The 288,358-nt window shown below is 37.7% G+C and overlaps 2 protein-coding genes, 1 long non-coding RNA gene and 1 pseudogene across 23 annotated transcripts; 2 read left to right on the top strand and 2 right to left on the bottom strand.

Moving 5' to 3' along the window:
• Positions 1 to 96,623: 96,623 nt before the first annotated feature.
• On the bottom strand, positions 96,624 to 155,756 carry LOC109575385 (uncharacterized). Of its 7 annotated transcripts, XR_011562677.1 has the most exons (7): positions 144,273 to 155,756; positions 142,393 to 142,520; positions 142,124 to 142,215; positions 114,176 to 114,479; positions 111,770 to 111,874; positions 105,543 to 105,627; positions 96,624 to 101,053 (listed from the first exon to the last, which is right to left on the bottom strand). It is a non-coding gene; the product is annotated as an uncharacterized lncRNA (long non-coding RNA). The 7 variants fall into 7 exon arrangements; XR_011562675.1 differs by having other exon boundaries at positions 105,543 to 111,874; XR_011562674.1 differs by lacking the exon at positions 96,624 to 101,053 and adding an exon at positions 120,870 to 121,139 and having other exon boundaries at positions 103,168 to 111,874.
• Positions 155,757 to 155,957: 201 nt separating this feature from the next.
• FBXO33 (F-box protein 33) lies at positions 155,958 to 177,961 on the top strand. The gene is made up of 4 exons (XM_019983445.2): positions 155,958 to 156,731; positions 172,614 to 172,724; positions 173,352 to 174,037; positions 175,900 to 177,961. Exons 1-4 carry the CDS (start codon positions 156,118 to 156,120, stop codon positions 176,169 to 176,171), a joined length of 1,683 nt encoding a protein of 560 aa, XP_019839004.2. The 5' UTR covers positions 155,958 to 156,117; the 3' UTR covers positions 176,172 to 177,961.
• Positions 177,962 to 184,529: 6,568 nt separating this feature from the next.
• On the bottom strand, positions 184,530 to 281,436 carry MIA2 (MIA SH3 domain ER export factor 2). Of its 15 annotated transcripts, XM_019983429.2 has the most exons (30): positions 281,105 to 281,436; positions 279,257 to 279,390; positions 276,321 to 276,407; positions 271,481 to 272,711; positions 262,608 to 262,826; positions 262,403 to 262,503; positions 243,115 to 243,243; positions 237,117 to 237,138; positions 236,940 to 237,028; positions 231,618 to 231,689; positions 230,103 to 230,129; positions 229,440 to 229,550; positions 228,720 to 228,791; positions 225,086 to 225,190; positions 220,796 to 220,918; positions 219,034 to 219,154; positions 217,560 to 217,606; positions 216,726 to 216,816; positions 214,174 to 214,312; positions 213,161 to 213,262; positions 212,101 to 212,161; positions 211,515 to 211,550; positions 208,163 to 208,230; positions 206,866 to 206,948; positions 205,113 to 205,241; positions 201,999 to 202,157; positions 190,853 to 190,975; positions 186,854 to 186,912; positions 185,959 to 186,193; positions 184,530 to 184,859 (listed from the first exon to the last, which is right to left on the bottom strand). In XM_019983429.2, the coding sequence occupies exons 1-30, from the start codon at positions 281,217 to 281,219 to the stop codon at positions 184,693 to 184,695; spliced, it is 4,257 nt and encodes a 1,418-aa protein (XP_019838988.2). In that variant the 5' UTR covers positions 281,220 to 281,436; the 3' UTR covers positions 184,530 to 184,692. The 15 variants fall into 15 exon arrangements, with proteins under 15 accessions (XP_019838988.2, XP_019838991.2, XP_070631592.1 ...); XM_019983432.2 differs by lacking the exon at positions 205,113 to 205,241; XM_070775491.1 differs by lacking the exon at positions 228,720 to 228,791.
• LOC109575384 (mortality factor 4-like protein 1) lies at positions 238,015 to 239,442 on the top strand (annotated as a pseudogene).
• Positions 281,437 to 288,358: the final 6,922 nt, after the last annotated feature.

The following is a 288,358-nucleotide window of genomic DNA, read 5'->3' as shown; positions in this document are numbered from 1 at the left end:
AAACCACTTGTGGAATCTTCATTCCTGACCAGAGATCAAGCCCTGAGCCTTTGGAGTAGGAGCACTGTCTTGGAGCCTCTGGTAGTCCCTAGACCACTTCAATACAAGACCCAGCATCACCCAACCACCAGTAGCACCCTGTGCAGGATGCCTCATCTAAACAACAAACAAAACAAAAATACAAACCCAGTCACCAGCAGACAGGATTACCACCTCACTCAGCCTTGCCCATCAGAGGGAAAACAAACAAACAACAAACAAACAAAAACTCGGCACAAATCTCACCCTGTGTGAAGCTGATACAAACCACTGGACCAGCCTTGAGTGAAGTGAGTGAAAGTCGCTCAGTTGTGTCTGACTCTTTGCTACCCCATAGACTATACAGTCTATGGAATTCTCCAGGCCAGAATACTGAAGTGGGTAGCCTTTCCCTTCTCCAGGGGATCTTCCCAACTCAGGGGTTGAACCCAGTTCTCCCACATTGCAGGTGGATTCTTTACCAGCTGACCAATCTTAGGAGGGCAGAAACCAAAAAGAAAAAAGAATTCAACCTTGAAGCCTGGGTAAAGGAGACCTCAAACACAGTAAGTTAAAAAAAATAATGAAAAAGCAGAGAAATACTACACAATTGAAGGAACAAACTAGAAATACAGAAGTCCAAATAAATGAAGAAGAAATAGGCAAACTGCCTGAAAAAGAATTTAGAATAATGATAGTAAAGATGATCAAAAACCTTGAAAACAAAATGGAGAAAATGCAAGAATCAATTAAAGACCTAGAAGAATTGAAGAATAAGCATACAGAAACAAACAACTCAATTACTGAAATTAAAAATACTCTAGAAGAAATCAATAGCAGAGTATCTGAAGCAGAAGAATGAATCAGTGAGCTGGAAGATAAAATGGTGGAAATAACTTCTGAAGAGCAGAATAAAGTACAAAGAATGAAAAGAGCTGAGGATACTCTCAGAGACCTCTAGGACATTATCAAATGCATCAACATTCCAATGATAGGGGTCCCAGAAGAAGAATAGAAAAAGAAAGGGTATGAGAAATTTTTTGAAGAGATTATAATTGAAAATTTCCCCAACATGGAAAAGGAAATAGTCAGTCAAGTCCAAGAGGCACAAAGAGTCCCATTCAGGATAAACCCAAGGTGAAACACACCAAGACACATACTAAACAAACTAACAAAGACTAAACACAAAGAAAGAATATTAAAAGCAGCAAGGGAGAAGCAACAAGTAACATACAATGGAAACCCCATATGCTTAACAGCTGATCTTTCAACAAAAACTCTGCAGGCCAGAAGGGAATGGCAGAATATATTTAAACACATGTATACCTGTGGTGGATTCATTTTGATATTTGGCAAAACTAATACAATTATGTAAAGTTTAAAAATAAAATAAAATTAAAAAAAATAAATAAAATAAAAAATAAAGTACTGAAAGGGAAAAGTCTACTACCAGGGTTACTGTACCTGGCAAGGATCTCATTCAAGATTTGTGGAGAAATAAAAAGCTTTTCAGATGAGCAAAAGTTAAGAGAATTCAGTACCACTAAAACAGCTTTGCAGCAAATGTTAAGGGACTTATATAATCAAGAAATACAAGAGAAGAAAAAAATATCTACAAAATCAACCCCAAACAATTAAGAAAATGGCAATAGGAACATATATATCAATAATTACTTTAAATGTAAATGGATTAAATGTTCCAACCAAAAGATACAGATGGTTGAATGGATACAGAAACAAGACTCATATGTACACTGTCTACAAGAAACCCACTTCAAACCTAAAGACACATATAGACTGAGAGGATGGAAAAGTATATTCCACTCAAACGGAAAGCAAAAGAAAGCTGGAGTAGCAATCCTCATATCAGACAAAATAGACCTTAAAATAAAAAAGATTACAAGAGATAAGGAAGGACACTACATAATGATCAAGGGATCAATCCAAGAGGAAGACAAAACATTCAGAAAACTAAGATTATGGCATTCAGTCCCATCACTTCATGGCAGATAGATGGGGAACCAGTGGAAACAGTGGCTGACTTTATTTTTCTGGGCTCCAAAATCACTGCAGATGGCTATTGTAGCAATGAAATTAAAAGACGCTTACTCCTTGGAAGGAAAGTTATGACCAACCTAGACAGCATATTAAAAAGCAGAGACATTACTTTGCCAACAAAGGTCTGTCTAGTCAAGGCTATGGTTTGTCCAGTGTTCACATATGGATGTGAGAGTTGGACTGTGAAGAAAGCTGAGCGCTGAAGAATTGATGCTTTTGAACTGTGGTGTTGGAGAAGACTCTTGAGAGTCCCCTGGACTGCAAGGAGGTCCAACCAGTCCATTCTGAAGGAGATCAGCCCTGGGTGTACATTGGAAGGACTGATGGTGAGGCTGAAACTCTGATACTTTGGCCACCTCATGCGAAGAGCTGACTCATTGGAAAAGACCCTGATGCTGGGAAGGATTGAGGGCAGGAGGAGAAGGGGACAACAGAGGATGAGATGGTTGGATGGCATCATCGACTCGATGGACATGGGTTTGGGTGGACTCTGGGAGTTGGTGATGGACAGGGAGGACTGACGTGCTGTGGTTCACGGTGTCGCAAAGAGCCGGACACGACTGAGCAACTGAACTGAACTGAACTGATGCACCCAACATAAGAGCACCTCAATACATAAGACAAACACTAACAGATATAAAAAAAGAAATTGACAGTAACACAATAATATTAGGAGAATTGAACACCCCACTCATACCAATGGACAGATCTTCAAAACAGAAAATTAATAAGGAACACAAGTCTTAAATAGTACATTAGATGAGATGGCTCTCACTGATATCTTCAGGACATTCCATCCAAATGCAGAAGAACACACCTTCTTCTCAATGTTTCATGTGCATGAAACATTCTCCAGGATAGACCACATCTTGAGTTACAAATCAAACCGGTAAATTTAAGAAAATTGAAATTGTATCCTGCATCTTCTCCGACCATAATGCTGTGAGACCAGATATCAATTACAAGAACAAAACTGTAAGAAACACAAACACATGGAGATTAAATAGCACGTTTCTAAATAACCAACAGGTTACTGAAGAAATCAAAAGGAAAATCAAAAAATTTCTAGAAACAAATGACAATGAAAACATGACAACTCAAAACCTATGGGTTGCAGCAAAAGCAGTTCTAAGAGGGAAGTTTATAGCGATACAACCCTACCTCAAGAAACAAGAAAAACATCTGATAGAAACCTAACTTTACACCTAAAGCAACTGGAAAAAGAAGAAGAACAACAAGAAAAAAAAGTAGTAGAAAAAGATATCATAAAAGTTCAAGCAGAAATAAATGAAAAAGAAATGAAAGAAACAATAGTAAAGATTAATAAAACTAAAAGCTGGTTCTTTCAGAAGATAAACAAAATTGATAAGCCTTTAGCCAGACTTATCAAGAAAAAAAGAGATAAGAATCAAATCAACAAAATTAGAAATGGAAAAGGCGAGGTTACAACAGACAACACATAAATACAAAGCATTATGAGACTATTATGAACAACTATATGGCAATAAAACGGATAACCTGGAAGAAATGGACAGATTCTTAGAAAAGTTCAGTCTTCCAACACTGAACCAGGAAGAAGTAGAAATTATGAACAACCCAATTAAAAGCACTGAAACTGAAGCTGTGACCAAAAATCTCCCAAAAAACAAAAGCCCAGAACCAAATGGCTGCACAGGAGAATTCTGTCAAACACTTACAGAATAGAAAGAAAGACTTCCTCAGTGATCAATGTAAAGAAATAGAGGAAAACAACAGAATGGGAAAGACTAGAGATCTCTTCAAGAGAATTAGAGATACCAAGGGAACATTTCATGCAAAGATGGGCTCGATAAAGGACAGAAATGGTATGGACCTAACAGAAACAGAAGATATTAAGAAGAAGTGGCAAGAATACATAGAAGAACTGTACAAAAACAATTTTCACGAGCCAGATAATCACAATGGTGTAATCACTCACCTAGAGCCAGACATCTTGGAATGTGAAGTCAAATGGGCCTTATATGCATCACTACGAACAAAGCTAGTGGAGGTGATGGAATTCCAATTGAGCTATTTCACATCCTAAAGGATGATGCTGTGAAAGTGCTGCACTCAATGTGCCAGCAAATTTGGAAAACTCAGCAGTGGCCACAGGACTGGAAAAGGTCAGTTTTCATTCCAATCCCAAAGAAAGGCAAAGCCAAAGAATGCTCAAATTACCACACAATTGCACTCATCTCACATGCTAGTAAAGTAATGCTCAAAATTCTCCAAGCCAGGCTTCAGATATATGTGACCCATGAACCTCCAGATATTCAAGCTGATTTTAGAAAAGGAAAAGGAACCAGAGATCAAATTGCCAACATCTGCTGGATCATGAAAAGCAAGAGAGTTCCAGAAAAACATCTATTTCTGCTTTATTGACTATGCCAAAGCCTTTGACTGTGTGGATCACAACAAACTGTGGAAAATTCTGAAAGAGATGGGAATACCAGACCACCTGACCTGCCTCTTGAGAAACCTATATGCAGGTCAGGAAGCAACAGTTAGAACTGGACATGGAACAACAGACTGGTTCCAAATAGGAAAAGGAGTACGTCAAGGCTGTATATTGTCACCCTGCTTATTTAACTTATATGCAGAGTACATCATGAGGAGTGCTGGGCTGGAAGAAGCACATGCTAGAATCAAGACTGCCAGGAGAAATATCAATAACCTCAGATATGCAAATGACACCACCTTTATGGCAGAAAGTGAAGAGGAACTCAAAAGCCTCTTGATGAAAGTGAAAGAGGAGAGTGAAAAAGTTGGCTTAAAACTCAACATTCAGAAAACTAAGATCATGGCATCTGGTCCCATCACTTCATGGGAAATAGATGGGGAAACAGTGTCAGACTTTATTTTGGGGGGCTCCAAAATTACTGCAGATGGTGACTGCAGCCATGAAATTAAAAGACACTTACTCCTTGGAAGGAAAGTGATGACCAAACTAGACAGCATATTCAAAAGCAGAGACATTACTTTGCCAACAAAGGTCCATCTAGTCAAGGCTATGGTTTTTCCAATGGTCATGTATGGATGTGAGAGTTGGACTATGAAGAAAGCTGAGGGCTGAAGAATTGATGCTTTTGAACTGTGGTGTTGGAGAAGACCCTTGAGAGTCCCTTGGACTGCAAGGAGATTCAACCAGGCCATCCTAAAGGAGATCAGTCCTGGGTGTTCATTGGAAGGACTGATGCTAAAGCTGAAACTCCAGTACTTTGGCCACCTCATGCAAAGAGTTGACTCATTGGAAAAGACCCTGAGGCTGGGAGGAATTGGGGGCAGGAGGAGAAGGGGACGCCAGAGGATGAGATGGCTGTATGGCATTACCAACTCGATGCACATGAGTTTGGGTAAATTCTGGGAGTTGGTGATAGACAGGGAGGCCTGGCGTACTATGATTCATGGGGTTGCAAAGAGTAGAACAAAACTGAGTGACTGAACTGAATTGAACTGATCCTTTTAAAACTTTTCCAAAAACTCGCAGAGGAAGAAGCATTTCCAAACTCATTCTGTGAGGTCACCATCACCCTGATACCAAAACCAAACAAAGACAAAACACACATAAAAAAAGAAAACTATAGGCCAAGATCATTGATGAACATAGACGCAAAAATCCTCAACAAAATTTTAGCAAACAGAATTCAGCAACACATCGAAAAGCCCATACACCATGATCAAGTTGGGTTTATTTCAGGAATGCAAGGATTCTTTAATATATGCAAATAAATCAATGTGATAAACCATATTAACAAATTGAAAGATAAAAGCCATATGATAATCTCAATAGATGCAGAAAAAATATTTGACAAAATTCAGCACCCATTTATGATTAAAACTCTTCAAAAAATGGGCATTGAAGGAACCTACCTCAACACAGTAAAGACCATATATGATAACCCTACAGCAAACATTCTCAATGGTGAAAAAGTGAAAGCATTCTCCCTAAGATCAGGAATAAAACAGGGTGTCCACTTTCACCACTATTATTCAACATAGTTCTGGAAGTCCTAGCTACAGCAATCAGAGAAGAAAAATAAATAAAAGGAATCCAGATCAGAAAAGAGAAGTAAAGCTCTCACTGTTTGCAGATGACATGATACTGTACAGAAAAAACCCTAAAGACAGTATCAGAAAATTACTAGAGCTAATCAGTGAATTTAGCAAAGTTGCAGGACACAAAATCAATACACAGAAATCACTTGCATTTCTATATACTAAGAATGAGAAATCAGAAAGAGAAATTAAAGAATCAATCCCATTCACCACTGCAACAAAAAGAATTAAATATCTAGGAATAAACTTACCTAAGGAGACAAAAGAACTCTACACAGAAAATTATAAGACACTAATGAAAGAAATCAAAGACAACATAAACAGATGGAGAGATATTCCATCTTCCTGGGTAGGAAAAATCAATATTGTAAAGATGACTATACTACCAAAAGCAATCTACAGATTCAATGCGAACCCTATCAAATTACCAATGGCATTTTTCACAGAACTAGAAAAAAAAATTCACAATTCATATGGAAACACAAAAGACCCCAAATAACCAAAGCAGTCCTGAGAAAGAAGAACGGAGCTGGAGGAATCAACATTCCTGACGTCAGATTATACTACAAAGCTATAGTTATCAAGACAGTATGGTACTGGCACAAAAACAAAAATATAGACCAATGGAACAAGATAGAAAGCCCAGAAATAAACCCATGCACCTATGGGTACCTTATTTTTGACAAAGAAAGCAAGAATATACAATGGGGCAAAGACAGCCTCTTCAATAAGTGGTGCTGGGAAAATTGGACAGTTACATGTAAAAGAATGAAATTAGAATACTTCCTAACACTATACACAAAGATAAATTCAAAATGCATTAAAGACCTAAATGTAAGACCAGAAACTATAAAACTCTTAGAGGAAAACACAGGCAGAACACTTGATGACAGAAATCAAAGCAAGATCCTCTATGACCCACCTCCTAAAATAACAGAAATAAAAACAAAAGTAAACAAGTGGGACCTGATTAAACTTAAAAGCTTTTGTACAGCAAAGGAAACTATTAGCAAGGTGAAAAGACAATCTTCAGAGTGGGAGAAAATAATAGCAAATGAAATAACTGACAAAGGATTAATTTCCAAAATATACAAGCAGCTCATACAACTCAATGCCAGAAAAACAAACAACCCAATCAAAAAGTGGGAAAAAGACCTAAGTAGACATGTCTCCAAAGGAAACATACAGATGGCTAAAAAACACATGAAAAGATGCTCAACATCACTCATTATTAGCAAAACACAAATCAAAGCTACAGTGAGATATCACCTCATACCAGTCAGAATGGCCATCATCAAAGTCTACAAACAATAAATACTGGAGAGGGTGTGGAGAAAAGGGAACACTCTTACATAGTTGGTGTGAATGTAAATTGATACAGCCACTATGGAAGACGGTATGGAGATTCCTTAAAAAAAAACTAGGAATAAAACCACCATGTGACCCAGAAATCCCACTCCTAGGCATATACCCTGCGGAAACCAAAATTGAAAAAGACACACATATCCCATTGTTCATTGCAGCACTATTTACAATAGCTAGAACATGGAAGAAACCTAGATGTCCATCGACAGATGAATGGATCAAGAAGTTGTGGTACATATATACAATGGAATATGCTATGCTATGCTAAATCACTTCAGTCGTGTCCGACTCTGTGTGACCCCATAGACGGCAGCCACCAGGCTCCCCCGTCCCTGGGATTCTCCAGGCAAGAACACTGGAGTGGGTTGCCATTTCCTTCTCCAATGCATGAAAGTGAAAAGTGAAAGCGAAGTCGCTCAGTCGTGTCCGACTCTTAGCGACCCCATGGACTGCAGCCTACCAGGCTCCTCCATCCATGGGATTTTCCAGGCAAGAGTACTGGAGTGGGGTGCCATTGCCTTCTCTGACAATGGAATATACTCAGCCATAAAATGGAACACATTTGAGTCAGTTCTGATGAGGTGGATGAACCTAGAGCCTATTATACAGAGTGAAGTAAGTCAGAAAGAGAAAGATAAATATCATATTCTAAAACACATATACAGAGTCTAGAAAAATGGTACTGAAGAATTTATTTACAGGACAGCAATGGAGAAACAGACATAGAGAATAGACTTATGGACATGGGGAGAGGGGAGGAGAGGGTGAGATGTACGGAAATAGTAACATGGAAACTTACATTACCATCTGTAGAATAGATAGTCAATGGGAATTTGCTGTATGGCTCAGAAAACTCGAACAGGGGCTCTGTATCAACCTAGAGGAGTGGGATGGGGAGAGATATGGGAGGGAGTTTCAAAAGGGAGGGGATATATGTTTACCTATGGCTGATTCGTGTTGAGGTTTGACAGAAGACAACAAAATTCTGTAAAGCCATTATCCTTCAATAAAAAATTAATTAAAAAGAAAAAAAAAGAGAGGAAAAGATGCAGAGAAAATTTTTCCCAATAATATATTTGGCTGAATTAATCAGACAACTCGAAATTACTTTAAGAAAATTAGCTACGAACAATGAACTTCTATTGAAATTAAAAGGTTTTGTACTAAACTTTAATTTGAATTGAATTAAAAATGCAATCAAATATGAAATCCAGGAATGCAAGAGAATAAAATAGATTAGAAAAGTTGTGATTTTATGAAAGTCCCTTTAAGAGATTGCCACAAAGCATATAATGATAAAAGAAACATCCAACACAGTTTTCAAGAAGAGGATTATGTGAAACCGCTAGTATTAAACTTTAAGGCTCTAAAATACCAAGCTATTTTGACTTATATGGGGCAAGCTAAAAGTATGAATGTGCCTAAAGAAAGTAAAAAATTAGAACTCAGAAGTCTTTGTCCCAAAATGAAAAAAAAAAAAGTGAACCATTATGAGGTTTCCCAACAGAATTTTATGTGAAAGTTAATGTCACTTCAAAATCATTTCTCTGCATGACTGAAAAGGTTGCTCTTCATGTTAATATTTTTCAAAGCATTGTTTTAAATGCTATTTGGCTGTGCTAAGAAAGACAATCAATATTAAGCCACAGTAAAGTGTTATATTCCAGTTGGACAGATCTGTTACTTACAAAGTGTCAGAGAGAAAGAGGAAAAAAGGGCTATTGAAATCTAATGAAAAACACAGTGCTTAATAGTAATGGGATTTTTCAAAATGTTATTGGTAAGCCCACAAGCTGAAAGGTCCCTATAGAGACTTTTATTTAGTTCCTAAATTACTTTTAAACTCCAGGCTTAAGAAGAAATAGAATCAAACCCCAAACTTTCAAACCTTTCATAAAATATCAGTGAATATCTTCATACAGCATCCCTTAAGGATTCCACATTCCATAAATTGTATTTTCAAAAAGTCAGGTAAACAATAAGCACATTCTTTAAAAATAGCTTGAAAGAAAGCAAGTGTGTGCTAGGGTTTCCTAATATGGAGTTCAATGTTAATTTATTGTACCAGGTACCAACTAACATACCCCCAGAAAATAATCCCAAGAGGTTATTACATGCCTCAGTATCAACCTATTATTATTATCAGATCTGCTTTCTAGCAATCTATCTCCAAATCAAAAGAAAAAAAAAAGCAAAAAAAAAACTATTTAACATAATGTCAGTTTCTTCAGCAGTTTTGCCAGCAAACAGTCAAATATATTGGAGCTACTTTTAATATAAAATTTATTTTAAAGTATTATTATTAAATGCTGAGTCTTTCCAAGTATTATATTGCTCTTAAGTAATTAATTTAATTTGACTACTAAATTAAACATGCTACATTTGTATTAATAAAATCAATTAATTATGTAAATTTAGCATTATATTAACTGATAAAAAGAATGAGTTGGAGCTTTAATATTTAATACTTTAGCTGTGACCAGATTACTTCCTCGAAAGCTGTAAAATGCTTCAATGGCATTGATTTGAGAAATTAATTTATAAATATTTTTGTGAGTAAAACTAAAAGAACATAGGTCATAATTTTTACATGAAAGATATTCAAATATATGAAACATTTTCTCAGAAATTTTGAACAGACTGAAGTAGCATGCGTCTTCAAAATATCTGATCTTCCTCACTATTGATGCCAACACATCCATTTTTTTCTATTCAATATTAGATGCCAAAAATATTAAAATTCATTTGCCCCAAGCATTCTCCTAAATAGAGAAGAAAAAATAGTTATTCCCAAATAAAATTAAAGGACATTTATTTTAAGATACTCATGGATAAATTATTTCATTTTTATATTGGTAATATGAAAGGAATGTAAAATCCATAGGTGGGTGTTAAAGATTATTTATAGGCTAACATTCATTCCTTGGGCATTTGGGAATAAGAGAAAGAGCGCAGCAGGCTTCCCTTGAGGCTCAACAGGTAAAGAATCCACCTGCAATTTGGGAGAGCTGGATTCGGTCCCTGGGTTGGAAAAATCCCCTGGAGAAGGGAAAGGCTACCCACTCCAGTATTCTGGCCTGGAGAATAATTCCACGGACTGTATAGTCCTTGAGGTCCCAGAGTCAGACACAATTGAGTGATTTTCACTTTCACTTTAGAGTCAGTCACTGAGTCTGGGCTCAATTCTTGGCTCTGCTGCCTAATGACCATGCGAACTGGGGCAAGGATAGTTAACCTCTCTACACTTCAGTTTCCTTATCTTTAAAATGAAGTAACACTACTACCAGCTTCCCTCGTGGCTCATTGGTAAAGAATCTGCCTGACAGTGCAGGAGAAGCAGTTTCAATCCTTGGATCAGGAAGATCCCCTGGAGCAGGAAATGGCAACCCACTCCAGTATTCTTGCCTGGAGAATCCCATGGACAGAGGAACCTTGTAGGCTACAGTCCATGGGATCGCAAATAGTCGGACATGACTTAGCAACTAAACAATAATACTACTACAGGTTTCTGAGGGTTAGTTGAAATCATGAAAGCAAAGCATTTAGCAGAAAGCTGAATAACAAAACCTTATACAGATTCAACGGAGAAGGCACTGGCAACCCACTCCAGTACTCTTGCCTGGAAACTCCCATGGATGGAGGAGCCTGGTAGGCTGCAGTCCATGGGGTCACTAAGAGTCAGGCACGACTCAGCAACTTCACTTTCACTTTCCACTTTAATGCATTGGAGAAGGAAATGGCAACCCACTCCAGTGTTCTTGCCTGGAGAATCCCAGGGACACGGGAGCCTGGTGGCTGCCGTCTCTGGGGTCACATAGAGTCGGTCACGACTGAAGCGACTTAGCAGCATACAGATTCAATAAAGAGTAGTTATTTAATTGCACAATTGCTTCTCAACTCAGGATTGCCATTTCCTTCCTCCCAGAGACATCAACAACTGTGCTCTCAACCCCACCTCTATGAACTTCCACCTTTGCCCAAATCAAAAGTCCATGTACACTAAATGTAAGCACATATTCACCTTCATCTTACACTCTATCCAACCAAAAGTCACACAAGCATATCACACAAACACATGCACATGGAGCTTAGAAGGTAAGAGTTTGAAATTTGGAGAAACTGCTTGGAAAGGTGGACTGACACATTCAAAATATACAGTGGTTTTCAATATACTCAAGTAACAACACCAAATATACAATATAACATTTCTTAATATGTGAATCTAAATGTGAAATAAATTAGTTCATGTGAAAACATTAAAACTGGCCAAAACATCCAAAATTTAGCTTTCTCACATGTAAGAAAAATTATTGAACAGCTTTAAAAGAATTAAGAATTTTTCATCAATCTCCATAAAACACAGAGTATAACAACAAATAATGTAAGATTTCTGCTTCTAGCATTAAGTTGAACAAGATACTCCAAAAGACCTTCCCACTAAAAACCAGCTATGTCTCAGGAAAACAGACTCTAAATGCATTTGGGGGTTCCAATTAAGCAAAGAAATTCTGAGAGACACTCTCCCCGATTTAGAAAAAACAACAAAACTGAAACTAAAGCAGTGAGCCAAGCGCAACAAGCAAACATGTAAGGACAAAGGCCAATGTAGGCACTATGGCATGAAAATACACTGTGGACTAGTGGCAAGAATGCTTACCTTGCCGTTTCTACGTTAAAAAGTATCCTAAAAGGTGGTTATCATGGCCTTAGGCCAGTAGTGACCCTGGCTATTGAAAGAATACACAAATTCTAGTTGGAGGAAACTATCCCTTATGTAAGCTTCATGGATTCCCAAAATTTGAGAATAACGCAGGCTCACAGTCAATACCACAATGAAATACAAGGGGAAAACCTATCACAACTGAAAGCCAGAAGGAACTATTAAAAAAAAGACTTTACACCATCAGGGACTTCAAAACTTGGATTATCATATAACAGATTATAAAATTACTATGCACAAAATGTTCAAGTTAGTTAAAAAAAAAAAAAAAAGAGCAAATACAAAGCCTACTAAAAACCACCAGGTGGATTTAGAAAAGAGTCAAGTGGCAAGTAGAACATCTACAAATGTAAAAAATTACAAAAATAAAAAGTTGAATTAATGAGTTAAATAGCAGATTAGACACAGTTGAAATAATAACTAGTGAATTGGAATATATTTCTGAAGAAACTAACCTGAAATAGGAGTTGTGAGGTTGCGAACACAGCATTTGTTGATATGACTTAGAAAGATAAGAATATAGATAATATAAAAGAGAAGAGAAGAGATGCGGGTGAGGAAAACTCAGAAGACTTCACATACACAAGGTTAAATTAATTTATCATAAAATTAAGATACTTTTGTGAGTGAAAGGGGACTCCATTAATAACTTACTCTGAAAAGATTTCTACCAAGACTACTCAGAGAAAATTATGACTGTGATCAAACTACATGTATTTCTTATGTGATTCCCAGAGAAAAAGAAAGAGGAGGGAAATGTTTGAAGACACTGTGGTCACTAATTTTCTAAAAGTAACTAAAACACATAAATGTATAGATAACAAAAACATAAAGATATGTTCTTAAAAAACAACCTGAGACAAGCCACCTACAAAGGAACAAACAGAATGATAAAAGCCTTTCCAACGGTTACAATGAAAACCAGAAGATAGTACAATAATTTTTACAAAGCGCTAAGAGAAAATAACAAAATGAAAAGGAAATTACTTTCTAGAAATGAAAAATAAAAAAAATACATTTTCAGATAAACTAAAACTAAGAGAATTTATCCCAAACAGACCTTTTTTAAAAGAACTCTTCAAAGGATAGACATCAGGAAAAGCAACAATCGCTGAATGAGGGTCTGCGATATCAAAAGGGAAGAACAGATAAATTGGGAAATATTAGGTAATTTTTAAAACATACTGTCTGTATAAAATAATTTTTAAAGACACAAATGTAAATGCTATATAAAATAGCATATAATTTTGGACAGAGTGATCAGAATTCTGTCAATTACAATAACAATTTTCACATTAAAAGGACCAAACTTCGGAATGTAAATTGGTACAGTCACTATGGAAAACAGTTACGGAGGTTCCTCAAAAAACTAAGAATGGATGGGACTTCCTTGAACCTTTCCAGTGGTTCACAGCCCCATGCTTCCACTGTAAGGGGCATGAGTTCAACCCTTGGTCAAGGAACTAGGATCCCACATGCCATGAAATATGACCAAAATATAGAACAACAAAGCAAAAAACTAAGAATAAAGTTGCCATATAATCCAGCAATCTTGTTCCTGGGCATATACCCATACAAAACTACAATTCAAAAAGATATATGTGCCTCTATGCTCACAGCAGCGCTATTCACAATAGCCAAGACATGGAAACAAACTAAATGTCCAATGACAGACGAATGGATAAAGAAGATGTGATATTTACATAGGCAATATTACTCAGACATAAAAAAAGGATGAAATAAATGCCATTTGTAGTAACATGGATGGACGTAGAGATTTCATACTAAGTGAAGTAAGAAAGAGGAAGACTAATACCATACTGTATCACTTATATGTGGAATCTAAGATACGACACAAATGAACATATCCATGAATCAGAAACAGACACAGAGAACAGCCTTGTGGCTGCCAAAGAGGAGTGGGGGTGAGGGCGGGAAAGATTGGGAGCTTGTGATTAGCAGATGCAAGCGGGTATATATAGGATGGATAAATAACAATATTATACTGTAAAGCACAGGAAATTATACTCTATATATTATGATAAACCATAATGGAAAAAAACTATGAAAAGAACAGATATATATGTGTGAAAGAAAGTGAAAAGCGTTAGTCGTTCAATCGCATCCAACTCTTTGAGACCCCTTGCAGTGTAGCCTGCCAGGCTCCTCTGTCCATGAAATTATAGGCAAGAATACTGGAGTGGGATGCCATATATATATATATAAACTAAGGGCTTCCCAGGTGGCGCTACTGGGCTTAGTCGCTTAGTCCTGTCCAACTCCTTGTGAACCAATAGACTGTAGCCTATCAGTCTCTTCTGTCCATGGGATTCTCCAGGCAAGAACACTGGAGTGGGTTTCCATGCCCTCCTCCAGGGGGATCTTCCCAACCCAGGGATCAAACCCAGGTCTCTCTTATTGCAGGCAGATTCTTTACTGTCTGAGCCACCACAGAAGCCCAAAGAACCTGCCAGTGCAGGAGAAATAAGAGACACAGGTCCAATACCTTGGTCAGGAAGATCCCCTGGATGAGGGCATGGCAACCCACTCCAGTATTCTTGCCTGGAGAATCCCAAGGACAGAGGAGACTGATAGGCTATAGTCCATAAGATCACAAAGAGTCAGACACTACTGAAGCAACTGAGCACACACACACACATGTATAACTAAATCAATTTTCTGTAAAGCAGAAATTAACACTACTTTTTAAATCAACTATATTGCAATAAAAAAAATTTTTTAAGTACCAAACTAAAATACAGGACAACAATGACATTATTTGGAAACTGAGTGATCAGAATTAAAGTGTTTTAAAGCTTTTATATCATTTGGAAGAAAATGTAGATATTTACTTTAGAATATAAGTTTGTATGGTAAAGTTTCAAAAGTAACTTTAAAATAATAGAAATGGAATATGCAACTTTCACACTATCTGAGGAAGAAAACAAAAAAGAAAATAAAATTTTAATATTTAAATATATTCAATTTAAAAAAAAGATGAAACATAACAAACATTTAAAATTGAAACAGAGAAGAAAAGTAGGATAAAAGTCAGAAGTTCATATAAAACAGTGGGGGGAGCACACGTATACTTGTGGCGGATTCATTTTGATATTTGGCAAAACTAATACAATTATGTAAAGTTTAAAAATAAAATAAAATTTAAAAAAAAACAGTGGTCATAAACATGTAAGTAGTTTAAAATTGCCAATTAAAAAACAAAAATGGATGGATTTAATTTTTAAAATTCAGCTATGTGCCTCAAGCATATGCTAACCAAAAGAAAAGCTGGAAAGATTATTGACTTTAAGAAAAAATGATATTATTATGTCATTACAGAATGATAAAGTTTTGATTAACTTCTAAGATTTAAAAATTTCAAATTTGTATACACTTAATTACCTCAAAACATATGAAGCAAAATTAATAAAGCTATAAAAATAAATTAAGAAATCTCACATCACAGTGGAAGCTTTCATAATACCTCTCTCAATTATTGATAAGTCAAGTAAATAGAGTACAAATAGTTTTTAAAATGTTGACTAGTTAACTCAATAAAATGTACTTGCTGCTAAGTCGCTTTAGTCGTGTCCGACTCTGTGCAACCCCATAGACAGCAGCCCACCAGGCTCCCCCATCCCTGGGGTTCTCCAGGCAAGAACACTGGAGTGGGTTGCCATTTCCTTCTCCAATGCATGAAAGTGAAAAGTGAAAGTCAAGTAGCTCAGTCGTGTCCGACTCTTAGCGACCCCATGGACTGCAGCCTTCCAGGCTCCTCCATCCATGGGATTTTCCAGGCAAGAGTACTGAGTGGGGTGCCATTGCCTTCTCCGAAAATGTACTTATATCCCCATTAATTCAGGAAAAATTGTGGCACCTAAGAGCATTACCTCCAGAAAATGATAAAAATATGAACCTTCCTTCACACACAAAAAATTAATATCTCTTTCATTGAATTGATAATAAGAAGGGAAATTAATAATGCATTGCACTGTTTCAAGACATTTTATCAATTGTATTTTTAACTCATTTATTTTAAATACAATACATATTTGGTAGCTCAATAGAATATATATTTATTAAGTATTTCAAATGAACTAGGTGACACTGTTAGGTACTGAACAAAGAGTGACAAAAAATATAATTTCTATAGTTGATCATCTATCAAGGAGAAAACATGTAACACATTATAATATAATATGAAAAGTATAGTAATAAAAGTATGCTTGTATTTTTGTACAGTTAAAAAATAATTTCACTTCATCTAAATAGATTTCCAATGATAATTTTGTTGAGATAAAACCTTTCATGATTGGCTTCCACTCCTTACATTCCCATATTAATTTAAAATTAATTAATTAAAAATTAATTCATGTGAATTTTTTTCATCAACCTAAATGACCTCGCATAAAGGAAGAACATAGGAAACTTTGATGTGGATCAGAAGTTCTCAAATCATAGTAACATGGAAACACTCATTACCATATGTAAAATAGATAGCCAATGGGAATTTGTTGTATGACTCAAAGAACTTAAACCAGGGCTCTGTAACAAACTACAGGGCTGGGATGGCAAGAAGGTGGGAGGGAGACTCAAGAGAGATGGGACATATGTATACCTATGGATGATTCATGTTGATGCTTGGCAGAAACCAACACAATACTATAAAGCAATTATCCTTCAATTAAAAATAAATAAATTTTTTAAAAGAAGTTCTCATATCAGAATCCAAGTGTTTTCTATAATTTTTAACATTTCTGTTTGAAGTTGGATGAAAATATCAAAGAATTAAGATAAGCATATTTTCAATTATCTATAACCAACTTTTAAGTTTAATATCATTGAGTAAATTATTCTCTTCAAGAGAGAGACAAATTCATTTATGTGTTAACAAAATATTAACAGTTTAAATAAAGAAAGGCTATAGAATAATTGAATTGTCACATCTCCACAAGAAAGAATGATAACGTGGAACTCAAAAATGCACCTTAAGGGTTGACACCATGTTTAAGATTTAAAAAAGTAACGTCACTGGTTGCTAACATGAATGGTATTTTTTGGTATTTTTGCAGTTCTTCTGTATTTTAATTGTTAATTCATCCTGATTTAATGGTTGCCTACATAGACCCTATAAACAAAGAATTACAAGTCTAGTTCGATATTAGTATATATCTTAGGTTCTGAATAAAAATACTATTTCAACACTGGGATGTTTGAAATTTTTGGTATGTCCGTACATTGCTAAGTTTGAAAACAGAAAATATATATGTGAGATGGAATACTGTTCAACTTTCTGAAAACATTTGGGATTTACATCAATTCACAGAAATACACAGTGAAATAATGTTAAGTGAAAAAGAATTTAAAATACGATAGAAACCTCATTACTCCTTTGTCTAAAAGGGCATGCATGACCAAGAGTTATCATTAACATAGTAAGAACTCTTATAAAAAAAATAAGAAAAAAATGAGCCTCAAAGAGAAAAAAAAATGGGAAAATGATATAAACAGACAACATATAAAAGAAGAAATATAGATGATCAAAAAAATATCATAAAGCTCAACTTCCTTACCAATCAAAGAAATAAAAATTCTAACAACAATAAAGAAATTATCTGGGGATCCCTTGGTGGTTCAGTGTTAAGAATCCACCTGCCAGTGCAAAAGACATGGGTTCTATCCTTGGTCTGGGAGGATCCCACATGCCATAGAGTAGCCAGGTCTGTGTGCCGCAACTATTGAGCCCATGACCTACAGCCCAGGAGCCGCAACTACTGAGCCCACTAGCTAGAACTACTGAAGACCACACACCCTAGGGCCCATGCTCCACAATAAAAGAAGCCATCACAATGAGAAGCCCTCACATTGCACCTAGAGAGCAGACCCTGCTTGCTGCCACTAGAGAAAAGCTCATGCAGCAACAAAGACCCAGTACAGTCAAAAATAAATAAATAAATAAAATATTTTTTTAAAAAGACACTATTTTTCCTCAAATACTCCGCAACCTAGCTTGGACACTTTTTAATGGCAATTTCTCATATTGTTAAGGTCTTATGGAAATGGACATTACTCTAGACGGAAGAAAATGGTCAACTATAGCTGCACAGGCTTTATGAAGGGTATTTTGACAACACATGAAAACTCTTAAAGGATTTTTGGCCCATTAAGAAGTCTATGTCTAGAATCTGCCATTAGGATGTAGCACAAACACACAAATGTTCATCACAGCACTGAAAATCATTTAGTGTTCAACAACAATGACTTTATTATATACATTATAGAAAAAGTATATAATAGATATATATTTTAAATTCATCATTTGAAAGTGAAAGTGAAAGTCACTCAGTAGTGTCTGACTCTTTGCGACCCCATGGACTACACAGTCCATGGAATTCTCCAGGCCAGAATACTGGAGTGGGTAGCCTTTCCCCTCTGCAAGGGATCTTCCCAACCCAGGGATCCAACCCAGGTCTCCCACGTTGCAGGCAGATTCTTTACCAGCTAAGCCACAAGGGAAGCCCTCATCATTTGACATTATGCATAAATTTTGCTAGGCTTAAAAAAAATCAGCTTACCAAAGTGTGTGATGTGATTTTTAAAGTTAATTAATATCTGTGTGACTGGACGAACACATAAACACACATACAAAGGACAGAATGAACAGTGACTCTCTGGTTTTGGGAATTATAAGTGATTCGTCTCTTTTTATGTATTTTCTAAAGTGCATGTAATAAAAACCAGACAGTTTTAATTTAATGAAAGCACATCTACATTTTATAAGTAGTCCAAAATAAAATTCTGAGAGCTGGAAAAAGTTTTTGGTTTTCACCAGGTTCCATTTTTAAAGTAGGTTAAGCTCACAATAAAATCACACTTAAAAACTTCCTTTTTAAGTTATTTCAGGACTCAGTCCGCTTTGTTGAAATTTGCATTTATTTATGTTGATATGTAAATGTGCCACTCAATTGTTCCAAAGCATAATCTAAATGTAAAATTTCTTGAAGCCAGTGGCTAGGTTGCATATCTTCACTGTTTTTTGGAATAGCATTTTGAACATTGCAAGCACTCAGTGAACACACAGCACATATACAGTATTGGTAAATTCAGGCCAAAGTTCCCATTGTCTTGTAGTTCACTTAAGGTAGGTACATATAATGTGTTCTATGAGCCCTTTAAGCAATTTCTATGAAAGGTATAGAAATAACATCTGATGGTGTATTCTGAGAAAAACTGGCATCTCGGCTACGAATGGTGCTGCCTAAGTGTTCCTCTATAGTGTTTTTCGTAGCATGTGGGTTTATTCATCTGCCTTAGTGCATTCCTGAAAAATAAAACTTACAAGTTATTAACTTAAAGTGTTGCATTCTTAAAATGTTAAGAAAGAAGAAATCTTAGAAGTTCTCTACTCTTTAATATGTAAATTGAAGCTAACAGCAGTCATTTATAGGCAGCTGTTACCTTTAATATTTCAACTTCTTCATGCTGAGATCTTTATAACCCATCTACTTTGTAGAACTGCTTTCTCACTAAATATCCACCTTACTGACTATTAAGCAATGATAACTCATCTCCCCTGCTTAGGAATTATGGAGGCAGAGGAGAAACCTCAATAGACTTTGAACAATGAACTATTAAAATATTTTCTTGTTTTGATCTCTTTTTAAAAAAAAAAAAAGGACACATGGAAAAGACAAAAAAATGAATTTTCTGCTTTCTGTTGCTCAGCACACATGTCAATCAGATGTTGTTTTTCATCTTGCTTCACAACCCACAGCATCCTCTCTCTAATCAGAGGAAGCTCTGTGGTTAGACCAGCTTCAGGAGACAGAACATGCTAAGATCCTTTGATAAATTAAAGATAAAATATTTTGCAACTCAAAAACTAGCACAAAAGACATGGAAGATGATAGTGACAAGATAGTTTTCTTTGCTGTGTCACCTTCTTACATTTGAATTGGGGGATAATGATGTTTTGTAACCTTGGTACTAAATAATCCATATGTATTCTTCTTGTTTATTTCTTCTTGCCTTGTTGAGGCAACAGTAGCCTTTTTTCAGCTCTATGTGAAATAAATCCTAGCTATCCCTGGATTTTCACCACATAAAAAGAGGAGTACAAAGCCATTTTGGCAGCCATAACTTCCTTGTCCTCAATATGACATCTTTCATCAATCAGATTCTTTCACCAATCAATGACAAAAAAAATTGACATCTATATGTCAAAAGTTTTCTTTAGAAACTTATTACATACTCTGCCTAGCATGGTAACTGATTAGTAGAATTTTATGGAATAAAGGGATGATATCTAATGTACAACACTGGTAGCTTCCCATAATGCACCATTCCACTCTGAGTATGTAAGTCACCATGTGGCGGACTAAAGATATCACCTAGCCATGTCAGTAAACAAAGGATGTTGTGTCCATCAAGCAGTCAAGAATTTAAACAGGAAGTCTTTAAATGTGATTTTATTGTGAGCTTAATTGATCCTAGATTGTAAGATGCATATCAAAGGAATGATTTCAATAAGCCCAGACTCTTGCATCTTCCCACACATAGTAAAGGGCTAAATTCATGAACTTGAGATGCCTGGTGTTTCTTTAATTAACAGTAATCTTTTGATGTCCTGATTACCTGGATTTCATTACAAAAGTGAAAGTATTAATCACTCAGCTGTTTCCAACTCTATGCGACTCCATTGACTACAAGCCACCAGGGTTCTCTGTCCATGGAATTCTCCAGGCAAGAATACTGGAGTGGGTAGCCATTCCTTTTTTCAGGGGATCTTCCCAACTCAGGGTTCAAACCCAGGTCTCCTGCATTGCAGGCAGATTCTTTACCGACTGAGCCACCAGGAAAGCCAGATTTTTGTTACAAATCTCCTACATATCCTGGCTCCTCCCTCACCTCTTCAGAGCAGTCCCTTAGAGCTGTGAGATGCTGTCCACAGGCTTGAAGTCCTCAGAAAATTTGCTGAACAAAACATAATTCTCAAATTTAAGGTTGTGCAATATTTTTTTAGTTGAGAGTGCCTATGAGATTATTCCTGCTTTCTACAGAGTAGGGAGAGGAGCAGAAGAGGAGATGAACGAGACAAAGAGGTGGCCAAAAGCATATAATCAACTCTCCTGAAGCTTTCATAGAGGAAGTAGTGCTTGGACTATGACTTGAAAGATAAGAAAGAGTACACAAAACAAAGGGGGTCAGGATAACTTTCCAGGCAGGAAAAAAAAAAAAAAACCATGTTCCAAAAGCATGGAGCCTGAAGGTACAACCATTTTAGCAAACTATTTAGCCATTTCTTGTAGAGTTAAGTATACAGTCGGTCCATACATTCCAAGTCACTCCAGTCATGTTCAACTCTTTGTGACCCTTATGGACAGTAGCCCATCAGGCTCCTCTGTCCATGGCATTCTCCAGGCAAGAATACTGGAGTGGACTGCCATGCCCTCCTCCAAGGGATCTTGCTGACCCAAGGATTGAACTCGTATCTCTTACATCTCCTGCATTGGCAGGCAGGTTCTTTACCACCAGCACCACCTGGGAATCCCATATTGTCTGTTCAAAAGTGAAAGTGAAAGTTGCTCAGTCATGTCTGACTCTTTGCGACCCCATGGACTATACAGTCCATGGAATTCTCCAGGCCAGAATACTAGAGTGGGTAGCCTTTCCCTTCTCCAGGGTATCTTCCCACCACAGGGATCAAACCCAGGTCTCCTGCATTGCAGGCAGATTCTTTACCAGCTGAGCCACAAGGGAAGCCCAAGAATACTGGAGTGGGTAGCCTATCCCTTCTCCAGCAGATCTTCCCGACCCAGGAATCGAACCAGGGTCTCCAGCATTGCAGGTGGATTCTTTACCAACTGAGCTACTAGGGAAGCCCTACTGTCTGTTTACAAGCCTTGGGTATTTAATCCAAGAGAAATAAAAAGATAGGCCTCCAAAAACTTCTTAAATACGACTGCTTATGGCAGCTCTATTTATAATAGATAAAAACAGGAAACAACCCAATATAATCATATAAAAATAAGGCAAAATTATTGAGCAACATTCATACAATGAAAAGTACTACACGAAAAAGAATAAACTACTGATTCAATCAAATACATGAATTTTAAAAATATGTTAAGCTAGAGAAGCCAGCCACAAAAGAATACATACTGTATGATTCCACTTTCATGAAGTTCAAGAACAAGCAAAACTAATCAATGATGACATAAATCAAAAAAGTACTTGCTATGAGAGGAGGCAGGGATTGACTGAAAGAGGGCACAAAAGGAACATCCTGGTTTGAGAGAAATGTTTTAAATCTTGATTGGGGTGGAATTACACAGGCACCTACATTTATCAAAACTTACCAAATTGTAAACCTAAGATCAGTGCAATTCACCATATGTCAATTTTTCCTCAATAGAAATAACAGGTCAAAAAATGAATGAGGCAGCATTGAAATAAATAAACACATAAGGCTGAGGGCTGAAACAGCACAGTATGTAGAAAACTGTGCCTAGTACGGCACCTGTGGAGCACAGTGTTTGAGCAAGGAAGCAATCGAGCATGAGCCTAGAAAGGTCAGCAGTGTGAAACTGGAGGGAAAGTATTTTCAAGTTTCTGACCAAAGAAAATTGGAACCTGGGTTAAAAGATAAACTTTGGAAGTTAAAGAGTGTTTGATTCAGCTAGAGACCACCACCAAGTTGAGAGACTTGTTTACTTCTCTGTTTCCTTATCTAAAAGGGATGAACCCCTGAGCCTGGAAGCCAATCCTTTACAAAGGACAGTGAAAGACTAGAGAGTAAAGGGGTTTTTCCTCTCTTTCTCCATGATGGGGGCAGCATGTAGTCTATATAAGCTCCCAGATTCATAATTCAGGGTTCCTCTCCTGCAGTGTAGATTCTCCCATCCCCCGACATGCAGGAGAACACTTGATTTGTATTACTTGGGAATTACTAGATATGGGAAAATGAGTGCAGTCATTGCTCTAAATTCTCTCTGCCCTGCAAAACCTCATGTTTGCCTTCAAGACAGATATATATATCAGACAGAGTCACATCATGAGAATGCCCTGTAACATACAAAAAGTTTATTTTTATGCCAGAGGGAAGGCAGATTTAGAAAGGTTTTAAAGGCACAGTTGATGGAATGCCAGTTGAGCTATTTCAAATCCTAAAAGATGATGCTGTTCAAGTGCTGCACTCAGTAATATGCCAGCAAATTTGGAAAACTCAGCAATGGCCACAGGACTGGAAACGATAAATTTTCATTCCAATCCCAAAAAACAAAGACAATGCCAAAGAACGTTCAAACTACTGCCCAAATGCACTCATCTCACATGCAGGCAAAGTATTGCTCAAAATTCTCCAAGCGAGACTTCAACAGTACACGAACCGAGAACTTCCAGATGTTCAAGCTGGTTTTAGAAAAAGCAGAGGAACCAGAGATCAAATTGCCAACATCTGTTGGATCATTGAAAAATCAAGGGAATTCCAGAAGAACATCTACTTGTGCTTCATTGAGTACACTAAAGCCTTTGACTGTGTCAGTTTAGTTCAGTTCAGTCACTCAGTCGTGTCTGACTCTGCAACCCCACAAATTGCAGCACACCAAGCCTCCCTGTCCATCACCAACTCCCAGAATTCACCCAACTCATATGCATGGAGTCAGTGATGCCCTCCAGCCATCTCACCTCTGTCGTCCCCTTCTCCTCCTGCCCCCAATCCCTCCCAGCATAAGGGTCTTTTCCAATGAGTCAACTCTTCACATCAGGTGGCCAAAGTATTGGAGTTTCAGCCTCAGCATCAGCCCTTCCAATTAACACTCAGGACTGGTCTCCTTTAGGATGGACTGGTTGAATCTCCTTGCAGTCCAAGGGACTCTCAAGAGTCTTCTCCAACACCACAGTTCAAAAACATCAATTCTTCGGCACTCAGCTTTCTTCACAATCCAACTCTCACATCCATACATGACCACTGGAAAAACCATAGCCTTGTAGATCACAACAATCTGTGGAAAATTCTTCAAGAAATGGGAATACCGACCACCTGACCTGCTTCCTGAGAAATTTGTACACAGGTCAAGAAGCAACAGTTAGAACTGGACATGGAACAACAGACTGGTTCCAAATCAGAAAAGGAGTATGTCAAGGCTGTATATTGTCACCCTGCTTATTTAACTTATACACAGAATACATATGTGAAATGCCAGGCTGGATGAAGCACAAGCTGGAATCAAGATTGCTGGGAGAAAAATCAATAACTTCAGATACGCAGATGACACCACCCTTACAGCAGAAAGCAAAGAGAACTAAAAAGCCTCTTGATGAAAGTGAAAAAAGAGAGTGGAAAAAACTGGCTTAAAGCTCAACATTCAGAAAACTAAGATCATGGCATCTGGTCCCATCACTTCATGGCAAATAGATGGGGAAACAATGGAAACAAGTGACAGATTTATTTTTGGGGGCTCCAAAATCACTGCAGATGGTGACCGCAGCCATGAAATTAAAAGATGCTTGCTCCTTGGAAGAAAAGCTATGACCAACCTAGACAGCATATTAAAAAGCAGAGACATTTGCCAACAAAGGTACATCTAATCAAAGCTATGGTTTTTCCAGTAGTCATGTATCGATGTGATAGTTGGACTATAAAGAAAGCTAAGTGCTTAAGAATCCATGCTTTTGAACTGCTGTGTTGGAGAAGACTCTTGAGAGTTCCTTGGAATGCAAGATGCAAACAGTCCATCCTAAAGAAAATCAGTCCTGAGTATTCACTTGAATGACTGATGCTGAAGCTGAAACTCCGATACTTTGGTCACCTGATGTGAAGAGCTGACTCATTGGAAAAGACCTTGATGCTGGGAAAGATTAAAGTCAGGAGGAGAAGGAGATGACAGAGGATTAGATGGTTGGATGGCATCACCGACTTGATGGACATGAGTTTGAGCAAGCTCTGGGAGTTGGTGTTGGACAGAGAAGCCTGGCATATCCATGGGGTTGCAAAGAGTCGGACATGACTGAGCTACTGAACTGAACTGAAGACACAGAAAATATATCTGAGTACAGAATGATCACTCTGACAGCATCCCAGGAGAATAGATCCAAGATGATCAAGGCTAAAGGCAGCAAGATGATTTAGAGGACAACTGCAATGGCCTTGGGAGGAGATGATGAGATAAATATTAGTAATAGGGGAAAGAACAGAGGAAATAGATATTCACAATGTCATAAAGGTAGGACTGAAAGGATTTTAGAGTCCTGTCAAATGTGAAAACAGAGAAGGGATTAATATAATTCCCCCACAGTGCCTGGTGGATGCCACCAAAGAGATCTGTGTAAAACACTTAAGACGATGATTTCTTGCATTTCCCTGAGCTACACTATACCTCTGTACTTGAAGGTTTGTAACTCCCTTTCAACTCATCCATCTTGTATTAATCTTCCACTTGAGTTTACATTCTACTGGGAAAACTCCTGAAGCCCTTCAACCCACAAAGTTCACTAGTGGCCTGATGCTGGGCATTCTCATGTCCAAAATACTGTAGTATTCATCAGCATCCCTACTTCAGCATTTACACCTTTGGCTTGTGATTGTGTTTTCATGCCTGGTTTCCTCACTAGGCTATGATCTTATGGACAGACCATCTCTTGCTCATCACTGTATCTCCAGCACAAAGCAGGAGTTGGCCCAATGTAGAAACTCAATAAATATTTGTTACTAAATTAATAAGCATTGCTCCAGTTCAAGTTCATACAAGATTAAGAACCAGAATATTAGTTCATTTCCCAGACTTCCTTCAGGACTCCAAGGACATTCTGTCCTTAATATATTCAAATAAATCATTTGAGCCTCTCTCCTTTACTTCCCATTTTTAGTGTAATAAAATATAAACCTTATAAGACTTTAATAAAGATAAAATAAGGAATGAACCTTAAACCTATGAGTTTTTCATGACATGTGGCTCTGTCACTCTTTTAAGAGGGACCTAAATTTGGTGCCTGGAAATTCTAAAGATACCTAATGGAGTGGTACCGTCACCTTGATGCCATCATAAAGGTGTTTGATTTTCATAGTGCCTTTACTTTGGCATGGTGACATTAAATGAGACAGGTAAGATACAGTGACACACGTACACAACATGCAGACAATAAGCACAGGTTTCACCTTTCCCTGCCTCTCTATCCACATTTTTTATACTTGATCGCTCTGTCCTAATTTTTGCTTACAGATGAATCTGTGCAAACTGACAAAATTTTCATAGTCTCGTTGAAAGTCACAAATATGGTGTTTGCTCAAATTAATGGGTGCAGAAATTCATGACATAATTAAAACATACTACATAGAAAACAAAACAATGGCAGGAGAGAAAAAATGTCTCTTCCTTCTTTCAGGGAAATAGAAACATGAAATATGTACTTGGTGCACATCTAGCCACTCTCATGACCTCAGTAAATAAGGTAAAAGATAAAAACTGTATGACAAGAATATATAAAATGAATAAATCAAGATTCTAAATAAGAGAATGAGATAGAAAATAGGTATACTTCACCTTCCGCATCCAGTTCCAAAAGTTGAGGACATTATATGTGTTTCCATTGACCATCTACCATTAACATTTAATAAAGACAGAAATATCAAACTTCATTCAGTACTGAAAAGCAGAGGCTAGAACTGGAGTTTCACAAAGAGTAGCATTGCATTCTAATGATACCAGGTGTTGTGACTTGAAACAGGCTTCAGGTCTAAGGCATAAATATGAGAGAAGCCGTTGATCTACACTGCTGCATTCTTCAACTCCATAATAAGAATTTCATCAAAGCTCATATCCAACTAACAATAAGGCCAGCAAACCAGGACTTGTAAGGTAAGACTAGACTACATATTGGAACTCCAGTTTCATTCATTCAGGATGATGTGTTGGGAAATTTTGTCCCTAGAATAGAAAAATGCCTAAGAAAAGGGATTGTGGCAACTGAGGCAAGAAGTTGCACATGGGAAGGTTAATGTCAAAAGACTGTGTAATCTATATATGATGTCCCATGAGTTTACAACCACCAACTTATAAAGGGACACAGAGCTTTCAGTTCAGTTCAGCTCAGTCACTCAGTCATGTCTGACTCCGCGATCCCATGGACTGCAGCATGCCAGGCCTTCCTGTCCATCACCAACTCCCAGAGCTTGCTCAAACTCATGTCCATCGAGTCAGTGACGCCATCCAACCATCTCATCCTCTGTCATCCCCTTCACCTCCTGTCTTCAATCTTTCCCATCATCAGGGGTCTTTTCCAATGAGTCAGTTCTTTGCATCAGGTGACCAAAGTATTTTGCATCAGGTGACCAAAAAGTTTCAGTTTCAACATCAGTCCTTCCAATGAATGAATATTCGGGACTGATTTCCTTTAGGATGGACTGGTTGGATCTCCTTGCAGTCCAAGGAACTCTAAAGAGTCTTCTCCAATGCCACAGTTCTAATTCTTCAGCATTTAGCTTTCTTTATAGTTCAACTCTCACATCCATACATGACTACTGGAAAAACCATAGCCCTGACTAGATGTACCTTTGTTGGCAAATGTCTCTGCTTTTTAATATGCTGTGTAGGTTGGTCATAGCTTTTCTTCCAAGGAGCAAGCATCTTTTAATTTCATGGCTGCGGTCACCATCTACAGTGATTTTGGAGCCCCAAAAAATAAAGTCTGTCACTTGTTTCATTGTTTCCCCATCTATTTGCCATGAAGTGATGGGACCAGATGCCATGATCTTAGTTTTCTGAATGTTGAGCTTTAAGCCAGTTTTTTCACTCTCTTCTTTCACTTTCATCAAGAGGCTTTTTAGTTCTTTGCTTTCTGCTATAAGGGTGGTGTCATCTGTGTATCTGAAGTTATTGATATTTCTCCTGGCAGTCTTGATTCCATCTTGTGCTTCATCCAGCCCAGTGTTTCTCATGATGTACTCTGCATATAAGTCAAATAAGCAGGGTAACAATATACAACTTGACATACTCCCTTCCCTATTTGGAACCAGTCCATTGTTCCATGTCCAGTTCTAACTGTTGCTTCTTGACCTGCATATAGATTTCTCAGGAGACAGGTCAGGTGGTCTGGTATTCCCATCTCTTTAAGAATTTTCCACAGTTTGTTGTGATCCACACAGTCAAAGGCTTTGGCATAGTCATAAAGCAGAAGTAGATGTTTTTCTGAAAATAGAGCTTTTAGGACCCAACATTTACTAAGTACCTACTCTGTTCCAGAATCTTTATTAGAAGAGTCCACTTCTCTTCATTCATTGAAATTTCTTGCTAAACCAAAAATTCCTTCTTATCTCTATATTACAGATAAGACAACGGAGGCCCAGAGAATTAAAGGGATCCAAAGTCATAGAGCTGTGAGCAATATGATATATCCACAGTGCCACAGTATCATCACTCTAAAAAGCCAGGAAATCCCAAGGGCCTTCCTCTGGGGAGAAGAGAGGAGGTTGGGGGAGAGGGAGGAGGAGAGGAGTAGTGCCTGTAGCAACTGGAAAAGGGAATGGAGGGGAGGTCCTCTCGAGAGCTCATTTTATTTTCTGCCTGGATCTGTCTGCTGGTTACATGGATGTGCTCACCTGGTAAAGATTCATCAGGTATACTCATGATATGTGCACTTGTCTGTATGTACATGTGCATAATATATGTACTTTTTCTGGATATGACTGATTGACTCAGTTGAAAGACCTTAAAAATAGAACTGAGGCGTCCCTGAAGAATAAATTCTACTTGAAACAGGAGCTTCATCCCCTCCCCTTCTTGACAGCCTGCAGCTATGATTTTCAGACTTGGCTAGACCAGCCCATACATTGCATAAACTGATTCCTTGTGATAAATCTCTTTAATATATATCTCCTACTGGTCTGCTTCTCTGGTTGAACCATGATTGACACAGATTGATTTAAGCTGCACTATTTGGGGCTCTCATCCTACAAGATACTGAGTCTAAATATATCCTTGGTTGCACGTTTCCTCAATAAATAAAAAATGGTTTGGTGGTGGGGACATGGGAGGTGAGTTACACTTATTGAGGGTGTCTCAAGACCCAGTATTTCCACATGCATTGTCTCTACTCATCCTTACCAAAACCCATGCAAGGTCAGTATTACAAAGGGACTGTGCTTACAAAGGGACTGAAACCCACAGAAATCATGTTAACTTGCTTAAGGTCACCCAGTTAATAGTCAGCAAAAGCAGGATTGGAGAGTGGATCCATTTAAGTCAAAGTCAAAACTAACCATGCTGTTTCCCTAGGAAGATAAACATTTTATAATCTTGTCAGTTTTTACTATAAAGTTTGCAACTAAGACACTACTGTGGCATGGAAAGTAAAGGGTAAATCAGTAGATAATCCAATATAGTTAACGGATTGGGTAATATCTGGAGGATAATCAAATTTTTCCTTAGGCTTTGACAGAAACATATAAAACTCAATTTTTATAACAGACTGTTGAATTTCTCAGAGGGATGCTGAAATAGATGCCTGAGTGACCCAGAGGGTTCATTTAAGTATCTCCATTATAGGATTTGGGCTTCAATTTAAAGAGGAAGAAAAGTGACTCACATTAAACCAAACAAATCGGGGTCTGAAATGTAGCCGAATGCCAATCTGCCACTTAATGGCTTATCCAGAAATACTTCACAGTTACTTTTCTATCCTCAGAGTCTCTTCCTTCAAGAAATTCACCTTGATTATTCTGTGTCTTTAAAGTCCTGAAATTGAACAGTCAAAATCTCAGTTCCATTTAAGCCTGCTTCCCTTGGAGCCCAGGGCAACCTGTTACTTAAATATAATGGATGAATTTCCCTGTATTTCAATGATTTGGGTGACATTTCCTTGACATTCACAATATGTCTATAAATTAGAAGTGCTATAGTTTTAACACAAAATGAATAAAATGATCAAAAGAATCCTCCAGTTACTGCCTACCCTGGAGAAGGAGAAGCCAATGTGATTGCTATTCTCAACACAGACCAAGTTACACACTGAGGCATGAGGAAAGCACTAATAAATTGCCTTGTCTCATTATATTTTGGTTTACTTTTGTGTTTTGTCATTCATGTAATTACTTATTGTCTTCTATTGTGGCATATTATAGAAAACCTTGATTAATCCATTGAAACCCTCAATTTACCATAATAGCAACCAGAAATTGTTTTCGGCTATAGAGAGGCAAATGACAACATAACAACCTATATCAGGGTTCTTTTGTTTCTTTTTTTTTTTTCTCCTTTTTCTTCTTTTATTTATTTTTTTAAGCACACCATCTCTTAACAATAGAACATATAAACCCAATCTAGAATATTCATATGTAAAAGGGCCAGACAATAACAAATTCAAGGAAGATGCTTTTTTCCAAATTTCTGGAGACTGAGGATTATGCTCTCCAAGGAAAATCTCTATCCTTTCTTGTTATGATACAGACCCAAAATTCATATGCTAAAACCCTATCCCCCAAAGTGATGGTACTAGGAAGTGAGGCCTCTGGTAAGTAGATAGGTTTGGATGGGATTCCCAGGTGGTGCTAGTGATAAAGAGCCTGCCTGCCAATAAAGAAGACATACGAGACACGGGTTCAGTCCCTGGGTTGGGAAGATCTGCTGGAGGAGGGCATGGCAACCCACTCCAGTAACCTTGCCTGAAGAATCCCATGGACAGAAAAGCCCAGTGGGCTACAATCCAGAGACGTTGCAAAGAGTCAGACACAACAGAAGCACCCACTCATGAGATCGTGAGAGTGAAGCCCATGATGAGATTAATGTCCTTATATGAAGAGGAATAGACTGGAGCCCTCTCTCTCTTCACAACATAAAAACAGAGCAAGAAGGCGATAAACCAGGAAGAGAACCCTCACCAGTCCACAGCCATGCTGGCACCCTGATCTTGCACTTCAGCCTCCGGAACTGTGAAGATAAATGTCTGCTGCTGAAGCCATCTGGTTTGTGGTGCTCTGTTACAGCAGCTTAGACTAAGATATCTCCCATGGCACAGGAGTTGAAGATGCATTCTGAGGCCTAACCTCGAATAAAGATGTCGGGTGATAACAATCACTGTTGCACAAGCTAGGCCCTGACCTAAGTACTTCACTGATACAAAGTGCAATGCTACAAGGTAAGTATCAATGTTATCCCCCTTTAACAGAGGAGGAAAGTGAGACACAAATACATTTAGTTGTTACTCAGGGACATACAGTTAGCCAGTAGCGAAGCCAGGATTCAACCCCAGGCAGTTAGCTTTTCAGCAGTATATGTCTCTCCTCTTATTGCATTGCACATTACTTACACATTTTAGGAACTTCAATACCCAATCTACATTAACTACCTGAGGATTAAAAATAGATTGAAAATAAAATATTATATAAACTTGACAGAGTGGTAGGGGGAGGATGCCTGAGAATATATTGAACAGACCAATCACAAGATCTAGAACGGAAAAAGCAACCACCAGCCATACTCTTTTACACACATATCCCAAGGAAAATATCAGGAAAACAACTGCCTCTTAACCTTCAACAGGAATTGAGTCCACAATCAAACTCAGCTTTTAGACCAATAGGAAAATCATTAAATTAATAAAATATGACAACACATCTCTAAAGCTCTGTGGTAACAAGAATTCAAATAAAGGGGTATTCTATTTAGCCATCTAGTAACTAGAGAATTTAGTTATCCAGAACACCTGGTCCCTTTAGTCTTGCAGTGACTCAAGGTTTTGAGTAAATCTACTTAGCTCTTGGATGTTAGGTATGACAGTTGCAGCGTTTGCCTTGGGAGCTGATATGTAGGGGCAACCACAGATAACCCATGCCTTTGTGAGTCAATGTTACTATGGTATCTTGTCATTTTCACTTTGGAATTTTATCTGCTACTTCAAGTTGAAGAGGAAAGGCCTGAAATGCGTGTTTGTAAAATATATCCAGGACAACACTTCTATTTTGGAACTCTTCACTGGTTAAATAAAACCCTCCAACAACTGCTAGATAGGAGAGGAATACCGATCATTTCAGAAGCTGAGAAATATATGATGAGCTACTACTTCAGTTCTTGAAAAATAAGCCCATTGAAAGCTAGCTAGGGTTGTGTTACTCTGAATGAAATGCTAAACCTAAGCTGCATTCCTTGTCATCGGTAAGAAAGAATGTGCAGAGTGCCTCAGAGGATGCAATTTTGCTTGAATGTTATTATGAAGTGCCTTCATTTTTGAAGGAAAGATTTCTTCTTGCTTATATAATATCTGTAGTCTCATTTTGGTGCAGTGCCTTCTCAAGTTCCCTGGAATGATTATAATGTTGTACCTCAACAAGCTCTTTTACACAGTGCACATGCCAGAGGAATCAGATATAGTGTTAAAATTCATCATGCACAATCTAAGAAATAGGGGCCGTGCAGTCATATCAGCACATGTTACAAGATATATTTCCATTTTTTTCATGTCCCTCTGAATTTATTTGACAGAATTTCAGAGGGGAAAATGTGTTTGCCGGAGGGCAGGTTGTTTTTGCTTCTTGGAGTCAGCAAAGATACTGAGAGCCTTTCAACTATCTTTGCCATTATTTAAACCTCATCACCTCATACATCTAGCCACACTCTGCCTCAGCAGCAGTGGGCTTCCTTTCCTAAATTGTCCTTTGTCTCAAGTGTTTCTCAAGATACTTTTAAGCAGATTTAGACATTTCAAAGTCACAGCTAGTCTTAAAACACCCTTAAACCAACACTCAGAAAGGAAGCAAAAAATATATACATATATATTTTAATCTAGCTCAATGGGCACCAGACCACATTCTCGAACTCTCCTCAAGTATCAAGTTTCTTCTATTATTTTTAAAAGTCCAATCCCAAGACTCTTTAGCCACTGGAGCTACAATATCTCTCTTTTCTTGTCTTCAAAGGAAGGTTAAATCATAATGAGCATTTGCTGATGATTTTACTTCCTCATCTCCCATTCAATACTCAACCCACTGTAGCAATCTTATTCGGCTTTTACCATTTCAATAAAATTGTTGTTGCTCTTCTCTTGGCTTGTGATGACCTAATTCAGTGTCATTTTCAAACTTGGTCAACAATAGCATTTGATACTATTACCCATTATCTCCTTCTTGGAATTATCCACTCCCCTGGCATCACTTCCTCCTGATTTTTCTTTTTACATCTCCCATAATTCCTGCTCAGCTCTGTCTACTGACTCCTCTCTTTAACACCTTAATTATTTATTAGAATTGCCTGGCTTGGCCTTTGCTCCTCTCCTCTGATTTGACACACTCTTCCTGAGCAATCTTATTCACATTCATGGCTCCAAAATCTCAATACATTGATGATTTTTCTCAAGCTCATTTTACCAACTGCTTCATGGTCATCTACTCAATGGTTCCACAGAATCTCAAACTTAAGATGTCCAAAACTGAATACACCTTTCCACTCCCAAAAGATGGCTCTTCTCTTTTGATTAATGAAACAACGATCCACAGAGTCAGAAAGCTGAAAGGAATCCAATCATGTTCCTCTGCCCAGGCCACCATCGTTTCTCATCAACATGACTGTGATATGTTTCTAACTGGTCATCCAGAATCTGTCATCACCCACCCCCCCCCCAATCCTCCACTCTCCTTGTGAAATGAAACCCTTCAAAAGCCCCCCAAAGTCTACAGGTTGAAGTCTGAATTCCAGAGTATACAAATTTGGTTTTTTTGGAATTTCTGCTCTTATCGGCCTTTAAAAAATTAGATCTCACACACCTTGGTCTCCTGACTGCTTCCATCTTTTCACTTTACTTATATGCTTTGTATTCATTTGATAATGCTCCTTCTTATTACCCTGAAAAACTAATTCATTCTTCAAGCATCCACTCAAATACCACCCTCTTTGAAAAGTCTTTTCTAGCCTCTTCTAAAAATGTGAAGTGCTTCCTCTCTTGTGCCTTCTCCACAACTTGTTTATTCCTTTATGATAGCATTAATCACTTTGTTGTAACTGTTCTTACAGTGGAGGGCAGGAGTGATGGTTTATTCATCTTTATATCTCTAATGCTCAGAACCATGTTTCATATATAATAAGAGCTTAATAAATGCTTTGAGAATAGAATGATGCAAGGGTCCTATAATTCTCTACATTCCAGAGAATATGTTTATCTATGAATTTATGTGCAGTTTCCACCTGGAATCCCCATATTAGTTCTAAGGAGATAAAGCCTAGTACTCCTGATTTTAATGGTTCTCCTCACATTCCCTGTCTCGTTGTTTCAGGCACATTTTGGAGAAGTTTTAGTCTGTCCAGTGTCACCCTCCTTCAGCCAATCAGAAATCTTACACTGGAAGACAAAGTTGAATCTTACACATGCCAGGGGAAAATGAAGGTTAAGACCTTTTTCTTTCCTAGCCTGTTGAACAGATACTATCACAAGGTTATATCAGGTTCTGTTGTTGTCATAACATCTTCACCTGGAATTTCCCTCCATTAGAAGTCCAACCTCATGGAAGGTCTCTTGGTGGCATTCCCTTTTAAATGTTATGTAACCCACAGGGCTAACCTCAAGGAAGATCACTAATGAGTCTTTCAACAGGTCAAATAACTTTTTTATACCCTCTTTACCTAATCAAGAGACTTGGCATCAGATCAGAAGAGATCAGTCACACACTCGTGTCCGACTCTTTGCGACCCCATGAATCCCAGCATGCTAGGCCTCCCTGTCCATCACCAACTCCCGGAGTTCAGTCAGACTCACGTCCATTGAGTCAGTGATGCCATCCAGCCATCTCATCCTCTGTCGTCCTCTTCTCCTCTTGCCCGCAATCCCTCCCAGCATTAGAGTCTTTTCCAATGAGTCAACTCTTCGCATGAGGTGGCCAAAGTACTGGAGTTTCAGCTTCAACATCAGTCCTTCCAAAGAAATCCCAGGGCTGATCTCCTTCATCAGAATGGACTGGTTAGATCTCCTTGCAGTCCAAGGGACTCTCAAGAGTCTTCTCCAACACCACAGTTCAAAAGCATCAATTCTTTGGCACTCAGCCTTCTTCACAGTCCAATTCTCACATCCATACATGACCGCTGGAAAAACCATAGCCTTGACTAGACAGACCTTTGTTGGCAAAGTAATGTCTCTGCTTTTGAATATGCTATCTAGGTTAGTCATAACTTTCCTTCCAAGGAGTAAGCGTCTTTTAATTTCATGGCTGCAGTCACCATCTGCAGTGATTGTGGAGCCCAGAAAAATAAAGTCTGACACTGTTTCCACTGTTTCCCCATCTATTTCCCATGAAGTGATGGGACCAGATGCCATGATCTTCGTTTTCTGAATGTTGAGCTTTAGGCTCAACATTCACTCTCCACTTTCACTTTCATCAAGAGGCTTTTGAGTTCCTCTTCACTTTCTGCCATAAGGGTGGTGTCATCTGCATATCTGAGGTGATTGATATTTCTCCTGGCAATCTTGATTCCAGCTTGTGCTTCTTCCAGTCCAGCATTTCTCATGATGTACTCTGCATAGAAGTTTAATAAACAGGGTGACAATATACAGCCTTGACATACTCCTTTTCCTATTTGGAACCAGTCTGTTGTTCCATGTCCAGGTCTAACTGTTGCTTCCTGACCTGCATACAAATTTCTCAAGAGGCAGATCAGGTGGTCTGGTATTCCCATCTCTTTCAGAATTTCCCACAGTTTATTGTGATCCACACAATGAAGCAGAAATAGATGTTTTTCTGGAACTCTCTTGCTTTTTCCATGATCCAGCGGATGTTGGCAATTTGATCTCTGGTTCCTCTGCCTTTTCTAAAATCAGCTTGAACATCAGGAAGTTCATGGTTCACATATTGCTGAAGCCTGGCTTGGAGAATTTTGAGCATTACTTTACTAGCGTGTGAGATGAGTGCCATTGTGCAGTAGTTTGAGCATTCTTTGGCATTGCCTTTCTTTGGGATTGGAATGAAAACTGACCTTTTCCAGTCCTGTGGCATAACCATATCCTAAATTATCCAGCCTATTACCTGTGAATCAAACCCATCACTCCACCAGAAGAATGAAGCTCCTTATCATCTTGAAGGTTTTAATCAACCTGCATTAATACCATAACAGTAAGAATTTTCACATATTTGCCTTCCTCTTAAGGATAGCACAGTAATCGGCACAAGCAGCTTCTCAGTATAATCCACACACCCACTTTCTTTCCCACGTGCATCCTTTGCTCTGGTTAGGTTTCTTACTGTGAGGGACATTTAACTACCTATCAGGTATAATCAAACGGGAAGGCTAGGCTATTTGTTACCCCAGAAAACAAGTCCAAACCAGGTAATTTAGAGTGGGCTGACCCTAGCATTAAATCCAGAGTTGACCCTGACACCTCGAAATATAAAATCTTATCTGTCAAAATCCTGTGTCCTTTAAGTGAGCTAAGTTGCTAGGCATATCGCCAAAGCAAAGCACATCTAGTAATTTTGTTGATTTCCTAAACTTCTGGCTTTTGCTCATGTTTATTAGCAAAATACACCATTTGTTAATTGGTATAAACATATTTTAGGTGTATCTTTTGTATAAATATTTTAGGTTTAGAGTGTTTTTCCTTGATTCTATGGATACTTTATATTCTCTGAGAATTTTTCCACTTGGAACATGTTACTTAAGAAATAATTTATACAGTGCCTTAAGGTTATACCTACTCAGTGATAATCCAAAAAGAAAAAAGACCAAAGGCCAAGATATGAAAAACCCAGAAGAGGATCTGTAGTGCACATGCCAGAATTCATTCTAATTGAACAGAGAGAAACTTAATGCCCATTACTGACAGGAAGCAGGGAACTGGCTAATGAATGTGGTTGTACTTACAACAGACTTCACACTCTCTAATGAACAATTATCTTTTATAGTTCGCTAGACAAGAGCTCCCTTTGCCTCCTAGTTTAACTCCTTCACAGAAGAGTACATTTGTTTTCCTTCCCTTAACCTTTTAAGCCAAATGGATATTAAAGCATTTTAATGTTTGCTCTGAAATCAGACACATAGTGTGCAACAGAACATCTGGGCATTAGTCCTTGTCCTCAAAGATTGTTTCTATTTTTTCCTCCTTGCTTTATATCCATCACTTGCTCATGAGTGAGGGAAAGAATTCCGTCTTTAAAATGAAATTCAGAGCTTACACATACTGACCAGTTAAACAGATACAATAATAACTGCGAGCCTCAAATTTCTTTAAGGGAGAAAACAAAGGAGAGAAGATTGAGTAGGAAGTGTGGTTTCAAATGTTTTAAAAATAAAGCAAAGTGCTTGCTTTGGCAACACATATGTTAAAAAAACAGAGGAGAATATTTGAAGGAAATATGTGAAATTTTAACATCTATTAAACACGATCGGACGTCAAAGGTGGCACAATGGTAAAGAATCCACATGCTGATGCAGGAGATGCAAGAGATGTGGGTATGATCCCTGAGTCGGGGAGATCCCCTGGAATAGGAAATGGCAACCCACTCCAGTATTTTTGCCTGAAAAAAATTCCATGGACAGAGGAGCCTGGTAGGCTACAGTTCAAGGGGTCTCAAAGAGTCAGACACAACTTAGCAACTCAACAACAACAACAAAATATGATTAGGAATAAGTGGTTGCCTATTACATCATTTTCTGGGTTTTTTCTGCATGTTTGGAATAAACTAATATTGGAAGAAATGGTCTGTCTCCAGCTAGACAGACAATGGTCTGTCTTCAGTCAGACAAGACAAATTACAATAGCAATAAGATTTAGGATTTCCCACCTTCTAAATGTCCAATATTCTTTGCCAATTCCCATCTCTGATTAAACTCTAGTCCTACCTCCAGATTGACCAGAATTGCTCCAAAACACCTTGAAACTGTTCACTGATCCATTACAAATTCATTCCAACAGGTCTAAGTTAGACACTCACTGTTTCTTGTTTTATTCCTCCGCTTTAATCAACTGTTATCATGTTACCCACTTGAACTCTCTCAAAGTCTTTCTACTTTTCTCTGATCTCATCACCCATAAAGTTTCCCAGGTGGCTCAGTGGTAAATACAGGAGCCACAAGAGATGTGGTTTCAATCCCTGGGTGGGGAAGATTCCCCGGAGAAGGAAATGGCAACTCACTCCAATATTCTTGCCTGGAAAATTCCATGGACAGAGGATCCTGGTGGCCTACAGTCCATGGGAGTCACAAAGAGTTGGACATGACTGAGCACACATACCAGTCAAAGAGTTGAGCAAAAACATGCACAACACCCTTATCTCATTTCCTGAAAGATCTTTGCAAAATTTGTTGAGCTCTCCTAAACTTCTTAGCTTCAAGGGTACTTTTCAAGGTAAATGCCTTAAATTCATGCTTTCTATTGCTGTGATATTTCTCCAAGAATTCCGGGTGTGGTACCATATTTTGATATCTTGTTCATAGAATTAACAAGATTAAGGTTATGGAAGAGTTCAGTATGTCCTATAACACTGCATCAAGCATCTGGGCATGGCAAACAGACCCTAACATGATTCTTCTCCCCAGAGCATGTCCACTTCCTGTGTTTCACAACTTTGAATAATTATCTCCTCTTCAGTGCAGGAGAGACATATGACCTGATTCTAGAACGTGTAACAGGTGATGGGATGTCATGCCCATGTTTATATTACATCACACAATATTCCATCTTAGCAGTCTAGAGTGCGATTCTCCTTGTTGTCCTACTAAAGCAAGTAGCCATACTGAGGAGGCTAGTGACAAGAAACCGTGGGAGGGATCTAGCCAAAAGCCAATAAGGAGTCTGGGCCCTTCATAATACCTCCTCAAGGAAATGAATCCTACCAACTTGAATGAGCCTGGAAGCAAATTCTTCCCAGTGGAATCTCCAGATGAGAATGCAGCCCAGCCATCACCTTGGATGCAGTCTTGTGTAACCCTGATCAGAAGGCCCAGTTAAGCTTTGTCTAAACTTTTGACTCATTGAGACTATGAGATAACAAATAAGTACTGGTTTAAGCCAAGTTTGTATAATTATGAAAAATAATACTCTAGGTTAGAGGAATTCCTTCTGAGGTACTGCCACAGAAAAGCAGAGGTTCAATGATATAACACAGGAAGTGTCACGGAATTTTGTTTTTACTTAATAGTAGAGAGTACATCAGAGAAAGCAATGGCACCCCACTCCAGTACTCTTGCCTGGAACATCCTATGGATGGAGGAGCCTGGTAAGCTGCAGTCCATGGGGTTGCTACGAGTTGGACGGGACTGAGCGACTTCACTTTCAATTTTCACTTTCATGCATTAGAGAAGGAAATGGCAACCCACTCCAGTGTTCTTGCCTGGAGAATCCCAGGGACGGGGGAGCCTGGTGGGCTGCCATCTGTGGGGTCGCACAGTCGGACACGACTGAAGTGACTTAGCAGCAACAGCAGCAAAGAGTACATACATATTCAGTTTAGCACATAAGCAGTCAGTTCAGTTCAGTTCACTCACTCAGTTGTGTCCGACTCTTTGCAACCCCATGAACTGCAGCACACCAGGCCTCCCTGTCCTTCACCAACTCCTGGAGTTCACCCAAACCTATGTCCATCAAGTCGGTGATGCCATCCAACCATCTCATCCTCTGTCATCCCCTTCTCCTCCTGCCCTCAATCTTTCCCAGCATCAGGCTCTTTTCAATGAGTCAGCTCTTTGCATCAGGTGGCCAAATTATCGGAGTTTCAGCTTCAATATCAGTAAACACAAGCAGTAAACATTAATAATTCTGAAGCCCTATTATGGGCCAGTGCTCTGCTGAGCACTCTGCATGTACTGTCTCATTTAATCCTCATAACAACTTATGAAGTAGGTATCATTGTGACTCCATGTCAGAGATGAGAAAATTAAAGCAGATCAACGCCAAGTGATTTGTCCAAGACCTCACAGCATGTAACAGACAGTACTAAAATCAAACTCCAGCCTGTCTCTTTCTGAGTCTTAGCTATTAACCTTCACCACAGTGAGGGCGTGTGCATGCTAAGCTTCAGTCACGTCCAGCTCTTTGCCACTCTCTGGACCATAGCCCACCAGGCTCCTTTGTCCATGGGATTCTCCAGGCAAGAATACTGGAGTGAATTGCCATTTCCTTCTCCAGGGGATCTTTCCAACCCAGGGATCAAACCTGAGTCTCTTACATCTCACTGCATTGGCAGACAGGTTCTTTACCACTAGCGCCACCTGGGAAGCCCCTCGGTGAGGATAATGAAGATCAAGACAGAGAGCACTAGGTGGGAAAGGTGATAAAAGACCAAAAGGATAGAGATATAGACAGACATGGGGCAAAAACAACCAGCCACTTTGAGGTAAAAAGAAAGCAGGCAGCAACATTTTGCAGAACAACATAAATTACACATTTTTCATAGTATCAGTGGAAAAAAAATTCTAAAAATTACCTTTAAGTGAAGAAGTTATACCCTTGGGCAGAAGACAGTGGGCAAAAATAATATGCAGCATACAGACGAGGATCAGAGGAAGGTCAGCTAAACTTGGCCACTATAAGAACGTTCAAACCAAATAAAAACAAAAACTATTTCTCTGGTAAAGAGTTTTCACTAAGAAACTGGAAATGTATATTAAAAACCATTGTCCAGTTTCATACTTTGTGGTATTAAACTGTATGAACTGAAGTTCTCCTTCCAGAATGGGGAATCAGATTGTCCAGAAATTCCTTTGTTCCTTACTGCTACTGCTACTGCTAAGTCACTTCAGTCGTGTCTGACTCTGTTCGACCCCATAGACAGCAGCCCACCAGGCTCCCCCGTCCCTGGGATTCTCCAGGCAAGAACACTGGAGTGGGTTGTCATTTCCTTCTCCAATGCGTGAAAGTGAAGTCCCTCAGTCCTGTCCAACTCTTCGAGACCCCATGGACTGCAGCCTACCAGACTCCTCCGTCCATAGGATTTTCCAGGCAAGAGTACTGGAGTGGGGTGCCATTGCCTTCTCCATTTGTTCCTTAATAAAGTTCTAAATTAGAGAGCGCCTCATATTGTTCTAGATGAACAACTGGATTGGGGTGGCTCAAATGGTAAAGAATCTAACTGCAATGCAGGAGACCCAAGTTCTATCCCTAGGTCAGGAAGATCCCCTGGAGAGGGGAATAGCCACCCACTGGAGTATTCTTGCCTGGAAAATTCCATGGACAGAGGAACCTGATGGGCTACAGCCCATGGGGTCCCAAAGAGTCAGACACAACTGAGAAATGAACACTTTCACACTTTTGCTTTCAAGATTCTTAGCCAACATTCTCGTGGTCAGAGTAGGCAAAACACTTTATTCAAGTCTATAGTAACAAGGTGTGTTTCTGCCCAGTTAAGTTTATTTTATAAGACATAAATGGTATGATCCAAGAAGGTGAACCAGAATCAGCTCTCAGTATTTCACAGGAAAACTCAACAAGCCCAGATGGCAGAAGATCTAAGAATGCAGCCAAGACCAAAGCTAAAGATCAGTAACCAGAGAAAGTTGGTACCTAAGGGGAGCAAGTAGGTAAGAATCAGACTCAAATGTGAACCAAGTATGGAGTCAGTCAGAGCTCGTTTTCCTTGGTTAAGCAAGACCCTAGTCAGAGAACATCCTACCCAGCTGGACAGTAGCCTTGCCTGCTAAATTAACTACCTCAGCAATGCTGCTGGATTAGTATCCCTCAAAACGTGGTTTATGTCCTTGGCCAACACACTCTGAAAACAAAGCAAGCCTTCTTTGAGCAAGCAGTTTACAACCAGGTTTTTCTTTTACGAAAGACAAACATTGCTGAGGCATGCAACTACTTCCAGCGGCACTGGATCCATGACCAAAATGATGCTTTCCAGACTGTCACCCACTTATTGATTCCTATGTCTGTGTAGTAAATGATAAAGGACTCTTCTTCCCACGGACACGTTGCCTTATTGTGTTGGAATAGTTCTGTTTAATGCCAGATGAGCAGTTGCATGTAATCGGTTAGGATTTCTGATCTGCAGCCTGGATGTGAAGTGGTTGGTTAGTAGAAAACATGTCTCAGAAATGTGGTGTGAGAAGTTGCATAGTGGCTGTAAGGCATCCAAACTAAAGCCGTGCCAGCTAAACTCCTATCATGTTGTGATTGAACCTTTCTGAGCTTCATCTTTGTTCCCTCCATGCTCCTGTCTGGGAGCACTTGCTGTTCATTTTGGCCCCCCACCAGCTTTGCTCCTAGGACTCTTGATCTGTTCTCATCTTACTATTTCATTTTTTGTTCCTAACTCAGCTATCCGCCTTATAATTGGATGTGATTCTGCCCCAAACTCAGCCATGCCCATATTGCTCTACTGAAACCTCTCAGGTCAAATGAGATGAAAATTGCATCATAATGAAAATACAATTAAATTTTTTCTGTAATTCTTAGTATACCTCTTTGCCGGTTTGACACTTATGACACTTTCTGTTTCCATTACATTGCTCCTTTCTAGTTTTTCTCCTACCTCTTACTCCTCCTGTTGATCTCTCTCCTCTATGTTTTCCTCTGATTACCAGTTAAGTGTCTTCCTCAGAACCCTAACAGTCTTCATCCCATCACCATAAGGGTATGACATCCATGCCTATAGCATCAGTTCATTGGATACCTTTATGGTCTTTACTTCTTGCTCAAAACACATTATTTCACTTAGATGTGGAATCTTAAAAAAAAAAATGAATAAGAGTAACAAAATAGAAACAGTGTCCTAGATACAGAGAATAAAATCTGTTTTTTCCCTGTAATAAGGGTGGTAAGGGGATAAGTGAAATAGGTAAGAGAAATTAAGAGATGCAAACTTCCAGTTACAAAATAAATGAGTCACGGGGATGGTATGTCTAGCACGGGGAATACAGTTAATAATAATGCAATATCTCTGTATGGTGACAGATGGTAACTAGATTTATTGTAGTGATAATTTTGTAATATATAGAAATACTAAATCACTGTGTTATGGCACCAGGAACCAATATACTGTTGTAGGTCAACTATACTTCAAAAAAAAAAAAGAAAACAAGACTCATAATTATTTACCTACTGCAAACTTCTTTAACTCCATCTTCTAGAATTCCCCAAACACACCCCTTTTTTTCCAGCTACATAGACTGCTGTAAATCTGTGAATGTCTTCAAACCTCCTTAAAACGAGCTCTCCCATTCCAAAACTCCATTTTTTGTCTAGCTATTTCCTATTTATCTTCAAAACTCTGTTCAGATGTCACCACTTGCAAAAACCACTTCTAATTCACCCCTTTACTTCCAGGTCTAATTTCACTTTCATTATGTGTTCCTCTGGTAGGCTGCAGTCCATGGGGTCGCTAGAGTCAGACATGACTGAGCAACTTCACTTTCACTTTTCACTTTCATGCATTGGAGAAGGAAATAGCAACCCACTCCAGTGTTCTTGCCTGGAGAATCCCAGGGACGGGGGAGCCTGGTAGGCTGCCGTCTATGGGGTCGCACAGAGTTGGACACGACTGAAGCGACTTAGCAGCAGCAGCAGCAGTGCATTTATAATTCCACCCCACTAGACTATGAGATCCCTAAAAACAGAAAAGTATCCATCAATCCATTCCTAGCATTCAACAGGCATTTAATAAACATGTTTTTTAAAATCAAGGGGAAAAGGAAAGAAAGGGAGGAGAGAAAGGTAGATTTGAAAAACCTACCTTAGAAATTAAATTTCAGGTTGATTATTGGAAGACAAATGTAGCTGGAGAGTTAATGGCCTACTTCCCTGGTGGCTCAGAGGTTAAAGCATCTGCTTGCAATGCGAGAGACCCAGGTTCAATCCCTGGGTTCGGAAGATCCCCTGGAGAAGGAAATGGCAACCCACTCCAGTAATCTTGCCTGGAGAATCCCATGGAGAGAGGAGCCTGGTAGGCTACAGTCCACAGGGTCACAAAGAGTCAGACACGACTGAGCGACTTCACTTTCACTTTCACTTTTCACCCCCCACCTAAATTAAGTAAATTCTGAGTCTTGTAGACATCAATTAATAAAATGAAATCTAACTTCTAGAAGAATCATCTGCCTCCTTCAAGCAAAAATTGATAAAAATAGCCCCAAGATAGCACAAAGTCTATCCCAGCCACATCTCCTTATAGGAGATTGTTAACAATAAGAAAATGAATCAACCAAAGGGACCTGAGGAAGGGTCTTGGAATTAAAAGAAAAAGAAGAAGCACTATAGTGGAACTTCTTGGGGTCATTTTACCCATATCAATTCTGAAGTTAAGGCCGTCTCATTCTTTACTAATTCCAGAGACAGCCACTTTACATTCATTGTGGTAATTATTAGGAGCTATTTACACAAGAATATTTGTGTGAGTGTATATGTCTCTGTGTCTGTGTGTCTTTTTATTATTAGAATACGTCTATTTATTAGAGTCATTCAGGATCTATGATTAACATATGTGTTGAAAATTTAGTAATGTTCCCTCTTGTACTTTGTCCTCAACCTTCCTTACCAAGGGTTTACACATACAGAAATAATATCAGCCTTTTGATTTTATTCCCAATTTCCAACTTAATAGATTGCCTTGACTTCTATGCCATTAACTCAACTAAAATAAACTCATCTTTCTTGTCTTCCTTTAATAGACTTCACCAACTGAATCCTCTAATTCTATTATGTTCTTAGGTGAAGTCTCTCAGTTGTATCCAACTCTTTGCAATCCCAAGGACTATAGCCCACCAGGCTCCTCTGTCCATGGAATCATCCAGGCAAGAAGACTGGAATGGGTGGCCATTTCCTTCTCCAGGGATCTTCCCCACCCAGGGATCGAACCTGGGTCTTCTGCACTGCAGGCAGACTCTTTAGTGCCTAAGCCACCAGGGAAGCCATTATGTTCTTAGCCTTCTTATAATTCCCTATGCTCCAAGCTCAAATCATCTTTAACCTCTCCCTCTCCAACACGCTTAATAACATACATACATGTTCAGTCAATTACCAAGCCCTATCGAATATAACTCTAAAGCTCATCTTAAATTTATCTCTAATTCTTTATTCTCATTGATGCCATCATAGTTCATGTCCTTATTTCTAACCAGTACAATTTTTTTCTAATCTACACAATGCTTTTTCCTAATCTATATTATTGTCTAGTAGTATCAGTTCAGTTAAGTTCAGTTCAGTTCAGTCGCTCAGTCGTGTCCAACTCTTTGCGACCCCATGAATTGCAGCACGCCAGGCCTCCCTGTCCATCACCAACTCCCAGAGTTCACTCAAACTCACATCCATCGAGTCAGTGATGCCATCCAGCCATCTCATCCTCTGTTGTCCCCTTTTCCTCCTGCCCCCAATCCCTCCCAGTATCAGAGCCTTTTCCAATGAGTCAACTCTTCGCATGAGGTGGCCAAAGTACTGGAGTTTCAGCTTTAGCATCAGTCCTTCCAAAGAAATCCCAGGGCTGATCTCCTTCAGAATGGACTGTTTGGATCTCCTTGCAGTCCAAGGGACTCTCAGGAGTCTTCTCCAACACCACATTTCAAAAGCATCAATTCTTCGGCACTCAGCTGTCTTCACAGTCCAACTCTCACATCCATACATGACCACTGGAAAAACCATAGCCTTGTCTAATAGTATAATCTATATCATTTTCTAGCCTATACTATTGCGACAGCCTTCTAACTTCTAATCTTCAATCCTTTTCCACTTTATCCTATGCTACACATTGCTGCCAAAATAATCTTCTTAAATCTGTCCTACAAAGCAGAGTTCTGATTGTGTCACTTTGTGACACTTGTAAGAATATCAAATGAAGATAAGATGGCACAATTCAAAATATTTTTGAAACTCAAAATTTCTTACTGAATAAAACTCAAGTGCCTTGTCACAGCATTCAGAGAATTACAGGATCATGAAATTGTTAAAAAAAGGAACTTAAATATCACCTTGTACAAGGGCCCCAAGTTCTATCCCAAAGTATCCTTTCCTATCTTATCTTTTTAATTACTTTTAACATGCCCCTATACTCTAGTCAGATTAAACTTATTATCACTTATTTGACATTTATGCCTCAACGGCTATTCTCAAACTGTTTCCTCTGCCTGAAGTCCCTTCCCCTGAAATCTCTCTGTCAGAATGTACTCATCCTTCTAAGTTCCAGGTCAAATGTCCCCTCTTTCATTAACCCCTCCCTGATCCCTGCAAATGAAAAGTCATCTATCCTCTAAACTTTTACAACCCTGTTCGAATCTTTTCTTAAGGCACTAGAGCATCCTATCCTATATTATAAATACCATAAATATCTCTCATTACTGCCACTTGGCTATGAATTCCCAGAAGATAGAGACCTCAGTGAACTTATTTGTATCCCCTCTAAATATTTTCTCCTACCCTTTAGGAAAAATAAATAACTGTTTGTAAGTTGTTATTTACTCTGTTAAAAAAAATTGATAAAAGTGAAAATTTTCAACTGAGATTTCTCTTTTTAATTACCAGCCACTATCATAAATTTGGGAAAGAATAATTTTGAAGCCTAGATTTATACCAAGTAGTAAACAGTGTCTCAGATTATTAAACAATTTTATTCAAAAAATATTTACATGCAAGAAGCTCTGTGCCAGTGCTTAGAAAATACAAAGCTATAACCCTATTCATTAAGAAGAACATAGACTAATGAGATAAAACTAAATTTGTCATAACTGCAACACCAGTGTAAGAGCCATATGAGGAACAAATTGTTGGAAGCATTTAAACAAGTGTAAAACTCAAGGGGAAATCTCTAGAGGAGTGAGAAGCATATGGACTTAGAAGTCATTAAGGCTGTTTGAATCCTGGCTGACTTCTTTTAAATAATGTAATCATGGGCAAAACATTTAACTATGCTAGGTCCCAGATTTCTCAACTGTAAAATGGGAATAATACCTACATTTGGCTAATATTCCTAAAATATAGTAAGTGATCAAAAAGACCTTCCCTCCTTCATTTCCTACAGATCTAAAAAAAAAAAAAATCAAAGAAATACACCACAGCTCTGGATTAATTTTAGTTCAAAGTGTCAAATTGGGGATGATTCGAATTCTCTCACCACACTTCACAACGACATCCCTAGGAGAAAGTAAAATGAAGCCAGGGTAATTAAAAGCCACAGTTCTGGGGCTATCACCGAGCCAGGGCTGATTCACTGAAAAGACTGAGAACTTCTCTGAGGATGATAATTTCAGTTTGGGGTAGGAAAATCAAGTGCCATTAATCTAGTATATCAGAGTCAGTTCTATTTGTTTTCTCATGTTGATTAATAATTGAGGCCATATCTCACAGTTATAAATATGCTCCAGCCCTGAAATGTTCCCAATAAATTTACCATCATTCTTAAATGAACATTTTACTGTCAGAACACAGTTTCCTCTTTCTGTTATATTGGCATTGAGCAATACACGTTTAAACAACTCCAGTAAAAGCACCAAAATAGGCGTTTCAACATGCCATTGAGGAAAGTCCAGTTTTAATAAGCAGTTTAAGTCTTCCTCCTCCCAGTTCCCCAGCTTCTCTGGACCCCTTATAGCAGCACAAACTTCTCCAAGTGGAGGAGAATCAGGCATTGCCCCAGACTACTTACATTACAAACCTAAGGAGACATCAAACTCAATTATAAACCTAACTACCTGTTTCAAGTCTGTTGTTTCTCTCAATTTCATGGCCTTGAGATTAATGGCAACCCTAAAGCAGGCTGGATTCTGGGTGAGGATCAAAGAACCATCAGAATTCACTGTTCTCTGAAAGGAGACAGGAAATCGGGATCTAGATCTTAAACAGCTCTCAGTGTATAAAGTGGCTGATTATCCACTCTCAAAGGTACCAACTCGATTTGATTTAGCACACATTTATCAAATGCCTGTGTGTGCCAGGAATTCTGGTAAGCATTAAACATAAAAACACAAATAAGACAAAGTATGACTTCTAAGTGCTTATAAAACTGAAATGCTGAGGCAAGTTGTTACAGGCACAAACTTTTTTAAAAGTAAAATAAAATAAGACTTCAAGGATCGTAAAGGAAAAAACCCTGGGAGAGATGGCACGTGGGTTCTCCAGCCCATGGTGTCCAGGCCTAGGAACCAGGTCACCCGCTTGAGCTCAGCACGGTCCCCTGTGATCTGGGCAGCTCTCTCCTGTGCTCTGCTCTAAACATAATACAACAACGTGGTTCCTGCCCTCAAGGCTAACAATTCAGGCTGAAGAGACAGTTTGTTCTGACACATTCCTAAATAAGCTTCAAATGTACAAGAGAGAAGCCAGATCAAATCTAAAGAAGCAGCCTCAGAAACACAGTAAATCTATGATGACTGACTGACCTTACTTACCACCTATAAAAATCATTTTTCTTCCAGAGACAGTCAATGCACTCATAGTCACCACTGTGCCAAAGCAAGCAACGTGATCAATCTGTTTATTCCAAGCTGATACCTGGTCTAAACACAATATGGTTTAAATAACCGCGAACATGTTTCTAGCCTCCAGGAGAATTTGCATATTTTTGATGAGACTCGTACACCATCTTAAAAACTACTTCATTCATTCAACACATAACTATTGAGTTCTTGGTACATGCATAACACTGCACAAGGTATTAGCATGTATAAATGAGAAAGCTCTCCCCATGGGGCATTTACTATCAAAAATAAACTTTACAAAGTTAAAATTTAATATTTTTTACTTGCTTCTGATTGCATGTATTTATCCTAATTACATAATTAGATGCAATCATCCTGAAAACAAAAGGGAAACTGAATTTTATTTTAAGAAGGCTCTCAAGGCACAAGATTAAAAAAAAAAAACAAAAAACTAGTATGTGAGCCAAATGCCAGAAGCCAAAATTTAAATCTAAACTATCAATATCAAAAAAGACTACAAAAGGCAACAATAAAAATTTATGTCTAGGGGTAAAAAGAAGTGATAATCATAGAGTACATAGGGAAAAAAAAAACCCATACTGTGTGGTGTACTCCAAAACTCTAGGTATGGAAGAAACCTGAAGGATTACCTAATAGCACTCCACAATTTTGTGGATTAAAAAAAATACCTTGTTATTAGTATCAAGGGAGACTCTGGTTCCTTGTCATACACTAAATATTTGTTCTTTCCATCATATATGCCAAAAATACTCACATTTTAAAGCCTCAAAATATTATAGCTTTTATTTATACTGTCTGAACCACCTTAACTTGAATTACTATTCAGACTACTGTGACTACCAATGTACTGGCTGGTAAGATGTCACAACATTAGCCATTGCCATAGGGTAGCAGGTATGTCGCTAAACTATATCAGTGAAATTATGGGATGGGAAGAGCGATCATGGTACAAAGCTCAGTCCACAGTCTGATTTACTGAAACCTTTACACACCCGTGCAATTGCCTTCCTCCCATTCTAAGAGGTAGAAATGGTGTGGTTCTTGGCTTAATGGTCACTTGGATTAAAGCACTAATCCAAAAGCCTCTCAAACTGCTGCCACTTTCTCATGCACTTGAAATGGGCCCTCTAGCAATGCCAGTCATACCCAGTCTGGGAGGCCAGCCTGGATGCTGCAGCTTGATGCTCACCGCTTCCAGGACAACACCAAATGCCTTTCTGCCCCACAGCTACATGGCTGCCTCCATGAAGATGAGTTAGTTCTTCTATAAGGCAGACACCTTTCTTTTAATCGCATAGCAAAAGTCCTTCTCCAATTGTCCCAAGTTGCTGTACCAGAAGACATTGTGCTGCTGCTTTGAGACACTGGGATGGTTCTTTCATTGCTAATGGGGCTGATTCTAAAGAGGAAACTCTCTGTCTTCCTTTGCCTCTTCTCATACTGCAACCTCTCTCCCTGCTGCCCCCCAAGAATATGCCCATCAGCCCAGAAAACTGTTGGAAAAATCAGTCTTTCCCTCTTGCTGTCTGCACCAGTGTCCTCACCCAGCCCATTCAACTTTTCAGCCCTGTCTTTCTCTTCAATTTTCATAACGTTATCTATTCACACTTGGCATTATGGAAGATAGGTGCGTAGCAAAGTAAGCAAAAATATTCTCTATGTTCTTACATAGTTATTGACATTCTTTGTGGAATTATATCACAACCACCCACTGAAAAGTGCCATCATATACATCATAGGCATTTTATATAAATAGCAGGAACTTTTTAATGTTATAATTTCATGACATTCAATGAGGAGATCAGACTCTTCCCAAAGTGTTGCAGAAAAACAAGAGTTGTTGCTTTGAGACTTTAGTTAAAAGTAAATAATAGTATGGATTACTCCTAATATTTATTACATACATAGACTGAATTCTTATTTGCATTAGAAACTTGAACAAGAGAAAGAATTTCAGGTTTGACTTTATTTTCCTAATCTTCAATGGAGAGCTTATAATGCTTGATAGTGTCAACTCATTTTCCAGCCAGAGGTTAGATCACAAGAAAAGCATTAAACCAAAATATAGAGTTCATCCTGGGGCTATTGAATCATCATTACTTGATGATAAAATCATTAATACATTAATGAAATCATCATTTCTTGATCCAGAAGCCCTTTTCACAACTATGCCCTGGGAAAAATTTTTCTGGCTCTGAAAGTCTGGCATGTTCCTGCAAAAGTTACCTTTTCCATCCCCCTCTCTTCCAGCCATTCTAAATAAGAAAAATAAGCCTTCCCAGAAGACTGGCAGTGTAAGTGCCAAGTGTGTAGACTCTACACCTAGAAAACTTGGGAGTAGTTCCAACTCTGCCTAGCAGTGAGAACTTGGGCCACAGGTAGGACTAACTTTAGGACTGTCTGTGCCTTAGTTTTCTCATCCTGAAAATAATAATAGTACTCACCTAGATTTTCATAAAATATTACATGTAAATCACTTAAATCAGTATTTAGCACATTGTAAATACTCAGCAAACTTGCTGGAAACATCAACATTGTGGTTGGGAGTGATTTGGGGGAGTATTTCCACATTTCAGCCATTGGATGAAACATACAATACACGATAGTTGATAATGACTTTACCTCCAGTTCAGGACTGCTAAGAGAATATTGAAGAGTATGGACTATTATTCAAGCAGTTAGTGAAAATATGAAAATACATTATCGACAACAGTGTAGACATACATGGACACACATGACAACTTCATTTCCGAATTCAAACATGATAGCACAGAGTGTATTAGCTAAAACTGTGAAGGAGTTGGGAGGCAGAGACGGAACTAAGAGCAAATCATCTGTAGTCATAAAAAGCACCGGGGGCCCAGGGAACAGACAAGGTGGGATGGTGCCACAGGACCCATGAGGAGCTTATCCAGTTTCTTGGAACAGTCTGACAGCTGGGATCCATATTATAAATTTATGACTAATGATCTCCATGTCATAATTCTACCTTTTTACATGAATAAAAGTTGTAAGCCAGTCATTCCAAGATGCACCAAGGGTACAGTCTACTTTCTACCTTAGTGTTTCATGAGGTGTACCTACCATCCACTCACCTGGGCTACTTCACACCCCAACCAGATATGCAATAGAGAGGAAGTGAAACTCTGAAATTCCATCAAATCCCTATCATTTGTGTATCAAGATCTAAAGATGAGAAGTAAGTAGGGTAGTAAATCTGGTGGTTCAACTTTACTAGATTGGTTGGTAAAAGAATAGGGATAGTTAGGGAGTTGCTATTAAGAGAACTTTATTAAGGCTTTGAAATTCAAATATAATTTAAAAAATTTTTTAATTAAGATATCCAGTAAAGAACTACTGTACCAATTAGTACATTACTTCGGTATTGCTTCTGAGTTTGGGAATCATAAATCTTACCCTTTTATTTTGCCAGAACTAACAGAAAGTCTTATATTCAATAGACCACTGAGAAACATTTGTCATTAGTGATTATGATTGTATATGTGTGAATAATTTATGAATACGCCTTATACATGTATTGATATTTGAGTACTTTAAACACATCAACTCTGATCTTCACAACAACCCTGAAAAATATAGGTAGCATTATTCTATCTAAGGAAACTGCATTTATAAGAGGGTAAATTTCTTGACCAAAGTGAAACATTAAAAGTAGCAGTGCCAAGTTTCAAACCAAGGTATATATTTAAAATGCAATGTGTGCAAACCATAATATCCTGGAACAAGCAACAGTAATGTTTCTCTAAACACCAAAATTCCTAACAGTGAATAAAATGCTCTGTTTTCTAAGTTCCTGTACAGAACACTTGCTGAGTTAAATAGTACATAAACCAGACACAGAAAACCATATTCCAATTCACTGGTGATAAAGAATATTTACCCTAGCAACTTTGAAAATATTCCTTATAGTTAATTTGAACATGGCATCAGTTTGCAGGGCTAACTCATTAGAACTCAGAACTCCCTCCTTTTCCAACCCGTCAATATTACCATTAATCATATTCTCAATAAAGGATTAAGAAAACAAATCCCAAAATATTAGTTGCTTTTTATCATTTATTATAACAGTCCCATCGTATACACATTCACAGGCTTATCCTCAATTAAGATCACTAAATTCTTTGAATTGTTAGTCAGTTATAGCAGATTCTAAGTGAGGGATGAACCACATTTCATTACTGTGCTCAGATGCTCAGTCATGTTGGATTCTTTGCAACCCCAAGGACAGTAGCCCACCAAGCTTCTCTACCCATGGGGTTCTGCAGGCAAGAACACTGGAGTAGGTTGTCATTTCCTTCTCCATGGCATCCGATCCAGGTATCAAACCCAGGTCTCTTGAGTCACCTACTTCAGCAGTTGGATTCTTTACTACTAGTTCCATCCGTGAAGCCTGGGTTCATCACTGTACTGACTATAAAAATCTTAATTTTCCAATAAGTGCTCCAGTATATACTTTCATTTTAGTTCTAGAAAATGTTTATCTGTGATGAAACATATATGCAAACCATAAATGCTACCAAAATTACCAACTGATAAGATTTTTTCAAGAGAAAAAAAATTGATGGTCTGTGGGTACTGAGTCACTTCAGTCATGTCCAACTCTGCAATCCTATGGACTGTAGCCTGCCAGGCTCCTCTGTCCATGGGATTCTCCAGACAACAATATTGTAGTGCCCTTCTCCAGGGGATCTTCCTGACCCAGGGATCAAACCCATGTGTCTTATGTCTTCTGCATTGGCAGGTGGGTCCTTTACCACTAGCGCCACCTGGGAAGCCAAGTAATGGTCTCTTAAGGATCATTTTTTAGTGTTTCCTACTGAATCACTGAATTTTATTAATAGAAAGCACATTAGAAATAGTTTATCCAAGCTTCTTTTTACAGATTAAAAAAAATCAACAGGCTCAACAAGTCTAAGAACATAATGATAAAGCTTCAACCTTCTGCATAAAAGATGATACTAAGATTAGATTTTGTAAGAAAGAAATCTTCCTAAGTTTTCACTGTATTACTACTACTTCTTGCTTCATTCCTCTCACATAAAAACCAGGGATGCCCAATTTCTTTCTCATGATATAATGGGACTCCATTAAAACTGAAAAATTATCCAAGTTCTTATAAAAATATGTATGTGACACACACTTTAGATATGTACTATAAAGTTTAAAGTTTGTAATATAAAGAAGGGAGTTGATTTTAGAAATATACAGAAGATAGAATCAACAAGATCTGATAATTGATAAGGTGGGGGAGATGAGAAATTGAGGTTTATACATCCTAGACAGCAGCTTGAAGAGGAAACACTGTAATAGAAAATTAGAGTAGAATTGATGGAGAGAATATGGGATGGGGAAAATATGGGTATTTTGAAAGCTGATATGGAACATTTTCCCTGGATATTTTCTGAATGCAACTGGCTGGATGTATTGACACGGCAAAAATTTTCTTAAATTATCATCAGGTAGGACTTCGTATGGCATCACCAACTCGATGGACATGAGTTTGAGCAAGCTCTAGGATCTGGTGATGGATAGGGAAGCCTGGCATGCTGCTGTCCATGAGATCACAAAGAGTTGGACACAATTGAGTGACTGAAATGAACTGAGTACTTCATATAAGCACTCATGTGTTTGAGTACTTACATAAAGAGAATAAACAATATGATTGATCATTTAAAATAAGATTAGGACAAGTTTATATCTGAGTAACATCTGAGATGAATAACATCTCATTTAAATAGTAATCCATTCTGAATCAGATGATAATTGTAAAAAGTATTATTCTATCTATTTATAATATTGAGTTAATAAACCTAGACATATAAACTATAATAAATATCTTCTCTACAAATTATATGTGGAAGATTTATAGTCATGATCTTAATAAATACAAAATTCAAAACAGAAGTTTAGCATAGGTGAACTTGTTTAACCTATTAGAATTCTTAGATGAGAGAGAAAATGTCATTAGCTAGGAACAAAACCCCCAAAAATAAGGTTAAGGGAAATGGAAAAGCAACAGTGACATCTGCTGTCTGTTTTTATGGTTTCCTTAGAATTATCTTACATTTCAAATCTTTTCCTTTGATTTTCTTCTATATTTATCAGTGTTATATCTATAACATAAGAAATGCTATGCTGACTAGGCACATTCTGTCTACTCCACTGACTTGTTCCCATAAAATAATCTGAAGCAAACTATTTTTAAATATATGGTATGTCTCATGGACCCTTAAATAAACACACCTTTACTGAAATCAGAGGTATCTGTAAACCAGTACATTTAGAACATATAATGATGTTGGGCTTCCCAGGTGACACAGTGGTAAAGAATCTGCCTGCCAGGTCAGGAGACACAAAAGACATGGGTGCAGTCCCTGGGTTGGGAAGATCCCCTGGAGGAGGAAATGGCAATCCGCTCCAGTATTCTTGCCTGGGAAATCCCGTGGACAAAGGAGCCTGGAGGGCTACTGTTCATAGAGCCACAAAGAGTCAGACACGACTGAGTGACGGAGCATGTTATAATGTTATACACAAACTGCTAAGAAGCTAATAGTCTTACTACTGCTATTCTTTGCATTTCCTCAGTAATGTTTTTATAAAAAATAAAATGACTTTACCTCTAATTTCTATGATATTCTATGGAGCACAATGCAGTTACTATGACATTAAATTCCTCCGCAGAATAGAGATGCATGACTTTAGGACTGAAAATCCAGGTTGCTTGCGGCACCACCAGGACCAGTCTTACCAATAGGAGGGGTATGCAGAAGCTTACACATCTCTCCCAGATGTGCAACATCCCAGCATCCCACCTCATGACTGCTGAACACCACAATCATGGAGTCACTTCCTTGGTTAATGAATTTGTTATGAAGTTATTCATGGCATAGGATTCCACAATATTCATCTTCACCCTAGAAGAATAAGACATTGGGCCATAAATGTTTACCTAGCTCCCGGGGGGGAGTTAATGAAATTGATTTTCTGTTTGACAATCAACTATTGAGTGTTTTAGTTGAAGGAGAAAAGAGAATGGTTTTGTTGTTGGTACACTGGCCCAAGAGAGTAGGCAAGTTATGAGGAAAGTTGACTGATTAAAGTGTAAGGGCACTAAGTACTTAGTCGAGGGTAAGAAGGAAGGAAAACTTGACAGAAAAGAGAGGTAGAATAACACTACAGACAGATCTGAACTGCATTGCAATTTTGTTCAATTCCCAAAATACAACAATCTAACAAAATAAAACAATCTTTACATGAATATTGAGTAAGCAGTAACAAAGATCTGAGAAACAATAAAAAATAAAGCACCAAGAATATTCCTCAATTCTTAAACCAGTGATACAAGACCAAAAAAACACAGGAAAGAATTGTGTACCGAGTACATTTATCTTACCTGAGCAGAGAGGCACTTGTTTTTTCTTATTCAGTATAAGAAGGAAGGGATGCTATTCATCTAAGATATGACAAATGACATCCTTCCACTGACAGCACGCACCACAAAACAGAATCTGTGGAAGCTGATCTCACAGTTCCATATAAGAGAAAACAATGCATATGTAAAGGTAACTGGTTTGATAAAATTCTTTTTTAGATGACAATACAAAGATCCTCTACTGGAAAAGAAGCAGTTTTCATTCTAGGGAAAAGAGAAAGTCAAAGGCTTATATGAAGGACAGAGATCATTTGTTCTGTTTATTATTGTTTGAACAGACACACTCTACAATGCTCATCAATTAGGATAAACATTAGATAGGATAAACATTCAGAAGCAAATATTTCTATTCTCTTAATCCTGACATTTGAAGAAAATTTATAAAGAAACTATATAAAATAAATCTCAGATATTCAATAAAGGCAGTATAGCTCAGGAATCTAAGTGAAAGTGAAGTGACTCAGTTGTGTCTGACCCTTCGGGACCCCATGGACTGCAGCCTATCAGGTTCCTCCCTCCATGGGATTTTCCAGGCAAGAATACTGGAGTGGGTTGCCATTTCCTTCTCCAGGAGATCTTCCCCACCCAGGGATTGAACCTGGGTCTCCTGAATTGTACGAAGACGCTTACCATCTGAGCCACCAGGAAGTCCTAAGGAATCTAAGGTCATGATGAATATCCCAAGGCAAAGAAGAAATGTTTTTTAATGAAATCATTATTTGGAAATTTAATGTCTAAAAACAGCATCATCAAGCAGATGAACAAAATTATCACTGGAGAATACACTGGATATATTAATACAAAGATACATGAGTCATGTACTCTGCTCCACAGAGTTTTCAATAGACAAATAATGCATAAACATATGCAAAAGAAAAAAGTTATTCTTGTCTGTGATTTTCTGGTCCTGCATCACTGGTTTAAGGAATCTTCTTGACTCTTTCCTTTTCGTTGGCTCATTCTTTGTCACCACACTCAATGTCCATGTAAAACTTTGTTTAATGGGCATTTTGTAATTTGCTGATAAAGAGTTCAAAGTAATCTAATTTTACACCTAAATTAACTAGAAAAAGAACAAATGAAGCTCACAGTAAGTAAAAGAAAACAAATTAAGATTCGAGTGAATCTTAATAAATAAAATAAGACCAAAAGGACAATAGAAAAGTGCAATGAAATTAAAAGCTGGTTTATTGAAAAGATGCCAAACAGCCAAAACAATCTTGAGAAAGAACGAGAAGGCTTGAGGCATCACACTTCCTGATTTCATGCTAAATTACAAAGTTATACCAATCAAAACAGTATGGTAATGGCACAAAAACAGAACAGAACAGATCAGAGAGTCCAGAAGTAAACCCACGCACTATGGTAAATTAATTTATGACAAAAGACTCAAGAATATATAACAGCAAAAGGATAGTCTCTTTGATAAATGTGTTGAGAACACTGTACAGCCACATGTCCAAAAAAAAAGACTATTAACATACGCTGCACACAAAAATTAACTCAAAATGAATTAAAGGCTTCAACATAAGACCAAAACTATAAGTCCCCTAGAAAAAAACCTAGGCAGTAAACTCCTTGACATCAGTGTTGGCAATGGTTTTTTGCATCTGAATTTAAAAGCAGAGGTAATAAAAAGCAAAAATAAGAAGGTGGGACTACATCAAACATAAAAGCTTCTGTGCAGCAAAGGAAATCATCAACAAAATCAAAAGGCAACCTACTGAGTGGGAGAAAATATTTGTGAAACATCCTACCTGATAAGGAGGTAAAAAATATTACAAAAAAGAGCTCACACAATTCAATAACAACAAAAAAAATCTGATTTCATAAATGAACAGAGGATCTGAATAGGCATTTTCCCAAAGAAGACATTCAGGTGGCCAACAGACACATGAAAAGATGCTCAGTATCACTAATCATCAGGCAAATGCAAATCAAACCACAATGAGATATTACTTCACACAAGGCTATTATCAAAAAAGACAACAAACAACAACTGCTAGCAAGAATGTGAAGAATAGGGAACCCTCATGTGCCATTGGTGAGGATGTTCATTGGTGCAATCATTATGGAAAACAGAATGATGTTCCTCAAAAAATTAAAAATAGAACTAATGTATGATAAAGCAATTCCACTTCTGAGTAAATATCCAAAGAAAATGAAAACAGAAATGGGGAAAGATATATGCACCCTTATGTTCATTACAACATTATGTGTAATAGACAATATATAGAAACAACCTAAGTGTTTGAGCTATTCCCTGGGGGGTAAAGCGTCTGCCTGCAATGCGGGAGACCTGGGTTTGATCCCTGGGTCAGGAAGATCCCCTGGAGAAGGAAATGGCAATCCACTCAGGTAGTCTTGCCTGGAAAATCCCATGGACGGAGGAGCCTGGTAGCCACTGTCCATGGGGTCACAAAGAGTCAGACAGAACTGAGCGACTTCACTCACTCAATCAAGTGTTCATCAATGGATGAAAAGATAAAGATGTAGTGTGTGTGTGTGTGTGTGTGTGTGTGTGTGTGTGTGTGTATACATACACATGGAGTGTTAGTTGCTCAGTCATGTCCAATTTGCCACCCCATGGACTGTAGCCCACCAGGCTCCTTTGTCCATAGAATTCTACAGGCAAGAACACTGGAATGGTTTGCCATTTCCTTCTCCAAGGGATCATGCGGACCCAGGGATTGAATATGGGTCTCTTGCATTGCAGGCAGATTCTTCACCAACTGAGCCATTAGGGAAGCCCACTGAATATACTCAGCATTAAAAAGAAATGAAATTTTCCATTTGAGACAATGTGATGGACCTTCAGGGTATCACACTAATGAAAATGAGTCAAACAGCAAAAGAAAAATACTGCATGATTCAATTTACGTGTGCAATTTTTAAAAAAATAAAGCAAAACATAAATACAGAGAACAGATTGGTGGTTGCCAGAGAGGAGGCATTGGGGGCAGAGAGAAGTGGTGAAAGGGGTCAAACTTCTTGTTATAAAACAAAGAAGTTATAGGGATATAATGCACAGAATGATGACTGTAGTTAATAAAATTGCATTGCATATTTGAAAATAGATAAAGTATGTCCTATAAGTTCTCATCACAAGAAAAAAAATCTTGTAACATTATATGGTGACATGATAACTAGACATTGTGGTGACCATTTCATAATGCATACAAACATTCAAAATGTATTTGTAAATCTGAAACTAATATGTTATATGTCAATTGTCTCTCAATTTTAAAAAATAAATTAAACTTTAAAGTCTTTTAAATTAAAAAAATAAATCTTTATAAATTGTTCCCCAAAATTTAACATAAAAATAAGTGAGAACATGAAAATGAGGACAATGACCTAATAAATGATAAAGTTTTATCATCTTAAATGCCTTTTTTGCATACTTGGTGTCTCAGAAGTGTTTATTAGTCAATTATAGCCTTAAGAACAGATGGAATAAAAAACTACCCAGTGATACCAGTTGTCTTTATTAAACATTCTTTCTGGGCACACAGCTAGAAACTTTCCATTCATTCAGCATTTGTTTATGGGTGAGACAGTCTTCCCAGGTGGTTCAGTGGGTAAAGAAGCTACCTGCAATGTTGAAGATGCAGGACACATGGGTTCAATCCCTGGGTCCAGAAGATCCCTTGGAGGAGGGCATGGCAACCCACTCCAGTATTCTTGCCTGCAGAAACCCATGGACAGAGAAGCCTGGTTGGCTACGATCCACAGGGTTGCAAAGAATCAGACACGACTTAGCAACTGAGCACTGAGCATGAGACAGTATTATACCTTTCCCAAAAGCACATATTCTAGGACTTAATGAGTCTAGACAGATATCTGGTTAGAGATACGAGAGCCACCTGAACTGCAGAAAGCTTTTTGGTTCCAGCACAGAAATCTTATGGGGTTTTGTGTCCCCCACAGCTGTGTCTGTGACAGGTAGGGGTTTTCTGAAATGAGAATTTAAATGATCTCTGCAATGAAAGTCCATTCCTGGAGTCATGACAAGAGCAAAGAGTGTAAGATGTTGATCCAAGTCAGCAACTGCTATGATTGAATTACCTTTTGGGGACAACATGTCTTCAGTTCAGTTCAGTCGCTCAGTCATGTCCAACTCTTTGCGACCCCGTGAATCGCAGCACGCCAGGCCTCCCTGTTCATCACAAACTCCTGGAGTCCACCCAGACTCACATCCATCGAGTCAGTGATGCCATCCAGCCATCTCATCCTCTGTCGTCCCCTTCTCCTCCTGCCCCCAATCCCTCCCAGAATCAGAGTCTTTTCCAATGAGTCAACTCTTCGCATGAGGTGGCCAAAGTACTGGAGTTTCAGCTTTAGCATCAGTCCTTCCAAAGGAATCCCAGGGTTGATCTCCTTCAGAATGGACTGGTTGGATCTCCTCACAGTCCAAGGGACTCTCAAGAGTCTTCTCCAACACCACAGCTCAAAAGCATCAATTCTTCAGCGCTCAGCCTTCTTCACAGTCCAACTCTCACATCCATACATGACCACTGGAAAAACGATAGCCTTGACTAGACAGACCTTTGTTGGCAAAGTAATGTCTCTGCTTTTCAATATGCTATCTAGGTTGGTCATAACTTTCCTTCCAAGGAGTAAGCATCTTTTAATTTCATGGCTGCACTCACCATCTGCAGTGATTTTGGAGCCCCCCAAAATAAAGTCTGACACTGTTTCCACTGTTTCCCCATCTATTTCCCATGAAGTGATGGGACTGGATGCCATGATCTTCGTTTTCTGAATGTTGAGCTTTAAGCCAACTTTTTCACTCTCCTCTTTCACTTTCATCAAGAGGCTTTTTAGTTCCTCTTCACTTTCTGCCATAAAGGTGGTGTCATATGTATATCTGAGGTTATTGATATTTCTCCTGGCAATCTTGATTCCAGCTTGTGCTTCTTCCAGCCCAGTGTTTCTCATGATGTACTCTGCATACAAGTTAAATAAGCAGGGTGACAATATACAGCCTTGACATACTCCTTTTCCTATTTGGAACCAGCCTGTTGTTCCATGTCCAGTTCTAACTGTTGCTTCCTGACCTGCATACAGGTTTCTCAGGAGGCAGGTCAGGTGGTCTGGTATTCCCATCTCTTTAAGAATTTTCCACAGTTTATTGTGATCCACACAGTCAAAGGCTTTGGCATAGTCAATAAAGCAAAATAGATGTTTTTCTGGAACTCTCTTGCTTTTTCCATGATCCAGCAGATGTTGACAATTTGATCTCTGGTTCCTCTGCCTTTTCTAAAACCAGCTTCAACATCAGAAAGTTCACGGTTCACGTATTGCTGAAGCCTGGCTTGGAGAATTTTGAGCATTACTTTACTAGCAAAACTATAATACTACTTGAAATTTCAAAACTTGGAACAATAAAGAGCACAGTAAATACTAAGGAAATAGTGTGAGATGGACTCACAGCTGGGTCCTTAGTATACATTAGTGTCTTTCACTTATATAAGTATACATATATGATTCTGATTCTTTATAATGTAATTATAATAAAAGGAGATAACAGAAGGAAAATATATTCGAAGAACTTTACTGAATATCTCTTCTACATTTTACTCTCACATAGGAAAACAAATATTTCTATTAGGACGCAAAAACCTCTCCTATACATTCCCATGTAAGACTTCATGCAGAAGGTTCCTCAGTTTCCTTCATTTGCTTTTCCTATTTCAGTCTTTCATAAACAAAGCCATTTCTAACAAGCTCCCAGGTGATGCCAATGACGCTGGTCCAAGGAACATACTTGGAGTACCAAGGCTTTCAAGCATAATGACCATAACTCACCTGTCTAAGAAATATTTTCCTAATTCCTGTACAGAAGGGATCCACCTAGAAGACTCACTAGCTCTTAGCCTGTGGTTCCTCTATGGGGTGCTGATATTGTTTCTCTGGCTTTCTTTGGTAAATATACATCCTGCATCTTAACTTCCTCATCAAATTATATGCAATTTTGAGCAGATCAATTAAATCTACATTCAATGATAAGAGGTAGTGTGCTGTGTGCTTAGTTGCTCAGTCATGTCCAGCTCTTTGCAACCCTTTGGACTATAGCAGGAAAATGAAGAATCTATAGTCAGATAGCTATAGGCCCAAATCCTTCTCTTGCCTACCTAGCCAAGTGACTTTGCGAAAGCAGTGTAACCAATCTAAACCTCAGTCTCCTCATCTGTAAAACAGAGATGCCAATAGTATTTCCAAAGTTTACTCTGAAGTCTACATAGGATAATCCATGTAGTATTACCTGGTGAGAACTCAACAAGTACTAGTTGTTAATATTGCCTAACACAATGTCACAGCATCTACAGTGCTCTAATTTGTACTCACATCTCTATTGATAGCATTTGAGACTCGAAATTCACAAGTTGATTTAGCCCAGTAGAATATGTTACTCTCACAACCACCAGCAATGCCCATCCTGTAGATATATTAATCAAATTTTCCTTCCAAATACTAAGTGAAGAATAACACCTGCAATCTTGACATGTATATTCCAGGCATATGGAGTATTTAAAATTTTGTATTTATCATTGCAGCTTTCAAATATATAATACAATTTTATTAACCTACTGTCTGAAACTCTATTAATCAGGGCTTTTACTTGCAAACAACAGAACTGAATGAGCTAGTTTTAGCATAAAGGCATTTGTAGGAGAATATTAGCTAACTTATAGAATCCCTGAAAGGGCTAAAGAGCAAGGCTTAGAGGCTCACAGAGTCAATGAGCCAAGAACACAGTGAGAAGAAAAGCATAGCTACACTGTGGGTCTGTCCTAAGAAACTCCACTGACATCCTTACTCACAAGTTAGTTCACTTGGTTCTGAATGCCCAAAGTCTTCATCAATTCTGTTCAGTTCAGTTCAGTCGCTCAGTCGTGTCCGACTCTTTGCGACCCCATGAATCGCAGCACGCCAGGCCTCCCTGTCCATCACCAACTCCTGGAGTTCACCCAAACTCATGTGCATCGAGTCAGTGATGCCATCCTGCCATCTCATCCTCTGTCGTCCCCTTCTCCTCCTGCCCCCAATCCCTCCCAGCATCAGGGTCTTTTCCAATGAGTCAACTCTTCACATCAGGTGGCCAAAGTATTGGAGTTTCAGCCTCCGCATCAGTCCTTCCAATGAACACCCAGGACTGGTCTCCTTTAGGACAGACTGGTTGGATCTCCTTGCAGTCCAAGGGACTCTCAAGAGTCTTCTCCAACACCACAGTTCAAAAGCATCAACTCTTCGGCACTCAGCTTTCTTCACAGTCCAACTCTCACATCCATACATGACCACTGGAAAAACCATAGCCTTGACTAGATGGACCTTTGTTGGCAAAGTAATGTCTCTGCTTTTTAATATGCTGTCTAGGTTGGTCATAACTTTCCTTCCAAGGAGTAAGTGTCATAGCTACTCTGAAAAAATTCATCACCTTCACAACCATGCTTGTAGAAGGTCCAGTCTCCCTGCGTATAACCAACATCTCACATGACTTGGCTTTATATCTCAATTCTGTCTATGTGGCGATGGAGCCTGGGAATGTAACCCACCATTTTCCAAAGACTGTCTAGAGGAGGGGTGGAATGGTTGTTGGGTGAGCCGACCTATAATATTTGCTACCACCTTATGAGTTATAAGGATTTCCCACCTGATGAGTATTGTAGGTGGCAGAGCCTGCTATGCACTATGGGGAAAAAATGCCAGATACTCACTTTCTTAGTGGCCTTCACAGCTGGCACGTTGGCCCTTGACCTCAGTTCTATCAGTCTTGGATGCCTCCACTCTAGTTTTAACTGTGAACAATGACACAAAGAAGAGGAGACCATGAGCAATTTGCTCTTGCAAGGACAAGAGCTAGAGCATGATAATATGGCAATTGTAGCAGTGCTGGTGGCCCCAATCCGAAGTCCGCTATTACTGTTGTCTGTGTTGCAAAACACAGCACCCAGTCTCGGCGGCAGCAGTGGTATCCTCGGAGGACATGATTTAGAGCAATGTTCCTAGCTCTGTAGCCCTGGAGACTCTGTGCAGTTAAATGTCCTAAGAACTAGTTCATTTTCTGCTTGCATTATACACAATTGCTTTAACTAAGAACAGTAACATCAATTAATACGTTACAGTTGTAGCCAATAGTCCCTCAAACAAAGGAATTGGATGCCTGGCCTGGTTGAAAATAAAAAACAATGAAAAGCCAGCCCATACTAAGAGATGGGAATCTGGAAGCTCATGGCACAAATTATCAAATTATCACCTTACAGAAGTCCTCACTGAACAAGGACCACATAACCCACTGCCACAAAAGTATATGACAGGCGTGAGGAATTCAAGAACTATTGGCATGGAGTTTGCTTCTAACACTGCTACAGTGCCTAAAGGAAAAGAATGACAAGCTGAAATCACAAATTCTTGTCTAGAGGCATAAAGTGAAATCCCACGTTTCTCCGACTGCTAAAAGAATCTCTTATCACTTTCAGCCACAGGGCTGAGATAACTGAAAATCAAACTCAAACTTTGATCCTGCAGGTTTCTAAATTATAATGTCAACTGAATTCATACCCCACTGAGATCACTTATGTGAAAGTAAAAGCATCAAAATAGAACAAAACTGAGATATGGAGGAGGGGTGGGGAGGGGAATGGTTGGATTTGGATGTCATAAATTCCCCAAACTCACCAAATCCCAGGGCAAGCCCTTGCTGGTGAAGACAATCTCGCTCTCCTTGTCAAGAGTCACAGGAGGAATAAATTACCTATGACAGTGGAGGGGCTGTCACAAAAATCAGGTTCCTTGGGTAGCACAGATAGCAGAGTCAATGGCAGCTTCCAGAGTCCGTTGCTAGATGTGCCAACAGTGTGAGCTGTGGTTCTTGTGACAGCAAGGTCCCCACTGAGCTAGTTGTACAGCGGGATTTGGACTGCTGTTCTCATCTGCATAGTCCCAAGACTGGTTCTCCAGCTTATTGTCCTCTGAATAAATAATATTCTTTCTAAATCAGCCAAAACTGGTTTTCACTGCTTATGACTAAGTGGTGTTATGCTTACATTTTTCAATGATGCTTTATTTTACCCTTGACCCTGCCCTCCCCACCCAAAAAAAAAAAAAAAAATGTGGTCAAGATGTAAAACATTTCAACTCTGATTGCTTTGGAACAGTAAGTCCATACCCAGTTTAAATTTTCCTTACAATAAGAACTCATGCTTAGAGTGACAGGCTCCCTGCCTGGAAAATTTAATAAGAGATTCATGGCTGTTTGCTACTTAAAGAGAAAATTTATTCCCTTACACCTTTATCCATCCTTGTCTCTTTTATATGCAATATTATTATTCACAGTTTTCCAGTGGATTATCACAGAAAAGGCAAACACAAACTACTCCCTATGTAGCAGCAGTCATCTAATTTATCAAATCATAACCTACAAATTCCAACATGAGCAATTGCCTGGTCAATCTAACACCGTGACAAACTAAATGCCTGATAAACAGCCACAATCCCTTAGAAAATTTATGGCAAAGACTTAAAACTTCCAGTAAAGGGCATAGTTGGTGTGACAGTGAAAACCATAGATCAAGCATACCCTTTTGATAAGGCCATTCAAATACTTAAAATAATACTTGGACTATTATCATATACATTGGAGGGGGTGTGGGGTGTTAGCAGAGAAGAAAGTCATTTTGCTGTCTGAGACCCACAATAGGTCACTAGTCTCATGGTCACTCAATTCAGCTATCAAACCTTTCCAGATTTGTTCCAGTCCACCATCTCCTGGGTGTAGGATTCTTATTCAAGGAGAACCCAATCACCCCACCAGGCCCCTGTCTCCTCATCTAACACCACTGCCTGGCTCACCCAGGCAAGCTTTAGCATGGCTCTCCTCAGCAATACCACAACCCTGGCCACAGTGGCTCCTCTCACTACTTCTAAATTCAGGTGAAGCTAGGCTGGCTCCTTGCCATCCAAGTGTCAAAACATTCATTCATTTCCTCTCTTCCTCTCTCTCCTCTCTTTTATTTTCATCATAACACTTGCCAGTAATTGATTATTCTTGTTCATGTGATCTCCATGACACCAGGAATTTTATCATCTGTCTTGTTCAACACTGTATTCCAATATCAAGAACAGTGCTCAGGATACAATCGTGAACGTGAAAGTGTTAGTCATTCAGTTGTGTCTGACTCTTTGCGAACCCAGGGACTGCAGGGTCCTCTGTCCATGGAATTCTCCAGGCAAGAATACTAGAGTGGGTACCCCTTCTCTTCTCCAGGGGACCTTCCTGACCCATCAATCAAAGTGGTGTCTCCTGCATTGCAGGTAGATTCTTTACCATCAGAGTCACCAGGGAAGCTCCGGGATGTAATAGGAGATCTACTAAGTTTTTGTAAATGAATGAAAATTGAAATTTTCCTATTTGGTTTAGTGGCAAAGAGATGATGAGTGATCTTTACTATTTCAGTAGAGTTCTAATGGAGAAGTATAATTGGAGAGAATGGGAAGTGAGAAAAATCAACAGAGAGAGTATAGTTCTTCAGAGAAGTTTAACTGTGGATGAGGGATTGCTGCAAGGGTGAAGTAGATATAGGGAGGCTTTTTAATGATGAGCAGATGAGGATATTTAAATGCTAATGGGAGGAAAAGAAGTCAAGATTCACTGCTGTTATTCTAATCTCATCCATTCACTCTCTCATTCCCCTGGGTTTAGGAAACCAAGAGAGACTAATAAAATGACTACCATGCACTCTTCAGAAAAAGCACATGCTGTGAGAAATAGTTTCAATAACCAACATATTTGTGTGACAGTGCCATTTATGAATGCAGTGAAGTGAATAAACAAGCTGAACTTGTTGTCATTAGCTTTCAACAGGATAGCAGTTTTCCAGACAAATTCAATCTTTTCTGACTCTGAAAGAACAATTTTATGTTGAAAACTCTATGTTCAATGAAGAGACTTTTTTTTTTTTTTTTTTTTGAGGGATAATTGCTTTACAGAATTTTGTTGTCTTCTGTCAAACCTCAACATGAATCAGCCATAGGGGTGTGTGTATATATATATACACCCTCCCTTTTAAACCTCCATCCCATCTCCCTCCACATCCCACCCCTCTAGGTTGATACAGAGCCTCTGTTTGAGTTTCCTGAGACATACAGGAAAGTCCCATTGGCTATCTATTTTACATATGGTAATGTAAGTTTCCATGTTACTCTTTCCATACATCTCACCCTCTCCTCCCCTCTCCCCATGTCCATAAGACTATTCTCTGTTTCTCCACTGCTGCCCTGTAAATTCTTTAGTACCATTTTTCTAGGTTCCGTATATGTGCATTAGAATATGATATTTATCTTTTTCTTTCTGACTCACTTCACTGTAGAATAGATTCTAGGTTCATCCACCTCATCAGAACTGACTCAAATGTGTCCCTTTTTATGGTTGAGTAATATTCCATTGTGTATATGTACCACAAATTATTTATCCATTCATCTGTCAATGGAATCTAGGTTGCTTCCATGTTCTAGCTATTATAAATAGTGCTGCAGTGAACAATGGGATACATGTGTCTTTTTCAATTTTGGTTTCCTTAGCATATATGCCTAAGAGTGAGATTGCTGGGTCTTATGGTGGTTTTATTCCTAGTTTTTTAAGGAAACTCCATACCGTCTTCCACAGTGGCTTTATCAATTTACATTGACACCAACAGTGAAAGAGTGTTCCCCTTTCCTACACATCCTCTCCAGCATTTATTGTTTGTAGACTTTTTGATGATGGCTATTCTGATCGGTGTGAGTTGATATCTCATTGTAGTTTTGATTTGCATTTCTCTAACAATGAGTGATATTGAGCATCTTTTCATGTGTTTTTTAGCCATCTGTATGTCTCCTTTGGAGAAATGTCTACTTAGGTCTTTGTCCCACTTTTTGATTGGGTTGTTTGTTTTTCTGGCATTGAGTCGTATGAGCTGCTTGTATATTTTGGAAATTAATCCTTTGTCAGTTATTTCATTTGCTATTACCTTCTCTCATTCTGAGGGTTGTCTTTTCACCTTGCTTATAGTTTCCTTTGATGTGCAAAAGTTTTTAGGTTTAATCAGGTCTCATTTGTTTACTTTTGTTTTTATTTGCATTACTCTAGGAGGTGAGTCAGAGAGGATCTTGCTTTGATTTCTGTCATCAAGTGTTCTGCCTATGTTTTCCTCTAAGAGTTTTATAGTTTCTGGTCTTACATCTAGGTCTTTAATCCACTTTGAGTTTATCTTTGTGTATGGTGTTAGGAAGTGTTCTAATTTCATTCTTTTGCATGCAGCTGTCCAGTTTTCCCAGCACCATTTATCTAAGAGGCTATCTTTTCCCCACTGTATATTCTTGCCTCCTTTGTCAAAAATAAGGTACCCATAGGTGCATGGGTTTCTTTCTGGGCTTTCTATCTTGTTCCATTGATTTATATTTCAGTTTTTGTGCCAGTACCATACTGTCTTGATGATTGTAGCTTTGTAGTATAATCTGAAGTCAGGAAGATTGATTCCTCCAGCTCCATTCTTCTTTCTCAAGACTGCTTTGGCTATTTGGGGTCTTTTGTGTTTCCATATGAATTGTGAAAATTTTTGTTCTAGTTCTGTGAAAAATGCTGCTGGTAATTTGATAGGAATCACACTGAATCTGTAGATTGCATTTGGTAGTATAGTCATTTTCACAATATTGATTCTTCCTACCCAGGAACATGGAATATCTCTCCATCTATTTATGTCATCTTTGATTTCTTTCACCAGTGTCTTATAAGTGTCTGTGTATATTTCTTTTATCTCCTTGCTGCTGCTACTGCTGCTAAGTCACTTCAGTCATGTCCAACTCTGTGCGACCCCATAGATGGCAGCCCACCAGGCTTCCCCATCCCTGGGATTCTCCAGGCAAGAACACTGGAGTGGGTTGCCATTTATCTCCTTAGATAAGTTTATTCCTAGATATTTAATTCTTTTTGTTCTAATGGTGAATGGGATTGATTGCTTAATTTTTCTTTCTGATTTTTCATTGTTGGTATATAGAAATTCAAGTGATTTCTGTGTATTGATTTTGTATCCTGCAACTTTGCTAAATTCACTGATTAGCTCTAGTAATTTTCTGATACTGTCTTTAGGGTTTTTTCTGTACAGTATCATGTCATTTGCAAACAGTGAGAGTTTTACTTCTTCTTTTCTGATCTGGATTCCTTTATTTCTTTTTCTTCCCTGATTGCTGTAGCTAGGACTTCCAGAACTATTTTACTATGTTGAGGTAGGTTTCTTCTATGCCCATTTTTTAAGAGTTTTAATCATAAATGGGTGCTGAGTTTTGTCAAAGGTTTTTTCTTAATCTATTGAGATTATCATATGGTTTTTACCTTTCAATTTGTTAATATGGTGTATCACATTGATTTACTTGCATATATTGAAGAATCCTTGCATTCCTAGAATAAACCCAACTTGATCATGGTGTATGAGCTTTTTGATGTGTTGCTGAATTCTGTTTTCTAAAATTTTGTTGAGGATTTTTGCATCTATGTTCATCAGTGATATTTTAGAAAACTATAGTTTTCTATTTTTGTGTTGTCTTTTTCTGATTTTGGTATCAGGGTGATGGTGCCCTCATAGAATGAGTTTGGAAGTGTTCCTTCCTCTGCAATTTTTTGAAAGAGTTTTAGAAAGCTAGGCATTAGCTAAGGAAGTGACTTTTAATATTACACCTTGGGACTGAGAAGACTACAATGACTAATTTGATGAATAAAAAGAAATAATAATTGTTTCCTCCTGTAAAATACCTACTTTAGGTAACAGTTAAAGTTGAAAGTCTTTCTATGTTCATTAGTTTCAAGTCTCTCATCAATTCCATAAAATAGGATCATTTTTAAGTGGTTAACTTTTGCCCTTTTATTCTTACAAAGGAAACTCAACTTATCCCAATAAAGTTTCTTAGCTGGGATAAAATTTTCATAGTGTAACATAGTCATCTTAGGTGAGCTCGATAGGTGATTGTCCCAGAGGAAGTAGTATATAGAAATAAGTGATATTAAAGTGAAAGCACTTTAGTCTAATACTTTAAATTTATGATTCTGTTTTTGAAAGTAATACATAAGAAGGCAAACCAAGAATATGCCTCTGATTCCTATTCCTGCCTAAAATATACCTAGAATTACTTTTTAATATTTTATTTTTAAAAAAGAAAAACTCCATATGAACTCTAGAGAATAAGAACAAACTACCTCAGTATGTTAGACATAACAAAGAACCCTAAAAAACAGAGGGAAGGTGGATTCAGAAGTATGAAGGAAAGCATGCCCCAAACACAGAAAAGATGGAGTCTCTAATGAAATGGAGTCTCTAATGCCAGGAGTACTCCAAGCACTATAGTGGCAAAAACTGGTAGGAGAAGAGAACCTGGGAAACTGCTCAGGTTATTATCAGGAGAAACAGATCTCGTGCATCCAGGTGGGTCTGCCAGTCTGGGACAGACTGTTAAGATGGTCATTTATCTTTCCCCTCCCTTCATTCACACTCTTGCAACGTGATGTTGCAGCTCCTCCCTTCTAGAAGTAGAATCTACTTCCCCACACTTTGAGTTGACCATTTGATTGCTTCAGTCAGCAGACATTAGCAAATATCATACAAGCAAATATGACTGAAAATCTTGTTTTCTTGTGCTTGGAACCCTGAGACAACCATCTGAACAAGCCCTAGCTGACTTAAAGGATAAGAGGCCTCATGAAGCAGAACCAAGATGTTCAGCCTACTGCCAGAGTGAAACCAAATATCTGAGACCAGTTTCAAAACCAACCAACCAATTGACAGCAGAACAGAAAAGTCACAGAACCACCTGCTGGTCGCAGAAGTGTGAACAAGATCAGCAGAAAAAACAGGGCAGCTAGACCAGATGAATCACCATCAGACCCACAAAACTGTCAATTTAATAATTGACAGTTTTATTAAGTCACTTAGTTTTGTTTTTTTGTTGTTGTTGTTGACATTGTTACAACCATAGATAATTGACACAACTTCCCCTTCTACTACTGAACCAATCAATGCATGAAAGTCAGCCATCTCTGGCAACAGCAGTTAGACTGAATACATATCTTGCTGATACCTGGTACCTGGCAACATCTAGGAGAAATAGGAAATATCCAGAATCAGAATACTGTCAATGGGCTCACCCTTCCCCACAATAACTGAACCAAGCTGTGGTAAACAGAAATAACATTATAACATTCACTGTCTTATCACAGGGATTCTCAAATACAAAGGGTGAACACACAACTAAAAATGACCAAAGCATTTAAGGAAGATAACACAATAAAACAGAAGAATTAAACAACAGAAGAAATGAGAACACATGAACTAAGTAAGAATAAATATTAGAGGAAACAAAGTACATTTAAAAGAAATTTAAATAACCTTAATGAAATAAGAAAGGACAAAAACTATGATGAAACAAGCGTATGCTAGTGGCTTCAGTCATTTCTGACTCTTTGCAACTTTACAAACTGTAGCCCACAGGCTCCTCTGTCCATGGGATTCTCAAGGCAAGAATACTGGAGTGGGTTGCCATGCCGTCCTCCAGGGGATCGTCCCAAACCAAGTATCAAACCCGCATATCTTATGTCTTCTGTATTGGCAGGTGGTTTCTTTACCACTACTGCTTGTCAGGCTATAAAAAAGAAACAGTTAGAGATCTTGCCTATGAAAAATGCAGTCATCAAAATAAAAACTCAAAATTCGGGCTGGAAAAAAAAAAGAGTGAACACAGATAAAAATTAAAGATACTCAGACTGTACCAAAAATAGAGCAAAAAGCTATAATATAGTAAAACATTTTAACCAGCTAGTACTAGTATTAATATATCATTGCTAAATTTTCCTGATTTTAATTCACTGTAATATGATTATAAAAGAGAATACCCTTGTGCTCTTACGAATTACACACTGAAGTGTCTAAGGGCAACAGGAAACTAACTCTGTGACTTACTCTCAAATAGTTCTAAAAAAATTATATACGTACAAAGAGAAAGAGAATGATAAAGCAAATGAAAAAGTAAATTAAATAATATTTAATATTAAGTAATATTTAATGTAAATTAACATTTTAAAGTTAAGTATAGTAAGTTAAAGTATAATTAAAGGTCAAAACATAGGTGGCTCTAGAGGTAAAAAAAAAAAAAAATCAGTGCAGATGGTGACTTGCAGCCATGAAATTAAAAGATGCTTACTCCTTGGAAGAAAAGTTATGATGACCAACCTAGATAGCATTGAAAAGCAGAGACATTACTTTGCCAATAAAGGTCTGTCTAGTCAAGGCTATGGTTTTTCCAGTGGTCATGTATGGATGTGAGTGTTGGACTGTGAAGAAAGCTGAGCGCTGAAGAATTGATGCTTTTGAACTGTGGTGTTGGAGAAGACTCTTGAAAATCCCTTGGACTGCAAGGAGATCCAACCAGTCCATTCTAAAGGGTATCAGCCCTGGTGTTCTTTGGAAGGAATGATGCTGAAGCTGAAACTCCAGTACTTTGGCCACCTCATGTGAAGAGTTGACTCATTGGAAAAGACTCTGAAGCTGGGAGGGATTGGGGGCAGGAGGAAGAGGGGATGACAGAGGATGAGATGGCTGGATGGCATCACCGACTCGATGGACATGAGTTTGAGTGAACTCGGGGAGATGGTGATGGACAGGGAGGCCTGGCATGCTGTGATTCATGGGGTCGCAAAGAATCGGACAGGACTGAGCGACTGAACTGAACTGAACTGAGAGGTAAAGAACCCGCCTGCCAATGCAGGAGACATTAAGAGATGCAGATTTGATCCCTGGACCTTGGGAAGATCCCCTGGAGGAGGAAATGGCAACCCACTCCAGTATTCTTGCTTGCAGAATCCCATGGACAGAGGAGCCTGGTGGGCTACAGTCCATAGGGTCACAAAGAGTCGGACATGAGTGAAACGACTTAGCACACATGCACATGTAGTTAGGTGTTTCATATGGTAAACTATATGGTAAATGTGATATATGAATATGAATTTGAAATATGAAATTTTAAACATAGGCTTAAAATACATAAAATCTGATAGAAATGTGAAAAATAAATCTACAATCACAGTAAGAGATTATAATATTTTCTCAGTTCAGGAAAAATCAAGAACACAAATATAAATAGGAGTATAGAAATTTTAAAACAAAACAACCAAGGTTTGATCTAATTGACATGCAGAGAAGGAATATAGTATAATTTTCTTATTAAATCATGCTGACCTGAATTTCACCAATGATCTTAGGGTTCACATAATTCTTCTCCAAATTCATTTCTGACATTAAAATTTGCTCCAAACCAATCACTCATATCACTATTGGCCTGATACTATAAAACAACTCCCCAGTGTGAGGACTCAGTGGTAACAATGCCTGAAAGTTAACAAACACATCAGAAAAGAAGAAAAGCCTGGGTTCGAAGGAATGCTATCAAACAGCGGCAGATGGTAAAGCCATTTTTTGACATAGAAAACTGGGAAACCAATGCATTTAGAGTAGGAAGTATAGTACATATCGTGTATTTATTACTGAGTTTAAAAAGTGTAACTGTAAGATGGTATGACCTTTTAAAGTCAGGAGCTCATTGAAAACTTTGACATTTGTAAGCACAGCATCTGTTACAAGTCATTCATTCTTCTTTCCCTTACTGTTGTGCACACAAATAACTGTATTATCTTGCTCAGCAAATTTGATTTAACCCAAAGTTGAGTGAGTTAAAGTGATAATGATTCACATGACAAAATAATACCTGAAGGAAAAAGTCTGATTTGACCAGTAAAACCCTTTTAAGAGAGAAAAAACAACTTTCAATAGAACTAGACATGTTGAAATTGCTAGTATTTCTTATTTGACCATAATCAATTACCTTCCAAAACTGTCCTTGACACAATTGTGAGGTGAATCCTACCCAAACATGTCTTTAGGGAAAAGCAAAGATGATGGTGACTGTAAAAGATTTCATACAATCATTAATTCATTCTGCCAAATACTGTCACCCAAATCACAAAATAACCTTGTATAGTGCATGTCAACACAATGAACATCCGAATGAGGTAAGAATAGAGAAATTTTAGGTTGAAAAGATGATTCTCCAGCATTGTGTTGGTAGGTGGAGATATCCGATTCAGTTCAGTTCAGTCGCTCAGTCATGTCCGACTCTTTGCAACCCCATGAACCACAGCACACCAGGCCTCCCTGTCCATCACCAACTCTCGGAGTCCACCCAAACCCATGTCCATTGTGACAGTGATGCCATCCAACCATCTCATCCTCTGTCATCCCCTTCTCCTCCTGCCCTCAATCTTTCTCAGCATCAGGGTCTTTTCCAATGAGTCAGCTCTCCACATCAGGTGGCCAAAGTATTGGAGTTTCAGCTTCAACAACAGTCCCTCCAATGAACACCCAGGACTGATCTCCTTTAAGATGGACTGGTTGGATCTCCTTGCAGTCCAAGGGACTCTCAAGAGTCTTCTCCAACAACATAGTTCAAAAGCATCAATTCTTCGGCACTCAGCTTTCTTTGTAATCCAACTCTCACATCCATACATGACCACTGGAAAAACCATAGCCTTGACTAGACAGACATTTGTTGGCAAAGTATTGTCTCTGCTTTTTAATATGCTATCTAGGTTGGTCATAACTTTCCTTCTAAGAAGCAAGCGTCTTTTAATTTCATGGCTGCAGTCACCATCTGTAGTGATTTTGGAGCCCAGAAAAATAAAGTCTGACACTGTTCCACTGTTTCCCCATCTATTTTCCATGAAGTGATGGGACCAGATGCCATGATCTTCATTTTCTGAATGTTGAGCTTTAAGCCAACTTTTTCACTTTCCTCAAGAGGCTCTTTAGTTCCTCTTCACTTTCTGCCTTAAGGGTGGTGTCATTTGCATATCTGAGGTTATTGATACTTCTCCCAGCAATCTTGATTCCAGCTTGTGCTTCTTCCAGCCCAACGTTTCTCGTGATGTACTCTGCATATAAGTTAAATAAGCAGGGTGACAGTATACAGCCTTGACGTACTCCTTTTCCTATTTGGAACCAGTCTGTTATTCCATGTCCAGTTCTAACTGTTGCTTCCTGACCTGTGTACAGGTTTCTCAAGAGGCAGGTCAGGTGGTCTGGTATTCCCATCTCTTTCAGAATTTTCCACAGTTTATTGTGATCCACACAGTCAAAGGCTTTGGCATAGTCAATAAAGCAGAAATAGATGTTTTTCTGGAAGTCTCTTGCTTTTTCTGATATCTGATTACTATCCTCCAAACTCAGGAGCTTTGAAATGAAAAAACAAAGCAGGAAACTCTATAAAGTGCAATTAGGAAGTTTATTGCAGGTAACTTACCTACAGGCAGGATTGGGCAGATGGTGATCGAGAGGCATTTGAAGTTGTACTCTGTGATGCCTAAATGGGCACAAGACTTTCAGGGGCCAAGGCTAAAACCAGAATCTGACTACATAGTGAGAAGCATCTCCACACCTATGAGAGATGAGAACCAGTGAAACCCAGGGGTCTGAAGACCATCAACTATCTGTGTCAGCAAAGGCATTCTTCCAGTTTTTGTATCAGATGAAGACAATGGTAAAAGCTGTTAGGAAATTTATCTGGCTTGGGCACATTTCTTGTGAGGAGGCTAAAGCTGAGTCACACAGGAAGAGCAGGGGACAGGTCTTACATGGAGCCTTCAAAATGGAGTGTGTGGCTCAACCACACGTTGACAAGGCAACAACACAAACCTATATACCCCAGGATGTGTTTACAGTAGCAGATATTGAATATCTTTGATAATCATTTGTAAAGAGTTTAGAAAAAAATTCTGCAATATAATATAAGAGGTTATTGTATTGTTTCTTGGGGTTGCTTTAGCAAAATACCACAAAAATGGTTTCAAACAATGCCAATTTATCGTCTCATGATTCTGGAAGCCAGAAGTCTAAGATTTGGTGTTGGCATAGTTGCTTTCTTCTGAAAACTTTAAGGAATCTATCTCATGCCTCTCTCGTTTCTGGTGGTTGGCGGACAATCTTTGGTGTTTCTTTGCTTGAAGAGATATCATCTCAATCTCTGCTTTAATTTTCCTATGGCATTCTCCCTGTGTATATGTCTATCTCTGTCTCGAAATTTCCACTTTATATGAAGATACCAGTCACGTTGGGTTAGGAGCCACCCTAATGACTTTGTTTTAATTTGATTACCTCTATAAACAGCCTATTTCCAAATAAGGTCACAGTCAGAGGTACTAGAGGTTAGGACTCCAATGTATCTTTTTGAAAATGACACAATTCAAACGGTAAATTACCTTAAGGTAAGCAGGAGATACAAATTTATTAGCATAATCACACAACTACCCTTGGAATCAGTAGCAATCAATAACTTTGTAGTTTACTAATGCGAAATGGTCATTCCATATAAATTGACCTCTTTCCTGACTTTAATGCATCCATAATGAATTCCAGCTAACACAGACATTCTATTTCCCACTATTCTGAAAGTCAGGCATCCTACTTCTTATAAGTCTAGAGGAAATATCCAAGCTCTTCCCTTGGTTTCCTTGATACACACACACACCACTAATACACACACACACACACACACACACACACACACACACACAGAGCAAACCTAGTCAGTAGCCTACTATCCTTAACAAAAATAATCTATTTTATTTTTTTAACTTAAGCATACAAAAAATATGAGGTTCAGTTCAGTTCAGTCACTCAGTCATGTCCGACTCTTCGCAACCCCATGAATTGCAGCACGCCAGGCCTCCCTGTCCATCACCAACTCCCGGAGTTCACTCAGACTCACGTCCATCGAGTCAGTGATGCCATCCAGCCATCTCATCCTCTGTCGTCCCCTTCTGCTCCCTCCCCCAACCCCTCCCAGCATCAGAGTCTTTTCCAATGAGTCAACTCTTCACATGAGGTAGCCAGAGTACTGGAGTTTCAGCTTCAGCATAATTCCCTCCAAAGAAATCCCAGGGCTGATCTCCTTCAGAATGGACTGGTTGGATCTCCTTGCAGTCCAAGGGACTCTCAAGAGTCCTCTCCAACACCACAGTTCAAAAGCATCAGTTCTTCGGTGCTCAGCCTTCTTCACAGTCCAATTCTCACATCCATACATGACCACAGGAAAAACCATAGCCTTGACTAGACGGGATTACGCAAACCAATAGTTAACTTGAACTTAAAAAACTCACAAATGAGACTGTCTTTCCCTAGATAAATTGATATAGCAAAAGAGTAGTTCAGGATAAACTGAACGTGAAAATAATTTCAGAATGTTTCATTTCATAGTAAACTAGAATGAAAGTGAAAGTTGCTCAGTCATGTCCAACTCTTTGCAACCCCATGGACTGTAAAGTCCATTGGAATTCTCCAGGCCAGAATACTAACATGGGTAGCCTTTCCCTTCTTCAAGGGGTCTTCCCAATCCAGGGATCGAATGCAGGTCTCCCGCATTGCAGGCAGATTCTTTACCAGCTGAGCCACAAGGGAAGCCTAGACTAGAATAAGAGACCATTATTTACTGACAACAGATACTGTACCCTAAAAATGTTTTTCCTTTAAAATGTTTCTGGAAAGATGGTGGACTATGTAGCTACAGACGTTCTTTCCTTCACAGAGACACTGAATAAATAGCAATATATGAATCAGAATACCTTTGTGAAAACTCTAGAGACCAGCTGAGGAGCTATAGCACCCAGGCCACTGTAAAGCCAAGAAGAGGCCCCAGTGAAAGGGGTAGAAAAGTATAGTGTCTGGCACACCGGTTCTTGTCCCTCACCCTGTCCTGCATAGTAGAGTATCCAGGAGCAAACTCCATGCCAGGGCTCTTCCCTCAGCATGGAACTACAAAGTGGACTTTGCATCCAATTTTCTGGCTTGTATAAAGACTGCCCAAGGGACTCGTTTTTATCTCGTCGGGCTCAGTCTTTCTTGACCGAAAGAGATACACTAAAGATGGAATGGATTCTCTTGTTTTACCCCTAAGAGAACTTTCTCTTTTAACTCACTGAAACAATTTCTATGCAGGCACTTCAAATTGATTTATAAAGCAGAAAGACCTAGAATGTTAATATGTAGTCAGATATAACTTTACTAAGCTTTTACTTCTTTTTAAATGAGCACAGTAAGATGAAACTCCTTAGGCTTCCAACTTTAGACTTACATGTGCCTAAAGGAATCGTACAGGCTTTCTTTTTCTCAAGCAATTGAAGATGTTTTCATTTTGTAATGAGAAGAAAAATCTAATTTGACAATATTTTCTTTTCTCCAGTGGCAGTTGACTACATAATTACATTTTAAAGTGATGGTAGAAAACTCGATCACATTATCCCTAATCATTTTTCAGATCATACAGCACAACTATATCATGACTAGACGTTCACAATCTCTGAAAAGAAGCTGCCTTCTTCAGCATCTACCTTCCTTCAAAAGAACCTTATGTAGGGAATTCCCTGGCAATCCAATGGTTAAGACTCCTCTTGTAATGCAGGGGTATGGGTTTGGTCCCTGGTCAGAGAGTTAAGATTCCCCATGCTTGTGGCCAAGAAGAAAAAAAAAAAAAAAAAAAAAACAGAGCATAAATAATAGAAGCAATATTGTAACAAATTAAATAAAGACTTTTAAAAAATGGTCCACATTAAAAAAAAAAAAATCTTTTAAAAAAAGAACTCACTATAAAAGCCCTGAAAGGCTAAGTGAAGAGAAGAACAAATACAGCTATTCAAATTACAGCCAAGTAATCCACTTTGAGACAAGAGGGTTTTCCTCCTGAAGTATCAAGATAATTACCAATTCTCAGCTTTAATTGTCCCAGGGAAGAACTGGTCTGAAAAAAGTATGCTCTAAGAAATTCAGAAAATAAGTTTTCTGAACATGCTGTAACTTGAAGAAAAGGACTTTGCAATTTAAGTAGCACTTTTTGCAAACCCTAAAGCAGAGAAGCACAAGAAAGTTAGGGAGAACAATATAACAGCAAATAATTAGGGCAATCTGCCCTCTGCCTGGTTTCTGGTCAGAGAGCAATCAGGAATAAAACAGAATGTTTCCCATAGTCTATTTATTTGGAGATAGAAAATAACATAGAAACATTACAGTAGGCACAAGTTGAAAGAAATCATATTTTAATAATATTGTAGACACAGAATCTGAAATTAATCAGACAAATTGCAGGAAAGCTTTGCAGGCAAGCAAAAACACTTGGAAATCTCTCATTTCCCTTCACTATTTGGAGATAATTTAAAGCAGAAAGGTATCAATTTCCAGATTTAGAGGTACTTTTTTGTTCTAGCTTAGTGAATGGGAACATTGGTTTTTTCCAGCCTAATTTAGGTTTAATGACATCCCTGCTTTCCCCCATAACCTTTTCAGTTTAGCCTATTGTAGCCCCTGAAAAGGACACAGATTGCCCTCAGGCTGTAAATGCTAGACAACCTACAATCCTCAGCACCTTTTTCCCCCTGCCTGGCATCCAGGTATGCTTCTGAACAATTACTCCGTTTGGCTCTATCATAGGGCACAGTATTGGTGCAGTTGTGATCCAGGTTCCCTGCCCTTAATTCTTGATGAAAGTCAAAGAGGTCCCTGAAGAGTCCCTCTGAGAGTTCAGATTCTGGAAGTGGAAACTATCAGATTCCCTATCCTAGGATTTAAATCTACCATACCTTTATGGTAGTGATAGCACCATGTTTCTGAACCTCCTTCTCTATACTTTCCATCAATTCCAGAGACTTCTTGAGATCCTCCCACCAAAAAAAAAAAAAAGTCTTCTACACATAATTCAAAAACAGTGGCACTTTGATGTCATCATAAACACTATTTATGGGTTTTTTAACTTTGAGAATCAATCTAAACCAAGCCCTGAGAACACAATTTTGGTTATAGAAGAGACTTTTCATGGTCATGACTTGAAATACAAAGCAGATAGTGTTGTAGGACATTATTACCACACTTACAAAGAACTCCATAAAATGTAACTTCTTTAACAGCAAAGAATTCAAGCAGATTGAAGAGCATCAGAAAATCCAATGATGCTGGGGGTTCCCAATTAGATGGCATTGTTGCTTATCTTCCCAGCATTAAATTATACTTCACTAAGTCTCTATCAGATAAACTTAAATTATCCCTTAGCTGCCAAGATGGAGCTCCTATACTTAATTTCCCTTAGCCTTTTCCTGGCAGCTTTTACTTGTCTTTCCTGGGCATCTCAGGGGATGGTTTCATAAGCAGGGCAGAGCCTTCCTAAAAGGTCCAGCTGAGTTTTGTCAACTTGCAAGTGCATCCACCCTATTTCAAGTATCTCACATTGCTTAGGGACTTTCATCTAATAATAATTCACCCTGAACAGGTGCAGTGTGTTTTTATTACATAATATTTTCATCATTTCAAACTGCCCCAGACTAAATCCAGGTTCCTTCTTTCACATTAATGGAAATCAAGACACTAGCTAAAGTTTAAACAGAACAAAAATGGGAGCAAAAGGAATTAAACAAAATTAAGCAGTTGAAAAATTAAAAATTAATCTAACATTTAAATAATGAGAGGTAGAGATAAAGTAAATAAATTATATCTCTTTCTATTTGCAGTTAAGAGTTGGATTAGTTTTCTAATTCTGCATGATAAGTTATTATATGTTTATCAGCTTAAAACAAAACACATTTATTACCTCTCAGTTTTCTGTGGGTCAGAGTCTGGGTTAGCCAGATGCTCTGTTCAGGATCTCACCAAGTTGAAATATAGAAATATGGGTGTAAGTCACAGTTGTAGTCACATATGAGGTTTGTAGTTCTCTTCAGAACTCTGTAATTGCTGAAGTTATCACCTTGCAACCGTATGACTGATGTCCTTGATTTCCTGCTGCTGTCAGCAAGGAATCGCTTTCCACTCCTAGAGGTCACCGTCAGGTCCTAGCCATACGATTCTCTTTTCTCAAAATACAGCAGCTTCCTTCCTCAAGCCTGGAGAAAAGATCCAGTTTTGAAAAGACCTAGTCCCTCTATTAAGGGCTCATCTGAACAGGTCAGGTCCACCCAAGATAATATCCAATGTATTAACTAAAAGTCAATTGATTAATAAGCTAATTGTTAGAGTCACGTGCTGTGCTTAGTCATTCAGTCGTGTCCAACTCTTTGCGACCCATGGACTGTAGCCTGCCAGGCTCCTCTGTCCATGCGGATCCTCCAGGCAAGAATATTGGAGTGAATAGCCATTCCCTTCTCCACGGGATCTTCCCAAACCAGGTATCAAACCCAGGTCTCCACATTGCAGACGGATTTTTACTGTCTGAGCCACCAGGGAAGCCCAATTGTTAGTTATAGCTGATAATATTCACAGGTCTCCAACAGCCCTCAAAGGGAGAAGATTATATACAGGGCATGCACACCATGAGGAGGAAATTTTTTTAAGTTTCTAAGTTGATATTTTGTATTTTCATTTTTATTCAGTTCAAGAAATAGTTTTTTAATTTTCTTTCCTTTTTGTTTTTTTTGGCCACGCAGCATGCAGGGTCTTAGTTCCCTAACCCAGAGATCAAACCCATGCCCCCTGAAGTCAAAACGCAGAATCCCAGCCACTTGACTGCCAGGGAAGCCCCCAGTGAGGGAGTCTTGGCGGTCATCTTAGACTTCTGATTAGCACACATCATGATCTAAAGTAGGTAGATCAAACATCAGAGGAACAAGCATACTATTCAAACTTAGATATAGACTTTTAACAACTAAAATATACAATGAAACATATATTGTTTTTGAGGGATGGACTAAGCAGGGAGAGAGACTTTTCATCATTTGCTTTTATGTACTATTTCAGTGTTATTGTTTTATATTACACAAGAATAATGTTACAGTAAAAAAAAAATTAGAAATCACAGATAGGGGATGGAAAAATCTCACATTCACAGACTCACTTTCCTATTCTTCTCTTAAGTGATCAAGTTACTTTGTGTTGATTCTGTGGACCTACTCTCTTCTTTCTTTATACTCTTCCTGGATGATTTCACCCATTCCTGTGGCTTCAATGATAGTCTAAACACTGATGAGTATCAAATATATATTTATATCCCTGACCTCTCTTTTGAATTCTACACACGGTTTTAATTCTTCCTACATACCTCCAACTACTTAACTAACCAGCATCTCAAACATAATAAGTCCAAATTTTATTATTTGCTGCCACCATACCTTCTCCTTCTTATATTTCCTATATCGGCTGATAGCGTAACTATTCACTCAGTCTCAAACTATAAATTTTAGAGTTGTCTGTCATATCTGCCTATCATTCCTGGTCAGCAAGTCTTCCTGTGTACAATCAGACTAGTTCCACATCCGACTATCTCCTATCACCACTGCCACACCATAGCTAAGCCTCATTTCTTTTAACTGATTTCCAAATACCAACCTTCCACCTACTAATCTACCCTCCAGGCTCCTAAGGATCATTTTCCTAAAAATCAAATGTGATTATGCCACTCCCTGTTTAAACTCTCCCTCTCCTCAATTTCCTTAGAGATAAGTCCAACCCAAATCTAATCCTTATCTCCATTTGTTCCTCATCACTCCTCTGTTCTTACTTCTCCCATGCAAACACAGTCCATCTTCTAGCCATGCTGAATTTCTCACAGTTTGATAAATATGCTGTCTCTTTATAATTACTGAATTTTACACATGCAGTCCCCTCTTTCTAAAATGTTCTAGCTTCATATCCATCCACTCTTGTCTCCTCCCTGATCATTCTCTCTCTCACCTTCTTGCACACTGCTCATTCCTATAGCAAACCTCTAGTCGTTTTATGAATACATCTGCTCTTCAACAGTCTGTCTATTCACACATTTTTTTTCTCTATATATAGAATACATTCATCAAATTCCTACTTATTTTTGAAGATCCAGTTCAAATGTTGCCTCCTTTAGCAGAGACTTCCTCATCCCCCTCACAAAGAGTTCATTTCTTTACCTTACAACATGATAACTGCATTTTTCATTTTCATCTCACTTATTATTTTCCCCACTCAAGGACATTTTCAGGAGAGAATCTCTATTATTTGTATCTATATTATTAGTACCAAACACAATTCCTAGCACAAACTATATGTTCAATAAATGTTTTATAAAACAAAATTAACAAGAATGTTCACAAAAGCACTATTTGTAATAGCCCCCAAATGGAAACAACACAAATGTCACCTACTATTAAATAGGTAAATTGTGGTCTATTTATAAAATATAAATTACACACTAACAAAAATGAAAGAACTACTGCTACATGCAAAAACATTGGTAAATTCACAAAATGATGAACAAAAGAAGCTGGACACAAAAGAGTACATACTACATGGATTCTACTTACATAAGCTTCAAGAAACAGGTGAAACTTCTCTATAGCAATAGAAGTCAGAGCTGGGTGTAATGGCCAGGACGGAGCACAAGGCACTCCTCTTGGGGTGCTGGTAATACTGTATCCCTATCTGGGTGCTGTTGACATGGGCTTGCTCATTTTGTGAAAATTCATCGAGTTGTATGTACATTTATGATTTTAAGTTTTCTCTATGTATGTTATAGTTCAATAAAAGTTTACTTAAAAATTAATTTGCACTGCTCTTATGTTCTGCAGTATTGATGATCTGCTGGTTGGACTGTAATTTCTACAACCAATAAGAAAGGGAATAGCATGTTACCATGTTACTATTTCCTAGAACCAGTTTCTGAACTGAGATCATTATCCCAGCATGTTAAATGATTTGAAAGCATTATAGAAGCCTATTACACTTGAATATCCCCTTAACTTGTTAATTTTTCAAAGGACAAAATTTGAGCTTCACTAGGAAGTTTCCAAATGAAAGTGCTGATTGTCATTGTCAAAAAAAAATCAGTCTTCTCTGTATTTTCCTTTAGAAAGTTGTGTTCAGTTACTATGATTGGCTGATAATGGTCCCCCAAATATATCAGGTTGTAATCCCAGGAACTTGTAAATGTTACCTTACAAGAAAAAAAGGTCTTCACAGATGTGATAAAGTTAAGGACCTTGAGATGGAAAGATCATCGATTATCTAGGTGGGCTTTAAATGTAATTATATGTATCCTTATAAAAAGACTTAACGACACACAGAAGAAAAAGCAATATAAAGACAGAGCAGAGATATAAAGATGCTGACCTTAAAGAATGGAATGAAGTGGCCAGACGCCAAGGAATGTTGATAACCACCTGAAGCTAGAGAGACAAGAAATGCATTTTCCCCTAAAGTGTCCAAAGGGCATGTCACCCTGCCAACATGTTGATTTCAGTACGGTGACAAACAGCCTGTACTTCCAGCCTCCAGAACTGTAAGAGAATAACATTTCTGATGTGTTAAGCCACAAAGTTTGTCATTATTTGTTACAGCAGCTACAGGAGACATTACTTGCCAACAAAGGTCCGTCTAGTCAAGGCTATGGTTTTTCTAGTAGTCATGTATGGATGTGAGAGTTGGACTATAAAGAAAGCTGAGTGCCAAAGAATTGATGCTTTTGAACTGTGATATTGGAAAAGACCTAAGGAAATCAGTCCTGAATAATCATTGGATGGACTGATGCTGAAGCTTAAACTCCAATACTTTGGCCACCTGATGTGAAGAAGTGACTCACTGGAAAAGACCCTAATGCTGGGAAAGACTGAAGGTGGGAGGAGAAGGGGATGACAGAGGATGAGATAGTTGGAGGGCATCACCAACTCGATGGACATGTTTGAGTAAACTCTAGGAGTTGGTGATGGACAGGGAAGTCTGGTGTGCTGCAGTCCAGGGGGTTGCAAAGAGTGGGACACAACTGAGCAACTGAACTGAAATGACAGGAGACAGGTAATAAATGTCAACCTTGTCTACATTACAGAACTTGTCTAATACTGAAAATTGTTTAATATCTCTCAAAATAATACCCCTTTTTAAACTTGTATAGTAAGTTATTTTCCAAATTGATATGGATTGTGGCATTTTATTGGAGAAGGCGATGGTACCCCACTCCAGTAGTCTTGCCTGGAAAATCCCATGGATGGAGGAGCCTGGTAGGCTGCAGTCCATGGGGTCGCTAAGAGTCGGACATGACTGAGCAACTTCACTTTCATTTTTCACTTTCATGCATTGGAGAAGGAAATGGCAACCCACTCCAGTGTTCTTGCCTGGAGAATCCCAGGGATGGGGGAGCCTGGTGGGCTGCTGTCTATGCGGTCACACAGAGTCGGACACGACTGAAGCGACTTAGCAGCAGCAGCAGCAGTGGCATTTTATTGGAGAAGGCAATGGCACCCCACTCCAGTACTCTTACCTGGAAAATCCCATGGACAGAGGAGCCTGGTAGGCTGCAGTCCATGGGGTCGCTAAGAGTCGGACATGACTGAGCAACTTCACTTTCACTTTTCACTTTCATGCATTGGAGAAGGAAATGGCAACCCACTCCAGTGTTCTTGCCTGGAGAATCCCAGGGATGGGGGAGCCTGGTGGGCTGTCGTCTCTGGGGTCACACAGAGTCGGACATGACTGAAGCGACTTCGCAGCAGCCGTAGCATTTTATAGGACACAGAAATATTCACAGAAAGTGAAAAGATAAAACAAATATTAGAACATAATTTATGTGGTTCATCATGGAGACCTTAAAACATACAAGTCTGTTGTGATTTTTTTACTCTCAAGTTATCTTTTGTCTACTAAGGGCTGGGCTTTAATATTCACTAGTTATTCACCACTTCAAGTGGTGTTAAACATAGAATGTAAGCCTACTAACTCAAAAACTCAAATGAGAGTATAAAAAGAATTTAATTCATTAAGGATTGTTTAAAATGCAAATATATAGGGATATATTGAGATCTCAGAGGGTTCTCAAATAAAACCTAAGTGCTTTATGGTAGTTCATTAATCCACTTATCCTCAGTGAATGCTTGAGCTAATTTTAGCATATTGTATTCTCAGTGAATATGTCCCAATTCACCCAAAAGATTAATAGTTTCTTCAGTGCATACTTGTCAGGTACAAATATACAAAGCAATGTGCTAGTTGCTGATGTTGGAAGGTGGAGGGGTAAGCCATAGAAAACAAAATCTTTTCAGTGCTGACTTCTGCTGTACAGGACCTACAAGCAGTAAGGTACAGACCTACAGAAAGATAAAATGAACATAAATAGCTATAAGACTGCCTCTCTAAGTTATATATATAACAAGAGAGTTATAGGTAAAAGGTTAGAGTTCAGAAAAAGGAGAAATTTCCATACAGCTAGGGTGGGAAGAGGGTGAAAGTGATGAAAATAGCTCATGGAGAAAACTGGCCTTGAATGATCTAATGTGCCAAGATGAACATTTCAATTGATAAAGTATCATGTGTCCAATTTATTGTAGAAAGATGACTTTGGCTGGGGTTTGTAATCGATTGGAAACAAAATAGTAAAAGTCAGGCTAAGAAGGTTGGACTTGTCTATAGGCCATGAAAACCCACAAGAAGTGTAAAGCAAAGGAGTGATAAGACTGAGAAATCAATTGAGCAAGGTATAATAGGAAAAGGGGCTAGGGAAAGAAGACTAGTGAAAGTGAATCAGGTTCTGGCTCAGCCACCTATGCTAATCTCAAGGAAATTACTTGTTTTCCTGGATCTCAGACTTTATTTCTATAAATGGAATTAACTGAAATGACCTCATAAGATTGCTGTGAGGGTCAAAAATAAATATGGAATTTAACAATATTGTATAAACTTTAAAACAAGGTAAGTAAAAGGTATAAAATACAGAGCACACACTTGCATTCATAATCCAGGCAAGAGTTAATAAGGGCCTGAAGTATGCATTGGTAATCTGAATCAAAGAAGAGATACCAGAGATATTACAGCAGTAGACCTAACAGACTCAGCAATTGATATAGTGCGGACGGAGTTGCAGGGAACAAGGACTGAGAGACCTTAACCTTAGATGACAAAAAGAATGGAGGCATAAAAAGAAAAGTAGGCCTATGGTTCACTGGACTTCCCCTTCACTCAACAAATAATTGTCATTTGCAAGCAACATTTTAAGTGCTGGGACTGCTACAGAGAATAAAGTAGACAAAGAGCTACCTCATGGAACTTGTATTCTGTGAAGGGACACAGGCATTTAAAGATAAACACAAAGGGGGGAGGAGCCAAGATGGCGGAGGACTAGGACGGGGAGAACACTTTCTCCCCCACAAATTCATCAAAAGAGCATTTAAAAGCTGAGTAAATTCCACAAAACAACTTCTGAATGCCGGCAGAGGACATCAGGCACCCAGAAAAGCAACCCAAGTCTTCGAAAGGAGGTAGGAAAAAATATAAAAGACAAAAAAAGAGACAAAAGAGGGAGGGACAGAGTTCAGTCCCGGGAAGGGAGTCTTAAAAAGAGAGAAGTTTCCAAACACCAGGAAACCTTCTCACTGCCGAATCTGTGCTGAGCTTTGGAAGCACAGAGGGCAACATAACAGGGAGAAAAAATAAATAAATAACTAAAACTTGCAGATTGCAAGCCCTACGGTAACTCCCCCAGCGGAGAAGCAGCGCAGACGCCTGCACACGCCATTAGCAAGTGGGGGCTGGGCAGGGAGGCGCGGCGCGGGCTGCATTGCTGAGAGTAAGAATCTGGCCTGAACACCCTGAGCGCTATCTGAGCGAAATAATTTGGGCTAGCAAACCAGACTGTGGGATATCTACCACACGAACAGCCACCCCTAACCTAAGACACCGCCAGGCCCGCGCATGGAACAAAGGACTGAACAGAAATAGCCGGCTGCAGACCTTCCTCCTCTGGTGACAGGCAGCCAGAGCCGGAAAGGGACAATCACAGCCCCAGAGAGACATTATCTATAAAACTGTAAGCAGGCTTCTTTGCTAACTAGAACTTCTTGGGGGTCTGGACGGTCAACATCTGCCTGAGAAGGTGCGCTGGTTGTACCGAGCGGCGGGGAGGCGATAAGTTGCAGCAACCGCGCTTGCCAAACACCTCATCACCTGAGCTGCTCAGACCTGGGAAAGGCACAAAATGCAGGCCCAACCGAGTCTGCACCTCTGAGGACTACCCAAGTGCCTGAACCTGAGCGGCTTGGACCTGGGAGGTGCAGGCAGCCCAGGGCCGGCCACGGATGGTTCCTGGCGGAACAACCTAGAGCCTGAGCAGTGTGGGCAGGGAGGCTACACGTGCCGTGAGCGGGGGCAGACCCAGTGTGGCTCAGGCACTGCAAGCACACACCAGTGTTATTTGTTTGCAGCATCCCTCCCTCCCTCCCCACAGCGTGACTGAACAAGTGAGCCTAAAAAAAAAAAAAAGTGTCCTCCACCACCATCCCCTCTGTGTCAGGGCGGAAACCAGACACTGAAGAGACCAGCAAACAGAAGAAGCTATAACAGAGGGAACCGCCTTGGAAGGTACAGGCAATAGATTAAAACCCTGTGATTACTACCGACTACATAGGAAGGGGCCTATACATCTTGAGAAATATAAGTCGGACCAAGGAACTAGCCAAAAATGAACTGAACCCACAATACTCACAACAAAACTAGAGAAAGTCCTAGATATTTTTTACTATTTTTATGATCATTCTTTTTTTAATTTTTGAAAAAAAATTTAAGTCCTCTATTATTCCTTTAATTTTCACTTTTATAACCTATTACTTTGCAAAAAAAAAAAAAAGACCCTATTTTTTTTTCTTCAGCAAACTTCATATATATGTATTTTTATAATTTTTTAACCTTGTTTTTTTTTCTTCTTTTCTTTAACATTGCATTTTTGAAATTCCAAACTCTACTCTAGATTTTTAATTTTAGCTTTTTGGTATTTGTTATCAATTTTGTACCTATAGTTTTTTTTATAATTTCTGTGACTTTTTTTTTTTCTCTCTCTTCTTTTTTTTTCTTCTTCTTCTTTTATATAACATTGTATATCTGAAATTCCAAATTCTACTCTAGATTTTTAATTTATGCTTTTTGGTATTTGATATCAATTTTGTACCTGTATCTTCTTTATAATTTTTGCGACATTGTTTGTTTTTGTTTGTTTGTTTGTTTTTTCTCTTTCTTTTTCTTCTTCTTTTTTTTTAACATTGTATTTTTGAAATTCCAAACTCTACCCTAGATTTTTAACTTTTGCTTTTTGGTATTAGTTATCAATTTTGTACCTATATTTTCTTTATAATTTTTGTGACCTTGTTTGTTTTTGTTTATTCATTTTTTCTCTCTTTCTTTTCCTTCTTCTTTTCTTTAACATTGTATTTTTGAAATTCCAAACTCTACTCTAGATTTTTAATTTTTGCTTTTATGTATTTGTTACCAATTTTGTACCTTTAAGAACCCAATCTTCAGGACCCATTTTTCACTAGGGAACGAGATTACTACCTTGACTGCTCTCTCTCCCTTTGGACTCTCCTTTTTCTCCACCAGCTCGCCTGTGTCTCCTCCCTAACCCCTCTCTACTCTACCCAACTCCGTGAATTTCTGTGTGTTCCAGACGGTGGAGAACACTTAGGGAACTGATTACTGGCTAGATCTGTCTCCCTCCTTTTCATTCCCCCCTTTTATCCTTCTGGCCACCTCTGTCTCCTTCCTCCTTCTTCTCTTCTCTGTATAACTCCGTGAACATCTGTGAGCGGTCCAGTTGTGGGGTGCACATAAGGAAGTGATTACTTGCTAGCCCACCCTCTCCACTATTGATTCCACCTCATCTCATTTGGGTCACCTCTAACTCCCTCCTCCCTCTTCTCTTCTCCATGTAACGCTGTGAACCTCTCTGGGTGACCCTCACGGTAGAGAAACTTTTCGTCTTTAACATAGATGTTTTATCAATGGTGCTGTATAGAAGGAGAAGTTTTGAAACTACTGTAAAAATAAAACCAATAACTGGAAGCAGGAGGCTTAAGTCCAAACCCTGACTCCAGGGAACTCCTGACTCCAAGGAACATTAATTGACAGGAGCTCATCAAATGCCTCCATACCAACACTGAAACCAAGCACCACACAAGGGCCAACAAGTTCCAGGGCAAGACATACCAAGCAAATTCTCCAGCAACAAAGGAACACAGCCCTGAGCTTCAAGATACAGGCTGCCCAAAGTCACCCCAAAACCTAGACATCTCATAACTCATTACTGGACACTTCATTGTACTCCAGAGAGAAAAAATACAGCTCCACCCACCAGAACACCGACACAAGCTTCCCTAACCAGGAAACCTTGACAAGCCACCTGTACAAACCCACACACAGCGAGGAAATGCCACAATAAAGAGAACTCCACAAACTGCCAGAATACAGAAAGGACACCCCAAAAGCAGCAATTTAAACAAGATGAAGAGACAGAGGAATACCCAGCAGATAAAGGAACAGGATAAATGCCCACCAAACCAAACAAAAGAGGAAGAGATAGGGAATCTACCTGATAAAGAATTCCGAATAATGATAGTGAAATTGATCCAAAATCTTGAAATCAAAATGGAATCACAGATAAATAGCTTGGAGACAAGGATTGAGAAGATGCAAGAAAGGTTTAACAAGGACCTAGAAGAAATAAAAAAGAGTCAATATATAATGAATAATGCAATAAATGAAATTAAAAACACTTTGGAGGCAACAAATAGTAGAATAACAGAGGCAGAAGATAGGATTAGTGAATTAGAAGATAGAATGGTAGAAATAAATGAATCAGAGAGGATAAAAGAAAAACGAATTAAAAGAAATGAGGACAATCTCAGAGACCTCCAGGACAATATTAAACGCTACAACATTTGAATCATAGGGGTCCCAGAAGAAGACGACAAAAAGAAAGACCATGAGAAAATACTTGAGGAGATAATAGTTGAAAACTTCCCTAAACTGGGGAAGAAAATAATCACCCAAGTCCAAGAAACCCAGAGAGTCCCAAACAAGGATAAACCCAAGGCGAAACACCCCAAGACACATATTACTCAAATTAACAAAGATCAAACACAAAGAACAAATATTAAAAGCAGCAAGGGAAAAACAACAAATAACACACAAGGGAATTCCCATAAGGATAACAGCTGATCTTTCAATAGAAACTCTTCAAGGCAGGAGGGAATGGCAAGACATACTTAAAATGATGAAAGAAAATAACCTACAGCCCAGATTATTGTACCCAGCAAGGATCTCATTCAAGTATGAAGGAGAAACCAAAAGCTTTTCAGACAAGCAAAAGCTGAGAGAATTCAGCACCACCAAACCAGCTCTCCAACAAATACTAAAGGATATTCTCTAGACAGGAAACACAAAAATGGTGTATAAATTCGAACTAAAAACAATAAAGTAAATGGCAACGGGATCATACTTATCAGTAATTACCTTAAACGTAAATGGGTTGAATGCCCCAACCAAAAGAAAAAGACTGGCTGAATGGATACAAAAACAAGACCCCTACATATGTTGTCTACAAGAGACCCACCTCAAAACAGGGGACACATACAGACTGAAAGTGAAGGGCTGGAAAAAGATTTTCCATGCAAACAGGGACCAAAAGAAAGCAGGAGTAGCAATACTCATATCAGATAAAATAGACTTTAAAACAAAGGCTGTGAAAAGAGACAAAGATGGTCACTACATAATGATCAAAGGATCAATCCAAGAAGAAGATATAACAATTATAAATATATATGCACCCAACACGGGAGCACTGCAATATGTAAGACAAATGCTAATAAGTATGAAAGGAGAAATTAACAATAACACAATAATAGTGGGAGACTTTAATACCCCACTCACACCTATGGATAGATCAACTAAACAGAAAATTAACAAGGAAACACAACTTTAAATGATACAATAGACCAGTTAGACCTAATTGATATCTATAGGACATTTCATCCCAAAACAATGAATTTCACCTTTTTCTCAAGCACACATGGAACCTTCTCCAGGATAGATCACATCCTGGGCCATAAATCTAGCCTTGGTAAATTCAAAAAAATAGAAATTATTCCAAGCATCTTTTCTGACCACAATGCAGTAAGATTAGATCTCAATTACAGGAGAAAAACTATTAAAAATTCCAACATATGGAGACTGAACAACACGCTGCTGAATAACCAACAAATCACAGAAGACATCAAAAAAGAAATCAAAATTTGCATAGAAACGAATGAAAATGAAAACACAACAACCCAAAACCTGTGGGACACTGTAAAAGCAGTCCTAAGGGGAAAGTTCATAGCAATACAGGCATACCTCAAGAAACAAGAAAAAAGTCAAATAAATAACCTAACTCTACACCTAAAGCAACTAGAAAAGGAAGAAATGAAGAACCCCAGGGTTAGTAAAAGGAAAGAAATCTTAAAAATTAGAGCAGAAATAAATGCAAAAGAAACAAAAGAGACCATAGCAAAAATCAACAAAGCAAAAAGCTCGTTCTTTGAAAGGATAAATAAAATTGACAAACCATTAGCCAGACTCATCAAGAAACAAAGGCAGAAAAATCAAATCAATAAAATTAGAAATGAAAATGGAGATCACAACAGACAACACAGAAATACAAAGGATCATAAGAGACTACTATCAGCAATTATATGCCAATAAAATTGACAACGTGGAAGAAATGGACAAATTCTTAGAAAAGTACAGCTTTCCAAAACTGGACCAGGAAGAAATAGAAAATCTTAACAGGCCCATCACAAGCATGGAAATTGAAACTGTAATCAAAAATCTTCCAGCAAACAAAAGCCCCGGTCCAGACGGCTTCACAGCTGAATTCTACCAAAAATTTAGAGAAGAGTTAACACCTATCCTACTCAAGCTCTTCCAGAAAATTGCAGAGGAAGGTAAACTTCCAAACTCATTCTATGAGGCCACCATCACCCTAATACCAAAACCTGACAAAGATCCCACAAAAAAAGAAAACTACAGGCCAATATCACTGATGAACATAGATGCAAGAATCCTTAACAAAATTCTAGCAATCAGAATCCAACAACACATTAAAAAGATCATACACCATGACCAAGTGGGCTTTATCCCAGGGATGCAAGGATTTTTCAATATCTGCAAATCAATCAATGTAATACACCACATTAACAAATTGAAAAACAAAAACCATATGATTATCTCAATAGATGCAGAGAAAGCCTTTGACAAAATTCAACATCCATTTATGATAAAAACTCTCCAGAAAGCAGGAATAGAAGGAACATACCTCAACATAATAAAAGCTATATATGACAAACCCACAGCAAACATTATCCTCAATGGTGAAAAATTGAAAGCATTTCCTCTAAAGTCAGGAACAAGACAAGGGTGCCCACTTTCACCATTCCTATTCAACATAGTTTTGGAAGTTTTGGCCACAGCAATCAGAGCAGAAAAAGAAATAAAAGGAATCCAAATTGGAAAAGAAGAAGTAAAACTCTCACTATTTGCAGATGACATGATCCTCTACATAGAAAACCCTAAAGACTCCACCAGAAAATTACTAGAACTAATCAATGACTATAGTAAAGTTCCAGGATATAAAATCAACACACAGAAATCCCTTGCATTCCTATACACTAATAATGAGAAAACAGAAACAGAAATTAAGGAAACAATTCCATTCACCATTGCAATGGGAAGAATAAAATACTTAGGAATATATCTACCTAAAGAAACTAAAGACCTATATATAGAAAACTATAAAACACTGGTGAAAGAAATCAAAGAGGACACTAATAGATGGAGAAATATACCATGTTCATGGATTGGAAGAATCAATATAGTGAAAATGAGTATACTACCCAAAGCAATTTATAGATTCAATGCAATCCCTATCAAGCTACCAACGGTATTCTTCACAGAGCTAGAACAAATAATTTCACAATTTGTATGGAAATACAAAAAACCTCGAATAGCCAAAGCTATCTTGAGAAAGAAGAATGGAACTAGAGGAATCAACCTACCTGACTTCAGGCTCTACAACAAAGCCACAGTCATCAAGACAGTATGGTACTGGCACAAAGACAGAAATATAGACAAATGGAACAAAATAGAAAGCCCAGAGATAAATCCACGCACATATGGACACCTTATCTTTGACAAAGGAGGCAAGAATATACAAAGGATTAAAGACAATCTCTTTAACAAGTGGTGCTGGGAAATCTGGTCAACCACTTGTGAAAGAATGAAACTAGAACACTTTCTAACACCATACACAAAAATAAACTCAAAATGGATTAAAGATCTAAATGTAAGACCAGAAACTATAAAACTCCTAGAGGAGAACATAGGCAAAACACTCTCTGACATACATCACAGCAGGATCCTCTATGACCCTCCTCCCAGAATATTGGAAATAAAAGCAAAAATAAACAAATGGGACCTAATTAAACTTAAAAGCTGCACATCAAAGGAAACTATTAGCAAGGTGAAAAGGCAGCCTTCAGAATGGGAGAAAATAATAGCAAATGAAGCAACTGACAAACAACTAATCTCAAAAGTATACAAGCAACTCCTACAGCTCAACTCCAGAAAGATAAATGACCCAATCAAAAAATGGGCCAAAGAACTAAATAGACATTTCTCCAAAGAAGACATACAGATGGCTAACAAACACATGAAAAGATGCTCAACATCACTCATTATCAGAGAAATGCTATGAGGTACCATTTCACACCAGTCAGAATGGCTGTGATCCAAAAGTCTACAAGCAATAAATGCTGGAGAGGGTGTGGAGAAAAGGGAACCCTCTTACACTGTTGGTGGGAATGCAAACTAGTACAGCCACTATGGAGAACAGTGTGGAGATTCCTTAAAAAACTGGAAATAGAACTGCCTTATGATCCAGCAATCCCACTGCTGGACATACACACTGAGGGAACCAGAAGGGAAAGAGAAACATGTACCCCAATGTTCATCGCAGCACTGTTTATAATAGCCAGGACATGGAAGCAACCTAGATGTCCATCAGCAGATGAATGGATAAGAAAGCGGTGGTACATATACACAATGGAGATTACTCAGCCATTAAAAAGAATACATTTGAATCAGTTCTAATGAGGTGGATGAAACTGGAGCCTATTATACAGAGTGAAGTAAGCCAGAAGGAAAAACACCGATACAGTATACTAACACATATATATGGAATTCAGAAAGATGGTAACAATAACCCTGTGTACGAGACAGCAAAAGAGACACTGATGTATAGAACAGTCTTATGGACTCTGTTGGAGGGGAGAGGGTGGGAAGATTTGGGAGAAGGGCATTGAAACATGTATAATATCATGCATGAAACAAGTTGCCAGTCCAGGTTCGATGCACGATACTGGATGCTTGAGGCTAGTGCACTGGGTCGACCCAGAGGGATGGTATGGGGAGGGAGGACGGTTCAGGATGGGGAACACATGTATACCTGTGGCAGATTCATTTTGATATTTGGCAAAACTAATACAATTTTGTAAAGTTTAAAAATAAAATAAAATTTAAAAAAAGGATAAACATAGGGCATGTCAGTATATTAATCATGTTTTTTACTATGTGTATTTTATGATATTTTGACATCTCCTTTTATGAGTCTCCTGAAGTCTGATACACTATCTCCCAGGGCCTAAATCACACCAGGGCAGGATACCAGACAACTAGGAACCACCCTTATATTTTAGAGGCTGCAGAAGTAACTCAAACTATCCAATCCTAAACTTGTTCTACTACTTACTCTGCCTTTCTCAATCCTTCCCACCAAAACCACAATAAAGGCTCTGGTCCATGCTTTCCCCTCACTCCTGCATCCTGACCTACCGTCCCTCTGCTTCCCCATCTGGCCCTGCATGGCGTGGCATACTTCCTCCTGAAAACTATAAAATACTATCTTTTCAATGGCAATCATTTTCTATCATCTATAAGCCAAAAGAATACCTTATCATGGTAGTTAACTAAAGTTTTACTTCATATAATCAGATTAATTTTTAGAATACTAAATGGCTTTTGCCACATCTTCCAACATACCAAAATGGTATTATACTTGGAAGTAATTCTTAAATATAAGTTTCACTATATTTTTTCCCATGATAATGCAAATGAATAACTGAACTCTTGAAAACTTGCAATAATCTTCCCCAAAGTATCCCTTTTCTCTCATCTATACTGCTTATCTCAAAAGAGGATTCATGGGACTTCTCTGGTATGGTAGTCCAGTGATTAAGAATCTGCCTGGCAATGCAGGGGACATGGGTTTGATCCCTGATCAGGGAACTAAGATCCCACATGTAATAGAACATTAAGTCCATGCACCCACACTCTCTGGAGCCCGTGTGCCACAATTAGAGAGCACAAGTGCAGCAACTACTAAGCACATGGGCCACAAATAGAGAATCCGTGTGTCACAGCAAAAGATCCAGCATGATGCAATGAAGATCCCGTGACCAGCAGCTTAATAAAGAAATAAAGAAATCCTGATGCAGTCAAATAAAGAAGGATTCATAATAAAAATAAATAAAAAGTATAAAAAATAATAAATAAAAATGAATAAATAAAATAAAAAGAGGATTCATATAATACTTCATATTTTTCTTCAAGCATACTTGAAGCATACAACCTAGTTCAATAAATATTATTAATATGTTGTTAATATTTTATAATACAAATAAACTCATACATGAATTTCCACATTTATACAATTATTCTAAATTGCTTTTTAAGATAAACAATAGCATTATTGAAAAACTTCATATTGGTGTAAATATTGGAAACACTGGAAATTTAAAAAATTTTTAAACCTTGAGGCTATACACATTAAAGAAGTTTTATATGTTGCTATTTTTGTTACCTAAACCTAACTAAAATTACTTTCACCAGCATGTTTTGAAGAATCTTAGTTGCAGATTCCCTAAGTAAGGAAAATGTAACTATTAACTTTAAAAGATAGATAATATATAGATACAAAGTATCATAATCCAAATAAGCCAAGATAAATGTTTTCAGAAAAGATCTGTAGTAATTTTAAGAGTTGAAAGGGTATTTTTTATCAATTGTCTATAATGACCCATAGTTATTTGTTATAAGATGCATTGGAATCTGCAGTGGAGAATCCACAATTATCTAAAGCCTCAAGGTGGCAAATCAATTATTCCATAATGAATGGCAAGTTATGTCAGTTGTAAATATGTGTCACAAGGATCATGTTTTAGTAGAAACAATGAAAGAAATCTTGAACAGCATTTTATTACCATGCTAATGCAGTAGAGCCTTCTGGCAACTATATAGAATCCAGAATATAATGTCTAAATACCCATGGAGAACATTTAGAATAAGAACACTAATATCCTCAAACAGCTGCTTACTTTATGCTAACCCAATAATAGTACTCAACTTTTTGGTCTCAGGATCCCTTTACCTTTAAAGATTATAGACAGCCCCAAAAAGTTTTTATGTGAGTTCAATCAATGGTTTATTACCTTATAAGAAATTAAAACAGAGAAAATATTTAAATAGGTATTTACTTATTTAGGAAATCTTTTAAAATCATAATAAACACCCCATGTTAATATCAGAGCAACTATGCTATCTTGTTCTGTAACCTCTGGACATGAAAGGAAGAAAGAAAAGTCTGAGTTTTTTAATAAAGAATAAAAATAAAAAATTTATCATTAAGGAAACAGTTTTAACCTTGCAGACTCCCTGAAGAAGAGAATTGCTTTGAGAACTGCTGCTCTAAATCTTTAGTTTATCAGTAGGAAAAGTTGAATTTGTCTACTAGGTCACATGAATTTCAGAAGGGAGAACTAATAGTAACCAAGCCAGTTCTTAGAGTTTTAAGAAACAGCCCAAGTCCAGTGACTAAGATAAGAACATTAACTTCTAACTTTACACAAAGTTCAAGTCCTCAGCCTTAGCCAATAACAGCAGAGGCTAGATATACGCATAGACAGCAGTAATGCTTTGAAATACACATAGCCATCAGCAGTGAGTTAACTGTGACAATGCTCTAAGTCTAAAAATTAACTTAATGATTTCTTTATGACTGTTTAATTCATTAGAGTTAATTACATATCAATACTGCAGTTAACTTATAAAAATGATAAACTGTGCTTCTGTTTCTCTTCTGTTGTCTAAAACATCTTCTGTGTACTAAAGCTCCTAAGGATAGATAAATAAGTCTTTGAGCTGGAGCTGACAAAAGAACTAATGAAGAACATCTGTGTAATACAGTGCATGTGTGAGTAGCAAATGTTTATATTTATTTGGCATGCATAAACATGCATGTGAAAAGTGAAAGTGAAGTGAAAGTTGCTCAGTCATGTCCGACTCTTTGCGACCCCATGGACTATAGAGTCCATGGAATTCTCCAGGCCAGAATACTGGAGAGGGTAGCCTTTCCCTTCTCCAAGGGATCTTCCCAACTCAGGGATCAAACCCAGGTCTCCCACATTGCAGGCGGATTCTTTACCAGCTGAGCCACAAGGGAAGTCCAAGAATACTGGAGTGGGTAGCCTAGCCCTTTTCCAGGGGATCTTCCCGACCCAGGAATCAAACCGGGGCCTCCTGCATTGCAGGAGGATTCTTTACCAACTAAGCTATCAGGGAATTTACCACATTAATTTCCTTTTTAAAGCAAAACCAAAATATGAACATTTTTCTACAACTCAATGAATTTCAAGATAAAATTACAAATATTTTAAAATAATTTTTAGGTGTCTATATAGTAGATATTTTGTTTGTCCACAATTATTCTCCCCCCCGACATACTAAATGTACCCTAAATGATCCTAATTATTATAATCTGAGTGGGCTTCAAATTGATTAAAAGCCAACAGAATACACAATGGAAAAAAAAAAAAAAACGATCTCTTCAGCAAGTGGGAGGGTTGCACAGCCACATATAAATCAATGAGGTTGGAACACACCCTCACGTCATATATAAAGATAAACTTAACATGGCTTAAACACAAATTAAAACAGGACTCTATAAAACTCCTAGAAGACAATGTAGGTAAAATACTCTCTGACACAAATTATACCAGTTTTCTTAGGTCAGTGTCCCAAGGCAATAGAAATAAAAGCAAAAATGAACACATGGGACCTAATTAAACTTACAAGCTTTTTACAGCAAAGGTGACCCAAGGTAACCATAAACAAAATGAAAAGGCAACCTGTGGACTAGAAGAAAATATCTGCAAATGATGCAACCAACAAGGGCCTAATTTCCAAAATACACAAACAGCTCATGCAACTCCACCCAAAAAAACAAAGAACCCAATCAAAAACTGGGCAAGAAGAACTACATAGACACTTCTCCCAAGAAAACATACAGATGGCCAACAGGCACATGAAAAGATGCTCAACATTGCTAATTATTAGAGAAATGTAAATCACAGTGACAATGAGGTACCACCTCACACTGGTCAGAACGGCCGTCATTAGAAAATATACAAATAACAAACGCTGGAGAGAGTGTAGAGAAAAGGGAACCCTCCTACACTGTTGGTGGAAATGTAAACTGAGGCAATCACTATGGAAAATGGTATGGAAATTCCTCAAAAAACTAAAAATAGTTTCTATATGATCCAGCAGTCCCACTCCTGGGAATATATCTAGATAAAACTATAATTCAAAAAGATATATGCACCCCTATATTCATAGCAGCACTATTCACAATAGCCAAGGCACATGCGCTTAGTCCCTCAGTCCTGTCTGACTCTTTGCCAATACATGGAAACAACCTAAATGTCCATCAACAGATGAATGGACAAAGATGTGGTACATATATACAATGGAATACTACTCGGCCATAAAAAAGAATGAAATAATGCCATTTTCAGCAACTTGGATGGACCTAGAGATTATCATACTAAGTGAAGCAAATGGGAAAGAGAAAGACAAATGCAATATGATAGCACTTGTCTACGGAATCTAAAATAGGACATAAATGAACTTATCTATAAAGCAGAATCATAGACATAAAGAATAGGCTTGTAGTTGCCAATGGGGAGGGGATTGGGGGAGAAATGGATTGGATTTGGGGATTAGTAGATGCAAACCACTATATGTAGACTGAATAAAAGACATGGTTCTACTGTAAAACCCAGGGAACTATATTCAATATCCTGTGATAAAATATAATGGAAAAGAATATGAAAAAGAATATATATATATATATATATAAATGAATCACTTGGAGATAATATATATATATGACTCACTTGGCTATACATCAGAAATCAACACTGTAAATCAACTATATTCCAATAAAATACATTAAAAAAAAAAAGCACCTATTGTATTGCCAAAAAAGGAAGCTAATAGAAAGATTCCTGAATTAACAAATACAAAAAGCAAACCCATTTGAAAACTAGAAGGTAAGCATCTCAAGAATATTAGGTCTCTGTCCATTTCTTAACTGGTGATTCCTAGGCATTAGTAAAAGCCTAATATATAAAAGGCATGCATTAGATTGTTGTAGAATAACTGAATGTATGAATAAAGGTAAGGAACTATCTTTGTGACATATACAACCAAAATTTACCTATGCGAGTTTTTTTCCACATTCTCTAATTGAGGCAATAGTGCTCAGGTTTGACAACTTGGAAAGTTAGGTGTTATGTGGGTCAAACATAGCAAACTGTATATTATAAATAAAAGCAATTTCCCTAAATCTGGATTGATCTTATTGTGAAACACAGAAAGTTACTAAAGTTATTCCTCTCTTCATTGGGAGAATGTAAAATTGTTTATCTGTAGTATATTTGCCAAATAAAATGTTTCCCGTTTTTCAACAGTTCTAATAATCATGAACTGGCTTACAAGACATTTTCTAGGTTAATTATGTGCTGTCATTGCAGGAATGAAATGTTTAAATCAAAGCAGAATAGCATTTACTATTTACAAGAGTTTGTTAAAGGCAATATATATAGAATGAACTCCTTAAAGTCTAAACAACCTAAAATTTTATTATCAACCTTGTTTTAATTAGTATATTTTTACTTTCCAATTTTTGGTAATATTAAAACATCCTTTCTTCATGCAATGTTCGCCCCTTTTTCTTCTGGTTTACTTTTGGGAGACGCTGAAGTCAATTCTGGTTAGCCTATGACAAAATATAAACTTATTAATAGGGTACTAGGATAACTCACAGAATTCAAGAATTTGAAAACATATGGCAAGAATACTGTAGTGGGTTGCATTTCCTACTCTAGGGGATCTTCCCAAACCAGGGATCAAACCCGAATCTCCTGCATCTCCTGCATTGGCATGCAGATTCTTTACCAACTACACCTCTTGGGAAGCCCAAGCATATATACACACCGCAGAAAGGACAAGAGCAACTGGATATCTCAAACATAGAAGTTCACAGACTCTATTTAAGAACATTGCCATTGATCTGACCCAGCTCCCGAAACATAATTCGAAATGACAAAAGAAATGGTCATTTAAAAACTTTAAACATTACTCATCTCTAAATAAAGTCAATATAATATTTAATAAAATAACATGTCCCCAAAATTAGAAGAATGAATCAGACCATTTGAACAGTTTAGCCTAAACATGCTTTAGGATCATATCATCCCCATATACCTAAATCTGTGTTCACCAAAACAATTTTATGATCATTGAATACATTTCTGAAGTATTCATATCTAGTCAAAAAACAGATATCCAATAGAAAGAACAAAATAAAGTCATTAGTGGTTCTCTCATCATTACCACATCCATATAAATTTAAATATTGGTATTAAAACCAATAACCCCTGTCCAGTAAATTAGGTTATTGTGAGACCACACCTAGACTAGATGGACTCACAAGACCACATAATATATGCTTTAAGAGTTAAGGTTAGTTATTTTGGAAGTTCAAAGGCAAATACAAAATTATGATAGTGTGGTGGTTTAATCTCTAAGTCATGTCCGATTCTTGCAACCCCATGGACTGTAGCCTGCTAGGCTCCTCTGTCCATGGGATTCTCCAGGCAAGAATACTGGAGTGAGTTGCCATTTCTTTCTCCAGGGGATCTTCCTGACCCAGGAATCAAACCTGGGTCTCTTGCATTGCAGGCAGATTCTTAACCAACTGAGCTATGAGGGAAGCCTGAAAAATTATTGATAAAGAATATTATATAAGATAAGAAGCTCTGGGTCACTAAGATGTGTGGTGAGGTAAAAGGAAAAGAACATGTGTGCATGAACGAATGAATGAAAGTCTCTCAGTTGTGTCTGACTGTTTGCCACCCCATGGATTATAGCCCACCAGGTTTCTCTATCCATGAAATTTTCCTGGCAAGAATACTGGAGTGGGTAGCCATTTCCTTCTCCGGGGAATCTTCCCAACCCAGGGATCAAACCTGTGTCTCCTGCACTGCAGGCGGATTCTTTACTGTCTGAGCCACAAGGGAAACTAGGTTATACTCTAAATTAGTTAAGCAAATAGAATGAAAAGACTGGTGTAGATGTGCTTTTTTATTCATTATTTTATTCAGTCCTATACTTTTCTGATAAATAGGTGATAGGATGGATGGATGGATGGATGGATAGGTAAATGGATGGTAGATGGATAAGTAGGTAGGTAGATAGACTAACAAATGACTTCCTTGACAATGAAAAATTGATCCACTTTGATTTTACAGCTAAAAGCAGAATCCTCAGCACAGGTTCAGTCCCAGGAAAGAGTAACAATTCAGAATATCCACCCCACAAGGCTTTTGCATATAATAACTCATTCATCTTTAACTTTATGGACTTGTAAATGATAAAGGAAGAAAGTACTTTACTGAGACCAAACTGAAGATTTTTATCTGCTCTCAAAGATTTTCCAATTAACCACCTCAAACCAAATTTTTATGATTGGCATTTACATCCTATCTTTCCAAAGTAAATTTAGAACTCAATCTGGTTTGATTCAGAGCTCAGAAATGTTAATTATATTACCTAAACGTGTGAGTCTTGACCAAAGTGAAGTATTTTAATTTAAAATCCAGTCATTTGTACTAAATACAGAGTACCCAAATGGCTGTCCACAGGCAAATGAGGCTCTGATTAAGGTTTCATTATTTATAGTGAAATTGAGAAAAATAAGAGCAATGCAGAAAGTTTTTCATAAAACTAAACTGATTTAATTTTTATTTCTATCTATAATATTTATTTTATAATTAATTCTTGGAAAAATATGTCATACATTAAATAATAACACCATATAATAAATGCATATTGCATGTGATTAAGATATAATCCTAAATTGTCCATGAATTAAAAATTAAAGAAGACAATTATATCAGTAGGGTTACAGTGAGGAGGCAGCAATCACACAGTTATTTGAATGAAGAGAATTTTAAAAATTGGAAACTGGAGAAATAAAAAACATTCTTAAGATATCAGAAATAGCAACTGCAGAAAGTAGCTATCTCCACCTGTAGGGTTGGAGGAACAAGGAAAGAGGTTGTTAAAACTTAGAAACTAGAAAAGTAGAGGAGGGAGCCCATATGGACTCAAACATCCGAGGTGACGCTGCATGCCTGATGCTTATGTTGAGGGTTGGGGTGGAGGGAGTTGTGCACAAGGAATTTCTTTCTGCAAGTATTGGAAAACTGGCAAACCACTCCCACTTAATGCTGTAGGAGGGAGGGAACTGCAGCTGCCTGGTGAAGGGCTGCTGAGCTAATGCTCACAGGAACAGGAAGAAGGCAGAAAGAAAACTGGAAGCTGACAGGCTGCAGCAAGTCCCTCCTTTCTCCTGCCACCTCCCAGTCTCCTCTAACACTCCCTAGTGGAAGAGCCTAACAGGGAGCCAGCTTAACAGAGTAAAAGTGGAGTTTACAGAGTCCAAGCATCACAAAGCGGGGTACAAAAGGGCTTAAGAAGTAAACTGGTACAATACTGCTGGCTTTTACTTACTAAATTTTCACTTATATATAAATACCACTTAGTGACATAATTTTATCAATAGAAACTTTATAAGTCAAGTCAGTGAAAGTGAGGTAGAGGAACCAAGAGCCTGTTATGCAGAGTGAAGTAAGTCAGAAAGAGAAAAACAAATATATATTAATGCATATAAATATGGGATCTAGAAAAAATGGTACTGATGAACCAATCTGCAGGGCAGGAATAGAGATGCAGACGTAGAAAATGGGCATGTGGTGGACTCAGCCGGGAAAGGAGAAGACGGGAGGAATTGAGACAATAGCACTGAAACATGTACGCTACCATGTGTAAAACAGATAGCTAGTGGGAATTTGCTGTATAACACAGGGAGCTCGGCCTGGTGCCCTGTGATGACCTAGAGGGTTGGGATGGGGTGAGGGAAGCTCAAGAGGGAGGGGAATACATGTATACTTCTGCTGATTCACGTTGTTGTGAGACCCTGGGAGAAAGCAAACTTGCCATCTCTCACCTTTGTAGCCTTGTATTGGAGAGGGGGACACTGGGGGCACTCTCAAAGTCGAGTTGCTCTCCAGACTTTGTGCTACCAACTTCAGAACTTTTCTCTTTTGATGCTCTTCAACTGTACCCTTGCCTTTGAAGCTCCCACCACTATATAGAACCACTCTTCTCTTCCCATGCTTAACACTTTTGTTACCAGCCTCCAAACCACTCCACCATGTTCATTAAGATCTGAAGCATCTGGCTCAAGATACTCCTTCACACCCTGAATCCTGCCATGTTCAGCCTGATTCAATCATACACATGAAGGAAACATTAAATAGTACTACTGCACAGTTGTCTGATCCAGACCCCTACAACACACTTGGCTTCTGCAGCACTTCAGCAATACTGTCTCAGGAAATAACCAAAACATCAACCTTAATTATAATCACTAATTTCTGGACTACTGAACTCTGAAACTAAATCCACCTAAATTCTCTAGTCCTTTCACTCATCTTAAGGCTTACCTAAGGCTTACCTTAAAGCTTCTCTCTCTAACCACTTTCCCAAACTATCAGCCCCTTTAATTTTGTCTTTCTAACTTAATCAGGAGTTATAATTAACATTTATTGAGAGCTTACTCTGCCAGGCCCTACTCTAAGTGCTGCATAAATATCACCTCATTTCATTCTCACAGCAACCTTACAAGGAAGAAGCCGCTACAATCTTGTAGACAGTTATTTCTACCACTTTCTAGCCATGCCTTCAATTTCCTTTGACAGTGTACAACACTTGCCTACCTAACTGTGGGCGTATTTTATCCTTTTTTTTTTCAGACTTCAAAAAAAGAAATCACATAATTATAGAAAAAACAGCATAATTAAATTGATTGGTTCAAGTTCCTAAGCTAAGACTCCAGCATTATTCAGTAGCCCCATATGCACCCCAAGTTAAATTCCTTTGCCACTTTTATGAAAGAGTTCCAAAGCTTTAACGCTCTGTTCAAGCTGCATTTTATGTTCTCTTCTGCTACTCTACTCAACTCTATTCTATTCTCACCCTCACTCTCAACCTATGGCCTGAACTTCCACTTTATGAAGAATATAGACATCATAAAGCATAATTTCCCTCTCCTTGAGCTCCAGTTTTATCGAAGTGTGCTTATTTTTTGTCGCCAGTCTCAAAGGAAGGAGATTGCCTTGACTCAACCCCTTCTTTCTTACCTCATGATCTCATTTCATCTGTCTCTCTTCTATCTTCAGTCCTTCATTCAACAAATATTCATGAGCATCTACTAGGTGTCAGAACCTGTTTGAGGGAAACTGGATACATAAGTGGACAAAACAAATATCCTTGCCCTTACATTTTAGCCTCTCTACTGGTCCATGTGCCTTAGATCTTCTTTAAATAATCAAATTCACCTTATATACCCACCAGACGGTAAAGCGTCTGCCTACAATGTGGTAGACCCAGGTTCAATCCCTGGGTTGGGAAGATCTCCTGGAGAAGGAAATGGCACCCCACTCCAGTATTCTTGCCTGGAAAATCCCATGGACAGAGCAGCCTGGTAAGGACCTCTGTCCCAGAGGACCATGGGGTTGCAAAGAGTCGGACACGACTGAGCGACTTCACTTCACTTCATGCATGTCCAAAAAAAGTTGTCAGTTGCAACTTCTGTCTCTTCATCATTAAATTACTTAAAAAGGATATCCATGAGGGGTAGGAAGCAATATCTTAAGAATGAAGTATATGGTAAATAACTGCTAAACAGAAAGAATCACGGTGATGCCACCAAATAAAATGCCCATGAGCCACAGAGTCACACACTTGTCCCCCCTCTTCCTGAGGCTGCCTGCTTCTCTGGACGACCAAGATTCAGAGAAAGCATCCCCAGAAACGATGTGTGCTCAGGGGATGTGATTCATCACACCCAAACTGCAGACGCCAGTTGATAGCAAACTCAGCTTACTTTCCCTTCACTTTTGGGTAGCTAAAGGCCTTAAAGAAAGATTATAGGACAAATGTTTCCAGGCCTCCAACTCAAATCCAGCATAAATTCTAAGAGTATGGATGAGAAAGTACCAGATTAAAGTAGAGTAGGAAGTCAAGTCAAGGAGAGTGCACCCATAATTCTCTAGGCAAACAGCAGGCCTCTATAGATGAATAACAGAAAAACTTGAATACAGAGCCTGTGAAAAACTATTACTAAATGAATTAAATACATGTGATATGAGAAAAACAAATGAAAAATATTTGTTCAAAATATGCTTGTAATTGAAGAAACAATTTTAAATAAGGATCATTCACTCAGTCTCCTTTGCTGGTTTTGAGTATAGAGGAAAGAGATCACAAGGCAAGGAATATAAAAAGCCTCTGCTGCTGCTGCTGCTGCTAAGTTGCTTCAGTCGTGTCCGACTCTGTGCGACCGCATAGACGGCAGCCCACCAGGCTCCCCTGTCCCTGGGATTCTCCAGGCAAGAACACTGGAGTGGGTTACCATTTCCTTCTCCAATGCATGAAAGTGAAAAGTGGAAGTGAAGTCGCTCAGTCGCGTCCAACTCTTAGCGACCCCACAGACTGCAGCCCACCAGGCTCCTCTGTCCATGGGATTTTCCAGGCAAGAGTACTGGAGGGGGTGCCATTGCCTTCTCCTAAAAAGCCTCTAGAAAATGGAAAAGGCAAGGAAATGAATTCTTCCCTGAAGCCTTCATAAAGGAACACAACTTCACCAACACCTTCAATTAAGGCCTATTCCCTAATCTATTTTGAGTTAATTTCAACGTATGGTATAATACAGTTCATTTTTTTGCTTGCGGATATCCAGTACTCCCAACATTTACTGAAGAGACTTTCATTTCTCCATTGCATATTCTTGCCTCTTTTGTAAAAAATAACTGACCTTATATGGTTTGTTTCAAGACTCTCTGTTCTGTTACATTGACCTCTGAGTGTGTTTTTATACCAGCATCATACTGTTTTGATTACTACAGATTTGTAATTTGGTTTGAAGTTAGGCAGTGTGATGCCTCCAGCTTTGCTGTTTTTACTCAAGACTGATTTCAAATTTGGGGGTCTTTTATGGATCAAATTTTAGAATTGTTTGTTCTATTTCTATGAAAAATTTCATTGGAACTTTTATAGAGATTATACTGAATGGACATTTCAGCAATATTTTTAATCTATGAATATGGAATATCTTTCCATTTTGTCTTCATTTTATTCATCATTGTCTTACACTTTTCAGTGTACAGATCTCTCACCTCCTTGGTTATATTTGCTAAGTATTAATATTTTATTATTTTGATACAATTATAAATGATTATTAATTTCTTTCTGATAGTTCATTGTTAATATATAGAAAAGCAACTAATTTTGTATACTGATTTTGATTCCTGCAAATTTACTGAATTTTTATTAGTCCTAACAGTTTTATAGAGAAGTCCTATGGTTTTCTGTATCTAATATCATATCATCTGCAAAAAGAGACTTCTGTTCCTTGTTTATTTGGATTATTTTATTTTTTTGTCTAATTGTTCTGGCTATAACTTACAGTACTATGCTGAATAAAAGTGACAGAAGTGGCATCTTTGCCTTGTTCCTAATGTTAAAGGTAGTTTTCAGCTTTTCACCATTAAGTATGATGTTAGCTATGGGCTGGCATCACCAACTCAATGGACATGGGTTTTGGTGAACTCTGGGAGTTGGTGATGGACAGGGAGGCCTGGGATGCTGCGGTTTATGGGGTTGCAAAGAGTCAGACACGACTGAGTGACTGAACTGAAGTAGCTGTGGGCTTGGTATCTTGGAAACCCATCCCTCACGTGGGAGTCAAAAGCTGAGGTGCTAGATGCACAGTCCAAACTCTGCTTCTCAGGGAGAAGCTGGGAATAGGCATTCTCTCTCAATAGTATTTCACTCCTGGGCGCAGAGTTTATAGTGAGCATGTGTCTCTGCCTTTCCTACCCATTTTGTGTTTTTTCATATGTCTGATATATAGAAATTGCTTAGCTAGTTTCTCAATTGTTTTTTCAGAGGGAATTTCTCAGAATGTACCTATATACATGATGCTTCCATGAGAGGAAGAATATTCAGGAGCCTCCTATGTCAACATCTTGATAAACTCTCCAAACTTTCGCTATTCCTAGAAGATACTGGAAGACATTGAAATGGCTCACTCACTACATGTCTTAACTTCTTCTGACATGCTGAGGCTAACTAGCTAAAAACTATTTCACAATCCCTTGTACCTAGGGTTCTAGAATTTAAGTTCCTACCATCAGATGTTAAACTGGACTTTGGCACTCACTTTGTTGGTGTGGTTTGGGACAGCAGCTTCCTAAATTGGCAGACTATTTTCTGCTCATAGCAGAGGTTCAGGAGCTAATAACTTAGCCATTTCTTTCTGATACTATAGCATCCTGCTTGGGTTAAAAGCAATAATCTCCTGACAGCCAGTGTAAGCTGGGAACCATTCCTGGAAGCTCAACCTAGAATCTGTGAGCCATTTAATACTCTGAAGAATCTCTTTGTGTTCAAACTGACTATAGTGAGTTTTAATCTCCAAAACTGAACACTGACCAAAACACTACTTATTTATTCTGGAGAAAATTTCCATCTGTGAAGAAAGAGATTTGTGACCAAGACAGCAATTCAGACACAGATTTCACTCTGCATATTAGACTCTAAGTCAGTAAAGCAGGAACCACCTAAAAAACAAAGAATGGCAATTACCCTGTGCTACAGTAGGTCCTTATTATCTACTTTATATATAATGTGTATCTGTTAATCCCAAATTCCTAATTTATCCCTCACCCTGCTTTTCCCTTAGTAACCATAAATTTGTTTTCTATGTCTGTCAGTCTGTTTCTGCTTTGTAAATAAGTTCATTTGTATCATTTTTTTAGATTCTACATATAAGTGATATTCAATATCTTGTATCAATATTCAATACCCATAACGGAAAATAATCTGAAAAATAATATACATATTTACATATATATTAAACTGAATCACTTGGCTGTAAACAGAATCTAACACAACATTGTAAATCAACTATTCTTCAATTTAAAAAAAGAATGGCAAGCAATGATGTGTTATGGTCCTCAGCGGGCATTTGACGTGTTGAAATTTGGATGTAGCATTTAAAAAGATATCCGAATATCTTTACTAAAACTTAAGAAAGTAACATGTACTGTTGTCCTATATATTTCTTTCTATAAACATGCATCAGGACTTTTCCATATAAACACCTTCAAGAAGCAGTAACTACTCATCTGCATGAACCTACAGGCCCAGGGAAGGTCAAGCATTGATTTGAACTCCAATAGGAAGCATAAGAAAACTCAGAATCCAGGTCTATTACTCCTGGAGCCTCAAAGCCGTTCTGTCTGAATTTAGTTATCTGTCTTTCTTTACCTCTGGGCTGTGGAGAAGCTTTACAGATCCTATTCTTTTAACCCTATTTCAAGTACTGACTGATGACCACCTAAGAAGGATATGTGACATTCTCCGTGGTTTTGACTTCTATAGTCCCATGCTTATTTCCTAGGTGCGCAAACAACAGCCATAGAATAGACAATAAATTTTTGTAACAGATAGTGTGGCGACAGGAAATATTTGAGTGTCAAAGGTATAAAGCCTCCTGGATAGTTGAGATACGTATCAAAAAACAGACCTAGCTCCTGCTCTTAACTGACAGGCAGTGCCCACTTTGCTTGAGTGTTTCTGCTTGCTTGTAAAGTCAGAGCTCAATTGAAACAGCAAAAAGCACAGATGCAGAGCTTAATTTGAACTGGGTTTCTATACCTATACAACTCACTTTAAATCCATTACACTATAATAAGCAATTTCTTACCAATAGTGTACTCAGACCTGGAAATGTCCAGAACTTAACCATTTTACACTCCTTGTGTATGGAAAAACTAACAAACAAACATATCCTTTATGGAAATTTTCTATATTTCAATAGGGGTTTAGATAACCCAGGCTTTTGCATTGCTCAAAACTTATCTAATAGTATACTTAAAATCTGAATATCAGTTATATAAATTTTACCTAGAAAAAAAATTACATGAACGCCAAAATGTCTAGGAGTGAAAAGTACCTATGTCTGCAACTTAGTCTGAAATGCATCAGAAACTTAGATGCACAGAAGGTAAATACAACAAAATGTTAACAATCATAGATTCTAGGTGACAGATTCCAATATTTTTTGTATTGCTGCTGCTGCTGCTGTTAAGTCGCTTCAGTCATGTCCGACTCTGTGCGACCCCATAGACGGCAGCCCACCAGGCTCCCCCATCCCTGGGATTCTCCAGGCAAGAACACTGGAGTGGGTTGCCATTTCCTTCTCCAATGCATGAAAGTGAAAAGTGAAAGTGAAGTCACTCAGTCGAGTCCGACCCTCAGCAACCCCATGGACTGCAGCCCACCAGGCTCCTCCATCCATGGGATTTTCCAGGCAAGAGTACTGAAGTGGGGTGCCATCGCCTTCAAAAAAAATCCATGGCAAATAATGCAAGTATGATAGATCATGGACGAAAGTGAAAGTTGCTCAGTTGTGTCCAACTCTTTGTGACCTCACGGACTATACAGTTCTCCAGGCCAGAATACTGAAGTGGTTAGCCTTTCCCTTCTCCAGGGGATCTTCCCAACCCAGGGAAAGAATCCAGGTCTCCCACATTGCAGGTGGATTCTTTACCAGCTGAGCTACAAGGGCAGTTTATTTTGTAGGCACATGGAAGATGCAGAGAGGTGCAGAGGACCCTAACAAGCTCACTTAACATTACCCTACTAAAGAAAAACCTGCAAACACCAGCTGAAAACCAAAATCACAGCCTTGGGGATTCTTTTTAATATCTGCAGGGCATGTATTTCAAGTATTTTTATTACACTGAAAACTGAAAAATTGGTCTGCCTTCTGTTTCAAGGTAATAAACTGCTGCTAATGCCTTTAAGGAAGTGGGGATCACACAGAGGGAAGAGCCCTTTACTGTAGGCAATCTTAGTGGGTTTTGGGGGTGCAAGACCAGGAGAAAGAAAAAGGGAAGAGGAGAGGCAGAGGCAGGGAGAGGCAACAGGGAAATAGGAAGGAGATGGAGAGAGGGGGAGAGGAGAAAAGGAAAAGAAATTGAAGTTCCAAGGCCTAGAAGGGTAAAAGAGGAGCCAACCAGATGAAGGGCTGAAACAAAAGAATTCAGTGAAACTCCAAGATGTTGCACAGCTGAAGGGCATTTTGAGACCTGGGAGGCCAATTCACTTGAGCTTGTTTACACTGCTGGTGTATAAACTCTATCCTTTATCCTTTCCCCAAATCGTCACTAACATCTCTTAGATTCATGAATATTTTCTGTAAATTGGCTTTTACTGGACATCAGACAGGGAGCTCGGTTTTTCTTCCTGGCTCAGTGTAGTGGAGAAATCTTGAGACGGGCTTCAGACTCCCACAAACCTTGAATGAAAGGCATCCAGGTCAATTTTATGGAGATCTCTTGGGCTCAGGATGAATGGGAAGGAGGAGGGGGGTGGGGTTCCAACACTGGCATTTTCAATTAGCCTGTTGAGAAAAATAAAAAAATTCAAACTTAGTTTTTCTTATCCATTTTTAATTCAGAACACCCTCATTACCAGATACAGAAATTCAGGAAAGACATTTTCAGCTTTTGGCGATCAGTCTTTTTTCATGGGGTAATATTGCCACCTGCTGGTATTTGAAAACAGAAATACCTTTATAACATTCAGTAGTTTTAAATTTGAAATTGTTTAGAAACCTTAAGAGACTTTCATTTATTGGCAAATTCTTCCTTTGTGCTAGAATACAAACTTGTTTAAAAGGAAGTTCTTTGTCCTCAAAGACTTCGTATTATCTAATGGCAAACTTAACAAAAACACTTTCTTACTTTTCAAGATTCAGGCACCATTTCATCAGTAAAACTTACCCAAGGTGGGTGGCCTTGGCCTGCAGTGGCTTGGGGGTGGGGACTGGGGCAGGGGGTGGGTTCCCAAGGAGAGATTGAGGCGGGGTCACGGCAGTGAAAACATCAGTTCCTACCCACTAGACCAGTGGTCCATGACATGGGCCTTTCGGCTTTGCAGAAAAGAATTTCCACAAAGATACAGAAAGTAGTGAAGCATGTGAAGTATTTATTAAGAGGGAAAAGAGTATAGTACGTGTGAACAGACACGAGCACTCAGAGAGACAGTCCCTGAGTTGCACTGTCGTGGCAGTTTGGATTAACTTTATGGGATATTTCTTACAGGTTTCCTTCAGCCAGTGGTTTTGCTGGCTGGTTATGTCCATATTTGGTATATCTTAGGGTCCTCCCATGTGTGCACACACATCTCTTAGCCAAGATGGATTTTACCAAAAAGGAGTACGGGTACAGAACATCCTTTGACATAACTCCTCCTTTAACATCCAAGGAGACTTTTCTGTGCATCTGTGGTCGGGGAGTTTGGGCAGGGTCCAGCCTCCTCCCTTAATTATCCTGCTTTTCTCTTCTTGAGAGTTTCAGTTCATAGGGAATGAATCTCCAATTGCTTTATCCCGGTTGCAGGGCAATCTGCCTCCTACTTCAAAACTTTTTGACAGCAAGTTCTCACCCTTCTGAAACAGAAATTGACTGCTCCCTCCCTCAGGCCCTAGTTCATCCTGTACATATTTCTTTCTTAGCACATACAATACACCACAGTACTTGTTTTATTACAACATCTGTCTCCTATAACCAGACCATAAATTCCTTGAAACTCAGGGACTGTATCTTTGGTGCATTTATACTCCTAGTACCTGGAACAGAACCTATACATTGTAGCCAGTAAGTTATTTGGTAAATGAATAAATGAATGACAGTCAAAAAAGCACAAGCAAAGTAAATATTATTACATATAAACTTTTATTAATTCAAAATAACTTTAAATATTTTGGCTTCAGATATGCACATTATGTACTTCCTTATATATGTGTGTGTGTGTGTGTGTGTGTGTGTGTGTGCGCTCATTCAAAAAACTCACATTTTGCAAAATTCATATACATGAAATCAGTAAAGAACAAATATGAAGCTACCTCAGTAGGTAATTTTTCCATCAGCATATAATCCATAAACTCTTCATTTTTATAAGGTAATCCAAAACAAGATACTGATGGACTCTCTCATCAGTTAAGAGCACCAATGAAGACAAAACATTCAGAGTAAATAAATTTTATCTATTTGATAATGAGTCCCCATTGTTGAGGTACAAAAGAAACTGAAAGTTGTGATATTTGAATTATCCATGTTAGTTACATAACCCAGGATCACAAACAGAGCTGAGTTTGAGATCTATTGAGATCTGCATATGAATTCTGTGGAACTCCAGGGCACCCAAGTCCCCTGAGTTTGAACAAGAACTAGAGTTCTCTTCTTCAGAACTCTCTGGAAAGGCACTTCCAGGGAGCCTGGCTGTTTACCCTCAGTCAGGAGATAGTCAAAGAACATGCAAATGAAGTGTGGGAGGTAGGAGACCAATTCTTACAGGGGTCTATATACAAGTACCCTTAGCAGATAATCTGGATACCTCTATTTCATTAAGCAAAAGCTGATGGAAATTCCTGTATGTTCTTCCCATTTGCCTCACACCTTCTATTTCCCACTCATTCCTCTTTCCTTCTTGCCTTCCATTCCAAGGTTGATCTCATCCTTTTCCAGTTAAGTTCTGAGACCTTAACTCATAAATTATCTTTCTTCAGTCTTCCTCCTCTTTTCCTCACCTTCCTCCCTATGTATCAAAACACCAAGCTTCTTCTGTCTTGGGGGGAAAAGAGCCCTCCATTGAGTCCTGTTTCTGAAGAGCCCAGCGACAAATCCTAAGTCCTTCTTACCTTCACCATCAATCTTCATAAAAGATTTTACTTGCTGCCACAGTTCTCTTCTCCCTTTGATGGCACAATTTCTTGAGACCTGAGTTTTCTCAGACTTGTATCTTGATACTGCTTTCCTCCTCCAGATTACCTATCATCAACAGACTTGTCAGCTTCAGTTACTCCGACTCAACTCCTGACACTTTGGGCAATAGGGATTATCACACTCGACTGAACATGCTTCTCCCCATCTTCTGCACTCCATCCTCTTCATACTTCTCAATCAGTTCTCAGTTTTCTTCCCTGGAACCTCTTCTTCTTACCTCTAAAAGAGAAGGTAGAAGAACAGTTTAGTTCTTCTAGAACTGTTTAGGACTAAACAGTTTAGTCCTCATCTTGTTCTCACTTGATATACTCTTACTTAGGGATTTCACCTATTATTTCTGTCCTTCATTAACAAAAATCTATTAAGGGCCAACCATGTGACAGGTACTTATCCTTGGAGTTTGTGATTCAGTGATGAACAAGACTGAGAAGGTCCCCATTATTATGAGTTGATATTCTTGTGTACATGGATACTGTAAGGGAAGGGTAGGTAGTGACAAATACTAAACAAACAGCAAATAAATAGGAAAGTATCAAAATATGGTAACAAAAACTTTGCAATTGAGTCTTGTTAGAGAGGCACTCTGAGCTTAGTTTCTCCAAGGCTGGCATAGGTTAACCCCAGACTATCTAGCTAGGGAGATTGCCAGTTGAGGTTTCTGTGTGAGGCTGAGGGTCATGGCTCGAAGTGAGCCACCCAAGCTGAACTGACCCCAACTCACTGCCAGATTTCAGAGTGGTCTCTAATACCAGAGGTCTTGAGAGCCAAGAAGCATCACTAGGCTCTGACCAAACTAAAGGACAGGAGTCCAAACAGAAGAGCAGCAACTGACAGAGGATATCACCATGGTGAACAGAGGAACCTTGTGACAATATAGAAATCTGCGAATCCTGCCTTCTTCAAGCCAGAAGATCACAGAAGCCACCTCTCCATCATATACTCAGATAACATCTTAGAGAGAAACGCTTAAGAGCAGTTCTACTAAGACATTAAACACTACTGAAACCTGAAAGGAAATGTTTAAATGCTTACACGAGCCTAAGTTTAAAACCTGGCAATTTCCTTGTATTTTTTGTTACTGTTGTTTGTTCCCTCATACTACCAATCCCCCAATAACCAGCAAATTGAGACTTGTAGAGGGTGAATTAGAGCAGTGATAGCAAATAAACTTTTCCCTGCAGTTCTGAGTTGTGAAATGGGTAGCCCTATGACATGGCTATGTGTCTCTAATTCTGACCTCTTTCTTGAGTTCCAGACCAGGAACAGACACACAGATGTAGAGAACAGACGTGAGGACACAGCAGAGGAAGGAGAAGGTGGAATGAATTAAGAGAGTGGCATCGACATAAACACACTGCCATGTATAAAACAGCTAGTGTGAAGCTGCTGTGTAATGCAGCTTGCTGCTCCACAGCGACCTAGAGGGTAGGACAGGGGGACAGGAGGGAGAGAGGCTCATGAGGGAGGGGACAGATGTATACTTACAGCTGATTAATGCTGTTGTACAGCAGAAACCAAAAACACTGTAAAGCAAGTATCCGCCAATAAAAATAAATAAATAAAATGTATCTGTCTCACCTACAGACCAACTTTTTCCTAAATCCTTTGCCTCAGTTAAGATGAATTTCTAATCCTCATAATTAATCAGATTGAAAATTTTGGAGTCTCTAAAGTATCACAAGCCTAACCTGAAATACTGTTCAGATATAACATTTATTTATAGTCTCTGCCACTCTGCTAGCTCAGGGCCTCTTTAATTTCATCTAAAAGATTAAAGTCTCTTGACTGGTTTTCCTGGGAACAGGGCATGAGGATAGTCCTGTGGGAAAGGACATAAACTGAGAATCTTTGTATTAACATATTATTAATATTAACACCCATCAGAAAGTACTCCACCATGGAAGAGGCACTAAACAACCAAGTATACAGAATACTAACCAGCTGACATCATCCAGCATGTCACTGACCACCTTAGTGCTGGCATAATGGGCTAAGCTGCCAGGGTGGCAGAAACAGCGACTATGCATGGGCCCAACAGTCTGGGCTCCCTCTTACCAAGGCTGATCTAGCTAAGTCCTAAAACAGTTTATATAATCTGAAAGAGACCAAAGCTGAACCCCCAGTATAGAACATTTCCCCCAGGAGACCATCAGACAGGGTGAACTGATTACACTGAACTCTTTTCCACTCTGAAAGGGGCAGTGATTCACTTTGACCAGAATCAACACTTATTAAAGGTATGGATTTGCCTTTCCTGACCACAAGTATAAATGTGAGCTTGTGACTTAAAAATTTTAAATGATGCACATTTATGACTTTGCCAAAAATAAACTCCCAAACCTAAATTAAAAACAAATGGAATAAGGAAAGAAGACAGATACTTAACACCAGTACCTGAGATTTAACAATGTTTCTGGTTCACTTTATATCCTACGGAGCTTTGCTACCGACCAAACAGATGTACTAAAGCAAGGGAGATGTCAATACAGATTGCTCGGTGCACTATTCCTATTACATACCACAATGTTCAGAAGCTGCCAATCGGAGATGGTGATCTGGAATGCTCGAAAAGCATTCTGAAGGCATGGTTGAGGTGATGATACCATGTGAAGATAGGACACCCTCCTCTGGGTTGTAGTTATGCCCTAAATCAGTAAACATTATGCTATCGCATCTGTAAGAAGTAACATACATGTAGGCAAGAAACAAGGGGAAGAACCAGGAATGGCCTTCTCAGTCCCAGCGCCCATTTAGAAATTTATATTTCCTTTCCCTGCAATGCTAGGTTCTATGAATCTGGAAGTCCTGTTCTCACCAAGGGACAGAGCCCATTAAACTTTAAGTTACAACTGTCGCCTGGTCACTCCAAGTATCTTGAGCCAAGAAACAAATCTGGCAGGAGTAATTGATCTTGGTCATCAGAAAGAGGTAGGGCTTCTGTCACAAAAGTGCAGGGTATTTTTTATTGCCAGATGACAAACGTATGTTTGTCATATGATGGGCATATATGAAAGGGATCTATCTCTTCATACTCCTTTGTCCAATTTTGACAAATGGACAAATACAACAGTCAGAGCTGGACCATATCAGGTCTAGAGCTCACAGTGCCGAAGATAAAATGCATCACAACTGAACTTCCTCCTCTTCCAATCCCGCTTTGTTCACTCCCTGACAGGTGGTTTTTCAAGACACTCAGCAATAAATCTTTTTGTATGCACTCTCTGCCCTTTTATCACGGCACATTTCTTTGTCATGTTAAAAAAAAAATGCAGGCTCAGCTATTTTTCCTGCCCTAGAATCAGCCATTTCTAAAGAATAGGAAACACTCTACTGCAAAAGAAACTGGTTAATCTAAGTAAAAGTCTTTCAGATTTTTATTTTGAAATTTTTCAAGTTAAAAGGTTGAGAAAAAAGAATATTTCTTTAGAGCTTATAGTAAACATTTTCTAAGCTGGCCTCTAACCACTAAAGCTGGACCATGTGTATACTGACAACTTCATTACTTAGCACCATTTCCTCTCTTATCTTTCCATTTCCCATAGTCACTGTTCAAATCCTTTTGTTGGTTAGTGTATTTTCTCAAGACCTCTAATATTTGACTCCTCAAACATCTGCACATCTCTCTCCCTGACAGGTGACTGATAACAGCCCAGTATAGGATTCACCGATGTAATTCTATCACTAGTTCAGTGACATCATCCTACCATCTTCTGGTCTCCAAAGTTCGATGCAAGAAATTTAGTCTCACTCTCATTTTTTTTTTTTCCTTCACAAGTAACTTTTTTTTCTTTCTGGAATCCAGCAAGATTTTGTTATCCCTGAAACTTAAAAAATGTATAGGAATACATCTATTAGTTTTCCTCATCAATGCTAATTGAAATTTGGACTGAGGGAAAGGAATAGGGTAATTCTTAAAAATGCAGATCTTCTAATATGAGTTCTTACAATTTTCTTTTTTTTTTAACCTTGTAGAACTCCTCCTTGTATCTCCTGAATCTATTAAGTTTATGTCTTCTTTTGTTATTTCATTTTGTTTTTAATCTAGGGTTGGTGGGAAGGTATTTTTGGCAAAGTCACACATGTGCATCATTTAAAATTTTATAAGACTTGTTATGAAAAACATTAGGCCTCACACATTTCAGGGGCTTCCCTGGTGGCTCAGACGGTAAAGAATCTGCCTGCAATGCAGGAGACCTGGGTTTGATCCCTGGGTTGAGAAGATCCCCTGGAGAAGGGAATGGCAACCCATGAGAATTCCATGGACAGAGGAGCCTGGCAGGCTACAGTCCATGGGGTACAAAGAGTCAGACATGACTGAGCAACTTTCAGTTCACTTCACAATTCCACACATTTCAAATTTCTCACCCTAGAAGGCAACTGCTTTCAATTCTTCCTGTTGGGTTTCCGGTATTTATCCCCAGTCTCTACATAACATGTTTACAGTCTTATGTTCTTACTATCAGTTACTGGCTTTACTATCTATTGATAATATTTATTATTAATACAGATTATGAGAATTTAGCTCTTTCACATATAACCACCATTCTCACCCCACCCCACCCCACACACACACACAACTGGGTTCCCACATTCTTCCAAAATCTTATAAAGTTATGATAAATCAATATCCATTGTATTATTAATACAGATGATGAGAATTTAGCTCTTTCACATATAACCACCATTCTCACCCCACCCCACCCCCCACACACACCTGGGTTCCCACATTCTTCCAAAATCTTATAAAGTTATGATAAATCAATATCCATTTTCTCCTAGTCTCTCTCCCTCACACAGCTCCCCTAGCCAGCTCTTCTAAAGGTCTGTGGTATCAATACCACAGGATAATACTGCAGGACCCATATCTATTGTTTGGATTAATCTTGTTTATGTTGACCATGTAAATACTATGATAGCTGAATCATGTTTACTATGATTATTTTCTCTAATTAAGAATTTTTTTTCTATGTTTTAACATTAATTTTTCCTCCCATATTCTCCAGAGCTTGTGTAAATCTCTTCCCAATAGAGTCAAATCCACTGGTTATTTTATTAATTTCATCTTCTTGAAGAAGTCTCTCCTTGAGCTTTCTGACCTGTCACAATCTATATCAACTCATTTTCAGGCCTGCTACAAAGCTATCATTTGATGTGTCTCTTTACCCACACTCAGCAAATTCCTTTGTCTCTTTTATGTTGGATCCTGTTCCCTCAATTTTGTTTTCTTCTTCCTTGATTTACACCAGTATTTTAATGATGCACAGGCTCCAATAATGTCCACAGAAATGGTATGTGGAAAATCAACCTCTGAATGTTTTTGTTATAATTTATTTCTCTGTATGAATTTGTTCATAGTTTTTAGATATTCTTCCTCTTGATTTTTCCAATCCACTAATTTGGATTGATCTCCAGAGTGACTCTCCTTAAATTCATCTTCTAAAGTTTAATTTCAGTGATTTTTTTCCTATGTTTATATGCATGATGGTTAATTTCATGCATAAACTTGATTGGCCAAGAGGTACTCACATTAAACATTATTTCTGGGGTCTATGAGGGAGTTTCTGGATAAGATTAGCATTTGAATTGGTAGACTCACTGGAATGCCTTGCCCAGTTGTGGATGGGCACCATCCGATTCGTTGAGGGTCTAAATGGAACAAAAGGTGGAGGAAGGACGTATTTGCTTCTTTTTCCAGCTTCACTGAGCTGAGACACCTCATCTCATCTTCTGCCCTTGAAGTGGAATTTACCTCACTGGCTCCTCTGGTTCTCAGGCCTTTAGGCTCAGACTGAATTACACCACTGCCATTCTCCGGTCTGCAGTTTATAGAGAGTAGATCATGGGATTCCTCAGGTCCTAGAAGTTCTGTTTCTCTGGAGAACCTTGACTGCTACAGATTCTGGTACTGAGAGTGGGATGCTGGCATAACAAATAACTTAAAAAGTGGAAGTGACTTTGCAACTGGTTTACTGGTAGCAGCTGGAAGAGTTTAGAGGTACACACTAGAAATATGAGCATTAAGGCTATTTATGCTAAGGGTTCAGAAAGAAAATAAGAGAGGAAAGAAAACCTCAGTCTTCTTAGAGAATATTTAAGTAACCCTGAGGAGAATGTTGGTAGAAGTATGGACCACAAAAGCCATTATGATAGGTCTCAGAAGGAAATAAGGAACATGTCATTGGAAACTGGAGAAAAAGTGATCCTTATAAAGTGGCAAGGAACTTGACTGAACTGACTTCATGTTCTAGTGTTCTGTGGAAGGTGGAACTTGCAAGTAATTAAATTGGATATTTAGCTGAGGATATCTCTATGCAAAATACTGAAGGAGTGGCCTGGCTCCTCCTGACTACTTATGGCAAAATGTGAAAAGAGAGAAATGATTTGAAGATGGAATTCTTAAGCAAAAAGGAACTATAACTGAAAGATTTGGAAAATTCTCAGCCTACATATATGGCAAAATACAAAAGCATTCCTTAAAGAGAATACTAAAAGTACAATAAAGTCCACAAAGCAAACCATAAGATATACTTAAAAGTAAATATATTACAAGTCACAGTCACTGATCATAATTTAATAATATAAGAAATAATTTTTAAAAGTTTGAAATACCTTAACGACTTGAAAATTAACTCCTGATTAAGGAGAAAAATCACAAACACTCGTGATTGCGTGCATGCTAAGTCACTTCAGTCTGTCCAACTCTCTGCAATCCCAGGGAGTGTAGCCCATTAGGCTCCTATGTCCATGGTATTCTCAGGGCAAGAATACTGGAGTAGATTGCCATTTCTTCCTCCAGGGGATCTTCCTGACTTAGGGACAGAACTTGTGTCTCTTGCGTCTTCTGCATTGGCAAGCAGGTTCTTTATCCACTAGCGCCACCTGGTAAGCCCACAAACACTTTAGAAATTAATGAAAAAGTAACTCCATAAAAATTTACAGAACACAGAAAAAGCCATAATTAGATAAAAACTGATGTCCCTAAATCCTTTCATTATGAAGACAAATGAGCACAAGTTCAGAAACATGTTTATCCTAAGTATTTTTTTAAAAAGCACAAAGTTAACTAAAAGAAAATTTGAGGAGTCAACAGATAAAGATAACAGAAATAATCTATGATACAGAAAAACAGTAGAAGAGTTACTAAATAATTCCAAAAGATGCTGTTTTAAAGACTAACAAACAAGATATATACACACACATACAAACACATACACCATTTATGATCCTGCTTAAAAATGTGAGGACAAAACAAATATTAGCAAGACTAGAAATAGAAGAAATGTGTGATTTCCTAGAAAATACAAATAAACCAGAGAAAACCACGTAGAAAACCAACTTGATGAATTACCAAAGAAGGGATTCGAAAGGTGACTATTATTTTAGATAATAATAACACATCCAAAAAAGCTTTAAATCTTAGTCTATCTTTTAGGAACAAATAATTACAATATTATTTAAATTATTTCATTCAAACATAAAGATGAAATGTGCCTTAATTCATTTCATGAAGCCAGCATAACTTTATTACCAGAACTTAATTAAAAAAATAAATTCAAAATGATAAACCATTCTAATTACTTCAGCTACTAAGACTGTATTAAAAAATGACCCTAGTAATTATTGACCTAAGTGCAAAGAAATAGAGGAAAAAAATAGAATGGGAAAGACTAGAGATCTCTTCAAGAAAATTAGAGATATCAAGGGAATATTTCTTGCAAAGATGGGCTCAATAAAGGACAGAAATGGTACAGACCTTACAGAAGCAGAAGATATTAAGAAGAGGTGGCAAGAATACACAGAAGAACTGTACAAAAAAGATCTTCATGACCCAGATAATCACGATGGTGTGATCACTGACCTAGAGCCAGACATCCTGGATGCGAAGTCAAGTGGGCCTTAGAAAGCATCACTATGAACAAAGCTAGTGGAGGTGATGCAATTCCAGTTGAGCTCTTTCAAATCCTGAAAGATGATTCTGTGAAAATGCTGCACTCAATATGCCAGCAAATTTGGAAAACTCAGCAGTGGCCACAGGACTGGAAAAGGTCAGTTTTCATTCCAATCCCAAAGAAAGGCAATGCCATAGAATGTTCAAACTACTGCACAATTGACTCATCTCACACGCTAGTAAAGTAATGTTCAAAATTCTCCAAGCCAGGCTTCAGCAGTACGTGAACCACGAACTTCCAGATGTTCAAGCTGGTTTTAGAAAATGCAGAGGAACCAAAGATCAAATTGCCAACATCCGCTGGATCATCAAACAACCAAGAAGAGTTCCAGAAAAACATCTACTTCCATTTTATTGACTATGCCAGTCTTTGACTGTGTGGATCACAACAAACTGTGGAAAATTCTGAAAGAGATGGGAATACCAGACCACTGATCTGCCTCTTGAGAAATCTGTATGCATGTCAGGAAGCAATAGTTAGAACTGTCATGGAACAACGGACTGGTTCCAAATAGGAAAAGGAGTACATCAAGGCTGTATATTGTCACCCTGCTTATTTAACTTATATGCAGAGTACATCATGTGAAATGTCAGGATGGATGAATCACAAGCTGGAATCAAAATTGCTCAGAGAAATATCAAGAACTTCACATATGCAGATGATAGCACTTCAAGGCAAATAAGATGGGGGAAATGTGGAAACAGTGACAGATTTTAATTTCTTGGGCTCCAAAATCAATGTGGATGATGACTGCAGCCATGAAATTAAAAGATGCCTACTCCTTGGAAGAACAGCTATGACAAACTTAGGCAGTGTATTAAAAAGCAGACATTACTTTGCCAACAAAGGTCTGTATAGTCAAAGCTACGGTCAAAGCTATTTTCCAGTAGTCATATATGGATGGATGTGAGAGTTGGACCATAAAGAAGGCTGAGTGCCAAAGAATTGACACTTTCGAACTGTGGTGTTGGAGAAGACCTTTGAGAGTCCCTTGTACAGCAGGGAGATCAAACTAGTCAATCCTAAAGGAAATCAACCCTAAATACTCATTGGAAGGACTGATGCTGAAACTGAAGCTTCAATAATTTGGCCACCTGATGCAAAGAGCTGACTCATTGGAAAAGACCTTGATGCTGGGGAAAATTGAGGGCAAGAAGAGAAGGGGGCAACAGAGGATGAGATGGTTGGATGGCATCACTGTCTCAATGGACATGAGTTTGAGCAAACTGAGGGCAATAGTGATGGACAGAGAAGCCTAGCATGCTGCAACTCATGGGGTCAAAAAGAGTCAGACATGACTTGGTGACTGAACAACAACAAGGGATTGGGATAGGGCAGGTGAAAAGACAAAGCACAGAGGATTTTTAAGGGCTTGAATAGTGGATACATGTCAGTTCGTAGGATTGCAGAGAGTCAGACACAATTTGCAACTGAACAACAACACAGAATATACAAAAGAGTGAAACCTTCTGTAAACTATAAACCAGGGGTGATAATGATGCATCAATGTTCAGGTTCATCGATTTTACCAAAGGTGCTATTCAGGTGTATACGAGAGGGACAGGGGGTATGTGGGAATTCTCTGTGCTCTCTGCTGAATTTTGTTGTGAACCTAAAACTTCTCTAAAAAATAAAATCTTTTAACTGTGTAGATTTCCTGTGAATCAATTTATAATCCACTCCATCAGACAAAAATCACACTCATAAATTGCAGTATATGTCCTTGAGCTTCCTCTAGGTATCCTGAGAGACAATTCTGTTAAAATTCTTAGAGGACATTTTCCTTTAGTAAAGATGTGTGAGGCATGGTATATCCTCAAGATAGACTACTTGCCTTGGTGAGGCATGACATTAAATTTCCTGAGGCCTTATCAGAGTGTCACAATCACTCCTTGGTTTCATAGTTAAACCATGTGAATCTAGAGTAAATCACAATACTCTAGATTTAATCTCTTTCCATAAGATTTTTCTTAATTTGGAAATTGTCTGCCACCTGGAGAAACTAGAAAAAAAAGAGTTTTATTTTCAAACTCAGGAAGTTCTGGTTCCTTTAACAATTCTTTCCTTAGCTTCTCTCTCTTAGTCTAATTGGACTACTATTAATCAAATGGCCAGAGGCTTGGTGGCTCATAAACCACAAAAATTAATTTCTCACAGCTGTGGAGGCTGGAAGTCCAAGATCAGTGTGCCAGCATGGTTAGGTTCTGGTGAAGGCCAGAACGTTCCGGGGGGCAGACTGCCACCTTCTCACTGTGTTATCACATGGTGGAAAGGGCTAGGGAGCTCTGCATGGTCTCTTATTCTTGAGGGCTCCACCATTCAGACTTAAGGACTTCCCTAAGTACCTCCCCGTTTCCTAACACCTTCACACTGGTCATCAGCACATGAATTTTGAGGGATACAAGCCATCACACCACAGCACTTCCTCCTGTCAAGTTTACTATAAGCAGCAAGAAACAGCCAGACAACACCTGTGAATTTGTGCAATTCATTATAACCATTTTCTCTTTTCCACATTACCATAAGTGACAATGTTGCTAAACTTCCTGCTATTACATAACAAGGATCTTTTCTCCTGCTCTCAATGATACTTCCTCACTTTCCTTTAAACCTTCACTGAAATCCTCCTTGACCATTCGGCTTCCACTAACACTCTCTTCAATTTCCTCCCACCTTCTGCCCACTGTCTAGTCCTATCTAGTTTAGCTTCAGTCACCACTACATTTTGAGGTTTCTGTCACATGGCACCCACCTCCAAATACCAAAATCTAACTCAGTTTCTACGACTGCAAAACAAATTACCCCCAAACTTAGTAGCTTAAAAGAACAACATTTGCTCAAGAATCTGAAATTTGTGCAGGGCTTGGTGGGGATAATTCATTTCTGCTCCATTCAAGGGAGACATAAACAACAAAGAACTACAGATGCTATGATAGATGTTGTAAAGAACAGATGAGGAGCACAAAGGATGCTATGCTAAGTCGCTTCAGTCGTGTCCGACTCTGTGTGACCCCATAGACGGCAGCACACCAGGCTCCCCCGTCCCTGGGATTCTCCAGGCAAGAACACTGGAGTGGGTTGCCATTTCCTTCTCCAATGCATGTAAGTGAAAAGAGAAAGTGAAGTCGCTCAGTCGTGTCCGACTCCTAGTGACCCCATGGACTGCAGCCTACCAGGCTCCTCCATCCATGGGATTTTCCAGGCAAGTGTACTGGAGTGTGGTGCCATTGCCTTGTCCGGAGCACAAAGGAGGCAGTAGTTAATTCCACCTGGGAAATCACAGAAATAAGTAACCCCTGAACCAAAGTTGGGCACTGACATGAAGAGGAGCAGGTATCAAACAGTGGGTTATATTTGGGAAACCACTATATTGGTATGAGTAAGTCCATTAAGGTAGGAGAGCAGGAAGGAAGTAATTAATGAGAGTTGAGGCTAAAAGCAAGGCTGAGAACACCCGATGTTTCTACAGGAGTAAGCAAGAGGCCTAGGGTCAAACCAGGTGTAACACTACCACGGGGAACAGCTGCAGCTGGGAATTACTGGGGACTCTAAAGAACTACAACTGCTAAAGGCAGGCCCCTATGATGAGAGCCAACAAGAAGTCATCCAAGAGGTACTGTCACAGAGAGGTTGTCAGAAGGTGTCACTTCAGTGGTATCTGAGAGAAAAGCTATCAGGAAGAAAAGCAAGAAAAGGTCAGGCTGGGGTTCCCTGCACATTCTGTATTTCTAATTTACACACCCCACCTTTACCTTGGGGAGAGAGAAGGTTTTCCCCAGTATCTACTTGACAGTCAAAGGTGGTAGTGATCATGAGAATATCAACACAATTTCTCTCCAGAAAATCTTCAGAAACTCAGTGAGAGCCTGCGGTTGTTAATACAGGCCAGATTATTCTCTCAGGTTCATGGGAAAAGCATAAACCTGGAAAAGAAGACTGTGTTCTCTCAGATGCTCTCTCCTCTCTTCTGCTCTTCCTCCCTCTCCCGGTCTGTTTCCCTTTCCCTCCCCTTTCTTCTCTCTCTCTCTCCAACTTCACCTACTAAATCTCTTATTTCAAGCCCACTAGAAACCAATAGCATGAACTCTATGGAATCCTGACTCCCTATTATATGTTTTCTCTTTAGAAGAATATTTTTAAAAGAAGTGAAGTTTTTATTTGCCAGTGACACTTTCTGGAACAGAATTGAGAACAACATTCAGATAAAAGATTATTACTCTGTAAAATAAACACTATCTTACCAAGCCTTCCTTTCCTAACAGATACAAAATCTTAACTGCGCTTTCTATGCCTAAAGGAGTCATGATGACAACTGAAGACGCTGTCAGTTCTTACAGCTCAAGTGGACAAGCATTATAGTGGAAATTTCAAACAGAATCACTAGTGCAACAACTGGAGCCACTCAGATAAGTAGATATGTATGAAGAATGAGGTAGAAAATAATGTCTCCTATAAACTGACAAAACATGAGCATTACTTCTAGTATCCTAAATCTCACTTATGCTTGAAAACAAGGGTACATCAAACTTAAATAGAACCTGATCAGATGAAAAAAACATTTTTTAAGATTTAGATTCAGGCAGTTGTAGCAGGAGTTGGTGGATCTCTTTTTTATTATTTCAACACTGATATGACTCAGTTATTTACTTGCATTTCCTGATTCTTGCTCCTATAACCAACTGCCTATATCAATGTAACTTCTGCTTAAATTAAAAAAAAAGAAAAAGTTTCATTAACCAGCAAATGACCATTTCCCTTATGCCAGCAGTGCCTTCGTGGCAGCACCTCATAGGCCCTGGCTGGCTACAGCTGGAGGGATGGAGTACTAAGTCCAACCATCACCAGTCAGCTGTTGATGAGCTGGACAAGTCCCGTGGCATTGCATTGAGCCACATCTGCAAGGACTGCCTAGAACTGCTTCCCCAGCAAGAACTGTGACCATAACAAGCTCTACACAGATCAGGTAATATCGTGCTCTAAAACCTATAGGCACTAATATGCTCTGTTCTCAGCTCTGAGAACTCAGCCCAAAGTCCTATTTATCAATTTGCTACTGCAGTCTACTTTGAAATTTACATTATCTTTTAATTATTTATTTTAGCAGCTCTATTTAATAGCCCTTTTCAAAGAAAAATCTTTAGGCAAAATCTTATAGACAGTTGGACAGCAGAAATATTCATGTTCTTTTGATTATGCAGTAGTTTCTTTATCCCAAAATTGTTCCCAGAGAAACCTCAATGCACCCAAAAGACTTCACACACACACAAAAAATTTCCCCATTCTATTGAAAAGAAAATAAGTCAAGGTAATTTTCCTTTGTTCAGAAAACACTGGAAGGTCTTGTATCTACAACAGGTACCATTTGGACAAGTAGATTAGAATCTTGTATAATATTCTCAAGAGTGAGCAAATGTATTTATTTGGCTATTGCCAAAAGGAGACATATGCAAAAAATGAATAAATAAATAAATAAAGGCAATTGTGTCTGGGTAGTGATCCAGATAGGAGTTAGGGGGAAAGAAGAGAACACTGCAAAATATGACACTGGTGACTGGTGATAAAGGCCACTCTCCATTATACAGATTAAAGATTCTCCAAATTTTCTGCAAAACTTCCATAAGACACCTTACAGAACTGCAACATTCATTTCAGACTCAAGTGGTCTGATGACAAAAAGGATGCTAAACTTAAGACCTGAAACTATACAAGTCCTAGAAGAAAACATAGGGTAACAGCTCCTTGATATTGGATGTGACCATGATTTTATGGATATGATACCAAAAGCATAAGCAACAAAAGCAAGAATAAATGGGATTACATCAAACTAAAAAGCTCCTTCACAGTGAAAGAAAAAATATAAACAAAATATTTGCCAAATATTTCTTGAATCTGGGCTGGTTTTATGACTTATTTTGGTCAAAAGGGTCCAACAGAGTGACAATGTTAATTTCTCAGCCAGTTCAAAGTGTATAGTTCAGAAGTGTTTCCAGTACTGCTTACCTCACTTAGATCCTTGCATCTGTCATGTAAACAAGTCTAGGTTAGCCTGATGATAGGATGAGAGACACACAAGGCTCACTACCCCCATGACCTCAGTCAAGAGTCATCATCCTTATAAAGAATGCTGAAAACATTCTGAAAGGACTAGAAAATAAAGGCAAAGGTATTTCCTAGAACATACAGCAAAAAGAAAGAGGAAAATATGGAACAAATGATATAAAAAATGGAATATAAATCTAAAAGATTCAATGTCAGATAAACAGAAGTTCCAGACAGAGAAAATCAAGAAAAGATAGAGGAGGAAATAATTAAATAGAAGCAAATTTCAGAGAACTTAAGTAAAATGCAAGTCTTTATATTGAAAAGCTATATACCAAACACCAATCAAATGAATAAAAATAAGATCCTTATTTAGATACATTCTTGAAACTTATTCTTTAGTATAAGGCATATATGAAAAATATTTTAAAAGCTTCTGGAAGGTAAGAAATAAGCAGCAGTCAGGCTTCTTGGTAACAACACAAACTGCTTGAAGGCAATGTGCTTCGCCTTCAAAGTTCTGAAGAAAAAATGTTTGTAACTTTGAACTTAAAATTCTATACCCACAGCTCCATCAACTATAAAGATCAGGCAAAAACACTCTCACACACAGATCAACCCTAAAATTTGTTATTAAGCAATGTTCTGAAGACATCAAGGATGCAGTTCAGCAAAATGAAGTGAGAGACAAAACATAGGATCTAAGAAATAGAATATCTAGTCCAATGACACAGAAAGGAAAGATCCAGAATGACAACCACGTGGCAGACCTAGAGAATAACAAATCTCACACTAAGACAAAAGCCTCTAAAAAGACTGTCTCCAAGAAGAAAGTGGATTCTTAAAACTGAGTATGACAGAGAAACCAGATTATTTTGAGAATATAATGAAGGTATTTTATTCTTATATCATTTAGAAGAAAAAAACAGTAATTCTAAATTCTAGAGAGGAAAAAAAGCTATATATGAAAGTCAAAGATGCAGCTATAAAGAAAACTGAACTATTATATAATTTTGAGAAATGTATGTAGTAGAAGAAAAAAAGTAATCTATTTGACCGTGATCCTAGAAATATTCTCTTTAGGGTCATGATTTTGGACACAGAGACAAAAAAAATGTAATAATAGTATAAGCTATTTGGTTCTGCATTATATAATCATAGTAAGTTAAACGTTGTTTACTGAGGTTTTTTAATTTAAACTAACTTTTAAACAAGCTTTTAATTTAAAGCTTGATTTATAGAAAAGTTATCAAGATAGTACAGAGTTCCCATATACCCGTTTCCCATATTATTAACATCTTACTTTATAAGCCTGGCAGGCTACAGTCCATCAGGTTGCAAACAGACATGACTGAGCAACTAACACTTTCATTTCTTCACACTACACATTTAACATGGATTTCACTAATTTCTCCCTAATGTCCTTTCTGTTCCAGATCCCATTCAGGATATCATATTTAGTGATCATGTTTTCCCACCTTTTTCTGGAGACAGTTTCTAAAGACCTTACTTTTGATGATCTTAACAGTCAGCTACTATGTTCATTGTAGCATTTCCCCATGCTTATCTCCAATCTCCCTTTCCAATGGTGAGAAACCTGGCTATCAGCCACCATACTTTTACACACTCATTCATTCCCAGTACACTTGTATAGTGGTTTCAGAATTATTTGCACCCCTGTGAGAAACAACTTTATCAATGACAGTACAGTGTTTATGTATACTTTTGTCTTTAATGTTACATATTCTGAGTCAAAACATTCTTTTCCAAAGTTATTCACATCAAGCATTTTTTTACCCATTCCTTCAGTGAGACTATGTCATATACATTTCTAAAATATTTGTTAGATTCTTTTATTACTCTGCATTCCATTTTGGGATCCCTCAAACTCCTGGTTGATTTTTTTAATCTGCATACATTAACTTCTTATGCTATAGAGTTCTATGAATTTTAAAGAATATGTACCATCGTATGTCCACCACAACAGTTTAGTTCATCACCCTAAAAACTCCCGTTTCCCCAAGTCAAACACTCCCCCTTCCTCAAACCTCTGACAGCCACTGATCTGCTTTCCATCCCTATAGTTTTGCCCTTTCTAGAAGGCCATGTGAATGGTATCATTTCGTATGTAGCCTTTTCAGTCTCTAGCTTCTTTAATTCAGCAAAATGCATTTAAGATGCATTCATATTGTAGCATTCAGTACAGTTCAGTCACTCAGTCATGTCCAACTTCTTGCGACCTCATGGACTGCAGCAGGCCAGGCTTCACTGTCCATCACCAACTCTTACAGCTTACACCAACTCAAACTCACGTCCACTGAGTCTGTGATGCCATCCAACCATCTCCTCCTCTGTCGTCCCTTTCTCCTCCTGCCTTCAATCTTTCCCAGCATCAGGGTCTTTTCCAATGAGTCAGTTCTTCACATCAGGTGGCCAAAGTATTGGAGTTTTACATACTCACTGAATGAGTATTCATATTCATATTCCATACTTGTTGAATATACAAAATAAGTTGCAGCATTAATCTATAGTTATTCCTGCTTTTCATACCCATTGTATAGCTGTACCATCCTTTAATTATGTTTACCTATTACTGAAGAATTTCTTGGTTGCTTCCACTTTTTTGATGATTATGAAAAAAAGACAGCAGTTGTGAATAAAGCACACATAGGTTTTTGTATGTAAATACATTTTCAAATCCACTTGCTAAATACCTAGGAGTGCAATGCTAGGTCATATGACAAGTCTGTGTTTAATTTTATAAGAAATTGCTGAATGTCTTCCAAAGCGGCTACACCCTTGTGCATTCTACCAGCACACATGAGAGCACCAGCATTTGGTACTCCCAATTTTTTGGATTTTAACCATTCTAATCTATGTAGCTCCTCACTGTTTCACTCACTTCCCTAGTGAAAAATAATGTTGACTATCTTCATATGGTTTTTGGCATCCATAAATCTTGTTTAAAGTGTCTACTCAGATCTTCTGTCCAGTTTTAAAATAATTGACTGTTTCACTGGTGAGCTTTAAAAATCTGTTATATATCCAAGACATACATTTTTTTTTTAGATATGTGATTTGCAAACATTTTCTCCTAGGTATAATCAGACTTTTCATTGTCTTAACGTATCTCCTATAAAGCAAAAGTTGTTAATTTTGATAAAGTCCAATTTATCAATTTTATCTTTCACAGACTATGAAAGGACCATCTCCAAGAAGGAAGTGAGTTTTTATCATCAAGTATAACAGAAAAGTCAGGTAATTTTGAGAATATGATAAAATATTCTTTTTGTCAATAAGAAGGAAAAAAAATAATTCAAAACTCAGTGGGGTTGGGAAGGGCTCCAAAAGAAACTCATTATCCAATTATAAATAAAATTAAAATATACATAATTTTTAAAATATATGGTATACAAGAAAATATAACCCATTTGACTTTGATCTTAAAAACCTTATTGCTAAGGTTATGATTTTGGACCAAGAAACAAAGAAATATAATCATGATGTACTATTTGTAACTTTTAAAATAAACTGAAAGCATGCAAGAGTTCATTATGATTTCAGAATAATGATAACACTGATAGCAATCATTCATATAGTACTTAATAGGTACCAGGCCTTGTTTTAAATACTTTACATATAATAAGTCAGTTAGTCGTAACACTAATCCTGTGAAATAATATCATTATTATCCCCATTTCACAGTTGAGGAAAGTGAGGTACAAAAGATGAAATAATTTGCCAACATCACAAAGTCAGGATGTGGTAGAGGTTGGATGTGAACCCAGGAGGCCTGGCTCCAACATCTACATTCTTAATCATAATGTTATACTGCCTTCTTTAGTGAAAGTCACTCAGTCGTGTCCAACTCTTTGCGACCCCATGGACTATACAGTCCATGGAATTCTGCAGGCCAGAATACTGGAGTGGGTAGCCTTTCCCTTCCCAGATCTTTCCAACCCAGGGACTGAACAAGGGTCTCCTGCATCACAGGCAGATTCTTTACCAGACCAAGGTCTCCCACATTGCAGGTGATTATTTACCAGCTGAGCCACAAGGGAAGCCCAAGAATACTGGAGTGGATAGCCTATCCCTTCTCCAGCAGATCTTCCTGGCCCAGGAATTGAACTGGGGTCTCCTGCATTGCAGGCAGATTCTTCACCAACTAAGCTAACCGGGAAGTCCACCTTATTTAAATAGAATATAAATATTATCTACATTTATCTAAATATTATAAATGTTCTGTTAAATATCTACTTTAAAATTATCAAAATTGATATTTATATTCTAGCCTTCTTTAAATACAATATAATTATCAACTTTGATCATTTTAAAGTAAACATATTTAACAGAAGTTAAAAGACAGAAAAAAGGTTAAAGGATATGACTGATAATAGTCTCGCTTTATAAAAAGGAAAATAAGAGATACTGCTGACAATTAATGGAACACAAAATAGAGGCTTACGTATACTGGAGCTGCAGAAACAGAGGAAATAACATCAATTAAGCATATAAAATTTGAAGGAAACTAGGGTAGAACAAGAGTAGTGTAAATAAACTAAAGCCTCATCTTTTTTTTTTTTTTTTTTTTAAGCCACAACACACAGCTTGTGGGATCTGGTTCCCTGACCAGGGGTCAAACAGAGTTCCCCTGCAGTCAGGGAATCCTAACCACTGGATCACCAGGGAATTCCCTAAAGCCTAATCTTTAATGACAGGTCATCAACACTTACTGCCTTAGCTGATCAAGAAAAATAGTGGCATATTATAAATTATAGAGGCATCTAATAGAAGACAAAAAGAAATAATTAAAATTGGCTTTTAGTATTTCAGCAGTTAAAAATTAAAGTTCTGGATCAAAACTTCCTGGGATCAAATTCCATTCCTCCATTTAGTATTAATAGTGCTATTAAGTAAAGTTACTTGGTCTTCTTTTCTTCAATTTTCTTACCTAAAAATAGCTATATACTAAAAATAGCTAATTCATATGATCTTATGAAGATTGAGAGTTAATACAAATAGAGCATTAGAACTGTGAGTGGTTCAGAGCAGTAAACCCTAAGTAAATGTTAGCTATCAGCTATGAATTAGAGGGAACACACACAAAATCAGTTTATATTTACCTCCTGACTTACTTAGCCAAAGATTCAAATCTCAGCAGTGAGGGTACCACTAAAAGCAGGGACAAATGTAGCATATCTCAGCAGACCTTCCGTTGGCCTGTAGAGTCAGGCACTACCAGTGAGAGGACAAGGTAGGGTCTTGCGATATTTGGCCAGCTCAATTCTCTTGGTTCCAACTCTCTTTTATGCTTAGGGCTTACATCACCACTTTGTGCAAAACAATCTCTAACAAGTTATGCCCTTTAATGGGAAGATATTACAAACATCTGGGTTCCTGCTGGTTCCTGAGCCAAACTCAGTGCTAATGAGGTCACTGTTTAAAAAATTTTTATTGGAGTATAATTGCTTTCCAATGTTGTATTAGTTTCTGCTATACAGCAAAGTGAATCAGCTTTATACATACATGTATCTCCTCTTTTTTGGATTTCCTTCCCATTTAAGTCAACAAAGAACACTGAGTAGAACTCCCTGTGCTCTGTAGTAGTGATAGCTTACAGTGAACGATGTCGGATTTGTGATCTCCGAAGAAGATTCAGCTTCAGGACCAGAGACCAGGGTGGACCACTCAGGGCTCTTGTGTGGCAGGAGTTTTACTACAGTGAAAAAGGACAGAGAAACCTTCTGACATTAGACAGTGGAGGCGGGTGGAGAGTGCCCCACTCGCTAGTCTTTAGCAAGGGAATCATACACTTTTAAAATTAGCTATTATGATAAATCAAAAGAATGTCTCAAGGTTGTAAAAATTTTACCAGACCCACTCCCACAATTTATATTTTAGGATAACAGGATTAGAACTTAACAAAAGAAAGATCCTACCTGACCCACTCCCATAATAAACATTTTACAATAACAAGATTAGTCAGAAGGTTTTCAGGAAACTGTCCTCAAGCAGAATACATTGTTGTTGTATTACCCTTAGTACCCAGTTTAAACTGAGTTGTTTGTTGTGTGAATCATCAATTCCAGGCTTAAAAAAACATTTTATGTGACTAAGACTAAGGAATGTAGAGAAAAAAAAACAAAGAATTGTTCTTTCTTCCTCACTGAGAATTCCAGACCTCTACCTCCTCCTTGAGAACCCCAGGCCCCTCTCCCCTCCTCGGGGACCCCAGACTTCTTACCAACCTGCCTAGGACTTGACTCTCTCAGTAGGTTCTCATTAGTTATCTATTTTATACATAGTATCAACAGTGTATATCTGAGGATCACAATCAGTTACAAATTTTTATGTAATGAGAGGAACCAAAATTAATGTCCAGATGCTTCTAAACAGCCTTGCTTCCCCCAGGTTTCTAATGTTTGTAAAGGCTTTCTCCAAAGATATCCCCTGAGGAGGAGATCTGGGCTTCTGATCATTGTAGAAAATATTAAAAATCATGACTCCTGCTACAGATTTCATTAGCTTATTAGGGGAAAAAACGACACATATAAAAATATAATGAACTTCACAACACAGACAAGATAAAGGGGGAGTGGAATAAATATGCAGACTTTCACAAAATGAAAGAATAATTGGTGTTTGTTAAAGAAATAGATCATTCTGTGGTGACAGGATCCAGTGTGACTGACAAAAGAGATTTATACAAGACTAACTGTGAAAGGCCACGAGAACCTGGAGCCTTTCGAGGTATGTACTAAGCAGAGATACAGAGTATTTCAAAAAGTTTAATCTTTTGTTACTACATTTTCAGATGACTCAGTCTCATAGTTTTAAACACTATCTCAATTCTGATGACTCCCAGAACTGCTTCCTAAATTTCAGCCTAATAGGACTTCCCTGATAGCTCAGTTGGTAAAGAATCTGTCTGCAATTCAGGAGACCCAGGTTCAATTCCTGGGTCAGGAAGATCCACTGGAGAAGGGATAAGTTACCCACTCAAGTATTCCTGGGCTTCCCTTGTGGCCCAGCTGATAAAGAATCCGCCTGCACTGTGGGAGACCTGGGTCTGGTAAAGAATCTGCCTTCATTGCAGGAGACCTGGGTTCAATCCCTGGGTTGGGAAGATCCCTTGGAGAAGAGAAAGGCTACCCACTCCAGTATTCTGGCCTGGAGAATACCATGGACTGTATAGTCCATGGAGTCGCAAAGATTTGGACATGACTGAGTGACTTTGACTTTGACTTTCATACTCACCTGGACAGTTTTGCTCTGCTTGGATGTCAAGCTGGGATCACAAACTTAGCATGTACAAAGCTTAACTCCTATCAAACCTACTACCAAACCTGCTCCTCTCAGATGCACCTCTATCTCAGTTAATCGTAACTCCATTCTTCAGCTGCTCAGGCCAAAAGAACTTCAAATAATTCTTGACTGTCCATTTCCCCTCATTCTTCACATCCAACCCACCAGAAAATTCTATTGGTTCTATTTCAACTATATCCCAAACCAGAATACCTCTCACTACTCCCACTGCAATCACCGAAGTCTGAGCCTCTATGATATCTCACTGAGATCTGTGTCAAAGCTCCTATCTGATCTCCCTGCTTCCTCTCTCTTTTCAATTATAGTTGCCAGAATGATTCTATTAACAAGAAGGATCGTGTCACTTGTAACTTCAAAATCTTCCCAAGGCTAAACATTTCATTCAAAGAAAAAAAAAAAAAAAACACACACTCCTAATTGTGTCCTACAAGGCCCCACTCAATCTGTATTTTTCCACTCTATACCTATCTTCCTAATACAGACCTTTGATTTATATTAATATTACCCATCTTCCAGCTCACTCTACTCCTCCCTAATATTCAATCATGCCAGACATGCTTGCATCCAAGGTCCTTTGCATTTGCTGCTCCCTTTGCTTGGAAACCTCTTTTCCTCAGATATTTGCTGCCTTTCCCACTCATTTTCTTCAAGTCTTTACTGATATGCCACCTTTACAGAAGGGCCTTCCTAGGACCTTTCACCCTCAATACTCCCTGTTTTCCCACTTCATTTACTTGTTTCTCCTTTTCAGTTATCACCATCTAAGACATTATGCATTTTGCTCCTTTGTCATTGCATGACCTCACTGGAATATAAGCCACCAGAGTCATAAGTTTTTGTTTATTAATTGCTATAATGATTATTATACCCTTAGCTACACATCCTTGGCACATAATAAGCACTCAATAAATATTTGTTAAATGAATGAAAGAACATGGCATTGCTGTTCAAAATACATAATTATAGTTAGAACACCATATTCTTAAAAACATTTCAGTTCAGTTCAGTCGCTCAGTTGTTGCAAGGCTTCTGGGGAGTACAAAGACGAAAAAGAGAAGTGGGACATAATTAAATATAATCCAAAATAGACATTCACAACTTTTATGTGAGAATTACAGAAAAAAAGTGGTATAAGGGACTCAAGAGAAAAACTCTATCAGTAGGGGACAACTGCAGTAACCTAGGTATCAGCTGATTAGGCCCTATATTGGCTAGAGTACAATAAAAATGGAAAGGGTCATATGTAACAATGATCATAATAATAGAAACAGTTGGTAGGATTTGGTAACTAGTTGAAATCAGAAAGAAGCAGCAAATCACTGCTAAATGTCAAACTTAGGTAATGACAAAAACAGCAGTGCTATTTTTGGGGGAAAAAAAAAGAGAGAGAGAAAAGAGGAGGATTAAAGTGGCAGGAAAAATGTTAAGTCCAATATTAGATATGTTTGAGGTGATACCAGATCATGTAAGAGAAAATTTCAGGACAGTTCTAGATTTAGAACTATGACTTAGGGTTAAGAATGTAGTTGACCCTTAAACTGCAGAAGGCAATGGCAACCCACTCCAGTACAACCCACTCCAGTATAGAGGAGCCTGATAGGCTGCCAGTCCATGGGGTCGCTGAGGGTCGGACAAGACTGATCAACTTCACTTTCACTTTTCACTTTCATGCATTGGAGAAGGACATGGCAACCCACTCCAGTGTTCTTGCCTGGAGAATCCCAGGGACAGGGGAGCCTGGTGGGCTGCCGTCTATGGGGTCGCACAGAGTCGGACACGACTGAAGCGACTTAGCAGCAGCAGCAGTACCTAGCACCATGCTGTCCAGTTGTTGTTTAGTGGCAAGTAGTGCCCAACTCCGGAGAAGGCAACGGCACCCCACTCCAGTACTCTTGCCTGGAAAATCCCATGGACGGAGGAGCCTGGTGGGCTGCAGTCCATGGGGTCGCTAAGAGTCGGACACGACTGAGCGACTTCACTTTCACTTTTCACTTTCACGCATTGGAGAAGGAAATGGCAACCCACTCCAGTGTTCTTGCCTGGAGAATCCCAGGGACGGCGGAGCCTGGTGGGCTGCTGTCTATGGGGTCGCACAGAGTCGGACACGACTGAAGTGACTTAGCTTAGCTTGACCCTTAAACAACACAGAGTTATGGGTACCAATCCTCCATCCAGTCAAAAACCCATGTACAACTTTATAGTCAGCCCTTGGTATCTGTAGTTTTGTACCTGCAGATTCAACCAGTCACAAATTGTGTAGTATTATTAAACACTTGACATATAAGTGGATCCACGCAGTTCAAACACATACTGTTCAAGAGGCAACTATATAGACTTAGGAGTTATTTTCTCACAAAGATATCCGTGAACTGAAAAAAGTGAGATTTCTAAGCAAAAGACTAAAGGTAAAAACCATGAGAAATAGGTAACCTACAGGGCAGGAGAAGGAAGAGGTGCAACTGAACATAACAAAGAAAAAAGAGAAAGAAAGAAAGAAAAAGAGGACACCTCAAAAATATATATATATATATACACATATAAAAATTTCTCCAGGCTTTAAAAAAATAATCAAGCTACCATTCATTTTGCATTTAGCAATTTTGCCAATATGTTCATTCAAGTACTCAAGATATCAGATGAAATCAAAGCAATATTTCAGTTCAATCTTGGCTTTGAACTGTCAGACTGGTAAAATTAGGCATTTTGCTGGTAAACTCTGAAACAAAAAATAGCTTATGTACTTCTTCACATTTCACAGACTGGAGTGCAGATGTAAGATAAAGAATATGATACAAGTCTCTGTCACCCAGGAAACCACCTAATGGCAAATTGCTCAGCCTTCTTTATAAATGTTAACTTCACCCTGATCTGGCCAGTTCCATACATATATGTAGTATTCAATATATATTCATTTACAATAACAGCAAGCAAAACAAGTAAACACATGCAAAAATACGTAAAATTAAAATAATTAGTTTAGGGTAGGGAGGGGAAATAAGGAATTTTTTAATGGGTATAGAGTTTTAGTTTGGAAAAATGAAAAAGTTCTGAGATGGATGGTGGTTAACAGTCACACAACAATGTGGATACACTTAAGGCCACTGAACTGTATGCTTAATGATAAATTTTTATGTATCAGTTCGGTTCAGTTCAGTCGCTCAGTCGTGTCCCACTCTTTGTGACTCCATGAACTGCAGCATGCCAGGCCTCCCCGTCCATCACCAATTCCTGGAGTTTACCCAAACTCATGTCCATTGAGTCGGTGATGCCATCCAACCATCTCATCCTCTGTCGTCCACTTCTCCTCCTGCCTTTAATCTTTCCCAGCATCACGGTCTTTTCAAATGAGTCAGCTCTTTGCATCAGGTGGCCAAAGTATTGGAGTTTCAGCTTCAACATCAGTCCTTCCAATGAACACTCAAGACTGATCTCCTTTAGGATGGACTGGTTAGATCTCCTTGCAGTCCAAGGGACTCTCAAGAGTCTTCTCCAACACCACAGTTCAAAAGCATCAATTCTTCGGCACTCAGTTTTCTTCACAGTCCAACTTTCACATCCATACATGACCACTGGAAAAACCATAGCCTTGACTAGACGGATCTTTGTTGACAAAGTAATGTCTCTGCTTTTGAATATGCTGTCTAGGTTGGTCATAACTTTCCTTCCAAGGAGTAAGCGTCTTTTAATTTCATGGCTGCAGTCACCATCTGTTGTGATTTTGGAGCCCCCAAAAATAAAGTCTGACACTGTTTCCACTGTTTCCCCATCTATTTCCCATAAGTGATGGGACCAGATGCCATGATCTTTGTTTTCTGAATGTGAGCTTTAAGCCAATTTTTTCACTCTCCTCTTTCACTTTCATCAAGAGCCTTTTTAGTTCCTCTTCACTTTCTGCCATAAGGGTGGTGTTATCTGCATATCTGAGGTTATTGATATTTCTCCCGGCAATCTTGATTCCAGCTTGTGTTTCTTCCAGCACAGCATTTCTCATGATGTACTCTGCATAGAAGTTAAATAAGCAGGGTGACAATATACAGCCTTGACGTACTCGTTTTCCTATTTGGAACCAGTCTGTTGTTCCATGTCCAGTTCTAACTGTTGCTTCCTGACCTGCATACAGGTTTCTCAAGAGGCAATTCAAGTGGTCTGGTATTCCCATCTCTTTCAGAATTTTCCACAGTTGATTGTGATCCACACAGTCAAAGGCTTTGGCATAGTCAATAAAGCAGAAATAGATGTTTTTCTGGAACTCTCTTGCTTTTTCCATGATCCAGTGGATGTTGGCAATTTGATCTCTGGTTCCTCTGCCTTTCCAAAACCAGCTTGAACATCTGGAAATTCATGGTTCATGTATCGCTGAAGCCTGACTTGGAGAATTTTGAGCATGACTTTACTAGCGTGTGAGATGAGTGCAATTGTGCAGTAGTTTGAACATTCTTTGGCATTGCCTTTCTTTGGGACTGGAATGAAAACTGACCTTTTCCAGTCCTGTGGCCACTGCTGAGTTTTCCAAATTTGCTGGCATATTGAGTGCAGCACTTTCACAGCATCATCTTTCAGGATTTGAAAGAGCTCAACTGGAATTTCATCACTTCCACCAGCTTTGTTTGTAGCGATGCTTCCTAAGGCCCACTTGACTTCACATTCCAGGATGTCTGGCTCTAGGTGAGAGATCACACCATCTTGATTATCTGGGTCGTGAAGATCTTTTTTGTACAGTTCTTCTGTGTATTCTTGCCACCTCTTCTTAATATCTTCTGCTTCTGTTAGGTCCATACCATTTCTGTCCTTTATCGAGCTCATCTTTGCATGAAATGTTCCCTTGGTATCTCTAATCTTCTTGAAGAGATCTCTCGTCTCTCCCATTCTACTGTTTTCCTCTATTTCTTTGCATTGATCGCTGTGGAAGGCTTTCTTCTCTCTCCTTGCTATCCTTTGGAACTCTGCATTCAAATGGGTATATCTTTCCTTTCCACCTTTGCTTTTTCCTTCTTTTCTTTTCACAGCTATTTGTAAGACCTCCTCAGACAGCCATTTTGCTTTTTTGCATTTCTTTTTCTTGGGGATGGTCTTGATCCCTGTCTCCTGTATAACGTCACAAACCTCCGTCCATAGTTCATCAGGCACTCTGTCTATCAGACCTAGTCCCTTAAATCTACTTCTCACTTCCACTGTATAATAATAAGGGATTTGATTTAGGTCATAGCTGAATGGTCTAGTGGTTTTCCCCACTTTCTTCAATTTAAGTCTGAATTTGTTATGTATATTTTACTACAGAACAAAAAAAAACTAATTCAGCTCATATATGTACTGTAATGCTAATTCTCCAGAAGCAATGATTATATCAATATTCTTTTTAATTCCATGTCTCTGAATTCCTATCACTGTAATTCAGTAAGAAGAAAAGCTGTGATCCAAGATAAAACTGACAAAGGAAAATAGAGAACAAGATAAAAACAAGTTTTTTTAATTGAAAATAATTTTTATCAGATTGGATCTAGAAGATCAAGATGGTGGACAGAGTAGGAAAATCCCAAGCTCATCTTCTCCAACGGACACACACATAGAACTACATATAGAATAACTATCTCTGAAAATGACTTAAAGACTAGCAGAATACATTTTCTACAATTAAAGATATAAAAGAAAATGGGTACGAGGGGCACAGAACCCTCACCCTAGTGCAGCAACCCACAACTAGGAGGGGTATCACAACCGCAGACATTAACCCTAGAGAGTAAGGCGTCTGAGCCCCTTGTCAGGCTTCCTAGCTTGTGGCACTAGAACTGGGAAGACAAACCTTCACAAGAAGGATGGATTTACAGAGTATTATGCTAAGTGAAATAAGTCAGAGAAATCACAAATACCATGCAATTTCACTTATATACGGACTCTACAAAACAAGACAAAGGAAATCAAAAGAGAAACAGAGTCAGAGACACAGATAACAAACTGGTGCACACCAGAGGGGAACTGGGTGGGGGCTGGGTAAAATAGGTAAAGGGGATTCAGAAATACAAACCTCCAGCTACTGAACAAATGAGTAACCAAGACGTAATGTTCACCACAAGCAACACAGTTGATAATACTGTAATAAATATGTATGGTGACATTTGGTTAAAAAACTTACAGTTGTAATCAATTCATAATGTATGTGTGTGTTAGTCGCTCAGTCATGTGTGTCTCTTTGCGACCCCAAAGACTGTAGCCTGCCAGGCTACTCTGTCCTTGGAATTTTCCACGCAAGAATGCTGGAGTGGGTTGACATTTCCTTCTCCAGGGGATCTTCCCTACCCAGGGATCAAACCTGTGTCTCCTGCATTGCAGGCAGATTCTTTACCATGTGAGCCACTGGGGAAGCCCATAATGTATATAAATGTCAAATCACTGTTTTCACTTAAAACTAAGATAATATTGATGTCAACTATATTTCAAGTAAAAAATAAATAAAATCTTTATTTATTATTTGAGTCAACCTAATTACAAAAGTAGGAAAACATAAAATGAAACAGTCAGTGTTGAAATTAAGGAATTAAGTCAAATACATACTTGCAAACTTGGAGGAAATCCTGGAATTCCTGACAAAGGAACTGTGTGGTAAAGGACAGAAGGATCTTTCCATATCTCAATCCTGAGAAGAGCTGAAGGGAAAGTCAAGATAGAACAGTAGAAAAAAAAATATGATTGTAACTAAGACTTTTAATAGTTTGGCAAACAGAAACTACAGACTACTGTGGTAGGTGGCTATAAGCAGGTTCAGAACATACAGGGAAATATACATAGTATGGAGAGTAGATTTTTTTCATTGATATTTTCACCTTGGTGTTTACTGTGTTCATTCAAAAGTAAAGCTGGCAAGCAACTTTCACGACAGGAAGATTACCAACTGAAAGGGATATCACACTCCTCCAGTGTGTGTAACTTTCAATGCATCTTCATGATAGTCCTGAAATATAATCAGAGCAGAGTCAAGTAAGATGCTAAGGCTTCTCTTCAGATGCAGCAATTTCCACCAAAAGAATAAGTACAAATTCCCTTACTGAAGCTGTGAGTTCCAAACTTACCACCTTAGGATTCTGTGTGATTAAAACTATAAACTAGTCTCATATACTCTGCTAGGACCCTTTTTCTCCTTCGTCACCACAGATCATATTATTAATAGCACAACTCTCTTCATTTGTAATCCAAAACCTCGTTATTCCTGCTAGAAATGCCACAGAGCTTTACAACCATCTGAATCTCAGTCACCTTTCAAAAAGAGATCTCATCTCCTTTGTGCCCTTTGTGAAATCCTCTTCTAATCTCTTCATCGCTAAATACTCATAATCTTTGCAGTCTAAATTAGTGCTTCTTGGAAATTCCCTGGTGGTCCACAGCACTTTCACCGCTATGACCTGGGTTCAGTCCCTGGTAGGGAACTAATATCCCACAAGATGCCTAAAATAAATGTTTCTTTTTTTTCTCTCTACTTGTGGCAAATGGGGGCTACTCTCCACTTGCAGTGCACTAGCATAGGCTCTAAGCACAGGCTTCAGCAGTGGCAGCATATGGCTCAATAGTTGTGACTCATGGGCTTAGCTGCTCTGCCACATGTGTGATCTTGCAGGACCAGGGATTGAAACAATCTCCTACATTGGCAGGTGGATTCTTTACCACTGAGCCACTAAGGTAGCCCCAATAAATGCTTCTTGAACTATCTGTGGTAAAATGCCATTTAAAAATTTTTTCTAATCCTTTGTGGACTGAGCCTTTTATAAAATGAAATTTAAATGAATTACCAGAATTTTTTAAACATGTCAAATAGAAACCAAATTTTATTATAAATTTGACAGGCATATAATTTCTCTGTCAAATTCCTATAAAAGTTTCTAAAGCTTATTCTTAATTTCTGTACTTATATTTCAGCACAGTGGTAATAGTCCACACACTGCTATCAGTCTGCAGACTGCACTTTGGGTTTTTTCATTTTGTTTTTAAATTTTTATTTTGTACTGGAGCATAGTTGACTAACAATGCTGCGTTAATTGCAGGTGTTTAGCAAGGTGATTCGATTATTCTGCTCAATATTCTGCAATAACCTAAATGGGAAAAGAATTTACAGAATGCCCTTTGAACAGCATATATCTAAACAACTCAGGGTTTAAATTAATGAATATTCATTTATTTGGAAAAAAACTGAAACTTGAATTCATCATTTGTTTAAGCAGGACTCAGATATGAAAGGGACAGTAACTCTGGAAAGTGGACACTACATGTATGTACAAAGGCACAGATGTGAGAAATGACATGGCATGTTGCTGACACAATGAACTGAATCGCTCTTACTTGAGGGGCATGTACTGCGAGAGAGGGAACTAAGAGCCAGGTAGGGCTTACAGAGGGAAAGATAAGTGAGGAAAAAGTCCCAAATATTTCTAAAGAAGTACCATGATAGAATCAGTGTCTTTGAAAAAGTAAGCTGGGAGTGGCCCGGCTGAGGAGGGACTTTACACTTACAGTGTTATATATTAGACCTTTTCTCATGTCCTCCAGAGCCTGGAAAAGTGCTCAGTAGATGATGGATGGAAAGCATCTTCATTAAGTAGCAGGTGTTAAAAAATACTTGAAATTCTGTTAGAGGTACTAATTGAAAATATTCTATATTTACTACACCTGACTTCTAAAATTTAAAATAAAAAACAATGTACAGATACTTCACCTGTATAACAGTAAAGAAAACTCAGCTTGGAAAGAGTTGATCATTGGCCAGCAAGAGATTTGGCCAGCAAAGAATTTCTGAAAGACAAAAACAGACAGGAGTGTATTAACAAATTAAACAGAACAGACTACAATAGGAGGAAGCTGCAACTGAGATGAAAGCTGACCTGCCCCCTGGAACCCCAGAGGGATTCTAGGCTCAGGGATACCCGAGGAGCTGTCTCAAAGGGTCATTAAAGAAGGGAGTAGCTAAGGACAGAGACAACCAGAATACCTGAATATAGAAAAACTGTACCCAGTCAAATACTCCACATTTATCTTCCTCTTCCACCTCTACTCACAAAGCATACATGGAAGCCTAATATTTATCCCTAACCAAAAATAACAAGAAGATAACTCTCCTTTGTGGCAAAGATGTTCAACTATCAACCTAAATTAACACACCTCCTTCTATAAGATAAAGTTGTCTCCAAGAAGGAACTGCTTAGCCAAACCACCCACCCCTTCTCAGAGCCCTCTTGTACCTAGGTACTACCATATGACTAGTTTTAGCCAATGGAATGAAATAGAAGTAATGGGTCATTTCCCTGCCAGGCAATGAAGTGTCTTCTCCATTCTCTCCTTCCCTTCCTCTAGGAGACAGAGAACCACAAGGAATTTTAAGGATAGCAGAATCACAAAAGAAATTCAGTACACTAAAATCACAGGAAGGAAAGTTGCCTGCTGAGAAGACCCTCATTGGACGACTAAAGAAGCAAAAAACTAAAATGCTTTTTTGTTAAGCCATTGAATTTTCAGGTTTACTGGTTTCGGCAAATAGCACACTTACTAACGATAGCCTCTTTTTTAAAAAGGAAATAGGAAAAGGAGGAAGGGGAAAACATCAACAGAAAAATTAAGCTTCGGTTTTAGTAACCCAGAGGCAGGCCTTCCTCTTTGTGGCATTTGGAATATCAGCATCCTAACAGTCGGCTTTCTATCCACCCACACTAAAGGAGAGCCTGACAGCTGGCATGTTCCATCACACATGCATATTAGGACAAAGAACTAGGTCACTGGAATGGGAGGGACATGAACGATTATCACCAAGAGGTCAGATGTGGTAGCTTGAACTATTCTTGTAGTACCTTACCCTGTGTGGCCAACAGCAACTAGCACATGCTTTCAACTTTCCGCCAACAAATTTCCTTGTCCAAAACTGCAACTTCATTAGTTAAACTGCCTTCCATGATACCACAGACAACAGTTTATCAAAAGTTTTGCTACTACGTAACACAATTCACCATTTTCCCAGCCTCCTGTAGTGGCTTCCTTGCTAACCACCAACCAGTTTCAAAGCCAATGGTATGTAATTGAAGTTTCTGTTATAGCTGCACCCCACTCTGAGGTACCCATTTTTAAATTAATCACCTTTTCAGGCAAAATAAGCAAACACAAAATATCAATAACATAAAAAAATAAGCATGTATTTCTCACTTCGAGAAATAAATTACTTAAGTCAATTGGGGCAGTTCTGTTTCAGGCTGTAGATCAAGTTGACATCTTTCCCATGTGTTTCTATCTAGGGCTATACAGTGGCCAGCAGATGCCTGGAACCTGTTTTATTATGCAAAGATTGGCAACTCCCAGAGTGGCAAGTGGAAACATTTAACAGCTCCTAAAGCCTAGGCTCAGAACTGGTGCAGTCACTTCTTCCCAAGTTCTTCTGGCCAAGAAGTAAATATCTGCTGAACAGTTACCTAATCTGTCACAATTCACTCTCCTGCACACAAAGATTGTGACTACTGTGCAGTCAAAGATGATTAATATAAGAACCAAGACATTAAAGATTAAATTTTGCAATCTGGTACAACATGGAGGGAACCTGAAGGTATTATGCCAAATGAACAAGCCAAAGAGAAAAAGACAAATACTGTATGATTTCACCCACATGTGGAATATTTTTAAAAATAAACAGAACACACACACACACATGGATACAGAGAACAGATTGCTGGTTACCAGAGGAAAAGGGGATTGGGGAGAAAACAAATGGATAAAGAGGGTGTATGGTGATGGATGGAAACTAGACTTTTTGGTAGTGAGCACTTTGCTGTGCATAAAGTTGTCAATTTATTATGCTGTACACATATTATAAGCCAATATTACAACATATTATAATAAGTCAATGTTACCTCAATAAATATATATGTAACTGTATGTGTGTATATACACACACACACGAAAAAAACTTAAAATTACAATTAACTACCAAACACTGGTAGGAATTGGGGGAGGGAAAAGGAAGTAACTGAACTAAATCTTCATCTTTTATAAAGTGGAGGAAATAGATGGTGTTTAATCAACCAAGGAGTGTAGGTAAAAGCATAATAATTTAAAGTTTCCTGAAGAACAAACAATAAATTAGTTCAAATGTTTGTTTATGGGGGTAGGCCTAACAACTAGTGGCAAGGAATACTGTTGCTTTACATCAAAAGTACTGTTGTACTACATTTTTTTGTTGACATGTTCACGTATTACTCTAAGAAAAAAAGTAACGAATTTCTACTAGAAACTTCTCCCTTAAATGCTAGACTTCAGAGATGAGAGAATATTCCTATATATAAACTGAATACCATGGAAAAAATTGTGTAAGTGAAAGGAAACTTATACTTTCATTGTGGTACAAAAGTATGAGTCTCCCCTTTATATTCAGTACAAATGCAGAAGTAGTTCACATTCCTAGAGAATGCAGTTAGGGGCTAATAAATTTAATACTTAGAAATTTACTTAACATCACTTTTGCCATAAAGAATTCTTAATATGGAAAAATTTACTTATAAAACTTAAAGACTTAAGTGATCTGCTGTTACTCACAATATAGAGAATTGATATGAATACTACCCACCAAAAAGTATATAGGTACAACAAAAGGAAGATAGAAAACCAACACTAATAGATTATTTAAACAATAATTAACCCAAACTACAAATAAAACACAGGTCATTCAGGTCAACAATTCTTTCCATCCATGGCGGACATCACAAATCAAACATGGCACTCTGCCCAGTAACACAAGGGAACAATCTCAAATTCCAAAATTCATCTCAATACAGTACTCCTCACCCTCCAAAACTGATCAGAGTTAGCAAATCAAGTGAAACTTCTTTATCTTAGAGCAAAGCAACACTTCAATTAAAGTTTACTACATGAAAATATTTACTTCATTTCACCTTTTCAGCAATTAAAAAGCTTAACAGATTTTTCCAAAGGTTAGATATTACATTGAGAATCTTGCCGTAATTGAACATTAAGAATGTATTTCTTCATGGCAGAGTCTCGTAGCTACTCAACTCATATAACCTGGAAGTCTGCTGGATATTCAAGCAGTAAGGAAAGGCAAAAAGACTGTCCAAACACTTTTCAACAACTATTTAAAAGATCTGTTGACAGCTTAGACCAATTTTGTTCAATACAGAGTTCCAGGCATCTCTGGATCAAAGGTTATTACTGAGCCATGGTATCGAGCAGATGAGCAGATAGATGCTGGCCCACATTCTGTTCTGAACAAAGTTCCTTCCTCTCTTCACCCAAATCCCCACATCCCTCTGCCTAAAGCACTCCGCACATTACTACATCCTCCTTAACTCAGCTAAATGGACTAGGGCAGGACACTTCACCTTAAAGTAAGCCAATCAAGAGGAATATGATCAACTTTTTTGTGGCATATCTTCCAGAATAATCCAGTGAGATCTTCACACGAACTTCAACTGGAGACAAAGAATAAACTTGCAAATGAAAGTAGATACTTGAACTAGAAGACCATGTAAACTAGTCAGGGCCGGCAGCTGGGCCCTATGCAAAAGAAAAGAGCAAAGGACGCCTGCTGAAAAGGAGAGACTACGCAACAACTGGGCTTCCCTTGTGGCTCAGCTGGTAAAGAATCCGCCCACAATGTGGGAGACCTGAATTCGATTCCCTGGGTTGGGAGGATCCCCTAGAGAAGGGAAAGGCTATCCACTCCAGTATTCTGGCCAGGAGAATTGCATGGACTGTATAGTCCATAGGGTCGCAAAGAGTTGGACACGACTGAGCGACTTTCACTTCCACTTCCATGGAACAATTAATTACTGTTTTTAGTTCCCCATCTAGTTCCGGGGAGGCTCAGGTGTGTTCTAATGTATGCGTATGGATGTCCTCAAAACTCCCTAAAGTATCTCTAAAAAAAGAAAATGAAAAAAAAAAAAATCCCCGCATTACATAAACTAGTAAAGAAACTAAAGGAACCCAATTAAAATGACTACTTAGAGACAGCACCCTTGGAGTAACTGTGGGATACTGCCCATACACAATATAAGCTGTACAATTCGAACCAAGATAATTAAAATCAGTCAATTACTGATGTTGACTAGAAGTCAAGGTATCAACTTGCATTAAAGATAGCAATATTCAGCTTTTAACTACAAAAGGTACCTATAGAAACATTCAATCTCTTGAATTAAAGGCAAGAAAATAGTAATGCTATAAAAATAAGACATTCAAGTTAAACCTCTTTTTCTTTTTTCTTTAAACTCTGAAAGGAATGAATGAAAATACATATATATAAAATAGTTGAAGGAGTGGAACTGAAACACAGGAATTAGCTAGCAGGCCCTGCTCTTGGAACACAAAGTGGCTCCAGCCCACACACATGAAAGTTCTTTGGTTAAGAAGTTGTAATCCGGCATCCTGCCAGATTTCTGGTTTTGCTTGAATCTGGTTATGTTTGCCCTACAGAATATTTTTTATGTGAAAGCTGAAAATCAAGACATTTCATCTTTTAAAAAGTTAGAATTTTAGTTTCTCCTGATAAATTAGTAAACTTGGAAACACAGAGCCCAGTTTCCCATTGGGAAAAGCATCCTCTGGTAAGCCACAGTCCTCCCCACTACCTATTATGTTGCTGAGAACCCAATTCTTCCCCTGTTGCTCCTGACTCCATTAGGATGTGCTGTACTTGGTCACTCAGTCATGTCAGACTCTTTGCTAGAGTAGCCCACCAAGCTCCTCTGTCCATGGGGATTCCCCCAGCAAGAATACTGGAGTGGGTCGCCATGCCCTCCTTCAGGGAATCTTCCCAACCCAGGGATCAAACCCAGGTCTCCCACATTGCAGGTGTATTCTTTACCATCTGAGCCACCAGGGAAGCCCAAGAACACTGGAATGGGTAGCCTACCCCTTCCCCAGGGGAATCTTCCCGACCCGTGAATAGAACTGGAGTTTCCTGCATTGCAGGTGGATATAAGCCTTTAGGATATGAGCTATCAATCTCTCCATTGATATAGATCTTCCACTTCACAAACTTGCACAACCAACTTGTGAGTGGCTTGGTTAAGATCAGTTCTGACATCAACAACACGGTGCAACTATTAACAGGAAAAAAAAAAAGACTTGGTCCTTTGTCCTGCATCCAGCTTAGCAGTGCAGACTTTTCCTACCCTAAAGAAGTGTCCTTCAGTTCTTTGTCTCTTTTTCCTGTAATACAACCTCTCTAGGAACCATCCCAATCCCTCAGGCAAGGGTGGAGAGGAAGAATCAAATTATCAGTTCTAATCTCCCAGGAGGCTCCTGTGCCTCTAAGTAAACTTATGGATGCAGCTAATAGATAACTGGAAGGAAGTTACATCATCTCTACCAGCCAGCAGTGTCTGAAACTCATACCCTGCTCAGAAAAAAAAAAAAAATTCTTTCAAAAAATGTTTGAATTTAGGCAACTTGCATGTTTACTGGTAGCCTTGAACATCTTTTCATAATGTAATTAACATAAAATTTTTGTCACAGATTTTTTCTGTATTGAAATTTCAAATGATTCAGTATATTTTTATAACTACTGTTTGGCAATGCAGAGAAAGCCAGAGGGAAAATATATTTAATATCCTAATAACCAAATTGGAAAAAGCATTAACTTTAGCATGTTAGAAAAGGAAGAACATAAGAACATTGAATGTTTTTCTCCAGAAAAACACATTAACAAGAATTAAGGTATCTCTACAAAAAAATCAATCATAATAAACATAACAAGAGAAACAGGACAAACACTTGACCATCAGCAGGCACACATACCACCCCACCAGGGTCCATATCCATCTTGATGCTATACTCTTATCCATTATTTGTTGCCTGGGTTTCAAATCCAAATAAGCATGAGGAGTTGCCATAGAGACAATGTGTCACTTTTGGAACCAGAAGCTTAGTACTACTGAGTACTTATGGTCTTCATAACGTCAGTACTTCCTCCCACACTTTGAATTATACATCCAACATTACACATTCCGACATTAAAACTTCACAAAATGTGATTTCATTCTGTCCTTTAAAGAAGTCAATTTGTTACTTTCTCAAAAATAGTTTCCCCAAAATAATTTATAGTTTATGTAGTATAGTAAATGTCAAGAGAAACAACCTAAGTCATTTTACATGTTAAGAACATACATACTCAATACATGCTTAATGGATTAATATTAAAGATTCTGGCTTAATAAAATAAATTGTACACCATTATTGAAATGTACTTTTTTAAAGAATTTTTTATGTGGACCATTTTTAAAGACGTGGACCAGTCTTTATTGAACATGTTACAATAGTTTCTTTTTATTTAATGTTTTGGGTTTTTGGCCACAAGGCATGTGAAGTATTAGCTCCCCAACCAGCACCCCTTGAACGGGACTACCAGGGAAGTCCCTGAAATACACTGTTTTTCAATCGTAACTGAGCGTAATCATATCTTATTAATTCATGTCTTAGCTCAATGTTATTAATAATAGTATTCCTACCATCGTTCATTTAATATGAAAATTAAATTATTTTCATATTAAATGAAACTAAAAATTTAAAAACAACACTAAGAAGCAGCATTTTATTTTATAGCAGATTGATACAGAGGTCCTCCTTGACTTATAATGGGGTTCTGTTCCAATAAATCCATCATAAGTCAAAAATACCATAAGTCAAAAACAATTTAATATACTTGGGAGAAACATCAATAACCTCAGATATGCAGATGACACCACCCTTATGGCAGAAAGTGAAGAGGAACTCAAAAGCCTCTTGATGAAAGTGAAAGTGGAGAGTGAAAAAGTTGGCTTAAAGCTCAACATTCAGAAAACGAAGATCATGGCATCTGGTCCCATCACTTCATGGGAAATAGATGGGGAAACAGTGGAAATAGTCTCAGACTTTATTTTTTTGGGATCCAAAATCACTGCAGATGGTGACTGCAGCCATGAAATTAAAAGACGCTTACTCCTTCAAAGAAAAGTTAAGACCAACGTAGATAGCATATTGAAAAGCAGAAACATTACTTTGCCAACAAAGGTCCGTCTAGTCAAGGCTATGGTTTTTCTAGTAGTCATGTATGGATGTGAGAGTTGGACTGTGAAGAAAGCTGAGTGCCAAAGAATTGATGGTTTTGAACTGTGGTGTTGGAGAAGACTCTTGAGAGTCCCCTGGACTGCAAGGAGATCCAGCCAGTCCATTCTAAAGGAGATCAGCCCTGGGTGTTCTTTGGAAGGAATGGTGCTAAAGCTGAAACTGCAGTACTTTGGCCGCCTCATGCGAAGAGTTGACTCATTGGAAAAGACTCTGATCTGGGAGGGATTGGGGGCAGGAGGAGAAGGGGACGACAGAGGATGAGATGGCTGGATGGCATCACTGACTCGATGGACGTGAGTCTGGGTGAACTCCGGGAGTTGATGATGGACAGGGCAATTCATGGGGTCACAAGGAGTCGGACACGAATGAGCGACTGAACTGAACTGAACCTACCAAATATCACAGCTTAGCCTAGGCTACCTTAAACATGCTCAGAACACTTATATTTAGTTGGCTAATCATCTGACACAAGCCTATTTTATAATAAAGTGTTTAATATCTCATGTGATTGATTGTACATTGTTCTAAAAGTGAAAAACATAATTTTTTTAGGGTATTTGGTTGTTTACCCTCAATATTGTGGTGCAACTGGGATATGTGGCTCACTGCCACTGTCCAGCATCACGAAAGAGTATCATACCATATATGACAAGCCTGGAGAAAATCAAACGTAGGTTTCTACTGAATGCACATCACGGTTTCACATCACTGTGAAATTAAAAAATCATAAGCAGAATCACCTACTTTGGAGACTATCTGTATTTTTATTTCCTTTAGGAACTATCCCTAATAATTAAAAATTATTAGTGGTATCTAAGGCAGGTATCTGCCTGCGAATGCAGAAGATGCAGTTTTAATCCCTGGGTCAGGAAGATACCTTGGAGGAAAACCCATTCCAGTATTCTTGCCTGAGGACTCTCATACACAGAGGAGTCTGCTGGGCTTACAGGCCATGGGGAAGCAAAACAGTAGGACAAAACAACAACGAGAGGGTAGTTTGTTGCCAATAAAACACTAAGAATAAGGAAAAATATCATTCTCAGATCAATCAGAGAATATCTCCAGATCATCAAAGAATCAGAGACTGGGAACCCTCATACATAGCTGTTAGGACTGGAAAATGATAGTCACTATAAAAACAGCTCTAAGTTTCTCCAAAAGTTATACATAGAACTATCATACAACCTATCATTTTCACTTCTAGGTATCTACTCAAGAAAAACAAGACCATATGTCCACAAAAGACGTGCAAACGAATATTTAAAGAAATGGTATTCAAAACAGCCAAAAACTAGAAACCTAAATGTTCATCAGAGAATTCCCTGGGGGTCCAGTGGTTAGGATTTGGTGCTTTCACTACCAGTGCTGGGATTCAATCCCTGATCATGGAACTAAGAGTGGCCATAAATAAACAAATAATGTTAATCAACTGGTAAATGAGTAAACCATAAATAAAATGAAATTCTATTTAGCAATAATAAAAGGAATTAATGACACAAGATCAAAAACATTATGCTAAGTCAAAGAAGACAGACATAAGAGATCATATACTGTATGAGTCCATTCATATCAAATGTTCAGAAAAGTAAAATTTACAGAAAAGGAAGGTACATTCATGGTTGCCTGGAGGTAGAAGTGGGGATTAGCTGTAAATGGGCATGTGGAATCTTATTAAAGAGATGAAAATGTTCTAAAACTGATTTATAGTGTTGGTTGTACCACTTGATAAAATAAATTATTAATGTGTATACTTGAATGAATTATATATGAAAAATATACCTCAATAAAATAGGATGTTTTCTTTTTTAAAGTCAGAGAACATTAGAGCTGCAGGGAACCTTGCCAGAACTTATACAAATGAAGGAAGTGAGGCCCCAAAGGGTTAAATAACTTGTTTAAATGTTATCCAGTAATCCTGACAAAAGTAAAAAAGACTAAAATTCAGCCTCAGCCTCCTGCAAAAAATAAAATGCCATGGAATTGTTTAAAATTACAATAACAGTTGCATAGATTTCTTTGTGAGGAGTTCTAGAAGTATTAAAATTTGAGAACCTAAAAGAATGTTTAAAACATAAAAATCCTAAGAATGTGATGTTTAGAAAAATTTTTAAAAAGCTAGAAAAACTCATTTGTCACTCTTTGAGGTCATATAACTTTCAAAACTGGTAATAAAAGAAAAATAACTAAACATTTTTTCTGACTTTCTGATAAAAGCTGTATTTCAGGGTAATGAAATGCTGCCAGTTTATGACAGAAAGCTTCTCCAATAGAGAGGAAGAATGCAAATTAATAAATGTAGATGGAATTAAAAAAAAAACACAAATTATCATTTTGAAGCCTATAATAAAATTATGATTCAGGCAAGAATTATCAATTATTATTAAGGCCATTAAGTGAATGGTTGAAGGCAAAGTTGAACATTTACAGAAAACATCATACCTCACAGATTACTTTGCTTTATGGAGACTTCACCAACCTAATCAAGCCATTAGCATTAAATGTCCAGGTTTATTAGAACTTCAGGTACTAGAGTTATAAGCTAAACACCAAGAGAAAGTAGTCAAACAATTACAGAAGGGAAGATATTCTCCAGGACAATATGCCTCCTCTTAGCTAATCAGAGAAAAAAAAAAAAAAAAGTAGGGGTGACTAGATTGAGATTTTGAAATATAAACAAAAACAAATATGGTCCTTAACTGGATCCTGGTTTGGACAAGATGGCTATAAAGAATATTGGGGAGATAACTAGATAAACTTGAAGATAACAGAAGTTATCTTAAGTGTGATAACACTATTTTTGTAATATACTATTATGTTTTCAGAAATACATATTGAAGTACTTACAAGTGGGAGATTCAGATACCCATGGTCCACTTCAAAATATTTCAATGAATTTAAAAAATAAAAAATTCAAATCCAAGTCTCAACTTCCTAATTCATTGCTGTTTCCATTACTGCTCATTAATTCATTCATAATTATAAGAAGAATTACATAGAAAAATCTCTTGCAGACAAGAGGTTCAGAGACGTGATCTACCACGAAGGAACGCATTTTTTTGTTGTTGGTTTTTTGTTGTTTTTACAGCTACCGAAAGACACGTAACTCAGAGGTAACAACTCAGTATCACAGGCAACAAGACACCAAAAGGCATCAAAGCATCACGAATGGAGAATTTTGCCCTCAAAGAGCTAAAAATATCTTGTAGAACAGTTTCGTGAAGTTAATTACAAGAGAACTAGGCTGTTTCAAGATCATAGTTAAGGCTCTGAAGCGGCAGCCCACTAATGCAATCCTCAATTGTTACATAAAATTACCTGTTCCCTTCTGACTTCACTGCCCTGTACAACCAGTTTACTACTTTTCAAGATGTGGTGAAGTTAACGGACACTCTTTCGAAAATCCCTCTCTCAAGCGAGGGCAGCCAAGCTAAAGAAAACCTTCACCGTAACAACCAGCTTCTTTACACCTAGGGCCTCAAAACAGGGAACGCGGAGCCTCCTCCCTCGGAGACCAGAGAAGACGCCGATTATCAACCAGCAGATCTAACTCATTTGCCTTGTTTTCGCCTGTCTCTCTAAATCCAAAGGGTGGCGCTGTCCTCATTCCTTCCCCGCACACCAGGTGTGCGCGCAGGTCCACTTCGAGGTCCGACCGAGGGGTGGCGGCGTCCACTGACGACCTCGGTCCGGCTTCGCCGCCGCCCCGGCCCGCGCGGCTCCTCTCCCTACCCAGCCCCTCCGAGTGAGCCCGCGAAAGCGCCCGCTCCCCTTCTCAGGGGCTCTCTCTCAGAAACTCTCCACAACACTCGGGGCAGGCGAGACGGCTAGGAAAGACACAAGCCAGCACTCTGGCTCTGAGCCCTCAGCCCAGAAAGAGAGAAGCGTATAATGAAAAGCGTCGCGACCTCTCGCACCAACGCGAGTTAACGCCACTTCGACCGCCAGAGCCCCCAAGATAACCGACTTGCAGACTTGACTGGACTGAGTGGTCTCTGAACGACGGGAGAGGGCGCCCATCTGCCGGCACCGCCAGCGCTTCCCGCCCCGCCCCACCGGCCTACGTGCGTCAGGAATCACGTGCCTCGTCTCTCTTTCCTACCGGCAAGCGGGCGCGCCCTTCTTCTGGAAGTCGCGCCCAGTCACGCCCAGTCTCCGCCTACCACCGGTGACGTCAAACTCAGCGCCTACCACTGCTCTGCCTCCGCCTCCAGGCGCGGGGAGGGCTCCCGGTTCCTTAAAATAAATCCTGCCGCTTCCGGGCTCCTAACCAGTACAAGGGAGGGTTTTTAAGTTCTCGGGAGCGCAGGCCTCGGACGCGCGTGAGTAAAGTTGGAGAGGCCAGAGGCTGGCTATCTGGAGGCCACCCCCGCAGAGGCCTTTCCCCCTCTCCGCAAGTTGTGCCGCACTTGGTTCCGCCGAGACCCACGACGGTTCCGCCCCCTTCTTCCTTGTCATTGATGTTGTTGTTCTTGTCAGTGCCGCAGCCCCGACCACCGGGAGCCCGAACCCGAGCCGGGGCCGCCCGGGTGGCGCGGTGGCGGCGGCTGCGGCTGCAGCAGCTGCGACGGCTGCGGGGGCTGCTCCGGGGTCTGCGGGGGCGGCCGGGGACCGGCAGCCGGCGGCGGGGCCGGATGGCTCTGTGCGGGCAGGCGGCAGGCGCCGCGTCGCTGCCTAGCGAGCTGATCGTGCACATCTTCTCCTTCCTGTCCGCGTCCGACCGGCTCCGGGCCTCGGCCTCCTGCTCGCACTGGCGCGAGTGCCTCTTCTACCCGGCTCTCTGGCCCCAGCTCCGCATCTGCCTCCGCGTCTCGCCCGCGGAGCAGCCACGGCTCGAATTCCTCATGCGCAAGTGCGGCTGGTTCGTGCGAGAGCTGCGTGTTGAATTCGCCGCGGAGAACTACCTGAGCGGCGGCGGCGGCGGCGGCGGCCCGGGCGATGGAGGAGGCAGCGCGGACGCCGGGACTGGCGGGGAAGAAGTCGAAGCCCTGCAGCTCTCAACCCGTTGGCTGGAAGTGCTGCGCACCTACTTAGAGCTGGTCCTGTGCGTGCTAGTCAGCATCCGGAACAACAGGTAGGCTCTTCGCAGCCCCTCCATTCCTCCTCCTCCCCACCGCCTCCACTTCCCGGGACGCAGGGTCGTCTGCTTCCTCTCACCTCGAAATAGATTCAGTGTGGAAACGCCCCGCCCGCTTCAGCGTTGCTTTTTTCGGTGACTGGGGGTGTCAGTTCTAATCCGGCGATTTCCTTGAGGCAGGAGGACATAACAGGACTCATCCTAATACTTTATAAACAGTAATGGACTTGGTGTTTATCAGACAGCACTCCTGGCGCCTTCCAGGCACTGTCTCATTCATCCTTTCGGCAGCAGTGGGATGGAGTACAGGCGCGGTCATTCTTCATTTTACGGATGACAGAGCTGAAGCTTGGAGGGTGAGGCCTGTGAATGAGTCTGGGGAGAAAACTAATCTGTTTTTTGTTGTTGTTGTTATTGTTGTTGTTTCATTCTGAACCTATCCGATCAAAATAGTTCGTGGTGGCGGAGGGAGTAGGTATGCCACAGGTTTCGCATAGGTTGGAGACTCTCCCGGCAAAAAAAGAAATCTTTTACAGCCATTTTCTTACCGAAAATGGTTTTAAGTAGGCCAGGCACAGAGTAGGAGAAAATGTTTTTTTTTAAGGGATCGGGGAACTGCCTAATCATCAGGATTAGAAGGTCCCTCCCTTTTGCACCTCCAGACTCAACTTGTCCCCAGTGATTCACCTAAAAGTAGCACAGTACAGCTTGGTGTTTGCGTGTGTTGAGGGAACTGGCCAGTGTCTGCAAAGGGTAAGCCCAAACTGTCCTGATTGTGCATCAAGACTTTACTGTAATTCTGGGGCTAACTTCCTGTGTTCTGGCCCGTCGTCCTAATCAGTGTTTTCCATTATTTATCTACCGCCCTCTCCAGAATCCTCTTAACGTAGATTTTCTCTATCTGGATATTCTAAGCTTAAAATTAAACAGTGAGGTAGAGGAAAGTTCATAAGTTCAAAAAAGGAGCAACTTAGATAGCAGTAAGAGTTTAGCAGTTTGCAAGTAGTTTCACATTCAGGATCTTATTTGATCCTTCCAGCCGAACCTGGGAGTTAGGACAGCTGCTATTATCCCTGCTTTATAGAAAGGAAACTGAAACCTAACAGGGTCAAATAATTTGCAAATTATCATACAGCATTTTATCATACAGCAAATTACTATACAGCATTATCATACAGTATTGATTTTCTCTGACAGCAGTGTACTTCCTTTTGCAGTAAATACATTATGTTGAACAGGATGGAGTGAAGGTCCTGGTTATGCTAAGTGAGATAGATACATCTGTATTCTTAATTCTCTGTTTGAATCACAAGGGTGGAGAATAAGCATTAGCTGCAAGTTGTATCTGGAGCATGGCTGCATCATCCCAGTATACTGTGTATTTTCCTAGCTTTTCACACCAAGCCATTTTATTTCCTCACTTTGATTTTATGTGGCAAAAGAGGCTGTTTAAGGCTATAAGTTGGTCTTGATGATGTTGGAGACTTTCTGTCAGAGTTGGATGTGTGGCTGGAGGCCCAGGTGACCCAGAGGTTAGAGTCAGTAGTGAGCACTTATTACTGATGATTCAGTGGAGGGTAGAAGTGGGGTGGATTCTCTATAGAAAGGAAACTGAAACGTAACAGGGTCAAGTGATTTGCCAGTATCAGTTATATTTTTCTTGAGGTTAGATAGCAGTTCTGAGCAGTCATTTAAAAATGCACGTCTTTTGTCCAAGTAAGAACCCACTTTACAAAGTTTCTATCTAGTTCCTTTTAACCGATTGGTTGGTTGGACAGGTAAAGGTTATAAGGCAAAAGAGTGATATGTCACTTCTTCCCTTCGTTGTTTAGTTTTTCTCCGGTCCCTTCCTCACCCCTGTCAATTTTTATTTTTTTAGCTGTATGTGTTGAGGTAAAGTTGACAAATAAAAGTGAACCTACCTCTTTAGCATCTCAATCTACTTGTCTATAAGACTGCCCTCTAAAAAAATCTTTATATATTTGGAAGGAAGATCTCAGCTTTATTTTTGAAAATATTTTGAGATACTCTTACTAATATTGGAAGTACTAATATGGATGTTAAAAATTTAAGTGAAACTAGTTTTCTTTAGAGAAATTTGAAAATGTTTTAAACCAAGATGTTTATTTGATAACTCGGATAAAGCCTATTCTTATTTCCTTCATAATCACTTAAACATCAGACTCAGGCTCAATGAAGAGTAACTCAAATGCTTTAGTGTTCAGTATTCTTTGATTTTATAAAACCAAAAAATTCAGTAACTAATGAGAAAAATCAATATTTGACATTGTTCTTTACATTTCCAAGGTAAATTTTACAGTGCTTTTGCCTTATTATTTCTACCAGTTTATAGGTAGAAGAGGAGGATATGAACCTACCAAGTCACAAACTTTATGCTTCCTGCCTTTATGTTGAATTTTATACAATTCAAACTTTTATTTTGCTGTGTTTCAGTTATTTTCTTGTCTCTGAGTTAAAGAACTAAAACCATAACCTTGAATTGTGGGAACTTTTCAAGGGTACTGTTCTGAGAGAATAATTGGCATTTTGCTTAATTCCTGGGTATGCACATGTACTCTCAGAGTGATTGTAGCCACCTTACCAATTTCTTAGGTGTTAGGGACAACTGATGAGTATCAAAGAGGTACAGAAATGCCTCCCAGAGGGTAAAATACAGTCTTCTGTCTTCAGAGTTCACTTCTCCAGAGAGGGCTAGGATACCTGCCTTCTTGATCAACAGTAAGAACGTAAATAAAAAATTATTATTCAAAATACTAAAAAAGAAAAAAAATAAGTACACATTCAACTGTATTGTAGGTTAAATTGGCTGAATTTCTTCTATAGGAAATTGTACTTAGAAGTTCAAAACAACAAATATAAATATGCATTTTTAGACTTTAACGTGGTTGTCAAGTTGAGTACTACCTATTAAAAATGCTGTATTTCATACTCCTTAGGAAAAATGAGACTTCAGGGACAATAAGATTATGATAATAGCTAATAGACTCAGTCACTAAAAATACTTAATCAGTAAGCATAGGTACATTGTCAACATCTGATTTACACTTTCCTGGACTATATAAATATTTTGCATGAGGCTCTTTTGGGTTGAGGGCAGTACTTTTCCAAAAGATGCAAGCCAGAGAGACTTTGTACAAGCGTGATTTTCTTGTTAAAATTCTAACTACATGGGGTGGAGGGGAGGTTCAGGAGGGAGGGGACATATATATATTTATGGCTAATTCACATTAATTTACGGCAGAAACTAACACAACATTGTAAAGCAATTATCCTACAATTTTAAAAAAATCTAAATATCTAGATTGACCAGTTTTTTTTTTTTACTGTGCCTGCTTATATACCCCAATGGCACCCCACTCCAGTACTCTTGCCTGGAAAATCCCATGGACAGAGGAGCCTAGTAGGCTACAGTCCATGGGATCGCTAAGAGTCGGACACGACTGAACGACTTCACTTTCACTTTTCACTTTCATGCATTGGAGAAGGAAATGGCAACCCTCTCCAGTGTTCTTGCCTGGAGAATCCCAGGGACGGGGGAGCCTGGTGGGCTGCCGTCTATGGGGTCGCACAGAGTCGGACACGACTGCAGCGACTTAGCAGCAGCAGCAGTAGTAGTAGAACACCTATCAATAATTCTCAGATGTGGTCTGCTGACTTGGCACATGCAGTTACAGAGAATCTTATCTTAATATTTTTTTCAACATCAGTATGCCAAGACCCAGCAACTGATAAGGCAATCTAAAAATACATCTTAAAATAGATTAAAAATTCTTTGGACATTTCCTATTACTATCCAAGAAGGTAGGAAATTCTTGAAGGTATTATCTCCAACAACCCTGAGCCTTATTTTTCTTGAAATATTTTTCCCATCACGGGGCAATAAATACATGCAATAATAATATTTCACTTTTGAGAGCTAACTTTTCTTATTTGCTTTAAAAAGCCCATTTGGAGAATATGTGTATTAAAATATATTGGGACTCTGACCAGTCCTTCCTGCCCAAGAGATGGTTGCTTTTAGAGAAGAGATACTTTACCCAACAGACTCCTCACCTTAAAACGGACAGAGTAAAGTGACTCCATGGGGATAGCTTCAAGGTCATGGAGCAGAAAGGAGACTAAACTGATGAAGAAACTAATCTCCTTGGAGGGCTGCTAAGAGGAATTAGAGCTCTCTCTAGTCCATAGGCGGAGAAGGCAATGGCACCCCACTCCAGTACTCTTGCCTGGAAAATCCATGGACGGAGGAGCCTGGAAGGCTGCAGTCCATGGGGTCGCTAAGAGTCAGACATGACTGAGTGACTTCACCTTCACTTTCACTTTCATGCATTGGAGGAGGAAATGGCAACCCACTCCAGTGTTCTTGCCTAGAGAACCCCAGGGACTGCGGGGCCTGGTGGGCTGCCATCCATGGGGTCGCACAGAGTCGGACACGACTGAAGTGACTTAGCAGCAGCAGCTAGTCCATAGGTACATTCTTCCAGTGACTGAGAACTGAAGATAGAGGATAGGAGATAAAACTCAACAAAAAGGTCATCCAAGTAAAATATTTTTCCTGTGTTACAAGAAGTGACTGAGCAGCTTTTGAGTGAAGGGATTAAGTGATCTCCATTTTAATGTTTTAGTTCTGAGGCAGCCTCGGAAGAGTTCACCCAAGTTGTTAAATTTATAGCTGATTTAAGAAGATAATTGTTAAAATATGTTTTTTTTCCCCCTCCAAATATTGAGAGTATACTATGTGCCAAGCAGTGAAGACAAACTCCCTGTTCCCATGGATTCGACATTCCGGAGGGAAAAGATAGGCAGAAGCAAGTAAACAAATGAAAGATTATTTCGATTGTGAAAGTAAGAGGACTATGTAATAGTGACTAGGTGGCAACTTGAGATAGATTGGTGAGGGAAAAACTTTTTCTATAAAGGACATTTAAGCTGCTACATGAATGACAAGTTACCCATCTGAAGATTTGAGCAAACAGCATTCCAAGCAGAAAAAAGACTAAGCAGCAAGGCTTTCAGCCAGCCAAATTTTTGGCTTCTTGCAACAGCAGGAGAGAAAGTAAGGCAGGACCATGTGAAGGGTGAGAGCAGTGTCACAGTGAGCTCTTAAGTGGAGGAGGAGGAAGGAATGTTGATTTTTTATGAGCACTTGTGGAATAAAGTTTGGACTATATTCTAAGAATAGAAGTTACTGAAAAAATGTTAAGGACAAGCATAAGGTGATCTAATTTGCATTTTAAGGCAATCATTCTGGTTACTGTGTAATGAATGAATAATCCTCGTAAGAGGTGATGATAGCCTAGAGTATGATGGAAGAAAAGATTTTTTAAAAGTGGATGGATATGGAATATATATGTTTGGAAGTAGAGCCAAGAAGACATGCTACTAGGATGTAGAGGAAAGGAAGAATCAAATATTTTTTTACCATTTGTCTTTAAAACTCACTCAGTTTTCTTTCTTTCTTCCTTAGTACTGTTAAAATTGTCTTTTAATAATATGTTAAATAACAGTTTTTTTTTGTTTTTGTTTTTGTTTTTTTCTGACTCCTTGCGACCCCATGGACTGTGGCCTACCAGGCTCCTCCGTCCATGGGATTTACCAGGCAAGAATACTGGAGTGGGTTGCTATTTCCTTCTCCATAAATAACAGTTTTAAATGTCAGTCTTATTTAAATAAACCTTTTTTTATTTCGTAACCCCTGGGATTTGAGGATGATGGTAATTCAGTAAGTGGGGGCTTCCCTGGTGGCTCAATGGTAAAGAATCCTCCTGCCAATACAGGAGATGCATGTTTGGTCCCTGGATCGGGAACCCACTCTAATACTCTTGCTTGGAAAATCCCATGGACATAGAGAGCCTGGCAGGCTACAGTCCATGGAGTCACAAAGAGTCGGACACAACTTAGTGACTAAGCAACAACAACAGTTCAGTAAGTGAATTCATATAACAAATTCTGGAAAATTGCTTTTAGTTAATGGATCCTAAGAAAGTTGATAAGGAATACTACTATAGGCCTATGACTTAGTTATGCCTGGAATGTGGGAGACCTGGGTTCGATCCCTGGGTTGGGAAGATCCCCTGGAGAAGGCAATGGCACCCCACTCCAGTACTCTTGCCTGGAGAATCCCATGGAGGGAGGAGCCTGGTAGGCTACAGTCCATCGGGTCTCAAAGTGTTGGACACGACTGAGCAACTTCACTTCACTATGACTTAGTTGTGGAATCTCTGAAGCTGTACCAATAGCCACATATAGCTAATCAAATTTTAAATTACTTGGCTAAAATTAAAGATTTAGTTTGCTGTACTAGACACATTTCAAGTGCTCCATATGTGGCTAGTGACTACCATTTTGGACACCATAAAATAGAGCATTTCCATCATGGCAGGAAGTTCTGTTAGTCAGCATTTCTCTAAAGTATTTGTCTTCTTTGTTTGATTTGGCTGTGGTCATTTATTAACATTTCTGAGAGGAGGAAATATGTTATTAAAAAGTATTATGTAAATGTAGACATTTGATATCAAACATGGACTAAGAAGATTAGAATTGATCTGAAAAAATTTCATGCAATGATACAGATTAGCTTATTAGGTTAGAAAAGGAAAAAATTGCATTTTGTGGCCTCCTGTGCATCATTGAGAAGGAAATGGCAACCCACTCCAGTGTTCTTGCCTGGAGAATCCCAGGGATGGCGGAGCCTGGTTGGCTGCCGTCTTTGGGGTCGCACAGAGTCGGACACGATTGAAGCGACTTAGCAGCAGCAGCAGCAGTGCATCATTGAGAAAGACTTAACCTTGTTAACAATTGCATCTTTTTAAATAATCAAGTTTGTATGTAGTCTCCTTTTTCATAGTTAATTAGACTTAGCTGTATTAACTCTAATTTAAAGGTTATACTAAATAATCCAAAGAAATCTCAGAGAAAAATGAAGAGTTTTCAGCACTCTTCAGTTAGACCTTGGGGAGTATTTCTTAAGCTCACGGGTGGTTAATATTGTTTTCAAAGAATTGCCCAAACTAACGCACTGAATCTGTATGTATAGGGTTTTATAATAAGGCTATCAAAAATTGCGTTGATTGTTTGATTCATGGGGAAATTTTTACCCTAAGAACAAAATAAGATCTCTCTTTTCAGTGAAAAGTTGTATGTGGTGGTTTAATTTCTTTTTAAAAAATTTTTATTGAAGTATAGTTGATTTAGAATATTATTATTAGTTTTCAGGTATGCAGCAAAGTGATTCACTTACATATTTTTTTTTCAGATTATTTTCCACTGTAGGTTTTTACAAGATATTGAATATAGTTGCCTGTGTTATACAGTAAATCTTTGTTGCCTATCTATTTTATGTATAATAGTTTATTAATTTCATGCCCCTAATTTATTCCTCTCCATCCTCCTTTTCTGCTTTTGTAGCCATAAATTTGTTTTCTATGTCTGTGAGTTTGCTTCTGTTTTCTATATAGATATATTTATATTATTTTTTAGATTTCACAGATAAGTGACCATTTTTTTGATTGATTTGTTTTTTTGATGTTGAGTTATATGAACTACTTGTATATTTTGGAGAGTAACCCCTTTGTCAGTCACATCATTTATGAATATTTTCTCCCATTCCATAGATTATCTTTTTAATTTTTATTTCTTTTTAATAGGGGGAAAATTGCTTTACAAAGTTCTGTTGGTTTCTGCCATACAACAATGCACATGAGCCATTATTATACATCTATCACCTCCCTCCCCTTCCCCTGTCCCACCCATCTTGGTCATCACAGAGGCCAGGCTGGACTCCCTGTGTTACATAGCAGCTTCTCCCCAGCTCTCTGTTTTGTACATGGTAGCTTATATATGTCGATGCTGCTTTCTTAATTCGTCTCCCTGTCCTTCCCCTACTGTGTCCACAATTCCATTTTCTGAGTCTCCATTCCTTCCCTGAAAATAGGTTCATCAGTTTCATTTTTCTAGATTCTGTATACATGCATTAAATACGATACTTGTTTTTCTCTTTCTGACTTACTCTGTATGATGGTGGTGGTTTACTTTCTAAGTTGTGTCAACTCTTGCCATCCTATAGACTGTAGCCTGCCAGGCTCCTCTGTCCATGGGATTTCCCAGGAAAGAGTGCTGGAGCGGGTTGCCATTTCCTTCTCCAGGGGATCTTCCCAAGCCAGTAATTGAACCATGGACCCACGTCTCCTGCATTGCAGGCAGACTCTCTTACCGCTGAGCCACCAGGGAAGCCCTCAGTCTGTATAATAGGCTCTAGGTTATAACCAGTTCACTAGAACTGATTCAGATTTGTTCTTTTTTATGTCTGAGTAATACTCCATTGTGTATAGTACTGCATCTTCTTTATCCATTCATCTGTCATCGGACATCTAGGTTGCTTCCGTATCCTAGCTATTGAAAATAGTGCTTCTATGGACATTGGGGTACATGTGTTTTTTCCAGTTATGGCTTTCTTAGGGTATACACCCAGTAGTGGGATTGCAGGGTCATATGGTAGTTTTAGTCCTAGTTTTTAAGGGAGTCTCCGTGCTGTTCTCCATAGTGGCTGTATCAATTTACATTCCCACCAACAGTGCTAGAACGTTCCCTTTTCTCCAAATCCTCTCCAGCGTTTATTGTTTGTAGATTTTTTGATGATGGCCATATTTCTTTTGCCTTAGGAGACATAGCTAAGAAAGTATTGCTACAGTTTATGTCTGAGAATGTTTTGCTTATGTTCCCTTCTAAAAGTTGTATGGTGTCATGTCTTATGCTGCTGCTGCTGCTGCTAAGTCGCTTCAGTTGTGTCTGTGCGATCCCATAGACGGCAGCCCACCAGGCTCCCCCGCCCCTGGGATTCTCCAGGCAAGAACACTGGAGTGGGTTGCCATTTCCTTCTCCAGTGCATGAAAGTGAAAAGTGAAAGTGAAGTTGCTCAGTCGTGTCCAACTCGTAGCGACCCCATGGACTGCAGCCCACCAGGCTCCTCCATCCATGGGATTTTCCAGGCAAAAGTACTGGAGTGGGGTGCCATCGCCTTCTCCGGTCATGTCTTATACCTCAGTCTTTAAATCATTTGGGATTTATTTTTATGTATGGTGTGAGGGAGTGTTCTGACTTCAGTTTACATGTAGCTGTCCATTTTGCTCAGGACCACTTATCGAAGAGACTGTCTTTTCTCCATTGTATCAATATATTTTTCTCTCCTTTGTCTTAGATTTATGTCCATAAAAATTTTAGGATAATTTGTTCTGGTTCTGTGAAAAGTGTCATGAGTATTTTGATAGTTGTTGTTTTTTTGTGTGTTTTAATTTCGTGAAGTAGAACTAATGTATAACATAACCACATTTATTTAAGAAATTGAAAGCATGGCTTGTCTTTAACCAGTGCTCTGCTCATATAGGCCTTACATAAATTAGAATCAATTTGTCGAATTTCCCCCAAAACTTCCTGGCCTTCCTCACTGCAGTCACTTGGATTTTTTCCTCCTCCTTCGCTTTCCTGTTTCATGTAAACCCATTACTCCTTGAAATTTGCTTAAGTCTGACCCACATAAAAGCTGTAGGTTCAAGATGGTAAGACTAAGTGAAAAGAAGCAGCAAGTATTATATTGGTGCAAGCATAATTGCGGTTTTGGACCATGAATTTTAAGTCATTATAACTAGACTCAAACACATCTTTATTAATGAAAATGGGAACCATTACAATCAACACATCTTTGACAATGAGAAATCAATTTGTTTATTCCTATAGCATAAAAATCCATGCTTCTGGGATTCAGGTAACTCTTGGAAAGCATTTTCTGCCTTCTGCTGGTTGTGGAAGCATTTTCCCTACAAAAAGTTGTTGAGCTACTGAAGAAGTGGGAGTCACTTGGCTAGACGTCAGGCGAATTGGCAGATGAGGCAAAACTTCATAAACCAGTTCATTAAACTTTTAAAGCATTGGTTGTACAACATGTGGTCAGGCATTGTCGTGGAAAACAATTGGGATCAGACTAGCAGCTGACCACCAAACAGTGACCATGACCTTTTTTTGGTGCAGATTTGGCTTTGGGAAGTGCTTTGTTAACTTCTGCGTCCAGCCACTGAGTTGGTCATTGGCCAGTTGTCCTAGAAAATCCGCTTTTCGTCACATGTCACAATCCGATCAAGAAGTGGTTCCTTCTGTTGTGTGAAAAAAAAAAAGAGAAGATGACATTTCAAAAACAATGATTTTTTTTTTCAGTCAGCTTATGTAGCTTTTTCACCTTTCCAGTTTGCTTCAAATGCCAAACAACTGTAGAATGGTTGACATTGAGTTCTTCAGCAGCTTCTCATATAGTTGTAAGAGGATCAGCTTTGATGATTGCTCTCAATTGGTCATCGTCATTCCAATGGCCAGCCACTATGCTCCTCATCTTCAGGGCTCTGGTCTCCTTTGCAAAACTTCTTGAACCACCACTGCACTGTATGTTGATTATCAATTCCTGGGCCAAGTGCATTCATTGTTGATATTGTGAGTTGTCTCCACTGCTTTATGCCCCATTTTAAACTCCAATAAGAAAATTACTTGAATTTGCTTTTTGTCTAACATCATTTCCCTAGTCTAAAATAAATATAAAATACACAGCAAATAATTAGTCATAAGCAAAAAACATAAAGCGAGAAGTGCACATTAATGTATAACATAACCACATTTATTTAAGAATGCATTGGAATAGCAAATGGCAAAATTCAGCAATGAAAAACTGCTATTACTTTTGCACCAATCGCATAGTACTCTGCATAAGGCTTCTTCCTTTCGTTTGCTCCAAATCACTGGTCTTATCACTGTTAATACTAAGTCAGGTAAATCAGTTTTTCTGTCCAGGAACTTGTCTTGTGTACTCTTCTGTTACATCTCTGAAATGGGCAAGGAAAAGGCAGGAAACTGGGGTGACACTTGAGCCATCTTTTAACCTGGTTTGTTATTCACATATTGCTGATAACTTCCAAAAATAATCTCATTCTTAGAAACCTCAAAAAATCAACTTTGGTTCAAGGCAAAGGAGAAAAGCACTCACCTGAGGCAAAAAACTTTGATCTATAGCTTAGATCCACCTTCCCAAGCCACACACCTTCTCCATACCAAAGTCGCAGAAGAGTTACCACCATGATCATGGGGCTGGGTGAGCCCCAGTCATGTTGCCAGTACTGCAGAGAGCAGAGGAGTATTTGTGTTCTTGATAGTCTTGAAATCCTAAACTAGTTTTCCTAGAGAAAGAGCAGTATTCAGCAACCATTTATCTTTACTAAAGTATTTGAAAGGAAATCCAATATATAGATGTCATTCCTTTTATACTACACATTTCAATATAAAATTCTAAAAATTATGGACATATATGTGAAGAAAGCTGAGCGAAGAATTGATGCTTTTGAACTGCGGTGTTGGAGAAGACTCCTGAGAGTCCTTTGGACTGCAAGGAGATCCAACCAGTCCATTCTGAAGGAGATCAGCCCTGGAATTTCTCTGGAGGGAATGATTCTAAAGCTGAAGCTCCAGTACTTTGGCCACCTCATGCGAAGAGTTGACTCATTGGAAAAGACCCTGATGCTGGGAGGGATTGGGGGCAGGAGGAGAAGGGGGCGACAGAGGATGAGATGGCTGGATGGCATCACTGACTCAATGGACATGAGTCTGAGTGAACTCCGGGAGTTGGTGATGGACAGGGAGGCCTGGTGTGCTGTGATTCATGGGGTCGCAAAGAGTCAGACAGGACTGAGCGACTGAACTGAACATATACATTTAGGACTTCCCAGATGGCACTAACGATAAAGAACCCACCTGCCAGTGCAGGTATGTGTGAGATGCAGGTTCAGTCCCTGAGTTGCGAAGATCCCCTGGAGGAGGGCCCAACAACCCACTCCAGTATTCTTGCCTGGAAAATCCCCATGTACAGAGGAGCCTGGCAGGCTGCAGTCCGTAGTGCTGCAGAGAGTCAGATACGACTGAAGTGACTGAGCAAGCAATACATACAACCAAAATAACATTAATACACTTAACAAAACTGTCAATACTTCTTTAGTCTCTCCTGATTTTTTAATTAGCCTTTTTAAAATAAAACCTTTATTTCCACGCCAAGAATCTAAACTCATGTACCTTTGTAACTTAACCACAATAACTTTTCATGTAACTGATACAGTACATATCTGATAATTGAACGAGTAGAGGGTAGGAGAGCAGTCTGTAGCCTCAGTTTCTAAATTATAAGTACTTAACAGTCTGACTTCGCTCTGGATCTGGATAATGACTTTGTAAAATAGGATTAAAAAAGAATGCAATTAGTTGAAGAATATTATTAATAATATAATATTATTGCAGAATATTGAGTAGAGTTCCCTGTACTATACAGTAGGTCCTTATTGGTTATTTTATATATAATAATGTGTTTATTTATCTCAGGTTGATAATTTATCCTTACTCCCAACATTGAAGAGGAACTAAAAAGCCTCTTGATGAAAGTGAAAGTGGAGAGTGAAAAAGTTGGCTTAAAGCTCAACATTCAGAAAACGAAGATCATGGCATCCGGTCCCATCACTTCATGGGAAATAGATGGGGAAACAGTGGAAACAGTGTCAGACTTTATTTTGGGGGGCTCCAGAATCACTGCAGATGGTGACTGCAGCCATGAAATTAGAAGATGCTTACTCCTTGGAAGGAAAGTTATGACCAACCTAGATAGCATATTCAAAAGCAGAGACATTACTTTGCCAACAAAGGTCTGTCTAGTCAAGGCTATGGTTTTTCCTGTGGTCATGTATGAATGTGAGAGTTGGACTGTGAAGAAGGCTGAGTGCTGAAGAATTGATGCTTTTGAACTGTGGTGTTGGAGTTGACTCATTGGAAAAGACTGATGCTGGGAGGGATTGGGGGCAGGAGGAGAAGGGGACGCCAGAGGATGAAATGGCTGGATGGCATCACTGACTCGATGGACGTGAGTCTGGATGAACTCTGGGAGTTGGTGATAGACAGGGAGGCCTGGTGTGCTGCGATTCATGGAGTCGCAAAGAGTCAGACACAACTGAGCGACTGAACTGAACTGAACCATAAGTTTGTTTTCGAAATCTTAGTCTGTTTCTGTTTTGTAAATAAGTTCATTTGTATCATTTTAAATTAGATTCCACATATAGTAATAGCATACGATATTTGTCTTTCTGTCTTCATTTAGTATGATAAGCTACATCCATCCATGCTGCTGCAAATGATATTATTTCATTCTTTTTTATGGCTGAGTAGTATTCCGTTGTATATGTATACTTTATCTTCTTTATCCATTCATCTGTTGATAAGACATTTAGGTTCCTTCCATGTTTTGGCTATTATAAATGGTACTGCAGTGAACACTGGGGTTCATGTATATTTTGGAAGTATGGTTTTCTCCAGATTATGCCCAGGAGTGGGATTGCTGGATCATAGGGTAGCTCTATTTTCTAGTTTTTTAATTAACCTCCACGCTGTTCTCCACAGTGGTTGCACCAATTTACATCCCCATCAACAGGTATAGGAGGGTTCCCTTTTCTGCACAGCCTCTCCAGCATTATTACTTGTAGATTTTTTTGATGATGGCTATTCTGACTGGTGTGAGGTGATAAATCATTGTAGTTTTGATTTGCATGTTTCTAATAATTAGCAATGTTGAGCATCTTTTCATGTGCTCTTGGCCATCTATATGTCTTCTTAGGAAAATGTTGAGCTGTATGAGCTATCTGCACCCTTGTGGATTGCATCATTTGCAAATATTTTCTCCCATTCTGTGGACTGTCTTTTCATTTTGTTTATGACTTCCTTTGCTGTACAGAATCTTTTAAGTTTAATTAAGTCCCATTTATTTTTGTTTTTATTTCCATTACTCTAGGAACTGAATCCAAAAAATATTGCTGCAATTTATGTCCAAGAATGTTGTGCCTGTTTTCCTCTTAAGTTTTACATTATTTGGTCTTATGTCTAGGTCTTTAATCTGTTTTGAGTTTATTTTTGTATATGGTATTAGAGAATGTTCTAATTTCATTCTTTTACATGTAGCTGTCCATTTTCATTTTTTCCCAGCATCACTTACTGAAGAGACTGTCCATTTATTCATTGTATATTCTTGCCTCCTTTGTCATCAGTTAGATCACCATAGGTGCCTATGTTTATCTCTGGACTGTCTGTCCTATTTCATTGATCTATATTTATATTTTTGTGCCAGTACCATGCTGTTTTGATTATTACAACCTTGTAGTATAGTCTGAAGTTAGGGAACCTGATTCTTCCAGCTGTGTTCTTCTTTCTTAAGATTTCTTCAAGCTAAGTTTTAGAATAATCAGACTTTTTAGTGAAACTAAGGTTACTAATTTGGGAAAATATGTCATAATATTAAGAAATGTTATTTTTCATTTACTTAAATCTTTTTATCATTTTTGTGGGTTATACATTTCTTATTATAGTTATCCCAAACTTCTAGTTACAGATGTAATTCTCTAATGGTTATGTTAAAAAGGAAACAGCAGACCCAAAATGGTCAGTTATGCTAAACCCCATGTCACCAAACTAAGACTTAATACCTAGCACAGCTGTGGTTTCAATCTGCCTCAGGATGGTAACCTTTAATCAGTGAGCCTGAAATTACCAGGTCAGCATTAGTGAGGCAATCTGCCATATAGTCCCTTCAGTTCCCTTTGCTAAGTTGCTTCAGTCATGTCCGACTCTGTGCTATAGATGGCAGCCCACCAGGCTCCTCTGTCCCTGGGATTTTCCAGGCAAGAGTACTGGAGTGGGGTGCCATTGCCTTCTCCAGTGCATGAAAGTGAAAAGTGAAAGGGAAGTCGCTCAGTCGTGTCAGACTCTTAGCGACCCCATGGACTGCAGCCTACCAGGCTCCTCTGTCCATGGGAGTTTCCAGGCAAGAGTACCGGAGTGGGGTGCCATTGCCTTCTCAGTTCCCTTTAGAAGGGTGACTATTGCCTGGAACAGTGCATTATTTACTAATAATTTACTTTTTCTACTTCCTTTCTACTTTAAAAGCCTTTCCTTTTCTATATCTCTGCAGAGCTCCTTTCTGTTTGCTACATAGGATGCTGCCCAATTAACGACTCTTTTAATAAAGCTAATTTGATCTTTAAATTTACTCGGTTGAATTTTTGTTGTTTAACCATTATTATTAGCATTTAGGTATTTTTAATCTTTATCCTTTCTCCTACTGTATTTAGAATTTTACTATATAGAAAAGTGTGTTTTGTAGCTAAAGTTATTTACAGATTTTTACATAGTTTTTTTTTTTTAATTGACCTCTTAATGGTAACCTCTATGTTTGATCACAAAACCACAGAGAAGGTTCTCTATATTTTAAAGAATATTTTTTACTGAGAAGATATCTCCAGGGCAGTGCCCCACTTAGAAATTTAATGCATTAAGTTAACTGGTTTGGGAAAATTTTATATTATAGTTAAAATGTATATGAAAAATATATATATATGAAACTTGAATGCTTCAGTGTTTCAATATATATATATGAAGCTTGAATGTTCTTTCATATGTCATTTTGTGATTTATTCATCCCTAAACCTTTAAGGTAGGTATTATTATTACTGATAAAAAGTTGAATTCCAGCAACTTTAAGAATACTCTTCCATAGTCACTAAAACCTTGAGTTCTGAACTACTTGTTATGCTCTAGTCTTTAAAGCTTATGCTGTTTTCTCCTATATCGCATTGTTTTTCATTGTATGTTAAAAGCAATCTGAAGGTACTTAGTTGGATTCTAAATAAGTTATTAAGGTAGAAACTTCTGTAGAATATCTCTTCTGCATATGTTTACTTTTAATATTTATACTTTAATGTTAATTATTTAGACAATCATTTTAAATTACTTTTCTTATAGGAACCTCCAGAAGTTTAGCCTTTTTGGAGACATAAGCGTTCTACAACAGCAAGGAAGTTTGTCAAATACATACCTCAGCAAGGTGGACCCTGATGGCAAAAAAATTAAGCAGTAAGTTATACAGCTAATGGAAAGGGACTCTGTAATAATAAAAATATTTTTCTGAGAAATTTTAAGATACTGTCCAAAGAGTAATGATATTTTTTCTGAAAAGAACATGTACCCTGGAAATGCCTTAACAATGAAATAGTGATCAATACATACCATTCCAATCTTTAAGACAAAGAATTTGCTGTGTAATTATTGCTATTTAAAACTTAACTTCTCTACTTTACTTTGCTATAACATGAATTGTAAGTCATCAGTCTTTTCTTCTCTACTGATATAAAATGCTCCTTTACTTGAAAAACATATTTCTATATGTGTAATATGTATTACATTTTTATGTGAATCTTAATGATATTACTACTTGTGGGTCAAATGAGTGTACTCAGTTGCTCAGTCATGTCCAACTCTTTGCAACTGCATGGAATGTAGCTTGCCAGGTTCCTCTGTCCATGGGATTTCCCAGGCAAGAATACTGGAGTGTGTTACCATTCCCTTCTCCAGGGGATCTTCCCGACCCAGGGATTGAACCCATGTCTCCTGCATTGCAGGTGGATTCTGTGGATTCTTTACCATCTGAGCCACCTAGAGCTAAGTCTTAACAGGATTGTGTGGCATGTGCTTTCCTTACAGAATTCAGCAACTGTTTGAAGAAATACTGAGTAATAGTAGGCAACTGAAATGGCTGTCTTGCGGGTTTATGCTGGAAATAGTAACCCCAACGTCACTGTCATCTCTCTCAAACTCTATTGCCAACGCCATGGAGCACCTGAGTTTACTGGACAACAATACTCCTGGTAGCAGCACCCTTATCACCGCAGCAGAACTGGAGCGATTTGTGAATCTGCGCTCACTTGCCCTGGATTTCTGTGACTTTACAGCTGAGATGGCTAGAGTCTTAACCGATAATAACCATGTGCCTTTGCAGCGACTTTCTCTCCTGGTTCACAATGTTTCCGTGATGCACAAGTCTCTGGACAATATGCCAAATGATGAGCATTGGAAAGCCTTGTCAAGAAAGAGCACCAGCCTTCGGGTCTATATTATGGCTTTTGATATCAAGAGTGAAGATATGTTAAAGATTCTGAAACCCAGTATACCACTAGAGAGGATTCATTTTGACAGCTACATCACTTGTGTTTCAGGAGCTATTGTTGATCTTATATCTAGGCAGTACGACAAGTTCCTCACTCATTTTATATTAATGAATGATATGATTGACACGTCTGGTTTTCCAGATCTTAGTGACAACCGAAATGAGGATCCGTTGGTTTTATTAGCATGGAGGTGCACAAAGCTCTCTCTTCTGGCAATTCATGGTAGGTAACTTTTGTTTGTTATAGTTTGAATTTGTTATTACAGCTAAAATATTTTATACCAATAAAAAGATAGCATTGACATTTATACTGTCAAAAACTCTTATAACAAGTTGATATGCAGATTTTTTATACTTTCTAACATGACTGAAGCGACTTAGCATGCATGCATGCATTGGAGAAGGAAATGGCAACCCACTCCAGTATTCTTGCCTGGAGAATCCCAGGGACGGGGGAGCCTGGTGGGCTGCCGTCTATGGGGTCACACAGATTCGGACACAACTGAAGCAACTTAGCAGCAGCAGCAGAAACATGTGTATAACATGTATAACGTATACCATGTGTAACATATACCACTTACAAGTGGAAGGACACATTTCTACCCTATTTTGTTCCAGCTCCCGTATTACTGTTTTTCTTTCACCATGTGATTAATAGTACTTCACAAAAATGGCATTTGAAATTATCCAAGAAAACATACATATTCACCTACAACAGATGTATTTCTTCTTCTTAAAAACATAACACAGAAGGAAGAAGAAAGTATGATTTCTTTCATGCTCACTGCCTCATCTTCTAGATTCTTGGTATCAACATCTTAATTTCTACAACATTTTTTAAATGATGGTTCTGTTGGTTGAAAAGTGCTCTTTTCTGGCAGGCCTTTCATCTGAATGTGAACTATTTTTCATTTGGACAGAGTTCCTTTTATAAGTTAGAAGAATATATTACTTCTTTTCTGAAACTTGTAAGATAGAGAATATAAACTAGAAAGTCTGCATGAACAACTTAAATTTATTATGTTTCATTATTTCCGAAATTAATCTTTTAGCTGCATTTGAGTGTGGGAGTGTATCTTGCTTTTCAAGTTTTGCTTTATAATTTGGCCAGTCATTGGAAGTAATAGCAAAGAGTAGATCACTATTGAAGTTAATAAATTAGGATTTTTTTAATAGGATGAAGAAATAGCAAGATATTTAAAATTAAGTTAGTCTTTTTAAAGCTCCTTTTATTTTTTTGACTCTGCTGAGAGGCTTCTGGGATCTTAGTTACCCAACCAGATATCGAACCCAGGCCCCAGCAGTGAAAGAGCTGAAACCTAACCATTGGGTCAACAGAGAATTTGCTAAAGCTTTTTTCTCTTATTAAGAAGTAAAACGTTATATTTGCTAGTGATAATTAACAATTTATCTTTAAAGTGTCACTTTATAACTTTGGACTGTGAAGTACTGCGTGTGTGTGTGTGTGTGTGTGCGCGCACGCACACGCACGCACGCACACGCACAGGGTGCTCAGTCACATCTCAACTCTTTGGGACCCCGTGGACTGTATGCTGCCAGGCTTCTCTGTCCATGGAATTTTCCTGGCAGGAATACTTAAGTGTGTTGCCATTTCCTGCTCCAGGGGCTCTTCCTAACCCAAGGATTGGACCTGCGTCTCCTGCACTGACACGGCAGATTCTTTACCACTGCACCACCTGGGAAGCACCGTAGGAGATGCCTTTTACTAATGAAAAATACCAGCTTACTATGTACTGTTAATCAAAAGCTATAAAATTACACTTTAAATGTCTTCACTTTTACTAAATGTGCTGATACCAGAATACACTTACAGCACCTATCTGTTCACCAGCTGCAGTGATGTTCTTGGAGACAATATCAGACTTCTAGTCTTTTTTTTTCTCTGAGCTAAACAATTACTGGGGCTTCCCTGGCAGTGGTAAAGAATCCACAGATCTCAGCATATTTTTAAAGGAAAAGGACCCCAAAGTGGTGAGATACAAATTTGTGGAAAAGACAGATGTAGAAAATAGACAAAATAAAATACAAGGAAATGACAGTGCTTGTCTTCTGCTTATTTTTAAGGTTACACAGTGTGGGCACACAACCTCATAGCCATTGCTCGTCTTCGTGGCTCTGATCTAAAAGTACTTGAAGTCACCGAAGAAAGCATTGATTTTGACCAAGGTGAACTGGCCGACCAGGATGTGGATCCAGTGCATAATCTTATTGAGCAGGTGTCCCTGGGCCTCGGTCAGCCTTGGCATGCAGTCATGGACATCGAATCACTCAGTGTCTTCACTGAACCAAATCGTCATTTTTACAGAGAGATGCAGAGCTTCAGCGAAGACGTTTAGCTTTTTTTTAACGTACAATTCCTGTGGTTACATTTGCAAGTAGGGTCCTATTATGTTTTTTTTTTTTCTTTTCCAGTAGTGTGAATTAACCCCTTTGTGCTGTGTTTAATCAGTATTAGCTTTATAGAATTATATGTGTATATTCTACTTCTTGATCAAAGAACATAGTCGGGTATTGGTTTAGAAGTTCAAAGTGACACTGTATAGGGCTTTCACGGTTAATGGACTTGTTACCAGACCTTAAGAATCTACAACCGAAGGTTGTCTGAGGTTGCTGGCTAACTGTTTTTCACTGAGTTACTCTGCCTTTTGATGTTTTTATTCTTTGTGTGTCAGAGCTCAGGAGCCAAAATATTTTTATACATATATAGATATATATCCATAGCCTGGTGGATTTGTATGCAATGCACTGCATTCATTCATTCTGATAGCATTTCATTGATTTTTATTTGAAATGGAAGAAGGGAGGATACTATGATCCCAAATGAGTCATCTTTAACAGAAAAGCCAAGACTTTAACTTTCATTACATATATAATAGTCAATTATCATTAATTACCACTCTGAATTTTATATAGTAGCAGGTTAGAACATTGCTTAATCCTTTTTGAAATGCATTTGTGTAAACATGAATACTCAAATTATTGGATTTTTCCTAACTGTATCTGACATAATTTAATTCATCAATTACATTATACATTCAAGTTAGCTTTTTAGCCCAGATTTCAAATAGTGGAGGAATAAAGAAATAATATTCCAGGGTAAAACCTCCTAAAAGAATATCATGAAATCACAGAGTTGTAAACACACATGCTTGCAAACAAACATTAGTCGTGAAATCCCTAGCAACAAGTCACTGGATTTTTCTCTGTCAGCGCGCGTGTCAGCTGCCAAAGAATAGACTTAACTGAAGAAGTGCCCACATGCTGGCAGGGGCTGGCCCACTGTGGCCAGCCAGATACTGCTAGATTGTAATATTTAAGGTCGAATTTCGACCTGTGGTACACAGCTGTGCTGTGGCTCAGTCAGCAACCTCAGATCTCTGAAAAAAAAAAAACACAAAACAAAAAAAAAAAAGAAAAAAAAAACCATGCACCTGTTTCACTGTGAATAGTGAATGTAAAGGAAAAAAACGGAAAAACTGAACGCTTGTTCTATCACAGGTATGAGCTGCTATGATAAATGAAGAACATTCCATGAAGTATGTTTTAAAACCTTGTTATATCTGAGAGGCTTTAAAAGCCGACTTAACTGTTTCAGGGCAACCGCGGTACAGACGTGGTCTCTGTGAGACTTCCACCTGACCCCAGTTTTAAGTGGTACGAATGTTGTGCATTTAATGTTAAAGGACAGTCTGCAATAATAAAGTAAGTAGCCAACGTGGGTGCCCAGCAGTGCTGAGACCTGGCTGCTCTATTGTAAGCTTTGGAAACACAATTTATGCAACAGATGTCCAGATATGATTCTATTTATGGAAAAAGTTTATATGTATTTTACAAATGGTTTTACCATCTTATATTAAAATGACCTTTTGACAGGTGTGCACTGTTTTGTCTCCAGTGAGCACATACCATGCAGATTTTTTATGTACATCAGTAGTGTGAATCCACTGGCACAGGGTGTGTAAATGCCAGATGTGGTGAGATTTTATCTTATAAATGTGATCAGATAAAATAACTCCTGACAGAAACTGTAAGGAAACCAGCTGAATGTTTGACCTGATGACTGATGTTGTATGGTTTATGTTAAATGTATATTCTTTTAATCAATGAATAAAGCATTAAAAAGTGATCATTGTAACATTTTCTTGTTCATGAAGCATGAAAAACCTTTAGTGTTAAATAAACTACAGTAATCTTAACAATGTGTATAATCATGTTAGCTCCTATTGGTAGTCTGGTGCAGCAAAGCTTAAATTTGAACAATTTGGAGAGTTTTGATTTTTTTTAACTCACTGTGGCAAAATATAAAACAGACTGGTTACCACCAAATCCAAGTGTATTATGTATTTAGAATACATTATTTATAGACTATAGGAACCTACATTTAAAAATTCTTCTACTGGATGAAAAGGAAAAAAAAAAAAAACATTTCAGTATGCCAGTACTAAATAGATCTTAAACTTCTATACTGCTTTAGTTTAGCTTTGTAATCTCCATTCTTGGTTGTTAAGACAAACAGCTGTCATTCCTTCTTCCTTCTCTAATCATTCCAGACACCACTTCTTCCAAGCACTGCCTCATCATGGAATAATCTGGGGTTCACAAAGAACTGTTGTTATATCTATTGCTCCCTCATTTCGTGGATACAACTCCTTTGGATGAATCAACATGTCTGTGTATATAAAAGACTAAAACAATACCTAAAATATATGAAAAAAGAAAGTCAATGAATATATACATAAGTGAAGTTGTATGTAGTAAAGCACTAAACTGGGGGGTGTTAACCTGTTTTCTCCACTAAGCTCTGACTAATGCTACATGAGCAGAGCACAGATTCTTGAGCCTCAGTTTCCTCATCTGTGATATGAGGGATTTGCCTAAAACTGATTCTTCATTGAAAGTTTCAGCTGATGTTAGTCTGACAGCTTATAGACAAATATTTATTTTCAAAACAACTTACTAAACTATATGAAATTTGCATATCTAAAATTACTTTCCTATTTCCTCCACCACCCTGGGAATAGAGAACTTAGGGAGTTGGTAGGGTGGGGCTTCGGAAGGACAGTGTGCTTACGACTGAACACATAGATTTCAGCACCTAACTTGCTTGTGGCTTATCCAATAGCATGAACCAGACTGGGTTGTTATGAAGCTAGTAACATTAAATGAAACGGATGGAGTAACATACAGTAGGTGTAAATAATACCCAACAGTCACACTACATTGTCTGTATCAAAGCTTCCTAAGCTTTTTCATATGCTGACACATAGAAAATATTATGCAGCACACTGATAGAACAGAAGGAATTGAAGCCAAAAAAAAAAAATCATTGTTTTCATTACATAATTAGAGAAATGCAGAAGGTTGATGGAAATAATTATTTGTATAGAACTTTCAAATAAAATCTTTTCAACTGTTCTAACTTATAACCTATTAAAATTTTAATGTTCCCACCAAGAGGAACACCCCACAAATGGATAATTTTTAAACCTTACCATCCACAATATCAAACATGTATGCAGTTGAAATTATACTTACAAAATCTAACAGCTCTAAATGTAATGGTAAGTGTAATGTTGAGCTTTCTTACATAATGTAAGTTAATTTTCAAATTCAAGTGATTTTTTTCACTATTAAGTATTTCAAAATAATGAATGCAACTCTAATTTGTACATACGTAACTCTGCTGCTAGTTGAGCCACTGTTCACACAGAAATACTTGATTTATATGGAAGCAATTCAAGGCCTGCAGGAAGCCCTGCTCCCACTTCCAGCTCCCAACACCCCGCTCCTCACACCCACCAGCTACATATGGAATTTCATATCTGGACTTCCTACCTGCTCTTCGAACACCTGGAGCATACTTCTTTCCCAGCTTCATAGATCCCCATCGTCTGTGTGTGAACAGTGGAACACTGCATCTGGCAAGGGAGAAGTGGGTGCCTGGGTACAATTACAAGTACACACCACTCTGGTAAATACAATACCAGGGTGATTGATTCCATACCAACTACCATTCATCTATTTTAAAATGCAATAAGCTCTTGATCATTTGGAAATTTACATCATTTTCCCCCTTAAACCTATATATCAGTTATTAATTTGTTGCCTCAGCTCTGAATGCACCCTTCAGTGTATGCTCTCCAATAATGGAGCTCCTATGAGTAACACACCTTTAAAGTCAGAACAATGTTGTTCAGTAAGGGCCATGGGGGACATGGTAGAAGGCAAAGTTTATCGTGTAGGTTCCAGGGTAGGCAGCCTGGATGTAAGACTTCCGGTGTAGCCTCCCCGAGCCGTGGTCCCTCTGCTACCTTGCAGCCTCAGCCTGCCTTGTCCTTCACACAGAAGCCAGAGTTGCTGTACAGCTCATAGGCTGTGAAGCACGTGCTTCCTGCACACACTGGACTCCCATTCCCTGCCCTGCATGTCACATGTGGCCCACACTGGCTCTGCAGGCCTCTCCATCCCTGGTGTCCACACTCCCACTGCACACGCAGTGCCAGCAGTTGCTGTCGGCCTCCTCCCCACCTGCACCCTGCTCAGCCTATTGCTTGCTGAGCATCTCCAGACTGGCTCAGGCCTTGTGGAACCAGTGATCCCTGCTGTCCTGGAGGCTGAAACACACCTTCACCAAAGACGACTGAAACCCTCCCGAGTCCGTCCTACCATGACTGTCCCCTCAGCTTTAAGGGGCCACATGCAGTTTCCTCACATTTTACAATTATTATCATAGTAATAATTCTTTATATTAAGCTTTTCCTGCTCAAACTACTGTGTGCTTTGTCTTCTGATTTGATCCAGACTGCTACATATATCCTTTTCAACTATGCCACAGCTTTTTATGCAAATCTAGTACTTTTGTTAGTTTTTAATTGATTACTTACATATTTTCTGCAACAAAAAACAGAGTTTAAAATGTGATTTTTTTTTCCTTAAAAGCCATTACATTTTTTGTCCTAGATTTTATACCTATTAAATATAATTGATCAAAAATACAAATATTATTACTTGTTCCTGAAAATGAGTCTGGTCCATCATCCATTCTATTTCTATTTTCATTTTTATAAACACAAGTGGTAAAAAATTTGTTTCACATATATAAGTAGCTGAGAAGAAAGTTTTGTTACAACAATGTCACTCATTCAACTTCTGAGTTTTCAGGACCAAAGAAAGCACTGTCCTATTATCAAAAGTTATTTTATATAGGTCAACAGTTGAAAACAATCATTAATTATTCTCATCACTGACACCAATATCACCAATATCTCAAACTGTGTCTTTAGCTCCATAGGTTTGCACACCTTAGTTTGATGCATCATCATAAGACTAGAAGGTTAAAGGTATGTGCTCATTTCATACATGGGAGAAGGGTTACCTGCAAAACGAAGAAAAGGAAAGGAGAAGCTGCACCCTGTTGACAAGTTCTTTCTAGGCAGAATACACAGGTGAACTCTGTGAATTTTCCTAGAAGCATACCCGCAGAACACTTGGAGATATTTTACCGTACTCCGGGGGGCTGGTGCTGGTGCTTACTAAGTTGTGTCTGACTCTTGCCACCCCGTGGATTGTAGACCGCCAGGGCCCTCTCTCTGTCCATGGGATTTCCTAGGCAAAAATACTGGAGTGGGTTGTCATTCCCTTCAAAGGGTCTTCCTGACCCAGGAATTAAACCTGTGTCTCCTGCATTCACAGGCAGATTCTTTACTACCAGGGAAGCCCCTCAGGGGGTGTATCCCAGTCTGCAAACTATAGCTTCTGTGACAAGAAATATTAACAGGCTTATTTCCACATTACTTACAATGAAAAAGCAGCAGCAACCTAATGACCATTAATAACAGAATAGAGTTACTGTGGCAAAGCCACACAGTGGAAAACCACACAGTGGTCAGAATGAACTAACTTGACCTACATTTATTAACATGATGGATCTCAAAAAATCCAACTTCTAAAGGATATATGTGTGTGTGTGTGTATATGTATAAAGATGTTATTGATGTACATTTTTGAAAGGCAGGAAAAATAAACCTATATACTATACATAAACACATTTAACCAGAAAAACAAAACACCATTCACACTCTTTTCACAAGAGTACTTACCTCTACAGCATGAGGACAACTGTATCGGGAACTTTTTTTTTTTTTTCTTGAAAAAAATTAAGGCAAATGTTAAATTTGCTCTCTAGGTAAAGGAGTATTCTTTACATAATTGTTACAGAAAACAACCTCAGCTATTTGGAGTATGGCCAAGAATCCACAAGGGAATAGAAAAGGTTTCTGGGAGATTATTCCCTGTACTAAAAGGCATCGCATTCAGTAGAGCCACGTGTTTCCTTCCAGCTCATTTGTTCTTCTGTTCAGCATAATTCTGATAAGTCTGTCTGTTTCTTGGTCTCCAGTAGATTAGAAGTGGAGAGAACAAATGAGTGTGGAAGGCAGAAGTTTACAATCCTCAAAAACAATATAACTAATTATAAGTCATTGTGAAGGAACTTGAAATAGACCTGAACAAACCCATAACAAGCTTTAAATACAATGTAATGATAAATGCAATGACCCTGAAACAATATAAAAATATATTCAAAATATCTCTGTAGTGAGTTAATAGAACACTTAATATACCTTGGAAATCTTTTCACACAAGATGGTTAAAATAAATATTTGTGTTTAAAAGAATGGATTATAATCAAGAAATAAGTGAAATTTTCTAAGAAAACACAGTTATTAGCTAAGAAATATTATGACTGATAGAAAGTGAATATTTACTGTGTACCAAGCATAATTTTAACTACTTCACAATAAAGTATTTTATATAGTTCTCATAACAACCCTATAAGACACAGTATTTGGGGACAGGGGAGAAAGGATAATTCTTTAGGGATATATTCCTAAAATATAGAGAAAAGCCCACACAACAACAAAGACCCAGGATGGCCAAAAATAAATAATTTTAAAAAGAGAGATATACTAATAGAGGTTTAAATACATTAAAAATTACAAAAGCAACAATAGAAAACTTTAACTGGGATAAATATCAAACATGAAGAAGAAAGGAAAATGGGGATGAGAATAGTACAAGTACATTAAGTCCCAATTTTTCATCTCAAGGAATCAATACACATACAAATTAATAAAAGTTCATAGATTATATGTATATCTTCTAAAATTCTAAAATCACCATAATTAAAAAGGAAAAAAAAAAGTCAAAAGAGAAAATGCCTAGGATGTATAACTGGGCATAAGGAATAAATGGGGAAAACTGAAAATGATCCTTAAATTCTATTATTTTATTTCTTCCCAGTTGTTTATATTACCTTAATAAAATGTATTTTTAAACTAATTATGTTCCTTTATTCTGGAATCCCAAAGTATTTTAGACCACTCAGCCCATACCAAGTCTCCTGCCTTCCACCATGCTCTCATCTGCCTCCGTGGTTTATTGCCATTCTCTCTGTTATGTTTGATTTGCTTTCTCCTCTCTCCTGTCTTAAGCCAAGTCAAGTCTTTCCTACCCCAGGGCAAAAAAATTCTATTTACTTGATTAGAACATTCCACATTACTCCTCTTACATTTCTCTTCTTTCCCTTTCCAACTTAAAAAAAAAAAAATAGTCTTTATTTCCTACTGAAGGCTGCCTTTTAATACTGAATATAATGATGCTTTTTGGTTCTCATTCTACTTATTATTTTATCCAAGCTTTTCACACGGAGCCTTTCTTTTTAACCTTTTTTCTATGGCAGAGGTAAGAATGGAGAGGGAGTGTAAATGCCTCACAAGGACAGCATTTCAAAGAACATCTGGGGAAATGCTGGTATGAAGTGTTCCAATTATAATGCGTCACTGCTTTGTTCAAAAATAGTTAACCTTCAGTCTCTTGGCACTGAAGGAAAAAATCCAAGTAAACAACTAAAACCAATCAAATTTTCAATATAAACAGTGTAATATTAGCTATACTTAATTGCCTTTCCTTTCATAATCATATTAATGTGCAAGATGACTAACAACAGAATACAAACCCGAATTACAGAGATGTTCGAAAGATACTCAGTCCAAAGCTGAAAATGACACACTGCCTCAGTACAGCTATCTTAGAGTAAATCCAGCATTCCCCACTAAAAACAGTAAATATCTTACAAGTGAAGAGAAAAACAAGAAAAAAACAAAGCTGCACAGGAAATCAGCGAATTAACTAAGAATATCCAAATTCTAAAACTTGCCATTAGACAATATCCTGATTTTAAAATATGATCTTTAAGTGTACTAACTTTTTGCATTGGGTCATTCATGTCTATGTATAAGAAAAGGGCACAGTTTTGGTTAAGATAACTGAATGGGAAAGACCCAAAAAATATTATTTTTAGCCTCAAAGCCATTGATAGAAGTAAAAAAAAAACTAACTAATGGAGCCATATTTATGAAAAAACTAGCTGATTTTATTATTATCAATGCCAATCAAGTCTTTAAATCAATCAAAATTTATTTAATTAGGCATAAAGTTACTTTCACATTTGCCTGCAACCATAGTAAATACAGTTCTTGGCATAAAGACACACAGCCTTTGGAGTTTAAAATATCCCCAACTGCAAGATTACATATATAAAACTCTCTTTATTGTTTATGTTATAGTGGATGAATTAAATTAAAATAATTATACCACCTAGAACAAAATAAAATGGAAATAATTTACTCATAGGATTCATATTTAAATCATCTTTATTTACAAAATACTATCCTGAGAATTATAATTCCATTAAGCTTCAATTTGAGCAAAAGTATAATCACTTAAGTAACAGCAGTTACTTAAACTGAAAATGAGAGAGAAGTCAAAATTACTTTTGAAGAGAGACCAACAATATGGTCAAGGTTCTTGCGGTGGCTCTGGATGCTCAGTAGTAGGCTCATTTGAAGGTGGAACCAGCCCTGATGGGAACTCACTTCTACTTTCAGGATGAGGCGGTGGGGGAAAAAATCCAGCTCTCGGGGGAAGATAATGAGGAAAACCTCTTGGTGGATAGACATTTCTCACTGTTCAAAGAGATTGGTAAAAGACAGGTTTTAACTTTCAGCACCTGCATTATGGCCCCAATAAAACATTAGCTTATAACTTCCTGTACCTATCTTTATTTTCAAAAGATGATACCAGACTAATTATCTGATTTAACAAATGAATTTTTACAACACTGAGAAAAACATATGCTCTTCAACTAAACATGATTAAAGGGAATATCATTCATTTTAGCCGCAGATTTTTGTCCTATGAAAATCTAACATCTTAACACTTTTTAAAAAGGAGAATTCTTTCAAAATAGAGTAACGTACTCTCAAAAAAGCTTTCACGTAATGTAAATTTCACCAGACTTAAAATTAAGATCAGTAATTCCCAAATCTAATTTGACAGTATCCTAAAATATTTACAGTTATATCAAAAACTGTCTTGAAATTCCTCAAATAAAATTCATTTTAGTTCACTCTAAACTTTAAAAAGGAGGAATGAGGAAAGGAATGACTCTCAGGCAAACAATAGGCTTTTTCCTAGTGTTTGTTAACCATGTATTTATTCTGCTGAAACCTGTAGTTCTAAATGGGAACAGATAGTCATAAAAGCAATAATTGTTTCTTTTCTCAAATGTGAGGCTGTGAGGAATTTTAATAAATTCAACAATTAATCCAAACGATGATAAACACATTCTAGGTTTTAAATAAGTAGGACTGCATGGGAGCTACTTATGAAAAAAGATTTTAAAAGATTTTTTAAAATACTTCAGCCAGTCATTTTAATGCGAAATATAAACTGTAATTATTTTTACTAATTGACCCAATTTCTGTCTAATAAGATACAAATAATTTTAGTCTTAACATAAGACTGTTGCAAAAAGCCAATGATTCTCTTGGTTTCTGAAACACAGAAGTAATTCTACATCTATTAAGATGAATCAAGTTGAAGCCTCATTACTGATGAGACCTCATTACTGATGGCTGGCAATCTTTCCAATTTGGAAAAATAATGCTATACTTACAGAAGATGAGAAAAACTTTCCTCCATTGTATTACTTCATGAATAGAAAGTAAAATGAATGTTTCTGATCTACTCTATAAGACATATATAAAGCTTTATAATGCATACTTGCGAATGGCGGAGGTGGTGGGCCAGGGAAATCCCTTGGTGGAAAATAATCTCGGGGACCTCCATACATGCTTCCTGGAGGAGGTGGAGGAAAAGGAGGCCCTCTTCTTATGAAAGGACCCCTTGTATCCATTGGAAACAATGGAACTCTGACTGGAGGACGAGGCGGAGGAACAAAACCAGGTCCAGTTGCTTCATTTTCAATGGGAAGAGATGAATCGGGAACATTTAAATTCTACAACAAATTGACATAGGGCAGTCACTGCAATAGCAAAGTTTGCAATAGCTTTCCTTATAAATTTAGGCTTAAAAGAAGGCATCTAGGCACCTAGGAAGAAAGCAGTCTATGATGCCATAAAAGGTTCCAGAGAAAGATTCCGTTTTCTACATCAGATGGATTTTAGCTATCATAAATATTTTATTAACTTAACAGAAAACAGCTTTAACCAACAAAGCAATTGTCCAGTTAAAAATAAAACATAAGACTAGCCCAAGAGTACCAAAATATACATTCTTTTATCAAGCATATACTAAAAAAAAAAAAAAAGCTTATGTTAATATTTTCAAGGTGACCAAAAACCAAGATTGTAAGCACAGTAAACAGAAAACATACTTTAAACCAGCTGGATTTAAAATGAAAGTCCAAGAGGTAATTCAAGTTCTTGTTTAATTATATAAACTAAATCAAGCCTTGAGTCTGTACATTGTACTTTATCACCATGGGGTACAATCCAGAAAGGAAATAGCTATAATGCAAAGCATGAAGTACATTTGTCAAAAAGAAAGCAGCAGCTTTTAATCAAAAAACCAGATGCTGGCTAAATTACTATTCTAGTAAACCAAGAGATTAGAAAGATCCTGAATACATGGATACAATTCCACTTTCAATACTTACACCAAGATCATCTTTGCTTTCATTTCTACTGGATTCCATTTCTGAAGATACTGGCCCATCTAAAATTAAAAGTTAAATCATGAAAAATACATGGTTTATCACACCATTCTTATAGCTTCAGATCACAAAGGACATTGATATCCCTACTCCCCTTGTTGGCACATAAGCCAGCTTGACACCAGCATCCTGTATTAGGGCCACAAGGACAGCTCGAGTCCGTGAACTTTCGGCAGACTCAGAGTTCTGTAAAGGCATGTGTTTGTGGTTTCCCCAACACGTGCCTAGATAATCCTGCAAGCTGCCTCATTAAGGAAGCTTCCAGGAGACAGCATTCCTCTCCTCTCCCCATCTCCTTTTCCTCCTGCCTTCCTTTCCTTTCCTTTCTTCCTCCCTTCTCTCTCATCTTTCCTTCCTTATTCTTCCATCACATAACATAGACTAGCAACTGCATTAGCCACTGTTTCTAAATAAATGTTCCTGGGCTTTATCATCAAGAATTGCACAGGCTCTGAGAACATAAATGTAAACAACCCTCTCTGACCACAACTACATGTCCCCTCCCAGCCTTTTCATTTCATTACTCTCACTATACGTGTCCTTGGGTATCACTGAAGCTTCCAGTCCTCTGATCTCTCAATTTCCTCCTTTCTTCATTTCCTTCCCTAATTAGCTGATCTTGGAGACCCCACTGCTAACAGCCAGTCACTAGCGTCTTTATCCTATTGGCCATGTTTCACCTGCCTAGGATTCTTCTAGACAATCTTAGAGCCTGGTTCTGTACTCAGAGCCCCCTGCCTCGAGCTTCCACTGGGATCTTCCATTCTGTTTCCTCCCTCCACCCTTTCTGCTAGACCTATCCTATGGGCAGGTCTCTCCCAACTACTATTTTAAAATTAGATAGAAAAAGAGAACCCCCTTACAGTTATCGCTCCCCTTCACAGTCAAAAGTTGTTGTTCTTTTAAAAAAAAAAAGTTTTTCTATATATATTATTCAGAATTCCTCCCATTTTGTCTCTCAATTGTACTCAATCTATGTGCAGCATACACTGTTCCACTGAAATTGTATCGCCCAAGATAAAATGTCTTTTTTTCCCTCAATTAAAATAGAACTTTCAGTTCTTATTTAATGTAATTTTTCACATTGTTGACTATTCCCTCCCTCTTTCATTCCTCTCAGCCTTCACCTTCCGGAAGGGCACCTTCTCCACCTCTCCTTTCTAGCTGCTCCTTCTCAGTCTTTTCAGTGGGCTCCATGACTCCTCAGGGGTGGTCTCTTCAGAGTTTCACCCTCAGCCTTCTCTCCTCTCATTCTCTCCTTGAGAAATTTCACCCATTCTACAGCTCGAATTTGATGTATACTACTACTGTACTTCCAGAAGTTTAAGTCAGATCTAGATATTTCCCCCAGGACTTCCGAGCTTGAAGTGCCTACTTGAATAACCTTGCAGCTGTATCACAGGAGCAGCTAATTTAAGTTCAAAGTTAACTTAAAATATTTCCCATCAAACATTATACTGCTTCTTGCTCCTTGTCTCACAACAATGAATGGCCCACATGCCTTAGCCAAGAAGCCGCATCAGCCAAGACTCCCCCCTCCTCCCTCATTCCATTCAATCTGAAGTCCTTCCAATTATATTAGCTCTGTGTCTCTTCACATCTTTCTGTCTGCTCAGCTAAGTCACCACCATCATCCATGTAGATTTCTGTCACAGTGTTCTAAAAAGTTACCCTCTCTCCAATCTCAACCGCTCCCTCTAATCTATTTCCCATAACACAATCAGAATAATTTCTCCAAAATGCAGGTCTGATCTGATTATTCTCCATTTAAAACCCTTTAACGTGTTCCCATTATCCCACAAGTAGGTCCAACATTTCTGAACAGGTTTGCAAGGCCTTGAAAATTGCACTGCTTACTTCTACACTACTTGTTTCAATATTCTGACTTCCACTCCATGCTGCAGCCGTATTTACAAGGCAATCCTACCTGTGTCTTTAAATATGCTATTCTCTCCTCCCAGACATTATCAAACATCATTCTGGCCCAGCTAATTCCTCCTTTAATTCTCAGCTTATCCATCATTTCCTCCAAAAAGACTTCCTTGACAACTCTACATTCAAAACATCACCACCTGTCATCTAGGTTCGTGGCTCGTGGCCTATAAGCTCCTGTAACGTTGTGCACTTGTTACTTTTGTCACTATATAGTGCAACTGCCTACAGACCACAGGTATAAGGAATGCTGACCTCCCATTCACCACGGAAACACAGCAGCTACCACGGTGCCTGTCAAACGGTAAACAGTCTACAGATATTTAGTGCATCAATGGCAGGGCTGAGGCACTAAACTGATCACTAGCCTCTCATTTCAGTAAAGCCTAAGGATCAAGACCATGGCTCTGGAGTCAGACAGGGTATCAAATCCTAGCTCTAACACTTCCTACCTGAGCTCTTTAGCACCTTTTTGAGCCTTGGTTTCTTCATCTGTAAAATAAGGGTAATAGTATCTACTTTACAGGTTTATTGTAAAGATGAAATGAGGTCATTCATTTCATTCAATAAATGTTTACTGAGCACTAGTGTTACTTAATGTATTTCAACCATTTCACACCACTTTCCTTCATGTAAATACCATACACTGATAAATCAATAACAAAACATTACATATATATAGAAATTTTTCAGCTTACAAAATACTTCCACCCACATTAACTCATTTAACCCTCATAAGATCAAGGGATTCATATCTCAGTTTTACAGGCATTACCCATCAATAACTCATGCTCTTTTCTTTATTTTTGCTTATACTCTTCATTATTACTGGCACAGACCTTTACCTTTTAACTAAATTTTCAAATTTCCTAAAAGCAGCTCAAATGTCACCTCTTTCACAGAGTTTTCCCTCATCCTTCAACTATAAGGGCATTTTCACTTTCTGTGAACATAATATATTCTCTAATGGGACTTACCATTCTGACTAGTATCAGTCAAGCATATATATCTGTCTTTCTCCGCTATTAGTAATTATTAGCTCCTTAGAGCTAAAAACTATACCTTACTATAATTATATTGTCTACCATGTCATGCAGTGTACCTTCTAAAGTGAAAGAACTTAAAAATTACTTGCTAAATTGAATATTGTTCAATTGCAAAAAAAATGAACAAAAATGTGAAAAATTTTAAATAGCATTAGTTTAGAAACAGATGTTTAATCACACATACTTTCATTCACATTAAGCTTGAATTAATGGGGGAAAACAATTTTAAACACCAAACAGAAATAATTATAATAACAGAAAGCCAGGCCATAGGTCTCCTTCTTTGCTTATTATTCAGAGAAGAATGATTTTCCAAAATAATACATATTCCAACTGGATAATTTCCCTCTCCTAAAATATATACCCTTTCCTGAGGAAATCTTTTACCCATAAATTTTTCATTTTCTACTTTTCATCTTTTGTTATGTACTTCTAAAATACATTGGGTGTATGTAATTCCCAATTTCAATGGGTTGCTATGAGGTGGTTTAAGAAAATGAGCCCCAGACAAATCGTTGGTTGCTCAGTAAATGTTAAATCTACCTAAACATAAAAAATTTAAACAAGGTAACTGATTAACCCATCAACAGAGCATGCACTCAAATTATTTCTCTGATTTTCACATATCATTCACACAGCCTAATTTCTCTGATAACTACACAGGATTTATGTAAAGTGGATTGGAAAAACTATAAAATTAATCATGGAACACAGTAAAATTTACCACCATCGGTACATAGAATAAAGTCATTGCAATAGTGCTCAAACCAACCACCAACACATGTTCAGATGCCATGGATGTGTACAAAACAGCAAGAAACAAAACCAGGAAGTTCTCAGGAAAGAAACTGTGACCTTAAGAGCTAAGCAGAAATCACAATTATATTAGTCCTTTATGCAGCTTCCAGTTCTTTAGTATGCCTTCATTACTAAAAAACACATATACACACAGAATATTTCTTACCTGTTTTATCCAAAGATGGCATATTAAAACTTCTGAGTTCTGCTGGTCCAGAAAGTCTACCGGAATTAGAATAAAATCTGTCTTGCCTTTGTGGAAGAAGAACTGGATCAGGATATGGCTGGCCTAAAAAACATGTTTGTAAAATAGCTTCATTAAAGATAAAAATCAAGTTTCCTTAAATTTAATACATTGAACGTAGAATTTTTCTCTCTAAAAGACTTTGACACATATTCTTGGTAGACGATAGTAAACAATTTTAGGAAAACTACACACTTTACTTAAAGCAATAATTTTGCTTTTTAGTAAACACAAATATGATGATACCTTGGAGTTTGAAAGTTTCCATTACTACATGTACATCAGAATATACGAACAGAATTTAGTTACATATCTATATTTATAGATAGACTTAACTTTAATTTTAATAATAGTGGAAGGAAGTGGATACATCAATAAATCAAAAAAGGCTTCAAGGAGCTACCTACTAGTAAACAAAGAAAAGATGAATATGCTGTAAACACAGTAAGAACTAGCGGAACTGATAACGATAAAAGAAATGGTCACCAGAGCAGAAACAGTATCAGTGAGCTCGTCAAGTAATCAAATTTTCAGCAACTTCAACGTTTTAGAATTTAGCATCCCTCCAAAACTAAAGGGAAAGATCTCTGACTCAACAGATGAATGGAAGGTTCACAATGCTCAGATTAAGGACATTTGGGCGGGCACAAATTTAGGCACAGACTCTGACTCAAGTGCTTCTATAGTCAGCCTCCTTTGTCATTTATGATGACAAAATGGTAATAATTCATGGGTCCTTGTGTAACTCCTCATTCTTGAAAAAATATAGGTAGTCTATCTCATCTCTGTTAGGTGACGGTAGACTTTGATTAAGGATGCTTTTGCCAATCTTCAAAAATATGGTAGAGAACATGACCAGCATCTGCCCATTTCTCCATCCCCAACCCCTGGGAGCCACTGGTCCACTCTCTTTCTACATGTTCTACATTTTCAGATGCCCACACATAAGTGACGTCCTGCAGTATTTGTCTTCCTCTATCTGAATAATTAGGGGTGGAAGTTCTTAAAGACACTGCTACAGTGGGAGGGAAGGGCCAGAAGTTTCCTTAAGTAACCAGATTCTGGCAAAAGTTAGTAAGTAATAATACTATTTAAAAAAATATGGCAGAGGACAAAGGGGATAACGTTTTTTTTACCCTGTTTCACTCTCTCCCATCCTAATAGATATGGTCTCATACTACCTTCCATGACTGCCCTAGGTGAATATAATGTGAACTCCATACATACTTGTTATATGATTCAGTCCCTTGGGACCTTACAGACAAAAAGCCAAGGATACCATCTGACATCAACTGGAGTCAATGAAGAAAATTACATTTAATGAGTTCTCAAGGGTCAAGTGGAGAAGGAAATGGCAACCCACTCCAGTATTCTTGCCTAGAGAATCCTGTGGATAGAGGAGGCTGGTGGGTGGCTGTCCATGGGGTCGCACAGAGTCGGACACAACTGAAGCGACTTAGCATGCATGCATGCATTGTAGAAGGAAATAGCAACCCACTCCAGTATTCTTGCCTGGAGAATCCCAGAGACAGAGGAGCCTGGTGGGCTGCCGTCTATGCGGTTGCAGAGTTGGACACGACTGAAGTGACTTAGCAGCGGCAGCAGCAGCAAGGGTCAAGGGATGTGACTTAGGAAAGAAAGATTCAGAGTCTTGAAGGCCCATTTCCTCCCTTTCAGAGTTGTGGTAACCATCTGAATTAGCCCCATGGGAGAAAGGGCCAATACCAACCACTGAGGTCTAAACTGCCTTTTCCCTACTTTAAACACAGAAATTAACTAAATGGCAGACTTTCCAACTCTTCCTTAAAATCAGGTCTCAAGATACCATATCACTATTTTGCTTCTAAAATACATCCCCACAATATCAGTAACCTGAGAAATACAAGATTTTGCTGTAAGTATTCTGTTTTACTGACCATATGTTACACACTGCCCTCCTCTAGGAAAATAATCCACTCTTAAATCTACCAGCTCTTATTATGTGCCAGGCATTAGTGATACAAAGTTGGTTTTAATACAATCTGTGTCCTTATGATGATGAAACAAAAACAAATCATGTCTTAAATAAAAGGGCATACAAATAATATGAGAGATGGTCTATCTAATTCTGACTGGAGGAGTCCGAAACGGTGCCACAGAGGAGGTAAAGCTTGCCCCGAAAGAAAAATAAGAAAGGACAAACGAGTGATATTGATATTTGGTATTGATTAGAATGATATTCTAGTCAAATTCAAATATACATATACATGTATATGTACATACATAAACAGACACATATACTTAATGTATTAAAACTACATGGAAAGCATATGACCAATGAAAGACTAAAATACAAATAAGTACATGAAGGGTTCCTTTCTCTTTTGACTGCCTACCTTTGTTTTCTACCAGCCTTCTCAGAGAAGAGATGATTAAAAAGGAAGAATGGGAGAAGGAAAAGAATCAGGGGAAAAAAAAAACAAATAAAAAAGGAGGAAGAACCATACAGAGCACCATGAAGCAATTTCATAAAATAAAGATTACAATAAAATTCACAATGTCTAGTTTAAACAAAAATGTTATTCATCTCTTTTCATTCCAAAATAAATCTCAGCTTATAATAGTTCCTTCAGTAGCTTTAATAACTGGGGGTCTATCACATAACAAGAACATTAATGTGGTTGAGAAGAGAATTATACAGATGGATAAAGGATTTGCATTTTTTAATTTCAGTACTGTTCACTAATCAAGTACAATAAGCATCTTTACTCAGAATGTGAAGAAATAATTTAATTTAATGATTAAAGAATTAATGGAAAGTAAAACTTCCAGAAAGTAGCTGATAAAACCATTAATATGGATAGATTATGGCTCTGGAATAAAGAGGCCAATGGTACAGAGAAAATGTCTAAGAAACATACATATGCAAATATGGACATTTAAGATAAAAGTAATATTTCAAATTGATAAATAAATATACAGTATTAAAACAACTGTCTACCCATGGGGGGAAAAAACTCTTCAACTAAACACTAAAACCAAAATAAAACCCATATTAAAGACCTAAAAAATCAAAATTTTACATTTTTAGAAGAAAACAGTATCTTTTTGATATTGACAGGTTCTAAAGAAAAAAAAATTCAGTAAAAATAAAAATGGATTAACTTCCCTTAAAAAAAATAGAAAACTTTTGGCTTTTGATATATAACAATAACCTACATAACAATAAACCAAGAAAATATTTATAAAAGAAGATTAGCATCCAAAGGATACTAAGAATTCCTATCAAGCAAAAGAGAAATGGATCAGGCAATCTACAGAAGTAAATACAAATAACCAATAAACATAAAAAGAGGCTCAAGCTCACTAATAATGAAGGAACTGTAAAAAAATCAATCAAAGAAAAATGAGAAAAAATTTAACTCATATGACTGGAAATACTTTTTAAAAGTTTTACATCAGGTATTGAAAAAACAGCTACTCTCAAATACTTCAAACATAACCACTCTTGAAGACTAAGGGCAACATCTATTAAAACTGAAACTATGTGTATCTTACTTTCCAGCAATTCCATAACCTGGGCTCATCTCTCAAGAACATACGTGCAAAAATCAAGTGTTAACTTCAGCACTGTTAGTAATGGTGAAACACTGAAAACACCCTGAATGTTCATCAGAGGAAAATGGATAAGACTGGATAAATATATTGTGGTATATTTATATACTTAAATACAGCAATTTAATAATTTTTTTATTAAAATGGAAAGAAATCAGGAACATATGCTGACAAAAACTTGATAAAATAGAAATTTTAAAAAAATCATATATAGACTACAAGTTTACAAACATTAAACTGATGAGTAATTGCCTCTGGGAAAGAAGGTTGACCTTGGGAAAGGAAACAGAAGAGTTTCCCTGGTGGCTCAGAGGGTAAAGAATCCACCTGCTGTGAAGGAAACAGACTTCAACTCATAGAGTTTATATTTGTTTTATTTACCCATTCTCTTTCTCTGACACACAGCTACATATACACACACACACACATATGTATATATATATGAAACAAATATTAATATGCAAATTCTGGTAGGTGATAGGATTATGCTATTTTTTAACTTTTTGTTTTTTTTTCTTCACCTGTAAAATGGGAATAATAAATTTAAGAGTGTTAGAATGATTAATATAAAGCTCTTAACATATGGCACAAAGTAAGCATCCCAAAGTAGATGTAATGATAAATTAATTTTTTTACAATTACAAACTATATATGCTTAGTCGCATACAACTCTATGCGACTGCATGGACTGTAGCCCAGGTTCCTCTGTCCATTGGATTTTCCAGGCAAGAATACTGGAATGAGTTGCCATTTCTTCCTCCAGGGCATCTTCCTAACAAAGGGGTCGAACTCATGTCCCTTGAATCTCCTGCGTTGGCAGGCAGATTCTTTACCACTAGCGCCACCTGGGAAGCCTATAGTATTGACTGGTCTCTTTCAAATCTATGATCATAAACTTCAACTGGATACTCAACATTGCCGTGTAATCATACCACATTTCACTAACATATAAACTCTTTCACTCTCCTAAATGGCTACTGTGTACCTTTTTCTCCCTCCAAATCTCTGACAATCCCCTCCCTTTCTCTCCTATCCCAAGTTAATGATCTTACACATCAAGGAACTTGATGCAACTAAACACACTCACTTACCTCACCCAGCCTCTACGTTTGTGCCCAGCTGCTCCGCCTTCCTTCCTTTTACAAAGTTATTCAAACACTATCTAATTTCTTAATTACCCTCTGGATCCCACTCTTTTTGTGTACTTTTATACCCTCTCCCATACATCATCAATTTCTCTTCTGATCTTAGATTATTCCCATCAGCAAATAAACATGTTGTAATGTTTTCTATCTTTAAAAATAAAAACATTGCTCCATCCAATTACCACCTCATCTCTCATTTTTATTAAAAGCAAATTTTTTCAAAAATTGTTTACATTTGTCCCCACATCTTAATCTTCCTCAATCGACTCTGTTCAGGAAGACTGCAAAATTAAACATGGATTTTTCAAGTTTATATAACTACATATAGCAGTAAATTAGCAACCAAATGCTAATCATTAGAATTTAAAAAGGATCATTACACAAGAAAGTTGAAGTGCCACAAGAAATACATACTCCCAAAAAAGTGACAGCCTCAAAATTTGGAATTTGGAAATAACTTTAAAGTAAATCTCATCCTCTAAGAGTAGAAAAGCATCACTAGGATTTTAATACACTTTTTCAGCTTATGAAAACTCCAAAATCTCAACAGGAAAATCAAAGTGAACCTAACTTAAGACAAACTATAATTCTATCAAATGCATCTTATCTGAAAGAATATTTGCAATGCAGGGCAAAGGTCTACACAAACATCTATAGATCAGAGCCAGTAATGTAAAAATCTATGCCTGTGTTCTCCAAACTGTTCTGATAAAGCTCTCCCAACTGTTTTGATCTGTTTAGCCTGCTTTTCTCTCTTAAGGTAAAATTTAGAACTGTCCTCTTCAAGTTGGCTGTATATGTCTTCTGTTTAGCTCTTTAAAAAAAGAGAGATAAAAAGCAAGTTTTTTAAACATGCAATGCTGAAGGCCACACTTAATTCATGATAAAACCACCAAGAAATAGCAGCTAAGTCTCTTTGCTACCCCTTACATAAAATATATTATCTAAATCAGTTAAAGATAAGCACTGACCAAAATACAAAATGGAATACATACATACATACATATTCCCTGCTCTTTGCTAAAGCTCAAAAAAGTACACGGAGGAAAAATCATGTAATTCACTGTTAATGCATATCTCTCGAGTAGCACAAGATCTGCTGAGAATTAAGATTCTTATTCTTCTCTGCTACTTCTCTATTCCTGGAAAAAGAAATTGTGAGGCAACATAGAGGAATAAAAGGACACTGAAGGTGGAGCACTGAAAAATCAAGAGGGGCACTGAGAGATGAAGAATACCAAAGGGTGAAAAAAAAAATGATAAAAACTGAAACTTTGCTTCATTCAAGTATCTGTGGTTTTATTTTCTTAACTTAAAATTTTACCAAAATATTTACATGAACTTAGACACAATTACTATCCTTCTTGTTAGATTCATGAATATAACCATGTACATATGATGAATCGTTACTGTGATTAATACCTGTACTATAAATTACTTATAGATATAATTCTCAAGAATCAGTTAAAAGACTAAAAGCCAAGAATCCTGCAGATTCATACTCTGACAGTCAAAAAGCTATCATTTAAATTTTAGCATTTCTTATTTGAATTATGTTACTAGTACCGTAGAAACATACAGATACTAATTACAGTTTACAAAAAGCATAAGAACATTTTAATAAGCATGTCTCTCAAAATGTATTAATAACTACTAAATGTGGGAGCAGGAGATGCAGACGATATGGGTTCAATCCCTAGGTTGGGAAAATCCACTGGAGTAGGAAATGGCAACCCACTCCAGTATTCTCGCCTAGAAAATTCCATGGACAGAGCATCCTGGTGGGTTACAGTCCATGGCACTGCAAATAATCGGACATGACTGAGTGACTCAGCATGCACACGTGGGAGTTAGATCATATTTAAAGACTTTCTAAAAACTTGTTCAACCATTAGTCAAGATTGCTTACTATGCACAGCTTTGTAAATAAGAGCAACTATAAAGAAAACAAGGCAATTAGGAAGAACTTAACAGAAAAACCATATATTCCTTTCTTCCAAAAAGTAATTTTAAAATTATATTACTTACATATATTTTTAAAAGCCAGTTATATAATAAGTGAAAATACATCACAATAGTCTTAATATAATCACTCTGGCTAGATTCTATTCATGACCTTAATTATTTACCTTTCCTTGTATCCTTGTCCTTAAGAGGTAGAATACCTATCCTGCCCAATGATTCCAAATTCTGCCACGTGACGTGCTTTGTCAATCAATGTTAGCTGTTGTGATTCAGAGGCTTCAAAAAGCATTTTGATGTTTTTGCTTTTCTACTCCTGAACTTCAAGGATGAGATCCTCACAGAATAAAGTTCAACTTCTTACAGAATGAAACACTGAGCAAGGTAAGTAACACTGATGAAATTCATGTTGCAGTTAAATATTTATTAAGAATTTATAATGGGTTTGTTAATTACAGGACATCTTCTTGTTAAAATTTTAATTCTGATTACTTATGATGTGATATTTCTATCTAAATTCATAAGATGAATAAAAATAAACTGAAAACGGTTTCTTAACCTGAATGCTGGCTTACAGGTGTGCTCAAATTTTGAAACAATCATCAGGTTATATGCATAAAAATACTTGCACTTTATATGCTCTGTATCCAGATAAGAAGGTTTTTTTAACTGTTGACTTTAAAATAAAGATTCCCAGAGACCTGCAAAAATAATGCAGAAAGTTCCTGCATACCCTTTACCCAGTTTCCCCAAATGTTTACATTTTTCATAACTATAGTTCAATGTAATAACAGCAAACTAACATTATTACTAACTAACATGTATAGTTCTTGCCATGGATAGATTTTATCATGAATAGATTTATGAAACCACCACCACACTCAAGATACAGAACTATTCCATTACCAAAAGGATCTCAGGCTTCCCTTTAATCACATCCACTCTCCTCCCTCTACCATCCCTAACTCAAGGCATCCACTAATCTGTTTTCTAGTTCTATAATTTTGTCATTTCAAGGATGTTATATACATGAAATCATATATTATCTGACTTTCTGAGATATTTTTCTCAGTCAATATTATGGCTTTATGTTAGTCACTCAGTTGTGTCTGTCTCTTTGAGACCCCATGGACTGTAGCCCGCCAGGCTCCTCTGTTCATGGAGCTCTCCAGGCAAGAATACTGGAGTGGGTAGCCATTCCCTTCTATAGAGGAGCTTCCCATGCCAGGGATCCAACCTGGCTCTCCTGCGTTGCAGGAAGATTCTTAACCATCTGAGATCTATTCAAATTGTTGCATGTATCAATAATTCAATCTAGTTTGATTCCACCATAGTCAGAGAACACAGGATACGATTTCAATTCTTTTAGGTTTGTTAAACATTGTTTCATGACCCAGGATATGATCTATCTTGAGAAATGTTTCCTTGGGGCTTGAAAAGCAGGTCTGTTCCAATGACAATTTATCTGATCCAAAGCATTCCTCAGTATATCTCTTTAAGAAGACTTTTTAGTGGTTGCTCTAGGTATTACATAACTTACCACTGTTTACTGCTGTCAACATTTACCAGTTTGTTTAAAAGGTAGCTTGACCTAGAACAGGAAGTCCCTCAATTAAGTTTTTAAAATGAAAAAGGTGTGTTCACAATTGGATTTAGAAAAGAATGCTGTAAATAATCTTTGGTTTTACTAACATTGTATATTATATTATTTGGTCTATCAACTAGATTGAACATTATCTTGAACATCTCAACATCAACCATTAATACTGAACTAAATGTTCTCTTACTCAGATAAACAGGTTACACAGATCACTCAGTTCATCTCTCTCATTGTATAAAAGGACTGAGGTCCAAAGAGATAAAACAAATTTCAAAAAAATCACATAAAAAGATTAAAGAGTGAAGATTAGAAATCAAATTTCTTAATTGCCAATCCAAATACTTTTTTACCTGCAGAATTCTGGACAGAGGCTACAGTGCATGGGGTTGTTTAGTTGCTCAATCATGTCCAACTCTTTGTGATCCTGTGGACTGTAGCCTGCCAGGCCCCTTGGACCACGGGATTTCCCAAGCAAGAATGCTCAAGTGGGTTGCCACTTCCTTCTCCAGGGGATCTTCCCGACCCAAGGATCAAATCCATGTATCCTGTATTGGCAGGCAGATTCTTTACCGCTAAGCCACCAGGAAAGCCCCAAATGTACCAGATGGGCTTAACAGCAGAATGAAAGTAACACTGGAAAGATCCAGTATACTTGAAGAACGATCAACAGAAATTATTCAACCAAAAAAAGAAAGGAAAAAAATTTGGCAATAAAATGAGGAGACAGAGATCTATAGGACAACATCAAAAGGTCTGAAAAATTATAAGTTTCAGGCAATTGGTAACATGTCAAGTATGTTCCAATTTTATAAATAATGGTCACTATTGTTTGAGTTCCAGCCTCAGCTCCTCACCTAGCTAACTGTTCTAACTAAGACTGTCAGGGAAAATCCCTCTTCTGGGACTTAGTTCCCTTCTCTATTTAGTAAGGGCACTGGATAAATTAGTGGTTTTTAAATTTAGCTATTCCTCAGAACCTCCTAGAGAGGTTTTTTTGGGACATACAGATCTTACCTGCAGAGATCATGTTCAGAAGGTGTAATGACAACATCGTAAAGCAACTATAATTCAATGAAATTTACAGAAAAACAAGGGCGGGGGAAAGCGGTGAAACCCAGGTATTTGCATTTTTTTAAGTCCCCTAGATTATTTCTGATGATAAGCCAAGTTTGAGCATCACTACCCTAGATAATACTTGGGGGGAGAGGCAGAGCATGTGACAGGGGCTCCTGGTACTGACAGCTTGTAAATTCTCAAAAGGACCATTCTTTACAAAAATATGAGATTTCCCTGGTGGTTCAGTGGTTAAGAATCCACCTTGCAATTCAGGGGACACGAGTTTGATCCCTGATCAGGGAACCAAGATCCCACATGCCTTGGAGCAACTGAGCCCATGCACCACAACTAGAGAGTCCGTGAGCCACAAAGAAAGATCCCGCTAAGACCTAATGCTCCCAAAGAAAAAATTTTAAATATATATATATATGTGTGTGTGTGTGTGTGTATATATATATATATATATATACACACACACACACAGAAATACAATATACACCAAAAGCTTGAAATCAAACTCCTTAAGAAAGGGGCTGTAAATTATTCATCTTTATTTTTATCACATCTAAAGTTTAAAATGAATGCTACTCAAGAAAAAAATCCTTGAAAGGAGGATTTCTATGCCACTTATTAACAGATTCTTAAGTCTGAAAGTCACAGCATATATATTTCTAAATATAAAAACAGTAAGAAAACTATTCAGCTTTCTTAGAATTATTTGGGTATTCATTCATTCAACAAATGTTTACTGGGCAAATACTACAGGCTTGGCATGGTTCTAGGTTCTGGAGATACAGCAGTGAACTAAAGTGATACAAATCTCTGTTTTTATGAAGCTGATACTCTAATGATATCAAACAGAAGAAAGTAACCTCAAACCAAAGAAATTACCACTTCATACGATATACACACACTAACAAAGCAAAGGCTAACTCTTGGAATTAAAGGTTTTTTTAACCACAATATTCTTCCTTCTCCAACTCCTCAGGAAGCAATCTGAACTAGTATATTTTTTAAAATGTAACTAATTTATGCAAAGCAGGCATAGCTCACTCTACATAACAGTGTCTGTCCCTGAAACACTGTGCATAAATAAAAGTTTAGCAAACTGAATAATTTTAATAACATTCCTTGGGCAAATAGAGGCTATAAGGGAATAACAGTTATTGCCTTACTTCAGAATATTCTACTGTGAGTCTTCCGGTAAATATATTTATCTTGACAATTAATGTAAGATATATTGTTCAAGGGTAAAAAGACAATTAGAAGAAGGTGAATAGTATAACTGCATAGAAGTGATGAAGGAATGGGTATACCTATGTTTATGAAAACATATCAAAAAAGAACTCCCTAAAAGATATAAAACTACATTCTGGGAGGGCATGCTTAAGATGACAAGGGGGATTTTTTTCACTTTCCTAATTATACATTTCTCCATTGTTCGAATTTTCTAACATAAACATGCATCACTTCTATGAGCAACAAAAACTATAAAGACACTGCATGGTGGGGGTGGAGGGAGGACAGTTTTCTATAATGTGAATAATTATCCCTAATTATTCTCTTTGGAAATTTGTGTTACTACTGTTTTCTAATATGTATCATGGTTCTTAAGACAGGGCACACGTGTACTTCTCTAATCTTTCATTCCTGTATGGTGCACATACTGGCTGCCTTTCAAATATACACACTAACTATACTCATTCCATACCTGATGGAGGAATCATCATCCTACGATCTTGTTCCCAGGGAGGTGAAAGGGAACCAGTGTCAGACGATGCTCTGTGAGGATCAGTTAACCTATCAGAATTTGATTCTCCTCTTTCATTGGTAATCGGATGGTCCAGAGGATTCCCTGGGCCTCTTGAGCCTAATTAAAGAAGAAAGGTACAACTGTTTTATCTAAAAAAGTATTATAAGATCTCTCATCAAATAAAATCCAGGCCTTTTTTTGAAAGGCAGAACAATCAGATTCCAACCAAGTTTTCCTAAGACACATTAGACTATAACTCTATCCCTACCAAAGCCATTTCTAAAACAAAAGGAAATATTTTGTCATATACATAAATACTTGCCTATAAAACTCATTCTTAAATGTTATTACTATCATTATTTACATATAAAGTCAGTGGTTAAACTGGAAATTATAAATACTAAGTCTGAAAAATAAAAGTAGAAAGTAAATAGCAAAGTAAAGGATTTCTATATCAGATGTAATAATTATGAGATTTTTGTTAATTAAACTAATATGCCAATAGTCAAAGGGTATGAGGCCTTTAAAACAGTCATCTTAGAGGCTATATACCTATTTTAATAATTCTGCAACTACTTAACGTATCTTTTAGAAATGTACTCATATTAACTTAAGAGCCACTCAAGAAATTGCATCTTACTGTTGTAGTAAGTAGAGGCATGACTCTTCATGACTTCTGCCTCAGAAATGATTTTAACCAGTCTGATTACAAAATTTATATATGTCACATAAATTTGGCTTTAAGTGGCTTCTAGCAATTTTTAAATATCAAGTTCACCTCCAAAGAGAGCTCACAACTCTGAAAGCAAGTCTAAAATAAAGAGTTTCAAAAGCAGCAGCACTGTTGAAATAAACACTCTGAACAAGGTAAACTCATTTGGATAAGAAAATCTGACACGCTGACATTTATAAAGAAAGGGAATCATTCCAAAGTTCCCTTCCTATGACCACAGAAAGAATGGTTCCTCAACTAATAACCCATATTCAATTAAAGTGAAAAACACAAATATAAAAAGTTTTAATATTAAATAACAAAATTAATTAATTAATATTTTATCTGCCATTGAAGGGGGAATGAGGTCTCCTCAAAACTATATTGCCCAGAAAACAAAAACTTATTTAACTTTTCAAAGAACTTTAAAAAAAAATTATTTTAATAGAAATCATTCTAAAATGCTCCCCACATTTCAGTACTTCCTCTAAGAGATAAAAGTAATATGACCTTTTCATGGTAACTTGTACCAATCAGTATAAGCATTTTTTTTTTTTTAATTTTAGTAATTTTTAAAATTGTTCTTTCTACTCTTGTTGGCAGGAAGCCAACTGACTTTTATGTCAGAAGGTCAACTTTTCCTCATTCCTTCTAGTTTGTTCATCCTTCTAATCAGTTCATCAGAAGGAAAAAAAGGTTGGGAAAGCAGAAAATTAAATCGGTGAAAAATGTGCAAGAGTCAACTAGGCTGCAGTTGTCTAGAGTGAAAAACGGATCTTTAAAAGAGACATTCAAAGCCTTTCTCCTGACTGCTTACTTCCAGAAGAAAAAGTACAGGCCAAGTGACTATTAGGTGAAAGACTGCCAACATGAATAGGCTAAAGGTCAAGGTTTTTCATTCAGTCCACAAGTTACATACAATTTACTCTAAAAAGACATTATTTTCCTTACTCTCAACCTTACTCAAACATGTATCTCATCCAAACTTTCAAAAAAAAAAAAAGATAAGAGGAAGGAAAAGAAAGGTCATTCTTCTTTTGTGGGTCATAGAAACGTTCAGTTCAAAGCAACTCTTTTAAGACCGGCTGATAACTTACCTAAAACTTCTGTAGCTTTTCTAACAAACAGTAAAACACCCTTGCAAATGATCTAATCACATTGTATCTTGAAAGTTATTTAAAAAGAAAGGAAAGTAATTTAAATAGGAGAGGAGAAATCAAAGGTAATTTTTTACTGTTATTTCAAATATTCAATTAACTACAAGCAATCCTTGACTTATGTCATTCAACTTCTAGTGATTCACATTGGCAATTTAGCTAGTTTATATCCTTACTTATAGGGCCATTGTTTTTCAGACTGTTGGCTGCAACCCATTGTGGTGTATGAAGTTAATCTTAAGTAGTATTCTTTCTTAATGAAATGGAATAGAACTGAATAGAAGTTATCAGAAAGCATCAAAGATAGTAAGGGTAGTATTCATGTGACTGGCTTTGAGAACACTTATGTTCATGCGTAATATGACATGATATAAACACAAATCCAGGGCTAAAAACCCAAAGCTCTTGATTTTGGAAAAAATATGTTTCAATTTTGCCACAACGCAAGGGAAAGTTTTAAAGTAACTTGACAAACAAAATATAGTTGAGACCAAAAGAGGAAAACTCCAGATCAAAAGAGGTATACAGGTAACATCAGTGCTGACGAGGTCACTGCAGAAAGATCAATAGCTAATGCTTGTGCTTGAATGGCTCTGGAAATTCTCAAAAACACATAAGGGGGTAACAAAGCACACAATCTTGGGTCAGTTTCTCAAAGTATTAACAAATGAGTTAGGGCTCTTTTAAGGTTCCCAACAAAACTATGCCTACAGGAGAGCACTTCTGAATTCCTTGTTTCTTAAAAAAAAAAAAAAAAAATAGCTCTTTCACTTTCTGATTTTCTACAATAAAAAGATCATGATAATAAAGTAAAAAAAAGATTTTTTTTTAAGTCTGTATTCCAATAATGCTTAATTAAAATACAATTTTATGCTAGGTTATACTGTTACTGTATTTCATACATACTTTTATAAAGTTATATATTATGTAGCAAAAGATACAGTTTTTAAAAAGATTTTAAAAGATGATATATCAAGTCCCTGACCAAAATGTAATCCATTAGAAATAGGTTTCTAAGGGAAAAATATATTCAAATTAGATGTCACAGAGTTCCTTTTCCAAACAAAAATTAACCTAGAGTAAGTGCAAGGAATGCCTGTATTTTTCAAAGGTCTACTTTAAAGATCATTTTAAAGATAAGTTGAGATGAAAATATAAAGTAAGGAAGAAATCTAGAGTAATAAAGATGTTTAAACAATATACCTCTTCCTCCTCCCCCTGGAAGCAAAGGTGAGAGTCTGAGTGGACCCTCCAACAAAGTTGGAGGGGAGAGAAAAGCTCTCATTTCAGGTGAAGGTCGACCCAATGGTGAGGGACCATATGGGGAATGCTCTGGAATAATTAAAACAGCATATTTAAATTCATAGTTTCAATTAACTACACTATAGATTAGAATCCTATCTCAGCAATTACCATCGGGTCATTCTATTGCCAATTTAAATTTAATCTCTGTCCTACATACTAAACGTGCCTTGGGTTTAGCTAATATGGGATAGAGCTATATATAGAACCATGTGTTTAAGTCTATCTACCAAATAGACACTTCAGTCAATAAAAACATTACTCTTTTGGTAACTAATACACTTGAATGATCATACACTAATAAGTAAAGGACACCATACTTTAGTTTTAAGAGCATTTGAGAGGCATGAAGTTTGTTTGGTTTTGTTTTGTTGTGAATGGCAGTATGCTTCCAGATATTTCAGCTGGTGAGGGTCGTACCAATAGAAGGGCTCTGTTTAAATCAGGGCCAGATAGGGCATGTATTGGGCTGTGAATTACCCAAGTAAAGTTCAGATTTTCAAAAGCTGAAAAGAAAAAACACAAAATACTCTGAAGCATCAGAAATTACTTCTGATTTATCACCAGTGAAAACTCAGTTTTACACATCAAATAAACCACTTTATCTATTAACCATATGACCAAAAGTCTGATCATTTTACAAACTTCACCATTCTCAAATAATGGTTATACTTCCAAAGATCAAAAATCAACATTATCAAAAAACAAACAAACTTCAATGCCACCCAAAAGAATACTTTTCAAAACATGCTAAACTTTATTATGTAGCTTATATAATATTCAAATGTAGTTACAACAAAAGATCAAAGCATTATTTACCCTGAGACATTTTTGCATTAGATTCAGATAAAAATTCTTTCTGTATAACTCCCTCAACTCCAGATTTTGTTCCTATTTGAAATTCATAACAATCTGCTATTTCTTAACGTAGAAATACTTAATGAAACTGGACTCTCAAAGTGATTTTTATAACTTTTCAACAGTTATTAAAAGAGGAGTCTACCTACACAAGATAGGTTTGTTTTTACTACCCTAGAAGCTTAATTCCAATTCAACCAAAATTATTTTGAAAAATGTAATAAACTATTTGGAATAGTATGAGATCATAAAGATGCTAACTCACTAATGAATGGACAGAAATATTAAATACATCTTCCAAATAACTGGTTCTTTTGGGGGTAATTAAAGCAATCAAAACTCAGATAATATAGTTTTCCCACATTTTTAATGAATTTTACATCATTTAAAATCAGCTATTTTAATTCTTATTTTTAAGATTCAAGCAAATTCCAAAGAATGGTTAATATATAAACAGTCACAATGCCATTCCATTTAAGCAAGCTTTACCCATTCACTCTACAAAAAAACAATGAGTACCTTACTATGTACCAAGCACTTTGCTTCCCAAGGAGCTCAAGGTACTAAACATACATCATCCTACAAAATGCCACTGAGAAAGCCATTATTCACATTACTGCTAGAGTACAAAACTCAGAAACTTGGGAGACCACAAGAAAACTCAGATTAGAACCCTAACTACAAAATCTAAAAAATTCATAAGGAGTAGTGTTAATTCACAGTAATATAAACGGTATGTACAAAATATAATAAAATAAATATTTTTTTAATGAGGGGTTAAAAAAAAAAAAACTACCTCTGCCAAATGCTGTATTTGGAACATCAAGTGCATAAGGATCTTTTTCTAAAAGTTCAATTTTAAACTCTGTTTCGGTTAATCTGCAAATAAAGAACAAACATTGCTAAGTTACTTATCTAAGAGAGTAAGTAAATCACTCACATTTCAAGAAAAATGCCACTATTATAAACTACTTTTTATTATCTCAATATCTACATAAAAGAAACAGGTCCTGTAAAATTATTCTGACTGAAATACCTTTATATATCCTCCACTATTTATTTTAGGGTAACAGGTTCCTTTTGCCTCATGATAGTGGTTTTGTTGAGGTTTGAAATTGTTTTGATCTTTTTCAAAACTAGGCTACAAAGAATATCATATCACAGAATCCAACTTTTAGAAAGATCTTGAAGGGCCCTCCAAGGTCAATGAGTTCAAACCTATTATTTTACAACTAAGGAAAGTGAAGTTAGGAGTTCAAATGATTTATGCAAAATGAAAGTACCAGGGTTAAAACTCAGGGCTCCCAGCTCTGAGTCATATAAGCTTTCCATTGTAGTGTTACCCATACGATTTCAATCATAACATAAAATTGGAATCTGATTAATTCATCCTATTTTATCCCTTTCCAAACTTTTTATCTGAAAAATATGACATTTTAAAAGAATCTTATTTCTAGTTCTATACCATTAGATCTGAAATAAAACATTTAATCATATGGCTTTAATTTCTGAGTAGAAAAGACAAGAGACTAAAACTAACACTGGATAATGTTAATAGTACATTCTGTCAAGAAATTATAACACTATGGGAAGACTTTTACAGTCTTAACAGAAAACCATTTACTCTTCCCTTCAATTGAACATTGTACTTTTTATCCTTTCATTTTGTTATCGTAAAGCAATGCCATCCAATATAATAAGACCACGGAAAAAGAAATAATAAACATTCTATCCATTTATTCATTAAAGATGTTAATACTCTGCGAATTACCATGTCAAAGAGATTTATCCTTTCTATCTCCATCTCTTATAATCTCCTTCTACCCACCCTGGTTTAAACAAAAATTTTTTAAGTTATACTTTTTACAAAAAAATCTATGAAGTTTCTTTCTGTTACAGTAACCTCTAAGACAAGTGTTTCAAACAAAAAATCTAGTAAACTCTAACAGAACTAAGGTATACTTTATTACTAGATATGTTGGGTCACTGAAAGTTTGTTTATCCTTATAAAAATATTAACTACTTAATAAAATAACAACTAAGAATAAAAGTCATAAGCAAAGTTTTTAAAGTATTCCTACTAAGATACTTACTTTTGTCTGTTGTGAGCATTTTCCTTCCTTAGATCATTGAGGTTTCTTTCAGCAGTCCGAGCTGCCAACTTAAGAAAAATAATATAAGCATACATAAATATCTTAATAATTGCATACAAATATACAAAAATTGCATACAATCACTTAAGTATGTAAGTATGCATTTCAGTAAACTCAACGTAAAAAAAACTTAATTTAGAAAAATATATCAAAAAGGAATGAGTTTCATACAACCAGATGAGCCTAAGGCTGGAGTTTAATCATGTACTTGCCAAGAAATGCTTTCAGCTAGATGCAAAGTCAAGGATTAGAATTACTTGGTGTTGTAAATATCCAAATAACATGACAAGAGCAATGGAAGAGGACCCAAGCTTAGGAATGGAGACTCAGAATTATTATTATGCGTTGGAAGCATTGGCAGTAGAACAAAGTAACTATCTCTGGAAAGAAAGCACTGTAATTCTGTGAAACCACAAAGGTCTAAAAATGCTGGTAAAGGCTGTTTTTTTTAATGGCTGAATATAATCAAAGCATGCTGCATGTTTATTAAGTACACAGCACTGTAGAGATACATTCCTTAGTCTTTTACATTTACTTAGAGACACTTTCATTTAATAAAAATCAGACTACCGATACATATGTTACAAGAAAAAAAAAGCTTATACCAAGAATATGCAGTAAACCCAAACAGCTGTGGGTAAAATTAAGCCTGCATAGAATACTACATCAGATCAGATCAGTCGCTCAGTCGTGTCCAACTCTTTGCGACCCCATGAATTGCAGCACGCCAGGCCTCCCTGTCTATACTACATGTTTCCCTGTTATTCTGTGGACTCTCCAGAGCAGAAGCAGCAGAGTGTGGAACATCACACCTGCCAGATTAATGCAGTTCACTAGAGCAAATGTGACAGTCACCAAAAGGTGACTCAGTCTATAATTTTGAACTGTACCTGAGAATTGACTTTAACTGGGCAAATATTCACCAAAAGTATAGCTTAACCACATGTTAGCACTCAGTACCAAAAAGATTTCAGGTGTAAATCTTTTTCCAAGTTACATAATCAATTTTGGTACTAACAAAAAAGAACACCACTGTAACAATTTTTGTTAACAAAATAACAATTCATTTAACTTTTAATGATGCAGAGCTAAAATCATTTCTAAATGTTTGCTAATATGTAACATATTTACTCTTAAACATATGGCACAAAAATGTGTAGTTAAGTCAAAAGTAAATTCTACTCTGATTATAGTATAGTATATATTAAAGATATACCTGCAACAAAGAAATATAAAAACAGACTGATGATAATGATTCACACTTGAAAAATTTACACCCAGAAGTTAGCAAAAACTGTAATTTTAGTAAATAACCAACCACATTGTATTCTAAAACATTTATATTCAGATATTGAACACTTATAATATGCAAAAAAGATTCTATTAGGAACAGGTGTTAAGAAGGAAAGAAAAACAGTCCCTATAAGCTTAAATCTGTGGTAAGAACAAATACAAATAACCACAGCACTTGCCACAGGATACAAAAAAAAAAAAAAAGTACTATGACAATTTAAAGGAAAATTAAATCTAACAGGATGGAGCAAAGAAATGCTCAACAGAAAAAGTAACATCTAAAATTAAGAAATTATTTATTATAGTAAAATAGTGGAAACAAACTAAAAGTGTATAAAATGAAAAACTTCATAAAAAATATCTATGATATATTAAGAAAGGTTATAAAACATTAATATATGATCTTATTTTTTTAAACATATATATGTGCTTTATGTCTCAATGTATCTATAAAAGCATGGAATAAATTAAAGTACTACTGCTGATTACTTCTTTGTACTTTTCTACATGGTATAAATTTTTGTTCAATGAGTATATATTATTTTTATAAAATATCTTTTTAGTTTGAGACATGAAGGGCATATTTTCTGCATGTTTTAATTTAAGGTCAATGTCATTATTTACTAAACAAGAATTTCAATGTATTGAAAAGAAAAAGTATAAGGCTTGGAGTCTAAAAAACAAATCTATAAGACTTAGAATCTAAAAGGTCAATGTTTCAATCTCCAATCTTAACTCTCTAATCATGTGACCTAGGGCTGTTTCCTCATCAGGAAGACCTGAATTACAGTTATTGTGTGGACTGAATGAGTAATATATGTAAAATGCCTTAGAGTACAGTGCCTAAAATATATGCAGTACTAATAAACATCAGTTCCTCTCCATCTTTAAAAAATAATTTTCATCTGAGCATTTAGAAAGGGATGAAGAAGACTAAATTCATTTCCAAGACCAGTGTATTATTTCAATAACAAATCTTCACTTGAACCCTCATTACAGAAGCATATAAAAGCTCAAAATTGGCAAGGATCCTGATATTCAACTTATTTAATTTCTTACTCTAAGCTGAAATCTCCATTCCAAGAAACATCCATGCCTAAAAATAAAAATATCTTCCAAGCTTCAGTTCAACAGTGATAATTTAACAGTTAACATTTACTGAATGCCTACTGTATGTCAGGTACTTGGCTATCAGAATTATCTTATTTAATGTCATCACAATAACTGTGAAATAGATACTAATATCTCTGTCTTTAGGTAAGGAATGGGTGGTAGGTGATAGAACCAGGATATCAACCAAAACAAGCTGACTCCAGACCCCATATTCACCTACTGTGCAAATCACTTCCCCTTGAAGACTTTGAGGGGCAAGTCTTTCAAAAGCCAGCTGTTAATGATAGTTCTTCATGTTAGAGAGACCATCCTGATCATTACTCAAAATCTATATAGTTATCACTTCCTCATACAGTTCCTCCACAGCACTGACATGTCCTTTCTCATGATGGTCTTTTTTGTACTGTGTAACAAGTAATTAAAAATCAGAGAATCAGATACCTGAATTATATTAATATAATTTTTAGAACTAGGACGGGCTTTAGATTATTATTTCAGCTAGTCCCACTGTTTTACAGATGAGTAAACAAGCCCACAGAATTTTAAAAATTTGTCCACAAGTAATTAGCTGGCAATCCACTGCTTGAAACAAGTCCATGAACGTTGCCTCACCTCCCCCAGAGTATAAGCCCCAAAGAGTAAAGCTTCTTGCAAGAAGTAAAACACTAAAAGCAGAGAAGGAAAAATCAGATTTGTGAAGAACTGTATCAAAACAAAGTATTTAGTTCATAAGGGATATAATTCCACTACTGGTGAAATTAAAAGAAACTGATTTCTTTATACACTACCTTTTTTTCTCAGTTGTAAAAGTATACCTTTACACTGCTCATCTAAATTAGGAAAAAGAACAATTTGACAAAAAAGCCTAAGAAAATTTAATACTTACCCAATTATCATGTGCTTTTTTCTCATGAGAAATAATCTGAAAAAGAAAAGTCATTAAAATACTACTACTAACTGTTTTTTCTGTAAAAAACATTCATAGCTACCACTATGATTTAATACAAAACTCATAAACTCAAAAATAACTCAATCATCTCTAAAAAGTCAGCAAGTATTATTTTAAAGCAAATTTTCATATACATATGATCTACTCTATTATACTTCTAAAACAAAAACAAGTAAAGACAATTCAAATTTTTGTCTAGTACATTTCTGTTTTACACAATAATCAATTACAATAGGAGATACCAATTAAGAGACAACCAGCTAGACTGGTTTTATATATATATATATATATATAGGCTCCTAATGCTGCTATATGTTTATTTATTTACACAACTCAAATTCCCAAATCAGCAGTAGTTCACATAGCAACTTTAAACAATGTCTCTTGTCCCAGAATCTTTGCTCCCTAGAAATGTTCTGCCATCACATGCAAAACCTCAAGAGACCAACTACACTCCTGCATCAAAACAGATGTGAATTCAAACAAATCACCACTGTTTGAAGTTACACACACACACACATACCTGTCCTTGATAAGAATGAATAGTTCTCTCCAACTCTTCTTCTAGATCTTTGGCTCGCTTTCTACAAAGAACAAACAATCATTCTACTCTTAACATAAACTAAGAAATGACAGAACACACTATCTCTACTGAAAATATTAATTAATTTAACACCTAGACTGCTTTGTTTCATGTCACGCTAGAATTCCACATGTTCATCACCTTTGTGGTGCTGGTTTAGTTGCAAGGTTCTAAAGCATATTTTTTTCCTGATATAATTAGGTAAGCTTTAGGAATACTACTACTTGAGTTTACCTAAGATTTAGATGGAATATTGGCTCATTTTCATTTTTAAGAAGCATATTGGGAGATGTATTCAGATGTCTGTAGTCTTAATAGAACTCTAGGAAATTAAAGACCTGGGAGAAAGGAAATGCTATTACCTTTATACAACTAAAAAGACTTAAAGTTCATAAGACTATAAAAAGACTTTTTAAGACTAAAAACTTTTTTTGGATAAAATTCAAGCTTGCTCTTCCTAATGTAAAATGAAGTATCACAACTATTTGGAGTACTGCTGAATCTCGTCACTTATTTTCTCTAAGTTTTTATTATTTCTATTATTTTAGGATCGATTATTTCAGTAAGGATTGAGCTAAGGTAAAAACTAAATTTATGGTTTTATAAACACTTCTTCATAACTTTAATTAAGGCTTATTCTTCTTTTTGCAGCATACTTCTCAAATTGATTAATATTATATACATTCTTCCCCATGTGAACCAAAGAGGAAACACCTTAAAATTAGTCACATTCATAAAGTTCTTAACTTTAACATAATATAGGATTGCCCATATTCAAATCCAACTAATCTAAGAGATTTTGAATTACATAGAGTAAAAGAAAAACTTTTTTCCTTTTTATATTTTCTGTATAATCGCATAAGAGCAAGACATCTAAATGAAAAATAATAAAATTATGGGGGATTTTTTTTTGAGTGCTCTGTTATTTTTTCTCTGCTTTGGGGCTTTTGTATGGATACCCTTCCTACCTCAAAAAGAAAGGGGTGAAATATATTCATACCTATAGGTCTCCAGCTCTTCAGCTGCATGGTTGATCTTTTCATCAGCTTTGGAAAGTTTCTCCTCTTTCTCTAACCGGTAATTTTCCTCCATTGTCAATTTCCTTAAAACAAAAAGGGTTTTATTTCTGTTATTGTATGTCATAAAATAATCAACGGTATACTTTTAATTATATCACAACTGGTGATTTATTCTACTGTTTCCCATAAAGCAACCTGCAAATATCAATAAAAACATCACATGTAAGAAAAAAACAAATGTACCTGAGTGTGGAATTTAATATTGTAGACTCAAATTGTAAAGCACCTTATCCAATAAAGTACTACTAATACAGAAGCTTTAAGAGTTCATCATTATCATTTATATTTTTATCATTAAAGAAAAAATGTTTCAAAATCAAGTAACTTTCTTAAAAAAATAAATTGATGAAATGCAACCCAATCATAAATTAAGAACTTTGAATAATAACATGCTGCTGCTAAGTCACTTCAGTCGTGTCCAACTCTTTGCGACCCCAGAGACGGCAGCCCATCAGGCTCCTCCGTCCCTGGGATTCTCCAGGCAAGAACACTGGAGTGGGTTGCCATTTCCTTCTCCAATGCGTGAAAGTCAAAAGTGAAAGTGAAGTCGCTCAATCGTGTCCGACTCTTAGCGACCCCATGGACTGTAGCCCACCAGGCTCCTCCATCCATGGGATTTTCCAGGCAAGAATACTGGAGTGGGGTGCCAGTGAAAGTCGCTCAGTTATGTCCGACTCTGTGACCCTATGGACTATACAGTCCGTGGAATTCTCTAGGCCAAAATACTGGAGTGGGTAGCCTTTCCCTTCTCCAAGGGATCTTCCCAACCCAGGGATCAAACCCAAGTCTCCCACATTGCAGGTGGATTCTTTACCAGCTGAGCCACAAGTGCCTTCTCCACAAGGGAAGCCTAAATCATCACATAAGCTGAATGCAAAACATTTTTAAGCTATTTTATTTGCCACTCAATGGAGTGACAAACATAATTTATTACCTGTGAAGTATCATTTCATTTTCTTGATATAGTTCAGTCATTACTTTAAGTTTCTGCTGAAGTTTTTGAGTTTCATTTTCGAACTGTGTATTTTCTGACTGTAAAGATGCTTGTTCAGTCTGGAGATTTTTAATACACTCTACAGAAAAATGTTTTAAATCACAATTAAGGGAGCAAGTATTTTGAGCTACACATTAATATTTTATAAAAATAAAAATTACAAAAACTAATTATTAATAAACTAAATTCTTTCCAACAGAAAATCAATATTTTGTTCGCCTAATACCTTTTAACATGTTAAAGAGCTATATAAATTATTATAATTTTTTTATTATTTAAAGATTTCCTAAAAAAAATTCTAAAACCTTCAGTACTCTTTAATTGTAGCATCTAATTTTCAGTCTAGGAGACAAAAGTCACTAAAATTCTCAAAGTTTGGTGATGAGGATTTTGAAGGCAAATACTTTAGCTTAATATTTTCTGTGAACCTCTCCCACATGATTAATAATGCATCTTTTTTTCCCTAGTAAAAAGTTTACCCATTAATACTTCTACCCAGCCTCTTTTTAAGCCAAAATTTTTATACATGTTAAAAATCAAGCCAGAAATTTGGATCTTCTGATAATGAATGCCCCAAAGTCCTGCTGGCTTACACCAGATAAAGACTGGAAAGGAAAATACCAATTTAGCTTTGTTTCAACCTAAAAGAATCACCAATGAAAATTAAAATAAACAATTCTAATTAATTATGATTATAAAATAATTAGTGGATGCACTAATTAGATAAATTATTTCTCTTTCAACATAACATAATTCAACTCCTCTAACACTAAGGTGACATCTCCCCCAAAAATGTGTATGAATCATGACCATACCACAAATCTTGAAACAAGGCAAAACTCACTCTGCCTAAACAGGACAATTCCAAAATCATACTAACAATCATTAGAATTTTATTGATTTATGTAATATTATATAATTATTCTAAAACATCTACTAATTAAATACACACACCAAAAAGATAGTTTAATACCTTAACATTAAATGATTAAATGTACAGGAAATTGTCCACTTCTGTCTTTCCAAGAAATTTTTAAATCTAGATCAGTAAAGTTTGTTGACCTTTGGCCTTAAGCCATTGCCATGTCATCTTAACAATTCTTAACAAGCCATTGTTAAGTCACTTAACTGACATGTTGGATATTACTTCTTTTAAAATTGGATCATCTCTATTTAGAAAAAAAATTAAACCAACACTTAAACCTTCATTATATTTTTTCACTTCTACATTAACTATTTTGTTTCAAATCCTCTGTATCTTAAAATACCACTGCAAATGATTACCAAAAACAGCAGGTCAGAGGAGAAACAATTCAGAAGAAAACCTTTCTGTTCTGAATAGAAGATCAATTATAGAAATTTATCTTTCATGACTCCCTAAAATAAGAAAGATTTGCAAGAAGGGACACAAAGTCTCCAAATACTAGTTTTAGAAAAATAGTAATTTGCCAAGATACCATATGAAGTGATGGGGTAACTGGTGAGCAAATCTGTTACTATCCTAGCACTTTCTACAGTTCCTCACTGAAAGCCTGTTAATGTACTAAAATAGGGCTTGCTTGAAAGTAGGCTCCATATCTTTTCCTCTTGTAAATCTCCCATGGCTTTTAGTACTATACATTAGCAAAACTTTAATATTAATGTTTTTCAAAATTCAAAAATAATCCAACTACATGTGAATAGGGCAACAATAATTTTTTAAATAATCTGTATCTTTGGTGGTTCAACCTTTTCAAAAAATGTGTTATTATAAACACAGTTTACTTATTTTAGAAATTTTTGAAAATATAGATAAGTAAAAAGAAAACAGAAATCTGTCCATGATCCCATATTCAAAGAGAAACATGGCTGACATTTGAGAATGTCCTTCCATCATTTTTTTTGCTAACAGTTATGCTGAATTTTTTTTTTTTTTTTTTTTACAAAATGGAATGTTACTTACATCAACTTTTAAAATTTTGGAACATAATAGTATTTGTTCACTTTAGGAAAAAAAACGCTATCAGCAAAATTAAAAAAAAATCTTTTCAATGAAAAACAAATCAGTTCTACAGGTCTAACATCATTCCCATATATGTTAATATACTATGCAAGGACATTAGAGGAAAAAACTGTACCATAAAAAGATCTATGAAATATAGAAGTACCACTATTAAAAATCAAATTTGCAATTAACAAAGATATTTTTAATTAAGTTTTAATTTGCTACTTTTAAACAACTAAAACCATACCAAATATTTGACACTGAAATTAAAAGTACAGCTTTACATAGTTTTTTTTAAAATAATGCCATTAATTTTATATAAATATGGAGGAAACGATATGGCTTTACCAACAATGAAAACTCAGACTAACTTTTCACAAATAACAAACAAAAGTAAAAGTAAAAAAATTCAAATTGTATCTCCCCATAATTGATTCAATTAATGTTCTATTCTCTATAAGGAGACGTATTTATTTAGAAAAACTTTGTAAGTCTATAGATTATCTACCTGTAAGCTCTTCTTTTGTTTTATCAACTTCAGATAATTGAGTGTAAATTTGGTTTCTTTCTCCTTCTAGGGTTTTTAAAGAAGCTCTTAACTTCAAAGAATGGGAGAAGGAGAAGAAAAAAAGCAACATTAAACAATTATACCAAAACAAACAAAAATCTCAATATACCATCCTAATCCTTTGAAGCTCTTTTACACTCCGATGAAATTACTGCCCAGACTACACAAGCCAACAATGGAGTTTCTATCTTAGAAAGTTAGCAAAGTCATCAACACATGTAAATCTCAAAACAGGCATAAAGAAGTCAGTGATTAATGTTTGAACAGCAGCTGTTTGCTTTCAGCACATAAATTTTGATCAAAGCAACCTTCACACTACATTACTGAAACTTCACATTGATCAATAAAGATCAGGATACCACTACCAGGATGAAAGAGAACAGGGATAAACCACAAGAAAATGAATCTAGTACCTACTTCTCAAGATAAGATATGGGGCAGCAGAATATTAGAAAACACTGAGACCCGAGAGTGAAGAACATTCAAAGAGGAAAGTATGGGAAAATATGTAGTAAACATTAATACAGTCCTTATCCAAAGAAATGAGTGCACACCTTGAAAATGTTTATTACAATAAATTCTAAAAACTAACAATATGAATTTCTAGTTACCATAAAAAAAATTAAAAAGCAACTGAAGAAAATTCTGATCACTTCTAAAACTTCTATCACTTATATGGTAACTATAAAATGGACATTTAAAAGAGTTACTAGGATATATGGATTTAATCCATGCTTTATTTGTTTCTCTATATTCTTATGTAGTAATGCAAACCTTAGCAGCATGAATCAGTTTCTTCAAAGCTCCTTTTGGTTGATTATCTATAATGAAAAACAAAACCATAACAACTTGATAAAACAGTACAATGCCACAACAGACAGCCAAATGATTCTATTAGTTCACTTAACTAGAGCTTTATAATCCCTTGCTACAATAGAGAATTTAACGTAAGGCACAACGGTCTCAGACCTGCTCCCAGGAAGCTAAACAAAAAAAGCAATGGAATTACCATAGTATCACGTAACACGGTTCTTCACCACTAACTCCAAAAACAGAGTTAAAATAAGCATGTGGTAGTCACCTAAATCTAGCCCCCAGTTTCAATTATTCTTAGAATCCCTCATCAGACAAAATATGAGCAGAATTATATTCCAAATTAAAATAACATTAAATGTGAGTTTTCTCATTAGAAAAATAATTATTTCTTACAAGATAAAGCAGAAGTAAAAAAGTACAAACAGAACTATATGTCTTTACTTTGAAGTGTACTTTTCTTCCAAGACATTAATGTTATCATCAAAGAAAATCTTTTAAAAAATCACACCTTCTCCTTCACACATTTTTTACTGATATAGAAAATGGAGGGAGAGAAAAGAGAAAGGTTACAAAAGTCAGAGAAACTATCATTGGGGGAAACTCAATGAAGATACCTGAAACCTCTTTGTACTATTCTTACGATTTTCTGTGAGTCTATGTATCAAAACAAGATGTTCTTTTTTAAAGTCAAAAGAACTGATCTGAAAATACACTAAGTGGCTATAGGGAACCTAACTTTTGCTGAGTTTTCATACTGCAACCAGCAATGGCAATAGACTTTGGGATGGTCAAAATTAAAGTACTGTCAAGATATGAACCATCTAAAAAAATGCACCCTAAGGCATTCATTTATATAACACTCAATTTTCCAACTACTCACCCACCCATTTATCAGCTTACAGTACAGGGGAAAACAGGCATGGAAAGAATTATGATGCAATATGAAGACTGCTGTGGTCGTGGTGGTCTAGTCGCTATTTCATATTCGACTTGTGCGACCCCTTGGACTGTAGCCGGCCAGGCTCCTCTGTCCATGGGATTTCCCAGGCAAGAATACTGGAGTGGGTTGCCATTTCCTTCTCCAGGGGATCTTCCTGACCCAGGGATCAAACATGCATCTCCTGCATTGCAGGTGGTCCCCACATTGCAGGCGGATTCTTTACCACTGAGCCACCAGGGAAGCCAAAGACTGCTATAATGTACAACACATAAAAAGAACAGAGATGAGGAAGGCTGAAAGTCTATCTGAGGCGCTGAAGAAAGATTTACTGAAATGGAGCTAGCCTAGCTGAAACAGCTGAAGCTGATAGTGAGAGAGGAAAAGAATATTACACAAGTGTATAAGGAGTCTTATAATAGCACATGGGGAACTAAAAGGACATACAAGAGCCAGCCATCATTTTCAGTAAGAGATGATGTTATGACTTAATACCTAGGTGCGCATCATTTTCTGAATCACTCTTCATTTCCCATTCCAAGTTATCATCGTCTGCAATTTCTTCACCAAGTACAGCAGTCCAGTCTTTCATCTTTCGTAAGCGCTCTGTCAGAGACTTGACGTTTACCAAAGGGGGCAAAAAAAGAGGGTAATGCCTTATGCTGGCTTTACAACCTCTGAATGCATAACTGTAGTCTAAAAATCAACCCACATGGACAAAAAGTACATGAGCTCTCACTCTCTACCCAGCATAAAATATGTAAATACCCTCAAAAACTAACATTTATTTACTATTAAGGTCTACAAGTTAAAAAATAACAACTGGTTACTCTTAATCAAATATGAAAAGTGAAAACTGAAAATGGCAGTCGCTCAGTCAGGCCCGACTCTTCGTGACCCCATGGACTGCAATTCCCCAGGCAACAATACTGGAGCAGGTAGCCATTCGTTTCTCTAGCGATCTTCCAACTCAGGCACGGAACCCAGGTCTCCTGCGTTGCAGGTGGATTCCTTACCGTCTGGGCTACGAAGGAAGCCCAAATCAAATAAACAGAATACATAGTAATGGCCCATTTTTACACGACTACACAGTAACAAAACATTTCTTACATGGTATCTCTCATTTGCCACAATAAGAGTAGTCACTAACATGAGAAGAAATTTTGTGTGAAGTTAAACAAATCCCCAAGTGATATATGAAAAAAGCGATTTCACAGATTCAATTTATTCAAGTAAACAACTAGCTGAGGAGATCAGCTGACACAACTGACAAAAAGAAAAAGAAATTGTAAAAGAGAATCTGAGTCGGAACATTAGAGGTTTTGCTACAGTACTTTTTGAATTTTCTTAAAGAGGCTCCCCTGTCCATGGCATTCTCTAGGCAAGAATCCTGGAATGGGTTGCCATGCCTGCTCCAGGGAACTGTCCCAACCCAGGGATCGAGCCTAGGTCTCCTGCACTGGCAGGTGGATTCTTTACTGTTGAGACACTGAGGAAGCCCCAGAAACATCCTTAGCAGTGAAGTAAGCAGTGTAAATGTACAGCTTTCAAGGTGACATCATCCACTTCACTGTGCAGGTTACAGAATGTTAGTTGTACATCTTATTAGTTAATATTAGTTAACATAATAAACAGATACTTGAGTATCTGTTTGCTGCTTAAAAACATAAGACTTAAAAGTGTAGGCAGGAAAAACTGGTAGAAGGGAGAGATAAGAAGTAGGAAAAACATCAATAAATCTTAACAGTAATACCAATTATCTTATTCCTAATGGAGTTAAAGTACAATTAGATTTACTTAACATATTCATCTCTGTGAAAGTACATATACCAGTTAATCTAGGCATTAAAGATATTCATATTTATATTCAATGCATATAACTTCATTTGTCCAATTTATAAAATTCTTTCCAATTCTTCTCATTAACAAAAAAAGATGGCAATCTTAAGATAAAAGCCAAAATCCAAAATCCTTTGTCTTTCTTCATTAAATATCTAGGCTAAAATAGAAGAGAGAAGAAAAAAGGACACAGAGAATATATGTGTGTGTGTGTGTGTGTGTGTATACATACATACTACAAATCTGCAAGTTTTCAAAGAACATTTTGCAACATGAATAAAAACACAGTACAACTAGTAATGTTTGCCAAAATGTACATCTCCTCAAAATAAAAGCTGCTAAAGCAAAATTTCTTGTATTTCACAATTAGTATAAAGTTCTAGCTTAACTCAGTCATTAAACTAGCCGGGCTGTTTACCTTAATCTGATTTTCTTTATCACACAGAACTTGTTCGACATGTACTTTGGAGTCTTCAAATGTTATTCTCTGTTTATTAAGCTCATTCACTTGTTCTCTCCATTCTTCAGCTTCTTGTAAAAGCTAAAATTTAAACCCCAAAGAGAAAGAAAAGCAACTCTTATTATCTCATCATATTTATGTGCAGGTACACTTATTCATGGGCTTTTCTTGTGGCTCAGCTGGTAAAGAATCCACCTGCAAAGTGGGAGACCTGGGTTCCATCCCTGGGTTGGGAAGATCCCCTGGAGAAGGGAAAGGCTACCCACTCCAGTATTCTGGCCTGGAGAATTCCATGGACTGTATAGTCCATGGGGTCACAAAGGGTCGGACACAACTAAGCAACTTTCACTTTTCACTTTCACACTTATGTATGTAAGGTGTATCATTAAAAGAACCTCACAAAAGGAAGAAGTAACTCATTACTGTATCAAACTCAGGTGTGGATGCACTTATTTATATTACCTAGGTGCACGACTAATAAATAGGCTTCCCTGGTGGCTCAGTGGTAAAGAATCTGCCTGCCAGTGAAGGAGACCTGGGTTTGATCCCTGGGTTGGGAAGATCCCTTGGTGACAGAAATGGCAACCCACTCCAGTATTCTTGCCTGGGAAATCCCATGGACAGAAGAGCCTAGTGGGCTACAGTCCATGGAGTTGCAAAGAGTCCAACACAACTTAGCAACTGAGCACACATGCACCACTAATAAATATTATACAACACAGTGTGTTGCTAAGAAGGGCGAGAAAAAATGAGGTGACGGGGAAGAAGGAGTGTAATGAAGAAAGAAGGGAAGGGAGGAAGGGCTCCTTTTTTCAAAGAACTTTTAAAACATGGGTTTTAAAGTAAAATAACAGACTAACATTCTTCAACTACTTACATGATAAATTTATATCAAATTAAAAGCTTTCTGAGACAAACACACTTGTTAGATTTGACCATTTCTTGCCATTCTTTATATCCCATATAACATGCCATACCTCATTTATATTAAAGTTTATTTTTTAATCATGTGTCGTTTTGTGGCTAACTAACCTTCAGAAATACCCTTAATCTAGAATAGATCAAATTCTGCATAAACAATCTTTTACTGTATAGACTTTTACAGAGGAGAACTTTCTCAACATAAATAAAAGGTAAAGACTGTCATAAAAGATAAACTTAACTATATAATGCTTATTTTAAAGTTGTGCAAATCAAAAAATAACAGAAATAAAATTTAAAATTTAAAAACAAGCAAGTAACTAGAAAGAAATCTTTATATATATCACAGGGTTAATAACTGTAATATGCAAAAAGCTTTTAGAAGTCAATAAGAAAAAAAGGTCCCCTCCCCCAAAAATACAATCAGCAAGTGATTTACAAAAGAATCAGCCCATATATATATATATATATACATATATATATGGAAAAAAGGCCAATTTTATTTAAATTTAAAACTCTATTCTATTAAATAGTAATTACTGGGTTTCCCTGCAAAATTAAGGTTTCATCAGCATATTCCCTAGCACACAAAAAACTAGTCCTTCTCCATGTATGTTAGTAAAGTAAGATAATTTTGACAGATTAAAAATAAATAAGAATTTAAGAATAAAACTTGGATTTGGTGACTGGCTGATCTTTAGTGAGTTACTAAGGAGACTGCATACATAGCGAGCAGTCTTATAAGGTTAAAGAAGGAATGTGTTAGAACATGGAGTCAGTGCATACAGAATAGTTTATTTCAAAAACTCTGATGACCAAAAGGAGTTAGAGTAAAGCAGCTCTAAAGAGTAAGACAATCTAGATGAAATATTTTCAATGTACAGAAGGTCACTTTTGACTATATTGATAACACAGCAAAATTAACACAGGATGTATTGATACCAGCCACTTTCACCTGAAATCTACTAAGATGACAGTAAAAAGGTTTAAGGGGGAAAAAAAGCATAAACCCACAAGGAAAGAGACAAAATGTGATGAAGAAAAAGATAGTTCCAAAAGTGGAAAGTGATGGAAGCATGGTAAAAGACCAGACAATTGAAATCTAAGGCAGAAGATGGTAGAGTCTAAAAGTAGTGTTGACTTGATACAAACCAGGAAGGCTCATGATTTGGAGGTACAAGTACTAGTTTGTAAGTGGAATGAAAAGAGAAGGACTACTCAAAAGTCTGTATGAAAACTAGTTAGAGAAAAGCCCATGTTCTCCCCACACATACATATACAAACACTCTAATTCTCAGTCCAACCCTCTCTCCCTCTGTCTTTTACATGCACAAACACATGCATGTGCACACACGCTTACACACACATACACACACATCTGGCAAAAGCCTGGAAGGTTATTCTCTAGCTAGAATCTGAAATCTGGGACACCTGACCCAGGTAAAGGTGTGAGTAATAAGCTGTAAACATAAAAGCATTAAGCAAAAACTGACTTACTGAATAGTGAGATACCAGCCCTCCTTACCTCAATGTTCACAAACAACCCTATACCTACCAAACAGGAACTGTGGAGGATTCATCCCTGTGGAAAATGGTATTTGAAAACCAAGAACTGGGGACCCTCCAATGAAATACCCTAGCCAGATTACTGTGTAGAAAGGCCCGTAAGAAACACACACACGGCTTCCAACTAGATTTGGAGAGCCCTGCTATTAAATAGACACCCATGAATCACCAAACATCTGAAAAAAGAAACTCTTAGACAAAAGACATAGACTAAAACAGAACACAAAGGAACTTGAAGGAAACAAGGCAACTCAGGAAAAAAAAAAAAATCAAAAAAGAGTAGGGAAGAAAAACATGACATCCTCAGCAAAGTAAGACACTGCATCCATGAAATCAGTAAAAAGCATAAGCAAAACAACAAACAATTCTCACAAGCAAAAAATATCAGAGAAGAAGTGAACAAAAGTTTCATAGTCATAAAGAAACCAAAAAAGACATTTTCAAATAATTTCATACATCATACAAAATACACCCCAAAATGAATAAAATAATTCAAGTAAATTTCCCAGAACTGAATCAAGAGCAAGAGTTTCCAGACAGAGTGTAACCAACAAATATATGGAAAAAGACCCACACTAAGCCATGTCATTGTGAAATTTCAGAGAACTGGAAATAATGAACGATACTAAAATTTTCCACAGGGGAAAAGAATAGGTAACAAAAAATGTTCAGTAATCCAAACAGCATGTGACTTCTCACAAGTAAGTCTGGAAAATGAAGACAATAGAGTAATAATGTCAAAATTTCAAGAGAAAAAAAAAAAAAAATGCAACCCAGAAGATATCCAACCGAGAAGAAGACATTCTAAGTCATGAAACTTCTTAAACAGTTTCCTCCTATGCTTTTTCTCAGGAAGATAATCAAGGGAATTTACCACATAAAGCACACACATGACATGGGAAATAGAAGATCCAACACAGAAAAAAAAACAAGTCAAAGGATAGGGGTGAAGTGAAATCTCAGAACGGCAGAAATATAACAGACCTGGAGAACAAGTTCCTACTGAACTAGGAGGACGGAAGACCCCAGAAAGTACTGCTTCAAGGAAAAAATAAAATTAGATTAACCAAAGCCTTTGCACACATCAACAAAATATTTACATAATCTCTAAAAGAGACATTTATGATTGAAATACAGATAAATTACAGATACGTCTAAAAGAAACAAGACAATTATTAACTCTATGGCAAATAAAAAGTTGAGTGAAACAAAATACGTAATCAGAGCACATCATGTGACTCAGCTGTGAACAATCTTTAGAAAATTATAAATAATGTTATCATTAAAAAAATTTCCCACTGAAAAATTCTAACCGTATTGGGAGAATAGTTTGAGAGGAAATATGTTTGGGTATGTGGCAGTGTCTACATATGTGAGGAGGAAGAAGATCAAAGTTAAATCCTTACTATATCTGCCACCATAGCCGCTTCTGTCTTTAGGCCCCTAGCTGCAATAGCTCTCATGGTATTCTCTGCTCTCCTACAATCTGGCTTTGAAGATTTGTGCTAAATGCTATTTGCTATTATTATCAAAATGGTGAGTGTCCAGGCTTACTTTCACTCCTGGGGGAAGAGGGTTCCAGGAATATACACCTTTGTATCCTTTACAAAAGAGACACCATAGGGTACATAGGAGATTGCCCTGCTCTTGTGGTCTCCAGAAATAGCCCACTTCTGCCCCTAGCATGAGTCAGTCATGAGTATGCCCAGAACATTTATAATTATATACTCACAAGTTGAGGAGTCCCTTTACAGTACAAACCTGTTTCTGGCTTTCTTGAAGCTGAGAATTTTCACTCAGAGCATCTTTTATAGCTATCTTAAGTCGTTCTTCATTCATCTGAAATATTTTGAAGGTTGTTTTGGCCTAAGTAGAATACAACATAGTGAGATTACAAGAATTAGCTTAATAGCCCTTTTTTATACACACTCCTTGAAACACAGAATTAAAGTTAAAAACACGCCAATATTAATAGGAGAGGCAGCATGCTATAGTAGAAAAAAGGCTGGCTTAACTCATGGTCTAGTCACTCAAGGTCTAGGTGCTCTGCCACTAACTTGCCACATGACTTTGGACACGTGATTCAACCCCTCATAACCTTCTATGTACACTACCTGGAAACTTTAATTAACTTTATATTGTCTCTCTTCAGTTCAGTTCAGTTCAGTCACTCAGTCGTGTCCGACTCTTTGCGACCCCATGAATCACAGCACGCCAGGCCTCCCTGTCCATCACCAACTCCCGGAGTTCACTCAGACTCATGTCCATCGAGTCAGTGATGCCATCCAGCCATCTCATCCTCTGTCGTCCCCTTCTCCTCCTGCCCCCAATCTCTCCCAGCATCAGAGTCTTTTTCAATGAGTCAACCCTTCGCATGAGGTGGCCAAAGTACTGGAGTTTCAGCTTTAGCATCATTCCTTCCAAAGAAACCCCAGGGCTGATCTCCTTCAGAATGGACTGGTTGGATCTCCTTAAAATCCACAAAAGCCTTTCTGTCCATTTTGTCTACTAATATTAAGTGCCAATCACCTTCAACAGTGAACCGTATATACAGCTATAGCTCAATAAATATTATTCAATGAAAAAAATGAACTTTCCTCAGATGCTCTATATTTTACAACTGTACCTAGGGCTTCCCTGGTGGCTCAGTGGTAAAGAAACTGCCTGTCAATGCAAGAGACACAGGTTCAATTCCATGTGACAAGGAGCACCTAAGCCCGTTTGTTACAACTATTGAGCCTATACTCTAGAGGCTAAGAGCCACAACTACTGAGTCCACGTACGACAACTACTGAACTTCATACACCCAGAACCTGTGCTCTGCAGCAAGAGGAGCCACTGCACTAAGAGGCCCATGCACAGCTACTAGAGAATTAGCCCCCACTGTCCACATCTAGAGAAAAAGTCCACACAGCAACAAACACACAGCACAGCCAAAAATAAATTAAAAAATTTTTTTAACTACTTTTTAAAGTAGTTTAAAAACAAACTAAATTTTATTTAAAATTTTATTTAAATTTTATCTTAAAATAAACTAAATTTTTAAAATACTGTATCTAAATCACCAGATGGTCAACACCGAAATCAGACTGATTATATTCTTTGCAGCCAAAGATGGAGAAACTCTATACAGTCAGCAAAAACAAGACCAGGAGCTGACTGTGGCTCAGACCATGAACTCCTTATTACCAAATTCAGACTGAAATTGAAGAAAGTAGGGAAAACCACTAGACCATTCAGGTATGACCTAAATCAAATCCCTTATGATTATACAGTGGAAGTAAGAAATAGATTTAAGGGTCTAGATCTGATAGATAGAGTGCCTGATGAACTATGGAATGAGGTTTGTGACACTGTACAGGAGACAGGGATCAAGTCCATCCTCATGGAAAAGAAATGTAAAAAAGCAAAATGGCTGTCTGGGGAGGCCTTACAAATAGCCGTGAAAAGAAGAGAAGCGAAAAGCAAAGGAGAAAAGGAAAGATATAAACATCTGAATGCAGAGTTCCAAAGAATAGCAAGAAGAGATAAGAAAGCCTTCCTCAGCGATCAATGCAAAGAAATAGAGGAAAACAACAGAACGGGAAAGACTAGGGATCTCTTCAAGAAAATCAGAGATACCAAAGGAACATTTCATGCAAAGATGGGCTTGATAAAGGACAGAAATGGTATGGTCCTAACAGAAGCAGAAGATATTAAGAAGAGATGGCAAGAACACAGAAGAACTGTACAAAAAAGATCTTCACAATCCAGATAATCACGATGGTGTGATCACTGACCTAGAGCCAGACATCCTGGAATGTGAAGTCAAGTGGGCCTTAGAAAGCATCACTACGAACAAAGCTAGTGGAGGTGATGGCATTCCAGTTGAGCTATTACAAATCCTGAAAGATGATGCTGTGAAAGTGCTGCACTCAATATGCCAGCAAATTTGGAGAACTCAGCAGTGGCCATAGGACTGGAAAAGGTCAGTTTTCATTCCAATCCCAAAGAAAGGCAATGCCAAAGAATGCTCAAACTACCGCACAATTGCACTCATCTCACACGCTAGTAAAGTAATGCTCAAAATTCTCCAAGCCAGGCTTCAGCAATATGTGAACCGTGAACTTCCTGATGTTCAAGCTGGTTTTAGAAAAGGCAGAGGAACCAGAGACCAAATTGCCAACATCCTCTGGATCGTGGAAAAAGCAAGAGAGTTCCAGAAAAGCATCTATTTCTGTTTTATTGACTATGCCAAAGCCTTTGTGTAGATCACAATAAACTGTGGAAAATTCTGAAAGAGATGGGAATACCAGACCACCTGATCTGCTTCTTGAGAAATTTGTATGCCGGTCAGGAAGCAACAGTTAGAACTGGTATGGAACAACAGACTGGTTCCAAATAGGAAAAGGAGTTCGTCAAGCTGTATATTGTCACTCTGTTTATTTAACTTATATGCAGAGTACATCATGAGAAACGTTGGACTGGAAGAAACACAAGCTGGAATCAAGATTGCCGGGAGAAATCTCAATAACCTCAGATATGCAGATGACACCACCCTTATGGCAGAAAGTGAAGAGGAACTAAAAAGCCTCTTGATGAAAGTGAAAGAGGAGAGTGAAAAAGTTGGCTTAAAGCTCAACATTCAGAAAACTAAGATCACAGCATCCGATCCCATCACTTCATGGGAAATAGATGGGGAAACAGTGGAAACAGTGTCAGACTTTAATTTTCTGGGCTCCAAAATCACTACAGATGGTGACTGCAGCCATGAAATTAAAAGGCGCTTACTCCTTGGAAGGAAAGTTATGACCAACCTAGATAGCATATTGAAAAGTAGAGACATTACTTTGCCAACAAAGGTTCGTCTAGTCAAGGCTATGGTTTGTCCTGTGGTCATGTATGGATGTGAGAGTTGGACTGTGAAGAAGGCTGAACGCCAAAGAATTGATGCTTTTGAACGGTGGTATTGGAGAAGACTCTTGAGAGTCCCTTGGACTGCAAGGAGATCCAACCAGTCCATTCTGAAGGAGATCAGCCCTGGGATTTCTTTGGAAGGAATGATGCTAAAGCTGAAACTCCAGTACTTTGGCCACCTCATGCAAAGAGTTGACTCATTGGGAAAGACTCTGATGCTGGGAGGGATTGGGGGCAAGAGGAGAAGGGGACGACAGAGGATGAGATGGCTGGATGGCATCACTGACTCGATGGACGTGAGTCTAAGTGAACTCTGGGAGTTGGTGATGGACAGGGAGGCCTGGTGTGCTGTGATTCATGGGGTCACAAAGAGTCGGACACAACGGAGCAACTGATCTGATCTGATCTAAATTCTAATATTTAATTCTTTAATTATAAAAGTAATAGCAAAATGTAAATGATTTTTAAAGCAACAGCCCTATAAAACAACTCAACTTACTTCAGCTACTTGTGATTTGAGGGACTTGGATTCATCTTCTAGGGACTGGATCCTTTTTGAAATCTCCGACATCTAAAAAGACAGTATCAATCACAAGTATTTACTGAACTCCTCCAGTTTTCAAGATGCCATTTCTATCAAGTATATTATTAACCTAACACTTTTGCTCCAAAAGTGAGGATTCAGATTAAGAAAACTTCACAGCTATATGCTTAAAGGGATTTTATATAAAAGTCATATAACAGTATTTCAACTCATCTTTAATATTTCTTAACATTTAAGTTATATATAAGAAGGCTACTAACATTATATCTTACTAAATAATCTCACACACATTAAGATCATCCTTAAGATAGATTTTAAAATAAAGACAAATAAAAGGGAAGTTTAAGTTCCTAAAACACTTTCAGAGTAATAAAAAACCAAAACCACTATATATGTGATTATTCAACTTAAATGATTTATGTGAGCTATTCCATAGTGCAAATAGAAAATTTCTATAAGAATATGCTAGAAATGCAACATATAATGTTAACTCTAACAAATGAAAAGAGCTAGAGGATCCAGAAAATTTTATTCTCCACTTTATAGTCTTCTGTATTCTTTTGACTTTTTTTTTTTTTTTTACAGTGCATGTAATACTTTAACTGATATCATATAATTTTTTTTAACTCAATAACGTTCTTTTTCCTACAGTCTCCTCAAACACAAAAGTCCTACCAATTCATCTTGCTTTGAATGTTTAGACTTCTCTTCCTTTAACTCTTTTTCTAGAATGAGTATTTCATCCTCAAGTTCAGATTTGGACTCAGTCAGCTTTTCATAGAATGCCTGAAAGAGGAAGAAAACTTTATAAGACAGTCATAGGAATATTTGGTGAAGATAAATCAGATGAATGTAATCAAATACACACACTATAAGTTAAATAAATCTAGTTTATATATTTGTTCATTTTTATAACACTGAAATCACAGAAATACTAGCAGGTGTTAGCAAACTTTTTCTAGAAAGAGATAGTAAATATTTTAGGCTTGAAAGCCATGCAGTTTCTGTTCCAGCTAAAGTCACATACATATGTAGTGAGAAAGCAGAGACAACACATAAATGAATGAGCATGGCTATGTTTCAATAAGATTTTATTTACAACAACCAGTGAAGAGCTCAGAGCCTAGTTTGCCAACTTCTGCTCTAAAACATTATAAAAGAAGCATGAGAAAAAGTCCAATTTCATATAATTCAATACATAAAATCAAAAATAAACTCAAAAGACAATCAAGATAATATTCTACACTGAATTAAAACATATTTTCTGTGGCCTTTTTAATTTAAAATGATTAGTTACTGGATTATCCAATTGGAATTTAAATACTGTAATAAACATACCTCTGATATTTGTGATCCTTCAACAAACTTGTTAAAAGAAAAATAAACCAAAAGAATCAAAGAACTTAATGCAGGCCAAAATAAAAGTAAAACAAGTACATATTATATCATACTGGTTAAAAAGCATATTTATATATATTCATATATATATATAGTAAAAAAATATATATGCATATATTTCCCCAAATTTGACTACCTGATTATATGAGTTCTCTTACTTGAATCAAAATTACCCTGATATTTGGATTTTATCTACAGATTCAAAGAACAATTTTTGTAACTGTACCACATTATAGTTTATATTCAACTATGTTTACCAATCTTGAAAATAAACACTGTATGTTTCAAAAAACTACTAAAATTAGAGAAAAACTTCCAAAATATTCATTTTAAAGTAAAAATTCAATGCCTAAGAATAAATTGGTGGCTTTATTTTATCCACAATGTTGCAAAGAGTAAATATATTTGCTATTCAGTTTTTGTTCTTCTGTCAGCGTGTTAAATTCCTTGTGAAATTCTATTTTTCAATCTAATAAATTACAAATAAAATAAATAAATAAAATATAATAATTTCAACACGTTTTTGAGAATATTAATAGGTAACATAAAGAAAAAAAGGTTAAGAATTCAATTTTATTTGGAATTCAATTTATGACTTCCTTTGGACTCTACTAGGAAATTCTGATCCATATGCTTTGATGATTTATAGACATCAGTGATGGAGAACGCCAAGCTAACTGAACACGTATACCGAAGGTACAAAGTCCATCATTTTCTATTTTAATATTAGTATGCTTTTTACAACACTTCCATCTCTAAACAGTAGCATGACACTCCTATTACAAACCCTTATCTGTCATACCTTAGCTAAACGACAGATTATCACACTTTCCTTCCTTATTATTAGCCAAATCAAACCTGGCTCAGGAGACCCAACTCTGTATTTCTTCCAAACTGCACATTCAGTGGCATCATGTTGGTACCTTGAAATTGGTCATGGTAGGAGTATTTACACAACAGAACTCAGCAGGTGTTACAAATAAAGGCTCCTACTTTTCAGATACCAGCACATCACTGTGTGTAACATTCTAGTCAGCTCCTAACCCTTTGATGGGGTAAAGGCAAGAACTGCCTCAATTTACATAATTATTATTTCAAACTATTCCTAAATTTATGAAAGTGAATTCTATTTTTCCTTCCTGGAGCAAACTGAGCCAAAAAAAAGAATGATTATCTTAATACATTTCCCAGAAATGAAGAATTAAGAGCATCTACATAACTCTAGATGACAGTGAACCGAAAATGCTTCACTCAAAACAAATCATCAACAAAGGCTCAAAATTTTACAATACCTTATGCTACTTACTAACATTCTATTTCCTATATTTAACTTAAATTTCTTTAAGTTTTAATTTCCAAGAAATGTGAGTTTTGAGAAGCTACATGACTTTTAAAGTTTATGTCATTTAGTAAGAACCTTCCCTTTAACTTCTGTAAGTATCTATTTGTTCTTACCTCCAAACTTTGTGCTTCTGTTGACTCCTTCTCATAGCTGGCATCCTTTAAAGATGACTCTAAGCTTTCATACTGAAAGAAAGCAACACTGTAAGTAAAAGTACTATAAATTTTATTCCAAACTATACCTGCCCTCTGACCCACCAATTCCATGAAAAGCAACAGTAAAACCACACTGCAGAAAGACAGCATCATCCACAGCTTCAAATTTACCACGATAATTTTTATTATACTATTATTGATACTCAACATGGAAAAATCTGGCATTCAAGAAAACAAGATCTGAGTGAGAATGAAGAAAAAAAATGAACAAGGGAAAAAGACAATCTTAGAGGGTTCAAGTAACAGAGTTCTCTTTCAGACAACAAAATAAGTAAGCTTAATATATAAGAGGAACTAAAAGACAATCATTGAGCCAAGGAAAGAAAACTACAAAAAGAGCCACACAACCTTTAGAACCAAAAAAGGCAACAGATGAAATTAAGGTTTAAAAGGTGATTGGGCATAGGTGACCAAGAAGGCAATGGCACCCCCCTCCAGTACTCTTGCCTGGAAAATCCCATGGACGGAGGAGCCTGGTAGGCTGCAGTCCATGGGGTCGCTAAGAGTCAGACACGACTGAGCGACTTCACCTTCACTTTTCACTTTCCTGCATTGGAGAAGGAAATGGCAACCCACTCCAGTGTTCTTGCCTGGAGAATCCCAGGGACAGGGGAGCCTGGTGGGCTGCAGTCTATGGGGTCGCACAGAATTGGACATGACTGAAGCGACTTAGCACCAGCAGGCATAGGTGAAGACAATCAGTAAGATGGAAGCTAGATCAGAAGAAAATATCCAGACTGAAGTGTGAACAAAAAGATAAGAAATCCAGAAAAGAACATAAGAGATATGTAGGATATAGTAAAAAGCTAAAATACAAGTATCTGGAATCCCAGCAAGAGAAGAAAAAAGAGAAAAACAGTATTTGAAAAAGTTATGATCAAGAGAATTCCAAAACAAATAAGACATTAAGCCACAGATTCTGGAACATCATGAAGCCCATGGATGAATAACAGAAGACACCACATCCAAACAGCTAGTAACACTGCTGAAAATCAAAGATAAAGAGAAAATCATAAAAATAGGCACATAGTTTCTTATAAATTATACACTTCCTGCCATATGACCCACCAATTCTAAGATATTTACAGAAGAGAAATAAAAACATATACCTACAGACAAAAAAAGGTAGAATGATCATAGCAACTTTATTCATAATAACCAAAAGATGGAAATAACCACATTCAGAGGTAAACGGATAAAAGAAAATGTGGTATGTTGATATAATGAAAATGTACTTTCAAGTTAAAACAAAAAACTACTATATGCAACATAGTGAATCTCAAAAATACAATGCTACCTGAAAAAAGCCAGACACAAAAAAGTATGATTTCATTTACAGAAACTCTAAAATAGACAAAAACTAATTTATGGAGATAGAAATATAAACAGTGGTTGCTGGCAGGGCTATGGGGCTGAATGAAAATGAGGACAAGGGAAATGCAAAGGTGACAGAAATGTTTTATGTATTAACGAGGAAGGTAGATTCCTGGGTGAATACACCTGTGAAAATAGAGAGAACTGCGTATTTAAGAATGTCCATTTAACTACTGAAAACTACACTTAAGGTTTTTAAATTGAAAGAGAAAAATAATTCAAAAAAAGACATAACACCAAATTTCAATAAAACTTATAGCTGACTTCGACCCATAAACAACATGCCAAGAAAAAAAGTAAAATGAGGTGTCCCCAAAGTGCTTAAAGAAAACAACTGCCAACTCAGACTTCTATAAAGAACATCATACAAAACAGAGAAATAAAGACATAGTCAGACAAAAACTAAGAGTTATCGACACTATGTTACAGAAAAAAAACAGGAGGTCCTTCTATTCTTTAAGAGGAAAAAAATCACCTCAGATGGAAGATGGAAAGGAAGGGAAGAATGAAAAGTAATGGAAAGAATAAATGTGTGGATGAATCCAAATGAATCTTGACTGTCTCAAAGAATAATAGAAAGAATAAATGTGTGGATGAATCCAAATGAATCTTGACTGTCTCAAAGAATAATAAAATTATTTGGGGGTTTATATAAATATAAAGGCAAAATATAATGCAAAAGGCAAAATATAATAGATAAAAGGGGGCAAGTGGAATTAAAGCATTCTAAGATCTTTGCACTATTCATTAAGCAGTATTATAATAGCACAAATTTATATTAGAACTCAATAATTTAAAAATATACACTACAATCTCAAAGGTAACCATTAAAAAAAAAAATCCGTAACTAACAAACCCACTGATGTAGAAAATATTGAATTAGTTAAAAACTGTTTCAATCCAAAAATAAAAAAATAGAAGAGAAAAAGGCATGTGGGACAGATGGGTCAAACAGGAAAATAGTTAAGATGGTAGATTTGACCCCTAATAAATTAGAAATTGTATTAAATGCAAATGAACTAAATAGTCTTTTAAATAAAAATATTTTTTAGACTGATTAAAAAAAGAAAAACCTATCTGTATGATGTTCAAATCACTAAGCTATGAGGAAAATGTACATTAAACCTCACTGAACACCACTATAAATCAACCATACTTCAGTAAAATTTAAAAAAACAAACACCTCATTGAGACAACACTTCACATTTGTTAGGATGGCTATAATCAAAAAGACATAATAACAAGTGTTGGGAAAGATGTGGAGAAAATGGGACACTCACAAGCTGCTGGCGGAAATATAAACTAGCACAGCCGCTGTGAAACACAATATGGCAGTTCTTCAAAAAGTTAAATATAGATCCAACAATTCTACTCGTAGGTATACGCCCAAAATAATTCAAAACGTATATTCACACCAAAATGTGTACAAGAATGTCCATAGCAGCATCATTTATAACAGCCAAAAAGTACAATAACCCAAATGACCATCAATTGAAAAATGGATATGTCAACTGTAGTAAGCAATATTATTTGGCAAAAAAAGATATATATAGTATTGATATTTGCTACAACATGGATGAGTTTTGAAAACATTATGCTAGGTTTAAAATGCTAGTCACAACAAAGCACATGTTATATATATCATTCCATTTACGTGAAATGGAATCCAGAGTGGGCAAGTTTATAGAAATAGAAAGTGGGTAAGTTGTCTAGGGCTTGGGAATAGGGGAGATTGGGTGAAGGGTGACAGCTAAGATGTGCAGGGCTCCTTTAGGGTGTACAAAGTATGTTCAAAAACATTTTGTTTTGTTTAGTAAATAAACTAAAAGTATACTAAATATACTAAAGTATACTAAAATATACTAATTATATAAATATTCACTTGTATAATTTAAATGGGTGAACAGTACACTATATGAATTATATCCCAACAGAGCTGTTTAAAAAACTACTATAATAGTTTCAAAACCCTCAGATACCAGGGAATAAATAAATCTAAGAAAAGATGTGCAAGACCTCAACACAAAAATGTATAAACAACACTGAGAATTTTAAAAAGACATAATTAGAGGGATATACCATGGTCCATCGATAAATACTCAACATTGTAAAAATGTAAATTTTTTCCAAATTAATCTATATAGTCAATGTAATCCCAAATTCCCAGCAGGCTATGTGCATGTGTGCATGTGTAAACTGATGAAGTGATTGAAAATTTATATGAAAAGACACAATCTCGAAAAACAAGTCTGGCGATTTACACTGTCAGATACCAAGACGAGCTAGGTAGCTTTTAAAAAGCATGGTATTGGTGCAAAGATATATACATATATGCTGCTGCTGCTGCTAAGTTGCTTCAGTCATGTCCGACTCTGTGCGACCCCAGAGACGGCAGCCCACCAGGCTCCCCCGTCCCTGGGACTCTCCAGGCAAGAATACCGGAGTGGGTTGCCATTTCCTTCTCCAATGCGTGAAAGCGAAAAGTGAAAGTGAAGTCACTCAGTTGTGTCCGACTCCTAGCGACCCCATGGACTGCAGCCTACCAGGCTCCTCCGTCCACGGGATTTTCCAGGCAAGAGGACTGGAGTGCCATTGCCTTCTCCAATATACATATGTGTGTATATATATAAAATAGACCAAAAGAACAGAAAATATTATAAAAACAGACTCAGATATACACAGTCACAAGATTTAAGACAACAACACTACAGAGCAAAGGGGAAAGATGGCCTTTTAATAAATGGTACCGGTAAATTCAGCAGCCATATGAAAAACATAAAATACTAACCACCAAATCATACATCACAGACTGAATTCTAGATTAATTTGCAGCTGAACTGCGTTTCCCCTCAATATGTGTTTGTTGAAGCTGCAATACCTCAAAATGTGACTGTATTTGGAGACAGGCCTTTCAAAGGCCATTAAGTTAAAATGAGCCCATTGGATTAAGATAGGCTCTAATCCAATCTGACTGGTACCCTTACAAGAGAAGGAAATTTGGACACAGAGAGACATCAGAAACACGCACCTGTACAGAGAAAAGACAATGTGAGAACAGACTAAGAGGCTGGCCGGTTATGTCAAAATGACAGGCCTTAGCACAAACCAAACCAGTCCTCACCTTGATCCTGGACTTCTAACCTCCAAAACTGTGAAAAATTTAATTTCTATGTAAATCATCCAGCCTGAGGTATTGTGTTGTAACAGTCCTATCAAACTAATAAAAAGACTAAATAAGAAAAGTAAAAAAAATAAAGTTTCTAAAAGATAACACACATGAATATCTTCATATTCTTGAGTAGACCAAAAAAAAAATTTTTTTTTAAATAGGAAACAGACAGCAGTCATCATAAAGAAAAGATTGACAAATTAAACTGTTACAAATAAGAACTTCTGCTTACCAAGACACCACTTGAAATATAAAGGCAAACCAAGATATTTGTAATACATGTATCTGACAAAGGACTTGTATCCAAAATATAGGAAAAATATATATATCAAAAGGAAAAAGATAACCAAAGATTTTCAAAAGATAAAAGATAATTTTCAAAATGTGAAAAAAAATTAACTAGGCAACATGAAACAAAAAGGATATATCCAAATGGCCAATAAAACATCAAAGGGTGCTCAACCTCATCGGTCAGGGAAACAAAACCCGAAATCATAATGAGACATCACTATGCACCGACCACAATGGTTACAATTTAGACTGGTAATATGAAAGCAACTCTCATACTTTGCAAACAAAGCATTAATAATCTTAAACTTACACAGAAAACCTGCACTGAAAAGTAAGGATCCTAGAGGATCCTAACATGGATGTCCACATTTTCAAAAATGTCTTACCTCCTTTTGAACAATGCTAAATTTTTCAAGCAGTTTACATTTTTCTTCAATCAGTGTAGAAAGTTCTATAGCAAGCTTTTTCTCTCTCCCTAAAAAAGAGTTAATGTTATCATGTTTTTAAGCTTATTTAATTACAAACAACAATGATGTGAACTAAAATAGAAAAAAAGAGCTTACCCACATAAAGCCGGCTTCTAACCTGAAACAAATTTTTAACAAAAATTACATTAAAACAAACATACATTCAGGCAAATATAACTTATTTAATTGCTACTGACAACTTAAAGTGTTTCTTATTACCTTTAGTATAAACGTAAGCTAGCCAAAAAGTGTTGTATTTCCATTGAGAAAATAATACTACATATTAAAGTCCCCCCATTGAAGATTCACATTATTTATTAGCATAATAAAGGCTCTGAAATAACTCTACCTTAAAAATACCTGTTTCATTTCATTTAGCCCACTGCTCCTCAAACATATTTGACCCCAAAACAAACTACTTAAAGAAGCCCCTATCATCTCCCCTAGTACTAATATCTAAAATAACACAATTTGAAAAATGTTACGATGGGGCCATGGATCTGCTGACTATAAAGTAAAAAAACTTTTTTCTTCTTTAACCTCTCTTTCAAACAATGAAGGGAAAATTTCAATTTATAAAGGGGTCAGGCTTAGGACTAAAAAACAATGGGGACATGCCTGCTCCCCCTTCACTCCCCAAATGGGCCACAAGGGCCAGAATAAATAAGTGCTGCTGCTGCTGCTAAGTCGCTTCAGTCGCGTCGGACTCTGTGCGACCCCATACACGGCAGCCCACCAGGCTCCCCCGCCCTGGGATTCTCCAGGCAAGAACACTGGAGTGGGTTGCCATTTCAGTACTGAGAAAAAAAAGCAATTGGGACTTAGATAATCTACACAAGATATACAGGAATAAAATTAAATGAAACAAGATTTAAAAGTCAAGGTACAGCATAATTAGTTAGATAAGGAACAACTAGTGAACTGAAACAGATTCAGAAACTATCTCAAAAAGTAACAGGAGGAGGAGGAGGCGGCAGCAACGAATCTCTTATAAATGGTGCCGAAGCAGGACCCGAAGCCTAAATTCCAAGAGGTGAGAGAGTGTTGTGCTTTCATGGGCTTCTTCTTTATGAAGCAAAATGTGTAAAAGTTGCCATAAAGGATAAACAAGTAAAATATACATTACAGTGGTTGGAATAAAAATTGGGGTGAATGGGTTCCAGAAAGCAGAGTACTCAAGTACGTGGATACCAATCTGCAGAAACGAGAACTTCATAAAAGCCAATCAGAAGCAGTATGCAGAGGGAAGATGCGAGGGGCTGCCCCTGGAAAGAAGACTGCTGGGCTGCAGCAGAAAAACGCTGAAGTGAAAACAAAAAAGAACAAACAGAAGACACCTGGAAATGGAGATGGTGGCAGCATTGGTGAGACACCTCAGCCTCCCTGCAAGAAAAGGACTTGAGTAGATCCTACTGTTGAAAACCAGGAAACATTCATGAGCAGAGCTGAAGTTAAAGATTCCTGAAGAACTGGAACCATGGCTTGTTGATGACTAGGACTTAATTACCCAGCAAAAACAGCTCTTTTATCTTCCTGCCAAAAAGAATGTGGATTCCATTCTAGAGGATTATGCAAATTATAAGAAATCTCGAGGAAACACAGATCACATAAGGAGTATGCAGTCAATGAGTTAGTGGCTGGGAAAAATGAGTACTTCAGTGTGATGCTGGGCACTCAACTGCTCTACAAATTTGAGAGGCCGCAGTAGGCTGAGAGGAGAAGGCAATGGCAACCCACTCCAGTACTCTTGCCTGGAGAATCCCATGGACGGAGGAGCCTGGTAGGCTGCAGTCCATGGGGTCGCTAGGAGTCAGACATGACTGAGCGACTTCACTTTCACTTTTCACTTTCCTGCATTGGAGAAGGAAATGGCAACCCACTCCAGTGTCCTTGCCTGGAGAATCCCAGGGACAGGGGGAGCCTGGTGGGCTGCCGTCTATGGGGTCGCACAGAGTGGGACACGACTGAAGTGGCTTAGCAGCAGCAGCAGCAGCAGTATGCTGAGATCCTTGCCGACCACTCTGATGCACCCAGGTGTACAGAGGGCCACATCTCCTGAGACTGTAAGAACTGGAGCAATGTTGGCCTATACACCTCTGAAAGAGAAGAGCCTTGCTTTATTACTGAATTATCTTCACAATTTCCTAAAATACCTGGCAAAGAACTCTGCAATTTTGTTCAGTGCCAGTGATTATGAAGTGGCTCCCCCGAGTACCATCGGAAAGCCATGTGAGGCACATGCACCCACCCACATTTGATCTCTATAAACACCTTTTTGTTTCTTAGTCCTTCTCTTGTACAAACAATGTACTTTGGAAATGTTCGTGTATAACAAAATTGATGTTTGTTTTCTGTTTGATTTTAAACAGAGAAAATAAAAGGAGTTACAGCTCCTTTTTTCTTTCCTTTTTTTCATTTCAAAGTTGCTGCCAGTATATTCAGTGATGGACAACAGAGAGACATACTGTAGAGTGTTTTATTGCTTAGCTGACAAAGCTGCTTTTGAACACTGGTGGTTTCTATTCCTTTGACACTACGCACTTTTATAATATGTGTTAATGCTATATGACACAATGCTCTGATTCCTAGTGCCAAAGGCTCAATTCAGTGTGTATAACTGAAAACATTCATCCATTTGTGCTCCCCTTTTTTTTAATGGTGCTTAAAGAGCCCATCCTTTGTGAGTAATCCATCCATATTGTTCTTTAGGCATTTTATCTTTGCCCAATTGCTGAAGAACGGTGGCTTGTTTCATGGTTTTTGTATTTGTGTCTAATGCACCTTTTAACATGATAGACTCAATGTATTGTGTAGCTACAATTTTCTGGAAAAGTTAATCTTTTAGAAATTGTTTTTCAGATCTTTAATAAATTTTTTCTTTAAATTTCAAAAAAAAAGCAACAGTAAATCATTTTTAAAAAAGGAGAAAAAATCGTTAAAGAGATAGGGAAGTGAGAAGAGCCAACATCTTAAACAGCAATAGTCCCAAAGACAAAAAAAAAAGTAAAATGCAGAAAAAACTTCTCAGAATTAAAAAATATAAAAGATTTCATATTTAAATATTTAAGATAATTCAAAGAAGAAATAAGAAAACAGTCAAGCCTAAACAAATTGTATTGAAATAAGGATACCAAAAGCCTCTACAGAGAACAGATCACTTACAAATGCATAAGAATCACACTGACAAGAGACCTTTCAGTGAGTAACATTAGATATAAAAAGACAAGGAAGTAAAGGATTTTCAAGTATTAACAGGATGAAACTTTAGACCCAGAATGCTTAAATCAAACAAACTGCTGTTCCAACATAAGGACTTAATTCAAACATTCTCAAGCATACAAAAGTTTTGCCATACAAAGACCAATACTAAACACAATATAGAAAGAAGTATCCAAATATGAGAAGAATTAAATCCAGGAGACCCTACAAGAGGTATGTCAATTACTGATGATCAAATATCTTGGTAATATTTATTGTTGTCTTCAGGGATGGAGAAGGGGTGGAGAAGAAAGTGAAAAAGAAAAGAGAAATATTTTTAGAACTAAAATTCTAGATTATACCAACATGAAAGTAGTTTGGAAAGTGAAAGAGACCAAGGGATGTGAGAGTATGCTAAATAAGGTTCTTGTCTTCTCACTAGGAAAATTTACTTTATGAATGCAGAAAGAACTGAAAAGAAATATATCAAAAGTGGAACAAATTAATAAAGTATGCTAGGAGAAAGTGGTCCAAATACATCAGTAATCAATAATCGTAACATGTAGATACAGTAAACTCAGTGAAAACACAGACTTTCGGATTAAATATTTTAAAAAATTCATACAGAACTGAATCACTTTGCTGTATGCCTGAAACTAACACGACATAGTAAATCAACTATACTCCAATAAAACAGAGAAATTTGTAGAGTACATACATTAAGTAAAAGACCACAGAAAGACCGGAAAATATAAGGATGGAAAAAGACACAATAAACATTACCAAAAAGAAAATTGGTCTAGCTGTATTAACATCAGATAAGAAACTTTAAGACAAAAGCATCAGTAGAGTTATAGAGGGTCACTAAATATTGACTAAACAGTTAACCCACCAATAAGAGATATAGCAATTCTAAACATATATCCACCTAACACAATATTCTCAAAATACGTAAAGAAAGAATTGAAAAAACTATAGAAAGTAACTGATAAATCCATCATGACAGTGGAATTCAGCCAACTTCTCTCTATTCTTGATAGATGAAGGAAACAACAACAAAAAGAGCAAGAATATGTGATACATGAACACTACAAATGAGCAAGTTAGCAAGACTGACCTAATAATGGATGGGTATGGAATGATACACATGTATTTGTTTTCAATAATACTCAGTGGAATAGGAAAAAGAGCACAGAAAAGGTGTATGTCCATGTGGCACTCTCATACGTAGCATGGCAGACAAATGGGAAAAGGAAAGACTATTCAATAAACAAAGCTGGGAAAAGGTTATTTGGCGGGTAGGGTGAGGAGGATGGGGAATTACAGACTCACTACCCTACACCAACCAGAAAATTAACTCAAAATGGATCAAGCTCTTCTGTGCTAAATGGAAATTGCTTTCATTAAGAATTTCTACTCATCAGAAAACATCTTAAGAACAATGAAAAGATGTTTCATACTGGGACATCTGTAATAGACATAATCAACAAGGATATCATCAAGAATACATAAGGAGGGGTTGGGAAGAAGGCTCAAGAGGGAGGAGATATATGTATACTTATAGCTGATTCACTTTGCTATACAGCAGAAACCAACACAGCAGTGTAAAGCAATCAAACCCCAATTTAAAAAAATTTTTTAAAGAATACATAAGAAATTCCTACAAATAAAAAGGAAAAGAACAAACTACTCAAAAGAAAAAGGGGCATAAGACATAAACAAAATATTTCCCTGAAGAACAAATACATATGGCCAGTAAATAAAGTTTCCAATCTCCTTAGTGATCAAAGAATACATCAGAACCATGGTAAGATACCATTCAAATGGCAAAAATAAAGAATTTCAACAATAATAACTGTTGGAGAGGACAGAGATCAAATGGATCTCTGGGACCTCTTATATATTGCTGTTGGGAGTATAAACTGGTACAGACATCTGGAAAAGAATTTAGCATTACCTTTTAAAAGTAGAACCTCCAGCATGCTAAACCAAGTAAATCTCAGACCCAGTATATTCCCAAGAGAAACTTACAAATACACAACAGGAGACAAGTATAAGAATTTACACAGCAGCATGATTTGTAATAGAAAACAGCTGGAAACAACTCAAAGGCCCAAGACCATAAAAAATATAAATTAACTGTAGTATATTCTCTTGATGTAGTATTAAAACAATCAAAATGAGCCAAAAATATGGATGAATCTTAGCAATATAGGATGGAGTAAAAAAGTTCTAAAACATGGTATTTGGCATGAAACTAAGCAAAATTACTATACTTTTGAAGGATATATGTATTTAATACATATGACCAAAAATAAATTTTTTTTGAGGCATTGGAATATCAATACAGGATCTTGAACAGGATTACCTCTACTTCAGGGAGGCAGGGGGATGAAATGAGGAGGATCATCTAAATTTAAGTGACAGTCAACATCTTTGATTCCAGGTGGGTGGTATATTCACAGATGTTTAGTAGACTATTAAAAATAAACACCACCCCAAATAAGAAATAAGAAATAAAGGCAGGGTTTTAGTATTAGTATGGAATACTCGTGTAAAGGAATTTTTTAAAATTTCAGCACTTTAAAAAATTCCTACAGGGATTTCCCAAGCAGTCCAGTGGTTAAAACTCCATGCTTCCACTGCAGCGGGGCATAAGTTCTATCCCTGGCCAGGGAACTAAGATCCTGCATGCTGCATGGTGTGGCCGAAAAATGAAAGAAAAAAAAAATTCCTTAAAATCGATATTCAGTTTCTAGTAGCAACACATTAACACAACTAGCCCACAAAATGATTAACCTGTTTCCTTAAAACAAAAGATACGCTTCTCATATTACTTATTCAACATTAAGACTGAATGAACATTCTCTTAGTACACCTAGCATTGGTTACTTACCGACTGAAAACTTCTCCACAAAAACAAGAGAACAGCAAAAAATCCAACAATAGTTGCACAAATCACCAATTCCCATGGAAAACCATACAAATTGGATTGTCTCATATCTTCAGGCAATGCTGCCACAGCCTTCAAGACAAAGAAAATTAACTTGTTAAAAAGTTTTGATTACAACACACCAGATCTGCAGCACCTTTATCATGGTGCTCCCAGCCCTACAACTATAATAAAAATGTTTGTTAAGTCACTCAGTGTACAGCATTTTTGTTCCAGCAGCCCTGTCAGACTAAGACATAAACATAAGTACAAGTTTACATGTAAACACTACTAAAACCTGTTTCATAAAATGACCTGTTATTAACCACTATCACCAAGAGATGAAGGAAAACAGTAGGGCGAAATGTAATGATTTTTAAACCAGAGTTCTACAGAGATGCCTGAAAGTGAGAGTAAGAGGAAAGAAGGCCAAAGAAAGAAGCTGAATCAGATGCTCTTATCCTGATTCAATCAGTTTAGGTTTTTTCCATAGAGTATATTGGCTTCCGTATAAGATTTACCTGGGTGGGGGGGGAATGGATCTGCTGCTTTATCAAAGTTTAAAAACTACTGATGAAACCATGGCTTTGGAATCTGAATCCCTCTACCATACCTCTGTGGCTCCCTTCTCTTATCTGTAATGGGAATAATGCTGTTTAAACATGGAGGACAGGTGCTCATTAGAGGTAACTCTTCCTACTATTTGTCTTCCAAAGACCACGATACTGTAATCATGGCCTTTCCCCATTACTTCTTTCCCTAGCAAGTCTTCAGCACAAAACAGCTGAAGGCTTTTGCAGCTGCTTCTGTATTTTACCTTTCTCTGGGTCAATTCATCTTCACTGTCATCCAATGAGGTTATTTTTATTTTGTTACCAGGCCCCACATATTATTCAATCACATAAAAAGGTAAAAGGGGACTTCCCTAATGGTTGGATGGTGAGGAATCTGTCTGCCAATGCCGGGGTCACAGGTTCAATCCCTAGCCCTGGAAGACTCTACATGCCACGGGGCAACTAACCTCATTGCGCCACAACTACTGAGCCCGATCACCTAGAGGCCTTGCTCCACAAGAGGGGAAGCCACCACAGTGAGAAACCTGCGCACAATGGAGAGAAGCCCTGCTCACTGCAACTAGGGGAAGCCATGACACAGAAACGGAGACCCAGGGCAGTCAGAAGTAAACAGAACAAGGGAAAAGGTAGGGAAACAGTAGAAAAATATCCTTTAAGAACAACCTGAAGTTTGATCAGGTTTGAGTCTTTCCAGAGTTAAATCCAAAACCTCTATTGGCAAATCTTTCCTTTTTAGGCCATTTCTAGCTAGAAAAATACCATTTAATATCTATTCTCCTTTTTAAAATCTTTTTTATAACTCTGATCCATATATACTATTTACAGTTCATTAAGCTGTATTAAATAAACCTTAAATCTTTTCTAAAAAAAAAAAAAAAAAATACCCCTTACCCTGATCTCTACCTCTGCCTTTCCCTACATTACCAGCTCACAGTATTGTGACGTCACTATACACAACTAATGACAATTTTTTAAAATTATTTCTGTTTCTGAGAAAAAGGAGTATTTGGACACACAATACTGGGAAGAAATGGATACGTGTTTATATATGGCCAAGCTCTTTCTCACTGTACACCTGGAAACTCTCATAATATTGTTTGTTAATCAGCTATACCTCGATACAAAGTAAAAACTTTTTAAAAAAATTTAAAAAGAAGATGTAGTGTATACACACACACACACACACAATGGAATGTTATCCATTCATAAAAAAGAACAAAATTTTGCTATTTGCAATATGAGTAAATCTGGAAGGTATTAGCTTAGCGAAATCAGCGAGACAAAGACAGACACAGGACATTATCACTATATGCGGGATCTAAGAAATAAAACAAATGAATGCAACAAAACAGAAAGAGAATCACGGTTATAAAGAACAAATCTGTGGTTACTAGTAGGGACAGGGAAAGGGGAAAAGGCAAGACAAGGGGAGGCAGGTAAGAGGTACAAACTACTATGCATAAAGTAAACGACAAGCAGAAGATATTAAGGAGAGGTGGCAAGAATACACAGAAGAACTATACAAAAGAGATCTTCGTGAACCAGATAATCAGGATGGTGTGATCACTCACACTCACCTAGAGCCAGACATCCTGGAATGTGAAGTCAAGTGAGCCTAGGAAGCATCACTACAAACAAAGCTAGTGGAGGTGATGGAATTCCAGTTCAGCTAATTTCAAATCCTGAAAGATGATGATGTGAAAGTGCTGCACTCAATATGTCAGCAAATTTGGAAAACTCAGCAGTGGCCACAGGACTGGTAAAGGTTAGTTTTCATTCCAATCCCAAAGAAAGGCAATGCCAAAAAATGCTCAAACTACTGCACAATTGCACTCATCTCACACGCTAGTAAGTCAACTGAAGTGAAAGTTGCTGAGTCGTGTCTGACTCTTTGCGACCCCATGGACAGTAGCCAACCAGGCTCCTCTGCCTATGGGATTTTCCAGGCAAGAATACTGGAGTGGGCTGCCATTTAAAGTAATGCTCAAAATTCTCCAAGCCAGGCTTCAGCAATAGATGAACCGTGAACTTCCAGATGTTCAAACTGGTTTGCAAAAGGAAGGGGAACCAGAGATCAAATTGCCAACATCTGCTGGATCACTAAAAAGCAAGAGAGTTCCAGAAAAACATCTATTTCTGCTTTATTGACTGTGCCAAAGCCTTTGACTGTGTGGATCACAATAAACTGGAAAATTCTGAAAGAGATGGGAATACCAGACCACCTGACCTGCCTCTTGAGAAACCTGTATGCAGGTCAGGAAGCAACAGTTAACTGGACATGGAACAACAGACTGGTTCCAAATAGGAAAAGGAGTACGTCAAGGCTGTATATTGTCACCCTGCTTATTTAACTTATATGCAGAGAACATCATGAGAAACGCTGGGCTGGATGAAGCACAAGCTGGAATCAAGACTGCCGGGAGAAATATCAATAACCTCAGATATGCAGATGACACCACCCTTACGGCAGAAAGTAAAGAAGAACTAAAGAGCCTCTTGATGAAAGTGAAAGAGGAGAGTGAAAAAGTTGGCTTAAAGCTCAACATTCAGAAAACGAAGATCATGGCATCTGGTCCCATCACTCCATGGCAAATAGATGGGGAAACAGTAGAAACAGTGGCAGACTTTATTTTGGGGGGCTCCAAAATCACTGCAGATGGTGATTGCAGCCATGAAATTAGAAGATGCTTACTCCTTGGAAGGAAAGTTATGACCAACCTAGACAGCATATTCAAAAGCAGAGACATTACATTGTCAACAAAGGTCCGTCTAGTCAAGGCTATGGTTTTTCCAGTAGTCATGTATGGACGTGAGAGTTGGACTATAAAGAAAGCTGAACGCTGAAGAATTGATGCTTTTGAACTGTGGTGTTGGAGAAGACTCTTGAGAGTCCCTTGGACTGCAAGGAGATCCAACCAGTCCATCCTAAAGCAGATCAGTCCTGGGTGTTCACTGGAAGTACTGATGCTGAAACTGAAACGCCAATACTTTGGCCACCTGATGCGAAGAGCTGACTCATTGGAAAAGACCCTGATGCTGGGACAGATTGAGGGTAGGAGCAGAAGGGGACGACAGAGGATGACATGGTTGGATGGCATCACTGACTCAATGGACATGGGTTTGGGTGGACTTCAGGAGTTGGTGATGGACAGGGAGGCCTGGCATGCTGTGCTTCATGGGGTCGCAAAGAGTCAGATATGACTGAGTGACTGAACTCAACTGAACTGAAACTACAAGGATATACTGCACAGGGAATATAGCTAATATTTTATAACTTTAAGTGGAACATAATAGAAGTTCTGAATCACTATATTTTACACCTGAAACTAATATTATAAATGAACCTCATCTCAATAAAAAAATTTATGGTCAATTGATTTTTAACAGCAGTACCAATACAAAATCAATGAGGAGAGAGGAGTATTTTCAACAAATGGTTTTGGGACTAGTGAATATCCACTTACAAACAAATGAAATGAAACCTATACTTTATATTACACATAAATATTAATTTAAAACACATCACAGACCTTAATGTAAGAGCTAAAACTCTTAGAAGGAAGCACTGATGTAAATCTTTGTGACCTTATTTTAAGCAATGGTTTCCTGGATATGACACCAAAAGCATATAGAACCAACGGGAAAAAAAGATAAACCAGATTACATCAAAGTTTAACATCAAACTTTGGTGTTTCAAAGGTCACCATCAAAAAAGTGAAAATATAATCCACAGAATGGGAGAAAACATTTGCCAGTCATGTACCTGATAAGGAAGGGTCTAATATTGTGAATGTATAAAGAACTCTTATGACTTCAACAGTAAAAAGATAAATAATCCAATGTCTTAAATGGTAAAAAAAAAAAAAAAAAAAACTGAATAGATATTTCTACAAAGAAGATAATGGTCAATAAGTATATGTGAGGTTGTTCAACATTATCGGTCATTCGGTTCAGTTCAGTTCAGTCGCTCAGTCGTGTCCGACTCTTTGCGACCCCATGAATCGCAGCACGCCAGGCCTCCCTGTCCATCACCAACTCCCAGAGTTCACTCAGACTCACGTCCATCGAGTCAGTGATGCCATCCAGCCATCTCATCCTCTGTCATCCCCTTCTCCTGCCCCCAATCCCTCCCAGCATCAGAGTCTTTTCCAATGAGTCAGCTCTTCGAATGAGGTGGCCAAAGTACTGGAGTTTCAGCTTTAGCATCATTCCCTCCAAAGAAATCCCAGGGCTGATCTCCTTCAGAATGGACTGGTTAGATCTCCTTGCAGTCCAAGGGACTCTCAAGAGTCTTCTCCAACACCACAGTTCAAAAGCATCAATTCTTCGGTGCTCAGCCTTCTTCACAGTCCAACTCTCACATCCATACATGACCACAGGACAAACCATAGCCTTGACTAGATGGACCTTTGTTGGCAAAGTAATGTCTCTGCTTTTGAATATGCTATCTAGGTTGGTCATAACTTTCCTTCCAAGGAGTAAGCGTCTTTTAATTTCATGGCTGCAGTCACCATCTGCAGTGATTTTGGAGCCCCCAAAAAATAAAGTCTGACACTGTTTCCACTGTTTCCCCATCTATTTCCCATGAAGTGATAGGACCGGATGCCTCAAAACCACAAGGTACCACTTTACATTGTTGTTAGTTGCTAAGTCGTGTCCGACTCTTTTGTGACCCCATGGACTGTAGGACTGTGGCCCGCCAGGCTCCTCTGCCCATGGGACTTCCTGGACAAGAATACTAGAGTGGGTTGCCATTCCCTCCTCCAGGAGATCTTCCCAACCAAGGGATCAAACCCACAGCTTCTGCATTGCAGGCATATTCTTTACCACTGAGCCACCAGGGATGCCCACACTCATCATTAGGGTGGCTGTATAGGAAGGAAAAAAACATATTGGAGAGAATGTGTGAAATTCAACTCTCATAAACTGAGGGTAGGAATGCAAAATGGTACATCAATTGTGGAAAACAATTTGGCAGTTCTTCCAAAAGTTAAACATACAGTAAATATGACCCAGTAATTCCACTCCTAGGCATACACTCAAAAGAACTGAAAATATTCATTTAAAAAGCTTGTACATGAATGTCCACAGCAGCATAATTCATAACAGTCAAAAAGCACAAACTCAAATATCCATTAAACTATGAATGAACATTCAAAATGTTGTATGTCTAGTGCAACATGAATGAATTTTGAAATTGTGATAAGTAAATGAAGCCACACACAAAAGGCCACATACTATATGATTTAATTTACATGAAATGTCCAGAATAGACAAATTCATAGAGATATAAAGTAGATTAGGGGTGGCCAAGCTATGAAGTAGGGATTGATGATGAAGTAGCGATTGAACAAAGTAGGGAAAAACCACTAGACCATTCAGGTATGACCTAAATCAAATCCCTTACTATTATTATACAGTGGAAGTGACAAAGAATAAGAAGAGGTAGCAAGAATATACAGAAGAACTATACAAAAAAGATCTTCATGACCCAGATAATCATGATGGTGTGATCACTCACCTAGAGCCAGACATCCTAGAATGCGAAGTCAAGTGAGCCTTAGGAAGCATCACTATGAACAAAGCTAGTGATGGAATTTCAAATCTGATGAGCTATTTCAAATCCCAGAAGATAATGCTGTTAAAGTGCTGCACTCAACGTGCCAGTCAATTTGGAAAACTCAGCAGTGGCCATAGGACTAGAAAAGGCAGTTTTCATTCCAATCCCAAAGAAAGGCAAAACCAAAGAATGTTCAAACTACCGCACAATTGCACTCATCTCACACACTAGCAAAGTAATGCTCAAAATTCTCCAAGCCAGGCTTCAACAGTACCTTAACCATGAACTTCCAGATGTTCAAGCTGGATTTAGAAAAGAAAGAGGAACCAGAGATCAAATTGCCAACATCCATTCTATCATCAAAAAAGCAACAGAGTTCCAGAAAAAATCTATTTCTGCTTCATTGACTACACCAAAGCCTTTGACTGTTTGGATCACAACAAACTGTGGAAAATTCTTAAAGAGATGGGAATACCAGACCACTTTACCTGCCTCCTGAGAAATCTGTATGCAGGTCAAGAAGCAATAGTTAGAACTGGACATGGAACAACAGACTGGTTTCAAATCGGGAAAGGAATATATCAAGGCTGTATATTGTCACCGTGCTTATTTAACTTATATGCAGAGTACATCATGAGAAATGTTGGGCTGGATGAACCACAGACTGGAATCAAGATTGCCGGGAGAAATATCAATAACCTCAGATATGCAGACGACACCACCCTTATGGCAGAAAGCGAAGAAGAACTAAAGAGTCTCTTGATGAAAGTGAAAGAGGAGAGTGAAAAAGTTGCTTAAAGCTCAACATTTAGAAAACTAAGATCATGGCATCCGGTCTCATCACTTCAAGGCAAATAGATGGGGAAATAATGAAAACAGCGAGAGATTTTATTTTTTTGGGTTCAAAGATCACTGCAGATGGTGACTGCAGCCATGAAATTAAAAGATGCTTGCTCCTTGGAAGAAAAGCTATGACCAACCTAGACAGCATATTAAAAAGCAGAGATACTACCAACAAAGGTCCATCTAGTCAAAGCTACGGTTTTTCCAATAGTCATGTATGGTTGTGAGAGCTGGACTATAAAGAAAGCTGAGTACCAAAGAACTGATGCTTTTGAACTGTGGTGTTGGAGAAGACTCTTGAGAGTCCCTTAGACTGCAAGGAGATGCAACCAGTCCATCCTAAAGGAAATCAGTCTTGAATATTCATTGGAAGGACTGATGCTGAAGCTGAAACTCCAATACTTTGGCCACCTGATATGAAGAACGGACTCATTTGAAAAGACTCTGATGCTGGGAAAGATTGAAGGCAGGAAGAGAAGGGGATGACAGAGGATGACATAGTTGGATGGCATCCCCGTCTTAATGAACATGAGTTTGAGCAAGTTCCAGGAGTTAGTGATGGAAGGGAAGTCTGGCGTGCTGCAGTCCATGGAGTCGCAAAGAGGTGGACACAACCGAGTGAACTGAACTGAACTGAAGGGACAAAGTGAGGCGAGAATTGGGACTGATTACTAATAAGGATGGGGTTTCTTTTTAAAATGATAAAAGTATTTCAAAATTGTGGTGATGTTTGCACAATGCAGTGAACATACGCCAAAAAAAAAATCACTGAATTTAGCATTCAAAATGGGTAAATTTTGTTATCTGATTATATCTCAATAATTATTTTTTTATCTAAAAAATTAAAAAGTAGAGCAGTGTTGTGCAAGCCTAGGCCCCAGGCTAGTTTTGTGAGAATAGTGTATTTAGCCAAAAAAAAAAAAAATCATCCAGGTGAAGATATTGTTCACACAGTAGAACAACTTGCACAAAATCTGGCTACCCAAATACTTCCCATTCAGTACCCTCTTCTCTACTTCCCAGGTGGCTCAGTGGTAAAGAATCCGCCTACCAGTGCAGGAGATGCAGGTTCAGTCCCTGGGTCGGGAAGATCCTCCCTCTGGAGAAGGAAATGGCAACCGACTCAGTATTCTTAACCTGGGAAATCCCGTGGACAGAGGAGCCTGGCAGCTTATAGTCTATGGCCTCACAAAGAGGCAGACACGACTGAGCACGAGCACACCCTCTTCTCTATCCTATGTGACAAGTCTGTCACCTCTCCCTTACACTGTGTTCCTCGTTTTGTTGTTCTTACATCTAACCTACATACTTCTATCAGGAAGATCTATTTAACCCAAAAGTCTAACCACTGAAATACTTTGAAGGCTCTCCAGCACCTACATCACTTGGAACCTACTTATGTCTCCAACAAGCATCACTGCATATTGCTCCCTGAGCCCGCTTTACACTCCAGTAACACTGCTCCTAGTCGGCTGTACACACCATGCTGTTTTCATTGCTTGCTTAGGCTATTCACTCAGTCTGCAGAGGCTTTCATAATCACTCAAGAAAATGTGCTCTCTCCCACCCCTCAATTTCCTCAGCACTTACTATGTATGCTTCAGTAAGGACTTGATCCATTTCTACCTTGTACTGTTTTTGTCTTCTCTCCCTTAACTGACAGTATGACAGCAGTGGCCCAGACTACGTCTTGGTCTGCTTAGACTCTCCATATAACTATCATCTGTATTTACATTTATACATATACAGACACTAGACACACTATGGTTGAGTAAGTGAATATCAACGCAATAGAACTTTTTAATTTACATAATAAGAAACAAAAAATTGTAACTGCCCCAATATTTAAAGGGGCTTTTGACATTTCTAACGCAGTTTGTTTTTTTTTTTTTAAATACGGTGACATGCCCCTAAACATGTCAACAAAGACACTTGTAAACAGTTACTGAGAAAAATCCCTGCAACTTGATTATAAACTGAACCTTAAAAAACGAAAAACAAATTGTGAACACTGGGAGCTCAATATCTCCAGATCTTGACGTTAACACGACCGTTTACATTAACAAGATAGAAAGAAGCGACGAACAAACTCACTTATGGTAAAGCACCTCAAAAGAGCATTATTTCTTAAAAGAAACCGCAGAATTAGAATCCCAATTCCCTGTCCAGGCTTAGATGTCCTTTCAAGCAACGCGAAGTTTCAGCATTTAAAAGGAACTGATTTCAGAGGATCAGTCCTCAAGTTTCTCACAGTCGGGGAAACCACGTGTCATCAAAATAAATAACATGACCGAAAGGCTAATTCATTTTAGGAAACTCACCTTTCTAAAGTCCTGCTAAGCATAAGCAAATGCTCTCTTCACCTTCCGGATCTCCAGGTCCCCCTACACCACATCAGAACCCGCCCAAGTACCCTAGGAACCTGTGCCCTGGACACAGGCCGCAGCCCGCCGGCAGGTGAGAACTGGCTTCAGGACCTCCGACTACTGCGGCTCAGACCCCAAAGCCAAAGTCTGCAGCTTCCTTCCCCGGGAGGCACCCGCGACCCCTGGGCCAAGTAACCCTGATCGCGCCTGGACTCACCCAGCGAAGCTTTGCCAGGACCAGCCCCAGGTACGGCTGAGGGGCACTCCCGGGCCCCTCCATAGCGCCAGGGCTGCTCTGGCAATCGGAGCCGTATCCAGGGCCTGCCCGAGCCACAACAAACGAACAGAACACGCAGCGTTCGGTCCGGAACCCAAACCTGCACCGGGCAACCGGATCAGACCACTGAGGAGCCGGCTACAGGGGGGTGCTGGAGATGAATGGCGCCGCCGTGCCTCGAGCGTCCACGCTGACCACCCGGGGAGCTTCGCCACCCACCCCAGGTTACGCTTTGCGTCCCTAAGATCCGAAGGTTCAAACCCGGCCGCGCGAGTCTGCGATCTGTACTCTCCTTGCCACCCTACCCCGAGGTTTGGTTTCGGCCGGGCCGCGGCGGGGAGGCGGGGTCGCGGGGACTCAGTTAATTTCCCTTCCTTCTTCGCGCGAGGTTCGTAGACGTGTCCCTGTCTTTCTCTCTTAAAGGGGCCGGCCCTCTACCTAGAGAGGCCACCCATCCTTGGAAATCGAGGTGCTCTAGGCTGAAAGAGAAGGATTCGGCCTCCGGCCCTGAGTTGTAGCGCGGGCCGCAGACATCCCCAGCGAAGGTCAAGACCATGGCCCAGAAATCCCCACCATCGGGCTGGCGGCTGCTAGACTTCTCCCGGAGGCCCCTCCGGGTCGCCCGGTTGGGTGAGCGCGACGCGCCTCCTCTGCCCGGCTGCCGGCGCCTGGCCCAAGCCCAGCCCCCAACGCTTTCATCTCGCAGCCCTGCAAGAGCCTGCTGTCCGCACCCCACAGAAGCCTTGATGGCGTCGTACCCCGGGGGAGCCCGCCGGCCCAGGGAAACCGGCCGCCGTCTTCATTCCACTCACAAAATGGCTTGCGGGGCCCGGGCCTCTGCGTCCTGCCAACCGTGTCCGGACTTTGGACAGGAAGGCGTCTCGGGTCAGCTGTGATCTGGGCAAAGTTTAACCTCTCCCACGCAAGAGAACATCGATCGGGCCTTCGGTGCCCAGCGGAGGGCTCCAGGGGCTTACTCACTTTTACCTGAGTTACCTGGGGTAACTTGCTGCGCAAAACTCTTCAACTCCATGAGCTCCTAGTTACCCAGACGCCAAATCAAACCCGCATGAACCTCAGCTGGGCGCGTGTTCTCTGAAAAGGGAGCTAAAAGTAGCACCTTGCCCTCTAAATTTAGGACCCTATATTTAGGTCTGTTGAATAAAATACCCAGGGATGGATCTGTTCTTAGAGATGGGTTTTATAACCCATCTCTGCATTTTCCAACAGAAGTCCTCGTTGAAGCAACAAGAAAAGGAAAGGAACGGGTACGTCTTCCTTAACAAATCACCTGAGAGAACTCAACAGTTGAACAATATGTTAGTTCCTTAGGAAACTTCCCTAACGTTAAGCTCCAGCAGCAACAAAAGCATTGTGCCATAAAGAATCCAAAAATGGTCCAATTCACGGTGGAAGATTTTCGGAACCAAAACGCCGCCTAGATTTTCCGAACTCTCGTTTGCCACATCAGCCTAAGGAGTTTCAGGAACTATCGGTAGCAAAGAGCAGCAGAAATTGCTTAATAATTCTCATATTTAAGGTATTACACAACCTTCATATGTGTTGGACAGTATATACTCAAACTAAATTATGTGTATAGCTTATTAAGTCAAACAGAAGCCAAACTAAAACTCTGTCTTTAAAATTTAAAAGAGTCTTAGAACAAAGTATGCCTCAAAATATTGTATTACTGAATGAAAATTCTTCAGTAAATCTGAACATTTTCAGAGAACTCCAGAATTACTTTCAGCTTTCAGGACTTATTTACAACCTAAAACATTTTTTTTTTAAGTCCCTTTGCTCTCCCAGAGACAGTCTGTGCCCTTTTCTAATTTAACAGTAATTACCATTACAAATATTAAAAACATAGATCAGGAACAAAAGGATAAATGAAAATTTTTAAAAATCTACAAATTTCCCCATGGCAAAAACAGTAAACCTTAAACTCAATGCCAGATCCAAACCTAATTTCTGTACACACTTAATAGTCATGTTGAAACTTACCTCTTCCTCTAGATCTTTCAATTCCATTTTTTAAAAAGTTCATGTTAAAATATCCTAATATGTAAGTAAAATTCTAATAAGTACCTCATATCTTTGAGAAAGATTTCAGGTTCTAATACATCCTGCACTCTTCTGTTTCTACAATGACGGTGATCCAGTTCTGACACTTGTGTGGTAAAGGGGTGCCATAGGTGGAGTTGTGACTACCAACCCATAATCTAATTTCATGGACAAAACTCCTGGTCAATTTTTGTCTTTAAATATCATGCAAGTACTACTCTCTTAAAATCTACAATTGAAAAGAGAAACCCTGGATTAGGTAACTGATAAAAATAAAATTGAATGTTTTAACATATATTCATATAGAGTATGACTTTTACCATATTTACATTCAAAGTTTGTTCTCCTTAAGTAGATATGGGATTTTGCCACTTATATAGGCCTACCTGAAAGGAAATGGAGAACATATGCGGTTAGTGTTTGTGACAGCTACAAGAACCCATACAAGAACACTGGAAACATGCTAACCAGTAAACTTGGTCCACAATCCAGAAACTGATTTCCCTTATAAAGGGCCCTGTTGCTAAACTATAAATACTAGTTACTCCCTTTTAATTAAACAGTCAGTTGTCACTGGCTATAAGATCTAGTCTTTCAAAAGAAAGTCAAACATGCTGAGCCACATCTTCATTCTCTAATGATGTAAGAGTTTGTTCTCAAAACATGTTAAATCAGGAGCTACCTGTTGAACAAGAGTTGGGTAATTTCCATTGTTTATTCCATATATAAATGAAGCATTCTAGTTAAGAATATATAAATCTTAGAACTCAAAGAGCCCCTTCAGTTATAAAATAAAGTAGATAAAAGTGGTGTTGATTCCTATTACTTAATTTTTTAAAAAGCTTTTTTTTTGTACAAAATCTAACTGAACTTATCAACAAATAGAAACAATTTAGGCAAGAAAAAAAGGAAACCATTTCACCTAAATTTATGGGTGCTTATTAGAACATTAAGATTGTTGAAATTCCTGGTCTGACAGGAACTCTTCAGAATATTTAGTCCAAACATTATGAACTTAAAGCCATATTGAGGCCAAACAGTTGAAATAAGTGTAGGGAAATAAAAAGTGCATGTCTACTCAATACAAGCACTATTTAGCTTGAACTTCTTGTTGCTGTAGAAGAGTGGGAGACTATGTATTACAGTCTTCTACTTCTTCAACAGAATGCAGAAATCCAGATTTTTGTATGAATGCACATTTTAAATGCAGGCAACTGATTCATAATGTTTTACACAAAGCTCAAGTCTATAACCTGTCAAGCCTGTCATATAATCTCTGATAGTAGAATTTTAAACTGAGACTTCCCCAGAGAATAAGTGACTTTCCAGGGTCACAAGATAATTAATACATTTAAAGTCAATATTTTCATGTCTAAAGAATTTCAAACAAGATGTTCATATAAAATGTATTTGACAAAATTTACTGAGTCCACAAAAGTAAGCATACTTAGCACAGCCTATATTAAATAAGCACTTAACTGTATATGAAAGGTTAATATGGTATAGCAATAATTTTTTAATTTAGTAACTTCACTGGTATAACTTATGGAGAGACGACAAGTAAGGGCTATGTCAGTAGGACATACTAATAAGTAGAATTAAATAAGCAGTTGAAAGTTTTATTATAACTATTTTAGAAACTACATCATCATTAGTTTTTATTCTCTCCTATGCTAGAGCAGACTTCTGAGTAATGTTTTTAACCAACGTCTTCAACACCAAATCATATTGAGTAAATTAATCATTTCTCTGAGCTTATTTACTAGGTAATGTCAACTCTCTGGAACCCACCAAAGAAAGTGAGGAGGAAGCCTCTGAAAGCACAAGAATATGTGTCATTAAGCCTAGTTTTCACAAATACTCTTACAGTCAGTGGCACCTGGTCACCTTAGCTAGAAATCTGGTAAATTTTCCTGTTTTCCATTTTCTCCTTGCTACTTTCAATCAGTCACTAAATCCAGTGAATTCTATCTGCAAAAGATATATCTAGTTTGTTCTTCCAATCATTTTAATAACCACTATCAGATACTTAATAACCACTATCAATAACCTCAGATATGCAGATGACACCACCCTTATGGCAGAAAGTGAAGAGGAACTCAAAAGCCTCTTGATGAAAGTGAAAGTGGAGAGTGAAAAAGTTGGCTTAAAGCTCAACATTCAGAAAACGAAGATCATGGCATCCGGTCCCATCACTTCATGGGAAATAGATGGGGAAACAGTGGAAACAGTGTCAGACTTTATTTTTCTGGGCTCCAAAATCACTGCAGATGGTGACTCTGCAGCCATGAAATTAAAAGACACTTACTCCTTGGAAGGAAAGTTATGACCAACCTAGATAGCATATTCAAAAGCAGAGACATTACTTTGCCAACAAAGGTTCGTCTAGTCAAGGCTATGGATTTTCCTGTGGTCATGTATGGATGTGAGAGTTGGACTGTGAAGAAGGCTGAGCATCGAAGAATTGATGCTTTTGAACTGTGGTGTTGGGGAAGACTCTTGAGAGTCCCTTGGACTGCAAGGAGATCCAACCAGTCCATTCTGAAGGAGATCAGCCCTGGGGTTTCTTTGGAGGGAATGATGCTAAAGCTGAAACTCCAGTACTTTGGCCACCTCATGCAAAGAGTTGACTCATTGGAAAAGACTCTGATGCTGGGAGGGATTGGGGGCAAGAGGAGAAGGAGACGCCAGAGGATGAGATGGCTGGATGGCATCACTGACTCAATGGACATGAGTCTGAGTGAACTCTGGGAGTTGGTGATGGACAGGGAGGCCTGGCGTGCTGTGATTCATGGGGTCGCAAAGAGTCGGACACAACTGAGCGACTGATCTGATCTGATCTGATCAGATACTTAGGTCAGAGGTTAAAAAATATGGCTAGTAGGCCAAACTCAACCCACAGAACATTTTGTCTGACCTGCATGGTATTTTTTTTTTAATCTGAATATTTGCCAGCAATTAAAAATTGGGAGATTTCAAGCTTCCCTGGTGGCTCACTGGTAAAGAATCCACCTGCCATTTTTCACAGAACTAGAACAAAAAAATCTCACAATTTGTATGGAAACACAAAAGACCCCAAATAGCCAAAGCAATCTTGAGAAAGAAGAATGCAGCTAGAGGAATCAACTTTCCTGACTTCAGACTATATTACAAAGCTATAGTCATCAAAAAGACAGTATGATACTGGCACAAAAACAGAAATATAGACCAATGGAATAAGATAAAAAGCCCAGAGATAAACCCATGCACCTATGGATATCTTATTTTTAACAAAGGAGGCAAAAATACACAATGGGGCAAAGATAGCTTCTTCAATAAGTGGTGCTGGGAAAACTGGACAGCTACACGTAAAAGAATGAAAGTAGAACACTTCCTCACCCCATCTTAAGTCTCTTCAGTCATGTTCAACTCTTTGAGACCCCATGGACTATAGCCCACCAGGCTCCTCTGCCCATGGGGATATTCCAGGCAAGAATACTGGAGTGGGTTGCCTGAGCCCTCCTCCAGGGGATCTTCCTGACCAAGGAATTGAACCCACATCCCTAACACCAGACACAAAGATAAACTCAAAATGGATTAAAGACCTAAATGTAAGACCAGAAACTATAAAATTCTTAGAGGAAAACATAGGCAGAACACTCAATGACATAAATCACAGCAAGATCCTCTACGACCCACCTCCTAGAGTAGTGGAAATAAAAATAAAAATAAACAAGTGGGACCTAATTAAACTTAAAAATTTTACAAAGCAAAGGAAACTATAAACCAGGTGAAAAGACACGCCTCAGAATGAGAGAAAATAATAGCAAATGAAACAACTGACAAAGGATTCATTTCCAAAATAAACAAGCAGCTCATATAAGTCAATATCAGAAAAACAGCCCAATCAAAAAGTGGGGAAAAGACCTAAACATACATTTCTCCAAGAAGACATACAGATGGCTAACAAACACATGAAAAGATGCTCAACATCGCTCAATATTAGAGAAATGCAAATCAAAACTATAAGATATCACCTCACACCAGTCAGAATGGCTGTCATCAAAACATCTACAAACAAATGCTGGAGAAGGTGTGGAGCAAACAGAATCCTCTTACATTACTGGTGAGAATGTAAATTGATACAGTCATGATGGAAGAGAGTGTGGAGATTGTTAAAAAAAAAAAAAAAAAAAACTGGGAATAAAACCACCATGTGTGTGCTTGCTAAGTTGCTTTAGTTGTGTCCAACTCTGCAACCCTATGGACTATAGCCCACCAGGCTCCTCTGTCCATGGGATTTCCCAGGCAAGAGTACTGGAGTGGGTTGCCATTCCCTTCTCCAAAACCACCATATGACCCAGCAATCCCACTACTAGGCATATACACTGAGGAAACCAAAACTGAAAAAGACACATGTACCCCAATGTTCACTGCAGTACTATTTACAATAGCTAGGACATGGAAGCAACCTAGATGTCCATCAACAGATGAACGTAAAGAGAAGCCATGGTACATATATACAATAGAATATTACTCAACCGTAAAAAGGAGCACATTTGAGTCCTAATAAGATAAATGAACCTAGAGCCTATTATACAGAGTGAGGTAAATCAGAAAAAGAAAAGCAAATATCATATACTAACACATATATAGGAAAGTTATGTCCAACCTAGATAGCATATTCAAAAGCAGAGACATTACTTTGCCAACAAAGGTCCGTCTGGTCAAGGCTATGGTTTTTCCTGTGGTCATGTATGGATGTGAGAGTTGGACTGTGAAGAAGGCTGAGCACTGAAGAATTGATGCTTTTGAACTGTGGTGTTGGAGAAGACTCTTGAGAGTCCCTTGGACTGCAAGGAGATCCAACCAGTCCATTCTAAAGGAGATCAGCCCTGGGATTTCTTTGGAAGGAATGATGCTAAAGCTGAAACTCCAATACTTTGGCCACCTCATGCGAAGAGCTGACTCATTGGAAAAGACTCTGATGCTGGGAGGGATTGGGGGCAGGAAGAGAAGGGGACGACAGAGGATGAGATGGCTGGATGGCATCACTGACTCGATGGACGTGAGTCTGAGTGAACTCCGGGAGTTGGTGATAGACATGGAGGCCTGGCGTGCTGCGATTCATGGGGTCGCAAAGAGTTGGACACGACTGAGCGACTGAACTGAACTGAACACATATATATGGAATCTAGAAAGATAGTGCTGATAAAATTATTTGCAGGGCAGCAATGGAGACACAGACATAAAGAACAGACTTATGGACACAGTGCAGGGAAGGAAGGAGAGAGTGGGATGTATGGAGAGAGTAACATGGAAACGTACATTACAATATATAAAATAGATAGCTAATAGTAATTTGCTGTCTGACTCAGGGAACTCAAACCAGGATTTTGTAACAACCTAGAGGGGTGGGATGGGGAGGGAGGTGGGAGGGAGGTTCTAGAGGGAGGGGACATATGTATAACTATTGCCGATTCTTGTTGATGTTTGGCAGACATCAACACAATACTGTAAAGCAATTATCCTTCAACTAAAAATAAATAAATAAATAAAAAAGAATCCACCTGCCAATGCAGGAGACACAGTTTCAATCCCTGGTCAGAGAAGATCCTATATGCCGAAGAACAACTAAACCCGAGTGCAACAACTGCTGAGCCCATGCTCTAGGGCCCTCAAGTCTCAAGTACTGAGCCCGTGTACTGTAAATGCTGAAGCCCCCGCGCCCTGGAGCCTGCGCTCCTTAATGGGAGGAGCCACTGCAGTGAGAAGCCCTTCCACCACAACTAGAGAGCAGCCCCCACTCATTGAAACTAGAAAAAACCTGTGCAGCAATGAAGACCCAACACAGCCACAAATAAATCAATATTTTTAAATATTATTTTTAAAAAACAGGTTCTTTTTTAAAAATGGGAGATTTCACACACAAAAAAATCTAGATTTCCAACTTTTCTTGAAATATCAGAAGATCTGGAAAAAAAAGACTGAAGAAGCTATATCCTTTGAGAAGGCATACATTTTCTAGTTGGCTACAGTTCTCTCCTTTACCTGTGCTTCACTCATTTCATTTGAGTTTATAAACCCTAATTTAGACCTTCACAATTTATTTCCTGAACTGAAGTGATAACTTCTTGATTGGGCTCCCTTCCTCTGGTTTTCAGTCAATTCTTATTAATATTGACAATGTTGATTGACAGACTTCATACATGAAACTTTTTCACTTTACTCAAAGCAATTATCCTCCAATTAAAAATAAATTTTAAAAAGTGCCCCATTATTGAAAAGATAGAGTTCAACTTCCCAGCACAAATGCAAAGCTAACCTTTCTCTTTAATCCCAGTATTCAACTTCAATCCCAATATTCAGTCAGACTGAATTACTTATAAATTGCTTATAAATTTATTGCTTATAAATTCAATCAGACTGAATTGCTTAGAAATGCCAGAATCTCTCCCACTTCTGTACTTTTTAAAATGCACTCTCAACCTAGAATGTTCATCCTTTCTTGCCTGGCTAACTCCTACTCTTTCTTCAAGATCAGCTCAAGTAAGATCTCTTCTGGGACATTTTCCCAGGCTCCTCCTCCCCACTCTCTCTACCTACCATTTCCAGTCAGTCTACCAGGCAGCTCCTCCTGTGTATCAGTAGCATCCTGTGGCCATTACAGCACGTACAATTATTGCTTTTTTTACTGTGTCCAACTAGAATGAACTCCTTGAAGGCAACCACTGTTAAGTTTCATCTTAAAATGTAAATGAGAAGACAGAAGTGCTTCCTCAATTATTTATATAATAGCAGTAAATGAGAAAAGGAAGAAACACTTGCAAAAGACCTTATGTGCCAAATACTACAGCTAGATCCTTTTGTAATATTTCATTTACAATAAATGAGATAGAATTTAATACAAATTACAATAAATGAAAAAGCAGACAGATTTTAGAATTTTAGTTATGACTTGGTTAAATGTTGAAGTACTAGTTGTTTTGTAAGATTCTCATTACATCATTTTGAGGTCACAGCTGTCATTCAAATAATAATTTCCTTAAGATTAAATTTCAGTTCATATTATTTCTGAGTTAAATCTTAGTATGATTTCCTCTGATTAAAAAAAAAAAAAGAGAAGGAAAAAACCCTAATGCTCAAGATCAACAAAGTTTAAGGAAAGGCTTTAAAAAATATCTTTAAGAACATCTATGCAACAAAATACTCATATAAGGGAAAAGCTTCATATAAGATTTTATGCAAAGAGAAATATTATGCATCAATAATATTTACATAGGGAGGATTCACTCAAACATAATTTTCAGTTATTCCTATATTTAGTAAAATAGGTAAAATTATTGGGTGGCGCTAGTGATAAAGAACCCACCTGTCAATGCAAGAGATAGAAACTCAGGTTCGATTCATTGGTCGGGAAGATCCCCTGGAGAAGGAAATGGCAACCCACTCCAATATTCTTGCCTACATCATCCCATGATGTAGACCTGGCAGCCTGCAGTTTATAGCTTCACAAAGAGTCAGACACAACTGACTCTACTTAGCACACACATAAAAGTATTGAAAAATATCTAAAAGGTCAACTTACCCCTTCTATAAGAATTACAATTGGTGAAAATGCAGAATTCAGGAAATCATAAACATCAATTTGAAATAAATATTCCAGAAGCTGACGCCAAGAAGCATCTTCTGTCAATTTATAAATTAAAATGTTAATACATGATAAGATACAAATTTTGAGTTTAATTTCTTCCTTAATTGCTGCATTAGAGAACAAATAACTTGTTTCTTACCTTTTTTAGCAATGTAATTTTGAGAAGATAAAGAGTAATCAGTTGAAAGGATCTGACTGTTTGACAGGGTATTTTCCATAGATGTGTCCATTTCCACCTGAGTAGGCCTTTCAGTGTCTAGTGATATTTTTAATTTTTCATCACTATTTTCAGAAGATAGAGTTTTGAAATGAGCTTCTTCAATAATTCTCATAGGGAACTCTATTTCAGAGTCCATATCTGCAAATAGAGAGAAATGTTTAGGGTTTTTAATAATGTTTACTTTGTTGTAGGCTTCCTATTTTTTTTTCTAGGCAGGTCATCCTTTGAATCTTTGTGGGCATTGTGATTCTTCATTATGGAAAGAATTCATTTGAAACAACTTTATAGTCTGTATTAGTTCCTACTGCAGATACAAATTAACAAACACTTAATGGCTTAAACAACACAAATATGTTTCTGGAAATCAGAAATCCTAAAACCAAGGCTGTGGCAGGGCTGTATTCCTTCTGGAGGTCTAGAGGAGAATTCATTTCCTTGCTTTTTCTACCTTCTGGAGGCCACCTGCATCCTTTCGCTCATGGCCCTGTATATATGAAGATATATATATACATATATATATATATGCACATCTCGAGAAAATTCACTTTAAAGAGGATTGTTGTAATTGTTGTTTAGTCACTAAGTTGTGTCCAACTTTTGTGATCCCATGGAATGTAGCCTGCCAGGCTCCTCTGTCCATGGGATTTTTCAGGCAAGACTATTGGAGCAGATTGCCATTTCCTTCTTCAGGGGCTCTTCCAAACCCAGGGAGTACCTGACGTGCATTGGCAAGCAGATTCTTTACCTCTCATCCACCTGGGAAGCCCTTAAAAAGGACTACCCTTCTCCAAAATTAAGAAAAAAATTTAATTAGAAATATATGTGTTATAATTTTCCACATTTGTAATGTTGCACCATATATTTATGTGCATGCCATGTCACACGGCCATCAATTTAATTTTCAAATATAGTTTAAACTGATTACTTGATTCAATGAACTAATCAAACAGGATATTTTTTTTTTTTTTTAGGATTTTTTTTTTAAAAAAGGTTCTAACTAGTCCCAGCCTAAGGTATAGTAGTCAAGTAAATTGTAGGATTTATTTCTCAGTTACTTTTCAAGACAAGGATAGAAAAGTATCACTGCAGTCCTGAAAAACAATATTAAAGAATAGTCCTAACTTAATTATTCATTATCTAACTTCGCTCTTTGAGTTATGAATGTAACATATCATTTTCATGCTGTCACTTAGTCAGCATTGTTTAAAAGATGAAAGTCCCAAGTGAGCAAACAGATACCTGTAATTTAATAATGCCACATGTGGACATTAAAATTTAAAATGACCAATCATTTCAGGAGTTTGAATATAATTGGACCATTGTAAATACAGGACTCAAATAGTGATCTACAATGATGTTTGATGGCATCAAACATCAACTTATTCAACAATTAATTTCACAAAATTTTTGTGTGCCTAGATTGATTCTTTTTAAAATATTATCTTATACTGCACTTGAAATAAATATATGTAAAAAAAATGAAAACTTGCTATATTATTTTCATATTTAATTATATTTCTGAGGTATTATTTTTACATTACTTAAATGTAAGCCTTAGGATTTACATTAGAAGCCAAAGCAATCTTGAAATTGAAGAATATTGAATCTTGAAAAAGAAGAATAGAGCTGGAGTAATCATACTCCCTGACTTCAGCCTATACCACAAAGCTACAATCATGAAAATAGTATGATACTGGAACAAAAATAGATACATGGATCAATGGAATACTCTAGAGAGCCCAGAAATAGGCCCACACACTTATGATCAATTAATCTACAACAAAAGAGATAAGGATATACAATGTAGAAAAGATAGTTTCTTCAAAAAGTTGTACAGGGAAAACTAGAGAGCAACATGTAAAAGAATGAAATTAGAACATTCTCTAATACCATACACAAAAAATTTAAAGACCTAACTATAAGACTGGATACTATAAAATTCCTAGAGGAAAACAATGGTAGAAAACTTTTTGATATAAATCACAGCAATATATTGGGGAATCTGTCTCCTAGAGTAAAGAAAACAAAACCAAAAATAAATGGGACCTAGTTAAACTAAAAATCTTTGCACAACAAAAGAAACCATAAACAAAACAAAAAGACAACCTAGGAAGTGGGAGAAAATATTTGCAAAGGTTGCGAAGGACAAGGGATTGATTTCCAAAATATACAAACAGCTCATACAGGTCAATATCAAAAAAGCAAACAACTCAATCAAAAATGAGTGGAAGACCTAAATAGATATTTCTTCAAAGAAGACATCCAGATGGCTAAGAAGAAGCACATCTCTAATTATTAGAGAAATGTAAATCAAACCTACAGTGAAGTATCACACCAGCCAGAATCAGATCAGATCAGTCGCTCAGTCGTGTCCAACACTTTGCGATCCCATGAATCGCAGCACGCCAGGCCTCCCTGTCCATCACCAACTCCCAGAGTTCACTCAGACTCACGTCCATTGAGTCAGTGATGCCATCCAGCCATCTCATCTTCTGTTGTCTCCTTCTCCTCCTGCCCTCAATCGCTCCAAGCATCAGAGTCTTTTCCAATGAGTCAACTCTTCACATGAAGTGGCCAAACTACTGGAGTTTCAGTTTCAGCATCATTCCTTCCAAAGAAATCCCAGGGCTGATCTCCTTCAGAATGGACTGGTTGGATCTCCTTGCAGTCCAAGGGACTCTCAAGAGTCTTCTCCAACACCACAGTTCAAAAGCATCAATTCTTCGGCACTCAGCCTTCTTCACAGTCCAACGCTCACATCCATACATGACCACAGGAAAAACCATAGCCTTTACTAGACGAACCTTTGTTGGCAAAGTAATGTCTCTGCTTTTGAACATGCTATCTAGGTTGGTCATCACTTTCCTTCCAAGGAGTAAGCGTCTTTTAATTTCATGGCTGCAGTCACCATCTGTAGTGATTTTGGAGCCCAGAAAAATAAACTCTGACACTGTTTCCACTGTTTCCCCATCTATTTCCCATGAAGTGGTGGGACCAGATGCCATGATCTTAATTTTCTGAATGTTGAGCTTTAAGCCAACTTTTCCACTCTCCACTTTCACTTTCATCAAGAGGCTTTTTAGTTCCTCTTCGCTTTCTGCCATAAGGGTGGTGTCATCTGCATATCTGAGGTTATTGATATTTCTCCCAGCAATCTTGATTCCAGTTTGTGTTTCTTCCAGTCCAGCGTTTCTCATGATGTACTCTGCATATAAGTTAAATAAACAGAGTGACAATATACAGCCTTGACGAACTCCTTTTCCTATTTGGAACCAGTCTGTTGTTCCACGTCCAGTTCTAACTGTTGCTTCCTGACCTGCATACAAATTTCTCAAGAGGCAGTCAGGTGGTCTGGTATTCCCATGTCTTTCAGAATTTTCCACAGTTTATTGTGATCCACACAGTCAAAGGCTTTGGCATAGTCAATAAAGCAGAAATAGATGATTTTCTGGAACTCTCTTGCTTTTTCCATGATCCAGTGGATGTTGGCAATTTGATCTTTGGTTCCTCTGCCTTTTCTAAAACCAGCTTGAACATCAGGAAGTTCACGGTTCACATATTGCTGAAGCCTGGCTTGGAGAATTTTGAGCATTACTTTACTAGTGTGTGAGATGAGTGCAATTGTGCAGTAGTTTGAGCATTCTTTGGCATTGCCTTTCTTTGGGATTGGAATGAAAACTGACCTTTTCCAGTCCTGTGGCCACTGCTGAGTTTTCCAAACCTGCTGGCATACTGAGTGCAGCACTTTCACAGCATCATCTTTCAGGATTTGGAATACCTCAATTGGAATTCCATCACCTCCACTAGCTTTGTTCATAGTGATGCTTTCTAAGGCCCACTTGACTTCACATTCCAGGATGTCTGGCTCTAGGTCAGTGATCACACCACCGTGATTATCTGGGTCGTGAAGATCTTTTTTGTACAGTTCTTCTGTGTATTCTTGCCACCTCTTCTTAATATCTTCTGTTTCTATTAGGTCCATACCATTTCTGTCCTTTATTGAGCGCATCTTTGCATGAAATGTTCCTTTGATATCTTTAATTTTCTTGTAGAGATCTCTAGTCTTTCCCATTCTGTTGTTTTCCTCTATTTCTTTGCACTGATCACTGAGGAAGGCTTTCTTATCTCTCCTTGGTATTCTTTGGAACTCTGCACTCAGATGTTTATATCTTTCCTTTTCTCCTTTGCTTTTCACTTCTCTTCTTTTCACAGCTATTTGTAAGGCCTCCCCAGACAGCCATTATGCTTTTTTGCATTTTTTTTCTATGGGAATGGTCTTGATCCCTGTCTCCTGTACAATGTCACGAACCTCATTCCATAGTTCATCAGGCACTCTATCTATCAGATCTAGGCCCTTAAATCTATTTCTCACTTCCACTGTATAATCATAAGGGATTTGATTTAGGTCATACCTGAATGGTCTAGTGGTTTTCCCCACTTTCTTCAATTTAAGTCTGAATTTGGCAATAAGGAGTTCATGGTCTGAGCCACAGTCAGCTCCTGGTCTTGTTTTTGCTGACTGTATAGAGTTTCTCCATCTTTGGCTGCAAAGAATATAATCAATCTGATTTCGGTGTTGACCATCTGGTGATGTCCATCTATAGAGTCTTCTCTTGTGTTGTTGGAAGAGGGTGTTTGTTATGATCAGTGCATTTTATTGGCAAAACTCTATTAGTCTTTGCCCTGCTTCATTCCGTATTCCAAGGCCAAATTTGCCTGTTACTCCAGGTGTTTCTTGACTTCCTACTTTTGCATTCCAGTCCCCTATAATGAAAAGGACATCTTTTTTGGGTGTTAGTTCTAAAAGGTCTTGTAGGCCTTCAAACAACCGTTCAACTTCAGCTTCTTCAGCATTACTGGTTGGGGCATAGACTTGGATTACTGTGATACTGAATGGTTTGCCTTGGAAACGAACAGAGATCATTCTGTCGTTTTTGAGATTGCATCCAAGTACTGCATTTTGGACTCTTTTGTTGACCATGATGGCCACTCCATTTCTTCTGAGGGATTCCTGCCCGCAGTAGTAGATACAATGGTCATCTGAGTTAAATTCACCCATTCCAGTCCGTTTCAGTTCGCTGATTCCTAGAATGTCGACATTCACTCTTGCCATCTCTTGTTTGACCACTTCCAATTTGCCTTGATTCATGGACCTGACATTCCAGGTTCCTATGCAATATTGCTCTTTACAGCATTGGACCTGGCTTCTATCACCAGTCACATCCACGGCTAGGTACTCTTTTTGCTTTGGCTCCATCCCTTCATTCTTTCTGGAGTTATTTCTCCAATGATCTCCAGTAGCATACTGGGCACCTACTGACCTGGGGAGTTTTGGCCATCATCAAAAAGTCAACAATGAATACTGAAAAGGGTGTGGATAAAAGGAAAGCCTTCTGTACTTTGGTGGGAACATAAACTGGTGCAGCCACTAGGGAGAACAGCATGGAGGTCCCTTAAAAAATTAAAAATAGAACTTCCATAGGATCCAACAACCCCACACCTGGCCATATACTGGGAAAAAACTATAATTTGAAAATATACATGCATTATTTACAATAGCCAAGACATGGAAGCAATTTAAATGTCTATCAACAGATGAACAGAAAAAGAAAATTGTATGTATTCACATACAATGGACTATAGGCCATAAAAAAGAATGAAATAATGCTATTTGCAGCATTGGATAGACCTAGAGATTATCATACTAGATGAAGTCAGATAGTGAATGACAAATATCATATGATATCACTTACATGTGGAAGTGATACAAATGAACTTATTTACAAAACAGAAATAGACTCAGACAGAAAACAAACTTACAGTTACCGAAAGGAAAGAAAGGGAGGGATAAATTAAGAATTTGGGATTAACATTTATATACTACTGTATATAAAATAAACAACAAGGTCCTAATAATAGCACAGGAAACTATATTCAATATCTTATAATAACCTATAATTGAAAACAATCTGAAAAGTAATATATATTCTTATCTGTATATTCATATATGTTCTTATATGTATATATATTATATATATATATATACAACTGAATCACTTTGCTGTATACCTAAAATATTGTAAGTACTTCAATTTTTAAAAAAGATTTACATTAGATAGTTATGCCTTTCTTATAATTTTTAATAAATTAATAAAGTTTTAATTCAAATAAAATAATATTCTTTCATATTTAACTGTACTTGGAAAATTCATTATTTAAATAAGCTCAGTTGGAATCCTTTTGTAAAATAGCTATTAATATTGTAATATAAATAACTTATCTAATTAATTTATTTTGTAAATTCTTAGATCAGCAATATTGGCTTTTTGTAAATGTGTTATCTCAAGCCTCAACTTTTCACAAATACTTATTCAAGATCAGCGATTCATTTTTCTTATGCATTCTTTACAAATAAGTCCAGTTTTCACTTGTTATTCCCTAAAAGGGGTAGTGAAATTATCTGAAAATATTGGCTATTTTAGCTATTTCTCCAATATCCAGAAAATAGACTCTGTGGCATTAACTGAATCCTTTCTTTAGTATTCTCTTTTTTAATAGCAAACTTTGCATGACCTTAGTTTGTTTTCATTTAGTTAATAGTGAAATGTTTTGAAATATTTGTAGAGTAAGGCATCTTTTTTCTGAACCTTAAAAGAATTTCTTAGCACTTTTATAAAAATCCTTCAAAACTAGTTATAATTGCATATTTTCCCAGCATCACTACATGAAATAAATTCTACTAAAATGATATTCAGAATGCCCTGAAGTTTCTATATATAAGCTCTAAAATATTTTTATATATCTATATTTTGAAACGTCTATATTTCTGGGTTGATATTACTTTGTTTTAGTCTCTTCTTTCCAGTTACTCTTATCTGCTTTTTCACAAATATCTCTTTAGGATCTAACAAGCTTAGAATAAAATAATTTCCTCCAGCCTTTGAAAATCTAGGTCTCTAATGTTTTCAGTCATGAAAATCATCATATCTACACCTTTCTTATTTAGAAAAGTGTTAGAGGTGGCCCAGATGGTAAAGAATCTGCCTGCGATGCAGGAGACCCAAGTTCAATCCGTGGGTCAGGAAGATCCCCTAGAGAAGGGAATGGCTACCCACTCTAGTATTCTTGCCTGGAGAATTCCATGAACAGAAGAGCCTAGCCGGCTACAGGCCATGGGGTCTCAAAGAGTCTGACATGACTGAGCGAATAATACTTTCACTTCACTTAGAATCTAAAGTCTATATTCTGGTTAGAGGATGTTGATCAAATAAAGAACTCACATTTTATAGAATATTAAGAAATAACATATAGTTCTTCTGGAAATTCAAGAAAATCAACCAGCTCCAGTGAAATGTGTTTCTTTCTGAGTTTGCAACATTATTGATCTCTTCTTGTGAAAGTTTTTATGTCATTCTAAAGTTCAATCATTTCTGTATTATTGGCCAATATTTGTTGAGTTTCTAATCTGTCCATCATAAAGACAGAATGGAGATATGCGAAAGTCATGTTATATAACTCTACTTAAAATATAATCCACGTGTTTTTAATCATAGGTGTCACTGATGCCTGGACACCTAGAAGTCTCCTCTGCTACTCTGCTCTCTTCTGTTGCCTTCTGTTGAGCTCCCAGAATTGAGAGACTTGATGGACAATGTGGAAAACGTTTTACATTGTTTTTGCTTGAGTTTCCATATTACCTTGTACACTTAAAGAAAACCCTTGTTATCACAGATCTTCTTAGTGGGGAGGTGAGGAACTATAGATCTAGAATAAAATATAATTTAGAAACCAAGGCTATTTTAAAGTAATGAAAGTTGTTTTTAAAATAACCTAATAAGCAAAAATTATCACCTAACAGAACAGAAAGTCAATGGACATTATCTAAAATAGGTTAATCAAAGGAGAACAATATAAATATTTTATTTAGAAAATAGATAAATACTAAAAGAAATATTCTCTAAAAAATAAAAGAAATTATTATCCTTGGGAGAGAGGTGGAAGTAGAGATGGACAAAGGGAACAGAAATTGCTTTTGTTTAGGGAAAAAAAAAGCCTTAGCACTACATATATTTTTAAACCTGTCTACATATAGAAGTTTGATTAAAACTTATTGTAAAATACCTAGAGATCTCCTTGAAATATCCATATACATCCAATCATTCCTTTTCCCTTGAGATTTTATGATATTAAGATCTACTAAGCACTTCCCTGGTGGCTCAGACAGTAAAGAACCCACCTGCAATGTGGGAGACCTGTGTTTGAACCCTGAGTTGGGAAGAGCCCCTGGAGCATGGAATGGCAACCGACTCCAGTATTCTTGCCTGGAGAGCTCCATGAACAGAGGAGCCTGGCAGGCCCCAGTCCATGGGGTCACAAAGAGCTGGACATGACTGACTGACTTTCACTTTACTTTAAGATCTACTAAGTCCCAGAGCAAACCAGATATATTGATAAAAGGGTGATTGACAAGGTTGTTGCTGATTATTGTTTATTTAGAAAAACAAGGATTCCTGGATTTTTCATGTGATTTGTACTTTTAAAAATAGGCTCAGACTGTAAAGAATCTGCCTATAATGTGGGAGACCCAGGTTTGACCCCTGGGTTGGGCAGATAACCTGAAGAAGAGAATGGCTACCCACTCCAATATTCTGGCCTGGAGAATTCATGGACAGAGGAGCCTGGCGGGCTACAGTCCATGGCACCTCAAAAAGCAGACACGACTGAGCAACTAGCAATTTCACTTTTTCCTATGTTTAAAAAAGAAATCACATTATAGATATTTTTATACTAACCTGGCTGACTGTAACCACTTTTCAACATATCTTCTATATTATCTGTGGGGTACTTTTCAGCTGAAAATTCTTCTGTTTTATCATTTTCACCTACATTACTTTCATCCAGAGTCTGTTTGGGAAATGTCAATTCCATTTCCTTTGGAGTGTTCTGGAACCTCCAGCGGTTGTCAAAATTATACAATAACTTTTTAAAATATGGTACAGTATCAGAATCCTCTGTTTTCTCTAAGACCCTTTCCTTGCCTACTTGATTTTCAGTTTCTGTAACTTTTATTAGTTTTATTTCTTGTTCCTTATCAGGGTCAAATTCACTTGTTGAAGGATGTCTATGTTTATCTTCCTCACCTCCTTCTTCATTTTTTCCATCATCTGATATCATTTTATCTTCATTAGCATATGTGAAGCCTAGCATAGCAAAACCAAAATCAAACCAACTTGGCCTGAGAATTGAGCTCTCATTAGTGATTACGTCTTCCTTTTCTGTTAATATTTCTGTACACGGAACAGTGGGTTCTTCCTCAGAGGATATGGAACTAGGAACATCTTCTAACAGTGGGTTGCTTTCTTTGGATGATAACTCAAGCTCTGTATCCTCACCTCCAAAACCCAAATAACTTGTAAATCCACCACCAAACCAACCAGTGTCTTGAGGATTGAGAATGTGCTCTAACTCAGATACTAACAGTTCAGACTGTTCCTTTGGCACTGAATCAAACTCTAATTCAAGTTCTTGCTTATGTTCTGTTTGGGGCTCACCACTGTTTAATTCCTCTTGGTCATTCCCATCTTCCACTGCTATTTGTCTACTTAGAAATGAGCTTTCTTCTTGAGGTTCAGTAACTGATTCAAAAGGCTTTTCTTCAGCTTGGTCCTCTCCAAATCCAAACCATCCTTTCACTTCAGGGACAGCTGAAGATGGTGGGACATGATCCTCTTCTGGAATAAGATACTGTTCCATACTTTCAGTTTCTGCTTCCCAATCTTCTAATTCACTAGTACTTCTGATATCTTCAGGAGCCTCTGAAGCTGGAAATCGGTCTTCAAACAAACTACTTTCAGAAGTTGAATAAAAGCCAGGTTCTATCTGAAAATCACTTTCATATACACTAGATTTGAGGTCATTATCTTCTTCATATGGATACATATTTTCACTATTATCACTGTTTAACTCACTAGCTTGATTTTCAAATATGTAGCTTATTCCAAGAAGACAGAAAAAGTCAGATTCCTAAAAGGAAAAATAAATATATGATTAACATTAATATACTGAAACTCCTTGTTTGTCCAAAATCATTCCAAATGAGTGTCATTTTCCCAAGGCCACACAACTAGCTCAATAGCTGAGCAAAAACTCCTAATTGCAAACACTTGTATCATAACTGACTTTTCAGGGTTAGTGATATAAACCTCAGTTAGGTTTATATCATTTGCATTAGGATTTGTTATCAAATAGTTGAAGAACTTTAGAAGAAAAGGCAATCTAGTACTGAGTATATTCTGCAAAGTAACTCTAATGAAAAGGCGTACATGGCCACAAAACCTTGCTCCTTGTAAGGGTACACTGAATGGACACATGGAGCTGTGCCGTGGTTTCAGAGTGGAACTTACAGAACATGATCACAGCTCAGAAAAACCAGACTCTAAAGCATGATGGCCTGGTTAGAAGCTACACTAAAACACTTAGGCTTCTTTCATTGAGTTATTGCAAACAGCCAATGGAGGCAGGGATCCCCTTGCTCATCTCACAGAACAACCAAATTTTCAAGAATAAAATGGTAAAAGCTATTTTTTTTATCTGAAGGTATGAGACACTGATATGCACTACTCTTTGGTTATCACCATTATAAAATGAGAATAAAACTCAGAATTTTACAAAAAATAAACTTCAGAATTACAATTTTTTACAGTATAATTTTGGCACTGCAACACTGTAGGTGATTAATAGACACTGGAGCCAAACACTATGGATTGAAATCTTAATCCTGCTGTTTACTAGCTTTGTGACCTTGGGTGAATTAGATGATCTTTCTATGCCTCAGTCTCTTCATTTGTAAAATAAGAAAAATAATACCTTATAGGGCTGTTGTGAAAGATTAAATGAATCAAATACTTGAAATAGCAACTGTCTCTAGTAAATACTAGCCTAATGTAGCCCAAGGTTATACTACCCTAGATGAGCCAGCTGTGCAAGGATAAAAAGGCCCAACCCCTTGCCTCTATTCAGAACAAATCTGAAAGGCCATCCCAGTGTCTAAGTTCCTTATAGAATCACCTGAAATCATTGCTGCAACTGCATCATAGTTCAACTTCTCTGTCTGTCCAATCCTGCTTTTTCTGGTGTTTCCTTATAAGTGCTATTCTTAAGAGTACCCACCCCCAGTGCACTTCTTGGATGCAAAAGTCCATCTATTTCCCAGGGGACTTGACCTAAGAATTTGGGCCTCCTATATGCCTACTATGTGCTCTGCTCTGTGCCAAGTACTGAAATTCTATAGTAAATGATAGAAACAATAAATAATAGACTGTGATAAGTGCTATGCAGGAAATAAACAGGAAGCTGTGGTTGAGAAGAAATAATTCCTTTAGAACCATCATGAAAGAGCTCTCTGAGGCACTGATGTTTAAGCTGCGACCTACAGCTTAACGACTAAACAACAACAAAAGGATAAGGAGGAACTAACCAGATGAAGAACTTAGGGAAAGCACTCCAAACAAAGAGAATGACCTATTTGGGTTTTTAGGCACGGAAAGCGCTTGGCATGGTCTAAGAACAGTCAATAGGCCAGCATGGCTAGGAGCATAGTGGGGGCCAGAAGAAGGGCATAAGACAGGGTCAGCAGAGGGCAGGAACAGATCATGCAGAGCCAGGTAAGGAGTCAGATGCAACGCAAAGCTGTTGAAAGGCTTTAAACCAAGTGAATGACAAGATCTAATTTTTTGAATTCTGATTCATGACTAAGGTTCATGGCTGTTTAGAGAATGAATTGGAAGAGGGCAAAAGTAAAGGTAGAAAGACCAGTTAGAAATCTACTGCAGGTTCTACTCAGGAGGTAATTATGCCTTGAGTCAGAGCTATAGGGAGAGTAAAAAGGAAGAGAAGACAGATAGATATATTTTGGAGACAGAACTGGCAGGACCAATAGTTACAGAGTGAATAGACAGTTAATCCCAGAATTTGTGCTGGGAAAGAGCCAAATAATAGACAGTTTACTTAACCAGGCAGAACTGACTTCACACTGACCTCATTTAAGGTAAACTGGCTTAACCTGCGTGTGTGTGTGTGCTAAGTTGCTTCAGTTGTGTCCGACTCTTTGTGATCCTATGGACCATAGCCTGCCAGGTTTCTCTGTCCACGGGATTTTCCAGGCAAGAATTGTGGAGTGGGTGCCCATATTCTCCTCCAGAGGATCTTGCTGATCCAGAGATCGACACAGAATCTGAGTTAAATGTGCTAGTCAAATTCACGTATTGAAAAGTCACCTTCTGATTCCCTTTCTCATTATCAAGCCCAGCATTATCAAACTCAGTTAAAAATCCAACAGCAAAAGAGGTTTACAGATTGGAGACCTAGAGAGTATGATGGGAAATAGACTCTGTCTCAGGAGGACAATAACATTAGTAATAATATCTAAGATTTACATAGCACTTAGTAAATGCTGTTTTATGTGCTTTCATATGCTCTTTTTTCCTCAATACATTCATGAGGTAAGTTTATAATCATCACCCTCATTTTACAAATGAGAAAAAAGGCACAAAGATCACATGACAACTGTCTAAGTCAGGCTTTGAACCCAGCCCATCTCTAGAATTGATGCTCTAAACCACTGTATTCTACTGCCTGCTAATTTTTCAGTAAGCAAAATCTTTGTCATTAACCCTGTTTTACCTGATATTATTCACATACTCAAACTATTCCTAGTGTTAGTTCTTAAGACTATTTTTTTTTATATAATACCCCTCATAGAAAAACTTTATTGGAAAGCAGGGAAAACTACCAAGATATGAATGAAGACAAAAAATAAAAAAAGTTCAGACATAAAGTGTGTGACCTTGGTTTAAGTGGAAATGGAACTCTTTGGTGGTTTGTAGTTAGTGATCTATATTTCACTTTGTGGCACTGATGCTGCTACAGCTAAGTCGCTTCAGTCGTGTCTGACTCTGTGCACCCCCATAGACAGCAGCCCAGGCTCCTCCATCCCTGGGATTCTCCACGCAAGAATACTGGAATGGGTTGCCATTTCCTTCTCCAAGGCATGCATGCTAAGTTGCTTCTGTTGTGTCCGACTCTATGCGACCCCATGGACAGCAGCCCACCAGGCTCCTCTGTCCACAGGATTCTCTAGGCAAGAATACTGGAGTGGGTTGCCATTTCCTTCTCCACTTAAGACTATTTTATGTATCCACTATATAAGATGTATAACTAATGAGCACTTACACCACAGAAAACTGTGTTAATCAAGAAATTTTAAATTCAACTAATAACCGTTAAGGGAATGGCAACCCCATCCAATATTCTTGCCTTGAGAATATCATGGACAGAGGATCCTGGTGGGCTACTGTCCAAAGGGGTCACAAAGAGTCAGACATGAATGAATGACTAACACATACACACACACACACACACACACAGAATAACTATACTCCAATATCAATTAATTTAAAAATAAATTAAATAAAGAATACATTCATTAAAAGGAGGAAGAAGAAAAGGAAAACTGGTAATTGGAAAAGAGAATTCTTGGGTGTTTACAATTATTTCTTTTGTTAGAGAAAAAATATATAAATTTACTTTAAAAAATAAATCAGTTCAATTAACAACCAAAATCTGTTTACTCACTTTTGTTGGTATTTGAACTTCCTCAGATATGAATACTTCTTCGATCTGGACTGCATCTCTGGGAAAATATCCAAAGTCCTTTCCTTTCTATCAAAATGAAGAATAAATATTAGCAAGTAAGAGTGATCAAAGCAATAGCTATTGAGCCTAATTTTGTTCCATGTCCTTGACTTTCATGTATTTCAAATCACAAATATTAATTGGTTTTCATTTACCATCTAAAAGAAAGTCCAATGAAATCATATTCCATTTGCTACTCAACAGAACAGGGTTAATTTGAGGGAACAAAGGGACAAGCTATAAAATGGCACTTTTTCAGATTTCAGAGGGAAAACCACTCATTTTCTTCCTCTTTCTGTTCTTAATGACCTTTCTTGCCTAGTGGACCACAGATTTATACTAATAAACCTGGAATATCAAAAAACAAGGGAATGGTGACAGTAGCCAAGCTAGATGGAGCTGTGACATATTCAACATTTTCAGGATGTCAAAATAAGATGTTTAAACTCTGAAGAGCCAAGATGGATTCATCAAGATAGTAAACATCTACAAGTCCTCTAGAGGGAATTGGGTTCCATTTAACTTCTGTACCTTGGTGACAGAGATCCTCTCAATCTTGTTTAAGTGCCTTCAAGATGTCCCCCAAGAGTGAAGGCTTCACACGGCCACTCTCAGCCCATTTCCTACCCCTGTCCAAGTTTAAAGAGTGTATTTCTTTTGGCCCTTTGATTTAGCACCATTATACCTCAATTCTGATTTTTTCAGCTCTTCAGTTGCTGCAACTATTTGAAAACTGACAAAGCGAACTCCACAATGTGGCTTCTTTTCTATGGTCGCAAAACCTGGTTTGCAGGATCTTAGTTCTTTGACCAGGGATTGAACCCAGGCCCTCAGCAACGAAAGCCCAGAGTCTTAATCACACAGTGTAGATTCTTTTAATTTTATTTATTTACTTATTTTTGGCTGTGCTATGTCTTTGTTGCTATGCAGGCTTTTCTCTAGTTGCAGAAAGCAGGGTCTGTTCTCTAGTTGTGGTGTGCAGGCTTCTCATCGCAGTGGCTTCTCTCGTTGCAGAGCATGGGCTCTAGAGCACATGGGCTTCAGTAGTTGTGACTCCTAGGCTCTAGAGTGTGGGTTCAATAACTGTGGTCCACGGTCTCAGTTGCTTGGCAGCATGTGGGGTCTTCCCAGATCAGAGATCAAACCCATGTCTCCTGCACTGGCAGGTGGATTCTTTACCACTGAGACACCAGGGAAGCCCACAGTGTGGCTTCTTAAATGGCTATCTGCCTGGACTGGACACCTAAAGCACAAAACTAAGTGTGCTTGAAACTTCACCCTGGCTCCACACATTACATGTTGCTTTGTGCGGAACTATCATTTTCACACATAGTAGGCAAGAAAGAATGCTTTCTTCTTATGATACCTACTGTTTCATTTTTCTTATTGTTGCATTAGATACCTCCAGTGCATTCAAGGCAGAGAAATAATGTGTTTAAAGAACCATAAGCAGTAAGCAGTCTTGGGAGCTGCAAAGTCCAGGTAAACAATTCTGGTCGACAATGTCTGAGGTTCAGTCATATAGCCTCTAATGCTAAGAAGCAGGATTGACCCATGTAGAATCTGCTCCTTCAAATAAAGATCAGAGGCTTCCCGTGTAGATGCTATACAAGGAAGAGCTCTTATGCATATGCTATATGGAAATGATGTAGGTATCAGGTTGGTCATGCTTGCTCAGCTTGGGAATAAAATCATGTGTCATGGTATGTTTTCATTCTAAAACATAATGATATAATCTAAGATACCAATCTATTTTCAACTGAAAATATTAATCATTAATTTGTCTATGTTATATATTCAGAAAGATGATTCAGGCATCTAGGAATTTCAGTGTAATAGGACTTTGGGCCAAATAAAAGTGTCTCAGTTATTCTTTTTTTCCATGAAAAATTCATATACCTCATTTCCTTAGGCTACTAATCTTTCAGAGGACCTCTTCAATAGCAACTAAGTCCTTTATTTGCTCAGAAAAACATGTCTTTTTTATTTTTTTGGCCAACTGATATCTCAGTTTTCCCAGTTAGGAAATGGAACTGCACCCTTGGCGGTGAAAGGTGATAGCATGCAGCTGTAACCACTGGACTGCCAGGGAAGTCCCAAGACACGTCTTTTAATCTGATTAACTAAAACTTCCCAGTCTCTCTTAAACTTGGCCGTTGGTAGCAACAAAGGATGGCTGGGCTTACCTAGTCACCCAGTACCTCCATCAGTACCTCTAAGGTCTCTCCAAACAAATATAAAAGTTAAGTTCAAAAACTATGCATGCTATGTAAAATAACTTCAAGGCACTCTTAAGCCTTCAGCCCAATCAGACTGGCTTCCTCAAAGCTATTTTTATAGAAATTCTGGAACCAGGAGTGAACATGTCCATTTGTTTAAATACGTCAAAGGTATATATAAATATATATAAAGGTTTTACATATATATATAAAGGTTTTACATATATATGTGTGTGTATATATATATATATATATTGGAGAAGGCAATGGCACCCCACTCCAGTACTCTTGCCTGGAAAATCCCATGGATGGAGGAGCCTGGAGGGCTGCAGTCCATGGGGTCTCTGAGGGTCGGACACGACTGAGCGACTTCACTTTCACTTTTCACTTTCATGCATTGGAGAAGGAAATGGCAACCCACTCCAGTGTTCTTGCCTGGAGAATCCCAGGGACGGGGGAGCCTGGTGGGCTGCCGTCTATGGGGTCGCACAGAGTCGGACACGACTGAAGCGACTTAGCATAGCATAGCATAGCATAGCATAGCATATATATATATAGTACTTTGAAATGTTAAAGTTCTTTTAGAGATGAAAAGCAGGCTTCTTCGTGCAATCTGGTCATTTATTCTGTATTCAATTTATAAAATTAGATACTTACACTTCCTGCCCACAAGTCTTCCCTTTTTCCTGAGAGTTTAACATAAACCGATATCTCTTCTCCCTTAGTGAAGTTCAGGTATCGACAGTCAGGTCCTCTGTAATCTCTTATGGCGAAGACTCTGCTTATTAAAGCTATGTAACACACAAAGTAGAGAAGGGAAGGAAAAGATAATTAGTTTTCTTCCTGGCACCTACTATATTCCAGGCATCATGATAAGCTCTTTCATACCTTTTATCATTGTTATTATGAAATTCTCAAAACAGCCTATGAGGGAAATAATCTCATCTTAGACTAACAAATGAGCCTTTAATTAAGTCTCAAAGAGATGGTCACACACCTGATAAATAGTGGAGCCAGATCTGAACTGACTTTCTTTTCACTGCAACATCCGCCTTCTATATTCTAAGCTCTTCTTTCTGTTTTTCCCTAAACCTTTCTAGAAATCCATCAGTCTCTCTTAATGGACAACTCATATCTTACTTCTTATATGAGATATCCCTAATTTGTCCAGCCTACTCTGCCCCTTCTCTGAATTTCAAAATTACCTATTATTCTTATGTTGTATCCCTATTTACTATTTCATATTGACTTGTCTTATCATCATTTACTAGAATGAAAATTGCTGGAGGAATAGAAACTTATCTTACATTTTATTTTATTCCGCTTAGATACACACCCCTGATCTTCCAGACCCAGCACATAACAGACCCTTAGTAACTATGAACGATTATATCTACATATGCTAGATTTAGCCCTTCAACATGTAAAGTAATATACATACCATATTAACTATTATAATTATACTGACATATGTAAAACATTTTGATTAAGTTGTGCAATTAAAATTAAAATAACTTTTATCGATTACTATAAATGTGAATGTTCTGTTTACATGATATGTGCCTAACTCTAAGGCAACTAAAATGAAGTCGTAAAAAAGGAAATAAAAATTGTTTTATTATTACATAATTAGATAATATAATTATATAATTCTTATATAATAATATTATCATCTAGTAAACATTCTCTCTATACTAAATTACATATCCAAATTACTAAAGAAAATGTTTACACATAAAAATTTACTTTTAAATTATTTATGTTAATACTAATAATATTTTGCATTTTTAATTTCCATGTTGCAAATTAATAATTCTCACATACTGGAGGGATAGAAGGTTTAAAGCAATTATAATATATTGGGATGAAAGACGCTATTCATTTTGTACCAAATGCCAATTTCAGAAAATAAGTTCTTAAAGAACAAAATGAAAATTAATTTATCATTGTAGAAGAAAGCTTAATATTCAAAGACATAAATAAAATTTTCAACTCCTAAAACTCATTTCAGTATTTTTACATAATAAATTATGCAAAAATGATTAATGTTTGTTAAAGTTTTGGACAATAAATCATGATAGTATGAAATAAAAAGTCTTAGAAAACTCATGAGAGTCAGAAACTCCTGACTGTGAAACAGAAACTAAAAAATGTAAGAGCTTCATAAAAATAGCTATCAAATGGCCTGATTTTTTTAATATAAATCATTTACATTTATCTTAAAAAGTAGTAAAAGTGCTAATTTGTTTTTGAAAGCTGGATTAATATCCTTATAATTTCTGATATATTTATATATAAGGTTATCCTTACTCCTTTATATTTACATTAAAAACTATCACAAAATGTTTTGCTTCTAGCATGTCCTTTTTATAATGGACTATACCGTATAACTACAAATATTTCCCAATGATATTGATGTTCATTTTTTTATCATACATGCCCAAAATAACATTTTATATCATTTCAGAGCCTTAGTTTAAGAGGAAAAAAAGAAAAGCAACTTACCTTCACATTCCAAGTCACCACATTTTTTAAAGTCTGCCAGCAGTTTTGTGCTCTCCAAACACTTTGTCAGAGAAATAACCAAAAGGAAGATTCTGTGAATTTTAAGATCCGCCATGCTAAAATAAGCAGGAATCCCAAACAAGGTTTAAACTGATTGTTTAGACAGTAGTTATGCCAGCCAAAACAGGAGATAACCCAGCCTATTTTCTAAATGTAAGAGGGAAAGGTTTGAGGTTTTTCAACCCCTTCTACCCCATAACTACTTTTTTCTATCCGTGTTTAGGCTTGAGAGACAAACACTCTCTGTTCTCAATCTTCAGTATCTGCAGTGTCAGGTATCCAGATTATACATAAAGGTTTAATAATTAACAGGGATTTTTCGCTGGAGTCATGTCTTACAAAGCCGGCCCATGGAAAACTCTCCTGCTTAAAGGCACCTTGTGTTCCACAGAACAATTTTTAAATGGCCTCCACAAAAGGTAGTTCATCTCTTTCTGTTAAAGTCTTCGAGTAGATCGGTCAATAAGTATATAGTATTTGCTGCATGTAAATACCAGCATCAAGAAAGATATAGTTAAATGTAGAAGCAACAATAATTTATATTAAAAGCATGGTTCAAGATTATCATGATGAAAGTTATTTGAAAAAATATCCCACTTTCATATTGTAACAACCTTCTATGTTACTCTGAAGTTGAAACTTGTATTAAGATAGTTAAAATGTGTTCAGTACTTATTATGATCCAGGTACTATCTTAAACAATTACATGATCTGATTTTACTTTCACATCAACTGTCTAAGTCGGTAATATTATCATCCCTATTTTTGCATTATGAGGAAATTGAGGTACGTGGAGATGGGTTAACTCGCTTGCCCAACGTCACATAGTGGAGAAGAAATTTAAACCTAGGTCCCGTGACTCGTCCTTCTCACACCCACAGAAAGGTGTCTACTCCATCTGCGACAATACCATTCCAGAAACAGAAGGCACAGTTTCATACAATACATACATACAGTGTCATTTCATGTATTTCAAATCATATGCATATTTCTGTATGTAGAGGGTGAATGAGAGAGGCATCTGAAAGACTCCTCTCCCACATGGTGGGAATATATCGTTTGAGTTCCAGTTGTTTTCACTTCCTCTTTGTACTTTTCTATATTGTTTGACTTTCTTCTTAAAAATAAGCAAGCATATGTCATTTTTAAATAACAGTAAGGTTTTGTAAATTAAATTATTTGAATGACTTGTTTAGTCGCTAAGTCACATCTGACTCTTTTTGCAACCCCATGGAGTGTAGCCTTCCACGCTCCTCTGTCCATGGCATTTCCCAGGTACAAATACTGGAGTAGGTGGCCACTTCTTTCTCCAAATTGAATGATATTGTCCCTTAAAGGAGATCAAATCCCTATATTGGGAATTTTTGTGTTAAACACCAGGTCAAAGTAGACTTTTGCAAACTAAGTTTGTCCTATTTCAATCTTAGGGAAGTATTTTTCTTAGTCCTTCTTTGCTGTACCTTTTCCCAGTGTCTGGGCATGCCAGCATACACGCACTTTGCAGAATGCAGCACTTGCTGCACTTGTATGACGCCACACTCCCCTCTAGTGCCTAAGCAAGCTAAAGTGAAAGTCTGTTACATTCAAAGTCCTAAAAAAAAAGATGTGTGTTCTCTATTTGTTTTCCAGAACCAATAATTGGTAGGAACCCTGTTCTCTGAGATCAAAGATTTTTGCCTGTTTAGAAAGAATCTGACAGAACATGAGTTTAAGGATCCTTTGGTTTACAATTAGAACTATGCAGTACAGAACTGCATAGCTGTACATGTGCACACTCAAAAAGGTGTAGGTTTGTTTCTTGAATACTTTTGCAAATCTGTAAACTATGTCAAAGATATTAAAGAAGATCTTCAGCTTCAAATTTTAGCACTGAATTACTTACATAGTCTATAGTATCAAATCAAGAATGTTCAATAATTAATGTACTTCATCCTTTTCTGTATTCAGTATTAAAAATGTTAAAGCTAAATTCTTAACTAGCTAATTTAATTGTGCTCTGCATTATGAGACAGATGAACCCAGAGAAATTTGTCTATTCATTTGAGTCCAGAAAAACAAGAGAAAAATCCTTGCCTAAGATACCACCTTGCAGAGATTTGCTCTTGCTAGAAATGCTCCCACTTTCTTACTACTTAATGCACTCAAATGATCTCATTGTATGTTCAAACCATTATTCAAATATATTTTAACAAGAAATCTGAAAATGTGGTAGCATAATGTCACTAACAGATCCAGATGAAGAGGTGGTATATGAAAAGGATGAGAACATTTAAAGAAACTGAAGTATCAATTTTCACTGCAAAAATAGTCTATTAACTTAGCCAGACATTATATAATGGCTGATGCATTTTGCAGCTCAAGTGTTTTGTCAATATTAAAATATAATACTGCTTCTGAGGAGGATTTCATAGTACAAGTCAGGAAAACTGATTTGGAAAGCCTATCTTCCAAAAGATAGGCCTTTGGAAGGCTTTCTTTCAAATCAGTATTGGAATCAGTTTGCCAACAAAGGTCTGTAGAGTCAAAGCTATGGTTTTTCCAGTAATCATGCACAGATATAAGAATTGGATCATTAAAAATTGCTGAACACTGAAGAATTGATTCTTTTGAATTGTGGTGTTGGAGAAGACCCTTGAGAGTCCCTTGGACTGCAAGGAAGTCAAACCAGTCAATCCTAAAGGAAATCAACCCTGAATATTCATTGGAAGGACTGATTCTGAAGCTCCAATACTTTGGCCACCTGGTGCAAAGAGCTGACTCATGGAAGAGACCCTGATGCTAGAAAAGATTGAGGGCAGGAGAAGGGGGCCGCAGAGGATGAGATGGTTAGATAGTATCACTCAGTCAAATGGACATGAATTTGAATAACTTCTGGGAGATGTGGAAGACAGGGGAGCCTGGTGTGCTGTAGTCCATAGGGTTTACATTCAAGTGATCAGACACAACTTAGTGACTGAACAACAATAGCTTTCTTCAGAAACCACACAGGATGAAAGAGTAACTACTGCACTGAGCTAAAGAATCAATCCTCAAAGCCACGAATGTTCAGTATCTTAGAGGTAATATGGCAAAGCAGACCTTCCCATGAGAATATACAGACATAATCATGAATGCCGCACTTCTACTGCTTGGTGAAGTTATTTCTGATACTATGTGGTACTACTTTTTCTCTTAGTACCTCAGATTTCCTAAAGTGGGAACATACTTCTTCAATCAGCTGCCTGTTACCCTGGCAGTTTATAAAATAGAGAAACTTAATTACAGTGGTCCCATCTTATCCACATTTTCACTTTCCATGGATTCTGCTGCCTGAGATCTGAGAACATTATATTGAAAATTCCGGAAACAAACAAGTCACGTTTTAAATTGTGCGCTGTTCTAAGTGCTGTGACGAAATCTCCTGCTGTCCTTCTCCCTCCTGCTCAGAATCATCCCTTTGTCCAGTATATCCTGCCCATCAGTCACTTAGTAGCCACCTTGGTTATCAGATGGGCTGTCAAGGTATCACAGTGCTTGTGTTCAAGGAGCCTTTGGTTTACTTAAAAATGGCCCCAAACACAGCAGTAACAGTGCTGGCAATTCAGATACACCAAAGAGAAGCCATAAAGCACTTCCTTTAGGTGAAAATGGGAAAGTACTTGACTTAATAAGCGGAAAAAAATCATATGCTGAGATTGCTGAGATCTAAGGTAGAAACAAATCTATCTGTGAAATTGTGAAGAAGGAAAAAGAAATTTGTGCTTGTTTTGCTATCACACTTCAAAATGCAAAAGTTACATCCATAATGTCTGATAAATGCTTAGTTAAGATGGAAAGGGCATTAAATTTGTACAATAAGAAATGCTTGAAGAGAGAAGACATATAGATGGCAAAAAAAAAAAAAAAAGAAAGATACTCAATAGAACTAATTTTTAGAGAAATGCAAAACAAAACTACTAATACAATGAGGTATCACCTCACATCAGTCAGAATAGATTTCATCAAAAAGTCTACAAATAAATGCTGGAAAGGGTATAGAGAAAAGGGAACCCTCCTACCTTGTTGGTGGATATGTGAATTGATACTGCTACTATGGAGAACAGTATGGAGATTCTTTAAAAAAATAAAGCTACCATATGATCCAACAATCCCACTCCTGGGCATATATACAGAAAAAAAAAATTCAAAAGGATGCTGCACCCCAATATTCACTGAAGCACTGTTTTACAATAGCCAGGACATGCAAGCAACCTAAATGTCCATTAAATGAGGAATGGATAAAGATGTGGTACATACATACAATGGAGTATTACTCAGTCACAGAAAGGAATGAAATAATGCCATCCGCAGTGACACAGGTGGACCTAGAGACCGTCATACAGACAGACATACAGACTGTCATACAGACAGACAAAGACAGATATGTGAACTCGGTCATCCCCATCTGTTTGCAACCCCATGAATTGCCTGCCAGGTTCCTCTGTCCCTGGAATTTTCCAGGCAAGAATACTGGAGTGGGTTGCCATTTCCTACGCCAGGGGATCTTCCTAAACTAGGGATCAAATCTGCCTCTCCCACGTCTCCTGCATTAACAGGCAGATTCTTTACCACTGAGCCACCTGAGAAACCTCAAATACTGTATAATATCACTTATAGTGGACTTTAGAAAAATGGTACAGATTTACAGATGAACTTACTTGCAAGGCAGAAATAGTGTCACAGATGTAGAAAACAATCTTGTGGTTACCAGTGGAGGAAGTGGGGGTGGGATGAATTGGGAGACTGGGATGGATATAGCCACACTATTATATATAAATGTATAACTAATGAGAACCTACTGTATAGCACAGGAATCTCTACTGAATGCTGTGTGATGATCTAAATGGGAAGGGAATCTAAAGAAGAGTGTATATATTTAACTGATTCACTTTGTACAGCAGAAACTAACACAGTATTGTAAAGCAACTATGCTCCAATAAAAATTAATTAAAAAAAAATGTTGACAGAGAGACCACATTCATATGGCTTCTGTTCTAACAATGCACCTATTCCCAGGTCTGCTTCAACTGCAGAGAGCCACCTTACCCAAGATCACCCCTTCCTGGGTGATCTGATGAATCTCGTTAATAAATGACAAGTGAATACAAAAGCAAGGTCATCTCAGCCTAAGGCAGGACACTCTGACAGGCATTCCTCACTACAGAGCTCCTTGTTGGATTGACTGAAGTTTGCAGAGCCTGCATTGGAGTTTGACTTCCCTTTCTACCCAATCCCTCCTCTCTCCTCTCCTTTAGTAGGTGTTAATCTCTTGAACGCATAACTCCGTCTCGGTATTTATTACCTAGAGGACCCAATCTCAGATGCTAGTGATCCACAGATGCAAAAAGAGATGGCAGAATGTGCACACTTTGACTTGTCATTGGTGCTAGTCACTCCATGGTTCTTCTTACTTTTGTTGCTTTTGTGTTGCTGAATGCTGTTTTAATCCTGACCACTTCCTCTTATTCTATCAAGAGTTCTACCAGGAGACAGATGGGTATTCCATTTTGAGGGAGGCACTCTTGAGTGATTGAGGAGTTTCTAATAACGAAGGTGGGGGCAGGGTTCAGACAGACCAGCAGGGGATGTAACATCCCCAGGCATGAAGGAACAGTAACCACAGCCTGGAGAGAACTCCAGGAAAGGACTGCCCAACACAAACTTGAAATCTTCAGTAAAGGAACTCAGTCAAGAGAATCTCTTTTTTTCTGATCTGATTTTATCTCCAATCCATCAAACCCAGTCAGAAGCTAGCAAATAGGGAACTCTTTGAAGCCATTCTAAAGTTCTGTGTTCTAGAGATGCAGAGCAGAGTGGCAAAGGGTGGACTGGGAGGAAAAGAAGATAATACCCTCCATGTTGTCATTATTCCTTTACTGTGTGTTTTTGAATGATAGTATGCAGTATCCTCTATAGTCAAGATGGTAAACGTGTGATATTTGCTGATCAGCGGACTGAATTGGTAAGTCTCATCACTGGATAGGAAAGGAATTTAAAGTTTGTTGAACACCAGCTTTGTATCAATAAGCTTAATATTTCACATGAAAATCTCACCTTCCAGGCTAGGTATTATTTATTGAGTGCCTGTGATGTGCCAGCCACTCTTCTAGGGACTGGAGGTACAGGAATGAACAGAGCAAAGTCCTTGCTCTCAAGGACTTTGTATGCTAGTGAAGAGAGACAAGAACAAACAAGCAAATAAATGAACAGGATAACTGCAAGTAGTGATAACTTGTTACGTAAGCCTGCTTAAGATAAAATTGTAAGGAAAGGCATTTCTGGACAGTGACATTTGATTTAAGATGGGGGAGTAGAAGGCAGAACATTGTGTGCAGAGGGGAGAATGAATGAGAAAGTCGTACTTCATGGTCTGAAGTTTGTGTGTGTGTGTTAGTCTCTCAGTCGTGTCCGACTCTTTGCAACCCCATGGACTGTAGCCCACCAGGCTTCTCTGTCCATGGAATTTTCCAGGCAAGAACAGTGGAGTGGATTGCTTTTCCCTTCTCCAGTAGTTTGATTACAAAAGATGTACAGAAAAAAAAAAAAATGAAAAAGGCACATTGAATGCATTCTAGTATGTCAGAAACAAGGCTCAAAAGTGAAAACTAACTTGGCATATATAATCAAGAAGCATAAAGGCAGGTGGAGACTGGTCAGAGGTGAAGTAGGAGACACAGGTCCCATTGTGTAGGGACTTTTGACTTTGGAAATGAATGAGCTTTGTTCTAAGTGCAGTGGGATGCCATAGGAAGCTTTAAGGAAGAGACTGACAATATTTGTGTTTATATAGAACCTCACTTTTTTGCTTTACTAACTCCTACTTATTGTTCAAGTATCTTAAATCACTTAATGAATATATCACTCAACTTTTTATTGAGTAAATAAACGAATACATTCCTGAATGAATAAACTGATTTCAAGGGCAAGATTCGTCAGGCCCCATTACTAAATGAAACTGTATCTTCAGCTGTGAGGCTCAACTGCTTCTCTCATTTCTAAAAAAGTCAAGTGATCCTTTTGATTAAATTTGCATTGCTGAAGGTGTGTTACAAAAATCTATAATCCACCCACACTGTAAGCAGGGGATTGAGATTAACTTTATATTAGATCTGTATTTCTAATATTCTCAGACAGGGTATGAGAATGATGCTGGAACAAAGCCAATATATTGTGAAA

Source organism: Bos indicus, chromosome 21 (genome assembly GCF_029378745.1).
Source record: "Bos indicus isolate NIAB-ARS_2022 breed Sahiwal x Tharparkar chromosome 21, NIAB-ARS_B.indTharparkar_mat_pri_1.0, whole genome shotgun sequence".
NCBI classification, from domain to species: Eukaryota; Metazoa; Chordata; class Mammalia; order Artiodactyla; family Bovidae; genus Bos; species Bos indicus.
Note: the sequence above shows the minus strand (reverse complement) of the source record. Positions and strands in the feature narration are given on the sequence as shown.

What these genes read in the sequence shown, in the direction of transcription:
- FBXO33 (XM_019983445.2), top strand. Translation starts at nt 156,118, where the DNA reads ATGTTGTTGTTCTTGTCAGTGCCGCAGCCCCGACCACCGGGAGCCCGA. An exon ending in GATGGCAAAAAAATTAAGCA is followed by an intron (nt 172,725 to 173,351) that starts GTAAGTTATACA and finishes CTTTCCTTACAG; the next exon opens with AATTCAGCAACTGTTTGAAG. An exon ending in CTCTCTTCTGGCAATTCATG is followed by an intron (nt 174,038 to 175,899) that starts GTAGGTAACTTT and finishes CTTATTTTTAAG; the next exon opens with GTTACACAGTGTGGGCACAC.
- MIA2 (XM_019983429.2), bottom strand. Translation starts at nt 281,219, where the DNA reads ATGGCGGATCTTAAAATTCACAGAATCTTCCTTTTGGTTATTTCTCTG. An exon ending in ATAAAGAAAATCAGATTAAG is followed by an intron (nt 219,155 to 220,795) that starts GTAAACAGCCCG and finishes GTAAACGTCAAG; the next exon opens with TCTCTGACAGAGCGCTTACG. An exon ending in GCCATCTTTGGATAAAACAG is followed by an intron (nt 186,913 to 190,852) that starts GTAAGAAATATT and finishes TTTTAATTTTAG; the next exon opens with ATGGGCCAGTATCTTCAGAA.